Source organism: Tachypleus tridentatus, chromosome 2 (assembly GCF_004210375.1).
Source record: "Tachypleus tridentatus isolate NWPU-2018 chromosome 2, ASM421037v1, whole genome shotgun sequence".
Taxonomy (NCBI): Eukaryota; Metazoa; Arthropoda; class Merostomata; order Xiphosura; family Limulidae; genus Tachypleus; species Tachypleus tridentatus.
Window position 1 is genome coordinate 29,313,417 of NC_134826.1, and position 211,954 is coordinate 29,525,370.

At 32.6% G+C, this 211,954-nt stretch overlaps 1 protein-coding gene across 4 annotated transcripts; it reads left to right on the forward strand.

The window, feature by feature from the left end:
- The first annotated feature begins 723 nt into the window (after positions 1–723).
- On the forward strand, positions 724–144,913 carry LOC143240134 (tyrosine-protein kinase JAK2-like). 4 transcript variants are annotated; one of them, XM_076482077.1, is made up of 20 exons: positions 724–925; positions 3,333–3,505; positions 7,098–7,306; positions 15,401–15,706; positions 22,692–22,991; positions 32,585–32,749; positions 45,709–45,804; positions 54,398–54,555; positions 63,454–63,755; positions 64,403–64,650; positions 65,597–65,854; positions 98,062–98,183; positions 102,809–102,953; positions 110,272–110,428; positions 127,564–127,867; positions 132,363–132,470; positions 138,349–138,539; positions 140,665–140,786; positions 141,503–141,669; positions 142,305–144,913. In XM_076482077.1, exons 4-20 carry the CDS (start codon positions 15,440–15,442, stop codon positions 142,594–142,596), a joined length of 3,402 nt encoding a protein of 1,133 aa, XP_076338192.1. In that variant the 5' UTR covers positions 724–925; positions 3,333–3,505; positions 7,098–7,306; positions 15,401–15,439; the 3' UTR covers positions 142,597–144,913. The 4 variants fall into 4 exon arrangements, with proteins under 4 accessions (XP_076338192.1, XP_076338184.1, XP_076338212.1 ...); XM_076482069.1 differs by lacking the exon at positions 7,098–7,306; XM_076482097.1 differs by lacking the exon at positions 7,098–7,306 and having other exon boundaries at positions 65,642–65,854.
- Positions 144,914–211,954: the final 67,041 nt, after the last annotated feature.

The following is a 211,954-nucleotide window of genomic DNA, read 5'->3' on the forward strand; positions in this document are numbered from 1 at the left end:
GCTGAATGTAAAGCTGTGTGAGAAACAAACAGATTGAATGCATTTGATGAAAATTGAAAACAAGTTTTATTAAAGGCACGAAAACAAATATGCATGCGTGCTTTGTACTTTAATAATTATTAAATTGGATAATAAATATATTTTCAACTTTTTATCTCTCAAGATGAATCTCTGCCAACAAAACTTAATAAGAAAAACTAGCAGAACTGAAAGAAAATGTCGGTTCCAATCTTGCAAAAAACATTTTATACTCTCTCTTTACGATTGTACCACTACATGTCAGATAGTTTTCTTACAACATTCGTCAGCTGTGATATATATACATCTTCCACCTGGCCATCATTGTTCATCCTTTTAATAAGGATGCTTGGTGTATGAATGCAATGTGTTATATATTAATGCAACACCCTCTCGGTTGATTTGATATCATCTACTTTAGTGAATAGTCAAGAAAGTAAATATTCCTGAACTATTTCGACGGATTTCTAGACAACGTTTTCAAGCCAAAACCGCTTAGTACCAGAATAAAAGGAAAATTATAAAAACAAAACTCCTATCCGCTAACGATTTTGAGAAAACATATATGAATTATATACATACATTTCATACCTCCTCAGTCTTGTGTTTTATATTCACCCCGAACTAAACTTGTGATAAATGTAAAATATTTGTTTAGTAATCTTCAATTAAGTTCAAATAAAGTTATCACGAGACTTTATCCAACATTATTGATGTCAGAAATGAAATTAAGATCTAATTAATATATATATATATATTATTTATATATATTTCGTGAGGTTGCGGTAATGTGGGCAATGACAACCTTTTCGAATTTCTGCTGCATTCGTGAATCAGATTCTTTTGCTTTTTGTAAAATAAAAAATCGACTTAGTTCCAAGCCATAGACAACAATAAAATTGAAGTCGTAAGTTACTTTTAAGCTTTATCCACCATTGGTATTTCGTACAGATTTACATATAAATAATACCTTTTTTTTTTTTTGTACATACGTAAGATGCGGCTACTTTTTATAAATATATTAGGCCTAACAATACTGATATCAATGTAGAATATAGTCGCGATATTATTATCAAGACAAAAAAAAGTATCCTGAATAGTAAAATTGAACTAATACAAATAACACTAATTTTGTTAAAGTCAGTAAGTATTGATGCTACCACTAGTCCTGCACGGGAATTAAGGACAAAGGTGTATCGTTTAAACTAAAAATAAACATTACTAGTACTATTAGAATTACTTATTATTAATACTATTAGATTTTTTATTGCAAACTAGAAATACTGTTATTAAAGTTACGGGCAGAGCTTGCACAACTTGTAACGTTGGTTGTAGATGATGCCTGTTTGGTATGTCACATAGGCCCTGCATTCTAAATTAGTTTAAGTAGTGTCTTTTTATCTATATTACTATTATTTAACATTAGTAAATATGTACCATCCACTTCACTCTTTAGTATGGTACAACTTAAGTTAAAGATTGATTGTGATAATCTAGCTTGGTTTTGTGTCTATTTCAGGTTTCATTTGTGTTGCTGCTATTGGCTATCAAAATTTTGAATTCAAACTAGGCATGAATATTGAAACATAAGACTGCAATTCCAAATGAGCATTTGATGCATATATATATATATATATATATATTTTTTTTACATGGTGAGAAAATATGTATTTATGGGTCTTCACAATGTAACATAACAATAATTAAAGTTCATACTGTTATTTTCTTTTTACCTTTTCAAATCTGAATTTGTACTAGAATTGAAATGTTTAACATTGAACACAATATATATGATTTGAAGAATGATAATGGGCTCCTTAGCTCACTTTGGCAGCCCTGTAAGCTTTATCAAACACTTATTTGCTTCTGTGTAGCCTCAACTTCTCAAGTATTCATTAGACAGTTGATTCCAAAGACTAACCACCCTGTTTGAAAAATCAAATTACTTAATTTCTTGATAAATTTTACCTTACTATATCATAAATCTATGTTCCTATGTCTTACCACTATTCCATTTAATAATAAAATAATCTATCAGTTTTACATCTACTCTATGTAATTTGAACACTTCAATCAGATCCCCTACAACACTTTCTTTTTCAATCAAAAGTAATTTTAAGGACCTTAAGGAAATGTGGAAGCTCTTTTTTTTTATGCCATTCCTAACAACTGAATGTCTTTCTTAAAGTGTGAAAAACCAAACACTGTACTACAAATAAGGCTTAACTAGAGATCTGCCATAACTATAAACTGATTTGTTTTATGTTCATTATTTCTGCAGATGTAACACAAATTCGTGTTTGTTTCCTACCGACAGTAAAACACTGCCTTGAAGGCTTGAGAGACTGACTGACCAAAACTGCATGGTTCTTTTCTTTCATAGCTGCTGAGTGATTTCCATTAAGATAGTGGTTATAGTTTAAATTAAGGTAGCCCATATGGATAATCTTGTATTTAGATTTATTAAATGCCACTTACTTGCCCAGTGATTCAAAACATTAACATTGATTAGCAAGTGTGACTAATTTATTGACTATTCTGTTAGCAGTATCATTAATGTATTCCTAGGTTGCACTTGCATAGAATTCTGAGTTGTGAACAAAGGAAATTTTAATCATGTGTAATATATCAGCATTTCTAATGCACAATGTGACAAGACCTTTTGGTTCAAATTACAAGTTGTTTTTATGTAATTGAAATGTAAATCAATTCTATATCTCCACTTTAAAACAATAAAAACAACATCTGAATTTGCATTTCCAAAAGCAAAACAAGTTGGGTAACACTGACTAAATTAGACAATAGAGATTATTTGAATCTTTTATTAGGCTATATCTGTAAGTTGAAAATTTAGTATTGTCATTGCAGTGAAACTAATATTATTTGTTTAGACTGTATTTTATTTTTATTTATTCACAATTGGGTTTAGAATTTATTGGGTAAAGCTGTAATAATAAAATTTTGTATTACCCAATAAATTGTTATTTTTAAGTTTGATTTTCATTAAGGTCGTTTTAAGAATACATTGTTAATACTGCATACTCCAGCATACTTTATTGTAGTGGAAATTTCTTATATTTATGTAAGGAATACTGAAGTTTGGTTATAATGTTACATAACTAAGTTATTGAAAGTCAATGTGTACCATATTATGATAACAAAAATAAAATGTTACAGGGGATGATACTTTTTATTTTTCTTATTCATTCCTTAATAGTTTCAAATCTCTAAAGATAGTTATATTTATCAAAAATTTATTTTGCAAAATAAGTTGACAATATTCTGATTTTTATCTTGTTTTATCTTAAATTTAGGTACATGAAGAATACACAGAGTGCCATGACAGCTTAAGATCATTCTAAATTTCATTATTTATTGTGCCATTCTTATTACAGCTGAAGAAATGTGAGTTTTAAGTGTAAAGAAAATTCATAATACAGAGGAAAATGCAACTGGTTAGACATTGATGCACCATATCAAAAAAAAGGTAAAGTTGTTATTTCATGTATTTTGGTTCAGTGACTTTCTTTGGCTATGGTATGAACTGAAAATAGTATATAAGTTTATTGATTTTCATATATAAAAAAACATGGGAAAAAATGTCTTCACATATCTTTATAAAATTTAGGTATTAAACTGACCCACAGAGCATGCAGATCACTAGCAAACTTGTATTTGACACCTGCACAGAAGCATATAAATACCATTTTGATCAAAGCTAAAACAGTTGGTTGATGTTGAATGGTTTTGACATATTTATGTCATGGTGAAAGGGAAACAATTGCAGACAACAGATTCTCATGATGAAGCTTCATAAAGCAAATTACTATTTTGTTCATCTGATGGTAGTTAATATATGAAAGAAATATAGGCCATGATTGCAGAAACTTTTGTAGAACAAATATTACAAGAAAGTGAATGATAGTCTACTTCTTTGTTTGGATGTGCTTCAATGTCACGGAGCTGAAATAGATGTTCTCGGGAATTGTCCTTCTCTTACAGATCCTTTCTTCTGCAGGAAGCTGCTCAGTTGGAATGATTTTTTATGCTTTCCAAGTCTTTTCTCATGCCTAAATGGTATCTAGTGCAACTGGGAATTTTTTCTTTCATCTTGGTTGGGTTCAGCCTTCACCTCTTTGCTTGCAAGCTATGGAATGTCTGGTCACTTTTCATTTTCCTCCTGCATGTGAGGTTCTATCACTTTTTTGAGACTCTGACTTCTTTGAAACCACTTATTCCTTTAATGCATTCACAAACTTGGCTTCTTACAGTCCCCAATTGCAAACTATATTTAAGTCATCTGAGAAAAGTAGGCACTCCTAATTGGAAATACTGTCTCCTATTTGCTGAACATCTTTTGAACCATTCTTCCTTTCCTATTTATACAGATGGTTTGAAATCAGGTGACTCAGTGGGCTCTGCCATTGTTTGTTGTGGTTCGGTGGGTGCATGCAGAATCCTCTCTACAGCTTCTGTGTTCACTGCTGAACTGTATGCTATTTCTCTTGCCCTGGATCACATAGAAGCTAAGCAGTACTCGAACTGCACGATTTATACTGACTTGCTTAGTTCTCTGCTGGCTCTGGAATTGCTTCATGTTGGTTCACATCCTGTTCTTGCCAAAATTCAAAACCGACTGGCCCATTTCTCTTTAACATCTACTTCTATCCAGTTTTTCTGGATACGGGGCCATGTTGGTATTTGCAGGAATGAGCTCACCAACACTGCAGCTAAGTCTATCTGCTCTGGCACTATCACCGCTGTGCTTGTCCCATACATGGACTATGGTCCTGTATTTAAGGCTTGGCACCGTGCCAGTTGGTAGTTGACTTGGAGTGAGCAATGCAAAAACAAGCTTTTTCAAATAAAACCTTATATTGGACTGTGGCCATCTTGTTCCTGGAAGGATCAGAAAGAGGAAGTTGTTTTAACTATACTATGCATTGGTCACAGTTTTTTAACTCATCATTTTGTTTTATCTGGAACTGATGCACCAGTCTGTAGTTTGTGTAACACTCAGATCACAATAAGCCACATTTTATTTTCTTGTCATCATTATGATTCACAACAACAGCACCATTTTAAGCATGTTCTGTCCCAAGGTTTGTCCATAATGTTAGACAGTGTTATTGGTGATGGTGACACTGTCCACCTTGGTAGAGCTTTTAGTTTTTTAAAGGCCATTAATCTTTTTAATGCCATTTAAGTTTTTTAATATATACTTTACACCTTTTTAATGTGGCTCCCTTTTGAAAATCACAGTTCATTTAGTAAAATTTGAAATTAGAAACTGACCGTAACATTAAGTAACTCAAAACCAGGACTGGAAAGGCCAACTCCAGGTGACTGACGGTGGTTTTTGTACTTACATGTTAGTCTTCCTGGTGAGTTATGATTATTACAATCATGCTACAGAAAGTCCTTTACAACTTGAATCACTGTAGTTTTTCTCTTGATGTTGTAGACTAGATGTAAACATTGGTTTTATCTTATTTATTTATTTATTTTTTAACTTTGTTTTGTTTTACCTTAATATCTTTTATGAATTTTACTGAATTTACTTTTACCTTTTTACTGGATGTTTGGTGCAGATAGCCTAGCTGCTTTGTGCCATAAAACACTAAAACAACCAACCAACCAACTTTCTTTTTGTCTAACGGGATTCTGCCAGGTTTGTGGCATTACTTCCCCAGGTATTCTTATTTCCCAATACTTGCATTAGGTCAGAATTAACTGAAAGCCATCAACTCATTTGCACTGGCTCTACTAGTGCTCACTGTCCAGATGAGGTGTTCAGCAAGACCAGGACAGGTATCCTTGTGGTAATCAAAATAATTTAATTGCCAAGTACACACTGTACTATTACATGGACTATCATGAAAAAGCCAGTGCCAAACAGACTGCATGTGCTTTTTAGGATTGCACTTGATAGCTTTTAAATATGGGGTTTATTTACCCCACCCATTGTACTTTCTTCAGTAAAGACCTTTCTTGTCTTGCAGGCATCTGTTGGGGGATCGAAGAACTTCTCTGGGTCTCTACAATGTGAATTCTTTCTTCTTACCCTTCAAGGAGCATTGGAAATCATTTCCACTTAATAGTTCTTAGCAACTGGGGTGGTGAACCTTGGAGAGATTCTTGATGTTTGGGATGAACACACATGGTGAGAAGTAGAGTAGTGTATTGTAAGTCTCCCCCAAGCAGCTAGTGTACTTTTGGTCTGCAGCCCAAGTCTGTTTAGTTAAGTCAAGATGAGCTCACCCCATATGATCTTATTGTGCCTTAACTGCACTACTCCTGTTGACTCACTAAATGCTTGTGGGAAAAGTCTTGGATGGTCATGTTCTCATTCTGTGCATTCCTGTGACACTTGGGGCTCATTTATCTCTCTCCCTTACGTCTCAGACAAAGAGTACAGTCTAGTTGAGATGAGATGTGGTCTTCACATGTGTGTGCCCTTATGAAGGCCCTGCCATCTGCTGTCAAACTTCATAGACTTTCTCTTTGGGCACTTTCTGAAGTGAGCTTATTTAAGTTTAATTTTTGACTTGTCCCTCACAATTTGAGTATGGGATTCTAACAATTTTGTGTGAAGAATGAGATATCATCACAGAAGTTAACATTTTTTTATTACACATTTATGCCTGACCTCCCCACTTTAGGTGTACTGTTTTTGTCTCATCTAATAATGAAGCAATTTTGATTTCAGGTGTTTAACCCTTTCCAGACGTGTAATGGATCAAAGACCATTTCATCACATTTGTTGACTCACATTCAAAATTTTATTGAACTATTTTGTGAATTTATATCATTAAATTTGTCATCAAACTATAAATGATAATTCAGATTTTCACATTGCACATTATTTAAGTTCTTAATTTAAAAGTAAATATTAAAAAAATGTACCTAAACATCAATTTTTTTGAGTCATATGGTATGTTGAATGCAGCACTGGTTCAAATTAGATGTTTGTGATATCAAAATACAGTCTACAGTTTTGTACAAATTAGGAACTCAGATTACTGATACTGACAAGCTAGGATATAAAATATGAACCTTCTGTTGTTTTTTATTGCTAGAATTATTTGCTGAGATATTGCTGACGTACTGAATCAAATTCATTTGGCCCTGCTCAACTCTCTCTGCTTTTAGAAACAGTCGTTTTCATGCACTTTGCATATATTATCTGGAGAACCAATCAAAAGATCAGAATGTCTCCTGGTGGCTTTGTCAGCCCCCTTGAAATGTTATGGCATCATATCTTTCTTTCAAGATAAATTTCATGCAGGTGAGTTGAATCTTTAATCTGTTAGAAATTTCATATTTTTTAGACTCAAATACAGCTTAGATACTACACTGATAAATTTCAATGGAAGTCTATGGTATTGATTCAGCAATTTATGATTTTTTTGGTTGCTGAAATGTATTTATTAAAAGTAATAAAAATTATTTAAGTCCTTCTGTTCACAATTTTTCAAGGCTTAGTAAGCTAAGACAATCAGCAACTGAATACAAAGGTCAACTAGAAAAGATATTTGTTTGCATTTTTTTTTTTTACTGTTATATGTTTAAAGAAAGGTTTAAGAACTTGTTTGCATATATAATGTATAATAATTGCAATGCAACTGTGTTAAATAAAATACTAGTCTGATAAAACATTGCCAAGACAGATCATTTGGTAAAGACTAAAGGTCAGTTTTATATTATTCTATGTGGTAATATGAGTGCATGTTCACTGCATCATTGTAACTTCTGTTTTTGTTTGCCAGGCACAGCTGAGATTAAATATAATAGAACTAAATGAAGTATTTATACATTTATAATGTTATGAGATTTAAACTATTTGGTATGAACATTTATGTTTTTACATTATAACTTATAATTGTTCTACAACAAAAAAGGCACAGTTTATATTTATTTCTTAATTTTTTTAATGGTGGTTACAAGATCTGTCAAATCAATCAAACCCATACAGAGATTTATTAGCAAAAATAATAAATAATATATAAAGGTTTTTTTCTTAAGAAACATGTTATAACTATTTGGACATTAAAAGGATTTTGCGTGTGGAATATGAAAATGTTTTGATGCATAAAAGTATTTTTAATCTTAAAATGAAAATTATTTTGGAAGTTTGATAGGCAGCATGTGAAAACAAAAAAGACAAGGGAAATATTGCTTAACAAATCTTAAGTCTTAAAAATGTCTGATATTTTATATATGAAAAGATTGTAATGTTGAATAATAATCTAATTTCATGAATCTACTTGTACTAATTAAAAAGTTATAAAACTATAACAAGCACAAGATAGTTAAGAGGTTGGTCCAAGGGATCAACCTATGCTGAAAAAGTTAAGGGGAATTACTCTGCATGGAGGTCATTTTGCTCTCTTGTTGTTGGAGAGATATTGTCAGTTATTGTCACCATTCACTAGTGCAGTTCATGTTGTATATATGAATTTTAGGTGGGAGTCAGCTCGTGTAGTGGGATACAAATTTTGTAAGCAGGTGTATGAGAGATAAAGCTGTTTATTTTGTGAAGAGAAGTACCTTTTGGAAATACATTCTCAGACTAGGAAAGTGTTAATTTCAATCTGAAAATGAAAATTATCTTTGTACTCAGATGAGCCAGACTTTGATTCTATAAATTCATAAAGATTTTAGTAAAAGTAGTTAATTAAAAAAGTCTGAATTTTTTTTGTTTTCAAAAGATGTGTAATATTACTGTAAGCCTGCTAAATTTTGCAAAGATACACTTAGTTCATTAAAAATTATGGAATATGTACTTTCATGGTGTTTACAAGATTTGTCAAAGTGACAAATTCTGTAAAGAGAGGCTTAAATCTCTTTTAACAGGTATGTCAAATTCTACAGAGTTTCAAAGCTTTTCATGTAGAGTTTAGATTGAGAAGCTTTGTAAAGTATTTTGACTCCTTTGTAACAGGTAGGTAAGTGTGTGTATGTGATGACATTTTACAGAGTTGCATTCAAAATTTAATTGAACAATTTTAGTATCATGGTATATTAAACCTGGTATGACAAGGTAGTTATTAAATCAAATTTTAATATTTATATATGTTTTAAGGACTTTAGCTCAAGAGGAATGTTTTAAAAAATCCTCAATCTACCCCAGTATGAAAACTGTGAAATTTGTTCTCTAGATATTTCCTCTTTGATTTATGTACCATCCCTCTGAAAGTACAGAACTGAATGTAAGTTAATCATTAGAGTATAAATATTACAAAGGTAAAGCATAATATTTATAGTCTTCAATCTTATTTGTTTGCAGTGTCGTAAACTATAAAATCACACATGCTTGGTATGTCCACCTGTCGCATCAGTTTTTCAAATTTTCACAAATTGCTGGAAGTTTGCTCTGACATTTTATACTATATTATTAATAACCATTAGAAAACTAAAGTTTTAATCTATTAAATCATATATTACATTGTATACTGTATGGAGTATTGTCCATTTCACTTCCAGTTTGAAATTTCTCTTGCAGTGTTCACCTTTTTAAACTTTTTAATGATTTTTATTACTTAGTTAGAAAGACAGATAAATTGTGATAGTTGTAGGACTTTATTTACATTGTGCATGCTATTATTCTGTTTTCTTAGGTACATTATTTAATTAGATAAAAGTTAGTTAATATACTGGTATCATTAGTATAAAAAATGTAGGTGTAACTTTTATTATTTACATTCAACAGAAAAGACAAGAGGACATAGCTAAGTACCATATTCCTTGATTTCTCAATTTAACTTACCATGCGACCTCTTTGTACTTGTTTTAAAGTTCATAGATTTAATATTCATAACATTCAATATGGTGTGTATATCTTTGCCAATATTTTGCAGTCTTTCAGTTAACATTAGAAGTCTTTCTCATGTTAAAAAATAAATCATTTTTTTTGTGAAGTATTTTGAATAAACTGGAATAACAGTTTGTTCATGAATATATTATGTATTTGTTTTGAATAGTCTGTGTGCAAAGTAATTTTCGTATTAAGATTAAAAAATGTTTCTTTATCTCAAAAATATTAAATTTCACGTGTAATTCCTAAAACCTCCTAAATACATTTTGAATGGTATATTTTATCTGTTATTTTCTGTACATTACATTACCTACAAATCACTGTGAGCTTCTAGTGAAACATTTTTATATTATTTATTTTACCTAATATAATCTTAATTAACCTAAAAAGATCCATATTTTTACATTTTAGTTACTTTTATAATAATAAATAAAGAATATAAATGAAAAAAATGCACTAACCCAATCTTCTCTTCTCTTGCTGTCAGTTGTTGATAACACTTAACTGTACTTTTTATATTAATGATAATAATGCACTAAATAATTTTGTGTAATTAAATAATGCACCAAAGAATATAGATGAAAAACATGCAAAAAGCACACTACTTCCCCTAAGTTTCTAAATTTTTCTGGCTTTCTAACTGTGGGGCAAGAACTGTCACAAGTTCATTCAAGCTAACCCTTAACTTTCCCATGGGAATGAATCTTGTACTCTGAGTGAAATTGATGCTTCTGTGTTCAGAATACGATGTTATACAATATGTCATTTGATGGATGAAAACCTTGAATTTTTTTTAATTCTAGGTAATACATATATGTGACTAAACAAGAAAGAGAACAATTAATAAATCCTGGAAAAGAGGATGTGATTATTATGTATTGCAGGATGGTTCTGTTTTTCTGTTTGATATCTGTGTAATCAAACAAAAGTGACGGCTATAAAAATTATGGCTCGTTTAAGCAATGACAATTTTGTAGTGAGTAATTTATATTTAATATTATATTTTTTGGAGGGGTTGTGAATATAATAGAGAAGATACTTAGAAAAAATATATCTAAATACTACTGAAATATAGAATTTAGCTAAGATTTTATGCTATACTGATTGGTTTAACATTAACATAAAAAGTAGTATAATAAAAGTTTGAATATAAGGCATTAAAACCTTATACCATGAGTAGTAAATGATACTTGTGCCAATAAAGTTAAAATATCTGATTTTTTTGTGTACAACATACTTTTCATCATTACTAAAATATAAAAATAAATTCAGAATTATAGTAATTAATAGTTCTCCAGTGTGAGCTTGGCCTACTGGACTGTCTGTGTACATTGGGTAAATAGATACGACTTCTTAAGCTACAGTGGTTGTATATATGCAAGGTTTTTTTATTATTATATCTATCAAATAAAAACCAAAGAAAACTGTCAAGAAACTGGATAAACTTAGTATAGTAGGTGACAGCAAAATTTTCCAGTGACAGAAATGATTATTTGCTGAATTAATTTACTGCCTGGCTACATATTTATTTCTAATTTCAGTGCTAATATGTATAAGTAAAAAATATTATTACCATTATCAGTGAAATTAAAACACATTCTCATTATATGATTTACACAAGATCAGTTGGAGATTACTGCACATTTTAAAAATAAACAGAATGGTAATCTCTTGGTCCTCTTAACATCATATATTTACAAAGTATGAAATGTTCATTTAGCATTCAAATAGTTACCAGTCTTTCTCTTAAAATCACTTAAATTTAATGTTTTTGCACCATCTGAGGGCACTACTTTCAAAAGCCCCACCAACCCTATTATAAAGGTAAAACTTTGTTAGATGAAGGTTATACCTACCTTACCGAAACTTCTAGTTGTGTCACATACTCCTATTGTTCTTGCCATTAAGTATGAAAAAATAAGTTATTCAACACTATCAATTCTCTTAACAATCTTAAACACCTCAATTAGATCACCTTTAACTCTTCTATGTATAAGAGAAAAGAATTCTGATACAATATTTTGCCACTGCTTACAGAAAGCTTTCTTGTCTTTCACTGTTATCTATCAGTGCAAGTTTTTGCTTGCCACTGGCTTTGTTACTCCAATTTATTACTGCATACTAACATGCAAGTGATCATGTAGCAACTTTCCATCAGTGGGAGTGTAACATAATGCCTATCGTAACTGATGCCTTCTCTAATTGTGCTTGTGTTATTCACTTCTCATTTGGTTCTGATTAGATGTGTTTTTTTTTGCATGTGGTTTAAATAAATTACAGTGGAATTAGTGACCACATCCAATGGGTTGAAACCATGATTCTTGACCTGTGAAGTGATAGCTCTGGTCCATCAGGTGTTAATCAATTTCATGCAACAAGCAAAACATGCTCATGATTATTTTCACAAGGTTTTGAGTGATCTTTTAGTTTACTGCCAATCTGTGATGATTCATGGCATTTGAAGTTATTTCTGCTGTGGACCTGATGTCCAGTTTGATGTATTTCCAGGTATTGGATAATGAACTCTGTCAATGGGATCACTCTGCTTTTCAAAGTAAAGTATTGTGGTCATCTATTGCACTGTATCTAGTTCTCCAAATTCTCTGATGCACTTTTTCTCTCCTTTTTCTTGTAGAGCTTGGGAGTCCTTGCCACTTACCAGTTGCTAACCACTCTGTTTATGAGTATGGCAGTGGCATTCTTGAGGGTGTCAGTGATGTGATTCCCTTACTATTTGAATGTGATATACAGTTCCAAGTGCTGTTAAGTACTGGATGTTACACTCTGCCATAAATATAGAAGTTTACTCCTCATGCTGAGATATCCTTTTTCCTACAGTCCTCCAGATGTTGGTCAATGGCATGTGGATGTTAGTTGGAGATGGTCTAGTCATGTAAGTGCTGTCCCTCTCCTCGAACTGCAGACTGGACAATGAATATCCAATGCTACAAGGTTTTGGACTGGAGATGCAACCCCAAACGTGAGGCCAGTCTTCCTACCTTCCACTGGATGTTAATTCCCAGTGCATCTGATGTTGGTTTGTGTTGATGGTATGAATATTCAGAAATAAGTTTTTGGTACAGGAGCTCCTCTTTCCTGCCAGTACCTGTTTTTGAAAGGTAGAGGACCCTCTTCCAACCATGGACCTGATGTACAATTCCAGGTGCTGGTTGAGGTCAAACTCCTACTTACAGTCTGTTGCAACTTATCTGCTCTATATTGGAGTCCAATTATTTCTTTATTGTTTGTGGACTCTTCCAAGTTCCAATCTTTAACACTTTTGGTAACATTACTATAGGGCAAAGAAAATACCTGACTCGGAAGTGGTGTAGTCTTTTTCTAGTGTATTGTTTTTAAATTCTTATCACATTTCATGCTCTTCCTGTGGGCACTTACTAAAGGGGCATCATCTTCTCATCAGTTTTTCACTAGTTCAATGTGGGATTCTAATGTTTCTAAGAGGGGGTGAGATACTGTATCTTGAGTTAATATTTTCTGTTTGGATGGCATAAGATATAAGAGACTGATCAACCATTACACTAAGATTCTTTTCTTTCATAACACTGTTAAGATTATTCCTATGCACATTGCACTTATAATTCAAATTGTTATAACCCATATGCATTATCTTGCATTTATTATAGTTAAAACTCTTCTGCCATTTATTGACCAAATTCAATAAATGATTTAAATCCTTTTGTGAAGCGGCAAAATCATCCTCATATCCAGCAACACACTAGACCTTAATATCATTAGCAGATTTATGTAATTTATTGACCTCTTCCATCTACACCATTGATGTAAATCAAAATGAGCAAAGGTATTAAACTGAGCATTCAGATGACCCATATGTGTTTAATCCAATTTGACTGAATTCAGTTTCTAATAACCCTCTGTTTTCATTTATCCACTTACTCTTCTATCTAGCTTGCTACATTATTCCCATCACCTAGAGAAATATGCTTTCTTTACAAGCTCTTATGTGGCACCTTTTCAAATGCTTTGTGAAAATCCAGATATACCAAATCTACATCTTACTCTCATCTGTATAAGCAATAATGTTTTTAAAGAACATCAAAAGATTTGTAAGGCATGATTTTCCCTTAGTTACCTATCCAGTAAAATTATAAACTTTGTTAAATGACTTTGTAAACCATCATTTTTCAGACTTTCCAAAACTTTTCACATACTTTAAGAACTTGCAAAAAACAGTATTAAATGGCTCATATATCCAATCCTTAACCTCTTCCTAAACCTTTAGGTAAATATTATCTGGCCCAAGAACTTTATCATTCTGTACTTCCCAAATCTCTCTTAACATGGTCAGAATAAATGTGATAATTGTTTTTTTTAATTTTTTCTCCATTGAGGTAACTGTTTCGGATGAGGAATATTGTTTAAATCTTTATTGGTAGAAATTGGAGAAAAAGCAAAATTTCATAACCCACCCATTTCATAATCATCAGATATGAGTCTTTCTTTATCATTCCTTAAAGGTGTTACCCCAATTGTAACATTTCTTTACTTTTAGTGTATTTAAAGAAATCCTAGTTGTTATTTGTTACATTTTCAGCCAACTTTTTCTCATGCATCCCTTTTCATGTCCTAATTTCCTGTTTCACGAACTTCTTGATCTACTAAAGTTTTTAAGTCTCCCATCATACCACTCAATGTAAATTTCTTAAATTTATGTTTTTTTTCTTTAATCTTATCTCTTACACTCTTTGTGAGTAAGGTTTTTTACTTACAGCTACCTTTTTCTTTCTTCAAGGAATATGTTTATATTGAATATTTAAGAATTTTTCATGTTTGATCAGTGTCTCCATTTAACGTAGCAACTTACTTCACAAGAGATAATTCTTATTATGTCCCTTCAGATTTTGCTTTCCATCAATGCTCTTTGTATCTTCATAAAATTTGGTTGATGACAGTTAAATTTTGACCACTGTGTAAGTATGGCCACTTTTGCGACAGTTTGTTGTCTGTAGCACTTTACATGCCTGTACAGCCTGCATTAATTTTTTCCTAATGGCTGGCATATTTCTTTTTAATAGCTACTGTTAATATTTTTATATCTTTGGCTGATCAGAGAAATAATTTTTGAGAGCAATGCTTCTGCAAGAAAAAGTATGCAGGATTTATCATATATGAAGTAGATTTGTATCTCATACGTGTTGTTCATATATATATATATATATATATAACTTGGTTATATGTATTTGACTTGGTCATTTAAGTTTAATGCTCTGTAGATTAAACTGCAGTAAATATTTCATTGGGGAAGTTATTTTGTTCTTAGGTGTTAAAATTATATCTATACTATTCCATTTATACTATGCTAAAGCATTATTGTAATAAGAAAAATTGCCAAAGAACTTTTTGTCAAATTGGACAATACCCAAAGTTAATCAGCAGTTTCTGCATTTTTATTTGAGGAAAATAAAATTGTTATTTCAAACACTGTACATATGCACATCTTTGGTTAATTAAAAAAACAATAAATTTATCGGTAATTTTCTGTATTATTTAGTTTAATAGTTCTTTTTATTTTATGCATTTTTACAGATTGAAATACTTTCTGATGGTTATTGCTGATTGATAGACATGGAAAGTGGAGTTGAAATTTATGTGTATACACATACAAATCCCTTATTACTCCCTGGAGACAAAATCTATATTGCTGAGGATTTGTGTATATATGCTGCTAAGGCTTGTCACATTGGGCCAGTAGGAAGGCATCTTTTCAGCTTGTGGTGTCCACAGGAAGCAGTGTGGTTAAGCTTATCAAAAAGAATTGACACTTCAAAGGGGAAGAAATGGAAATTTCATTTCAGAATACGATTCAAGCCACCATCCATCAAGCAGTTAAAGGTAGTGATTTTAATTGGAGTTTATTAAATGTACGGTATGAAACTAAATTTTTTTTTCTATTTTCTGTTAGCTACTGTGTTTAAAGTATTTCATCAGTATTATAACTCAACATTAGATTGGATTTATTGTTACCAAAAGCATATTGAAAATGCTGTATTTATATGCAGTACAAGAAATATATTGCAACCATGTAAAATATACACAACTGTGAAACAATAGGGTTTTAGGCCACACACAACAAAATTGATTAAAGTCATGCTTAAATGTATTATTTCTTTATTTCTCTTAATTGATCTATTATGTATTTCAGATCAGAAGTTTTCTCTCTATCTGTAGATATTGTGATTTTTGCTGGAAGGTTTCTCAGTTATGTGAAGGGATAGTTATGTTTTGGTCGACATGTCAGAACTTCGTGATTTCAGCGTACCATCAACAGGTGGGAGCATTTTCTGACTCTCAAATAACACTTCTGCTTCTCACATTTTATGGTTCTGAGATGGAGTTTGTCTTCTGATGGACAGAGAGCAAGTTTAGTCTTTCAACTCTAAAATCCACCATTGTATTTTTGTTTCACTTCACTTTGTTGGAATACTCTCAAGATACTAACTTCATTGATGATGAGTTGAATTCCTTGTCAGCATACCCATTTGTTAAATTTTTGACTGTACATTCTTCTCTCCTGTCGTTGGAGTCTTGAATTCTTTAGTTCCTACAGGGGGTTATAATTCTGTCTCTGCCCTGTACTTGTACCTCTTCTTTGGGCTTTGACAATGGATAAACTCCATCAAGACAGGATATGATTACAACTCTAGGCATTCTCTTCGTATGTTAACAGGGTTCTAAATGTCATTTGCTCCAATACATTCTTAGGTCTTGTTGATAGCACCAAATTGATTGCTACACCCTAGTTTTTGCTTCTGCAGTACCTTCAAGAGTATCCATCTCTTCTGCTTCTTTTTCAGCTATTTTTGTGAGGCAGCCTTTACCTGCCTTGGTGTACTTGGCTATCCAGAAACTCAAGTTTCAGACATGGAGATTATGCACAATCTTTCACAATGTATCAGGGTTTATTTTCTAAGGTTGCTATTTATCTCTCTCAGTTTTTGTTTACTCTGAGATGACAGTTTGTTAGTGGAAATGAAATGCACACCAACAATGGTGTACAGAGAGGAGGTTGAACACATTTTAGGTAGAAGTGCCAACCATGACCCATTTTTTGACCTGGCTCTTTGGCAGAAGTTTTGTATCTTCCACACACACCCATTGATTATTGTGACTACATAATTTTTAAGTCCTCAGTACTCTTTGGATTCCTCAAGGAGCTTTGTGTCCTAGTTCCCAAATGACCATTCCAGTTACCTGACAGGTATATTAAGATTACAATGCAGGCTCTTTCTCGACACTTGTTTGTGTCCTGACATTATATGCCATGCATCTTCTTTACCTAAAGGTTTATTTTTTGTGGCTGCTGATCTACAGACATCACTAGTCAGATTGAATTGCACAGTTTGTCCACAAACTACTTTCTCATTTTCTTTATGTCCTTAGACCAGTTCTTCTTACCAATGACACTATTTCATCATTTCACCTGATCTCTATTTCTCATTTGTATGTGTAATCAGTATTTGATTGTGGTCATATTCAGTGAGGTTCTTAAAGGTTTTGTGTTACCTGCTGTAATGCCTTTAGAGATGCTAGACAATAACTTTCCTTCTGGCCTCTTTTTGAAGACAAAGATTCTTCTGTGAGTTATGTGTAATAAGATTTGTCACATTTCTATGTCCTTAGTGGCTCTGGTCAAATTGCCTACTGGAGGTCATTTTGTGGACCTCCTTCAGTACTTTTATTTCACAGTATTTGCATTGTCTGGCAGTATCTTCATCTTAATGGTTTTATTTACCCCCTGTAGCTCTATTAACCATTTCATCTTGATTATACAGAGGGGTGAGTCTTTTCATTGCTTCCTTTCTGGGTACAGAATTGCACTTTGTGGCAAGTGTTGCCCAGGCAGGTATGCCTATACCAAACCAATTCTGTACTAGCAACCAATAATTCAATATACTTTGTACAGATTGCAATAAATTCTGTAGAAATGAGGTGTTCCATAAGACTACCTAGGAGCTGACCAGTTGGTAATACTGTACTATGTTGGATACCACTCATGGATTACTATGAGTAAAATGTAAGGGGTTCCTGCCTGTCCCTGCAGATCAATGAATTGAATAAATCTGGGCTGGTTTGCTTTTAAAAATTTAAGAAACTTTGTTCACCTATTGCATTCTTTCCAGAGCATTGTTTTTCAGGATTTCTCAGTGCACACTGGAGTAGTGGACAAAGGCTTTTTCTTCATATTGTAATAGTGAGTTCCTCCACTCTTGGAGAAGAGGGCAAAGTTAAAGACCCTCTTATTTGTGTCTCTGGATGTTTTTCCCAGATGTTGATAGGAGTGGCACCAGCCTACATGGGAACTTTCTTGTAATATTGGTTCAGATTTAATACACTGTTATTTGACTGGGTTGTACATTGCCCTTCTATTTCTGTATACTGTTCATGGAAGATGTTTATTATCTCCTCACAATTTCAAATGCTGAATGGTCAAATCTTGGGTCTTTGGTTGAGCATAGTTGTTCTGTGTCCTCCCTATAAGTCTGGGGTCAAGAGGAGTATACCTTGCACACACTGTTAGGGAATGAGGATGAATGTTCATAATTCCAGGCCAGGTGAGTTCTGTTTTGTTTTATTGAGTAAGGCATTCATGTCATGCTATTATGAATCTGTGGTGTTGCGTTTTGGGTTTTCTCATGTGGAGGAGAAGGTTTGTTTACTTTCCTGTTGCTTATTTTTCCTTGAGAGTTCAGTTACTCAGAATGCATAACTCTATGGCTACAGTTTGGGAACCACTCATAAGTATATATAAACATAATGTTGTGGTCCAGTTGTCCAAATTAGCAGTGTTGAATATAGGGACCAAAACCGCTTAATTTCAGACCCAAGTTCAGGATGACAATCATACATGTTCTGGATGTAATGCTGTTTCTCCACTAGGGTGCCAATCTTTTGTTGACACATTTATGACCTATGCAGATGCTGTCTATATGGATAATGCTCTCATTATCCCCACTACATTCTTAATGTGGAATTCTAGCTATAAGTGGGAATGAGGTTATGCATTTGTTTCCAATAATAATTACCTCATCTTACACTCCTGCCCTTCCTCCCAATAAGAGTTTGCATTAGATAGAGACTGGAAATGAATCAGTCTCAAAAATCTCAAAAAAGAGTGATAACATTGTCTGCATGAGGTGCTTATAGACATGATCAGGATAGAATATGCATTTATTTAGGTGGAGAATGTCATTAGACAGATACCACCAAGGGCTGTTAAGCAGGGTATAAAAGACTGGAACAAGTGAGAACAAATAAGACAGATACTTAGATGAACACAGGGAAGGAACCCTGGCAGTTTAGTAATAGCTGTAAGTATGAGAGAAGGTAAATATTATTGGAAATACATTTTCAGTGTAGGAAAACGTTAACCTTGTGAATCTTGTATTGACCATAATGCTTAGTAACACCTTACACAAAGAAAATCACTGTGTTTGAAGCTTGATATATAATTTTGAAAGAGGTAATTGACTTTATGTAACTAAAGGCACAGATGTGAGACAATGAATGAACAATATAATGAAATAAATGAACCTAATAAGCTTTTATGATTCATATAATTATATACATAAACATGACAATATTTTCTGAATTAAGGATTGGAGACCATATAACAATAGCATTCTTAGCTGTTGCAAAAAGATTTATTTATTTCTACATTTTTTGTACCTGACAGCTAGAGAATAAAATATTTTAGCATATTTATTACTTAACATATATGCAAAACATTGAAAGATCATTCTGATGAATACTTGATAGGTGTAAATGATTCAAGTAGTTAAATATTAATGGATTTACTTACCCTTTTGTGACAGGTTTGGCATAATATACCTGACTTCATCTACATGTTTGGACACTAAGCATTTTATGCTTCAATAAAACTGAATTGTGTTGGCAATCCAAATATTTTATGTTAAGGCCTTCAAAGCAAATACAGATAATAATTATTCACTAATGGATATAAACTAAACTGAGTTCTTTTGTCTTCAGCTTTATAACTTTTGATGCAGCATGTGTATTTTTACAAAATTTGAGAGACTTTTAATAAATATTACAAGTATTTTGTACAAAATAATTGGAATTTTAAGGAAATATTTTTACTTAAGATTTGCTTGTAAAAATATTGAGTCTGTTTTGTTACTAATCTGAATGCAAAGTTATTTCCTGTTATGATTAAAAACAATTATTCTTTGTCCCCAAACTGTCAGATATTATTTGTATAATTTGTAAAACCTCCTAAATACATTTCAAATGTTTGTATTCAGTAAGATTTCATATTTTGTTAATTTCTATACTCTATCTATGTGGGGTCTAATTTGTCACTTGATTAACCTTATAACCATCATAAAAAAATTAGGAAATATAGATTATGCTTTCACTATGATAGCATGACTACATACTATGACACAAAAATACAAATATTTAGTCTAAGTAGCTTAAGTTTCACAACTCTCTCTCTCTCTGTGTATATATTTTTTTTTTTCATTGTCCCTTCAGTCATGCCTAGCTAACATTACATAACTTGAATTAATGTGGTGCATGTACAATCATGTTACATATTCAGTAATATAAAACTGACCTCTAGTGTTCCCTGTCTTGGCTGTGTTTTAGTGGATTAGTATTTTGTAATACACAGTCACATTTCAGTTAATATACATTATATATGTATGTAGATTATGAGAACTTAGAAATAAATTATTAAACATGCATTTCTTAAAATATCAAACAATAAATTAAGAAGTAAAGCAAACAGTTGTCTATTTTGCTATGAACTTTGCATCCCCTGCTGGTATAGCAGTAAGTCTATGGATTTACAACACTAAAATCAGGGGTTCGATTTCCATCAGTGGATGCAGCAGATATCCTGTTGTGGCTTTGCTATAAGAAAACACACATGCTATGAACTTTTAACTTGGTTGTTGCTTGACATAGATTGCTAAGTCTTTTAAAATTTCACATGAGGAGGATATCAAGCAAAAGTTTGTTTTTTTAGGTTTTATATATAAACAGTTGAATAACCAAAAAATCATAAATGACTATACTGAGACCATAGAATTCTACTGTGATTTGTTAAGCTTAGTAACTAAGATGTATTTAGGGTGAATAAATATAAAATTTTAAGCAGACTAAAGACACATCCTATCTTCTTGAAATCTTCATTGAAAGAATGTAGTAATATTTTCAGAGATTCATATGGCTGAGTAAACCAGTCTAGTGGCATTCAAAGCTGTTGACTGGTTATTCACATGTCATATATAGAAGTAATTGTATATAAGAGACTGTTTCCAAAAATGGTTTTAATTACATAACCCAATCAGACATGCATTCTCTGTCTTAGGAATGTTTATTAGCAATAGTTTCAATGTTTGGAGTTTCTGTATTACTTTGGGTTTTTCATTTATTGTCTAAACTTTAAGAATTTTTAATTAAAAGTCCCAAAACTTAGCTACAGCAGCAGTGTATTCAAGCTGAAATGAAATGTTTTCCTTCTGTGGCATGTTATGCTCATTCTTCTCTGCAGTCTATACTTTTACACGCTCATTTATCATATCTTCAAATTCTTTTAAGTAGTGTGGAGGGCACTTGATTTATATATCAACATCAAAATACTGCATCTTAATATTTGACAAGTGTCTTTCTGTCTGTTTTTAATGTATTTGATGGCACTTGTTGCTCTTTCTGGACATAAGTTTGAAATATGGAAAGAGAAACAATGTTTGGCTAGTTCTAATAACATAGTGTGGAATAATTTGTATGAAGACTATTGTAAGAGGTGTTTTAAGGTCCAAGTAGTAGTGATAGCATATGAATGTTTGCCATCTTTCATGTCTTCAGATATCTTAGCCTTCCATTCCATTCATGAAAATCAGTTGGATTTGGATCAATCTACTCTAAGATCTTTAGATTTTACTTTATCTTTATATTCTACTGTTTAATATAACCAGTGTTCACCAATTGTGTAACTTTACACATGAAAAACATCCAGCTTACCCACTGATTTTGTATCTTTATTTTGTCATGTAAATTCAAGCTGAATATTCATGACATTGAATAAGCTAACAGACTAATAGTAAAGGACAAATTCACCAAATCATGTACTAATTACTCAATAACTGACTGAAAAACTTATTCACATAAACAGATTAAGAAATATATTATATCCTAATTTGTTTTTTATGTTTCAAAAATTGGAGACTCCATAGTTCTAGACATTATGACTATGCCCATCACATATATCAAATTGTTTTCCAACTAAACAATGACAAAAGTTTCTGAGAAGGTTTGAATTAGAAACAAAACATAGGTGTGAGTTAGTAACATTTTGAACTGAATTATGTGAATGTGATAAGACATTTCAGAAGATGCACTCTTAAATTTTTTTTTCCCAGAATGGTAGTAGTGGCCTATGAAAAGCACTGAAGTACTAGATTAAATTTTGTAGTCAAATCAACTTCTGTAACTTTGAAGTTGAATAGATAATACAATGTCGATATTATTTCATGCAAGGATTGCCTTTGTAAATTTAATTCTATTTTAGAAGCAAAAATTATGTAGTATTTGTAAAAGGATAATCAAGTTTTGTTCAGAGTAAAATATGTTATACACTTAGGATTTGAGTGAATGTGTGTTAAAGTGAAAGATGTGTAGTTGAAAATGTGTGATAAATTTCCTAGGAACTGTTGTACATAATTTTGTCAATGCAAAATAAAATTTTAATAATTATTTACACATTTTTCAACAAAAATGTTGTTCTGTCATTTGTTTATGCTGTGTACATATATTTTTGCTACTATGAACTTTTAACATTCTTTTTTACCAGACATTGACAGATGAAAATACATTCAACTATTACTTTCATCAGATGAGGAGTGACTTCCTTTCTGGAAAAATACCCGAAGTGCTCAAAAAAAATTTTTTTGAGAAAGCCCTTGGTTTGGCTGTTACAGATATGGTAAGGGATCTGCTTGTGCAGAAGATGCAACCTCAGGATAAGAAAATAAATTATTGTGAGTTTTTGCCACAAGACCTTAGGAAAAACAAATTCTGGATAAGCAGACCAGTACATAAAGCTTTGTTGCAGTGTTGGCAGAACAGCAAACAAAATGTTGATTTTGTAAAGGTAAGTTTGATGAAAATGTTATGAGAGTCATTCTTCACATTTTGGTTTTGTTACTGTAAAAAATAATCATTTTTGTTGAAGTTACTAGTCCTTAGAATGTACAGTGTGTGAGTAATTATTTAACAAATGCTTATTAAGCATAATCAATAAAATAGAATAGATAGCTATCACTGTCAAAATGTTTTTGAGCATGCCACAATATTTGTAGCAAAACACCCCCACATACATATACATGGTCTTTGGAAAGTCACTGTGCAGTTTGAAAGCAGCAAAAACAGCATTCATTCAGTCTATTTTAAACCAGCAACTGATAGTGGTGTTTAGAAACAAAATAAGAAGGATCCAAGCCTGTATTGATGCTAACAGGGGTCACTTTCAACATTGTTTATAATTGTCATTCATATCTACCTCCTGTATTCTTATTGAAACATGTCTGTTGATAAATAAATAAGTGCACAGTGACTTTCCAAACACCCTGTACTTAATATTTAGATGGTAATATCTACTTCTACACCAATAGTATGGTAATGCATCTGCAAAAAGGACCAAGGCCTAAATACAACAGACATGTAAGACCTATTTATATAAAATCATATTACTACATTCATTAATTTGGTTTCATGGATCTTATTGAATGCCATTTTTCATATCTAGGTTTTTGAAGTTTCCTGAGGTTATAGTTTTCTCCATAAGAGTTGTGTTTTCTTTGATTGACAGCATAGCAGCTGGAGTTATTTTGAAAGTGAGCAATATTATTATAATTGTAAATTACCTGACTGATTTTATTCAACCCACTTTATTTTGGATCCAAGATTTGTAGCATCCTGCTTTTGTAACTGCTGCTGGGTCTGCCTTGCTTTTGGTCATCTTTGACTAGTTCTTTCTATAACCTACTTATGCTTCTGGTTTTTCTATCTCTGATGAAGATTAGGTAACATTCATTTTTGTCCTTTGCTGCTTCAGTAATTCAGACATCTGTTCTGTTATTCTTGTTTCTGTTGGTTCGTGAGTTGAATTTCTTGCATGCATCTCAACTAGTTAGATATTTTTCCTCTCATTCATTCCTATTTGTTTTGTTGCATTATTGCAGATTCTTTCTGTTTCTACTTTGTGTTGACTCTCAGTTGCCACATTCTTCCTGAGCTTAAGTCTGTCTTTTTGTAGCTTGTACTTCTATCCTTTAAATCAGTTCTCCCATCTTGGGGATTTTTTATTTTCTACTTTTGTTCTTAACATGCTAATATTTATTTATCTTTTGCTTACTGACCTTTCTTGGGCTGATATATTATTAGATAGCTAGAGTATGGGACTGTTCCTTTGTAGATGAAGAATTCAGTCTCTCAGCCTCGTTACCTCATTGGGTCTTCTTAAGCCCAACCCAGCTATGACAGTGCTAGCTTAACCACTAAGCTCTTTTGTGCTAAGAAATATAATCAAGTGACTATACTTGACTTAGGCTCCATTACTTTTCAAAAGTTTTTGCTACAGCTTCTAGCATTTGCTGTTTGTTGTTTTGGACCTCGTTTAATTGTCATATGATACTGATAACCTTTCCTTTTTCCATTTGCGACCTTAGCCTCATATGCAAAGTATTACCATTACTTAAAGGTTTATTTTTCCTTGCTATTGGGCTACAAACACTGCTAGTTGGAGTGTTTTGCACTGGTTGTACACAGGACGTTTTATTGTTCTTTCTATTTCCTAAGATCGATTCTTCTTCCCCAAGGCATTGTTAGTGACAGAAGGGGATAAATCCTTTTCATTGAGTCATCACTATTTTTTACTTTTATGACCAATCACATTTTATATGTTTATTATATCCACTGAGTGTCTTAAAGGTTTTGTTATCCACACTGCTTTTAGAGATGCTAAACAACAAATTTTTATTCATTGGATCATTCAGTTTCCCAGGATCTTACCCTTATTACATTGGCAAGGTGGAAATGAAATTTTTACATATTGCTCATTTTGAACTCTTCTTGAAGGCAGATAATTTTTATCAGGCCACATCTAATCAGATTAGTCTCATTTCTATGTCTTTACTAGCTCATTTGAATTGCCTTCTGGAGGACATTGTGTGGTCTGGTATGTGGACTCCACCAATACTTTTATCTCACATTATTTACATGAGCTGACAGTATTATCATCTGAGGGTATGGGTGTTTAATCACCCTTGTAGCTATATTAACCACCTCCTAGAGGGATGATTATTTTCACTGTTATGCTTATCTCTTTACTGTTCAGGATTTCTTACATTGTTTACACAAAATCCCACTCTGTGGTAAGTGTTATTTGGGCAAGTGTGCTTTTATCAAACCAATTCTGCACTAATAACCACTATGTTAATATACTTTATACAAGTTGCAACAGGCTTTGTAGAAATGAGGTGTTCCACAAGATCATCTAAGAGTTGATTAGGTGGTATTACTGTACTATGCTGGACCACCACTGATTGACTATTATGAATAAAGCATAAGAGAATTGTGCTTGTCCCTGCAGATTATTGGATTGAATAGACTGAGGTCAGTTTGGTTTTAAAAAGTTAATGGAACTTGGTTAACCTAGTGCACTGTTTCCAGAACAAAGTTCTTTAGGATTTTTCAATGCACTTTAACCCTGAGATTTTACTAATGGATATAGGAATTCCTTACCCCACTCGGATTCTAGTCACTGGGGTGGTGGACAGAGACATTTTCTCCTAAGTGTTAGTGTGCATTTCCTCCACTCTTGGACAAGAAGGCAAAGTTGGAAGCACTCCTACCCAGTCACTGGATGTTTTTCACAGATGGTGGGAGAAGAGACATCAGCCTATGTGGGAGCCTACTTATGTTCACAGTTCAGATCTGACACTACACTCTCCAGTTGGGTTGATCAGTGTAGGTTCAGTATGATGTTCTTGGAAGAGGGTCCACTTACTACTTATAATTCCAAATGCAGAATGACCCCACCTTGGATCCTTGGTTGAGCAAGTGGAATATTCCTTGCTCACATGGTTTGGGAGTGAGGATAAATGTTCATAATTCCAGACTAGATGAGTTTTGTTTCCTTTGGTTGAGTGAGGCAAACTCAATCCTTTAATTATGAGTCTGGGGTGTAGTCTTTCAGACTTCTTCAGTTGGAGATGAAGATTTGCCCACTTTGGTGTTGCTTACTTTCTTGTAATGATTCTGGTGGCTTTGAATGCAGCACTTTATGGCTACAGGTTGAGATCAACTCATGAGTATATATATAAAATGTTGTAGTTCAATTGTCCTAGCCATCAACAAGACACCTTTATTTCAACCCTGAAATGGTGAAGAGAATACATGTTCTGGATGTAGTGCAGTTCCCCTTTTAAGATGCCAATTTTCTGTTGACACACCCATGATTTGTGCAGATGCTTTAACCTATTGACTGCTAAGTATTTCAGCTGCTACAATACAACTCTAATGCTTCTTCATTTTGTAACTTTTTTCGTGACGCCATTTTGGATCAATCGTCTGCAGCACTGAACAGATTAAGTAGGGATAATGCTCTCACTAACCCATCCGTCTTCTCAATGGGGGACTCTTAGCTGTAGTGTGAGAGGAGGTAAGTATGTTGTGGAAGATAATGTTAACATATAATAATACCTCATCTCATATTCTCCCACTCTTTCCTCCCTCTAAGAACTAGTGTCAGAAACTGTAGATTGAGTAAGTCTTGAAAAAATGATAAAATTATCTGAATTTAGGTGCTTATATCCAGTACCAAGATAAATGGTACATTGACATAGGTGGAGAGTGTCACTAGAGAGATATTGCCAAGGGCAGTTAACCCCTTAGCTGTGGAGTGTTTTGTTGAAAATGACAGTGCAGTGCAGAAATTTATAATTTTTTGTTTTTATTAAAGCTCATTATATGGTGTGCTTGGCAATTTATTTTGCCTATTTGTGTTTTCTCCTAGGAGTTCTGAAGTTGTTGATTTTGGGGAGAATTTGGATTCTGTTTTCTGACAACTTTCCTTACTAAGTTAGCTTCTCATGAGTTTGATTTGAATATTACTCCTTTTCTTTTATTAATTATTTGGATTTGTGGTATTGTGGGGCTTTTCTTTGTCCATTTTGAATATTATTCTCCCTTGTTGGTGGAAGGGGGATCTATTTAGTTTCTCCTCCTTCCTGTTTTTATGGTTCAAGCTGGGAAATTTACTGTTTTATTATGTGATGAGATCGATAGACCTTGTACCTTCTCTTGTATGTTTGCTCACCTTGGTTTTTTGCCTCTTGATGGAAGTATATTTTATTTGGTTGCTGACATGTTGATGTCATAAGTTGGAGTTATTGGCACATTTGTAGAACTTTCTCTCTCCTCTTTGGTCTTGCTATAACCTAATAGGTCCTATCTTCCTGTGTCTCTGGTAACTGTGGAAAGAGATACATCCATCACTGCAATTTTTTGACATCTTTTTTCACCTCTGAAGTTTGTTGTAATCTGATAACTTGTTTTGTCCTGTTAGGCCTGGAAGTGTTATGTGACCCATTTTAGTTCCTTTTATGGTGATTGTTTTGACTGTGTATTCATTGGAATCCTTCAGTTTCCCTTGATTTTTCATTTCCTTAGAAGTGGATTCCTAAATATCCATTTTTGCTTATTTTGGTCTTTACACGTGAGATATCTTCCAAGTTACATCTCGTCAGATTTAGCACATTTGTCTTTTGCTTCCCATTTCATTTATCCAGTGGGAACATTTTACAGCCCAGCATTCATACTTCAACTGCTTTTCTCTCGCATCCTTTAGATGCTTGGGCAGCTATCTTCTGGTAGTTCTCCTACTCTATAGCCATTTTTAACAACTGCTGTCTCTATTTTTCAGACTCCCTTATGTATTGCTTTCACTGGATCCCATTTTGTGGTAAGTATTGCCCAGACAGGTGTGCTTCTCTCAATTCAATTTCACACTAGTAACCAATTTAATTACTTTTATTGCTGGTTGCAATAGGCTCTGTGGAAATGAGGTTACATAATACCATCTGGTAAGTGTCTAGATGGTGTTATCTTGGACCACTACTCATTGAATTAAATAAATTATGGTCAGTTTGGTTTTAAAAATATAGGGAACTTGATCTGCCTATTGCATTGTTTTTGAAGAAATGTTCCTAAACTTGGGTCTTCTTAATGCACATTATCCCCAATATTTTATTAATGGAGCTAAAGAGTCCTTTACAACACCCAGTTAATAGTCACTGTGTTGGTTGACAGAGGCTATTTCTCCAGGATGTTAGTGTGTTCTTCCACTATTGAAGAAGAATGCAAAGTTGGGGACCCAGCTACTAGGGTCTCTGGATGTTTTTCCCAGGTATCAGTAGAAGTGTTACCAGCCATTATGGGAGCTCACTTGTAATTTTTCTTCAGATTTGACCCTAAACTATCATGTTGAGTTACACATGACCATTCTTTTTGATCAGTGTTGGTTCATATATTGCTAATGGAAGGAGATCCATTATCTTTTCATAATTCCAAACATAAAGTGAAAAGTGATTCCACCCTGGGCCTTTGGTTGAGTACAAGTTTTACTTCTCTTCATAATTCCAGCAGCAAGTGGAATACTTCTTGCTCACTTTATTTGGGAGGGAGAATACATTTTTGTAATTCCAGACCATATTAGTTCTGTTCCTTTGGTTGAATATGGCATCCATAATTGTGTCATTATTAGCCTGGGGTGTCATTTTTTTTTTACTTCTTCAGGTAGAAGAGGAATTTTGTCTGCTTCTATGTTGTTTACTTTTTTGTGATTCTGGTGGTGCAAAATCCATCAGCTTATGGCTACAGGTAGGGATCAAAACAAAAATATATTTGTGACATTGCAGTTCAGTAGCTCTAATCATCAATGTGAGATATATAGGGACCCAGATACCTTGATTTTAGCCCTGAGTTGTGAAACCTCAACTATCTGTGTGTTTGCACTGATGATAATTATCTCTCCTTGGCACTGAACTTATTAGATGTATTTTGAATTTTTCAATTTACAGAAGTTTGCAGTAGAATGAAAGACTTTGTTTCCCTTTTCCTACTGAATATGGATTTTCAAGTTGATGTATCTTTAACTTGTAGGGTAATAGGTTCCACTATGCACTTATGAGGTTTGGTGTCCATCCATTCATTGTAAAGGGAACTGTGAAGAGGATGATGACTTTGACCATTTGTTTCCACCTTTTGGTTATGCCTCAGGAAGCTCTTTTCTTATTGAAGAAAATTTTATGGTTTCTTTGTATTATGGAGACTTCATTTCTCACCTGTGTTCTCTGTTATTTTTGTGTCATATGGCATTCTTTCTTTCCTCCTCAATAAACCTAACCTGAAGGAGTATTATGTCCCCCCTCCTCTTCTCTTGATATTAGATCCACTTTTTTCCTGAAATATTATGTCTTGTTCTCCTCTCCTTTGTGTTTCTTATATTATGGTATAACATCATTCTTTCTTCCCCTTTGTGGAGACACAGACCATGGAGTCTCTTTTTCAATGTGTAGGCAGACCTTTTGAGGTTGGTTTTCTCTCCATTACTCAATTCTTTCAACTTTGCCTAAACTTTTTCTGTGCTTTCTTTTCTTGGAACACTACACAGAGTACTAGATGATTTTACTAGTGATTCCTGTTATCTTCTACTTTCTCTTATGGCCTGTACAACTCTTTGTCCCTTTCCCTGCTTGCTTCGATCATTTGCTGTTGAGAATTGTAGGGTAGGGATATCTTTTCCATGTCAGTCTTCTTTTTTATAAGACCTCTGCTCTACCTTTTTCTTTACTCTTCCATTTTTGAGGGTATTCCAGATTTAATTGAATCGAGTGGAAGCTGCCAATCATCAATCCTCATTAACATCTTTGGTTTTCTGACTATTCCAACAAATAGAGTGGTTAGGGCCTTTGTCTAGACTGGGTTTGTGATTCCACCATTACATGGATGACCAGCTTCTGCTATTTCACTTGCAGGAAGAGCCCTAACCTCAAACTTTAATTTTTGAGTTGATCTGTCTATTTGAGTTGGCTTGCCAATATCTCCAAGTCATTTCTTACCTCCACCCAACATTCAACTCCCTTTTCAGCTGGGTCAAATCATCTCCTATTGACTGCAGGCACTAGTGGTGTGTGTCATCAAGATACAAGCCTCTCCTATTCATTCTGGATGAGAAGTCTTATTGCTTTTGGGGACCATGACATCACTGGAGTTGCTTATTCCTGTAGTTCATGCTCATATACACCACCTCCTCTGGTCCTTGCATGACTAGTGGAACCAATCAAGGGAATATTTTGATTCACTGATTCTTATGTTCCTTCTTCTTCAAGAGGATCTTCATAATGGCTGAATCACAGCAGTACCACTATTGGAATTCCAGCAACTCTATCTGAGCCCAACTTACCCCTTTCCACTGACATCATTACATCAGGTACTTGGACTCAGGAGGAATTCTCTTTCAATATGCTCAACCTTTTGGCAATATGTTAAGGATATTCCTATTTCCTACTCATCATAGTGGATAATTTAGTTATGGTTCACTTTAATAACTCAACAGTTGTTTGCCATACTACCCACAAGGAAAGAGTATCAGATCCAGGACCTTTTCTTTTCTCAAACCCACAACCTTCTTTATTTAGCCAATGATTAACAATTTTACCTCATTGCCTGTCATGTTCTGGATGCTGTGAATCTTGTTATGGACTGGCTTTCTCAGCTTGACTGGTTCCAGAATGGTCTCTTCACTTAGAGGTTTTCTGCTGGATGTGTTCTTTCACATGGTGTCCTCTCATCGATGCTTTTACCACACCTCTGAATTTTAGGCTGTTCTCCATTCTTCAGGCCTGACTGTTGATGTATTCAACCAGGACTTGTTGCATCTTTTCTTGTATACTTATATACCTCAACTTCTGTACCCCATATCCTGGTCTTAATTATTTACACTCCGTGCTGAGTCTTCTTGGTAGCATCTTTGTGGATGGACCAAACCTGGTTCTTGCTTTTTCCTAGTTTACCTACCCAATTTCTTCTTTGCCTACCACCTACATCCTCTATTGCTTCAGCCTCACTTCTCTGCTCTGTTAAGGAGTCTTACCCCTTTGTCTTCACATTGAGATTAGTCTGGTCCATTGTCTGTAGAGTCAGACTCTTCTGGAGGCTCACGTTTCTCTTTTCATCATGTTGTCTTCAATTCACATTGTCCATCTACCAGCAAAAGTGGCATATTTTTAAGCATTAGTTCATATGTCTCCACTTTCTTTCTGACAGTTCTGTGGTTGACTGTCTCTCCTCCTCCTTTACTTTGCTGTTTGACAATGGATTGGCTGTCACCACTATTGCCTGTTATTCCACTGCCTTGCATACCACATTTTGCCCTTTTGTAAGGTGTTTTCCTCACAGGTTCTCTGCATTTGGTTGTGGTCCTTTTTTTTCATGTTAAATTGAGTTAGGAGAGCACTTCCTAATAACTAGTGCTCTTGTCCTGCAGCAGATAACTTTCATGTTGAATCAGTGCACATACAAATGTTATACAATCTGTTGCATGTATTCTGTGTGTTCTTGCCATGGCTGGTCCGAGAGTCTATAGAGTTTAGAAAAATATATACTCATAATTCTTGTGCACTTTTACAACCAGTGCCAGTCTGAGAAGTCTGATGGCTCTTTGACATCTTTTATGTGAGTTTTTTGGTGGCCATGTTTTTATTCTGCCCATACTTATGACACCATGAAGCTTGTTTGTTTTGTCTTCCCTTCTATTCATGGCAAAAAATGTACCCTGTAAGTGATAAGATAGTCTCCTAAAAGTGTGCTCCTGCCATATGGAGTCATACTCCTTGGGTTTCTTTTGTGTGATTTCTGAAAGGAGCTCATTTGCATTGGTTTTTCTACCATATTAACATGGAATTCTAGTTTTATGTCTGTAGAGATGTGAATTGTCTTGGAAATTAACATTTTCCTTATCATTTTCAAAAGATACCTCTTCCCACAATTCCTATCCTTCCTCTCCACTTCCAGTGCAAATTAGTTTTCTTGCATTATTATAGATTGATCATAAGTGCAGAAGCATAGAGTGAGTTTGTGAGCTATGAAGTTGTCACCCTCCTATTCATGGAAGGTTTTTTGCATAATAATGTCATTATGCAGCAGCACAAATCATGGTAGGAGTTAACCTAAAGGCTAATGGCCTGCAAGTTTGTGAGACAGACTTATGAGGAAGATAGCCTTCTGTGTTCAGAGGTGAGTATCTATTAGAAATTAATTTTCAGATAGGAAAAAATGTTCTGTTGAGTGTGACCTTAAGTTTTGTTCTCATTGAATGGTTACCTTGTTTACATATGGATACTTTTATTATGTATTAAACATTCACCATATTACATTAGTGTAAGTGGATAGTCTGCATACTTGTCCTTTTTCTCTGTAGAAAACTGATATATCTTGAAAAATTGCCAAAGAAGAAAATATGATGTTCAGTGTTTTATGCATTTGAATCATGTTTAGTTTGGAGTACTTGGTATCATTATTTACTGATTATTAATGCAAATATATATTGATATTATTGATCAGATGTTTTAAAGGACTGTGTACATTGTGTATTTAGATTGAATGGTCTTGTACATTTTTTAGGAAGAATATATGCAACAACTTTATGAACTTGTTCCTAACTATGGATATGAAGTATTTAAAGCACAAGTAGATGAGGAAGGAAAAATATGGATGGTAAACTTGCAGGTTGATCCTTATTGCAGTGAACAACCAGGTCTGAGTATGTACATTGATGGTAGTAAAAATGTAAGTTTGTATTTTATTTCCTTTATTTTAATAATTAATGGACAATTATTTAACTTATCCTAATCTTTTAAATCTGTTAGTTATTAAGTAATGTGCATGTTTTCAAAACATTATGAATGAATGGATATGATAAAATAACAAAAGGAAATTACTTACAATGTCACTGAAAACAGTTTTATATTTCTAGGTAGTCACCAGTACCAGCAACTATCATTAAGTTGTTTTTTATTGTTTTGAAAGTCACATGAGAATAATTCACCAATTATTATCTACTGTATCTACACAACTATAAGCTATTTTTTTAAAATTTAAATGTTTGTACTATGCTGCTCAAACTGTTCTAAAACTGTGGAGAAAATTCCACATGGGAAGCCACAAACTTACCACATTGGCATTAATTCTCTGTTTTCTGAAAGAACAGTACTATCTAAATAACATAGTCTACAAAAGTATTTTATTCTGCAGCACAATTTACTGTAATTCTGTTATAATAAGAAAGTATTCTTTATTTTGAAAAGTTTGCTGCCAAGTTATGTTTTTGTGAGTTTTTGTTGTGTTCTTAAAGCTTTTCTGTGAGATGTCAGTAAGCTGTTGAGAGTTATGTTTTTCATTTTATCTTGTTATGTGAACATTTCCATCTATATTTTATGGCTTTTTAAGCTTACAGAAAATATTGTATTTCTAAATTTTCAAAGCTCCTGTACCATATCCTATGTTTCCACTGTTACTTCATGTCTTTCAGGTGAAGCTTGGATCAGCAGATTCTGAGGTCCTTGTTTGTCGGGCTGAGCATGAACAATTTTAACTTTGTTTTTAGGACTCTTCCCAAACACTTTTTTTTTTTGGCTTATACTTGCACTTTTATGTTTTACTTTGACATTTTCTGTGAAGACAGTGACTTTGAGCAATATAATTAATCATTATTTTTTCAGTAAAGCAGGTTATTGCATTGAGTGATATATTTTATTTCCAAGACAAATTATCTTCTTTTACACTATAGCTGTTACTTGACTGTTAGGATTTTTTCTTTTGCCCATCTAAACATTGGTCTTATTTTTACTCACAAACTTTCAGTAACTTAATTGCCTTTGACAATATCTGCCTTTCATCTACATGAATGTACCCTCTATCTGAGCAATATGCATATAAAAACACCTTCTACCAATAATATTACAACTTTTAATCAACAGTGTGTTCAATAATGGGTTTTTCTATACCATGACTGTTGAAAATAGTTTGAATGTTCTTCATGAGACCTTATCTCTTTATGTAAAAGAAGGAATTTTTGTTTTGCATGCTGACATAACAGCATGAATTCCTGGATTAATGTTTCTCAAATGAGGGCTAATCAGTCTGCAGTTGACTGGGGAAGCCACCATTATTTGAGACTGTCCAAGACTTTTTTGTGGTGAAGTTGAGACCTATATTCATTCAAGGGTGTTTGTGCAGGTGGCTCTGAGGCTATATTTGAAGGTGATCCTGGACATTTTGAAGAGAATTTAGATTTGCTTTTTCCTGAACCTACCTTTGTTCTGTCAGGTTTTCATGAAGCCATATTGGGATCAGCTGCTTCTGTTTTTTTTCATCAGTTGGTCCATGGAGAGTGAGATATTTGGAACTTTCTCTGCCTGCTTTTGAGTCTGCTCCTTCCTTGATGGGTGTAAGGTTTGAGGGCTAATAATTAATTTTCACTACATCTACTACTATTAAGGCTCATGTAGGAAGGTTTACTGGTCAGTTATATGAAGCGACAGCTATGTTTTGTCTATTGCATTTGTTGGAACAACATGATTTAGCTTATCACTGTCAGGTGGTCATGTATTTCAACTGCCAGATAATAGTCCTGCTCTTAAAACTTTGGAGTTCTTGAATGGAGTCTGTAGTCAACCTGAATTGGTTACATTTTCTAGGACTTGTCTCACCCTATATATGGTGCTAAGATTTAGCAATTACTACATCAATTTCATAACAATTGGAATCATTGTTAACATCAAGATTTCTGGAGTAGAGATGCTTTGTTGGAGGGTATTTGTTTGCTGGCTGCTGTCTCTGTAAATTCTGTGAGGCATCTATTTTCTGATCCTTGATTTTATGGGCATTGTTGAGTCTTTGGAAGCCAGGGTTGATGTCACTTGTCTGCATTAATCTCTGTTATTAGTGGCATTTTGATTTTCCTCAGCTCCCTCAGGGGTTAATATTTATGACCATATTCAAGTGTTCTAACCCCCAACTGCCCATTGGTACCAAGAATATAATTTGTGCATATCCACAAGGTTCATCTACTTAGTCTTGGATGTATTAAGGGCAAAAATCATCAGATTTCATTTTGACAATTCCATGGTGGTATCTTCCATTTTCTGTAAAGGAGGCACTTGGTCCAGTTCTCCCTGTTTTCAAACCACAGATATTTTTTTGGATCTATTTCTATCACATTGTCCTACTAGCTTGCCATATTCTGGGGGTGATGAATTTGATGGCAGACCATTTGTCTCAACCAAGATGGATTCTCCCAACAGAATGAGGTTTTCCTTTGGGTTTGATCTCAGTTAGGAACATTGATGGTTGCCAACTACTTCTCAGATCCTGTTGGTAGAACCATGTTGGTGGCTAAGTTCTGGTTTCCGCTTCTGTGGTGGAGCACTCATCTCTTGCAGTTCCTGTTTGGTAGTCTCTGTTGATGCAGCCAAGATCTGATATAGTACCTCCCACTGTTGTGAAGCTTCTGCTTCATGTATGCAAGTTGTTCTTTGCATGATGTCAGAGTTGAATTTGTAAGGTTGCCATGCATCTGTCTTAGTCCTTGCATAGTTCCACAATGAACATTTATTATTGGAAATGGCACACATATTTTGAATTGTATATGGAGAGGATGTTGAATCCAATTCATCTGGAAGTGCCAACCACAACTCATTTTTTGGTCTAGCTCTTTGACAAAGGTTTTACATCTTCCACAATTACCTTATATAAAGTAGCTTTATTGACAACCTACAAATAATTGAGTTTCCAATGCTTTCCTGACTTTTCATATCATTTCAGCTTGTTGTCCCAGAAAACAATTCCAGTTATCTTACTGGTATAGTAAGATGGTATTTCATGCTCTTTCTTTACATCCATTTAAGAACTTTGCCTCATGTACAATGTATCACATTTTCCTTAAGGTCTAATTTCTGTTGCTGCTAGCTTTCATTATTTCTTACCTGTGTGATCAATGATCATATGTGATGTCCAGTGAGGTGTCATGAAGCATCATGTAGCCTGCACTAATGCATTTAGAGATGCTAGGATATGACTTTTTATTCATTGGGATCCCTCAGTTTTCCAGGAATTAACTGTGGTTACTCTGTCAAGGTGAGTATAGAATTGATCCAGATCACTTACTCACTGCTGTCTTTGGAAGTAATGAGTCTCCTGCATGTTGCATCTCTTCAAATTTGTTGAATTTCTTTGTCCTTTTGGGCATGGGTTAATTTCTCATTAGAGGTCACTGTGTGGGCTGGTATGTGAACTGTTTTCAATACTTTTATCTCACATTATTTGCATGATGTAGCAGTATCTTCCTATGAGGGTTTTCAGGTTCTCCTAGTAGCTTTCTTTACCACATCTACATGATTGTAAGGAGGGTTAAGTATCTTTAATGTTTATATTAAAAATAATAATATTAATACAAATAAGGCTAGGTTATATTACTATACTATGATGGACTATCATGAGTGACACATAATGGAACCTTGCTCATCCAGGCTGATCATTGGAGTGAATAACTAGGAGAGGTTGGGTTTTAAAAATTTAAGAAACTTGGTTCATCTATAGCACTGGTTCCAGAACAATGTTCGTTGGGATTCCCAAGTGCAGAGCAACCCTTTTGTTTCCTGCTAGAAGAGCTAGGGAGACTTTACCAAGATCAGTTTCCACTCACTGTGATGGTGGACAGAGGCTGTTCTTCTGGAGTATTTAAGTGACTTTCCTCCACCCTTTGAGAAGAGTGTGAATGTAGGGGCCTTCCTATCTTGGTCCCTTGATGTTTTTCCCAATGTAGGTAGGTGAAACACTAGACTATGTGGGAGCCTACTTGAGTGTGGCACTTTTTTTTGACCAGTATTGATTGGTTCAGTATGTCATTCATGAAAGTGGTTAAATTGTCTCCTTGTGATTCCAGATGCAGGGTTTTCCTATCTTTGGTCCTTGGTTGAGCACAATTTGTTCTGTATTCTTTCCATAATGCTAAGGCTAGTAAGGCTTCTAAAACTACATAACCTTAGGACCATTCAAAACAAATTTAAAATTACTTCATCAACAAGTTTTATTTTTATAAACAACTTTCGATAGAGTGATCAGGTTAACAAGGGTGCTAATTATGTTGCACTCTCATTGATAGAAAGTTACTGCATGTGGTCTACAGTAAGAAGTGGGGGTTATGAGGCTAGTGGTGAGCAGAAAGCAACACTCAGTTTTTATTTATTCTACTGTTTATAATAAAATCTCTAGAACCCTCTAACTGAATATAAGATTCTTTTGTAAAGTAAATGTTTATATTTTTTCTTCCATTTTCTCTATTATATTATTAATTCTAGACATTATCATTATACAGTGCAATGAAGTTATTAAATTCATGAAATGAAAATATGTATATTCCTTTTAAATGTTCATTGGGTATTTTATGATCTTCTTTTTTTATATATACATAGTTTCATGTATTTATCTCGGCCAATCTTGAAATGAGTAATAGGTGCATTATTTGAGGGGGTGGCAGTTACAATAAAGATTGTATTGCATTTCTGGTGTGGAGGGTTGCTGCATGATTATTTCCATGTAGATATACAGAAAGAAGTGTGGGGTTACAAGGTTAGTGGCAAGCAAAAAAGTTGTGTCAATAGAGAGGTATATTAATCAAAAGTTTTTTTTTGTTAAAGCAGTTAAGTATCTATATGGAAATGAATTTTCAGTTTCGGAAGATATTATTGTACTTTCAGTACTTTTTTTTTTCTTATCTTGTGATTTTGTTTGTTAATTTAAGTATGACTCATCATTTATGATTTAGCTTCGTTTACTCTATTGACATGATTAACATGTACCAGCTGTCTGTTCTTGCCATAATGCTTTTGAACCATAAAATTTAGTGGACTGGCTTGTTTATATCCTCAGAGTGGTCCTTTTCAGATTTAGGTACATTTTTAGTGTTCCTTGACAGAGATGTACAGTAATACTCTATCTCCTTATTTAATATTACTCACTTGTACTTTTTTGTGTGCCTGTTTTTCTTTGCTTCTAGTTCATTTTATTAAAAGTTTGTTTGCTATCAGTAATGTTATTTGAAATTTCTAATATTTCAGCTTTGTAGTCTTCATGTATTGCATAATTAATTTTTATAGGTTCTCTTATTTCTTGCATTGTTAATATTACATTTCTGACATACAATAGGAAGGACTCTGTTATTTGTTTGTTTGCTGCATATAACAACAATGTACTTGTTTTTCTTGTATTTCTCATATTACTCTGATATACTTAACAAAGTTCTGTTAATCTTATGGATATGGGTCAGAAGGCATATTGTCATGTTATTAGAGTCGTATTTTGCTTAACATTTTATAACATTTGCTATTTTATAAATCAATGTTTATTCTCCACTGGCTTGTATCTTGGTTTTGCACATTGTTCATATGGGTGTTTTTCTCTTTCCATTTGCATGTCAGTCAGGCCTGCCTTTCTCATTTTCAACTTTGTAATCAAACTGAAAACTCATTAAACAGCTCAGGAAGTTCTGTCACTTTTGAGAATGTACTCTTCCATGGTAGCCTTATCCCCTTATGTTAGGTTTATATACAAGCTCTTTCATGGGCTTTCAAGGACCAGTGGAATTTTGCAGGAATCCTTTCTCGACTCATATTACCCTTCCTCCTGCTCTTGTTGTTGAGTGGAGTTGATAGTTGGATATGACTTATATATTGGTGGGTGTCCTGCTACTTTCTCCTCATCCAGTTTTCCACATATTATGAATGCATCTCTTTGCGGATGGGGACATGGGTTAATCAACTGAAATATTTGGGGTTTTTGGTCTGCAACTGAGAGGTTTTATTTTATCAACATACTGGAGCTTCTTGCTGTATGTTGTGTTTTAGTTTATTTTCTTCATCTGACCAGAAGTTATTTGGTGATGACACAGGCCAACTTTTCTTGATATGTTGCTTATTTCAGTCAGTAGAGCAGCATCCATTTTTTATCCCTTTATTAGTCATACATTTGATTTTTTTTTTGGGGGGGGGCCACGTGCTTGATATTCCTATCATTGCATATTATGTTTTAGATGTTACCACTCTTATCATGGTTCAGGTTTCTGTCCAGACAACATTTATCTGATGAAATGGTCTTTTGATCCTTTAGTTTTTTAGTGACTCATACTGCAGTGGCATAGTCCTCACCTTAAAATTTTTGCTATATCCCTCAACCACAAATTCCATTGGGTTTTGACCTTCCAGTTTCTCATCTTCTTGCTCTGGCTATCAGTGTTTTCAGCCAGAATTGGACCTAAATATTTGACCATTCTTTATTTCTCCTTCCTCTCCAGGTTATTTTTTCAATCTTGATGTACTGTGTTCAGTCCTTCTGATGGTTCTTTCATGGCTGTCTCAGCTGTAGATTCTGTGCCTTATTCAGCTGCAGCTTCTCCCTCTGTTACCTTTTCTTTTGTCCTTTTTTCATCACCTTTCATGCCTTCCTGTTCTTTGTCTTTGCGATTGGTTTTCCTATAGTCTTTGGTGAGGTGATCCAGTTTCTCCTGATGGTTAGCCTTTTTTCTGGCTTGTTTGATTTGCATTTACTACATGGGAAGTTTCTGAGTACAAATGAACTTTCCACTGTTGGTTTCTCGGTTCATAGTTTTCTCTTGATGTTTCTAATCTTCATTTTGTAAATTTCGTCTGTTGAATTTTGGATCAGAGGTTTTCTGTCTACTCTGTCTCTGATTTTTGAGCAGTCTTTTCCTGCATTTTTTTTTCTTACTCTACAGATATTTTCCTCTTGTACATTTTACTTTTGTATGTATTATTTCTGTATCTGTCATTTACCATGGCAGGCTGTCCTGTCAAATGAGGATGTGGATGTGGTTCTACATTGCCTCACTTTGCCTACATCTCAGTCACTCTCTCAGTGCTCCTTGTTGTACCCTCCCTTATTACTTTTCATTCCTTCTCCTCTTTGTCTGTGGATGTTGGTGGGCTGTTTATTTGCCATTGATGTTTCACATACTCTTTATCCTTCTATGTATCTTTTTCCTTCAAGTCATTTTTCCTTTCAAACGTTCAGTGGCTTGTGAGGATAACTACTCCACATAGGTATTTTCCTTTTTTCCATTTCACACTGTTATTCTTATTCTGATCCAGAAAGACTACTACTTCCTGTACATGCTCTTTGCTGTTACATATTGCTTGCAAAACTTCCTTATACGTTGTCCATTCCTGCCTAATTCTTCCTCGGCAACCATCCTTTTTCACGTTCTTCCTCCTTCCTTCTTCACCAGTTTGGTTTGACTCTTCAATCAACTGGCTTCTTGCTCTTTGTCATCTTTCTCTCATACTTTGCTCCAAGTGTCTTTGCACCAAATTTGACACTCATTGGTATTTCATTTTCCTTGTCATTTGGAGGTACTTCTTCAAGTGGGCATGCAGAATCACCATGGTACATTGGTCTCTCACTATTTGCATCAGATCACTTTTTTGCCCTCTTCAGGATATTGTCTTCTTTCTTTATATATTCTTGATCATCAGAATTTGGTGAAACTTTGACTGGGTAAGTTTTTATATTTTTATCCTTAGGTTGTTTTGTTAGGTTTGTTTTTGCAATAAAATTGCTTCATAAGTTTGCTTATTCAAGATCATACCCACCCATGGACTGCATGGATGTAGCAGAAGGTGATAGCTGCCTACCCTTGCCATACTTATACTGAATAAATCTGTATGGTCTGCTTTTAAGAATAGGGTTTCATGGTCACCCATTTCACTGTTTTAGGTGTTATTGTTCTTCCAGACTGTCCATTGTGCTTTACCCCTTTTTCTTCTAGAGGAGTGTGACAGTTCTTATCACTTTCCAGCTCCAAGCTGCTTGAGTGGTGAACCATGGAGGCATAATCCTGAATGGGTTAATAAAATACAAACAAGATATAGGAATGCTCATAAAAACTATTCAGCTGAGAGGAGGGGTATTGTTTTGCTGGTGTAGATGACATGATATCCTCCAATATGAAACATAAAACAAATGTGAGTGAGACATCAAAATTGCAATTCACCCTTTCGATTGGGATCCCTTTTCCTAACCCCACGTGGTTGTCAGTTCCCAGTGGCCAGGTTTTGGATGTAGAGTTGAACCAACATCAACATAAATTCTCATACATGTATTACGTATGTTTATATTCCTCCCTTGAGTATAGCACTCTTATGGATCATGGTGGATATAGTTAAAGATTTTTATGGTTATTCCTTTTCCACTGTCCCTCAATGTTTTTTATTCTGTGGATGTTAATGAACTTGAGGTGGTTCAGGTCAGTTTCACTTTTGAAGAGATTGTTTACATTATCTAGCTATTTTTTTTAATACCATCTTATATACCATTGTATTATATTCACATGTGCCATGCTTATGAATTGGGGATACTAGATTCTGTCCAGGATCATGAACTTGAAGTGAAGATCGGATGATCCTCTTCCCAATCCCTGCAAGATGATTTGGTTTTGGATTGTAGTTGACTTGTCACTAGTATGATCTTTTTTTTTTTTTACCCTCACATGGATGTTGGTGTCTGGTATTCAGAGTTTGGATTGCAGTTAACTTGCTGGAGGTATGATTCTGATCCTATTCCTGTGTGAATGTCAGTTCTCAGGGTAATGGGTTTTGGATGTAGTTGACTTGCCTTGTGCAGTCTGTTATGCCGTAGCTATTCTACACTTTGGGATCCTTTCATTTCATTTTACTCACTTTTATAGTTTCTTGGATTAAGGTTCAATAATATTTCATAGTTCAGATCACTTTTCAGCCATAGTTCTCTCCCAGGTGGATGTGACTCTATTTTCTGACCATGTATGTGACATACTTCTACAATGGGCAAAAGAGTATACCTAGTTAAAAAGTGGTGTGGTTCTCCACATCAATTCTTTGAATCTGTCTTATCTTAGGGAGTGACCTTTGCACAATTTTGAAGAATGCCTCTTTCTGTTTCTTGTACCAGTCTCTCCATCCATTCAGTTTGAGATTCTAGCTATTTATTTGAACGTATAATTTTCCTACACTGAAAATTTATTTCTGATAGGTACTTACCTTCTCTCTTTCTCTCTGCTGAAACTGGTGCATCCATTTTTTGCCAAAACTCAAAGTGACAGTTTGGTAGATTAGGGGAGTCAAGTGTGTCATGAGATTGTGTTGCTTTTTTATTGGTGGAGGGTTAATGTGCATGATGATTTATGTGAGAGGTACATTATAATGCATTCCAATGGAGAAAAGATAGGGTGGGAGGCTAGTGGCATGCAAAAAAATGATTTGGATATGGAGAGCAACAATGAACAAGAATAGCTCTTTCTGTGAGTAAGGTATACATTTTAGTATAGGAATGTTGTAACTTTCTCAAATTGAGACTGGTTTTCATTTTCAACACTCGGTACACTATTTACAAAAGTGCTTAATATCTTTTCTTATGTTTGGCCAGGATAATCTTTTTCTAATTCTGCTATATGTTTATTTAAGTGCTAAATGTATCGCAAATGGTGTATTATGGTAAGTGTTCGTAACTTTCTTTTCAAGCTGGATGGTACTACTGTTTGTGTATGCTGATTATGCTTCCTCTACTCTGCTTTTCTGTAATACATCTCGAGTCTAATTTATATTTTTGTATCATCTTTTTGTAATACTTTCTTTTGTAGTACATTTCTGTGTATTTCATTTGCTCATTAATGACATGGTCCTAGTCTCATAGTGTCTCATAACCTTCTTTACAATTTTTCTTTATTTTTTAATTTTATTAATTGTTTGTTTGAAATTATTTTTTCATTTGTAATATAATTCTTTTTAAACTTCATTGCTATGGGCATCCTTTTCTGTACATGTCATGAGGTTTTACTGAGTAAAATTCATAGTTTAATTTATTATGGTATATGAATAAACTTAACCTAAAACATAGCTAATAATTCAAATTTTGGTATTATATGAATTTTAAGTTCATAATTTTATAAGGCAGTATTTAAAAAAAACAAATATAAATTCTTCTAGTATGAGAATTCTGACATTTGTCTTTCAACTATCCCATCATTTCTTTATCACCCCTGTTAGAAATGCAAAATTTAACATAAATGACTCATTATAGTATCGTCATTGCTCAAGCAAAACATAATTTTCATAGCCTTCAATCTTGATTGGTTAGAGACCTATCAAATAGAATATAAGAACCTTCTTGCCATGCCCACTTGTCACATTTTCTTTTTGAGAAATTGCCAGTAGTTCTCTTTGATGTTTAATACTGTATTATTCATAGTCAAGAGAAAGCAAAGGTTTTGGAATATTAAATGGTGTATTACATTACATTGAATTCTATACAGAGACTAGTCTGCAGTGGAACCCCTCTAAAGCAGCCACCTTTGGGACTGAGACAAACTGGCCTGATTAGAGGGTTTCCACTGTGCATAATTAGGGATTATGTAAACAAAAAAAGGACTGTGATTGAATGATCACTTTCAAGGGGTGACCAAATCTGAAGGGTGGCTGCTTAGAGGGTTTCCACTGTACTTTGCTTACAGTTCAAACTTTATTTCTACAAGAAATATACTGATGAGCCTAGCTGAATTTCTAACAGTTCTTGTCACATAGGTAGAAAATCAGAATAATTGTGATCGGAAAGGGACATGTTATTTTTCCTTCTTATTATTCTGTATTCTATAGAGCATTATTTTATTAAATGAAAAATTATTGATTGTAGTAGTACTATTAACATAAAAACAAAAATGTAGGGTTAAGTGTGACTCATAGTCAACAACAACAAAAAAGATCTAGGTAATTACTTTATATCTTGTTTTTAATATGTACTCTTTATTATTATAAAAATTCTGAAAATTAGAAACAATAGGTTAGGTGTGGTTAGATTAAGTAATATAATCACAATGATTTTTCACATGGTTGTTTACATAATTAGATAAGTGTCACATGAAATGTGCATTCACCAAGTAATTTACAACTTTTGTAGTTTGTGATAGTTCAAAGAGCAATAAAACAATAAAATTTGAGTACAAACAGAAGCATACTTTAACACGTTTAGAAGTATTTAGGATAAATAGTTTTGTGTTAGAATTTGAAGTTATTCTAGAAAGGAAAAAGAGGATAATTTATAGTTTTTAAAACTTTTGTTTGGATGGTTATGATTTGACCAACCTGGTATAGAGTTAGAGTGGAGGAAGTAACAGACAAAATAAGGAGCTTTACTGAAAAATACATATGATATTAATTTGGAAGGTTTGAGATATTGAAAATCAAATTTAATTTTAAGATGAAAATCACTTTGCACTCTGAGTAGCCTACAATTTGATTGCATATACTTGTAGAAGAATTTTTAGTGAAAATGCTACATTAATTTTTTTTTTGTCTACAAATAACTTAATGATTACTGAAAGTCTATGGATGTTTATGAAGATACACAACACATGTTAGAAGTTATAGCATGAAAACTATATGAATAAATTTGGGATCATGAGCTTAGTTGATATGACTCAATCCATAATGAGAGTTAATTAAAATTTGTTAAAATAGAGTTAAAATTAGATTGTTCTTCAAAACCTGCACTTTTTTTTTAATACACATTTGATAATGCAGCTATTATTTTGGAGTCAATTTTTAGGTTCAATTGCTTGAGCCCATAGGAAGAGTTAATGCATCAGTGCTGGAATGCTTTTTACCTGAATTTTTTTCTGAAACTTCATGTTCATAATCCTGTAATATTAGTGACCACCTAGCTAATTTTGACAGTTGGTCTTTCAGCATCACTTGAAACATTAGGGGTGCATGATATATAATACTGGTGAATTTTTTGTCAGTCAGGTAAAAGCCACAGATCTTGATACCATGTACTACTACTAAATATTCTAAATAATTCATTTCAACTGTAATTGCCTATTTGATAAGCTATAGGGTGTCCCTTCCTGTCCTATATAACTGATAGGAATACTTATGTGACTTTAAACTTCTGTTTTTATAGGAACTTGTATGACTGGATATACATTAGGATTACAACTGTCCTCTGTTACATCTTGCTCAAACATGCCTTTTGTATATGATTTTAACTTTATACTAAGTTTTTCTAGCACTCTATAGAGTCTTTATGTTTATAGAGTTATTAAACACTATCATATGTTCAACTTTGTTTGTGCAGCCATTCAAATTGCTTGTTCCTACAGATGTTTCTATATTCCTCTAATTCAAAGAACACAAAAAGTCACCTTCACACGCTTTTGAACACTGTAGGTTAAATAAACACAACATAACTATAGAAAACACCCAAATACTAAATAAAGAAACAAACATAAACAAATGAAAAATTAAAGAAGCCTTACTTATACAACAACTCAAGTGCAAAGTAAATCAATACAAAGGAACACCTTTATACTTCTATTAGTAAATATAATCAAATATCTAAGCATGCATTCTACATTCCTACACTCAATTACACAACTGCCTTCAAACATGGTCAGCTATGAGAAAGTAACCCTTTCTTTCTTTGTGAACCTGATGATGACCGAAGAAGGTTGAAACATTGTTTGCTCCTCTACTAGTGCTTTCTCTATCCATACCAGCCATTTTTAAATATATTTTTTAGTAATCTGATTGTTTATAATTATGGATACTGGTAATATGCTTATTATTTTCTAGTTTGTTGGTGATTTACTAACTTTTTGTCTTGAGTATGATGTTTAATGTATTGTTTGTTTGTTTTTGTAGACTAGGAGACATATTTGCACAATTGAAGACTTGTGTTTTATAAGCATGAGAAATGATGGCACTGTTGAAATTAATAGAAGAAATGGTATACCTCAGGTATGTATAAAAATAGCTGACCTCTGTTTTTTTTTGCTTCCCAGTATTTAAATTTTTGGAGCTACAATATCCTCATGAATCAGTGTGTATATCCTGTACATATTACAACAGAGTTTGTTTATACACATTGTTTTTAAGAAATGTCACAAACAATCTAATTAGGAAAGTAATGAAATATCAGTTGTTTTCACTGTTATTACTTTACAACTGACAACTATGATGTATAGTGGTATAATAAAAACTTTTTTAACTCATTTATTCATGATTCTAAAGTACATATGCCATATCCATATTTACTGTCACTCTCTTTTGTTTCATTTGTATTTGGAAATTCCCAAGATAAAAAAGGACTAATAAACTTTTTGTTAAACAATTATGAAAGTCAGTGTTTAAATATCAAACAGTACAAATTATTTTAAGAAAATCTCTTATGCAAAATGCTTGTTTATATTTTTGCCTAGATGGACTGCATTTTACATAATCTGATGTATATCAAGGGAAGTCCCTTGAATTTTTTTCTTGGACCTCACTTAGCTATCTTGTTATGAATCCAAAGTGCTTTTCCTGGATGTATTTGCCAGGAGGACTACATTTAGCCTATTTGTGTATGGTCCTCTTGCTTTAGCCACATATTTGTTTCATTTCCACCCTGTATGTTTTATTTTCTTCACTGGGTGAAGAACATACTTGTTCCACAAGTAGCATTACAACCTACAGGTGTGCATAGTTTTTTAATAGTGGCATAACTGCTTTTTTTATCATAGTGATTGGTCTTCACTTGATTCTATTTTTTGGGAGGCTCCACTGTCCTCTCCATGTTTCCATAGTGGGATTCTAAGTATGTGGGAGCAGATGTAGTACTGTTTCAGAAACTAATATTTTCTAACATGTATTTCCAGTAGGCATTTACCTCTGTTCTTACATTTTCCACCCTTCCTTATCACTGATTTGCTGTTGTTTGAGATTTCTGTATGCTAGTGTTTGAAAGTGAGGATAGTGCTGCAATGGTAAATGGAGCCACTTGCTCTTGTATAGAGATTAAAATAGGACTGGTGAAGAGTGGGTCATATGGTCAGCATATATTGCTGCAGTCACACAAAAATATTGGGATGTAAAAGAATGGTGCACTGTACTAAAGATTTAACAAATCCTAGAGTGCAGTTGAAGATCAAGATAGCTTTAGGTACAGAGGTAAATACCTGTTTGAAATACATTCTCAGTGTTAAAAAATGTCAACTTAAAAATATATGTATCATGTACCTAAGATACTTCATATTATATGCATCCAAAAAACTACATATATGTAATGATTCACCATTGATAAAATTTACTGGTTTTGTCAATAAGTAATTGTATCTATATACTTTGCAATACTTTTATAAAAATTTAATAGTAAATTTGTTTGCTTTCTTTTCTATCTGAAAATATCTCTACAAATAATAAAAGTAAAACAGAAATTGTCTCTGAATTGTGTCACTGCTACATAACTAATTTTTTTTATTTCTCTTGTGCATATAATGTAAAAGATATTTAATGGCATTCATCATTTCTTGGTTTACATATAATATATTCTTCTGTTGTTGCTTTTGTTTGTAACACTATATGTAGCATGGGGTCTGTTTGTCGAAGTATTCCTTTAAATGAAACGTATACCACTACTAATTAACTCAGCTGTGGAGATGTACAACACAGGCCAAAACATAAGCTATTAAGTGTGCATTTTATCCACTTGACCATACCTGTATAAATATTTTAATTACACTTTGTTGTATTCACTTCTGTTGAATGCACACAAACCTTCTTTCAATTACAGAAAATTTTCTGTAAGAAACCCCCTCATTTTCTCCCCCACAACAAAATTAATAAAAACCTTGTTAGGTATATGTGACTGTTAATGTAAAGTTTAATAGAAGAGTACTACTTAGTTTAAATTGTGTGATCATTAAAGTAAGTTATTTTTAGAAGCAGTAGTTATGGTAAGTTTCCTTACTTAACTGCTTGCAAGTCATTTGTTGTGTAGTTCTGTTGTTATGAATTAATGTCACATTGTTTAAATCTTGTTAATTTTTCTTGTTTTTTAAGTGAGTATTGTAACATATGATGTGTTGTAGTTTGTATAAATTTCTAACCTTAGTCAGATAATGTATATAGGTGACCAACTTATTGCAAGTACATTAGTGAAAATGAAAGTAAGACAAAGATAGAGACACAGTTAACCTTTTTTTATGACCTATTTATAATAGTTTTAAATTTGTCTTGCATGATTCTACGACTATGTAGTTTTAGAAAAATAAGACAATTTTGTTTTTTTCCATTTGTAATAAAAACCTTCACTATTTAATGCATTTATTTGCACTAAATCTCGGAATATTTCACTTGAAATGCAGTTTTCAATTTCAGTATAAAAATACTATTTATTATTTTATAGCTTTCAAATTTCATTTGCATAATTGCTAAAACCGTCAAAATGAATATCAATTGTTTTTAAGGTAAATATTTATATAGTATTTTTTGTTTTCTCTGCTGTATTTAATTATCAGTTACTATCAACATGCAGTACAATAAAATGTTTAAAATTAATAAATAAGATACATACCCTTTAATTCTGTATGGAAATCCACTAGAATAGATGTATTTTTGTTATTTGCATAATTTCACATCTTTTTCTTCCCAATTCCTTGTTTTCATCTTTGATGCAGGTATGCCAACCTCTTCCTGTCCACATGATTCCGTGGTTATTATAATTATTTTAGGGCAAAGACCATCCACAAACTCTTTTACTAATGCGTGCACACACATGAATAATGCCACCTTATTTAGACATTTCCACAGGTCAAACTAAATTAAGTTAAATTTTAACAATCATAAAATTTTCAAATGTGCATTTATAAATAAATAATATATGACTAATTAAAATATAAACATTAAACCTAAATGCAGTTCAACTGTTTAGTAAACTAATGTATATAAGGCAAAAAATACTTACAAAGTACTTGCTGTGCACAAAGAAAATGATGGACTAAAAGCTTGTTTTTTTTTCATGCTACAAATCTATACACTTTTAAATGTTTCTTCAGGTATTAACTGAATTTTGCAAAAATCTCCTTTTTTAATTGGTTGTAAGCATGTCATTCAACTTCAAACTGCTACCTATCACAGCTTTGACTTTGCAAGTGGGCACAGCTGACCTTAAGCTTAGAAATATTAGAATGTAAAAAAAAACCTCTGAGAAATTCTTGTGAATTTTCTAGATGCTAATGAAAGGCAGGTGGAATTTGACTTTGAATGTCGACAGTCTTTAATCTGTTCTCATAGTATCATGTATAATAACTTGTAAAGTTTAAATTTGTAACAGCAAGAGGATTACCTGACAGCAAAACCTGCAGTTTTAAAATGTTTTTTTAAATAAAGGAATAAATCTTAGCTAATATAAAACTTTAAATTGTGTTGTACTTAGTAATAGTAATTTCATTAAAATATGTTAATATCAAAGTTGTTTAATTAAATTTTGAACGTAACTCAGTAATATGTACAGAAGGGGTTCGAAAATGGTATCATAATAATAGCATTGAATAGATCTAGACTGTGTTTGCAAATTTAATTGTATAGAGTGTGATAGACTTTATCAAAGTGTAATTGTCACAGATTGTAATGTAATACGAGAATAGAAAATAATTCATCTTTTCAGATTGGTTGTAAAGTAACTAAACCAGATTTTAGACAAAAATAAACAATTATATAAAGCTCTGAATGTAACTGTGATAACCAATGAGGTAACATAAGTGAATTTATCACTGATTGTGTTGTGATAACAGAATAGATAAAAATAATTTATCTTGTAAACTGGGTTCTAAAGTAATAGAACTAGCCTGTGTGAATTTTTGACAAAAGAGGTAATTATTTAAAGCACTGGATATAACAGCAGTCATTAACTGTGTAACAAACATTTTTATATACAGTCATGTGAAAACGTTAGGACACCCTATGAAAGCCTGCATATTTTTGTAACATTTTTGGATATATAGATATTTAATCTCAATTTTAACAATACTGAGAGATTATAGGAATATAACTAAACAACTAAAACTGAAGAAAAGACTTTTCAAGATCTTCTGTAAATGTAATTCTACACAAATGTATATTCTAACTGAGGCAAAAGTTAGGACACCCTACCCCCTAATAGCTAGTGTTATCCCCTTTGGCTGAAATAACTGCAGCGAGATGCTTCTTGTACCCATCTACCTGTCTCTGACATTGGTCTGAAGAAAGTGTGCCCCATTTCTCAATGCAGAATTCCTTCAGCTGTGAGATGTTTGAAGGGTTTCTTGCATGAATAGCCCGTTTCAAGTCACCTCACAGCATCTCAATGGGATTAAGATCTGGGCTTCGACTTGGTCATTCCAGGACTCTCCATTTCTTAGTTTTCAGTCAGTCCTTGGTGGATTTACTGGTATGTTGTGGGTCATTGTCATGTTGCAGAGTCCAGTTCCACTTCAGCTTTAATTTTCTTACAGATGGTCTCACATGATCCTCAAGCACCCTCTGATACACAGTAGAATTCATGGTAGATTCTATGCTTGTGAGCTGTCTGGGTCCTGCTGCAGCAAAGAAGCCCCAAACCATGACACTTCCATCTCCATGCTTCACAGTTGGTATGAGGTTCTTTTCCTGGAATGCTGTATTTGGTTTACGCAAACATGTTCTCTGTTCTGGTGTCCAAATAATTTAGTTTTGGACTCATCTGTCCAAAGAACATTATTTCAGAAGTCCTGGTCTTTGTCTACATTCTCTTTGGCAAACTTCAGTCTGGCCTTGATGTTTCTCTTAGAGAGCAGAGGTTTCCTCCTTGCACACTTCCCATGCAAGTTAAACTTGTACAGTCTCGTTCTGATTGTAGAGGCATACACTTTTACATCAACAGTAGCCAGAGCTTGCTGTAGATCCCGTGATTACATATTAGGGTGTTTGGAGACCTCTTTTAGCATCCTGCAGTCTGCTCTCATGGTGAACTTGGTTGGACGACCAGACTTGGGCATTTTGGCAGTTGTTTTGAAAGCCCTCCACTTGTTGACTATTTTCTGGACAGTGGAATGGCTGATTTCAAAATCTTTTGGGATCTTTTTAAATCCCTTACCAGACTCATAAGGTGCTACAATTTTCTTTTTGAAGGCCTCACACAGCTCTTTTGCTCTCACCATGGTGCTCACTCTCACTTCAACAGTCAGGAGCACACCAAACCAAATGTCTGAGGTTTAAATAGGGCAAGCCTCATTCAAAATGCTGAGTAACTATCTTCTAATCATGTGCAACTAACTGGTGTGTAAACCTGTGTGTGAGTTGAGCCATTTTAAGTAGGAATAAATGTGGGGGTGTCCTAACTTTTTCCTCAGTTAGAATATGCATTTTTGTAGAATTACATTTACAGAAGATCTTGAAAAGTATTTTCTTCAGTTTTAATTGTTTAGTTATGTTCCTGTAATCTCTCAGTATTGTTAAAATTGAGATTAAATATCTATATGTCCAAAAATACACAGGCTTTCATAGGGTGTCCTAACTTTTTCACATGATTGTATATTTGCCTTGTTTTGAATATATTATTTTAAAAACAAGTGGATTGTTTGCACCTACTGTAAAGGATCTTGTTCATGCGTAAAAACTTGACAAAATTCTGCTCATAATATAACATTAATGAAAAAAAATCACCCTTCTAAAGCATTCTTTTGGTCTCACTATCTAATTTTTGAAAACATATCACACACCCATCACAAAAAAAAACCCTGAAAACTCAGTTGACACTAATAGACTAACCAAGAATGTAACGTTACACTCCAGTTTACTATTACCCCAGAAATTGTATCAAATACAATTCACATTTAGATAAAACTTATCATTAAACAAAGAATTCCTGTCAGCTTTCAATTATTCAAAAAATTGGCTTTAATTTAAATAGAAAATTAAGTGAAGCAAAATATCATTATTTATAATATATATATACATAGCTGCATGTTTGTGATGTCCAAATACAAAGTCTGTAGTTTCTTATAAATTTAGAAAACAAAATCCACACAGTGTAAGGCTGCTCTGGTCAGATGTAGTGCTCACTTATGAGATGGGGTATTCCACAAGACTGTTCAGGGTGTTCTTTTGGTGCTTATTTTCCTAAATGAGGTGTAATGCCAACCATTTCTTTCATGGACTAGCATAAGTAAAGCAGGCAAGGTATTGTTGCCCACTCTTCATGCCTTGTTTAAAATCTGGTGCTAGTGTGTTTTTAAGAATAGGGTTTTATGGTCACCCATTGCACTGCTTTATGGCAGTGAGCTTCTTTGGACTTCTACTGTACTTTTACCTCTTTATTCTTTTTTTCTGATGGAACTTGGGAGTCTTGCCACTCACCATTTCCTACCTGCTGGGGTGGTGGACCATGGTGGTTGCTTCCCAAGTGTGTCCAATTCTCCTCTGTAGGGAGTAGGACAGTGGTGTTCTGTCCATATAGTACAGTTCATCCCTCTGGCTGGCTTTTCCCTATCTCAAAGGGAGCTTATATAGGTAACAAGGTTCATCCAGTTGAGGCATTCATAAACTTATAGTATAACTAAAAAAAACATTCACTGCAAATGCTTAGTTTTATCAGTTTCTGACATAATTTTTTAATTTCTTAAGTTAGGTGGGGAATGTAGATAGTTTAATTACATAAATTAAGATGAAATAGAATGTAAATAATTAAAAGATTTAGAACCACAGATAGGATCTAGGAGTTTCAGGTACTGAAACCCTAGGATTTATGAAAAAGCTTTGTGATAGCAATCCATAGTTAAGAAGCAAGTAATCTGTGAGCATGACAAAAATCTAGACCTCACTGTTAGAGATAATTATCCCTCAGGCTGGAATGGTCTTTCAGTAGTAGTGGAAAACCATGATGAAGAGAAAGACACAAAGAATGATGTACAGTTTAGCTCTCCATGTACATGCTTGGTAATTTTGATCAAATTTGTAACTGCCATGAAACTATGTACTATTACTTTGAATGCAACAAATGTATCAAAAAACATTTACCAAGTTTGTTGTAAACATTATAAGTATTGCACACAAAATATAAGATTTTTTAAGTATGATTTGTATTTGAATGTATGAAACTTTTACATATTTTATTTGTAAAGTTTTTTGTTTTTAGCCTCCTAGATTAATGTCAGAAGTGTTTATTTCAGTAAAACTATAATTGCTATTTTTTCTATTCTGACTCAAACTCTAGCAAAATTAACATTGTAAGGTAAAGTTAAAAGTTTAAAAATGTGAAATAATTCTGTATTAAATATTTTGGTTCTGAGATGTCTGCATATTGTAACAAACAATTACCTTATTTATACTTACAGCCAAAGCAAGTAATTTTACAATCTTGGCATCATTTAGATTCATTGTTTTACAGCTGCTCTTAGAATATGACAAAAGCTATTCATAACAGCAGGAAAGTTTTATGTAAACAAAGAATTGTACTTAACAAGGAGTGAAATAACATTTGCACTTTGCTGAACATTGCCTTGCAGTTTGAATATGCTATCATGATTAATTTTATGTTTAATTACTTTTATGACAATAAATTTAGTATTTCTCAGTGGGTTTTTGTACTTTTTCAAGTTGTTGTGCTCTCAAAGTCTTGACAAATCTTAAGTCAAAAATTGTTGGTAGTACATAAAGTAACTTATTTGTTTAAAATGTGTAACTTGAAACTCAAAATATTAATGTTAAAAAAAACTATGCCCTAAAGCTGCAATGATTAATTAGTCTTTCTAATTAAGATGTAAATGGTTAAAATAACTATGTTAGCTGGTAAAGGTGATTTCAGCAATGCCAAATAATTGAAATGAGATTGAAAAATTTAAAACTGTTGACAGAATGAACCAACCTGACAGATAATTCAGCAAATCAAAATCTACAGTTTCTGTTGCTTGTGAATAATCATCAACAATTATCAGATAGTATATTGTCATTTCTTTTAAAAGAGGTATGATAGGAAGGCATGGTATATGTGTGCTTGACTTTCATATGTATGTTTCAGTTAAGCAAGAAGATTGGAAGTTCTCAGTTTACATTATGGATTAATAGTATTGATGCTGTAGATAGGTAATTTATGCTGAGCTAAGAAGTTCATACAGAGTTAAAAAGAAAGTAAAATTAGTAATTCAGAGTGAAGAAGTGCAATATAATAAAGAGAAGTGAGGACTGAAAATGTATTGAAATATTGTTTTGTCAAATTATGTAATTAAAAGTAGTAAAATTTTAACATATGAATTATATGCTATATTTTGACGCTAAATTTATTTTGATACATTTATGATAAAAGTTGTTTAATTAAGTGAAAAGGTTGTGATGTGTACATTTTGACCCATTGCAAACAGGAAGTTAAATGGAAACTGAAACAATGAATGATAAACATAATGAGACTTTTTATAATATGTGGAAATATGTAATACATTTTGTTTGAGATTTGATCTATATTTTACTTTTGAATGTGCTTTTTTATAGGAAAATTAAAATTTATACTTTTTGATTTTAATATTTTCTCGTGTACTCATTTTCATATTTTCATCCTCAGCACTTTAGATTTAATGGGGTAGATGTTATGCATTCTTTTATTTCCTTGCTGGATGGTTACTACCGACTTATTGAGAAGTGGACATTCAACCTGTGCAAGGAACTAGCTACTCCATCTCTTCTTAGTCTCAAGTCCATGAAAGCTCATGGACCTGTTGGGTATGATTTTGCTGTAGTTTAGTTTTAAAAAATCACTACTTCATAGACCCTGTTAACTTAATTCTTTTCTATGTTGATTTAGAAGTGTCTGTGATTTAAAGAGATGTTCAGTTACAGGATGATTTAAATTAGCTTGAGGTAGAATGAATGCTACATCCAGTACTGGATTTATCCATAGGCCCAGATTTAGGGACCCTACCTTCCAAGTAAAAAAGTTATAGTTTGTAAAACTAGTAGAATAGAAGCAAAAGTGGGTTAGTTATTATTTCCAAATATTACCTGGGCCTAGAGCCCCTTCTTTAAACCTTAATCAGATTCTGCCTATAAATTTGGAATCAACTGTAAGGGGTGGATTTCCTAAATTTCTCATAATATGATGCAATCTGTTTTTGTTTTCAATATGATGTTCATTATAAGGCTGTAACAGACCCCACAACTGAGGTTTTTTAAATAGAAAATTCAACATGCTAGTAATGAAATAAAGAAGATACATTCTGAAAGTCTGTTGATAATACTTTTGTAGTGTTCTGTTTGAATATATTGTGAGCCATGTATTTGGGAATTATTGTGGCATTTGCAGTATTCTATATATATTATAATACTAGGAAAATTTTTTCATTTTCCTAGAATATCTATTGAACAGTTTAATATTACTGCTATACATAAATTCTTCATTTCTACAATCCATTGGTTGCAAGTTCCAAATCCTCATCCCACCAACCATGCTTGTTTTTTCAGCTGTGGCGGCATTATAATGTGACAGTCAGTTTCATTTTTTGTTGGTAAAATAGTTGCCCAAGTGTGGCAGTGAGTGTTGATGATTTGCTGCCTTCCCTCTTGTCTTTCACTGCTAAAATAGGGATGGCTAGCAAAGGTAACTCTCGTGTAGCTTTGTATGATATTCCAATGTAACCAAATTCCTTTTTGTCTGTATAATCACTTGCTTCTTCTTACAGTTACACTTATTTTCCATTTAACTGCCTTCTAAAGTTCAAAGTTTTGTTTGCCACTAGCCTTGAAACTCCCACTTAACTCCATGTGAACACCACATGGCTCAACTATAATTAAACATGCAAGTTAGCATGCAATAGTCCTTCACCAATAGGAATGCAACACACTCCCTTATCACAGCTACCTTCCTCTATGCAGTTGAACCTAATCTTTATTTCTTAATTTGATATAACAGTGTTAAGACTGTTACTTGTTATCATTTAACTCAGATGAGTCTCCAGTTAATTATGCTTTGGACATTACATAGTATGATTTCAAATAGCCTGAAATTTTAAAGTAAAGTTAATTGAATGTCAATAGGTATCATATTTGTGAAATTTTAAAGTAAAGTTAATTGAATGTCAATAGGTATCATATTTGTGATATTTTAAAGTAAAGTTAATTGAATGTCAATAGGTATCATATTTGTGATATTTTAAAGTAAAGTTAATTGAATGTCAATAGGTATCATATTTGTGATATTTTAAAGTAAAGTTAATTGAATGTCAATAGGTATCATATTTGTGATATTTTAAAGTAAAGTTAATTGAATGTCAATAGGTATGATATTTGCCAACATACTTGATCCACACAGTTTTCTTTCTTAACACAAATATGTTTTAATATAGAAACAAAAAGCAGTACAGTTTATAGTGATGTTTGTTACTAATTGTTATTACAAATGATAGTTTATATACAAGAGTTTTGCAACTTACAAATGATACTGAGTCTTGTATATGGTATGGAATTGAATCTTTTATCGACATTCACATAGAGAAATGTAATTCTTTGTTGATACACCTGCACACTTCTTTTGATGTCTAGCTAGTTTGAAGCACACACAAATTTTTCATTGACAACAATGTCTAATGTTTTTGTGGAAATACTAACATCTGAAGTTAGTTCATGAAAGTTAAATTATTTTTAATGTTTGAAGTCTATAAATGTTCCTACTTAACTATCTGTAGTTTTCTGATCAATAATTGTTTATCACAGTTATAGCCTCCAAGGTTTAAGTATACTGGGTGTAGCAGATCATTATTCTTAAACTGTCTCTCCACGTGTTGATTTATAAACTTTAAGGTGATGTTCTCAAAAGTTCACTCAGCAACAATACTGGCAATCATAAGTATCACATACACACCTAGTATATTGTTGATTGTTATGCTTGAGAATTCTGGACAAATGTAAAGAATGTTTGAGACTATTGCAACACATATTTAACATTATAAGTTGCATGCATTTCTAAATATGCATTAAACTAAAATAGATGTGAATAGTAAAATAAATAAATAATTAGTAAGTCCATTATAAGATCTAGTGGTTTATTTTAAACCTTGGTTTTTCTTTTTCAGTGCAGTTTGAAAGTATTGATTTAACTGATTTTAATATTTCAAAGTATTGCTTATAATCCACTATCAAGTTGGATTTCTTTGTTTGATTGTGAAATATATTTCTCACTCAGTTATTGGTAAGTCAGTATTTATGAATTCACAATTTAGTGTCAAAACTATATTGGCTATCAGTACTACTGGTATTTAACAGCCACTGACAACAGCTGCAGTTGTTTCATAACTGGCAGAGGAAGAGTTGGCTGTGGTTTATTGGAAGTTGGTTTTTGTCATGAAGGCCAAGTAATACCCTGATCTTCAAACTATTCTATCCCTACCAGAGCAATTAGAATGATGCAGACTTGGACATCTTTTCTCCTCCCCATCTCCACATTTCTTTGCTTTGCAGGAATGTTTGAAGCTTGTTGAAGCACCTAGATCTGTTGCAGATGTGTTATGTTTGTTTCTTTATCACTTGTGGTATTCAATCCATTCCCTACCTTATTAATTGCAGCATCTAGTTCTGAGTTTTTGAGTATGCTCTTTTGCCTGGTATTGGGGTCTATGCTGAACATTTTGTAGATTAATTACAGATGGGGGTTAGTATGCTGCACTTCCACGTACTGTAAAGACTCGTGCACTTTTATATCATTTATTAATTAAACCCTTGATTTTTCTGAGTTTTGTCAGATATATTTTTACTCACACTTCCCACCTTATCCTCTGTCCCAGTTCTTTCCTCCTCCTCACAATCCTGTTTTCCATTAGCATTTGTCAGAAGTAGTTTAAGACCTTCTTATTAAGAATGGCATCAAACATCTAATGTTTTATTTCAGATGTTCTGTTTGATTTGGGTTATGCTTTTTTCCTTCTGTTATGTATTTCACCTATACTACCCAACTTTCCCTCTTATCACCACCTGAATGTTAGTGCCTGAGTGACTGGTTTGGTTTGGAGCAAGACCAGCCAACACAAGTCTCCACATATGAGTTGGCTGGGAGCTATCTACTGTCATCAACTGAATGTTACATCCCTAGTATTAGTGTTAATTGGTTTTAGACTGGAATTGAGCCTTGTTTTTACATTTTCAACTTTATGACATTATCTGGATGTACATTTCTGGTGTTTCTTGCTGCAGATCTGAAGCTAAAAGAAATTAATTTAAAGAAAGGAATCACTTGAGAATCTATAACTGTACTAATTTACAAGTATGTGGATAAGCAATTTCAAACTAAATAAAGTAATATATCCATGAATTGTCAAGTTTAGAAATAAAGCTTTTAAGCCTAAGTATTGAAATTTGTTCTATATGTCTTAACTTTAAACAAAGTGGGTCAATTTGACTGACTTCATAACTGTGAAAAAAAACAACTTAATTATCCTATTCTTCTTTCTAGAATGAATTAAAATTGTAAAACTTGAAATTGGATTTTTTTTATTATAAATAGCTTTAAATGTGTAACAGTATGCATCTATTTATTGCTCTTTAATTTATATCTAATCAGTGTTTATGCCATATAAGTTTTAATTCATGTTGCAAATGTACAGTTCATGTAATGCTGATGAATTACATAACACCTGAATAACTTCAACCATAGATGAATAAGGGACAAAGGATGGTACCTATATTTTTCATTATCATTTTGTCATCCTGTGTATCTGTTATTTCAATCCATAACTTGGATAGAACTTTTGTTTACTATAGTTAACTTAATTATTTCAATATTACTTTTCTTTCAATGTTAAACTTTTCTACTTAATATATCAAATGAACATGTAGAAAGGCATGCTATAGATTCAATTAGACTTTAATATTTAAACTATTTGAACATTTGTGTAAAATCAAGAAAATCAATAATTTGTTATTAGATCATTTTGTTCTCATATTAATGCTTTCTGTACACCAATATATGTTACAAAAATTAAGTAATGGAACTACATTTGTTTGTCCACAATAGCTTTAAACTCATAACAGAATACATCTATTTCTACCTAAAACTTTTATTGCCCATTGAACCATTTCTAACTAATATTCACACCATGTAAGTTGTAAGTCACTAAACAAATGTTTCTGATTTTTATGTTTTAGTTACTTTTATTCTAATAAAGAATATACATTGAAACAAAGTCTGGGTATTTTATTTGCTGTTAGCTGTCAATGGAGCTTAACCCTAATTAAACTTACTTTACTATACTAATGGTATTAGAGTATCTTAGAATGGCTGGTATGGGTATTAGCACATTTATTGATAAGCAGAGAACAATATTTCAACTTTCCCAGGTCGTCTTCAGGTTAACAAAAAAAAAAAAAAGGTATTAGTACACTGAGTGATTATTTATTTAATAATAACTCATCACTGTTTTTCTAACTATGCAACAAAAGTAATTGAAAATTACATATAAATTATATAGTATTATATGTCAGACAGAACTATTGGCAATAGTGGTCTGATTTTCTATTTTATTACTTTGTAACTAAATAAGATTGTAGGTTACGAAAAACAAAATGATTTGCCTGAGAAATGATAATATTATAAAGAATAAGTTGTTACATTTTGTACTTCTTGGAAGAGTGGTAACTAAATTAGAGAAGAGGGGATGTCTAGAGAGAGAATGCTACAGTTCTCATGTTAGGGAAATATTGCTGATTTGTTTTAATATTGCCTTATAAAAATTAGGAACGTAAAACTTGTATCATATTAACATATGGATTTTTTACTAAATTTTTCTGCTATATTTATTTGTATACCTTACTAAAAATTAGTTTAATTAAAATTTAAATGTAATGCACTGAAACCTTGTGACACACAGAGAAAAAAGATGCTTTTAGTAACAGCGTCAAGGGAGTGTTAAAGATAAAACATTAATACCTTGTTTATCTCATGTTTGTTTCTGTTTTTACACAAGTTTTTGGGGATATGAAATTTTATTATGAAACTTTCTTGAACTGGTGCATGTTTTAGAATATACATGTTTAAACAAATAAATTAATAATTTAGGAAGAATACAAACTCTTACCAGTCCACAAGGGTTTGCAAAGCAGTTTGAAGTATTTTATATTAAACTTTTGCCTGGTCATATATGAGGCATTTATTTAAATATTTACCTGTATGGGCCTTACAAGATAAAAATAGCTTTTCCAAGATAATAAAATAATGGCTTATGATAAATAAATATTAGTTTAGTATCTATGGAAAAAAATTTTTTTATCTCTTCTGTCAAGTAATATTTTCAAGGAGTTTCATTTTATTATCAAATATATTTTATATAGGGTATATAAAGTAAGGTCATTCTCTGAAGGAAAGGCACAAGAAATTGAATCTAAATCCAAAAAAGTTTCAAAAAAATTGCTACATAAAGTTCAGTCATTTAGTGTTGTTTTTTTTTTAGCTTTTATGAAAGCATTTTTGAAAAGACTTGTCTAATTTCATACTTTTATAAATATTTGTTAGGGAAAAAAACAATTCCAAAAATCCCAAAATTATGATTTCTTCCTTTATGTAACGACAAATATACCATTGTATGATGGACAAAAGCATATTTATTTTTCACATGAACATCACCTTATACTATGATTTAGGGTCTGAATCAGACAGATGGCATTGGTCCACAGACATATCTTGAGTACAGATATTTTGTATAACAGCTGATTTTCATGTTTGAAAGGGGATCTTTATATAGTAACCTTAAGGTGAAAGTGTATTTGGGATTATTCACTGAAATATGATAAAGAAATGTTGCAGAACTTGCAAAACCATGGAGAAAATAGCTTTCTAGACCTGAGGAATCATATCCTGTATTATATAACGTATGCAGTCACCACCATGTTTAGTGCATGATTGTGGATGATAGTGTAGGTTTTGCTGTCTCATAACCAGCAAAATAGCATGAATTCAGTCACAAACTAGGCAATTTAGATTTCACATATTGCAAGGAGTTCATATCTGTAATCAGAATTTAAAACAAAGAATGATGGAAGGTTTTTTTTCAGGAATAAACCAGAAATACCTTATTAACTTGCAGACTAGATGCTAAGATTTGCAGATTATAGAAAAATTGTAGCAACACAGATTACATGGCTTAAAGTTTTATTTAACCTGGAGTACCATAAATGGAAAATAATTCTTTGTGTATTCAAAACTTTTGCTGGATTATGAATACCAAATTGTAGATACAGACAAAACACACATCAATTATTTAAATGGTATAGTTTTGAACTTTTAAGAAGTGTGAAATAGAAAAAGGAGAGTATGGAACAACAAACAACTTATAATTTCATAAGGATGTCAGTGAGTTTGGTTGTTAGAAAATTGAGGATCAGTTAAACATATCGGCTACTCAGGAATTGAAAGATGAGATTATTTTACTTTATAAGAAAATAAAAGTCCTTTTTTTATCTGGAGATTTATTTTTGTGGAATTGGTCATTTCAAAAAGTGATATAATGTCCGTAATATGATGTACATTGATAAAATAAAACACTGAGGAAATTTAACATCATAAAAAATTAAGCATGTATTATGTTCATACCAGTTTAATCTATTTATGTGTACACATGTTGTACTTAGACAAAGTGATTATGTAAGTGAAGTAGTGAGGTGACTGATTTCTTCAGTGTTTTTTGACTAATTTTTCACAGCATTAGATAGTAATAATTTATGTTGGTATTTGCAGGTAGGAATAGATAATGAATGTTGTTTTCATAGTTCATCTTTTGAATACATTTAGTAAACAAAAGCTTAAGTAATTGATTTAATGCATTAGGAAAAACACAGTTCACAAACCCTACTCGCCTTTCTGCAACGACAAATAACTGATACCTCTTGCTGTGGCTAAAAAATAGTTGTAGCTCTCATATTGTGTACGAGCTCATTTTAAATGTATCTGAAGCTGAACAAGGTTGTATAAGGTATAGCAAGGGTACTGAGATTATTTCTCATTATCTCTAATTTTGAACTGCTCACAAGAGCATACACAACCATTATGCAACACTGACTCTTGAGCTACTCCTTATCAATGATAAGGATTTCCATCACATTATATCCTCATGGACCAGCATGGTCTGGTGCTAGAATGGTATATCACTTGTTGTGGATTTGATACTTGATGCCTCCAAATTTCTCTTCCCTTTGAGATGTAGAAATGTTTTAACATCATGGTAAAGCCCACTATTCATTGCTCGGTATTTTAAAATTAGGGATGGTGATAGATAGCCAAAGTAACTTTGCCATAACTAAAAAACAGTAAGAAAATATAACACCCCCACAGTTTAAATGTAAAACATGATGGAAAACAATGTGAGTCATACTGATGCCAATAAATGTATTATTCATCCTTTATACTTTAGGGGCTTTAATAATGTTCTTATCGATTTCAACATTCATTAGTAAAAGAGTAGTACAAGAGTTGGAAGTGGGCTATGCTCTTTGGTTGCATTCCCTATGGTTCACAGATCAACTTGAGAACCAAGGTAGATAGATAGCCATAGTAGCTTTGTTATAGCTGTTGAAAAATACATAAATGTCCCTATAGCTAAAAGATGAGCATTGCAAGAGGCAATAGGAATCAACCTGTGACCCTCAAATCATGATTCAAACACCCTAATCACCAGGCTGTGTTGATTCATGGCTGATCAACCTTAATTTAAAGTATAATAAAGAAAAATCTTAGTCAAAATATTTTGATTACTTGGAAATAGTGGTAGTCAAAATATTAAGTTTAATTGATTATTTTTGTATGTAGTGACATTAATTGACCAAGTTGAACAAAATCGAAGTAATAAAAAAATAATGATTAGAATTCACAATGCTATATTTCAGTCACTTAGATAATTAGAATAATCAGAAATACTAATTTTAATTATTGTGATACCAAAAGATTTAATCATTATTTGAATCATTCGATAATTGAACATGAATCTAGATGGTGTAATCAGTGTTCATAGGTACTTGTTTAATATAGTTTATTACCCAGCTGTATTATTTGTTTATGTGTAGCTTTATATATATATATATATATATATATATATATGTATGTGTGTGTGTGTGTGTGTGTGTGCATGTGTGTAATGTTTTAGGAAAGTGTAGATCAGCAAAAGTATTTTTATATATTTGTTATGGTGACTATCATAATATTCTTCCGTTATGTTTTTAATATTAACTATTTGTGATGGAAGTGTTTGATGCTGTTAACTTCCTCTTCCCAATTTGCTGGTAAAGTGTTTGATACAGTATGTCACATATCTTCCATGAGAAAGAAGGTATTATTGAGTATCTGTTGTGTATGAATATTTGTGTTTCTTTTGTTGCTGGAAGTATATCTCATGTTTATTGATTCTGGCATATTTTTGTGTATAATGTATATGTCCATAGTCCAAGTTAAATATAAAACTAAATGCTTTACCTTTGTATTCTTGTATAAAAAATGTTCACGTACATAAGATTACTTTGTGTATTTGTAAGTGTTGTACGAATTATAAAATAGAGTTATTTTGACTTTAAAGATAATAAATATATCTGATTTTGTCCCTCTCCATTGGAAAAATAAATTGATGTATGAAAATTTTTTTTTTTTAATAGCTCACTATTTGCATACCGGAAACTGAAAGAGAAACGAAACTATGAAGTGGGTAGTTTTATCCTTCGTCAGAGTACATCGTGTTATGGGGAATTCAGATTAGATGTTTGCTGTTCTCAAAATTTGAATGAAACTGAAAGAAGACCTGAAACTTTTCAAATAAAAATTTATAATGAAAACTACTATATACACAATTTGAATGATGTGAAGGATGTTTTTCCTACAATTCCTCAGCTGATTGCTCATTACAGTCAGAGTAATAGTAACTTACAACTGAAATATTGTATTCCTCCTTCTGAATATGGTGAGTTTTGCTTTTTAATTTTTGTGAAATGTTTCACAGTTGCAGATATTTGTGTTTATTAATGTTGGTCACTTTTCTTTCTTTTTTTTTTTTGTACCTGAAATGTCGTAAAGGACTTTTCAGTAAAACTATTTTTTGGTAAAATAATTATATTTTTTTAATCTAGTATTTTTTGTTTATCTTAGAAGAGTTTAAAAGTTCTAAGTGATGAAAAGATTTATCAATATCCTCTGTCATATGTTAATATTAAAAGATTACTTGTAATAAAGATGGCCTATTGTCTAACCTTTATAACCATCAATTTTTATCTTCACTTAATACAGCATATTAAAAATGAATATTGATAAAATTCTTCATCACTGTAATTTGTTTACCAAAAATTAAAAAGAGTAGCATAACCCTAATGTACTTTATGAAATATGAATCAGCATATAGTTTAGTGAACTGATAAATAATTTTAAAATAGTACAGTTATAATTGAATAACAGAATACAAAGAAAATGTCTTATGATAGTTGTCATGAAAAATATTTATAGGAAATCTAGTGGAAAGTCATCAAAATTGTAGAAACAGCAATTAGCATGTAGTGTTAAAGTATATTGGGAAAGACTTGTAAATAACTATACACATGTTTTGTATTTCTACAGATAAGACACATCTGCTTTTATGTCGCCCTGAATTTAGTGAAAATCCAAATATGACCATTAGAGGAGAATGTAATTGTTCAGCACAATGTATACCTCATGATGCTTTGATACTGCCCCAGCACAAAGAATATGAACATCCTGGTCAGTACACAGTTGTGTATCATGCACGGCTGAGAAGAAGCGAAGGAGAATGCAGAGAAGTTGCAGTTAAAACACTGAGAAAACATTGTATGAGAGACAACATGCAGGTACATGTACATCTGAATTTCTAGAAACATGTATAACAATCTTCAAAATATGGTGTTATATATCCTCAATATACTGCTTTCTCCTTTTTTTTTTTTTTTGACAACTCAATTTTATGTTGATATAAAAATGCTTTCAATAACTGTATTTTACATTCAACTTCAAGCAAATGATGGTTTGCATGTAATTATAAGACCATTATTAGTATTTCAAATATATATAATTGGGTTATTCAGTGCAACAATATTGATATGATAGCTCTACTTAAAGATTCTGTACATAGAGTAATTGCACTAAGCTATGCAGTGAAAAAGAAATGAAATGAATTTCGATTGTAGTTAATATACAGCATTGTTGATCTTGTACAATATGTGTATAAATAGTGATTGTGTGGTCAGTGTTTTCCATTCAAACTGTTTAAAGAAAGTTTAATAGATAATGTAATATGAAATTGTTCCATTTGATAAACACTTATAGAAGTTTGCAAGGTACCAGATTTCTTGTTTTAACCTTATTTCTCATGCATACAGTATTTTAGATAAGTTTTACTTGTATCCAAAATCCTTTTACAGCTGTGAGCAGATGATACTTGAAAGATGTTTATAGACTTACTGTATGCCTTGCACATTAGTGTAAACCCTTTTTCTATTTGCTCACTGTGAACTTTATTTAACTTACAGTTTTGTGAAAAAAACTAAGCAGAATAAAACATGATTGCCTCCTGGACTTTTTAATATAGTGTTTAACATTTCCTGAAGCAATATAAATATTGAAATCCCATCAGGCTCTCTAACTGTGACTTGTTTTGTGTTTGTTGTAGAAAAAGTTCTTACCAAGCTATTGCTTCAGTTTTTTTTTTTGTTATTTCTGTGCTCTAATCTTATTTCTTTGATATAAAATAAATATCACAATTTTTTTCTGACCTTTAATTCTTTGACATATTCTTAGTGGTTGTACATATTAGAAGACTCAAGAAGCATACTTACATTTCAGGAGTTTCTGATTCAATGTGACAAAATACTGTTCTGGCAAAGTGAAGCCATTGTTTCTACTGTTGGGGTTTCTCTTGCACATCCTTTGTCTTTGGTAATGGAGTACCTTCCTCTTGGTCCACTTGACAAGTATCTTCAGTCATCCAAATCAACTTTAAAACAAGTAGACTTAGTAGAATCTACTATTCATGTGGCCAAAGCACTGTGGTATTTGGTGAGATAAATATATTGTTAAATAGGTTTTCATGTTGTGCTTTAATTAGTTATTAAAGTGACACTAACATTTCTATTTCACATGTGGAATGTATAATTCAAGATATAATAAAAATATTTAACAGTAGAAATAGTATTAATGTCTTCTTGATACTTAACAAATTTTTAATTAAAATAAGAAAAAAAAAGTGTATATTTTACCCAAAAAAAATTAACATGTTATGATTTTGTTCTGTTCATTACATGATAAACTTGTTATTTGTGAAAGGTACTACAGCAACTAACTTGCATACTTCATTGTTTTTTAATAAACTAGTTCTGTAGTTTTTCATACAGTGAAATGCATTTCTCAGATTTTTTCATTTAAACATTCACTTTTTATATTGTACAATTTCATAGATTTCATTTTTCAGAGGTAGGATAGAAACTTCATGAGTTAACCTCAAGAAGTTAAAAGCTGTTTTACTTGTATATTACATTGTATTTTTATTTTCTCATTTACTAAGAGTTATAGGTAAATGACAAATACTTAAAAATAGCCCTTATTTGTGAGTTTTAAGTACCCCATCATACATAAATGTTAGAGGTAGTTTGAACAAATGATCATCATCCAAGCATCATGTTTTGCTCTGTTATCTTTAGTTAACTTTGTGTTAAAAGCCCAAAAATTCTTTAGCAACAATACTGATCTGAGACTTGTAGTAACTGCAGCAGTAATATTTCTCTAGACATGTGCATCAATATATGACTGTACGGTCATTATTCAATGAAAAAATCTTTGTAGACCACTTTTAACATAAAACTTAATGTGTAACCTTTTACATCTGCAAAGTGTCCTCTTAAGCTTTTTAAGGATGAGTTGTTTAGGAGTTTGTACATATAGTTGTCTTTATTATTTAGTATGCTGTTCATTTATAACTTTCAGGCAATGAAGAACAAAAAACAGACTCATTTGTAGTACTTAAAATTAATCTTTACTAAAATAGTTGGTACTAGTTGTTAACATATGCTTTATCATAAGAAGTATATATGTTTGATTTTGTATTGAAGAAATATTACAGATAAATTACCTTATATTGTCACACCATTATTTTTGTACCTTAAAATGCCATTTAGCAATTATGACTACCTGAAAACAATCAACTTTACAGCTACTAAGAGTAGCATGTAATGTGAAAATATGAGTGTAATTGGCTTTTCATCATAAGAACAATACCATCAGAAACATAAATAATTATATTGTAAATGAATTGTATTAGCCTTTAATGAACATTTCAGTGATATTAATCTTGCACTCTTCTTAAGATTGTTCATCCTTGTTTCTGCCAGTAGCCATTGACTAATGAGGAACTTCATTGCTGTACTCCTGAACATAAAAAAAGGCATTCTTTTGTGCAGCCCTCTGATTTTTTAAATGGGTACAGATATTTGCATATGGTGAATGGCTTCTGCATGAACACAGCAGTTTTCCAAGTGTCTCAGATGCTCTCTGACCCTCAAACAACTTGGGTTTTCCCTCACTTCCTTTCTGATGCCAGCTGTTGTTTTCTAGTTATAATTTTTTCCCTTCCTTAACAGTAATGTTTAAAGATTTTAGTGAATCATGTACAAAGAATGGTTTTTATATAGCAATTTTGAATTTCTAATATCATATCTGGCCAGTAAGCTGTGTATGTAGACCACAGTTTTTCATTGTTGTTTGTGCTTTGCTGAAGTTATTTCTGCTTGTGTTTTCTACAGCTAGACTAATATTTTTATTGGCTTGAACTTCAGAAACCTCATCTGGCAGATTGGATTCTTCTTTGTATGACTTTGCAGTAGTACTATCAGTGTTTTCAGAAACATCATAACCACTCATTGTAGTTTGTTTTTTTCCTTCCTCTTATCTTTTTCTCAATTTTTTATTGGTTTTGTGTGTGTCTGATTTGCTAATTTTCAGTATATGTAAATGTAGTAAAATTTTGATGTTATGAAATAAAAATTAAAAAAAAGATAAAACAATGTACCAGTTGGATTTAAAAAAACAAACAGAACATTAATTCTTTCTCATCTGTGGTAGAATATTTCATCACCCTTTTTTTATATACAAGTACTAATAACTTATAAATGTTACTAAATATGGTACACAAAAATATCATATACAAAAAAATATTTATTTCATCTTTTAAAATATGTATTAAGTGTTTTCAATAAACTTGTAATTTATTGCACAGTTATTTGAGAGTTGTGTGATACTCACTAAAGGGTACATGATAGTCATGGTTTATGTTGAATAGTAGGCTATTCTTAGGCTAAATTAGGCTACCTTGTTAACAGGAAAGGTGCAGTAAAATATCCTAAGTATTACAACTAATATAAATATTTAGTATTCATCTCCTCTTACATATGTAATGTGTATTATAATAAAATATTTTTACTAATAATAAAGCTAAAATTCTGTGCTCTAGCTTCTCTGTTGGCTGGAACTCTGAATCTACTGTTTTGAATGCTTCTGAATTCAGAAGCTACAAAAAAAATTCCCAAAAGTGGAGAAATACAGTTGTTTAATGCTCTCATATTTTCTACTTTTGATGTAATACTGCTCAACGATGGGAATAACTGCCATTTTCTCCTCAAAATGCCAACAACAGCATGTGGAGCACACTTGTTTTGAGAAACAAGTTCCATTGGGTTATCCTTGAAAAGCTCCTTTAGTTTATAATATGCCTGGACTGATTCTGTTAAGGTCACTCTGTTCACTACAGTGCTAGATTGCGATTGCCTTCTTTGAGTGTGAATGATAATGTCTTCACTGTAATGTTTTTCCAGTTGTTGTTGACCATTATGATTCAACATTATTTGGAAGAAATGGCTGGAATTATCAAACAGTAACTTAAGTTTGAAAGCACTTACCTCTCTTTGGGTCATCATTACTCTCCTGCAAAAGATGTTCATATGACTTCTGGTAGACATCTTCCTCTTGTTATTCCTTCTTAAGTAATGGTATATTATACTTAATAGTGTATGAAGCTGGACATGTCCCAAGGTATGTAGTTTCTGCTTCAATAACTTCTTCACCATCTAGATGTATAAACATTTTGATGTTCTTGCAGCCTGTTTTAGTGATTTTTGGCAAGCATATGTCTGGACTTTGTGAACATCATCTTTTATACAGGAATATCCAGTTGAACATTTTGACAACTCTGTGAGTTTTTTGTCCTAGCTTTGGTCAGAAACTAAACTAGATAGATGAAGATATTTTGTCCTGTGGAAATTAGTGAGTTTCTTTTGGTTTGTTTAAGGTTGGTAGCAACAACAATGGTATAATACATTCTCAGAAAGTTAACTTTGAATGTAAAGTGCAGTTAAACCAGTCTGTATCAAATGTTTGTGTATCTTCAGGAAGAAACTTGAGTGATCTTGAAGAAGGACTATCAGTCATTGTTTATATTAAACCCATCTCTAAACCTGTAATACACAATACTACTTAACCACACTGTGCTAAACTCACAATGAATTGTGGGTTAACAAACAACACCAACTGTCTGCTACAGTATATTATAATGCTCTTAAACTTGAAGCAGACCATTACAACCTATAAGAAAGTATTATCTACATAAAATATACAGTAATCTATATTTCTAAGTTAACAGAAAATTTTGTGGAAGTAAAAAAGTATTTTAGGTGAAAGACATGAATAAAGAAAGTTAGATTGACAAGTAGCTGTTAAAGTTGAAAAACTAGAAACCATTGAAGATCAGATATACCCAATTATATTTCTCAACATGTAAATAAAATTACTTCATAGATAGTATTTTAGAGGGGTCTCTTTAGATATCAAATTAAGAGTAATTCTGTTAAACTCACCAGTCAGATGTTTAACTGGTAAAAAGCAGAAAGTATACTGATAATGGTATTAAAATTCAGTTAATATAAATGTGAATAAATAATGTAAGTATAGATAGGGTTGAATTTATTGATAGGACTTATTGCCTTATTGCTTGTATAATTAAGGTTTGTTATGACAACTTTAAAGCAGTCCTGTAAGAACATATCACAAACATAAGGAGTAGGGGCATTGTTTTGGATATTTTATTATCTATCTGTGTTCAAAATACTTCAGGTAGATTTTTTTTTTCAATTGTGCAAACTGAAATAATATGCAGTTTGGAAAATCAGTTAAGAAGCAATTTTGTTCCAAAATTATAATAAAGGAAATTCAACTTCAGATTTTTAAGCAATTATTAGATTTGTTTTGAAGCTCCTGTTTTAGTACTTTGTTAGATATAACTTTGCTGTATGCTGTTAATAGAGACAAGATTCTCTAAAAGTGGTGTGCATATGATGTAATGTGATTTACTGATAAGTCATTGTGACACTTTCATGTGTGGTACATGTATATTTTTATTAGCCTTAAGTGAATGGTAAATGAGGGTAACAGAGCAAATATTTGTCAGTATCTCTAAAGAACATTTTGATATATGTTGCAAATTTTGTATGGTGGGGTAATTAAATATGAAAATGTTTCAGTAATGTTATTTGCCTGTTATGTAAGTTTTATATAAAGACAGTTTAATTTACAATATGAGAATAAGTGATCAATTTTGTAGGAAAAATTTATTTACCTTATTTTTTTCTATAGAAACATAATTATTTAAAAATATATTTCTGAGCATTCATGTATATGTTGTAACTAAGGGGAATAACAAAACAAGGTGACATTCTGTAGCTTATTTGATTTGTGTATATGAATTTCTTACATTGTAATTTTAAAATTGTTTAAATAAATAATTAGACATTTGTTTAGTATCTTACTAATATAAGGGAATGATTATCAGTTAAATATTAATTGAAATGTTAGAGGGCCTTAACCTTGTGTATAGGTAGAGTAAAAGAGTGCATTACAATCTTTTACAATCTTCAGAGAGTCACTGTGCAGTTTTGAAAGCAGCAATAACAGCATTCATTCAGTCTATTTCAAGCCAGTAACTAATAGCGGTGTTTAGAAACAAAGTAAGAAGGATCCAAGCCTGTATTGATGCCAACGGGGGTCACTTTTAACATTGCTTATAATTGTCATTCATATTTACCTCCCGTATTCTATATTGAAATATGTAAGTTCACAGTGACTTTCTGAACACCCTGTAGTTGCATTGAAATTGTAAGTAAAATACTGATAAATGTATTTCAGTGAACATGTATCCTCAGTGGCACAGCAGTATGTCTGTGGACTCGCATTGTTAGAAACCCAGTTTTGATACCCATGTTGGACAGATCACACCATGGTGTAGCTTTATGCTTAATTCCAATTCAAACACCTAGTAAACATGGCCTCAAAAATAGATTATAAATCAAATTTTAATGTTATACAAGTTCTATTAATTTCTTAATTTTAAAAGGAAATATTTAAATTTACACTTGATTTCTTTGTATTAGGAGAATTTCTTCCACATAATTGCTCATTTTAGGTTTACCCTTTATGATCTTATAAGTTTCCATAAATTGTACTCTTTCAGAAAGCCCAAAGTTAAATATGAATTCATAGCCTCTAAACTTCTGGTTTTACTAAGATATATGCTGTAAAGTGAAACCCACATGCTATTATTTCTCCTAGCAAATCCTGTCTTTCAAAAGTGGCATTACTTCTTTCTGACATTTGCTAGTTGAGTATTTATAACCAACAGAAAGAGAAGGTTCCAACTGATTGAATGCAAAGAAACTAGAATCATACACATGGCAGGTTTTTGAAAAATTTGTTCCGAGTTTCATTGCCTGTCATTGTTGAAGCTTAGCTTAACCAGAATGATTTTAATCCATTTATAGTTTAGTTAGAAAGTCATTTAAGTTATAGCTTTTTAGGATGTTCTGTTTTTTTTTTAGTTTGTGGCCTTGTTTGTATAATAAATATATGAATTTAAAAAAATCTGATGAACAACCATTCATTACAAACAGTAGGCTTAGTCAGAACTTCTTTCTCATGAGCATAAAAGCTTGAAAAAGACAAAATTCTGGATATAAGTTTTAAATTTATTGTTTTTTATGTATCATTTTAATTATTGATATAAAAGTAACTGAAGTGTAAAAATTTAGAACTCTATTAGCTTAGATAAGAAAACATAAATGAAAAAAATTTAAATAAAACAATTTACCATGATCCTCAGTATTCAAGCATGACGTGATTGCAATTCAATAGTTGTGTGCTTATAATTTTATCTTTTGTTTACATATTACTTTCTGATTGCAATAAATGGCTTTCACTGTATTTTGAGAGCATTTAAGTGTAACTGGAAAGTTATAAAACTAATAATTTTGGTTAAAAGAATAAATAATGAGTAATTGTCTGTTAGAATGTGTTGTCACTTTGGGAAGAGAGGAGGAGGTACTTCCAAGATGATATCTCACCTCTTCACACAGACTAGCTTCATTTCTCATGCATCTGTTTATGACATTTTCATGTCAGCAACTTTGAACTAACTCCCACCAAAATAATCATGTTTAATGTGAACTGCATGATGACATTATTATGCCACAATAGCTCTCCATCAACAGAAGAGCAACACAATCTCCTAACACAGTAACTTCTTTAATTAAGCACTTTAGTTTGAAATAACCTCATTCTTTTCCTTGGCATTGCCAACAAATTTTTTCAAAATTAGTAATCAATAACATTGAATTTGCTGCAGTTTATCAAAGTTCAATTTTGTTTAAGTTTTGCTGGTTTCTTTTATAACTATGGAAAAACAGAATAATCTTTTTTTTTTCCATGCTTAACCATTATGACTTCTCAGAATATGGAAATTTATACTTTGAACCATAATAGTGACACTATTCTTAACATGTAATCTGTGTCTGTTGTGTGGATATTAGAAATAATTATCTGTGAAACACGACAGCCATTATTCAACAGATAGTGGTTTCCTTCATACATGCTTTCCTCCTTTCATCCATTTAGTCAATGTTCCTTCTCCCTAATGTGGGTGTGATAAGTGTGATAGACTATATTTCTCAACAAATGTTTTTCTAGTCAGAATAAAATCTTCACTCTTTTAATCTCTTCTTCAGTATGATTTTGCAGGTATGTTTTATATTCTCTTTTCTTTTGTCTTTTTTATTTATCCTATATTTTACAACATAACATTTATACTCAAGACTGCTTTGTCTTCCTTCATGTATGTGACATTAGGGTCTGTGTAGATTCATTTTTCAAACACCTTCACATCTGTATTAATATGACTCACCTTCCTTATCTACTTCTTTCTTCTGATTTGACTTATAGCCATTTTTCATTTCTGTTCCTCAACTTGTGGTCTTTGGAATTGTTTTTTTCTGTTTTGGGGTGGACTCCTTTTCTTATTTCACTTTCTAATACTAAATTTTTGTGCCTTTGTATCCTTTCTCCTGTGTTACTTTTCATCACTTCACCTTATGTCTGAGGTGTTTTATCCTCAGGAGAGGTTATCTGGAAAGGTTTGTTCTGTTATTTTCAACACATAGACCAGTACTACTTTTTTCTGCTCTGTTTGTTTCCTTGGTTCCTGTGCTGTTGGGATGGGATGCTCTCCTAAGTAATGTACATCTCCCTCATGCTTATCTTTGTGATCTTTGTTTCTACACCCTATGGTCTTTGTACTCAAGAACTGGGTGGAGGTAGTTTGACCTCATTCTTCTTTGTTTCCTATGGTTTTTCTTCTTTCTCAACTATACCATACTTCTCCTATTTCTAGACCTGCTGAATCCACGTCTTCCTTTCTCATTTTAGTTTTCTGGCCTTCTGTTACTTCCCAACCTTCTACTACTCATTGTCAGGGTCATAAACCTTTGTTTGGTAAATAGTGTGTCAGATCTATCTCTATGGGAGCCCTTCTGGCTTTATTCATTGAACTTTGGTCTCTAAGTTCATTATTTGACAAATGGGTAATTCAGATATTTACCCATAACCTATCTCTCCTCTTTCTTTCTCCCCCTACCCTTTCTCCTTTTTTTGTTACTTGTCTTTCTCCCTCTGTTTCCCCTTTATATTCTGTATCTCATGAATGTGGTGTAAAGTCTTCTATCTGAGGTCTTCATGATGGCAATTACCACTACATCTTGTCAATGCTCTTGTCTTCAAGTTCTTTTTTTTTACTTTTAGCTTTGCATCTGTTTCTTCTATTGTTACACAAATCTTGGAGGTATTCAACCACTTTATTCTCAGTTTGATGTTGAGGATCTATTTTCATGGAGCATTGACTTTTCCTTGACCCTTTTAGGATGACTCTTCTCATACCTGCAATATTCTGTTGGAGGCTGCTCAGCTGGATTGATATGTCGAGCCACTCACGTTTTTCTCATGCCTGCCTTAAATTTCGTACTTCTAAGTGTTTGTAATTTCATATTTCATTTGGGCTTAACCTTTATTATTTTGCTTATAAAAATTGACATACATTGTCCTCAATGTTTGTGTTTCTTCTTTACACTGCACACAAGTCATTCTTTCTTTCTTTTTTTTTATTTAAAGAACTCTCTTTTCACTTATACCACTTATTCATTTCAGCCACATGCACTCATTCCTTCTGCAGAACTGGTGAGTTGTTTTTTCAGGATCTTTATATATATATCTTCCTTATTTTTGGGTCTACCTTCTCCTTTTATTCAGGATTTGTCTTTGTGGGTTGGCTGTACAAACTCCAAAGTGGGATTCCTATTGTTGCTCATGGCAGGTCTTTTATCTCTTCACTGATACCTCTCTATCAGACTGGGAAAGGATGTGTCTCTAATGACTACCTCCCTTTAAGTGTGTAGGCTCTGAGAATGCATTCATACCACTTCTAAATGTTTGCTATTTTCTTAATCCATTGGATTTTCTTTTTTTCCCTTTCTTTGTGAATTTGTTGGTGATGATTCACTTCAATTATTTCATGATTGTTTGTTATATCCACTGTAATGAGCTACTTGTGGACATATAAGAGTCATGGAAGTGAAATGCAAGAAAGTGAGGAAGTTGAAAAATTTGATGTGACAAAGTGTAAAAAACCAACCAGAGAAGTTTGAGAAAGAAATTACAGTGAAAAAGAGTGAAGGAAGCATGGATGGCACATACATCCAAATGAAGAAGCCACAAATAAGAAAGTAACTAAAATATGTTTTTAGGGAAAAACATGCTCTTTGTATGAGTTTCATTCAAGCTATTGACTTCATTATTTCTTCTTTCTCAAAAAACATATTTTATTTTCCCTCTTATTTGTGGCTACTTTCATTTAGATGTATGTACCAACCATGCTTCCTTCACTCTCTTTCATTGTTCTTTCTTCTTCTTCTATCCACACCAGACCTTTCTTTCTCAAACTTCTCTGATTGGTTTTTCACACCTTGTCACATCAAATTTTTCAACTTCCTCACTTTCTTGCATTTCACTTTCATTATTTCTTGAACAAGATCCATCAGGCTAATATGTGGATGAATCTGGATGTGGCTGTCTTCTGTTATCTTTGCCATCTTAATATTTTGTCTCCTTTTACTTGTAGTTCTCCCATTTTTGAGAAAAATAAGAATTTTTGTTTCCTAGTGGCATTTTTTTTATCTTACCCTGTGGCTAGTGATGCCTTTAAGGATATGCTTATTTCTTAAAATCTGCAGTGGACTAGAGGTGATAAAAAGCACTTGGTATGTCTCTTCTCATTGTACTAGTGCTCATTGCTGATGTGTTGTGTAAGACCACTAGTGGTATCCTTGAAGTATTCTCACTACTCAGTTGCCTGATCCAGACCTCACTATTCCATGGAGGATTATCATGGAAAAAATAACCATCAGGAAAACATATGCCTCCTTTTTTTTTATTTCAGCTTGTTGTCTTTTAAAAATAGGGTTATGCAGTTATTCTTTGCATTGTATCCATTAAAATACCTTTCTGGCAAGTATATGATGGGGACCTGAATACTTCTCTGGGTCTTCCCAGTAAGATTTCATATTGTCAAGTAGAGCACAAGACTCCCTTGCCACGTACAAGTTCCTAACTAGTGAGGAGATGGACCTTGAAAAGTGCCTCATCATTCTACACAATAAAGATGGGATGTAGGGTGGTGGTGGTCGAACAGTTAGTGTGTTATTCTGTAGTGAAATATATCCATTTGAAGTGAGGTGGGTACACATTTTATAGTCTAACTACACCCTAGCCACACAGCACATCTTGGTTTACCAACTGTTTGTGTGCAGGTGTTTTGTTAATCATGATATAATTTTACTCATCCTGTGCACATAAAGCTATTTTGTCTTTTCATCTGTTTTCTATCAGCAAAGAGCATATTCTTGCTCAGACAAGATTGTTGTGTCCTCTAGAAGCCCCCTTCCATGAAGTGTGATAATCTGTGGACCATTTTTTTTGGACACTTTCTGAAGGGAGCTGATCTAATTTTATTTTGACATCACCACCTCCACTACTTCAGTGTGAGAATCTAGCTATTCTGTATGTGAAAATGAGTTATTGTTTTAGAAGTCAACATCTTTCTAAACTGAAAATGTATTTCTAATAGGTACCTCCACACACCTTTTCATGTCCCCATTACCATTTACAGTACATTTTTTCTTGGTTTATCTAAGAATGAAGTTATTTTGGGAACAAATGCTTAAGAGAAATTAAGCCACCCTTCTTTTAATGAAGGGCTATCATCAGATGATAATGTCATCATGCACTATCACATTTCATGTTAAATGCAATTTTTAGCTAGGCAGATGCACAACAAATGAAACCATTTGGTATAAAGAGGTGAATGTCTATCAAAAATTAATTTTACAATGTGGAAAATTTTATCTATAGATTTAGTTCAGAAATTTTTGTGGTGGTTACAAGATCAGTGTAATTAAACAAAGCTGTACCACTTCAGTGTTGGAGAAACTAACAGATACAAATATTAAGTTTTTCTGAAAAAAAACTGACATTAATTTAGGAGGTTCTGGAAGTTAAGTAAAGGAAAGTTAAACTATAACTTGGAGAAAAGTATTTTTATTTTTTACATGGAAGTAATTTTGAACTCAGATTAATCGATTATGGTATATAAATTCACAGAGACCACTTTAGTAAATGTTGTTTATGAAATAATATTGTAATTTTTATAGTTTATGTAGCAGTTAGATGTCACTATACACATAATATAATGAATTATAGTTTTTTAAAATTTCATTCATTGTTACTCTTCTTGAATGTTGCTAACAACAGAAACAAATGATAATTTTATTTTTTAAAGAACTTTTATGTTTCACACATAATGAAATATTCATTTGTAAACAGAACTACATATAAATTTGTAAGAGCCCTTTCAGAATCTACTTGTCCTGACTAGTTCATTCCATGACTAGTCTTGTTTTGGGTTTGAATGAAAAGGAAAGAAATAACAAAGCCTTATACATGTATGATTGTAATCAACAAGTCTGTACATAAATATGCATAAACTTAAAAAAAATAAATGAAATTGCATATGATTAGAAGTTATTGTAAAAACAAAAAAATTAAACCATCCTGTAACTATATCTTTCATGACTGTGACAAACCAAATTTTTATAGATGTAAAGTGAACCAAGTTGTTATGACAAGAAAATAACAGTAGGTTGTTTGACTAAATCATGTGTAAATGTGTGACAGAATTAAACATTAGCTTTTGAAAAATTGGGACACTAATGTATTAACATATAATTAAAGAAGGTGACCAAAATATGGAATTGTTTGGTGATATTAAAAATGCTGACTAACTGACACTATACTAAATGAAATAAATAGAGTGGACAAAACATGACAAATGCAATGAACAATCTTTACAGAAATGTTTAACACAAAATCATTATATGTGTATCTGTTGACTGGGCTAAAGACTTGGTTGGACTGCAAGATATAAGACTTTGTTTCTTTATCATACCTAGTTTCAGCTTGATTTGTTCCTTGTTTTGCCTTACACATTGATTTAGCTTTCTAGAAACATTGCATTTATACTATTTTACTGATTCTATCACATGATAAGCTGTTCTTAAAATACATGCTTGTAACATTTACTTCTAGTTTTTACCTGAACAATTATTGAAGGATATTACAAAAGGTTGCATCAAGCAATGTTTCCATGGTAACATAGTTTTTCTAACTTTGAGAATAATAAAGAAACAAGGTGAGCTTAATAGTTTTCTTGACTATGTGTTATGCAAAACATACACTTACGTAGAACAAAGAATAAACTTAGAATCAATATTACAACACTACAAGAAGATGTAAACTCATAGTATATTCCCATACCACACCAACACAGGGCCATAACCATCAAACAGTTGTGAATATTAAGTTCAGGGCCCTTGACTGATATAGTAATGAGATGATTCAGCCTTTCTAGATTCAAGCTAACTCTCCAGTCAGATTTAATTTCTATTAGAGAAAATCCTCTTACAGATAATACTGGAGGCAAGAATGCAGAGTTTATCTTTGCTCCTTTGAAAATATTCTTGAACCTCTCATTGAAATTAGGATTAATTAATTGTCTTTGATAAAATATTTGAATGTTAAGACCTTAACTTTTGTTTTTCATGTGAATTTTGAGTACTGGTCATTCATGGTGCTGGAGACGTAATACAACTCTTCTAGAACCATGTAGAAGTAAATACACAAACAATCATTTGTTTATAATAATTTGCATATTCTGCCTTCATCTTAGACAGATTTACATGATATACATATTGATGTAACTAATAAAAGCTTCAATAAAATTATCGTGGTTTTCTTTTGGAACATCAGATCTCAAATTAGGTGGAACAAATATTATCCACTTGAAGCAATACACTGCATTAAAACCATCAATAAATCTCTGCAGATTCTCTCCAGATCATTGTTGTAGAGCTTCCCTCAAGGGTTTTTAAAACATGTATGATTGTGTAGGACTCATTCTGGAATTGAAGGAACAGAGAATATGACTGAGAAAGTAGTTAAAGTCGTGAAAGTATAGTCTTTCAAATGTTTCAGAATGAATTTAGTTCTTAACTGCACTTTTGTTGCATTTTCTTTTGCTGTTACAGTGTTTTTGAAATGAATGATTAACAGTGACTGTTTTTGTACCAAGATTGCAATGAACTGGCTTAGGTTGATCATCTACCTGTTTCCCTTCAATTGAATGGGGTGTAGCCTTTTCTTCACTGTGGAATTATCTGCCATTTTTTATCTTAAAAGATTTCCTTGTCCTTTATGGTATCTTGAGCCTCATGTTCAAGCCCATTGCTAACATAATGCACAGTAAAAAGATGAGGTCTGCTCCTCTTTTTTAAAGTTGTTACACTGTGTTTTTTATCCAAGTATACAGTTGCTTCATCAGATGCAGTTGCAATAATCTTCTCTTTCCAATTCTAGCCATCTTCTATTCCAGTCATGGCTGTTTCTGTGGCTTCATGTTCACTGCATCCTGTTCTAGCTTTGTCTTCACAAAGATGTTTCTGTGGACACCCTTAACCATGTTTCTTCAATACACAATCACATTTTTGCAAATTGAGGTGTCTGTGGTTCTATTATACATTGTGGAAAAAAACTTGGGCATTTTTCAGAATTTAGTATGATTTGCTAAATGCTGTTATAGATCAACATGATTAATTTGAAATGTGTTGGATATAAAAACTGTGTAGTATAGGTTGTATTAATTAATTTATTTTATAAGTTAACATTTAATGATTGTTTAGTTTTTTACATAACAAGAGAGTTAAAAACAGATTATTATTGAAATTTATAAGCTATTGATGTTGAGGCTGTGGTGGTTTCTAGAACACATAGTGAGAGATGTAAATGGCTATGACCAAACAAGAGACCAGAGAGAGGGAAGAGAGCCAAATTAAAAGCTGGGTGAAAGAGGGTTTCAATTAGAAAACAGTTAGAAAATGTAAAGTTAAACATTGTAGGTGTGAATAAACTAATTGACACAATAAAGTGAGATTAACAGTTTCCTGACATTTTATGATGTCAAAGGGAGTTAAAGCAATTAAACCTACCTTTTTGGATTGTGACAAAAAGCAGGCAATTTTCTTGGATTTAGGTCTAGATGCAAAAAGTAGGCTTTGTTGGAAGTAGGCCTAAATATTAAAAAGGAAATGAGTATCAGAAGTTCAGGATACACCTGCAGTAACTCACAAGGCATTGTAAGGAAATTATGCAGTGTTATTGTTGTGATAAAAAGAAGAGAGAAAAATATGAGTGAGTTATATACATTAATAGAGTTTAAGATAAAAATAGAGAAAAATAGTTTGACTTGTCAGTTGAATTGTTCTAAGTGAAAGAGAACTGTATAGTATTTAAGATATAAGTATGATATATTTGGTGTAAAGAGCTTTTATACATACGTTTAATTTATTTTTGATGAGTGTATTACTTTAGGAACAAGTGAAGCGCATGTTGTTCATTTATCATTGAATTTATTGGCACCACATTGCAGGCACCTACTGCAAAAGAATCCTTCATCCAAGACAACTTATGTATATTTATGTGTGTGTGTGTATATATATTTATATTAATTCTTTATAACTTAAAAAAAAGTGAAACAAAAAATATAAAAACTGCACTTATTGAATGGATCCCAGGGTACAAACTTTTATGTGGGTTTATAAAATGCACCCTAGGTTTTGGAGGTGACTGAAGAAGTAGGACTGACATTATGGTGGGAATGCACTGTCTATCAATCTTAACTTCCATTTGCCAGTCTCACATAAGAAATGAAAGTAGCAATAGATATAGAAATAGAAATTAGGAGAGCGAGATGCGAGTGCTCAAGCCTAAAACATCCCACATCTTCATCACCCTTCACTGCCTGTAGACAGTTATGGGAAGGTGACTGCTCTTCAAAGTAAAATTAATTGAAATAAAAATAAGAATAAAAAAAATATATTTACATTTATGCATACTTTCTGAAAGAAGGTTCCTGACAATTGGTGATTCACAGTCAGGATTATACAGTTTTAAATGCCTGTAGAAGACCATGTGAACTACAGCAGAAATAAATAGGCCTATATGTCCTCAACTGCAGTAGTAATGCAAATAGTTTAGATTGCATTCACACTATATGACCATGTCAACAGATTTTGATACATGAGTGGAAAGAAGAGACTGTCTTAGGTTAAAAGACCCTGAACTATGAGAATTTGTTAACAATAAGAATTAGAGAAGAGAGGAAGAATGACTAAATGGAGAAATGGAGAGAGAGAAGAGACGAGAAATAGAGAGAATAAGAGCATAAATCAGATTGCAAAGCTCACCTATCTGATTGAAGGAGGACTGAAGAATGACACTGTATTCAGGGCTAGCTGACCCAACTTGCTGAAATTTAATGAACAGAAAGATGCTTTCCTAGAGAGATATGAAATATTCTTCGATACTCGGAACTGGGACAAAGTCAACTAGGCAGTCTCTCTCATTCTACTTCTCACAGGAAAAGGCCTACAGGTGTATGCAAGCATGACATCATATGACTGTTACAAATTAAAAATGTCTTTTCTAAAATGATATGAACTTATTGAAGATTTTTCCACAAGTTCAAAGAAGTCAAAACTGACATTGGAGAAACTATGTTTCATTTTGTGGCACATCTATGGTAATACTCCACCAAATGAACTGACCTAGAAGTTTGTAAAAGTAGTTTTGAGGGACCAGCATTCCTGTTAGTACAAGAGTAGTTCATGATCATGCATTCAATAGACGTGACACTGTTCCTAAAGGAGAGAGCACCAAAAGATGTGGAAGAGATTATCAAGATGGCAGAACAGGATGTGGAAGCTCATAAAGTGAGTATAACTGGCAAGTCCAAAACTATCCACTTAAAGTTGAAACCAGTGATGGTTGACCAGAAGCAAGAGTCTACCAATGGTGATAGGAGGTTAACAGGTAGAAAGAAGAGATGCTGTGTTTGTTATAACATGGGACACATTGCAAGGGAGTGCAAATCCATTTTCAGCAACCAACAGCAGAAATCTCAACATAAGGCAGCTGGAGCTGTTTACAAAGATAGTGCTGGTAAGTGACAGGTATTATGAATGCTGTTGCTGGAAGAAACAGAATTAAAACAACTCATCAGATTCACTGCAGGAAGGAAGTGCCATTTCTATTGTTGATCTGTGCATGACTAATGGTTGGCTCAAGTTAGCAAATAGATTCAACAGTGCCAGTTGTGATTGGAGCATGTTACATATATTGAGAGGTACCAACAAATCATAAAATGCCCATATATGAAAGCCATGTTGGAGACAAGATATTGAAGGTACTACAATATACTGGGTGCAGTAGCAGTAGTGAGAACCAATATTATATCTGATAATCAGACAGCAGGCAAGGTATGCCTGTATGTGCTAAATGATGGAACAGTGAAAAAGTTTGCCATGACAAAAGTAAAATATGTAGGAGATCTTGAAGCTATGTGTACCAAAGAACCAGTAAACAACTTGGTGATAGGAAAGATACCAGATGGGAAAAAGTGTGAAGAAAGTGCAAAAGAAAAACCCTTCACTACAGAAATTTTTGGACAGTACCCGGGAGAAAGTCAAGCACAAGGCAGAGAGAAAAGAGACTTACAAAACAGAGGACTGGAAAAGAGTATTGAATCTAAATTATCAGAATACTTTTACTAGGGAAGCCAAACCAAAAGGTAGACAAAACATTTTATAACAAGAAAGCAAAGGATTGATATTTCAAGGTTGGAGAAAAGGTTTTATTTCTGCTACCTGCAGCCAACAACAAACTCCTGTGGCAGTGGAAAGGACTTTCACAGTACAGGAGGTGGTCCACAGAATGTACTGTAAAGTGAAAGTTGATAGAACAATCATGGTCTACCATGCCAACCTGTTGAAAACTACTTCAGGAGAGAAGACATCACAAATGCAGCTACTGATGTACAGATAGACATGGCAGGTGTGACTGCCATAAAAGCAGAATCTGAAGACAATGATTTTGTCTTAGAAGATGACCTATTAGGCTTTAGAGCACTGAGTGAAGAGGAAACATACAAAGACATTAACGTAAATGCAGAACTGACTGGTAAGAAGAAGAAAAGGGAACAAAAACTACTGAGTAAGTATACAGATAGATTAAGAAAGACCATTTCCAGTGACACAAGATAACAAGAAGAGAGCCTATCGAGAAGAAGCCATACTTGAAACCCTACACCAGGAGAGACAGACAAAAGAACTGTAAATGTTGGGGTAAACTATATGAGGAAACTTAGTATGTGAGGTGAAAACAATTTTTGTACACTGTGAAAAAATATTGTGAATATTTTTCTTGGAGAGGGGCATATGTTAGATATAGAAGACTACTTAGTATAGGTAATATTAATTAGTTTGTGAGTTAATATTTCATGATTATTTTTTTTATAATAAGAGAGTTAAAAGTAAATGATTATTGGAGGTTGTGTTTTGTAAGTTATTGATGTCAAGACTATGGAGACTTCAAGAATGCCTCAGTGAGAGATGTAAATAGCAGCAACCAGACGAGACACCAGAGAGCAGTAATAGAGGCAAAAGTAAAGATGAGCGAAGGGAAGTTTCAGTCAGGAAAAGTTATAAAAGGCAAAGTTAACTGTTGTAGGAGTGAATAGCTAATGGTTAACATGTTGTAAAGTGAGATTAATGGTTTTTGGCATTTTGAGAGAATAATTTGTTTGTATGGACTTTGGCAAAAAGCAGACAATTATTTTAAAGTAGGCCTACATGCAAAAAGCAAACATTTGTTGGAAGTAGGCTTAAGTACAAAAAAGTAGATGAGCATTAGAAGTTTAGAATACAACTGTGGAAATTTACAAGGCATCATAAGTGAAATATACACCAATACTATTTTGATAAAAAGAAGAAAAAGAGAGAAAACAAAAGGAGGAAGTGAATTATAACACTGATGGTGGTTAAGATAAAAATAGAGAAAAATATTTTGGCTTGTCAGTTGAATTATAAAGGAATTGAATAGTATAAATGAACTTTTGACAAGAAGAAGAGAACTGTATAGTATTTAAGAAACAATTGTGATATATGTGGAATAAAAAGGTTTTTTCTTACATTTAACTTGTTTGGAATACACATTATTTTGAAAAGAAATGGATTGTGTGCTGTTTGTTTTTAAATTTATCACCAACAAGTTACAAAACACTTACTGCAGAAGAATCCTTATTCCAACACAATATATATATGCTTTTACTACTACTTAAAATAATAAGTTCTGACAAACTGAAATGAAGGAGCAATAAGCCAATAGAAATTTACTGAGTGAAGTAGAAAAAGTAAATTAATATTCATATATTTAGGTAATTTGAAAGGATTTAGATTTGAAACTTAATGAATTTGAAAGAAATAGAAGAGAAGTAAAGTTACTGGAAATTCATTGGGTAACTATTTGTAAATTAATGTTCATATTCTGAGATGGATAAATTATTGGATTTAAAATTGATTACTATCTACTTGTGTGATCTCTCCCTATAGCTAGTAATTGGTTCATTGCCTTTTTTTGAATGGAAGTCTAAGAGTGCATGATTTAACTCCTTTTTTGCAACAAAATATTCAGTGTTAATAACTCCAAACACCTTTACCCACTGAATTTCATTCAGTTTTCTAACACTAATATCTGAAGCATCAACAACCTGTGGGAATCTGGGTAGAGCTGCAGTTTAACTCAGCACAATCTGTGAACACCAATTAATGTCACATGAAATAATCAGTTAATGAAAATGTAGGGTTTCTGATTATTGTTCTTGATTATTCCATCTATCCAAGTAAGCAGAGCATTGCTATCATGATTTTCAATTAATTAAAGTTTGTTCAGCTTAATTTTCTTTTTTAACATTATGTTGTGTTTGTAATATATAATTTGCATAACTTTATTATTTAGTGTTAAATATACTATAAATAAACTTTTTGTATATTGTGTACATGTTATGTTTGTAGCACCGTGCCTCTTTCCTGAATTTGTGTTCTGGTGGAAGCTGTGACAGGCACTGGCACACATCAAATCTGCAACTCTGATCACGAGGCAAGTGCTTGTGAAGCAGTATTCTTTATGCACTTTGTAATTCCAGCCTTTTAACCATGTGTGAAACTGTAAATGTAAACATACTAATTTATTTTCAATAAACAAAAAAAAATCAATGAATTAGTTAAGATTAAAATTTACAAATAACAATCATTTTATTAAGGAAACAAAACAAAAACACTATATAAAATTTGTTTCTGTATTGTACTTTAATTGTAGAGAATACTATTAAGAAATTTATAAAAATGCACTCTGCAATTATAAAGTTTTGGGGATAAAGTGTTTTTGTGATAACTCAAAAGACCCCTTCAAAATTTCCAACCCTATAGGCCTTAAAAGGTTTTATGCATTCTGAAAATGTCCATAGGAATGTTCCCACAGGAAAGATAATGATTAGCTTGGATGAAATTCTAACAGCTCTTGTCCCATAGCTTGAAAATCAGAAGAGTAGGGGAAGTTGTCTACTTATTGCATCTTATTAGTTTATGTTCTTCAGTGCATTATTTAATTAAATACAAATTATTCAGTGTATTACTACCATTAGTATAAAAAAAGTAGGGTTAACTTTCATCAACAGTCAACAGCACAAAAAAAGGTTCACATATGTACTTTGTTTCTTGTTTGTTCTGTGTATTCTTTATTTATTGCTATAAAAGTAAATAAAATGTAAAAATTAGAAAATTTTTAGATTGGATTAAGTAAAGTAAAGAATAACATGAATATTTTTTATGATGTGTTTGCTGGTATTCTGTGCATTACAAAATTCAACAGGGTAACATGTACTACACGTTCACTGTGTGATTTATGCATCTTATGGCAGGAATATTAGTTAGACACAGTTCAGATGGTAATTTAAGTATAAACAGCCATTTAGTATAAATCTAGTGTCATGTTACAGTTTGAAGTCATTCTAGAAAGAAAAAAAAGAATAATTTAGATTTCTTTTAATTTTTGGTGGTTTTGAGAAAATAACAGAAGATATAAAGTTTTGCTGAAAAAAACATTTGAAATTAATTTAGAAGGTTTAAAAGATTACACAAAATTTGTGGTTTTTCAATGAACTAAAATATTTTTTAATTTAACACACAAATCACTTTGCACTTATATCAGTAAACACTTAGACTTCATGGAGCAAACTTTAGTGTAAATACTTCATTAAAGGTTCTGATTGTCTGTCCACTAGTGATTTAATGATTATTGAAGCTTACAAAAGTTTATGAAGGTACACATGACATATTAGAAATTATACTATGGAATTTATGAAGGGTAGTTTGGGGTCAAGAATCAGCTGATTTGACTGAATCTGTAGCAAGAAAGTTATTTATTTTAGCAAATTTTACAAGGAATCCCTCTACAAAATGTAACTTTGGTGGGAACTAAGTTGGAATTACAACAGGTGAGTGATAGTTTCTTAAAGTGTGGATTTCCAAGAACACTGTCCAGTGCTTTATCCTAATTTGAAACATGCAAAGATCTACATACTACTACTAAGCATTGTATCACTGAACTTCTTATATTCAATAATGTGTTTCTCTCTTGCTGGCATTGGTAAGTAATAAGTTTCCTAGTTCAGTAAAATAGAATAACATGAATTAATAGGCCTGTCTAACTCATGCTTTAGAAAATAGTAGAACTAAAAGTTTTGCTAAAAACATCATGGCAACTGCATTTGTTGTTTTCTTTCACATTCTTCTGAATTCCACCATTTTGGACTAAAAATCACAGGAATGTTAAAAGATCATTTTATATCTACCATTTGTCTTCCACACCCTAGTGGAAAAGAGACTTATTCAAATACTAAACTTATCATTTGGGCTAGATAATATGAGATAAAATATTATTTGAAACACTATTTACTTGTGTAGTGTAATACTTTAAAAGTTAAAGTTTAAAGAATTCAATCTGGTAAAGCATTATAAACAAATAGACCTAAAATTTGTTTATAAAAATCACATAAACTGGAGTTTTGTTTGCACAGTACTTTTGATTTGCATATGTTGGATTAAACATCTGAAGTACCTAAAAGTAATATTTCAAACCTAGCTGTTATCTCTCAGAAGTCATTGATCGCAGGGCCTTTCATTCAAAACCACAATTCATCAGTTAGGCTACACAGTGGTAGAAAAAGATACTGTGAAATGCTCTTTGTGTGTGCAGTATAATTAAAAATTATGGTTTCAACACCAAAAGCTGACAAGTATAAAAAACCAAGAGGCCTAACGTTTATGATAAAAATCATATAAGCTGCATTTTCTTTTTCATATTCCTCTCAATTTGCCCTCTTTAGATTCAGAATCTGAGAAATAGAAAAATAGCATTTCAGTTTTCCAAAAGTCACCTTTAAAGAAGGTTTTAGCTCAAGGCATAGAACTCATCAGTTGTTATGGGGCTGGACAATGAGACAAAAAGAATTCTCTGAAATTTTATGTATGTATATACAGTATTATATTTTAAAAGGTTAGAATTTTAAATCCTGAAAGCTGAAAAAGTATTAGTAAATAATAAAGAAACAAAGGTTTGATAGAAATCATGTAACCATATTTGTTGTTGGTTTTCGCATGGCCTTTTTGTATATTTTGGATTCAAAATACAGAAGCATCTAAAAATAATTTTTAGATATGTTTTTGTCTTTCTCAAGTTATTGTCCAAAGGGTCTTTCATTCAATATCAAAACTCATTATTTGAGCTAGATAATGATAAACAAAATATTATCTGAAGTGATATTGTACATATAGTATAATACTTTAAGTTGTACAAGTTTAAATGCCAAAGAAACAACAAAAAACAATAACTGGTGACATATAGAAATGGATAGATCTAATATTTATGAAAGATTCTGTTAATGCTTTTTTTCTACTTATATGTCGATTTTTCCATTTGAAGTTCATTATAAGAGGTATGTATTGTACTGCTCACATAAATAACCATTAAAATAATCCTTTCTTTTTCATCAAAGCTAAGATAAGAAAAGGCTTCTGAGCAATGACCAATGGGAGAGAAAAGTTAATTCTGGAATGCTATTTTTAGTTTCTTACAGTTTTAAAAGTCTTCATTTGCTAAGTGTTACATTTGCATGTACATTAATTTAGGGTTAAAAATATGTTATTCAGTCCAAAATTATTGTTATGAAAGATTATATTTCCTCACTGGCTCTTTATATGATTTTTCCAGCACTTTTATATTTTACTAAATGAAATTTATTTGTCCATTCTAACTTTTATCGCAACAGTTTTAACTCAAAGGCATTTTAGAATCAATATTTTGGCATTCTTAACACTTATTGTAATTCATGAAGAAATGTGAGAAAATTATCATATTTATATTTCTGCATAACTCCAAAATGAAATACAATGCACTTCTTCACATTTTAAAAAATAATTGCCCTTTCAAGAAACAATCAATTTTGAGAATACAGTACTGTGAAAAGTCTAGGACAAGACATTTTGTCACTTTCCATTTAATGGGGCTAATTCTTCCATGCTATTGCAGAATGTAAATTTCAGTACCATAGTGATGTTTCGCTGATCCTCTTAACTGTTAAATGTACCAGGCGAGAATACTCATTATTCTTTAGAATTCCCATGTACTTGTACCAAAGGTGTCATTACTGTTTTGCTTAAGGAACTTACTGATCTCCTTTGTGGTTTGAAATAACTGTCATGGTACCCTATGCAGTGTCTTAACTATATAGAAAAATGCTAGCAAGGAGCTAGCATATGGTACCAGTATATGCTAGAAGAAATCAGCTAATGACTATGACCTACTTACAATGTAAGTAGGTATGTATTTCTCATGAAAGTTTTTTTTTAAAATGAAATTATTTGATGATATAGTTTTAAATTTATCTTGAACAATTCTATAATTATGTAATTCTAGAATTATAAGATAGTTTTGTTTTTTTTTTCTACTGTTTATAATAAAATGGTCATTATTTAATGTAATTATTGCACATGGACTCTGAAAAATTCCTATGGAATGTGATTTTTCATTTTAGTATAAAAATACTGTTTATTATCTTATAGTTTAACTTTTCAGTTACATAATCTCTAGAACCTCCTAAATAAATATCAAATATTTTTCAAAGTAAATGTTTATATATATATTTTTTTCCATTTTCTTTATTATATCATTAACTCTAGATATTATCAACAACATACAAAGGATATATGTACATACCTTTTAAATTTTTGAAGAATACCTTTTAATCTTGTTTTTCTGATATTCATATTTTCATGTCTTTATTTTTTCACTTGTCATTTATTTTTAATTTTCCTTTCCGATTCTTTGTTTTTTATTCTTGATGCAAGTGTTCCATGTTGGTGCTAACTTGACCCCGCAGTGCTATAGGGATTAATATTATAAGGCAAAGGTCATCCACATATTCTTTTGCTAATGCTAGATCATGTGATTGATGCCATCTTGCTTAGACATTTCCACAAGTCAAACTACATCAAATTAAATGTACACAATCATAACATTTTCAAATATGCATTTATAACTACAAATAGTACATGACTGATTAAAAGATAAACATAAATGCAATCTAACTGTTTGGCAAACTAATACATATAAGGGAAGAAACACTTGTCAAGAATTATGTACACCTCAAGAGAACCTGATGATGACCAAAGAAGGTCAAAACATTGTTCACTCCTCTACATAGTGCTTTCTATACCCATACCAGCCATTTTTACATATATGATTACCTCAAGAAAACAGTGGACTAAGATTCTTTTCTATCTCATGCTACAAATCCATACACTGGTTGAGGTTTCTTCAGGCACTAAGTGAACAGCATGAAACCTGTTCTTTCTATCAGTTATAAGCATGCCATTCAACTTCAAACTGTCACTTGGCAACACAGTTTTGATTTTGCAAGTTGGCATGGATGACCTTAAATTTAGAAATATTAGAATGTTAAACCCCCATCAAGAAATTCTTGACAATTTTCCAATGAAAGGCAGGTGGAACTTTAATTTGACTTTCTGTTCTGAGTCTCTCTTTTATATTCTTACTGTATCATGTATTCTTACTGAACTGCTGTAGCATTTACTAAAAGCATTCAGTGAATATCTCTGAAGACTTAGAAACACACAATAGAGCTGGAACTTTTTAAAAATTTCATTGGAATGTTTTTATACTATGTCTTTGAAAGGTACAGAAGTTTATTTTTGTATTACAATATCAGATGAGCTTAGTCACATTTAGTGAGTTCGTTTGGTGATGGTAAAATATTAAAAAAAAAAAAAAATTGACTAATTATCTGCTTAATTATTTATAATTACCTTAGTGATGATTTGGATAACAAGTATTACTAACATAATCAGTGATATTATGTTTTTTATTTATTGATTATCATTATATTCGATTAACATGTGAAGAGGTATCACTGCATATTTTGAAAAGTTGGAAAAAGTGGTGACTGGGTGGTCATGTTGACATAAGCAGCGTGTCAAGTTATTACTGTTTGGAATATCTTTAAGAAAATTAGTCAAATGTGAAAATAGTAATTGCCATTGAAATTTTGAAAATGTTTGTTGAAATAAGTGAAAGGTAGTTCAAAAATGTCTGTTAAAAAACTAAAACTAGGTGAAAATAGATTTGTCTTGCAAAAATAGTTAATAAATTAGCCCAACAACTGATCAATAAGAAAATACCACTATTTTCCAAGCTGAGCTTGAGTTCAGTGATGACGAGAAACCCACTTGTTGAGAAATTTATATGCAAAAAACGGCTCGTTTGGGCTGAGAAAACACTTTACATAGAAGAGCGAACAACGTTTCGACCTTCTATGTAAAATATTTTCTCAACCCAAACGAGCCGTTTTTGCATATAAATGAGCTTGAGTTGTTGAGGTAGGTTAAAATGATTTATTATCCCTTGTAAAAGAACAGTAGACAATCTTCTTTTTTGTTCAGACAGAGAATGTCATTTTTTTTTCATGAAACTTAAGCACATTCTTAATTTTTGTGATTTAGTGAATTTGACTGAATACAGTTCCTTCAGTCACAAAACTAAAGCATCAGCTGTTGCTAATACTATTTGCATACTTTGTACACAGGATAGGAAACATGACTCTCTCTTCCTTGTCAAAATAAAACCACTTGTACCCCTCTTTCCACTTTGGTCAAAATACTCTTTTACACTTGTCTTTTTCATATTCTTGTTCTGTAACATTTGTCTTTTCCTGTTTTGTTTTTTTTACCTTCCATCTTCTTTTCAGCAATGAAAATTTGTACATAAACGGTGATGTGAGTTAATGTTTCACTTTTCTGTTTGACCAACACAATTTATTGTTAACCTCATTCATTAGTTACATTTAACTAATAAATTGTTTGTATACAAGACTAACTTTCATATTTTTGTTTTAATTTTAAACAGAGATTTTTTCCAAATTACATGTCAGTGGAATTATTATTAGATAGAAGTTAACATAATTTACACATACTTGACTGTACAATTTTATATGGACACAATATCAAGGTGATCAAGCATATGGTAAAGAAAATGCACAGATGCAATTAGGCAGTCAAGTGTATGGATACTTTGTGTGTCTAGTGTAGAAAGGGACAATAAATTTTACAGCACATGCCACTTGACTTCTTATGAGGTGGAGGACAATAAAGCTAGTCATTACTTTGAACACATCACTATTTATGTATGAATGAACAAATTGTAGATCAATTACATCTTTAACCTTGTTATGTGTTTGCCATTGCACATTGTGAAAGCTACATTACAGTTGTAGCTAGCTGATTTATAAATAATTTGTTGTACAGTATAAATTAATAATATTATTCTACATGATATAAGGTACAATATAAAAAATGTATTTATATTTTGTATTTTGGTTTGTTTACTCCAAATAAAATACTTGTTGGTTTATTTATTTATTTTTAATAGTTTTTAATAGTAATAGTAATTTATAATGATTTGGCAAAGGTTGCAAGTATGATTTCCACTGCCAAAAATATGCTTTACATTTCAGCTGTGGGAGCATTATATTTGTTTTTGAGTTGTAATACGTTTACTAGGGTTAGATGCCACCATCTTTAATTTTGATATACCAGCCAGAGGGCTACCAACTGGTCATCAGCATCCACTACATATTTTGGGCTACTGTTTAATAATGAATAGGATTGACCATCACTTTATAATATCCTCAAACTGGCATGACCTGATAAAGAGGATGGTTGTCTAGTGATCTAAGGGCCATGGGTTCAATACCCAGTGTAACAAAAATGCTCATGCTTTCAATTGTAACTGTCAATCTCACTATATGTATGTAAAAGAGTAGTCCAAGAGTTTTCTGTTCATGATGTTGGCGAGTTCTAAAAGTTAAAGACAGTGGCAGATAACTTTAGGTGCTTTGCCATAACTGAAAAAGAAATAGAATGCCCCACCCCCATGGCTGACAGGGTGAAAATGTTTGGTGGCAACTGAAATTGAACTAACAACACTAGAATCCCAAGGAAGCTGACAGACCATGCCAGCCCAAAACTGAACAAACTTGTATTAATAAAAAAGTAATGAGAATTTATAATTGCAGTATTTTAATTATTTGGATAGATGGAATATTCAAAAACAATTCTAGATAATTGATATTTTCATGACATTAATTGATTTAATTGTAATTTTGATTACTCTAATTTTTCATGACACTAACCAATACTGATAGATTAGTTATTTTGATGAGTTGAAGTAATATCCAAGTTTTTCATTTAAACAGCCACACCCATTGCTATAAGATATAAAAATACTCTTAATGTTTGCCAAACAGAAAATACTTAAGATATTTGCACATTAGTTTGTCAAAATATTCCTGTTTTGATTAAAATCTTGACCTAAATATCTAGTTTAAGTGGTGAATATATTTGACAAATGCAACACGTGTGTATCAAATCAGAAGAGATCTTGATAGCTGACTTAAGCAGCACAGATTTACATTTTACTGAAGTCTTTGTTTTTAGTGAAGACTGAGATACTCTACATGGCCAAAAGTATGTCACACTCCTTTTAATTAGTGGGCTCATCTACTTCAGCCACACCTATTGCTAACAAATGCATAAAATCAAGTGTACAGCTATGCAATCTCCATAGACAAACACTGGCAGTAGAATGGGTCATACTGAAGAATGCCACCTTTCCAATAAGTCAGTTTGTCAAATTTTTGCCCTGCTTGAGCTACCTCGGTCAACTGTAAGTGCTGTTATTGTGAAGTGGAAACATCTCGGAACAACAGCAGTTCAGCCATGAAGCAGTAGGCCTCACAAGCTCACAGAATGGGACTGCTGAGTGCTGAAGCATGTAAAAATCGTCTGACCACAGTTGCAACGCTCAACACTGAGTTCTAAACTGCCCACAAAATCTGTTCGTTGGGAGCGTCATGAAATGGGTTTCCATGGCTAAGCAGTTACATACAAACCTAAGATCACCATGCACAATGCCAAGCACCAGCTGAAGTGGTATGAAGCACACTGCCACTGGACTCGGGAGCAGTAGAAATGCATTCTCTGGAGTATCGAATCATGCTTCACTATCTGGCAGTGTGATGGACAAATATGGGTTTGGTGGATGCCAAGAGAATGCTACCTGCTTGAATGCATAGTGTCAACTGTAAAGTTTTGTGAAGGAGGAATAATGGTCTGGGATTGTTTTTCATGGTTTGGGCTAGACTCTTTAGTTTCAGTGAAGGGAAATTTTAATGCTATAACATACAATGACATTCTAGAGAATTGTGTGCTTCTAACTATGTGGCAACAGTTTGGGGAAGGCCATTTTTTGTTTTAGTATGACAGTGCCCCCATGCACAAAGTGAGGCCCATAAAGACATGGTTTCCTGAGGTTGGTGTGGAAGAACTTGACTGGCCTGCACAGAGCCCTGACCTCAGCCCCATTGAACACTTTTGGGATGAATTGGAATGCCAGTTGTAAGCCAAACCTCGCCTGACCTCACTAATGCTCCTGTGGCTGAATAGGAGTGAATTCCCACAGCCATGTTCCAAAACCTAGTGAAAAACCTTCCCATAAAAGTGGGCCAACTCCATATTAATGTCCATGGAATAACATGTTTTGGAATGAGATGTACAACAAGCACATATGGGTATGATGGTTGGGTGCCCACATACTTTTGGCCATGTAGTGTATTTCAATTAATATTAACTATTATTGAGTTTACAGGATCAAAAAGATACAAGAATAAAAATTTATTTTATCATATTATTTGAATTACAATTTCTCAAACTTTTTTTTCTTTCAATGCCTACGAGTAACACCATAAGATTACTTAACTTTCATTTCTTCAAATGGTTTTTCAGGCATGGATGTCAGCTTTGTTAAAAAAATTGTTTTAAAAATAATCGTTTCACATCAAGTCAAAGTGTACATGTCACTTTATCTGAGATACAGATAAACTTGGTATCATAATGTAGTTAATAAATCAAATTTTAATATAAGTTTCAAGTCTTTAATTTTATAAGAATTTAAAAATTTGCAGTCTCAGTATGAAAATTGTGACATTTGCTCTTTGTCTTTTCTAATTTTTAATTATCACCCTTCCAAAAAAGTTTGGAATTTAACAGAAATTACTTATTATGATATAGATATTATTCAGAGAAAGCTTACTATCTGTTGTCTTCAACCTTATTTGTTTAGGGAGTCATAAACAAAATAATTAGACTCGTTTTCCATACCACCCTGTCATATCCTCTTTTTTACAAATTGGTAGTAGCTCTCCTTGGTGTTTTATAGAGTATCATTATCATTTATAACCAATAGAAAGCTGAAGGTTTAACTTTCTGTTGGTGTTTTTTGTACAAAGAATTGACTGTCTTGTTTCTCAGTGTCATATTTATTCTTACAGGAATCACACTGATGAGCTAAATTTTAAAGGCTGTTATCTTATAGTTGGGAAGTCAGAAAAAATTGATATTTACAAAACATATATTGCATGTGTTTCAGGTGCATTATTTAATAAATAAAAAATTAGTATAATAGTACCATTATTTTGAAAAACATAAGCTTAACTTATGTCTTGTTGAAGGTTGATAGCAAAATAAAATGTCCAGGTAAGTAATATATTTCTTGTTTTTTATGTGTATTCTCTATTTATTATAATAAAAGTAATTAAAATGTAAAAATTAGGAACTTAGTAGGTTAGATTAGGTAAGATAATGAAAACAAACATAACTTTTGTGTGGTATGCTTGTGAGCAGTTTATGCATTATATAATTTGATAGGGTAATGTGAGCAGTAAGTTTAGTGATTTACAGCTTGCTTGGCAGGTTTATTAGTTAGACACTGTTGAAGGTCAATAAAGCAATAAACTTAAGTATAAATAGATGTATAATGTTAAAAGCTTTAAACTGTTTAAGATAAACAATTGTGGTTTCCTTTTACAAAATGCAATAATCCCAGAAATAAATAAGGGTAATTTAGATTTGTTTCCCAATTTTTATTGTGGCTTAATGAATCAACCCTCTATATAGTTACAGTGTAGACAACATTGTTGATGATGAGGAACCCACCTGAAATGTATATCAGAATGATTGGTATGGGTATTAACACTTTTATTGATAAGGAGAGAACAATGTTTCAACCTTCCTAGATTATCTTCAGGTTCTCAACCTATGTAGGTCGTTGTTCTCTCCTTATCAGTAAAAGCGTTAATACCCATACTAGCCATTCTGAGATACAGTGTAGACAATACTCCATGGTTACAGGATGGTTACAAGGCTTTATAAAACACAAACCTATTGTGAAAGTATTAATCCATGTAAGATACTTCATAATAGATTTCTCTAGAATAAATTAACTTATAAGTTTTAGTTTTTTTTATTTAGATTACTGATCATATTTGTTGTTTGAAAGTTGGACTGTAACTATGGCGTAAGTACAAAGTGTAACCTTACCATAGATTGTGCTGTTTGTCCTCACTGTTCTTTATGGTTACTAACTTCACAAGAATCTCTGTAGATAAAGTATTAAAATAATAAAAAAAGAAAAGCATTGTATCTCCTCCAGTTTCTTTCAGTTTTGGGGTTAATGAGCACTGCTGAATTGTTCACACAACATTGCATATTTTATACAGTTTGCAGTATATTTAAGAAAATAACAGATGCATACCTCCCAGAGACAGGTTAATGTGTTTTGTTGTTACTATTTTATTTATACAATAACAGTTTAAACCTTTTAATTGAGAAGATAATGATTTTGGATTTGGTGTATTAATTCAAATTATTATACAAGGTTCTAGTTACTTGAGCTCCCAGATCCCAGATGCACAAAAATTTGTCAGGATGCATGAGATTTGACAGTCTGGATATCAAATATGCACCACAAAATGCCCCTTTTACAAGGCAGACATAAGTATTTTGCTTTGAACTTTGTACCATAAATAACTAAACAGCAAAAGGTTTGCACACAGCTGTTTACAAACACTTTCTAACAGGTTTCATAAATGATAATAAATTGCATAAACATAAAACCAGAAGAAAGTACCAGTAGATTAACCCATTGATCTCATTTAGGTCAAAGTGTGCATGTGTTAACCTTTCACTGAGTTGCATTCAGAATTTAGTTAAACTAGTTTATGATCTGTAAAAGTGAATAAACTCAGCATTTGAACATAGATAATAAATCAGAGCTTTGTTTTATATTCTTAATTTTATAAGAAAATATTTGTAGAAATTCTTAATCTCTCCTAGTATGAGAACTGTGATGTTTGTTGTCTGTCTTTTCTCTTTAATTCTTGACACTCTTCTGTGAAATACAAAATATAATCTGAATTACTCATTATAATATTGTCATCATTTAGACAAAGCATAGTTTACATAGCCCTCATTCAATCTTATATAGTTACAGTGCATTAAAAGGAGTATCAAACCCATCTGTTACATGTTTTTCAAAGCTTGCCAAAACTTCTCTGTGATGTTTAATATTATATGACATAAAAATCAAAGTTTACCTCTGCAGAATGATGCATTATATTACATTGTTTTCCACATAGATCGCTTTTTTCCAGTTCAAACTTTATTCCCATGAGAAACATGCCTATGAATTTAGCTGAATTTTTAACAGTTTTTGTTGCAAAGTTTGAAAGCCAGAAAAGGTTGTTATAGTTTTTCAACATTGTTCTTTTTTTTTTTTTGCTTGTTATTTTTCCCTGTTATTTGGTGCATTATTTAATGCAGTAATACCATTGATATACAAATTTTATTGTATTCCCTGCTGCTACAGCAGTGAGTCTATGGATTTACAATGCTAAAATCAGGGGTTCACTTTCTCTTGGTGGACTCAACAGATAGCCTAATATAGCTCTGCTATAAGAAAAACAAGTTTCATTGACAGTTGGCAGCAAAAAAAGAAGACTTGGATAGGTATGTTATTTCTTGTTTTTCAAGTGTGTATTCTTTATTTATTATTATAAAATAAAACTAACTAAAATTGAAAATGTTTTGGGTGAGATAAAGTTGAACAAATAATTTTTTATGAGATGCAGTCACAAGTAGTCTGTGCATTACGTGAATTCAATGCTGTAATGTGAGCTGTATGTTAATTATATGGTGTTTAAAGTAGTTAGACACTGTTAAAGGGCAATAAAATTTAAGCTTAAATACATGTATACTGTTATAAGCTTTAAGCTACTTAGGAAGTCAAGTAATGACTTTGGATTAATGATACCTTAAAAACAGAAGATATTTTCATATTTTTGGAAAATCTATTCATTTTATCCTTTTGAATATTGTCCTAGTTTAACACTTGTTGCAGGTAAGCAATATGTATTGTACATTATAGATAAGTTTTTTTGTTTAGAACAAAAGTGCAGCTAACTTCTTCAATACTGATATTTCATTGATCTGAAGTGCTATTTTTCTTTTTTTTTCAAGTTTTGTATTAAATTATCTTTATGGAACTCTTGAAAAAAAAGCACAAAAACTGAGAGTCCACAACCCTTCAGCATAGGACCCTATTAAAATTCCTGATTATAATGTTTTTGTACATTTGTTTGGTACATTTAAGTTTTTATTAATATAATAACCTGAAAATAGTTTTATTATTTAGTGTAATCTTAAATGACTTGAAAAATTGTATCTTTTGTTGTAAGTTTTATATTTTTCACAACCATAACAAGAATAACATTGATAATGCTGCTCTATGTACCTTGTTGGAAGATAATGGTTTATTGTTAATATTTTGAATCATTTTATTTTCTAAGTTATAAGGAATATTTTTGATGTTTTTAGGAGGAACATGGATGTATACATGGAAAGATTAGGTGCAGAAATGTACTGGTAGTATCACACACAGAAAATTCCTTCAGAGTCAAACTTGCTGATCCTGGAGTATATTCTTATTCATTATCTGAGTATGTATTGAGTTCTTAAATTTACAAAACTGGATATTTCTGACTGATTTTCAAAGTTTTTAGAAACACAGAAATACAGATTTTGATGTATTTGTATGAATTATTATTTGCAAATCAGATATTAACCACTTATAAAAACTATTTAAAAAAAATTGTTGTGACTAATTTGTCCAACTTTTTTAGATTGAGACCCTGTCTTTGTTTAATAGATTACTTGCCCAAATCTCACAATATAAACCCAGCATAGACATAAAAGGGAAAAAGTGAAGGAGCTTACTCAACAGTAAAATTATGATAATTAAAATAATGTATTAAAATAAGAGGAAATCTTCAGTAGCTGAAGCACTTCAATTTCTTTTAGACAGAATTAGAGTAAATTAATCTGTGAGACTTTTTTTTATTTTCATTTTTATTAGTTATATTTTTATATGCCAACAATACAAAGTGTGGGAAAACCAATTTGTTTCAAATACTTAACAGGAATCTCTATCAGCATACTTCAGATTGAAAGTATTTTAGGTGGGATTTGGGTAAAATTAATCAATGAAACCTTGGGCATGGCCAAATGCATCAATCAAAAGGGTTTGATCTCCTGAGTCCGAAACTGCAATTAGATCTGAAATTGGTCAAGAAATGGTAGAGCTATAGCTAAAAGTTTTTGCTTGAAAAATACTTCTGAGCCATTCTATGAGCTGCTGTGCCATGGCTAACAAAATGTAACTATTTACTTATCAATTATAAAGGGATTTGCCCTTGCTTTATGTTTTAAAGAATGATGCATTATTACTTTCACAAAATGGTTATCATTGTTTCTTTCTTTTTTTTTTTACTTATATATATATATATATATACAAGTTTAAATACCATCATATTTATTTATTTTAATGAAAAAAGTTATAGGTTTTATCTTTGTGTTTATGTTGCTACTTTGAAAGTACCTTAAGATCCAATACATAAGTGACAGGTTCAGGTTTTGAAACTGATACAGATTAAGGTATTATTAACTATCGTGCATAAAAACAGATTACAGTGTTCTGTTGTTATTAAATATAGGTACTGTTTTATGCTATATAATTTTAATACATATAACCCAACCATTTGTATCACAAAAAGTGCCTTTATGTTTGTTCTTTTTTACTCTTTGAGTTAATGTATTCTAAGTAGTTTCTCTTTTTATAAAATGTATATAAGTGAATTATTTAGATACCAGGAATTTTGTTACCAAGATGTATAACATGTCTGGAACTTTAGGTGATTTGCAGCTTTTCTTAGTTTCAGATTATGTGACTTATTATGGCCTGGTAAAAGTTTGAGAATGTCAAGTTAATCCTGCTATTCCCGTGGTTCTAGACTATTTGGACACCCTTTAGATAATTGTATTTTTAAAAATAGTATATGTGTATGTTCTGTTATATGTTTAAATTTATTAACATATTTGTTTGATCAATGTAAACTTATGATGTTTTGTATTGTGCAATTATTTATTAACTTTGGAAATTTCTTTTATTCTAAATCATATTCACCTCCTTTCACACTTACAGATATTACTTGATTGTCAGGGTTTCTTACTTGCTCTAGTCTTTTGTACCTCACTTAATTGCCCTCTGCAATATTTTTCTTGTGACACTATCCATCTACATTAATGCACCATTTTTCTTGATATCAACTGAATATAAGCACCAGTAACAGATTTCTCAGTGATACAAATTATTCAGAGATACTTTGAGCATTTTATTTGTTAATTAGTTGATTTAGCTGGTTTTATTTTTTTTTAATGTTTAATAAACTGATCTACAGTATAAGTTTGCACAGTGTTATTTCCAGCGCTGAGATAAATTTGGTCTTTCCTATCCCACCTCTGACAGCTAAAGTTGCACAACATTTTTGGGGCATAGGGGTCACTCTTGGTTGAAACTGTCAGTGAGATAAAAAGATATATTTGGTTCTCTGGTATTTCACTGGTATTTGACATTCTGACTGAGAACTTAGATTCACTTTTTCTGTGCCTTCCTTAAGTCTGTTGGCTTTTCAGTCCTCCTTTGACACTGTGGTATGTTTACAGACTTGCAGTACTTGAATCTGGGGTTTGATTCCCTATGGGACAGTGGTAAGTCAGCAAACTTGCAATGCTGGAATCCAGGTTTCGATTCCCTGTAATAGACACAGAAGATAGCCCAGCAAAATAAACTTACCTTACTCTCCATCCACAGACATTGTAGTTCATGCAGAGAGATTACTTCTTAGTTATGTGAAGGGACAGTTGTGCTTTATCTAACACTAAAAGGCAATGGCTCATAGTCTGGTTTCTTTAGGGGTTGCTCTGGTAGTTCTGTGGTGTTGTCTTGTGTTTTTCATTAAGAGGACCTGGGTCCAAATCTCCTTGTTTTCAAATCTTGGACCTTCTTTCTTGTGACCCCACCTTTCAAATTACCCAATTAGCTTGCCATATTCCAAAGGTGATGAATTCAATTGCAGATCAGTTGTCTAATTCATATTCTTCCAACATAGTAGATGTTGCATATCAAGGATTTGTTAGATTGGCTTTAATTTTGCAACTCTGATTGTGGGTAGGCCATTCAACACCCAGATACTGGCAATTTGGTCTCTAGTACCTCACCTTCAGACTTTGGAAGTTGATGCATTCCATCAGAACAGAACAGGATTATACCTCTAGGCTTTCCCTCCAATTCATATGTTACCCAGGGTACTAACTATGATTTGTTCTAACTCATTGTCAGGTCCTGTTGATAGCACCAGATTGGCAGCTACATCTTGGTTTGTGCTTCTGCAATATTTTCTCTCACTTTCTATGGAGGCAGCTAGGATCTGACATGGTACACCTAGCTAACCAGAAGCTCAAATTTCAAGCATAGAAGTTATGCAGTCTTTCTCATAGCACTGAGGTTTAATTTATAGGATTGGCATATCTCTGTCTCAGTTGTTACTTAGTCTTATGATGGACGTTTCACATGTTGGCAACGAACCCACTTTGATCAGCATTGCCAATCTGAATTAGCATTTGACCTAGCTCTTTGGTGGGGTCTTAAAGGTTTTGTTATCCTTGCTAATGCCTTTAGAAATGCTAGATAATGACTTTTCACTCTGGCCTCTTTTTGAAGGCAAGGAATCTTCTGTGAGTCGTGCCTAATCAGATTTGTCACATTTCTGTGCCCTTAGTAGCCTGGTTGAATTGTCCTCTGGAGGACATTATTGTATAGACTAGTATGTGGGACCTCCCTCAGTACTTTTATCTTGTATTCTGTTACTATCCTAACCACTTCCACTAGATTATACAGAGGGATGAGTATTTTCACAACTACCTTTCAGGATCCTTTACCTCATTTTCACAAGGATCCACTTTGTGGTGAGTGTTGCCCAGAAAGTTGTGCTTTTATCAAACTAATTCCACACCTGCAACCATTAATTCAATATACTTTATATAGGCTGCAGCAGGATCTGTAGAAATGAAGTGTTCCATAAGACCGCCTAGAAGCTGACTGGATGGTATTATTGTATTATGCTTGAGAGTTCTGTAGATATTGAGGGTAGCTTAGTTTTTCCATAAAAAATATTGTATTATTATTTATAATATCAATTAAATGTGTGGATGATGGGAGTTTTACTCTGAAGAATGTTAACAGGTTGGTTTAATTCTACATTAAAGTTATTTTTAAATATTAATGGTTACTGCCTTCCCACAACTGGCTGCAGACAGCAAAAGGCAATCAGAGTTGAGATTTGTGGGGTTTTCAACTCCTGTCCCTTAGCTGCTTCTCTTTAGTTATGACCACAGGACTTAAGGAAAATGGCAAAGAATGATAATGGAGGCCACTATTTTGAGTTTCAATTTTATGTTGTTTCTGGAGTATACTTGTATATATACATAGAGAGAGACAGATTGTGGTCTAACTGCTCTAATCAGCAGTGTTTGAAATAAGGACTATGACTCTATAATTCCAACTCTGAATTGTAGAACGTTGGCTGTTTGGTTGAGACCTATCTAATAGTGATGACAAATCATGTAATATTTCACCAACAGTGCATAAAGTAAGTTCTGGATGGTGAGCACACATGTTCTGGATATAGTACAGTTTCTCAGCTAGGTGCCAATCTACTATTGAAACACCCATGATCTATATGGATGTTTTCTATATGGATGATGCCCTCACTGGCCCTTTCACCTTATCATTGCAGAATTGTAGCTATAGATGTGAGTGGAGGTAAGTATGTTTCAGAAATTAACATCTTCATAAATCAAAAATGTATCTTGAACAATACTTGCCTTGTCTCCCACTCTTCCTACCCACTAAGAGAAGGTGTAAGATACCAGGATTGAGTCAATCACAAACAAGTTATAACATTATATGAATAAGGTGCTTATATACAGTAACAACATGGGTGGAGAATGTCACAACACAAATATTGCTGAGGGCAATTTATGAACATCAAATTTCTTAATTTATTAAAAATGTAAGACTAGCAATCTGGGATAGAAGCCATTCTTAAAATTAACAGCTAGGTTCAGTGACAAGGCAAATAAAAATTCACACATATTATTGTGCTCTTTTGTCACAAATCTCTTAGCAGCAGAATAAATATCATACATTTTTCAAACTATTTTCCAGTATACACTGGATTCCACCGGAGTGTTATGCAAAATTTACTCTTGTCAGTAAATCTTCTGCAGCTGATGTGTGGGCATTTGGGACAACTGTATGGGAAATTTTTTCATATGGACAAAAACCTCTTGATGGTACAAACCCTTCTGAGGTAGGCCTATGAAAAGTAATTATATACATGTATATTTTAAAACATTATTTATATTTGTTACATTTATGTCACTTCTAAATCACACATTTTGTGTGATTTTTCATAAGTTAAAGTTATTTCAGATGCTTGATACCTTATGGTCAGCTAATTTTATTATTTATTTGTTCAGATCTGATCTCAGGATCATTTAAATATGTCTTTATGTAGTATTTAAGTGATATTTTGTTCTTATTCTATGAAGAACATGAGTAGAAAATATACTATCAGGTCGTCCCTTAAGTAATGTCCGATTTTAGTTTCAGAAAAAAGAGAAAGAATTTCAAACACTTTTTAATGTTATTTAATCAATAGTATATGTTCCATTATTATTAATTACTTCCTGCCAATGATTCACAAGCTTTTGAATGCAACTTCTATACAATTCTTGTGGTTTGGAGGAAAAGAATGTAGAGATGGTAGTTTTGACATCTTCAAGTGTTCCAAGCTCTTTTTCCATCAAGATATTTCTGCAAACTTTGGAATAGATGATAATCAGATGGAGCAAAGTCTGGAGAATAAGGAGGATGTGGAAGTTTTTCCTGGTCTTGTTCTTCAGTCTTTGCAGATGTGATTCATACTGTATGGGGTCGTGCATTGTCCTGGCTTAACACAACACCTTTACAATTGATCAAAGCAGGCCTCTTTTCTTTCAGTGCAACATTCAAGTGCTCTAACTGTTGACATTAGAAGTCTGATGTAATTGTTACATTGAGTAGCAGCAACTCAAAGTGGATCACACCAACAATATCCTACCAAACACTTAACAAGTCTTTCCTAGGGTGGAGGTCCATTTTGGGATGTGCTTTAGCCAGTTTAACTGCACTGAGCCATTGTCTGCAGCACTTAACATTTTTGTAATATATTCATTTTTCATTTCCAGTCACTAACCTGTCCAAAAATGGTGAGTTATGTTCACAAGAGTGCAGAGAAGTGCATATATCCACTCTTGCTCTTATGTTGGCTTCTGTCAAATCATGGGGGACCCATTTTCCAAGTTTTGACATCTTTCCAAGCTGTTGAAGATGACTGTGAACTATTGAATGGGTTGAATTAAGCTTCTGCCAGTTATTCAACTGTTACAGCTCAATCTTCATCAAGTGCAGCTAACAGGAAGTCATCATGAAACTCAACAGGATGACATGAACGTGTCACATCACTTGAGCTGTAGTCACCTGATCTGAACTTCTGAAACAACCTTTGACATTTTCTTTCATTGAGAGACTCTACACCATAAACACCTTGAATGTTTCATGTAGTTTCTGCTGCACTATTGCCTTTTTTAAACTCTTAAGGCAATATATGCCTAATGTGCTTTTCAGACACATCCATCTTCATGTTTATTTGATTAATGATCTGAGAAAGTGGAGTTGGGTTAGTTTCTTTTATTTGTTGAACATTTTTATGCATGTCCTACTACATATTTTAGTCATTAAAGCCTTATACAATGAGAGAAATTAAGATGCACTTTGTGTATTAAAGTTTCAGACATTACTTATGGGATGACCTCTATAGGTCCATTTGCAGAATCTGATCATACACTGTATAAAAGTTATATTGAAATATATAATGCAGTGAAATTTTTAAATTAAAAATTAATTTAATCAATCATAATTTCATTCCATTTTTTAAATTATATATAACATGGAAGCTTAAATTTTACTATTGTGGATGTTGTGTAGAGTGCTTGTGAATAACTAGGATCCATGGATCGTGGTTAAGAATCAAAGATCTACAAGTAACTTTGTTCAGTAGACAAACATAAATATACATTAGGGAAATTGGATAAACAGTTTCTTGAAGACTAGACTAAAGTTGTAACAGTTTGTCAACAGACTGTAGTATCTTGCAAAGTAAGCATTGGATGAATGTAATTACAACACCTGTTATTGCATTAACTGGCCTTAGCATCAAATTACTAACTAAGCATAACATGGAAAAGTAAGGAAACTCAAAGAAGCCTCTTACATAAGAAGTTTCAAAGTGATCAAGACATGACTATCAATCAAGTATTATCTCCATTTCTTTTCCAAGAGTACAAAAATTAACAAAAATATCTTCCTTCAAACAAAAAATCAACTATTTCTTGAGTTGTCCTTCACAGTTGGTTTCTAATGACATTTTGTCTTGGTTTGTTTCACTTGCCATTTTACACTTTTTTGGATTCCTTGCTCCTTATCTCTAAGTCTTTCACTCTTATGGCCAGACATTTCTCTTATTCAGATAGTCACATGACAGATACAGCAGATTCAAATTCATGGTGGAATGGAACATATCAGCACTACATTTTGACTTTATATGGCATTTTATAGATGGAGCAATGCCACCAAAAATTCATTATTTTGGGGAATAGTATGTAACAGTCTTTCAAGACACAAAGAGTGCATGTGCTCACATCATAAAGATGTGGTTAGTTCTTGGATTTAGAGTTTATAAGATGAGGATATCTAATGTACTGAATGACATTGGGGAAAACAAAGGAATGTGTATTAACTTATGACATCAGGCCTATCCAGAAAGAGACTTGCAACAAATCATATCAAAACCATAGTAAGCAGAGTGTGAATCCTTAAACTCAGTGGCCAGTTGCAAAAGCCATCCATATGCTAGAGGCAACAGTATGCAACATATTATAAACTATCTCATTCTGAAAAAGATACACAAACTGCTTCCATGATATATATGTTCAACTATTGCATAACTCAAGTAGTTGGAGAATGAAATGGGTATTTAATTATTTGACACAGAGACATACTGGTCAAGGGCTAGGCACAGCTATTATGTTTTTTTTTTCACAAACTGTTGAAATGGTGCTGGGAAACTCTTTCCTTCATACATTAGATGGATTATGGAAACAAGCAGGACGTGGTCATACAGTGGATGAAACAACCTTACAAGAACACTTTTTTTTGTTTCACTGGAAACCAAGATGCAGGCTTGCTATCAAGACACACAATTATGTTCAACATGACCAGATCTGGTAAAATGGATCTTAGTGATATGACAGACCTCCAAAATCATTTTAATATAATATAATCAACCTCTGTATTACATTGTATAACTCAATGATGTTTGATCTGATGAAAATCTGTGTCAGAAGTTCAAAACATTATTTCTAACTTATCAGGCAGATGCAGTCCATAAACATTTCCAGTCAAGTATTACAGTTAGTTTAAACATTGTTAAAAAAATCTGTATGAGTGCTTCTTAGAGAATAGACTTCAAAACAAGTACAAACTCAGTAGCAGATGTTTTGCAGTAAATGCAGTGATCTCCTTGATTTAATTTGAACTATAAGCTTAAACACTGAACCACAATCAAGTTTAATTTTATTACAAATATTGAAGAAAAACTTCAAGCAAGTAATTTGAAGTTTGTGAATAATATTTTTTGAACATTGTATTTTTCTAATACTTTTTACTTCTTTGTTATAGTACTGAGTATCTGTATTGGTTTCTTCTACTTCAGTGAAATATGTGTATCTAAGTATATTTTACTGAAAAAAAAAAAAAGAAATACTTAGAATATATTAATGATTGATTCTACATATATGGATGGTTCAAAGTAGACATGCCATGACTTTTTTTTTACAGTTACATTCAAAATGTAATTAACCAAATGTATTATCATATGTCTATAAATGTGACAACAAAACATAGTGTATAGCTCAACTTTAAATATAATTTTTAATTTCAAAAAGAAATATTTAAATAAATTCTTATTCTTCACTTCTTTGTGTCATGTGATGCTTTTGTACTCCATGTTACAAAATTTAGATTTTAATTTTCAACACGATCTTCCGAGTTTTCTATAAATTATACTGCAGATACTGAATATGATAAATGTGTATTAATAGCTTCCAAGCTTTTTGCTCTTCTGAGATATAAATGATAAAATGAAACCAAGGTCACTAGTGTTTCAGACACTATTTGTAATTCTTAGTTTCATTGTTTGACTTTGTGGTGTTTGGCTCGACCAGTTAACAGAATATTTTTAACCCACTTTTTTGTTCAGTCAGAAAGCAATTATATTTTAGTTGTTTTAGGATATTCTATTTTTTGAATTCTAAATTGCATGTTTGAAATAAAAAATAATTATATTTTGGAACATAACATCATTTCAAAAAAAAATACTTATGCTATTTCAGCTTTTGAGGCCAAAAGATGACTTCATGTGTAATTATTAAATTTATTATTTTTGTGTATAACATTTTATTTACCTTTATTAAAATAACTAAAATGTAGAAATTAGTCATTTGTTAGGTAAGATAAAAATCTAAATGAAAAACTAAGTAAATATAAAAATTACTTGTGATACTTTTATCATAGCATCTGGACATCTTAAGTATTGATTGTAATTTAACAGCAATGTGCTTTTAACTCAGTTTTTGTTTATACAAAGCTTTTCAAGCTGTGGTAAAAGGTTTTCTGCATATTCAAAGAGAATCTGGAGTGCAAGTTTAAAGCAATAAAAATAAATGAAACTAGATTTGCAGTATCTTTTAGCTTTGTAAAAAATGGTGTATAATTGTCTGTTACAATATGCAATCATTTTACAAACAAAGAAAAGGGTGATTTAGAATTATTTCATATTTTCAACTTTTAGTTTTACTGTAAATTTCTAATTTTTCTATAGCTGATGTTGGAGTAGAGAAAATAATGCATAGTTTTACTGATTAAAGCTTGATATTTATTTAAGAGTTTCTAGAGGTCATGAAAATGAAAACCTAAAGATGGGAAATGTATTTTTATTGCTAACATGAAAATTACCTTTCATACAGACCAGTTAAAGTTTAAGTCAGAATAACACCATAAATTTAGTGACAGTTTTCTAGTAAAAATACCTTGTTTGTCAGATTAAGTCACCTTTTCTGTTAATGTGCTGCCTTTCCAAGTTCTTGTTTGGCAAGCTTGTATTTGTCACTGTTGTTGATCTCAATCACCCTACATATTCTTCGGGACACTGAGAAATTTCTTGTGATAGAATACGATACATTGTGTCCACAAATAGAAGTAACACATCCAACCCAGATATGAGGAGATTTATCAAACACTCTGTAGATCCCTATTTCATTACTTTAAATGCTTTCATCACATTATAGCAAATTCATCCCTGTTAGTTTTTTCAGAACTAACAAACTTTGCAAGTTCTGCATTGTAGTGTGAATTATCTATTCTGCCAAATCATCAGAAACAGCAACTGAAGTTAGTTCCCTGACCCATATAAGTTTCTTCTGATGCTCTAAATCATTCTCTCCAGTTCTCATCACATCCATAATGGTATGTGCTAGCATTTCAACCACTGAATAAGCTTTTGATCACTTCAAGTAGTTAATATTGACAAATTTGTCTCTTTCTGTCTCTGGGAGTAGACCAGCAATAATCAAGGCTATCCTTTACATAAGAGAATTAACAGTTTTAGAGTTTATCTTGTCTTAGTCAATTTTTCTTCAGCACAGTACACATTATACAGCACTCACACCAATGCTGAAAGTCTTAAATCACTTATGGACAGGAGAATGATCATCATAACTTATCTTAAGTACAAATTACATTTTGTTTTTACTAATCTTTGTGTTATGCAAAGTTCAGAGTAATCCTTGCAGCAGAGTTCTTGGGACCACTGACTGCAGTACTTTTGGAATACCACACTTCTTAGATTGATAACAGTGGAACAGTACACCTTCTTGCACTTGTATCTTTTCAGAAAAGGTGCCATAGGTTACATGCATCCATGCTGTTTTCTTTTACTAGTGCTGGTCAAATTTATATTATTGGACAGCAACAAGTGTTCAAACTGGCTCAAGGTTCTTTAGTTGCTCATCCAAAATGTACTCCTCCTAGTGTAGTGGATGTAATTAGGTTGCATCATCTTCTGGTAGAATTACAACTACAGTTGTCAATCCATGCTTCTTCCTCTGATGATATGTCTGAATTGGTCACTTTAAAAGTATATCACCATCACCATGGGCACTGCTTCCATGAGAATGAGGATGTGCCCCTCTTATTTAGAACTAGTCTTTTTTTTTTTTACTATCTCATTGAACAGCATGTATATGATCTGCTTGGCTTTGTTTCCAAAGCCCTGTATTCTGTGCCTTAGCATTCCTCTTATAATCTTAATGGATGCAGCTGAAAATTCAGTGGGCAGCTGCTGTTTGTGGTCCATCATTACAGTGATGAGCTACCCTAGGTACCTCATTGTACAGTCTCCTGCACAACCCCAAATATTGCAGGAAACCTTTCAATCCTACAAGGTATCTCATCTGTTTCAAATTGTGAAATCATGAAGCAACAGCATGCTTATGTAATGTATTATAGTTAAAATGTGATTGTATTTTGCAGAATACTGTTTCACTAAAATAAACTGAAGACGGTTTACTTTGTTAAGGCCAATTTTATATTCTTTGATACTGTAACATGACTGCACATATGCCATATTATAGTAACTTTTGTTATGTTAGTTAGACATGGCTTAAAGATCAGTGAAGTAAAAAAAATAATAAATATATGTAGATGTATAATGTAATGAGATTTAAGCTATTAAGTCAAATTGACCAAACTTGTACAGAAGTACAATAGGCAAAATAACAAAATATGAAGTTCTTTAAAAAAAAAAAGATAGTTATTTGTAGGTTATTAGGGGTTATAAAGAGTTTGCATGTGAAATTTGAAACTTTTTGATACAAAAGTATTTTTAATCTAAATATCAAAATTACTTTGCATGTTGAATTTTCAAAATTTGAAAAAAGCAAAAAGACAAACAAATTGTAACATAGAAAATCTTAAAACTTAATTTTAAAAAAAATCTGGTATTTTGAGTGCTGAAGCCTTATTGATAATATGTAAAATTTTGTAAAGATATGCATGTTATATTAAAAGTTATGGTACGAAAACTATGACAAGTACGAAATGATTAAGAGGTTGGTCCCTAGAACTGAGCCAGTAATGAGAAAGCTAAGTCTGATAATCTTGAATCAGTGGTAATCTTTTTCCTAGTACATGTTTTATCATTTTTATTGCGTTTTTGTCACTATTTCAAATATGCGTGCAACTGGGGCTGGGTCATTATGCTACTGATAATATTATAACACACAAAGCATGTTAAATGAAAAAAGGTGTACTCACCAGTTGTTATTGCAAATCATATTAGTTTTAGGAGTGTTTATGAGTCTGTTAATGTCCAGGTAGGTATCTACAAAACAGATATTATTAGAAATATCATGTGTATCTTTAAATCTTCAAATTTTCTATTTTAAAAACAATATATTTGTAATGACCAGGCAAAAGATTTATACCAAAAGGGTGTTCATTTGCCATCTCCTCTTGGTTGCCATGCTGATATATATAAACTGATGCTAGAATGTTGGTCGAGGGATCCAGATATACGCAAGCAACCACAAGCAATAGTACGAGACATCTATCAAACGTTGTATGAAGGTAAAAGTTTTTCTTATAATTTCTTCAGCGTGATAGGTGTATATCAGGCTGTTGCATATGAAATGTCAGGTTTTCATGTGCAAATCTGAAACTTGATTTTTAGTGGCTGAAAGAGAAGCATTATCATAAAGTTATCAGAATAATATAGTATGTTGTCTGATTCATTTCAAGCTCACTTTATTTTTCTCATTTTAGAAACTAAATCATCTTTATATTGATTTTTGTCACCATGGATAAAATCAATGTTCATGTAATTTTCTTGTACGAGTTCAAGCTTGGTCGCAGCGTGGCAACAGCAGCTTGTAATATCAGTCATGCATTTGGAGGTGGCACAGCTAATGAATGTGCATTGGTTCAGGATATTTCACTCTGATGGCACAAACCTTGAAAATGAGCCTTGGGGCTGCCCTCAGCAAGCCATTAATGAGGAGGAATTTAAGGTCTTAGTTAAATTAGATAGTCAACAAATCATTCAACAAATCATAAGGGAACTTACTGACAAATATAGTGTTTATTATTCAACATTTTCCTGACATTTTGAAGTAATTGATAAGATGAAAAAGCTCGATAAATGGTATCTCATGAACTGACTGAAAACCATCCAACAAGGTGAGTTGAAATTTGTTCTTCACTCCTTACTCTAAAAAAAATGACCTGTTTTTTCCTAGAATTATCACCCGTGATGAGAAATTATTCTTTATGACAATTGATGATGATTCGGACAGTGGCTTGACTATGAAGAAACATCAAAATATATGTCAAAACCAGCTCATCACCCTAAGAAGCTTATGGTCAGTGTTTGGTAGTCATCAGCAGATTTTGTCTATTATTATCATTCTTAAACCAAGGAGAAACAATCACAGCAGAGAAATATTGTTATGAATTTGAAATTATGCATCAAAGATTGTCATGAAAACATTCAGCAGTCGTGAACCTATACTGCTTCAAGACAATGATACGTTACCACGTCTCATGTATTACTGTCCAAAAACTAAAAAAAATTTCAGTATGATACTTTACCTCATTCACCATATTTACCTGATCTTCCCTTACAGATTATTACTTTTTTAAGCATATACACTTTGTTTTTTAAAGAAAAAGTTTGCAAACCAAAGGCCAATTGAAAATGCCTTTGAAGACTTCATTGCATCAAAGGATGTCTAATTCTATAATGATGGCTTTTATAAACTTACAACTTGTTTGCAGAAGGGTATTGGGTCTAAAGGAGCTTATTTTGTTAAAATTTTATATGCAATAGCCTGATATATGTATGTAATTCTTTTACTTTTAAAATGTAATTATCTGTATGTCTTATTAATTTATATATACTAGTGATACATATTTTTGGTTTGTATTCATACATTTGTTATTTATAAAATTTGAGATATTTATTTTGTTCACAAAAAATTATAAAAATGGTGGAAGTTTTTATAGATATACTTACAAAAATTCTAGAACTGATACATATCTGTTTAGATAGGAAATTGGACATATGTGGTGAGATTTGAAAGTGTCTCAAATCTGAGAAAAGTATAAGATATGCTGACCGCAAATAATTTAAGATTTTTCTTATTTTTGTGTGATATGCAGAGAAAAGAATCATTGAACCATATATGGATATTTATGTTGATTAAATTAATTTAGTCAGTTAACTGGCACATAATGTGTGCCTGTGTCAAGAAGTAGGTGTGTGTTTTTAGAATTTCTTTCTTATTAGAAGGTATTTTTTCAGGGTGATGAAATTTATTCATCTTCATATAAAAAGCTATATGAAAATGTCTAAGTACCCTTAAATGAGTACTGTGTTGTAATTCTTGACATTGAATATAAAGTTTAAAAATTCTAACTATAATAATGACAAGGAGATTACCAGCATATACTGGATGACTTAAGTTGCACGCAGATTAACTTTACAACTTTATAGAAACACAACTGAATTAAGTCGTGATGTTGAGCTGAATTTACACAACGGTATTTAGGTACATTTTCATTGTAAAAAGGGATAATAAACTTAAAAGCACATGCCATTTTATATGTTAATACTATTAGCAAAATAAAATTACAAACTTTCCATAGCCAATACATTTTGTCTGAGGTTATAATTATGGAAGATGAATCATGAGAGGCAGGTTATTAGAAACAGTTCATTGTTGTTGTTTTTTTCAACCATTGGTTAGGGAACATACCAAGAACAATGTCATTTTAGGTTTGTTGTTAACATCTAGTGAAGAAATGGTTTATAAAGTTGACGTTGGTGAACAGCTGGTACAAGTGGTCATTGCTTAATTAGATTTGCTATTTTTATGCTTATTGAGATAAGGAATAAGGATTTTTGTTTCAAATTTCAAAAAAGCTAAATTTGAAGTGATGGAACAAGAATTGGGAAACTCAGTTTGTTGGGGATACAGTTAATGTGTGGAAAATTTTGGAAAAATAAATTCTTAAATATTCAAGAATACCGGTATGCTAATATTTGTTGATTATGGATTAGCTGAGGTAATGAAATTTACTTTTTCTTCATATTAAAGTGGAATGTCTCAGGGCTATGTCATGGGACCTTTGTGTTTTTTTATTTACATCAATGACATGGATAAAGGAATGGTTAATAGATTATTTAAATTTACTGCTAACATTAAAGTCTTAGGTTTTTGCTCTCTGTGAGAAATTGGATTATTTTGTGAATTGGGCATATAAATAGTAGTAGTTTTTTTAATTTTAATAAATGCAAGATAATACATGTAGGTTATCACAGTAAGAAGTAAGAAAATAATTTTGATGGGAAGAACTGTTATGAAAAAAAAAGATCTTGGTGTTTTGACTTATTAATTTCATAAGTCATCCAACCACTGTGTTGTTGCTAGTGGTAGAACAAATAAGATTTTAGGTTGTTATCTACAGAAATATTAAATACAAATATAAAGAGATTTTAATTTCATTGGATAAGTTACTGGTAGGCTACTGTTTTCAGTTCTTGGTTCCTTACTTTAGAAATTATATTAGATTGTTGGAAAGGGATCAGAGGATGGCTACTAGGATATGATGATAGGTTAAGATCTCTAAACTCCTTTACTCTTGAAAACAGAAGAGTTAAATGGGATGTAATTGAGGTGTTTCAAATTTTTAGGTGAAAATGATGAACTAGGAGATGCAAATATAAATTTTGGCAAGGTAGGAGTCATCTTCATCAAAGAAAGCTTAATTTTACTAACTTTATGTTAGGCCTATGGAATGGGTTGCCTTCAGCTTTGGTGGATGTAGTTAATTTAAGGGAGTTTAAGGAGAACTTTGGAAAAATATCTGAATGATATAGGCTAGTATTTTGTTTTTTTAGGAGGAGAGGGTGTTAGTTTAATTTAGTGGATAAAACATCCCAGATGGACCAAAAGTTCCTTTGTTGTCCTTCAACTTTATATATTGTGCTATCTGTACAACATTACATCCATCTTAAAAGATTGTTTTTAAAAAAATGTTGAACCTTTCCTTAAAAGTGGATTATGAATTATATGCAGTTGAAAAGAAAGCTTTTGACTGTTTGTAGGAATTATGAAAGTGTAAAGTAAGTTTAAATTACTCATTACAATATAGATAGTATTTAGGCAAAATCTAATTTTTATATCCTTTAGTCTTATTTATTCATTGACATGAATTATAAAAACATAACTTGCCACAGCTATCTGTCACATGTGTTATACTATCCATTACCAACAGAAAGATGAAGTTCTAATCTATCAAATGTTACATAATGACACATTGTTTGAAGTACAGATTATATTACCTATTTTGACTTCAGTTTTGAAAGTTTTTCTTGCAGTGCTTAGATTGAGAAGTTTTGGGAATTATTTTAAAGCTCTTATACTATGCCTAGAAAGCCAGTTAAATGGAGATAGTTAAAGGACACTGTTTGCTTTTTCATGTTGTTACTCTGTTCTTATATGCATTGTATATGTGAATTAAAATTACTTAGTGAACTAGTGCCATTGGTATAAGAATGTACGCTTAAATTTCACCAACAACAAATAGTAAAATATAAAAAAGGGGTAGATCAAAGGTAAGAACTGTTTTTCTTCTTCTTCATTTATATTTTTCATTTATTATTATAAAAAATAAGTCAAATGTAAGAATTAGAAACGTATAAGGCTAGAATAAGTAAAATATTAAAATATAATAATAATTATAAAACTTCATGAATTACATCACTCAAAACAATAATGTAAGCTACATGCCCAGGTTTATGTGGCAGGATTATTAGTTATGTATGGTTCAAAGAACAATAAAATAAAGTATAATTGGATGTAAATAGTTATGAGATTTAAAATATTTGGTATAACAGTTATATTTTCTTGTTACAATTAACAGGCATTCTAGATAGAAAAAGGTTTGTATGGTAGTTATAAGGTTCATCAAATCAACCTCAACTGTAAACTTAGGGTAGAGAATAACAGGTAAAATATACCAAAAACAAAATTTGACATTTCTTCAGGGGGTTTTAAATTTTGTGAAAAGGAAACTTAAAAACTTTCGGAAGAAGAAATATTTTTGTGATAATAACATAAAAATCATCTTGCGATTAGAGCAGTCAGTGCTCTGACTTCATGCATTCGCTGACAAATCTTTAGAAAAAATAATTCATTGCAAAATTTGATTTTTTTGTTTACAATAGGCTTGTAGTGTTTACTGAAAGCTTGTGACATTTTGTAAATATACACAAAACATTGAGAGTTATGTTATAAAAAGTCTGATGATTACATTGTGGTTCCAAGGTCAATGACATTTACCACCTTTGGAAAGAGTTAATAAAATAAGTTACACTTACAAATTCTAAATATGTATCAATTTATTGATTTTATATTTTGTTCAAAATTAGTTAATACATTTACATGTGGTTAAAAGGCTGATGCAACTACATGGATGAAGAATATTGCTTTGAAAGTGTTTTCAGAAAATTGTGTAGCTTAGTAAAAGTTAGTATTTGTCATAACATTCTCCACAATACAAGTTCAAAATTGTAATAGGTGTGGGTTACAATATAGAAAAAGTAGATTTGTAGTTTTTTTAGTACTAAGGAACTTAGATATGTGATTTATAAACTATGATATAACACAATGTAAAAAAAACACATTAATTTTCATCTTATTCAGCATTAAATAATATAGTTATGTAATTATAAACTAAAAGCATTACACATTGTTCAACATTAATTTCAGGATTCAGTTTTGATGGACATTAGGCCCATTCATGAACATTTTGGTAATTTGATATGCAGAACATGTAAGCCATAACAGAAAGTAAATACTTTGTCAACAAGTACTAAATAATAGTCAAATTATTATATTATTTGCTTCACTTGGAGCTTATTGTTGGCTTATTCTTTAAATAAATGTAAAAATGTACAGTACTAATGAAATAAAGAAATTCTGCTACAGTTAACTGACTTTTTGTTTTTTGTTTGTCTGCTAGTTTGTGTATTTTTTTTAGTGATACAAATATTGTTATGTTATGTGCACGAAAACTTCTGTCAGAAAGAGAAAGAAACTGTTATAATCATAGAGGTAATTAAATTCTAGCATTTTATGTATAAATCCACAGTGCTTTCACCACGTTTTATTGTACTATACAGGATGAAAGCAAATAAATCAAAATAAGGTTATTCTAACACATTGTGTTGCATCGAAAGTTTGCCTGATGGCTAGAAACAATAACAAAACAAATATACAGTGCAATGAATATGCAGTCACTGTTTGCCCAATGATAATGTGCATTTCAATTTTTCATAAAATCTAGTAGTCTGTCTAAAACTGTAAAAGACAGTAGAAAAATTTACCATTTTGGCATATGAGGGGCTTCTTGCTTGTTAACTCTCTCTCTACTAAGTTGATCAATTCAACTGATCTTGTAAACATTTTGTACTTATCATAGTTTTCATACAGTAACTGTTTAATACAGAGTGTGTATCTTTACAGAATTCTGCATGCTTTAAGTAAACATTACAAGTCATTTGTTCATAGAAATAAGATATTTTATTAAAGATTTGACTGTAAATATATATTTAGTATTTTGTTTTTATTAGTCCAAGTGCAAAAATCTCAAAAGTTCATCATGATGAGAAAACTACTTGAAGTAAAAATGTATTCTCAAGATGACTGGTGTGGGTATTGAGACTTTAAGTAAAATAAAGTACAGAACCTAAAGATGACCTTAGAAGGTCAAAATGTTGTTTTGTATTTTATTTTAAAGTTTCAATACCCATACCAGCTGTCTTGAGATTACAACCTCAAAGTTTATGTGCATAATCTGTGAAACTTTGTAAATAAATTTCAAACGTTTTTTTTTTCTTCTCATTAATTTTTTTATTTTATGTGTTATTTTTCTATCTTAAATGCATAGAATATTAATCAGTTTGACTGACCTTATAACCACCAAACAAAATCAGAATAAATCCAAATTATCCTTTTTTCTTTCTGGAATGACACAACATTTGTTTATTCAAATAGCTTTAAATGTACAACAGTATACATATATTTATACTTAAATTTTGTCATTTTGTTGATCAATGAACTGTGTTTTAACTAGTTATTTTACCATTATAAGTTGTAAATCACTTCACAGACATGTAACTCATACTGTTTTACATTACACATGAGCTACTCAAGAGTCTACTTTTTGAAAAATGTTTCTCACATTATTATTATTTATTTCATCTCATCTAACATTAATTAAATTAAAACTTTGAAAAAAGAAAGGAATAATAATGTGCAAAAGCAAAAATTCCCCATACCTCTGACAATGTTTCTAGCTGTGTACAAGACCTATTAAAAATTATTCTAAGTTCATCGATATATTTCCTGTGGAAATTAAGTTTCAAATGAAAGTAAAATTGACAATTCTCTGTACAGAAAACAATGCAGTATATTATATAATCTGGTAAATGAAAACCTTGGCTTTCTGTTAGCTGTAATTAAATTTTACTGAATGTCAGAGAAGACAATTGTCAATTTCACAAAAAAGAATGTGACACTTTGGTGTGGCAAGAGATGTCTGATTTTCTGTTTTCATGCCTCTGTAACTAAATAAGATTGAAGGCTATACAAATTATGCTTTGCCTGAATGTTGATGATGTTATAATTGAGTAACTCACATTAAGATTTTAACTTCTTGAAGGGATGGTGAATAAATTAAGAAGAGATGATGCCTAGAAAGAAAAATCACAATTCACCTACTTGGGAAAATTTAGGATTTTTTAAAAAATATTTGATTATAAATGCAAAAACATGAAACTTGTATACTCTTAAAATATGGATTATTACCTAAATTTTTATGTTACATTCATAAGAAATTAATTCATTGAAATCTTGTCAAAGATGCACATGGAGAAAGGGTTAGGTAAAATTAAAATTTGCATAAGTAATGAAACCTCATTAGATCTTTGAATGATAGCACACCTTGTTAATGACAATATGTGTTGACATCATGATTCCTACTTCTGTGAGTTAGAGAAACTGAATAAAATCAGAAACAATTAAATCCTGGCAGTTATATAGAACTTAACAGATAGATAAGAGGAGTAAACATTATGTCCTCAGCACTAGTTTTTGGGAATGGGTGAGTTTTACATTCATAAGGACATCAATTAATGAAAAACTACTGTTTTGCCCTTCCAATGTACCAGATCAGGCACAAAGTCTGATTGCAATGGAAGTCTCCATACAGGGACTCTGTCACCACATTAATTCTGTCAGGAGAAAATCTGTTTTTTTTTTTTTTACATGTCTTGATTGCATATTGAATAATAAATCCTCACTCACAATCTGTAGTATGTACTGGTGCTATGAGGGCAAGAGCTACATGCTTCAACATTTTTGGGATTTTTTTGTAGTGCTTGTTGATCTACTTTGATCCTTGGGTAGTCCTCACAACAAACTGTCGTCTTCACATCCTTTCAATATTCTGTTGTTTTTTAGAATAAGTTGTGATCTGGGCAGTCTTATCACTGGTTTCTCTTGATTCGAGGGCATTGTACTTGGCTATGAGAGTGTTTATTTTGTCATTACATCTCTCTGATATGTCTTCTGCAGGCAAGAGAGATAATGGTTTGAAACCAAGAGCACTGAAAGCTTGTGTTATGTTTGAGTCCTTTGGAAAACTCAAGTGGAGATTCTGTTTAAGCTTGTCAATGAAGAATATTTTCATCTTCTTTACATTGCATGTGTCTTTAAGAACATGCTTTCTCTTGTGCAGTAACTTCCCTAACTCAGAATCCAACTGTATATGCTCTTTTTGTCATGTACCATCTCCTTTTTTGATAAGTGCTGCTTTCTGGTTTGATAACAGTGTAGGAGCTGTTCCATTTGATTTTTTTAAGTCTGAAGAAAAGTTGGTAGAGACTTGGAATAATTTTGGATCTATGGGCCTAGTGTAAATACATCCAGATCCTTCCAAATGATTGTAACAGATCTCTGAAGAAAGTCATTAGCCATAGTTTCTGGTCCATTTGTAGAATACTCACTAACTTTCAATTTGTCAATCCCTGGGCATTTCACTTCAAAAAACCAGTTCATCAAACTTCATATTTGTACATGGGAAATTTTCTTTTACCAACCAGAGAACTACCTTAAGAACAATGATGGCAGCCTCTTCATTTCCAGAGAGAATTCTACTAATGGCTTTCTCAAGACCATCTAGCTTATGTACTTATCTTAACATTATTGGTGTCCTTTGTAAAAGAATTGTCTTTTACATGTCTCTTGCACAGGTCATTCTCATGTTGTTAGACTCTTCATGATGCCATAGCGATGAATATTTAGCAAGCAATTTCTGCTGTAAATGGCAAGTATTCTGCCCATCTTCACTGTGTTCACCAATATTGCTGCTGCTTCACAGATTTAAGAATTTTTTATTTTTTATTTTTAATGAAAAAGTGGCACATCAAAAGGTCACTTATTTTATCCTTATCTCCCTATAAGAGGAACAATGGCATGGTCTTCTGTATATCTGTCTATAAATGCATCTAAATAATAAGTATGATGGTGCCATCTGTTGTGCTGAAATACAAGATTTAATGCCAGGAGTGGTGACAAGACTTATGAAGTTTGCACCATCTATTTAATGGGATCACAAAAAATTCATAAAAATTTCACACTTTGGGTATTCAAGATTCAAGCAGTTAGAAAAATAACTATGGTATGTGCAACAACCATTTATTTATGACAGAACACAGTTTTAAATAAAACTAACCTCAAGAACATGACTTTCATTTGGATCATTCCTGAGAGTTTGATTTTATCTCTGTTGATGTAATTTTTAAATGTAAAACTAAGAACTCAAAAGTTTGTAAAAAACAAACAAACATATTTTTACACTAAGGGTTGCACTTTCACAATGTATAAAACATTACAAATTACATCAGTAAAGTTTATGAAAATTTTAAATATTTTATATTGAATCATTTTGATACAATAAGCTGCTTATAACAAAGGAGCACAATTTGAACACTTATATACAGTGAGGTATGAGCACTGTGATACTAAGTACTACTAGTGCAAACAACACCTCTAGGCAAGTTTTTTTATAATAAGCAATATAACAGGAACTTGTACAACATTTTTGTGAATGCAAGCTGTCACTGCTGATGTCAAATAAGTTGTTTTGACTTTATGGTTACATTATGAGGTCAGTCCATTCAACTACTTACAAAAAAATTAAGTTGTATTTTCGTACCTAAGCTACATCCCAAATAAAATAACTCAACAGTATCAAATAATCATATGACAACAAAGCCTTTCATCCCACACTTAGCTGTAGAAACAAAAATTCTAACAAGTTGTATTGAAACTGAGCTTGGAACGTTTGACAGATTTGTTCTGCTTGATACTTAAAAGATGTTTCATCTTTAAGATAAAAGTTATGAATAAATATACAGCCCTCTGTCTCTTGGTTTATGATAATTGTTTTTCAACAAAATAGAAATTTGAGTTACTAACACATCTCTACAGCCCCTCACACACTGGTTTAGGTTTAGACATGTTGATAATGTATTTCATAGATTAGAAGACAATAACCATCATCACAGTTATTTCCAGAACAGGTAAACAACATTGATTCTTATGTCAAATTCCCTTAGGAAGAAATGAATGAAAATCAGGTATTAAATTACATGACTGTAAAAACAGCAAGAATCTTCAGTAGTTGTAATGTGAAAATCCTCCACAAATTTGGTGATGGTAACAATTATATAAAGTAGAACTCAGCCAATTTAAGTCAAAAAATTGAAATATTATGGTACATTTACAAGATGACCTTTAACATATGCAGTAGAAGTGATCTACGACATGAACTGTAATTGATATCTGACACATTTATCAACAAATATCACTTCCCTAAACATATTGTCACTAGACCCTTGTCCAAATACAAAAACAAACTAAATTAAAGAAAAAAAGAAAAGGAAAACACCATGTACTTTATAAAGGGAATCAAATGCATAAACTTAGATATACCGTAGTTTGTGTAACTAAAAATGTCAAACATATGGAAACGTAAAAAAAACCCATTCTAAATAGCAAAGTTATTTTTATCAAAAAAACTAAGCATTAAAATCTGAAGTTATTTAAGAAAACTGTATTATGACAACTACAAGTACCAATATGACTGATGCAACAGCACTAACATAAACAAAATGGAACACAAACATTAGGATCAAGAACACAACAACCCTCATCACACATTTATGAATGCAGCAAAACAAATAAATATCCAATTAGCATTAGCAATTTTAAAATATTATGTAATGAAAATAGTATGAATAGAAGAAAAGTAAAATAAGCATGAATTATTTGTAAACTAAATCGTAGTTTAAATCAAAATACAAGTGTTACATTGTATGCCTTCTAAATTGGAACAAAATGCTTACAATATTTCATATAGTAGGGAGCAGTTACTTGATAATGGCCACATGAGTTCTCAAAGCATTGTAATAAAATTAAAATAGACAATCCACTTGAAAGCTTTTTCTCAGGACTTTTATTCAAACATGAGAATGTTTAGAGAAGTGGTTGTCAAGCACTGTTTATTTGTGTTGTATGTCATTGTGACATAATGTAAATGTTGGTCTATATCCAGGTGATAGTGGATTAACTTACATGAAGCAACAGTTAGGCATTATCTGATATTTTGTCAGAATTTTGTGATTTAGTCTACCATTGCCGGGTGGAGTCATTTTCTGACACACATAATACATCTGCTTTTTGAATTTTGGGGATCTGAGACAGTTTGTAGATCCTGAATAGTTCGATGTTCCCTGATGGAACAACTCTACATTGCAACATTTTGTCTCCTTTCACTTCACTTCATTGGAAGGTTCAGGATCACCATCGTCACTGATGATAACCTGGACCCATTGTTAGCATGCATGTTGATTCAATTTTCAGCTTATTCATTCCTCTCTTTTGTCATTGAAGTCTTGAACACCATCAACTCTTACAGGGAGTCATAGTTATACTCCTGTTAGTGAGTTCCAACCCCCAACTTTAGCCCCTTGGTACATTGGTATCCAGAGTTGATTGTGTATATATCCAAGGTTTTAACTACTCAGTCAGATTGCCAGCAGGGTTGGTGATTCTTGTATACCCTCTGGGGCTGCAGAACTCAGTTTCAATAATTTCTGGACATGTGATAACTTTAACCACAGTTCCAGGAGTACTGCATATCCTTGAGTCATAATTAGTCATTCAGTTCACACCTTCACCACTATTATCTACTTAATGTGTAGTGTTTCTGTCTCCCATTGATCATCAAGATTTAGAATTAGTTCTGTGGTTACCTGTGCTTCTCTGGTCTGTGGGTAATGAGAGAAGTGTGCTAGTTATTCAGTTTTTATTCTTGTCAGTTGATGGGTCTATGCAGGAAGGAGATTTGTGTCCAGTCATTAATTTTTCTTATCTGTATCAATGTCTAGATTATCTGAGGTTAACATTCCTTAATCTGTGTTGATTTATTTTATTTGGGTTGTAGATGTCCATGTTGTTACAGTTGGCTCCTGTCTGTACTTTACCACAGTAGTGTTATATCACCACTCTCAGAATTTCTGGTGCACAAAAATTCAGGCACTGCAGTTCTGTTGTTTTTTTTCTTTGAACATGCATCATCTTCACATGGCTCCTGCCAATATTGTAAGATTTTTTTATCTCATCCCCTTTGTTTCATTGTACTGTGCACATGCCATTCCTTGAACAACAAGTTACTGCTGGAACTATTGCATTAGCTATCAGATCATCACATGCTGATTCTTCTTTCAGAAACAACCAAGGTAGGCTTCTTTTTTAGGACAGACACATCTGTTCTTACTCCATTTCATTGTGTCATTTGTCTGGGTATTTTTTATTTATCATCTGTCTCTCAGTTGGACTGAACTGACTCCTAGCCAACTCAAAGCTGTAGATCAAGATGTCACACACTCACTCACCTCTCCTGCTCCCACTGCACAGATGGTTCTGTCTCTTCTGGGAATCGTGGGCATCATATGAATCACTCCTTTTATTGGTCTTTATGCAACCAAGGGTTATAAACATTGATTTTCTGGTTCCCCCCTTTTATTAGTCTGGATCATTCTTCAATTTCAAGGGGTTATTAAGTTGAAACACTACTGCAATATGGGTTCTTCTACTGCTGCCTATCCAGAGTTCCATCTCTTCATGAACGCCTTGCTTCAGGGATTGGGTACATGCACCAACCATCTCGAATTCTATGGTCTATGCATGGATGAAGAGAATCCCCTACACATTTTTTTTTTCTTTTCCACAGGTAGTGTCTCATATTCTGGACTTATTAGGGGTAAATTATCAGGCTTCACTCTGACAATTCTGTGATGATGTCTTGTGTTTCAAGGCACATGGTATAGATTCCCTTGTTTTTTATTTTTGGACTTCTTTTTCTTGGAACCAGTCCTGTCTTATCACTCTTCTAGCTTACCATGTTTCATGGCTGATGCCTGTAGTAGCAGATCATTTGTTTCAATCCACACAGATTTTCCTGACAGAATAGGTGTTGCACTGCAAGTTTTTGTTGGAATGGCTCTCATTTTGCAACTCCAATTGATGAAGTGACCTCTCATCAGATCACCCAACTTCTGGCAGTTTGTTTCCAGCAACTCATCTTCAGGCTTTGGCAGTAGATGCTTTCCATCAGGACAGAATGAGATTTTAACTGTAAGCCTTCACTCCACTTCTCATGTTACCCAGGGTACAAAATATGATTTACTTCAACCAATTGCAGATCCTGTTCATAGCACCAGATTGGCTGGATCACTCAAGTTTTTGCTTCTTCTGGTGTGTCCAACTTTTCCACTTCTTTTATTAGGTTCTCTCTGTGGAGGCAGCCATGATCTGAGGTCGTACACTTGGCTATTCAGAAGCTCAAGCTTCACTCCTAGTGGTTTTGCTGTCTTTCACATAGAATCAGGGTTTAATTTCTGAGGTTACAATGCATCTGTCTCAGTTTCTGCTTAGTCTGAAAGGCACATTTATAAACAGCAAGTACATGCTATTGGCAATGGTGTATTGAGAGATGGTTGAACCTCATTCAGTCAGTAGTGTCAACCATAACTCATTTTTGATTTAGCTCTTTAGCAGAGGGTTTTGCATTTTCTTCCTTAGTTGTCTTGTTTAATGTGGCTTTATTAACAACCATTTGATTATCATGAATACATATTATTTGAGTCCCCAGCACTATCCAGATTCCTCACATTGTTTTGGATAATTTGCCCTAAATGACCATTACATTTACCTACCAAGTATATTGAAGTCACATAATGTAGTATTTCTCAGTGCCAGTTTGTAACCTGATTGTTATATGCCAGTATCTCCTATGCCTGCAGGTTTTATTTTGTGTCTACTGATCTATGGACATCACAGGTTGGAGTGATTTGCACCTTTTGCCATAAACCATTTTTGTCATTTGCATTGTCTTCAGATCAGTTCTTGTTACATGACATATTGACAGATTGGAAAGGAGTTCAGTCTTTTTCACCTGTTCATCTGATTTCTATTTCTTTCTTCTGTGTCCAATCAAATTTTGATTTTGATTATGTTCAGTGAGGGTATTGACAGTTTTGTTACCTGCACTTAATAACTTTAGAGATCCCAGACTGTTTTTTATTCTGGGCTCTTTTTGAAGGTGAAATTTCTTCTGCAAGTTGCATGCAATCAGATTTCACTTTTATGCATCCTCAATAACTTGGTTGAATTGCTCACTGGATATCATTGACTATCATAAGTAAAGATCAAGGAGATCTTGCCCATTCTTCACAATCTTTGAATTGAATAAATGGAGTTTGGCTTTTAATAATTTAGAGAACTTGGTTCACCTTCTGCACTGTTTCCAGAGCATTTTACCTCAGAATTCTCCAATGTAATTGCTCTCTAGATTCTACTAGTGGAGCTAGGGAGTTCTTATTATGCCCAGTTTCCAGTCACTGTGTTGGAGAACAGAGGATTTTCCTCCAATGTGCTGGAGTGAATTTCTACAATCTTAGAAAAGAGTTCAAGGTTGGGGTTTCTCATACCTGGATCCCTGGAAATTTTCCCAGATGTCAGTAAGAGAGACACCAGCCTATGTGGGAGCCTGCTCATAATACTGGTACAGATTTGATGCTTTGCTATCCAGTTGGGGTGTGTGTGGCCCTTCTTTTTGATCAATATAGATTCAAGACATTGTTCATGGAAGGGTGTCTACTGTATCCTCATAATTCCACATGTGGAGTGATCCCATCCTTGGTCCTTTGAGCACAGTTGTTCCATATTCTCCCCATAATTCTGTGGGCAAATGGAATGTAGCTTGCCCATTTGGTTGGGGAGTGAGGATAAAAGCTCATACAATGTATTTTGTGTTAACTATGAAATTGGCAATTCTGCATTCAGAAAACAGTGATATATAATGCTTTATTTATTAGATGAAATCCTTGGTTTCTTATTTATTAAAAAATTATAGACTTAAATGTAGGAGAGAACAATCAACAAATCCTGAAAAAGAGTATGACAGGTGGGTGTGGCAAGAGGGGTCTTGTTTTATATTTGATAGCTCTGTAACTAAACAGAATTAAAGCTCTTCCTCCTCAGCAAGAGCCAGTGTTAAGAGACTGGGATTGAGTCACTCTAGAAAAGTGGTAACATTATCTGAGTGGAGTGCTTCTATAGAGTATTAGGATAGAGGGTGCATTAATACAGATAGAGAATATTACCAAGGGTAATTATGTGGGGTATAAAATACTGGAGCAAACAAGTAAAAAAATCAGACTGATGCTTAGATGAGCAAAGAGAAAAATCTGGTGGATGAGTAGTACCCATAAGTTTCAGGAAAGATAACTACTACTGGAATACATTTTCAGTGTAGGAAAATATTAACTTTCTGATTATTACCGTTTTAAAATATATTATTCCAATTATCTAAATGATTGAAATATTGCCTAATTTCTCTTTATTTTTTTCAATTAATTCAAGGTTGTTTTTTTTACCATAATTGATTACTGTCAAGACTTACAAAAATCATCAACTATTCAAATCTTGTGAGAATAATTAATTAGTTGAATATAATTAAATAATGATTAATCATTAGTCACATTCTATAAATCACCTAACTCTAATAGAAACATGCATTTTCATTTTTCTTGTAATCAAACTTTAACAATGATATTAGTTTCACACAAATACCAATTATTCTGAACAGTGAACCACCTCCGTATTTGCTCAGTAATAAGTCTGGGGGCTTGTGATGCAAACAATCAGGTTTCAATACTGATGAATTGGTAGAGCACAACTAGCCTAGTACATAGATTAGTGGAAACAAATCTTAAATCCAAAAAAGTGGTCATACAACTTCATATTATACTCTTATTATGTGTGACTATGTAAGGCCATGTATTTCTTTGCACAGTAGAATGTTCTTGTTGATCTATTTCTGTAATAGGGTTTGGCCTAGATTTATAGTATAGTTTCAGGCATGAAACAATTAAAAATTGAGTATTATTTAGAATAATAATTGAATTTCCAAGCAGTGGACCACATTTAAATATTTTTTTGTTATATATGAGTAGGTATGCCATGGAATTTTGATAAGGTCACGCGTGAGAAAAATGAACAAATGAAACATTGTTTATATAAAATGGTTTTGTGGATGGGACTGAAGTAAATACTGTCTTCTTGTACTTTTGGTATATTTCATTAAACTACAATGACTTTGTAAGTCAAATGACACTAAGAGTTGCATGTTAGTTAAGCCAAATTTTTATAAGGTATGTGAATATGGAGGGGTTTGTATCATATAACATTTTTGTTAAAGTATGTCTTTGAATGGCAAAAGTTGGGACACATTAGTCTGTACAACACATTGATGCAGTAGCAATGAATTTAAATGTGTACATACTATTTTTACATGATTTTGTAGAATGTAAATATCATGCTTCAGTAGTAATGAGCTTAAATGAGCATGTGCTAATTTCACATGATTTTGTAGACTATACAAACCATGAAACAATATCAGTGGACTTGGATAAACACATACTACTTTCACATGAACTTGTGGACTATATAATACTGGGCAGGAACTTGAGTGAGCACATGCTTCTTTCACATGGTGCTGTTTATTGATCTTGTAGTGTAAATTTGATTCATAAAGTGAATTTCATTTTACAATTTTAGTCATAAATTTTTTTTACTAAAGTGTGAACAATGTACAAGTTAAAGAATTCCTTGACCTTCATAGATAATGATAGACCAACGTAAATATGAATTTATGGGAAACAATAAAATAAAACATCAACAAAGAATTCTTCACAAAACCAAAATTCCAGATATGTTATTTATTACAGCAAAACATTTAAAACATGTTCAAAATCTATATTTCTTTTGATAAGGGATATTACAGTTAATAATATTTGTTCATATAGTATGCATTTTGTGCACAGTGTTAAAAGAAAAGTAATTTAAAAACCATATTTGTTCTTTTTTATAATTCATCTGTTTATGACAACCATGTGATTGCTTCTAATTTTGGGTTTTATAAACATTTAGTGGTAGATTTTTTTTTCCAGCTATAATTATAGAGATTTATATAAAGTAATCCTGGTCTATTTTTTTATTTGTGATCAGTGTATAATTCCAGAAGAAACCATTCTTATGCCACTGTTGACCCTCAACCTACATTGTCACAACCACCTGAGGAAATTTTTCCACCATCTCCTGACCTGCCACCATCATTAGTTCATCAAGGAAAAGGGAATTCAAAGAAAAATTGGAAAGGAGCTTTTGGAATAGCCACCAATAACAGTTACAATCAACTTTCCTTGTATAGTGGCTCTAGTGAGAAATCAACAGCTACTTGTCTTTCTCATGTAGAAAACTCCAGTGGTGGGCCAACTAATACAGTGGACAGTTTGATTCAAATAGAGAATAGGTTATTACATTTATATTTTCCTTAAAACAAAATCTTCCTGAAAATTTATTTTTTCAGGAAAAAAATTCCAAACAAAATAACATATTTATTTGAATATTTTACATGTAGGTAATAATACTAATGTATATATTTCTAGCAAAGTAATTAGATAGTTATATCAAAAATGTGTCCTAACATTTTTTATTGTTTGCAGCAATATTTATAGGAAACTATGTAAGTTAGGTGAAGGTTTTTAGAAAGTTGAAAATAATTACAAAAGAAATATGACACAAATTGAGCTTTCATCACCTTAATATTTATTGTTGTTTTTCAATAATAAGGTTTAAGAACAACTCCAAATATTATCTGTAGGTCAACTAAACACTGTAGTGTGTAAAATTTGCAAGTCAACATATGAAGACACTCATTAACAAACTGTAGGGTTTAAATTGTTGCATGAGCCTTATGTCAAGTACTGCATTTATGAATATTTATTTCATAATTTTATCCTTTTTTTTGCTACACATATTTATTAGCTGGGCTTAAGTCAGTTCTATAATAGTAAAATAGGATACTAACTATTCACAAAATTTCTTGTAGTATTTGATTGCTTTCCTAGAATTTCAATTTAAAGTAGTTTTTCATAATATTTACATATGTCATGATATAGTTTTTGATGTGATTCGTTTGTTTGATTTGTACCAATTATTGTGATGACTTATATTCATGGTATAACACAGTGGAGAGATGTAGTATTGATTTGGTGTGGCTGAAAAATTCAAAATATTCACAGTGCCTGTAAAGTACTTTTTATCACTACAAAGTCAGATTTAAAGTTTATGTGAAGATTGCTGATTTTATTACAGTGGATGAGTTGGGTCTAATATGCTGCATGGTAAGTAAGAAGCATGTTACATTTCCAGTATAGTATCTTACCACTCTAAACAAAATCTTTCTTGACTTACACTGCCATCTATTTTGGCAGATTTTCTCTTGTTACTAATCTTGATATTTGCACTTATCTTTGCATACTAACATTCAAATAATTATGCAGCAACCCTCCAACAATAGTAGTATAACATTATCCCAATCATAACTAGGGCCCTCTTTATTTAATCTTGCAGTGTGAATCACTGCTTGATTGACAGTCTTATTGAATAGATGTGTTTTCACTTGTGGGTTAGTTCACTTATTCATAAGGTTTTACTTTCTTCATTTTGCTACTTCAGGTACATTATTCTATACTGTTTTTATTATCTTTTGTGTAGTGTTATGAATTTTTTTTATTTATCTTTTTCAATTTCATGAGTTGTTATGACTACAACTATTGTTACTGCAGCAGCAGAATTACCAGTCATGTCAGAACCATGATCTTTGGCACATGGAGTGATGTGTGGGAGTTGACCAGTTTCATGCAACATTCAAAACCAACTAATGAATGATCTGTCAAGACTTTAGTGTGATTAGATTTGGACAGCCTTTTTTTCCCACCTGAATATGTTTCTTAGTCATGTAGTGTTTCAAGGGACTTGCCCTGACTTCCTTCCCCTTTGATGGATTTTATTATTCAGGTGTGCTATGTTCTGTCCTTTTCTCCCACTTCCTGTGTTTCACTTCTGTCCTTCTTAGGGTTGAGATTTTAGGTCATCATTTTGAGGAGTATTTGCATTTGGTTGTTAGTTTGTTTTGACTTGCTCATAAGGTGGACAATCATGCTTTTGTTTAACAGTTGTTCCATTTTCTCTTATTTGTACTTGTACTATTTATTGTTACTTCTCTCTTAGTGGGAATTGGACTCTGATAATTCAATTACTTTTTCCTCTCATTGTCTTACTCTAACCATCCTTCTTAGTTAGTACTGATGGGGACCAGACTCCTTCAATCTGCCCATGTTTGGAGGTCCTTGTCAACCAGTGTATGGGTTCTGAAAGTTGTTTTCAGTAAGTCCGATCTTTCACTTACATCCATCCCCCCTGTTGTCTCAAAATCTCCTTTCATTCCCTCCTTCTCAGGATCCCATTTTTTTGCCTGTTTGATTTTTTCCAGGGGCCTTTGTTTCTATCATTAAATTGAAAGCTGAACGTTAAACTTATTGACCTCTGAAAAATAGTAGCAGACAAAAGTGAATGCATATTCAGTTTTCAAGAATATTCAAATTCATACAGATGCTAAAATAATGACTATGGACAATTTTGATAAACTCTTTAAGCAGTTTGAGTAATTTCTTGCGATTAGGTTGTTTCTGTCTTAAAGATTTTGAACCAAGTAGAAAATACAAATGTGGACACATCTCTTTTTTTGCACAAGGACATCTGTCAGGCATATGCAAGGTGATTAAGATACTCCTGTTTTGTTTCACAGAGACAAGAAAGTGTAGAGTAGTGTTTGAGCAAGGAAAGTAGTTTATTATCACACTGGTATAAAACTTGTCAAGTACTCTGACCCCCACCCTAGAGTATACCCTGATTTCACTTTTTATAACTAACTGAGATAAATAGATTTTGTGACATCAAAGAGACAGAAAAGTGCAGTCAAGACAATCAAATGTTAGCAAATTTCTTTCATGCAGTCAAAATGAAATCATTCATGAAATGAATCTGTGTCATATTCATAGAATTATTATTTGTAAAAGTAAGTTAGATGAACAACTTCTAATGTATAGAAAATCCAGTGCATTTTGGTAATGCTGCACTCCAAAGATGACGTTTGTATCATGTTGCTTAGCAACAGTATAACCTAATATTTTTGTTAGCCAGCCTGTGTACTTAATTTTGAACCTCCATTGGTTAGAGATTTGTTTTTTGTTAAAATTTTTGGTGATATAAAATGAAATATTGTAATTAAGAGATGATTTAAGGTTAAAATTGAATCAATATTTTTACTTCCATGATAAATTTTACACACTTGGCTTTAGGCTGTGTGATTCCACACTATATTTTTACTTTATGCTTATTATACCAACACTTACTGTACTTATAATGTTTTGTCACCCCCTTGCAACTCTGACACTAAACTCATAATGGGCTGACAGTAATTAATGTATTCTATCTGAATAAATGTGCTTTTATGACTTTTCCTGTTTTGAGAAATCAAGCATGTTGTGACATGACACACACTGGCTTTTATACAGGTTAAATGGAATTAATGGAAAGAATCTCAGTGTGAATGTTTCAATGCTACTGTTGCTGTTGTGTGACATAGATATCATACATATTTAGATTCTCAAATAGGTAAAAATGTAAATGGAACACTTTTCTAAAAAAAAATTAATATAGAATGAGTTTATGAGAAAACATAAAGGAAAATGAAGTTCACCATTGAAAATCTCACAAAATCTGCAGATGTCTTTGTGGAGAAAATCACCAAAACTTCGGATTTGGATTTACAAGTCAAACAGTTTAAAGTGAACGTCTGACAAAAACAGTTGGAGCTGTAGTGTCAGAATGAAAATGGGGAGGAACATTTGCAGTTGTTAAAGAGCATTTATGTGTCAACTACTGAAATATCTACTCATAAATATATGCAATACTATGCATCCCTTGCATTTTCTTGTTGATTTATTTTTTGAAGGTCATTGTTGCTTCTGGGACATGTACTTTACATATTTACACTATTTTGATCGCTGTTTGTGCAAAACAGTCATTTTCCTGTATATTAGTTCATTGCAAAAGGAAATAAAAGTACACAAATGAAACAAATTGCAGTGACTCAGTTTACTGTTTCTTCTAATAAAACATACTTGGTCACATGTTTTTATAACTCGTGAAGTTCACATCTACTTCATTACATGAATGATCAATGTTCTGTAAGTCAGTAGAGGATTAGCCGACTTGAGAGAAAATCCTAATCCTAGAAGCAGCATGAAAAGTAGTTTTTGTGAATGCCTAAAGGTGAGTCAAAATTTCAGAAACATGGACAAGCTAGTAAAAGTGACTTTCTGAAACAGCTTTTATTATACTGTACATATTTGGACATATTTCACTTAGTAATATCTGTCATCACTATTTATGATAAAATAATCATGAAAAAAACTGAAATTAAATATTTTATTCTTCAGAAAACATTAAGTTATTGTATTTACCAAAAGTATGTAAGCCTTATTTAAGCTGATATTGTTTGTTTGGAAAAAACATTTCAAGAACACGCACATATCTATAATTATGAAATTTCTTCCCAGTTATTCAGAGAATGATTACATTTAAATTTTATACAGTTAATCTACAGCATAACATTGTTTAAAACACTTTATAACTTGTGTATATTTGTATGAAGGAAACATCTTTAAATGAATGCCCAAATACCAAGCAATGATTAGTAATGAACATTTGTAGTTAACTTCAAATATTAAATAAAGTGAAATGCAAAATTCCTAAAATTAGTTGTGTACAAATGTATTTTGATTTTTAATAATTGTTTCTGTGATTACCAAAAATATATATTCATTTAAAACACATACAGAGTAAATACAATATAACACATTTTAGTTGTTTTTAAATGTGTCTGTGTTTTTTCAAAGCCATGGAATGCCTACAGATGAATGCCCAACACCTAGTATTGACACATCACCTAATAGTTTGTGGAGAATTGAAGAGGACAATTTGAAAATGGATCAGACACTTGGGAAGGTATGAGAATACTTATTTTGCTGTAAACAAAATTATGCATATGATAATTGGTGACATAAATCAGTCTATAGATATGAAGAAGAAATGTAAAGTGTGTATATAGAGACTAGTTTTTATAAAATTACTGAATGTTTATTTTTCTTCGTGATATATGTTTTATGGAACAAACTCTTCACTCTTTGCCTTTTACTCATCCATAGTATAGTTCAACTGACTATTATACTACTAGCACACACATTTCCTGATTCATATGCTACTTGATAGTATGACATTTGTGTGAGGTAAATACCTGTTGCTTATGTATTGGAAAAGGTATGCAAATGTTTACTATTGTAGTCCCTTTCAGACACTTTTGAATGAAACCTTCAGTAAATAAAGCTTTCAGAAACTATTGTCAGTCAAATTGTGACTCAACTTGATGCTAACTACTGATCATTTAATTTTTTTACACTTCATTTTGCTGCATGGTCAGTATGCTCAAATGTTGTGTGAGTGAGCTAAACAAAAGGTATTTTATTTTATTCAAGTATTCTAATCATGTAATTTTATTATTTATTGGAACATCAATTTGTGTTTTTCATAAATTTTAAGTCTTCGAACAACACATGATGGCATGCGTTATTAGTGGGTGTAGTGTTGGTGAACATCTTGAATGTCACCAAAGCACATTTAACTAAATGAGATAAGGTTTTTTTTCCTCCCCCATAAAGGATAAACACAACTTTTCCCCTTTAATATGCTTTAGGCATGGATGTAATATTAACAAATAAGTTTAAAATAATGGTAAGTTTATGATGATCAATCTTTCCGTGATGTTCTTCTTTTCATGGGATTTGGAATAATAATTGGTCATAAAAATTAAATTAATAGATGCTAAATTATAAATTAAACTATATAGGTTAATGTAGCATGGCATAACTTGTTTGATGCAGCTGTTAATAACTAAGTTTATTTTCATACTTATTAAAAAATATTTCAATAATTTGTTGTACCATTTCAGCAACTAATTGTGTATAAATATATAGAGTTGAAAAGAACAAGTTGTAGAAATGCAAATAGTAACCTATTTAGATAATCAGTTTTCCTCAGTTATTCTGGTAATGTGTTTTTCAGGAACAACAAGTATAACTGTGTTCATAAAGTTAACCCTTTCATGACAGGTCATGAGTCATAGGCTATATCATCATGTTTGTTGACTTGCACTTAAAATTGTATTGAACTACTGTTTTATGAATTTATATCAATAAATTTGGAATCAAATTGTAGATTATAATTCAAACTTTAATACTATAAATGAATTAATTTTTTACTTTAAAAGTAAATATTAAAAGAACCCACTAATTATAGATTTTAGTGAGCCACGTAGTAAGTTCAATGCAGTACTACTAAAAATTAGATGTTTGTGATGTAAAAATACTAACTCTTTAGTTTTTTACTAATTAGGAATTCAATTTACCAATACTGACAAGCTAGAATATAAAACAAGGCATTCATATCTTTTTATTTTGCTGAGATATGGCTTTTATACTGAAACAAACACAGTGGCTCCATTCACCACTTTCTATTTTTAGAAATTGTCCCTTATGTGCTTTTACTACAATGTATGATGTGACTAACCAAATGACAGCTCATAATGTTCCCCAGAGTTGTTTTCTCAGCTATTTAAATCTGTTAAAAGGCCAACACATTCTTTTAATCCAAGATTTCAAGGAGGTAACTTGTATCTTTAGTTTGCTCAAAATTTCTTACTTTTTTTAGACCTAAATGCAGCTTAGTTACTAAGCTTAATAAATTATAGTGGAATTCTATGGTACCAGTGTAGTTATATATGATTTTATATATGGTTATTCAACTGTATACATAAAACCCCAAAAAAATTGTGTTTGGTATTCTTCACATGTGAAATTTTAAAAGGGTTAGAAAGTATGTCAAACAGCAACCAAGTTCAAAGATTGTAGCTAGAAGAAATAATTGTTTGCTTTACTTCTTCATTTATTATTCTATATTTTAAGAAAAATAAGTTTCATAACTTGTTTATAAATAGTAATAATCTGTATACATGTATAATAATTTAAATGCTACTGTATAATACAAAATAATAGTCCACTAAAATACAGCCAGGACCAGTTCAGTTTTATATTATTGGATATGACAACATGAATGTATGTACATCTCGTCAATGCAAATTATGTAATTTTAGCGCCAGGCATGACTAGAAGGTCAATATAGGAAAAAATAATAAATATATAATGTTATGAATACTTTAGCTACTTAGACTAAACATTTGTATTATCCTGTTATAGTATATAATCATTCTAGCATAACAAACATAATTTATATTTATTTCATTTTTTTATGATGGTTATGAGGTTGGTCAGTTTTCAGCCCTCACATAGGGTGTAGATAACACAAAATATAAATAGTTACTGGAAATAAACATTTCAAATGTATTTAGGAAGTTTTAGGGATTACACAAATAATATTTGAGATGATGAATAGTTTTTTAACCATAACATGAAATCACTTTGCACTTTAACTAGTAACCAAGCACACATGATTTTTTCACAAACAAATCTTTAGTGAAAATATTTCACAAAAAAATATAATTTTTTATACACAAAAAAAATTTAATCTTGACTAAAAGTCTGCCATATTTTGTAAAAGTACATTTCCTGTATTAAAAGTTACAGGGTAAATACTTAACTTGCATAAATGTGTATATGAACTCCTGTTTATTATACTGGTTGTGAAAAGGTTAAGATATATTTTGTAGTGTAATGAATAATAGTTATGCTAAAGGATTATAATTATTGTTATTGTGCATGGTAATTAATTTAGGTGGATTTCAATGTTCATTTCATTCAGCACATGTACTTTTTCTTTTTTAATCTATATATTCCTAACACGTAATCCCATTAAAACATAGCCAAAGATCTGATGACTTACTGACTTTCATTTCCTTTCTTTTTTCTTTTATTTACATTCAAGTGAAATAGTTTTTACAGCTATTATTAGAGTATGATTTTATTTGACATTTTATTCAGTTTGTGATTTTATAGCTGTTCTCTTTTGTGGGAGAAGACAATATATGATTAAGTTGTTTATATTCTAATATTTACCCATCCTAGTTTTTCTCGTGTTATTAGTTATTTTGAGAGTGGTTAGATTTTCATTTTTGAGTTTTTTTATTTAAAAAGTAAACAAAATTACAGTGTTGTTTATTAACTATTTATTTTAATATTTTCAGATAGTGTGATTGGCCAAATAATTGACTAAACAACTTTTCAATGTGTGTTCTTTTTTAACCAAGTACTACTAGTGCTGTTGTTGCACAGTTAAAGAAAGAAGAATAAAAAAACATATATAAGTTTGGACATTGATGTAGATTTTAGATATGAGTTGATATTTTTCAATGTGGAAATTTGTTTCAATCCAATAGAGTAGTTGAAGAATTATCATTTTAATGTATCTATAAATTTACCAGTAAGAAAAAAGGCACACATCTCGTCAAACTTTGAGTAGTGAACATCATTATTTTACTAGTTTTATACATGAAAATATTATAAAAACATAAAGTCATATGATATGAAAAATTAAAAACTGCAGTTTCCTTTCTAAGCATAATGATAGGCTACAAAACTGTAAGTAGAATGATTTTGTAATTGTTAATAGAGATGAAAATGGTTGGGTTTTATATTAAGTGCTAGTGATTGTTTTATTCTTAAATTTACAAAAGAAGCATAACAAATTATTTATCACACTTGGTTACTTGTTTTTCATATATCTTGTTCTATTTTTTAACACTTCTCTTCCAGACTGTGATAATTTAGCTGAAATTATATATAATATGGTTATAAAAAAGTATTACAAGTAAATGCATTCTTACAGTTGGTTTTTTTATTATAGCACTAAATTTTCACAAAACCATTCAGGTGTTATGTATACAAATCTAATTTAATTTCATTTAGAGGTTTTGTTTATAATCAGCTCAAAAATGTGTCTTTACCTTTTATTTAATAATAATATGTAATATTCAAATTGCATTTAATTCTTAATTTCAAATTAAGAATAAGTGTATTGATAATTCATTCCTTTTCACTTTTTCCTTCTTTGAAAATGATAATATGTAACTTTCTGATGGAAACCAGTGTTACTGGAATACTACCTAAACTACTATTCCAGTTCATCAGACTGGTTAGTTCATATTATGAAAAAGTGAGTATGCAGAGATGCCAACTATTTCAAGTGATTGAGCATAATGATTGTAGACAGAGCTCTTTCACAGTTTTAGTCCCTTTAGATTTACCAGAAACAAGACAATCTGGTGAACGAGACCTCTTTTTTCCAACTTGTGAACAATCACATTGGTGTTTCTATGCCGCTTAGAAAATGAGAAATACCCATCTACGTGAGTGCTGATTGGCTGACAAAACTATGGATTCCCCACATACCCAGTATGGAGAAGCACTGCACCCAAACTATTGGTAGACGTCAGAGATACAAATATTTTTATTATTTCAAGCACAAACATGATTATCACAAGTAGCCAGTTGGACTATGTCTTTTATTTATTATCAAAATTTATTTGTATCTCACTAGAAATCTTCTTTTCACCCCTTTCAAGCACTGGGGGAACAATTTATCACTTTCAGTGATGTTGAGAAAACCCACTTGTAGAGAAATATATATGTAAAATCGGCTCGTTTGGGTTGAGAAAATATTTTACGTGGAAGAGTGAACAACGTTTCGACCTTCGATCATCGTCAAGTCCAAAATTGTAATAATTACACTCAAATCATAATGGTTGGCATTTCTGAGTATGGATGATAAGTGTATGCCATATAAAAATTCTGCATTTTTCAAAATATTAGTGATCAGTGTAACAGTAGTATGAGGAGTATTGTCTTAATTGTAGGAAGTAGTTGAGAGGACTTTGTGGTACATTGAATTTTGTGGGATATATTTATTTAATATTGCCTGCATACAGAAATTTGTAGCACATTTTAGTAAATCATGTAAAAGGCATGTGCTAGATCGTGGTGATTTCTTATGATGGCTAAGTAGCAGAAGTATCTGTTGAAATGTGTAAGATATTAAATTTAGCATTATTTACAATTCAGTATAATGAGCTATACTATTTAAATAATTTTAAAGTATATAAGTAAACATAAACATGAATATATTAGTAATAGTAAACAGTGTTTTAATGCAGTAAAATTTGGAAGATATATTTTGAATAAATGGTGAAGTAATGTAACACTTTTGCATTGTCTTGCATTTCATTATTTACTTCTTAGAATATAGGAAATTATATGCAGGTCAGCTGCATTTTGCTTATTGCTCAGATAAAATACTAAGGAAAATGTTAAAAGATCTCTAAAACTTAACTGTAGGACTAGTGCTTAGGATTTCTGAGTTCACACTAATATTTTGGAAAATTGTCTTACATTGATTTGTTTATAACTTTTTTCAAACAAAATAGGGCCTTGCATGGCCAGGTGGTTAAGGCACTCAACTCGTAATTTGCGGATTGAAGGTTTGAATCCCTGTCACACCAAACATGCTTGCCCCTTCAGTTGTGGGGGCATTATAATGTGACAATCAATCCCACTATTTGTTGGTAAAAGATTAGCCCAAGAGTTGTTGGTGGGTGGTGATAACTAGCTGCCTTCCCTCTAGCCTTATACTGCTAAATTAGGGATGGCTAGCACAGATAGTCCTCTTGTAACTTTACACAAAATTCAAAACAAACCAAACAAAATAGATAATAAAAAAATTTGCTTGTATAAATGCAGAAGATGTCTTTTAAAAAATGGTGCTTGGAGCATAAAAGATATAAGATAGATTTGTACATTAAATATCCTTTTATACCTACAGGGGGTTTTATGGAGAAGTATGTAAGGCTCTCTTAACTCAGTGTGAGGGACTTAGGAAGGAGTTAGTTGCTGTCAAACGAATTAAAAGGAGTAACTTGACTGACTGTGCTTTAAAAGATTTTTGCAGAGAAACAGAAATAATGAAGAATCTTCAGCATAAAAATATTGTAGAAATCAAAGGAGTAGTTGAAGGTGAGAGGTTAAATTTAAAATATCATTAATAATAAACAGTAAAACCGTACACAGTATTGTTAAAACTGATCTTTTATAAGTTTTTAGTTGATTAAAAGGAACATTTCATTCTAACATCTATATATTCATATTTATTATTTAACTTACTTCAATAGCTCAACCCCTTAAATGGTATTCTTGACGTGAACTCATTATTAGTGTTTCTGTGTAACATGGCAGTGACAGCTATGTTTGTTGCGTTTGATTACTTTAAAACACAATTCATGGGACAAATTATTCTTCTAGACTCTATTATTATAATAATACAATCTGTGATAATTTATTTTTGAAAATTGCCTCTGTACACTTTTTGTGACTAAACTTACAAGCATGCAGTTTAGGTATAACTGTCAACATAACTAACTAATTACATTTTACATGAATAGAAGCCTAGAATGATCTACACAGTGCAAGATATGATGCAATAATATTCAACCAAAATATATGGGGATTTTTTGAGAATTATTTGTCGGGATTAATCTCTATATGAGTAGTACTTCTTTTGCTGTCCATGTTTGGGTTCCTCTTGAATTGTCTGGACCTGTTCATGATGAGAAAGATTTTGACAGTCTTTTTCCTACATGTAACTTTCCTTCCCACATCTCTTCTGTGGGATCTGCCAGACATAACTCAGCCTTTTTTGAAATGATTTCATATGTATGTTCCATTTTATCAGTTTCTCTTATTTTATCCTGTTCCCTTTTTCTCACTCCATCTTTCAATTAGCTTTTTGTTCCTTCTCACCCTAGCATTACAGTTCATACTGCACATTTCATTTCTTAGTTAAAGAACCTCATTCTTCACAAGCTTTTGGTCTTTATACTTTGGCTTATCAACCCTTTCTTGACTCCCAGTAGTTGGAATCTCTTTTGCCAGTGTAATAAATCTGACCCTGAAAAATCCTATACATTTCTCTCACACCCAGTTTTCTTGTTTTCTTCTTATCCTTACAATTGTCCTACTGTAGTTCTCCACCACACCCCTCCATTCTGAGGCACTCTGCTGATTCCTTGAGGGATACCTTTCCCTTATTACCTCCACATTGGTGAGATTACCCTTTTTGGCCTATGTCTTCACACATAGTTGTTTTTGCTGGCAGGATCTTCTTGGATGGGACACTGTCTTATCACAGGTTTGTCTACCTTACAGTTATATTCATGACGTAAGAATGGCCTCTTTTCTCCATCAGTCTGTTTTGTGGAGATTGTCCTGAGTCTTTAGAGCTACATGTGTAATCTGTGAGACAACATTCAACTCTTTCATCTTTGGTTTCTTGTCTGTCTCATTTTGATTGTATACTCTCTCCCATTGTTGTTTCAATATATCAATATTTTGTTGATCTGAAATTTCATTACATGTATTATGAATTTACTTAAATACATTAATTAGACATTTACTAGTGACATTTTGGAATGTTACAGTATACTCTCATTCTGCTGTGTAATGTTTTATTAAAGCATTTTCTGCATTTAACTTGAAATGACTATATCTAAGTAATAACAAAGAAATTACATTCAACAACAACTTTGCATCTTGTAATAAGTAACCATATATTGAATAAAAATACAGAGTAAGTGCTAATCAAAGCATGTCTGAAGAGTTTACAAAAAAGAAAATAAAAACCAAATAAATTATTTTAAAATGTAATGTTATCTAGGTGTTTGTACATAGCAAAAGTAGGTTTGAAATGTCCCAGTGTTGAAGTGCCATCTCCTCATTATGTAATGGATTTTCTACATTAGTATGCTAAAAGTGATGTATCCCTTTTATTTCATCTTCTTGTAACAAAACTGTAATAGATACCTGTATTATGTTAGTTTTAGGACACAGAAGTACCTTTCAACTTTCCTTTGCTCTTACCATTTATCATTGATGCAGTAACTGTTGTATGTGTATTTAACAGTCAAGAAATTATAAAAATTCAAAGCTGAATAAAGAAAGCTTAGAATTTTCTCAGTATTTGCTTGATCCACGTTTTTGTTTTAATGACACAACAATGATATTGTATTAGAAGTACATACATCTAAGTTTAGTTTGTGTAGAAAAATTAACTAAGAAGAACATTATAACATTAATATTTTCATAGAGCCAGAAATGATGCTTGTGATGGAGTTTGTTGAGCAAGGTTCTCTCTTGGCATATCTAAACATGTACAAAGACCACTTGACGCATCAGCAGCTACTAAAATTTGCATCAGACGTGGCCGAGGTAGTGCATGAATTTGTAGCTGTTAGTTTATTTCTTTTTCCTGTCAATTAATGTGTATTTCACCTGATTGAATATTAATTAAATGTTGTCACTAATATATTTTTAATAAAATGAAGAAAATAGATTATGGTAGTTAAAGAAATTTCAATCCCTTAAATTGATGTATTTTAATTACAGTTTTTGTTGGAAAACAATTTAAAGCTTTCATAGTAGTCCATGCTGTTAAAAAAATCATACAGTTAATAGATTTTCAAGAATGCATACTCAGTTTCAAAATGAATATTAGATGTACATTTATTAGAGTATGTATTATACTTTACATGTTGTCACAGATAAGCACTGTTTAGTTATATGCTTTGTTTTCAACCAGGATGTCTCTTGAGTTATGGAATCAACAAATGATGAACTTTATATTCCTTTTTTACATTTAGAAATTTTTATAACATTTAAATTAACAAATGTCTTGTATTAAAAATATTAAACCGTTATTTACATTTCTTCAACTGTCTCTTGTAATTGTATTTTTTGAGATATAGATAGAATGAAAAATATTTTAAATGTAGTTTAGATTTGATGCCAATTTGACTAGTAAGCATGTGTGCTAGTGTACCAGGTCTCATAATGTTTGTATTCAGGTAGTAAAGAAAGATAGAATTGTTCATAACTTCAGTAGAAGTGATGTAAGTACATGTATTTTTATTAATCTGTATAACTAGGGAATGGAATACCTTGAACAGAAGAAAATCGTTCATAGAGATCTGGCTGCAAGAAATATTTTAGTTGCCTCAAAAGATCTGGTTAAGATAAGTGATTTTGGTTTGGCACAGTTTACAGAAGGATATTATTATTGGATGAAGACAGAAAGGAATCTGCCAATACGTTGGTATGGCTGCTACAACAATATTTTAAATTGTGCATTTTAAACTATAATCTGGAAAATGTTTATAATGATGCTTCTTCCTATGTATTTTTGTACTTATAAAAAGTTGTAACATACTATTAAAGAATTATAAATAGTATATTAATTTTTATTTATGGCTGTGCAATGTCTTAATTATGCAGTATTTAATAAAACTTGTAAAAGTCATTTTTAGCAGTTACTTACACAATGTGGATGTGATTCAAGGCCAGAAGCTAACAGTCTTTGTACTGTTTTGAAGTGTTATCATTATTATTTGAATTAAAAAGAATAAAACCTAGTTTGAAAGGTTAAGCTAAAGTAACTAATATTTTAAATATTTTTAGATATAATGCTCAAATGATTCATTAATAGCAATGGTAGAGACTCAACTAATGAAACAATGCATCAGTTTTATAAGTAGGCATCTAAGAATGGTGAGATTGAATAGTCTATTGATTGTCAGATTGAATTTTGGTTTCAATTTGAGTAATTAGCTTGTTCTAAATGGAAGTTTCTTTTAACCAAATTGTTTTAAAGAACACTTGATTGTTGAATGTTAATTGCTTGTCTTAGCATATGTTAGTATTGTTACTACAGTTTATTTTGTACTACTGTAGGTATTCTCCAGAGAGTATCAATCTTGGAAAATTTTCCCACAAGTCTGATGTGTGGAGTTTTGGTGTCACTCTTTGGGAAATGTTTTCTTTTGGTGAAAATCCACAGATTGATGGTGTGAAAGATAATGAGCTAGCTGAAGCTTTGAACCAAGGGAAGAGACTCTGTTGTCCAAAAAACTGTCCAGTGTATGTGTATCGACTGATGTTGTCTTGTTGGCAGGGAGAATCACAAGAACGGCCAGATTTTTCAAGTATTCGCAATCAAATAGAAGATCTTAAGGAACAAATGTGAGAACTTGACATTATAGTTCATCTGTCAAATACATGGTCACAGAATATACAGCTTGTCACTAGCAGTATTTAAGGATGTATAAATTGTTTGTGATTTTTTTGTTCAATGCTTGATTTTCAAGGTTGTTACATAATATGTGCTTAGTACACTTTATGTCTGTTTTTGTTGGAAATATTAACTGTTAAACTGAATGAATTGAGGGGTTTGTTTCATGTGCTGTTATTTTTCAAATTTGCTCATACATAATGCAGTGTGTTGTGACATACATAGTTTATTTTTAAGGTTACTGCTATTACTAATGTATGTGCACTCTACATGACAATTTGTAAAATGTTATTACAGACTGATGTAACAGTATTCAAATTTTAAATGTAAAGCAACAACACTAAACAATTTAATAAATAGTAATTACAGAAACTTGGTGAGAATCTACAAACTGAAAGTAATAAATGAAGCATAATTTTTAAGTTTTTCTACATTCGATGATTATGTTGCAAATAAAACTGTAAACAGAAGTAACAGATTCGTTCAACTGGAATCGAAGTTTATTGATGAACAACAGAATGATGACAGAAACAACAAACATCTGACGTGTGTGTACAGTAACAAATATTTAATTCTTGAATGTTTCAGAATATACATATTCTATCTCAGCAAGCTATGTTGAACAGCATTCATTATTAGACACAAAATTTTATAAATTTAAACATTTTGTAAGGGTAATTAAAATAGAAAATAAAGGGATGAAGTAATTAAAAGACAACCAAATAAACAATGAATAAGTAAATGATACAATATTATAGAAGCATTCAGAACAGATCTAACTGTTGTGAAGTTGTGTTATTATTTAAAGTTGGGAGTTAATTTGTAATGGATAAATGTTTTAAATTCAATGTTTAATTTTGGGTGAACCTGTTATGAATACTTTGAAATATGTAATCAGGACAGAATAGGTAGTGTTTTCACTTTGTGTGTGGATCGTGGAGTCTGGTGGATTTGATATGTTTTTATACAAGTTCTGCTTTATACTCCCATGAGTTTGCAGCCTCATAAGTGTAATTGGCATAATAATTTGTGTAAATGGCATTAAAGGCACTGCAAGTATTTATATATGATCCTGGAACACATAGGGTTAGATAATAGGTCTTTAGATTGTAATATATTTTGTATTTTGAAAGGTGATTTAAATATTGTTTATAGTTAAACATGGGGATAAACCATTTTAATTATTCTGAAAATTTATGCCTTCAGTATAAAACTTGCTAACGTGAGAAAGGAACTTGCATGTTTTGGCTTGAATAAAATACAATTGATTTTTTTTTATTAAAATGTTCTGTAAGTAAAATTAATATCAGGGTGTTTCATTTAAATAACCTAACAACTATTTTATATGAATAGAGCTTCAAAAGAGTAAAAAGTATCATCAACATACCTTCTGTTTAAAGGTGATTTGTATTCAGTGGGATAGGTGTCTAGTCAAGAACATTCATAGTGGCAAAAATATATTAGTAATGGTCAACCCTAAAAGTGATCCCATCACCATGCCATCTAGTTGTTCATTCAGCTGTATTCTGTATTTGTTCTGTATTCTGGTTACTTTTTATAAATTTTTTAAATACATACATTTTTCTACCTAATTGTTTACACTGTTCAGTATAGGTTGCTGAAAATTGAATATGTATGTTCCAACATATTTAAGAATTAAATGTTTATTACTGTACATGCATGGGTCAGTTGTTTGTTTTTTCTGTCATTATTCTGTTGTTCATGACTATGAAATAAATGTTGGAAGTGTAAATGATTATTAAATTCTATAACAAGATAACTTTGAAATTGTATAAAAAAATTCAGAAGCTCTTTAGTAACTTTGAAATGGTTTGTATCAGTGTCAGAGCTTCAAAAAATCAGTCTCTTGGATGAAATGCTTTACAGAAGTTTTGGTACAACAATTACTTTAATGTGAACCTTTGCTTTAGCTATGTCTTAATCCTCTGTGCATTTTTGGTTACCTTATAAACTAATGTTTCAAAAAATATTCAATATTACTGTTATTGGTGTAATTACTATTTTGAATTTTTATTTTTTTGTCAGTCAGATTATATATTTCATCCTGTACCACTTTTAAAAAAAGTTTTTAATTTTCTTGTCGACATAATGTTGAGTACATTCTTGATCAAGAGGACAAACAACTTGAGTTGTTAAACAGTCTGTCCCTAAAACAGAGATCTAACCTGGTTGTATAATTCTTTTTCAGTACCAACTTTAAATTATGTTATGTATCAAAAAGTATAAAATTTAATAAAGATTGCAATAATTAGTTTGTGTCACTGAACTTAAACTTGTAATTATATTAATTATCTAATGTAGTTTTTCCTAAACATGCTCTTTGATCATTCTCATGCATAGGTTTTATGTATTAAGTAAGAACTTTTAACATTTGAAAATACACAATAATTTGTTGCATAAAGTTAAAGGTAAAATGTACAAACTGTACATCTTTTTAGTAGAAAACATTTCTACCATCTCCAGAAGATCAGGAGAAACACAGAGAATTTCATTTTTGTACAAGCAAATATATGTGTATAACTTGCATTTGCACTATGCCCTCTACTGATCAGATTTTTAAAAATAATGAAAATTTAAGCAGAATTCTACATCTTGAACAGTTGATAAATGGAAATGAGATCAAACAAGATGACTGCATTAACTCCGAGCTATTTAAGAGAACATTGTGGAGTTTAAGAAATGATAATGCTCCTGGGTCATATAATATTTCCCCAAGGGTTTTGAAGGAGGTTAAAGATTGGATATGTGAGCCACTTACTACTAATTTTTTGTCAGTCCTTGAACAATAGGCAGGTACTAGAGAATTGAAAATTGGCTAATGTGACTTCTTTTCAAGGCATGTGATAAAAATTGTCCCAGTAATTACAGATCCATTAGTCTTACATCAATGTGGGAAAAGTTTTGAAACATTTGTTAAAAGATACATTAGAAAGTCATTTAACAAGGGTTAGAATTTTATTGGATAGTCAACATGGTTTCACTAAGGAAAAATCTTATCGTACAAATCTTTTGACATTCTTTGAAAAAGTTACTGCTTATGTATATGAAAGTGAGGGTGTAAATTTGATTTATCGGGATTTTCACAAAGCATTTGACAATGTGTCATATAAAAGGCTTTTTAAAAAGTATCTCAAAAAAGGTGTGGGGTTTAAGTTAGAAGAATGGGTGGATGGAAGAAGGAAGAGGGTTGCTACAAATGGAGTCCAGTAAAACTTAATTAATGTCACAAATGAGATATTTCAGGGCTCATTCTCTGGACCTTTGCTCTTTTTGATTTACATCAATGATATAAGTGAAGGAATAGTCAATAAATTACTTAGATTTGCAGATAATATTAATGTATTGTGTGTTTCTGGCTGTTAAGAGGATGCTGCTACTTTACAAAGGGATTTAGGTAATTTACTAAGCTGGGGAAATAAATGGCAGATGGGTTTGAATTACAATGCATGCAAGATAATGCATGTGGGTTAAATTATGAGAATAATTTGTATGGGAATAACCTTAAGAGTGTCATGAAGAAAAGGATCTTGGTGTAATGGTTGATCAGTCTCTAAAGCCATCCAAGCAGCATGCTGTTGATAGTGGTGGGGTATATAGGATGTTAGGTTGTATTTACAGAAATATTGAATACAAGTCTAAAAGAGTTTATAAGTTTCTTGTTTGGGTCCCTGTTTAAGCCACATTTGGAATGGATTGCCTTCAGATGTTGTATAGACAGTCAGGTTAAATGAGTTTAAGAAAAACCTTGATAAGTATATGAATGATAAGGATTAGATTTAAGTTTGTTTGTTTGTTTTTTGCTTTTTTTATGTTTAATATATGGAACAGTCAAGATGGACCAGTAGGTCCCATGTTGTCCCAAAACATTGTTAAGTTAAATTCATTTCTGTGGCACCCAGGCCTAAATCTCTATTCAAAATCATTTTATATTTAATAATTTCTAAAGATTCTCTGATGTGTAATCATATTTAGCCTAACTTCTTCAAGTGCTTAAAGCTTACCTCATCCAATGTTATGAGAAGAGTTTGTCATATGTTCTGCCAAGGCTGAATCAAAAGTTTCTCATTTTTCAATGGCATTTTTGTGTTCAGTAATTCAAATCTTCAAATTTCTACTTGTCTGTATTATGTAATTAATGCCAGAACCATAAGATATTTAAATGTCCACATTTATCCTTTAATTCAATTTTGTTTAATACCATTAATGATATTCATTAGTTTTAATTGAGAGTAAAGGCTAATACACAAGTAGTGTTTTTCATGGACACTTATTTTTTTGATAGTGATGCAACAAATATATTCATTCTTTATTAACCTTACTTATTGTCTTTAGTCTGGTATATTCTGAAATATTTATATTTATTAGTCTTTTATAAATCCTATCTGTGGTACATATGATTCATAACTAATTTAAAATCAATAACCAGGGTGTTATCATAAAAGCAGGTTATATTCTGTATGAGTCAAAATTTGAATTAGAGACCATAAAATATACTGATAGTTTAAATACTGTCATTGCTTTTTAATCTGGAAGAAAGCAAAAAACATTCTTAACCATTATAGCTTTGTGCTTGAGTTGAGCATACTTCTGAATTATTAATTGTTGTTTTGTAAAAGAAAAAAAAGATTTCTTATAATTTGTACTTATAAATTACAAAAAATAAAGCATTTGTTTATGTGTAGAACAAGAGGCATCATTGTAGCTAATTTTTATCCCTAAATATCTAATTTAGGTTATAGTTAAACATTTAACCACCTTCCTGCTTTACACTTTTTGTTTTGCTATGAATGCAAATAAATACCATTACAAAATATAGTATTTATGTGAAATAGAAATGGTTATAGTGTGTAGTGATTCATTGTTTCAGAAATAGTTTTACAGTGCAAAGGATTTAAATTTCAAAATTAAATGACTACCTACAACATCGTATAAATATCAATACTTGAAATACTAAACAAACATGAATAAAAACATCATACACTAGAGTTTAATAACTTTAATTGTATATTATAAATCAATTAATATAGAAATTACTTCCACAATCATAAAACTCCAAAAGAAAAACCACAATAAATTCTATACTTAATATGTTAGAGATTTTATACTTTTTTCAAGGTGAAGGAGTTGATATCAAAAGTTTATTAACTACTTGTAGGATTTAATAGGCTCTTTGTGATAACGTTTTAATTGCAAGAGAGTGACTGAGTTAAAATGCCTCTCTCTCTCATTGTTTTTTTTTTCAAGTACCAACAAAGCTCTTACAAACTTTTGACTAATGAATTTGCTTGTTTTTTAATTTCATGCAAAGCTGTATAAGGGCTATCTGTGCAAGCCGGCCCTAGTTTAACAGTGTAAGACCAGAGGGAAGGCAGTTGGTCATCACCACCTGCTGCCAACTCTTGGGCTACTTTTTTACCAATGAATAGTGGGATTGACCATCACGTTATAATATCCCCACAACTGAAAGGGCAAGCATGTATGGTGCAACGGGGATTCAAACCCTGTGTCCCTCAGATGGGTATGTTTTAAAAAAGGTAATTGAGTGTAATTTCTGATATAGTTGTGATTGTCAAACACTTGGACTGGTTTATTCTAAAAGGTTATTGGGTAATAATAATGTATACAGGTTCAAAAAGTTGAATGAGAAGCATGACTTGTAGGAAAGTGAGAGCTTGTGAGTTTTGAGATAATTCTTTTGGCAAAGTAAAATTGGGAAATATATAATATATTTTACTTGTTCTTTTTTTTTTAAATTTTATCGTCAGTAGGTTCTGTTTTTTATTTATAGATATTTATATCTTAATGTTGAAAAAAAAAGTATATTTTTGTTTCATGATTTAGATAAAAATAGCTAAATTTTTTGAAATATAAAAATATATATTTTTCGCTAAAGGTTTTTGGGCAGTGATGCATAATTGTATTTAATAGATTAGGAGCACAAGTTAATAAAGTTAAGAAGACTGTCCGGTTATAATTCAGCCCCAGATTCTTGTAAGATTTGCTATTGATGTAGCTGAGCTTGTCATAGAATGTAATATTTATATTTTATGCATTGTTTGGTGATTAGAATATTATATTGGTCGTTGAAATGAAAGACATTATGACAAGGGAACAAGATTTACACAACTTAGATTTTAAATGCACCGATCACCATTCGTTTTTGAGATGATTCTGTAAAGCTTGGATGTCTGTCAATACTTAACTGGTTTTATCAGGAGAAATTCTGATGTAAAGTGAATAAAGAAAATACCACCGTCAGGATGTTGTATGTATATAGGATGATGATTCTTCTACAGTTGGCGTTTCTTACTTGTTGGCGTTAAATTCGACAATAAACGGATAGCACACACTCCACTTGTTATAAAATATTCAAAACAAGTTACAAATGTGTACAAAAATTGATTATACTATGGATATCACAGCTGTATTTTAAACTCTAAATAGTTTGTAGTACTAACTGCAGCAAACCAACAATATATAGTCTTTCTACGTTGCATTGTTAATTTTTTTTATACGTTTGAGAGGAGAGTTTCTATAAATTTCAGCTAAAGCTACAATACTGGCAATCACTAGTATTTACATACACACATAGTACGTTGTTGATTCCTACACTCGAGAATCTTCTACAATTTTAGTGAATAGGCAGGAATTTCGCAATACACATTTAACAATATAAGTTGTATGCTTTTCTATGTATATATATTTTAAATGGAACAAATATCAATATTGAAATAAATATATAATAGTAAATCCATTATACCTCCCTCTTTAGAAAATTAAAAATTGGCGTTAGACAAATTTTAATTGAGATATTATATATACATATACATTGTGAATAATATTAAATATAATGCATTGTTAAACAGTGGCGGCGCCAGGGAGGGGGGCTTGAGCCTCCCCAAATATTGTTACCTACATATATTCATAAAATATGGAAAACAATTCGTTTTCGTCGTTGTTGCTTAACATTTAACACCAAGGAGACATATCTGTAGAATTCAACGTCTTCATTAAAACGAAAGTATGTGTCATGCGTCCCATAGCAACGTACTGAAAAACTCATGCGCTATATTGCCGCTCCCTGTGTGCCAGAAGACGCACCTTCTATACCATCACAGACAGGATGCTCAACGAGCTGAATAGAAGATTCTCCTCTGATGCCTGCAGTGTTTTGATGGGTGCAACTGCATTGAGCCCCAAACACTCCACATTTCTGGACAAGCAAGCACTCTTAGGAATGGCAGCAAACTATGGTGTGGTAGAGGATGACCTCGCAGTTGAGATCCACCAGATGAACCGGCTAATTGCCAGGAAGAAAAACAAGGGGCAGGAAGTATCCACACCATTGGAGCTTGCAACTATGCTGGAGTCATACAAGGATGCCTTCATGAAGAAAAACAAGGGGCAGGAAGTATCCACACCGTTGGAGCTTGCAACTATGCTGGAGTCATACAAGGATGCCTTCATGGATCTCCACAAACTTGTATGCATCGCTGTGACCCTGCCTGTCACTTCAGCTGTCTGTGAGAGAAGTTTCTCAAGACATACTTGCACAACAGCAGTGGTAACAACTGCACCAACAACCTTGCTGTCATATCAGTAAACTCCAGGAGGGCAAAACAACTCGATATTGATACTGTTATAGACACATTTGCTGCCAATCACCAGAACAGGCACATCGTTTTGAAGTAATATTGACTATAAACACAATATGATGAAAGATAGTTAGTCTGATAGTGACCTTACTTTTCCTCAGAGTGTATCAACTTCACATGTGATCATTCGTTTCTGCTATGTAAACTATGTCTTTATGTTATATATCTTTTGATTTGTAGCTTTACTCTTAATGGTATATTAAATGGTATATTAAGCTAATCTTGATTTTCTTTATTACTAAAGAATTTAGGTGGAATTTAGGTGAGCTTCCTTTTTTACATATACGCATGCATATTTTCAAAAACAAATTATTTCTAATTTGTAATAATGAATTATTAATCAGAGTATGAGTTTCCAATGAAAACTGCATTGAAAATGCAGTTCAAAATAACACACCTTTCTGAAATGTACCTTGGCATTTACATTATTATAATTTACCATCTATACTTCATATTGATGGCATTTTGGGAAGCCCCTCCACAGTTTACCTCAGCCCCCCCCCCAACGAAAATATGCTGGCGTCGCCACTGTTGTTAAAGAACTATACAACTTCAATAACCATGACAATATATAACACAATTAATACAAATAGCCTTATGATCATAAAATTACATAACACATGACAGTGTAATAGCAAAAATGTTATCTTTTTGGCAAAGGCCTAACGCATTCAACAATCACACAATTTTCGAAAGTTTGGATAGGTTTTAAAGGAGCAGCAGGAATTTGCTGGTTTTGATTTCCAATCAATTGACATGTATGACAAGTTTTACAAAACTGAGAAAGATCTTGAGTAACTTTCGGCCAAAAGAAATGTCTCATAATATTTTCAAATGTCTTATTGACACCTAAATGACCTCCCGTGGAGATTTCATGAGCAACTTTCAATATTTCGAAACGATATGCTTTGAAAACAACAATTTGATAAAACATATCCCAGTCCTCTGAAACTGGCACTTTTGTTAGCAATCATTTGGAACTTTCTCCAGTTCATCTTTTGTGAGTGCATATTTAGATAATGAAAACATCTACATATACTTTCCTGCTTGGTGATCAGTTTACTTCTACCAGACAGAACTTCTCCAGTTGAACCAGATCCCTTAAGTCCATCATTTTCACTACCCCAAGAATCGTCTGTAAGACAGTTATTCACAAGGTTCCTGTTGGACCAAAACATTTCTGACAGAAATCCAAAATATCATCCACTGGATACATGTCTCTCATTTGGTTTGGGATGAAATTCTTAGCCTGAGCTAGAGCCCCAGCACACGAAGGAAAACATTGAGATTCTTCTAAACAATATCATCCTTAAATGAGACCGTGATTGGCTTGCTAACCATTTTGGGTTTGACAACAACTTTTCTCCCAGTCAAATTATTTCCAAACACTGATGATACGTTATTAATTGGCAGTGTTAATTCCTACACTCGAGAATCTTCTTCAGTTTTAGTGAATAGGCAGGAATTTCGCAATACACATTTAACAATATAAGTTATATGCTTTTCTAGGTATATATATTTTAAATGGAACAAATATCAGAAACTAAATCTGATGCTGATTAGATGTTGAAAAGGAGCATTAACAAAGCCACCCTCAATGCCTTGAATGGTAACAGACTCACCAGTGGCAGAACTGGAATCTAAAGGCAATATACCTTCTGAAAACAATAACTGAGTCACCCCAGTATCACATAAAATATGTAAGGGTATGGGATTAGCAGTGCCATTATATTAGAGGCCAAATCAAAAACACCAGGTGATTTGGTGAAATCACGTCTATCTGAGGACATGAACGAATTGAATGTTGCCTCATTTTCTTTTTCAAACACAAAATGACCAGTCTTTTTACAGAAAGGGCAGACAGGCCCTAATGATTTTGATAAAGATTTCAAACTAAAGGAGCTGAATATTTTAAAAGAATACCTAACTTTAATGGATTGAGCAGATACAAGATTTTGTCGAAATTATAGGGGTTTCTTTCTGTGAAAAATGATTTTATGTGTTCAAGTATAATCATCTGAAAGAGTAATTACTTCCTGTAGTGTTTCTACTTTTTATTTATCCAATTAAGTTTTCAAGTTGTCACTTGCACAAGGTCTTAGTTTATCGAAACTGTTGCTAATATGCATAGAATAATAATCCGTGATGACAAGAAAACCCATGCATAGAATTACACCATCGATTAAAATAGACCTGTTTTTCGTGGGTAAATTCTGTGTAAGTTTGTTTATCTTGCTTCTGATGACCTCAAAACTTTTGGTGATACGCCTCCAGTACTAACTCATACACTGCTGGCCAAAATCTTGAGGCTAATGAACACCACGAAACAGCTCGGTTAAACTTTGCTGAGAAGCACCAAACATGAGACGTAGAAAATTGGAAGAAGGTTTTGTTCTCTAATGAAAAAAAATTTAACCTGGATGGTCCAGATGGCTTCCAACATTACTGGCACGATAAGGATATCCCACCGGAGACATTTTCTACACGACACAGCAGAAGAGGTTCCATCATGATATGGGGTGCTTTCGTCTTTTATGGAAAAATGGAGCTTCAGGTTATACATGGGGCATCAAACAACAGCTGGCTACATTGGCATGTTTGAGAGAGCATCCTTATTGACCGAAGGCCCTTGCTTGTGTGGAAGTGACTGGATCTTTCAGCAGGACAACGCTGCAATCCACAATGCCCGTAGGATAAAGGACTTTTTCATGACGAATAACGTGATTCTTTTGAACCATCCAGCGTGTTCGCTTGAACTGAACCCCACTGAAAATGTTTGGGGTGGATGGCAAAGGAAGTCTATAGAAATGGAAGTCAATTCCAAATAGTGCAAGATCTTCGTGAAGCCATCTTCACCACTTGGAATAACATTCCACCCAGCCTTCTGCAAACGCTTATATCAACCATGTCAAAGTGAATGTTTAAAGTTATTAGCAATGACGGCCGTGCAACTTACTATTGAGACCTCTTGTTAGGCATTTCCTACCCTGTTTAGGACTTTTTTTTGGTATGCTCTTAAACTTTGGACGAGCTAGTATTTAGGCTAATTTCATAGTGTTCACATTTTCCCTATTAAATGCTGAAAAGTTTTTTAATTTTATTTTCTCTTTTTTTTATTTTCATCTTTTGAAGCCCTACTCAAATAAGTGGTTGAGTCTAACAACGCAAAATGCATATTTTTTCTTTATGTTAATTGGCCTTAAGATTTTGGCCAGCAGTGAATTCTTTAAAAATATCTGCCTTAACCTTATTGTAATTCGTACAATCTTCTGTACAGGAAGGGGCATAAACTTCTTGTGTTTTACCAGTTGAAACATTTTGTAATAATAATGACCATTTTAGGTGTGCTCTTCCATGGTTTGGACAACTTTCTCAAAATATTGGAAATATTTATCAACTTCATTTCCATTAAATGGTTAAAGTTTGAATTTTACCTTGATCGATCGGTGTTGAGTCTAATTTTCATTTTTTTCAGCATAATTTTTTCTCGGCTTTGATATGGGCTTGGTTAAGCTCGATTTTGTTTTAATTGTAGCTGGATTTGTAACTTATCTTTATCACTCAACTCTGATTGGCTAGTACAGACACTAAAGTACTTCCCTGATGCTCCCTCAGACAATAAATCATCATCTGCTGGTTCTTTCATAATATGTTTTAGTTCGTTTTTCCTCATTGATTTCTCATCTACTAATTCTAAAATTTTGTCAGTTGCGAGCAATTTATGTTATATCTTTCTAATTGTTCGAGGGAGGATGAATCAAGAAAACCTTTGATAATCAGACACAATCAAATATTGTTGACACTGATAAATACAAATTGAATTAAGAAATTAATTCGAATTTAGAGAGAATTTTGCTTCTGATTCAAATCTCGGACACAAGTTCCCAGTTTAGCATGTTTCATATTACGATTTCAAATAACCTCAAACAGTGTTTAATTGTAATTTAGAAGTTAGTTAAATGCCGAGATGTATTAAATTTATTATATCTGCTAGATTTTTTTCTTACACAAATATATTATATATATATTGACAATAATACAATTTATAATAACGGTTATTACGAATAATGATTGACAAAAATGTTACGAACTTACAATAATACTGAGTCTTCTATTTGGTCTGGAATTGGATATTTTATCGACGGTTCACGATAAGCGAATTAATTCTGAATTGATATAGGTACAATTCACTTAATGGAGAGCTAGGTAGCTCTTCACACGTGAGTTTTTCATAGCTGAAATTATACAACGTCTTCATTGAAATGCGAACATCTAAAGTTAATCCGCTTAAATTAAACGGTTTATGAAGTTCGAAATCTATAAATGTTCCTAGTAATGTATCTGTAGTTTCCGATTAATAAGTGTCTATCACAGCTATAGCTTCCGGAGATTTTAGTATTCTGACTGTAGCAAACCAACAATATATAATATATGCTGTCTTTCCGCATTGTATTAGTTACCTTTTATAAGGTTGATTGGAGAGTTTCTAAAAATTTCAGCTAAGGTCCAACAATACTGACGATCACTAGTATTTACATACACTCATAGTACATTGTTGATTCTCACAATCGAACATTTTTTACAACTTTATGGAATGGGTGGTAATTTTGCTATAGAATTTAACAATATAAGTTAAACGCATTTCTAAACATATATTTTAACTGAGACAAACTTCGATATTAAAATAAATATATAATAGTAAATCCATTACATATTTAAATGACAAATATGAGTGTTCTAGATAGAAACGTCATATAATGGATATAACAGCTTATTTGATTTGTAAACGTACTGGATTTTTACAATGTGAAAGGAATTGTATTTATTATCTTTTACTATAAGAAACTTGTAAAATAATTTCTGTGATCGTTTTGTTCAAATGATCAAAATACTTTTTGGTTTTGGCGCTTTCCCTGTCTTTTTGTGACTGATAGCTTTGTTTTGTTTACACTGTCATATGAGTAAATATTTAAATATTCCCTATTGTTTTAATTTTCATGTAATAAACATATTATAGAAGGTGTAAAATGTTGTATGAAGTAAAGGTATAAATTTTAATTTTTGCATGATATCACCCTTTTTAGGGAAATTTAAACATATAGTCATGTAAGTAATGAGTAAGATATAGCCCTGCTAGAACATTGAATATAATAATTTAATACCAAAAATATTTAATAACTTGATTGAGTAAGTTTTAATTGTCGTATTATTCTTGTAGGACTAATTAATGATAAGGAAACGTAATATCCCTTTTCGGACTCTAATTTGTAAATCATTTTATTGTATAAATTCGAATTAGCAAGAAGTTTATAGTATAATAAATCTTTTATTAACGATGTAAATTATTGTATAAAGTAAAAATTTTAAATATTGTATGATTTTGCCCTTTTTAGGGTGCTTTAAACCTACTGACATTATGTGCGTGGTAAAACTTTTATAATTCTGACCATATTACATTAAATAGTGTTTCTGCCATTTTATTATACCCCTAAAAATCTTTAATCACTTCAGTAAGATATAGCCCATCTAGGACAGGAAACTTAATTAACTTATAAGTTAGCATTAAGCATTCTTTTTTATAGCAAATTAATTATAAATGAATTAGGGTCAATCGTCCTTTCAAGGACGGATGAATTATAAATGAATTAAGGCTAATCGTCCTTTTAGGATGTTTTGATCATAAATGATTTAATTAATTAATTATAAATTATTTAGTTTACTAACGTTAAGGGGCCTGGCATGGCCTAGCGCGTTAAGGCGTGCGTTTCGTAATCTGAGGGTCGCGGGTTCGCGCCCGAGTCGCGCCAAACATGCTCGCCCTCCCAGCCGTGGGGGCGTTATAATGTGACGGTCAATCCCACTATTCGTTGGTAAAAGAGTAGCCCAAGAGTTGGCGGTGGGTGGTGATGACTAGCTGCCTTCCCTCTAGTCTTACACTGCTAAATTAGGGACGGCTAGCACAGATAGCCCTCGAGTAGCTTTGTGCGAAACTCCAAAACAAACAAACAAACTAACGTTAAGCTTCATCTTTGGGACGATTAATTATAAATAAATTATAAACTAATTATAAATGAATTAGTGTTAAGCTTTCTTTTTCTGACGATTTAATTGATTAATAATGTTGATGTTAAAACACGCATTGTATGGGTCATTGCCGCCTAAAAAACAAATTCTCTACTTTGTGACGTAATAATCCGTCAATGCCGCCTGTATCGAACTGTAACTTTAGCTCTCCATAAGGTATTTGCGCCCTCTTGTGACACTTTGCTAAACCAGGACATAATGGACATCACCTCTATGGTATGACGTATGGACGGTTACAATTCTCTTTTTTGCTACAGCTTTCATACAACCCCCAAGAAAAGTGCCTCACTTCCCCGTGACTAGGGTGGGATCTTAATTGTTCCATCAAACAATTATCTATATACTAATTAAAGGCTAAAAATACTATAGCTGCATGTCGCATTAATGTAGCAAGGGGCATTTTAAAGTGTATTGAAATGGAAGGTGGATTATTTGGACCAAAAAAAAAGACAATTTAAATAAACATCCGTCAATAAGGAAACAAGTTATATCAATTAATTATCAATGGTTAATTATTATTTTATAAACCTTCTCCGCTGTGAAGGTAGTAAGGAAAATTTATAATGTATTGAATTTAATAATTTATAATCACCCTCATAGAATTACTTAATTAGATTTAATGCCAAATATATATTTTAAAAGATTTCAAAAAATTGATACTACAGAAGTAACTTAAGCTTTTAATTGACTTTTAATCTGAAAATCAAATGTCGGCGCTTCGATATTTAAACCATATCGCCCTTACTCTGATTTACTGACACCGATGAGATACTCTGCATAGAGTATAAACTGGAGTATTAATTTGTCAATAAAAGAAAGTCTGCAGGATACGACAGTGTCTGTCCAGTTCTGATCCGAGATGGAGCCAATGTTATTTTTTTTTTTTTGAATTTTGCGCAAAGCTACTCGAGGGCTATCTGCGCTAGCCGTCCCTAATTTAGCAGTGTAAGACTAGAGGGAAGGCAGCTATTCATCACCACCCACCGCCAACTCTTGGGCTACTCTTTTACCAACGAATAGTGGGATTGACCGTCACATTATAACGCCCCCACGGATGAAAGGGCGAGCATGTTTGGTGCGACGGGGATGCGAACCCGCAACCGCCAGATTACGAGTCGCACGCCTTAACCCACTTGGCCATGCCGGGCCTTCATTATTAGCTAATGTTCTTGAAGACTGCGTTTTTGGATGTGTTTTTTCTTCAGTTTTTAAAATTAGCTAAAGTTATGAGTGTGTATGAAAATTATCAACTTATCTGACTTCTTTTTTCCCAAATTAAATGAAACATTAATTAACAACTACCTTAAAGTTTACAAATAATTACAATATTCTGTTTTCAAACTAATACACTTTCGAAACGCAAATAGCTACTAAAACTGTTTTAACTAATTCTATGGAATGACTGACAAAATATTGATGCTGTATTGACTGCTCTGTAAGCTTTTATTGATATAAAGAACCTTTCTTTACAACGAGCCGTGAAATACTTTCCCACAAAACTGTTTATTCAGTGCATTGTTAGACGAGTAACTCTGCATCCTTCACATGGAACAGGAAAGAGCAGCGTTTCCCAAACTTTTCCAACTTGGGATCGGTTTATTTTTATAATTTTTCATGATACCCGACCTCCTCAAATATCTAATTAGGTAACCCACTAAGACATGGTTAGATCTTATTATCAAGCTGGAAACAATAGTTCTACCAATAGATCATTGATTATAAAATATAAAGGTGTTTTATAGCACTACTGTGTTAAAAGAAGTAAAAGAAAGACACTTAAATATTGTTATTTAATGTTTACATTAATTGTATATTTATTAATGCTCTTTTAAAGGTGAATTTTCAACAAATTTAATAATTGCCTTAGAAAATGTACTTTGGTTGTGTATAATTCCTGTGTGGTTGCCATATTTTTAAACACTTTAGTTTTTGAGTAAAAAATGAAACAAAATATGCGAGTCCTCGAACTCAAGTTCTTCTCAGTCGTTCGAACTATGACGTAATAGTTGCCAAACACGCTTCGTTGCGCGCCGACCATTTTGTTCCTTTCAGTGCTGGTGTTTTATGTAAATCTATCGGTGCTTTTTTCGGATTACATACTTTGTGAGACTATTTTTTGTCTTGATATTGCTACTTTATGTTTCTTTTATGACAACATGGTTACTGGTCAACAATTTCATAGTATGATGCTTCCAAGACATCGATATTCAGGCAATTTCCATCAAAGCCTCGAGTCTGGGTAATGCACTCTTCATCTTTTAATCGGTTTGACACCTTGTTGTATGAGCGACAACAAACGAACTCTCTTCCTGTTTGGCATCTGCTCGCATAAACCACACCTACACCTTGCACAAACATACGGAATATGTCATATAAATTATACATTTATGGTAAATATTAAATTAACTATTCAAACTGCTACATCTAATTTGATTTTATAGACAGAATTATGACGTATAATTCAAATTCATTTTGTTACAAGTCATAAATACCTGGTACAATGATTGTGGAAGGACCGAGTATTAGTTACCATAGTCGGCAAAGTATAAACAAATAAAACCCAGTCTGTGATACCAATAATTTATAAACACCACAGGTTTCGTGATGCTTAAAATTGCACGTGATATAATACAGACCATATTTGTTGTCATGACTTAAGCTTACCGTTCTTCCACTGGAGGTATGATTGACTCGCAACCCGCCTGGGCGCTATCAGTATCATTCACAGTTCCACTATTCTCGCTCATGGAACTGTCCTCATTACTAGAACTTGTCATATCTGTGTCAAAAGTAACTGTTCTAGGTTCGATCAGAGTAGGTCCGAATTGATATGACGCTGCTCGACACTGTTCAGAACACAAAATGAAAACAGACTCCGCCTCTGTTTCTCCGTGTGCACTGAACATGTTTACTTACATTCAACGTGCTGGCGTTGGCGGTTTGTTTGGCAACTATTACGTCACAGTACGTTTCCTAGCGGCAAACGTACAAACTAAAACGTTCGGATTGCCGCTCGGAAAGGGCTCTTTCTGCACCAAGTTCTATGTTTCATTTATTAGCACATATTTTTTATAAAAATGTGAACCTGCAAAATTAATCAGTATGAGTAGTTCTTTTGACTGCAAAGTTTTCTTTTTTCTGTAAAATTTACCTTTAAGAAATAACTTACCTAATGAGAAAGATGATGCTGTTTTTCATTACACAGCAACTTCAAATCAGGAGGAAAAGAAGTCAGTTTGATCCTCAAACTTGGCTCGACATCTAATCTGTTTCTGTACTTATTTTTTCTAAGAAAACCAACGTTTAGAAGCCTAATTCACATTTATAAGTAGTGACAAAGGGCATTAGAAATTTCACTGTTTTTTCTGATAAATCTGGACACTTAGCACGACAGCTCAGCTGAAACGTAATTAACGAGACTTGACTAAAACGATCTTTCAGTGCAGTGTCACAAGACAGTTCAATAATAGAATCAATTTCTGATTCATTGAGTTGAAATCCTTCTCATTTTCTGCGTCAATGGTAAAAAGGTTCCTGATCCATAATTTAATGCTGTCAATTGGGGGAAGATATGTCTAATGGAATGATTTTAGTCCCAAAAGATGCTCTTTGATTGATGAGAAAATCTCATTTGGAATCTTACCTTTTTAATCTTGGTTTTGTAATTCTGTTAAAGTTGAAAGAGCTTATAATTTCTTTCAACTCGATGCACCCACAAGTCAAATTTTTGTAGTTGCTTCTATCTTTCATTGGACTTTAAAACCTTTTTCATTCATATTTATTTATTTATCTATATTTGTCGTAAGAAAATAATCATTCCTATTTGTGAACTAATGATCTATTAGTGTTGAACAACTTTTGTAACTCCTGTAGGGAAAAATTACTTTTTCTAAACCTACTTTAAAGTGATGTTTGAAGGTATGATACTCTTAAACCACATTTAAATATATCAGTCCTAAAATCATCACTATAAATTATTTAATTAGATCCAAAATGAAGGAATTGTTCAGCGAATTTGTTAAGATATGAATAATTTCCAAAATATATATTTAAATCTATATTAGAGTTACGATAGGTAATACCTAAAATAAAAGTTGAAGATTTCTGGGTTTAGCACTTAGTTACAGACAATTTGGAAACATTTTGATAGATATTTTTTTATTTAGAAGATACACTTTGTTTTAAACTATAAAATGTGTATGGCGTAATAAAAGTACAATTATCTATATAGTACGAAACATAAGCGGCGCCCCTTGTCTTAGATACTCAAATTTCTAATACACTTATTTTAAACATTAAAATCCGAAATGGGTGGTTATTATAAGCATGTGGGCACGTGTGTGTTTTCTTACAGGAAAGCCAAATCGGGCTATCTGCTGAGTCCATTGAGGGAATCGAAACACTGATTTTAGCGTTGTAAATCCGTAGGCTTACCGCTGTATCAACGGGGGACATTAATTATATGTATTACATTTCTTATGTATAAATGCAGCAGGTTAAAAGTTGAGAAACTTTTATTCTAATTTGAGCACACACACACACACAAATGAACAATCAGTTATTTTGGTATTAAAATTGTTTATGAATAAAACACTTCTACTTTTAGACGTGATTAATTAACATATATAATTAGACAGTATAGTTATAATAATTTAAAACAATCATTAGGCAACGCGGTATGTTATTAAATATATTGGACACTTCGTGACTGAATTTATCAATAATATCAAATACGAAGAAAACAAACATGACAGTTCAGAAGTGATATTTGAGTACGAGTACCAACTGTCAACTCGTGAGGTATCGCGCTCACAGATCTCGTGGAGGGCAAGAAACATAAAATCTGACACCGGATTTGAGTCCAGCGAACTTAAGCACTTATTCATAGACCAATCACAATCTTTGTAACCATCCAGTGTGATTTAGACTCTTGGCAGGAAGGCTGCTATATATATATATATATATGAGAACACAGCCCGCGTTCGCCTGCTGAGTTTGATCCTACTAGCTCCAGAACTGTTAAAAATTAGCTCAACATAGCTATATACATAGCTAAGAGATAATTAAAAGAGGAGAGTAGAATAAAACCCTGGAATTTAGCGTTGTAAGTCCATGAATTTACTATTGCACCTAAAGATAATTAAAAACGTTTTGTGTCATTAATATTAACATGTGAGTAAGCTGGAGTTACATCAAAAACCATTTTTTACACAAACTGATCGTATCAAGAAAGAAATAATTAAATATGGAAACAATTCTACATTTAAATTTCTGAGCTTTTAACAATAAAAGTTTACCATTTATAAGCTACCATTATTTGAAACATATGACTGAAGAAAGCTTTATAACACATTTATTTGTTTATAGTTAAGTATAAAGCTGCACAATATGTTATATGTGTTCTGCCTACCACAGGTATGGAAACCCGGTTTCTACCTTTGTAAGTCCGCAGAAATACCACTGTGCCATTGGAGTACTTTAAAATATGTATTACATCGTGCATAAGTAATACTGTTACTAAAAAAAAATCATTCAATATTTATATTTAAATTATTTTAATAAATACTCCTCGATATTTCATCAGTAAGCCTCGGGGTTATATAATCTTACAATTTGAGTTTCAATCACTGTAACGGACACAGAAAAGATAGTTCATTGTACAGCTTATTAAAGTACATTTGATACATAGTTACTTCTGAGTCACTATTAATTTTTCTGTGCTTTTAACTAATTTCATCTCTTTGCCTTTAGTAAAAGTTACAAGAAATATCCTTTGAAGCAATAAAGAGTTCATTTGTATAAATGTTTGTTTGTTTGGAATTTCGCACAAAGCTACTCGAGGGCTATCTGTGCTAGCCGTCCCTAATTTAGCAGTGTAAGACTAGAGGGAAGGCAGCTAGTCATCACCACCCACCGCCAACTCTTGGGCTACTCTTTTACCAACGAATAGTGGGATTGACCGTCACATTATAACGCCCCCACGGCTGGGAGGGCGAGCATGTTTGGCGCGACGCGGATGTGAACCCGCCACCCTCAGATTACGAGTCGCACGCCTTAACACGCTTGGCCATGCCGGGCCTCATTTGTATAAAATGTTCTATCTACACATATAATAAAATGATCTATTGCTTTAACTATGAGCTGACATTTTGCATTGATCTTATAAATATATATATGTGTATTATATTTTCATATAAGGTTTTTTTTTTATTTAGAAAACATGACAAAGAGACGACAGAAGGCCATTCATTCTATCCAGGTACATATTTATATTTTGGCCGTATAATAAACCTGTATTTATGTATCGATTTGTCTTTGTATGTCTGTTGCAGCTTTCTTTTAACTAATATGGTTGGTTAAATAGATGAAAAATCAGTGAAGAACAAGGACTTCAACTCGTGAGTAGCCCCTTTTTGAAGATGTCTTGCAGATTTGGCATATTATCTGTACGCTTTCTTCTCTTTTTGACATTTCAGTTCACATGTAATGAGAGTGAAACATATGTAAGGATATCTCAAATATTATAATTATAAACATATACGTTTTTCAGTCACAGTGTTTACTGTTTATAACAGATACATTTATGATGCTAAATGACCTCATTTGCACTCCACAGAATGATTAAAGGATAGTTGAGCAAGGCAATCTACTTCATAATGTTTTAAAATGGTTTCACTGACCCTTTCCGTTTACTTTTTATAACGGGGGATATATAAGTGAAGAAAAAATTTCTACAGAACTGTGAAATCAAAAATGTGTGATGGAATTTCCTATTTTTATAAATATTTTTCTATGAATAATGATGTACGAGCTTATTTAGTTAAGTCTCAGGATTCGATATCAATGGTGGATTAATTTTTATTAAACATTTCTGTTGTGTGTTATGAAGTATAGAGTTAACTGTAAAGTCCTAGTCCTCCGTGTTGTGCCTATCACTTTTACTGTTATTGAATATAAATATTGTTTTTGCTCTGTATGTTACGTATATCCAGTTTCTTTCTTTATCAGTTTCACTCTGTCAAGTTGTATAAGGACCACGATTCTTTAAAGCACGTGTCTGTGACTTGTTGGCGATAAGTTTGAACAATAAAGTGAAGTGAAGTGAAGTGAAGTATACCTGTGTATCAACACAGAACTAGTTTGCTCATCATGAGTCGTCAATAAAATATACAAGATCTAGATTAGATATACTCAATATTGTTTGTAAATTTGCAAAACTTTTGTATATAAACCATTATTCGTAATAATCGCTATTATAAATTTTATTGTTTTTGTATATGAAAATATATTTGCGTGAGAAAGAAAATTGTGTATTTCAGTCTCGTTGGCAAATATCATAAATTTGATACACATCAACATTCAATTAACTTTTAAATTAAAATTTCCGGGTTTTTGAAATCGTAATATGTAACATAATAAATCGGAAGCTCGACCGGAATAAATTATAATATGTAACTGTAGGGATACGTCTTTGTCTAAGCATACATTTGCTCCTTGTTGTACATTACATGTCGATAATTTAGTTTAAAAAAATATAAACGCTCACTATATTCTCAAACAAATCTTCAGCTGTAACTTAACATTTTGCATCTCGAACTAATGCAATAAAATAATCAATAGCTACAGTAAATCATCATGAACTGCATCAACTAACGACTAGCTATGTATATTATCATAACAATGCGTAAAGTTAGCTAACATATCAAGTAATCTTAAAGCATAAAAAAGTCAAAAACAATAAAGTAAAAAATTAGGGATCGTAAAAAAAGGAAGGCTGGAGATACTTTAGTTATTTTTCTCTCAAACTACAAATCGCTATTTTGACTCTATCAAATGTAATTATATGTAACAATATGGAATTAAAATAGACACGTGCAGTTTGAATAACTAATGTCTACAGTATCTCCAGCCTTGTTTTTCTTCTTTTTATGATCTCTATTTGCAGGTTTTAAATTGCAATTTGTTTATTTGTCATGTAATATACCGCCATGCCCAGTTTTGCTCCTATTTTGGCACTTAAATGGCTTCAACTTTTTAAAATAAAAATGTAAGTTATATATATATATATATTGTCTGCAATTAGTATGTACATGCCATTCACAGCAAAATAAATTTAAATTCACTGATTCATGATAAGTTTCACCTTATTAAGACAACACTATTCTCATCTTTCACAATATTCTTAAGTACAACAGATAAATCAAATTTATAGAAACTTTTACTGATTAAAAAATCATCATAGATGTTATATTAATGATATGAATATCGTATTTACGGATATACACAAAATCGTGATATAGGACAGGGCACACTGGTAGATTATAATATTATCAGGAACCACATATGGAAGACACTTTTCTGGTAAAACAGTAGTATTACAGTAAGAGGAAGATTCTAGCGAATACCATTTTTATAAACTAAAACATGATGGTTAGACAAAGAGCCTTCAGATTAGAAGTTAATAATTAAACACAAAGCAAGTTTTAACTTAGGGAAAACATTCTGTTGCAAAATATGTCATTCAAGTGATCAGACGTAAGAAGTAACAGTCATAATGATGTTTATTAATAAACAAAGCATAAATAAGGAATGAACTTCAACAGATATCTTGAAATTTGAAGCACTTTAGTAAAAAAGCAGTACTGAAAAGTACCATATAGTGGTTTTAAATTCAAACATAAAAAATTACAATCAGAATAAGATAATCTTGAAAAATATATTAAAACCCTACGACGCTGATTTGTTTGTTTTTGAACATAAAATTAGACAATGGTGCTCTTCTCACCGTGGTTTCCAAAACCTGATTTTTAGCATTAAAAAGTCCTCAGACTTACCGCTGCGCCACAGTAGGAACAGCATTAAAGAACAGACCTATAATAAAACAAAAAGTAGTTTAAACAAAAGCAAAATTTAACTGAGCAGGAAGACGGGATTATTAAATATCAACATTTCGAAGAATACAGCCAGAGGGCTCCATTTGTATTGTGTAAAAAAATATTTTCTAACGATAATACAAAACGAATCAATGTTGAATATATAGTGCTGTCTAATATCACCGTCTTATTAAGTGAGGGTTGTGAAGGTAAATAAATTTCAAAACTTGAATAGAATGGTTTCTCGAAGAAACTAACAGCTTGAAAAATTGCAAAAAAAAAAATGTTGGTCTGAAACGGGCTTCGCTAACTAGAATGTTATGCATACCTAGCACTTTCGGGCTTGGTCTATTCAGTCAGCATCATCCCGGCTAGAAAACATGTAGAACTACTTCTCGGCCAATCATAAACTAGTTTCTGCTGCGCTCTTGTTCCAAATCTTAGAAGGTAGTAGGGTAAGGTAAGCAACTAAAGGCAGCATCTTTAGCAATCGAGGTGATGTACCTATGTGTCATTCTTCAGTATCTGCTGGCAGCGCATGGTCTTTTTTGTCTAACAAAAGGATTTTGTCGTAGGCAAATGCTATGTCTTTTTTCTATTAAAGTTTTTAGTAAAATAAAGTCTGACGAGAAGATCTCTTTAATAATCTTAGACAGTCACAAGCAGTGGGCAAAAACCAGGTAAGTGTAGAGAGAGATTCTTGAAATAACTGTACGCTAAGCACAAAGAATTTAATACGCTCGAAATGGTTAGCTTACAGTTGTTACAAGACTTTCAGTAGTGTTCATTTTAATACAATATTTAAGATAAGAATTAGGTTGAATGATTTGTATCTGTTGATAGTCATCTATGTATTTCTGTTTTGTTTAAGTTGTGCTCTACGACATGCATTACAACTGTAGAATTAAACATTTAAGAACCGAAGTGCCCCACGTATCTTATAAATTTTTATAATTCTAAACATAACGCTTCGATGCCTATGATGTGTAGATAGCCAGTTATGTAGTCTTGCGTTTAACTACAAACACAAAGTATAATATAAAATTACATGTTACAACTTTAATCAAAATATTTTAATACATTGAACACACGTTATGTTTAATATATATATTAATATATAAGTTTGAACTCATTTATCTTTCTAAAGTAGAGAAAATGATTAAACATCAATCATCATTCGCGTAGTTGTTTTCTTAAAATGATGAAACCTTTTTTTAGAATTAGCGTTTTTAAAGATATTTATATGTATATACTTTTTATTATTATGACAGTATTAGAAAAGTCAGTAATTTCAAATTCATATAAATTACCGAAAACCAAGACGTTTATACAAGTAAGGAATTCCATTTGTTTTCGATACGAAACATTCAAATATTGCGTATATTTTCAAATTATTTTCTCTTTTGACATGGATAAACAGTGAAGGTATTATGCTAATATAAGGCAAGACTGTATTTTTCTGATTATTTTTGTCTATGTATATGTGTGTGTGTGTTTATGGCGAAACTGATGTGGCATGTAATAAGTGTTGATTCGAATATTTACGAGTCGAAATTATTTGTGAAGAGGTTTCCTTGAAAGAAGGCCCGGCATGGCCAGGTGGTTAAGACGCTGGACTCGTAATGCGAGGGTCTAGGGTTCGAATCCTCGTCACACCAAACATGCTCACCCTTTCAGCCGTGGGAGCGTTATAATGTCACAGTCAATCCCACTATTCATTGGTAAAAGAGCAGCCCAAAAGTTGGCGTCGGGTGGTGATGACTAGTTGCTTTCCCTCTACTCTTACACTGCCAAATTAGGAATGGCTAGCGCAGATAGTCCTCGTGTAGCTTTGCGCGAAATTCAAACCAAACCAATACTTGAAAGAAAAAATGCTACAAACGTTATTTAATAATCGTTTTTCCTAAGTCACAAAGACTATTAAATAAGTTTACCGTTGTTCCTATGTCTTAAAGTCTGTCTGTAACCTTGTGTGTTCTTTTCTTTTTAACTCGTGCTCAAAATTTATAATAGTTGTGCCATTTAATGATGAAAATTGTCAAAACTTAATTTTTTTCATGGACTAAAACTGATCACTGGTAATCCCAAAACGAGAAGTGATTTAATATGGAATAAACGTTTTAACACCATAGAGTTTAAAATTTCTGATCACAGTGATGATAGCTCAACAGTCCTAATCAGTAGGAAAAGTTATTGAGGAAATATAAATACATTTCATTTGTAAGAACTTCATACATTAGCCCAAAACAGCATTTGCTTCAAATATTATCTCAGTTTTAGGTTGAATTTCATTATGTTAGTAAATTAGCTGAACAGAGTGGTTGATATTTTGGGCTCGTAAAATAACATCTGATTGAAACATTTTCGCCACTTAGTAGCTCAACAGTAACTTCTGACGGTCTATAACGCTAGACCCGGCATGACCAGGTGGTTAAGGCACTGGACTCGTAATCCACGGATCGCGGGTTCAAATCCCCGTCACACCAAAAGTGCTCTCCCTTTCAGCCATGGGGGCGTTATAATGTGGTAAAAAGTAGCCCAAGAGTTGGCGGTGGGTGGTGATGACTAGCTGCTTTCCCTCTAGTCTTACACTACTATTTTAGGGACGGCTAGCACAGATAGCCCTCGAGTAGCTTTGTGCGAAATTAAAAAAAAAAAACAACAAACATCCTAGGCCATCTTCATGTTAAGAAAGAGAGAGTTTAAATGTGACCGTTAACAGAGACGTCTTAGAGACGAGAGTATAACGGGTACGGGATTGCAGGGGGCGTTGTTGGTAAAAGAGTAGCCGAAGAGTTGGCGGTGGGTGGTGATGACTAGTTGCCTTCCCTCTAGTCTTACACTGCTAAATTATGGACGGCTAGCGCAGATAGCCATCGTGTAGCTTTGCGCAAAATTCAGAACAAACAAAACCAGTGTCAATTTCCGAAAGTTGCTTTGAACATTTTCAAGTAGGCTTATCAAAATGCAATACGTTACTATGTTTATAAACAGTGAAATACGTTGTTTAACACTCCTACGAAAAGTGGGGCCTAATAGGCCCCAGAGCAACTTGAAAGGTTATTAATATTAGGCTAATAATTTTGTATTTAAATCAAATGATATGATTTGATTTCATTTCATTAAATGGCAATTTCATTTAAATACAAAATTATTAGCCTAATATTAATAACCTTTCAAGTTGCTCTGGGGCCTATTAGGCCCCACTTTTCGTAGGAGTGTTAAAGTAGTAACACGAAGTAACAAGCAGTGTATCCTACGATGAATTCTTTCACTACAGAACAATAGAACAAGGCAAAATTAATTAAAATGTAATAGAAAGATAAGAGTTAAGGCAGAAAAAGTTCTATGTAATAAGAGGTTAAAGTAGCAAAACAGTCCAAAAAGCTTTTTTAAAACGTTTTTATTGTAACAAAACGCAAAGTAGAAATTAAGAAATAAGATAAAAGTGCAATGCAATGTTATACCAAAGAAGATTTGTTTGTTTGTAGTCAAGCACAAAATTACACAACTGACTCTTTATGTTCTGCTCATCACGAGTATCGAAACCCGATTCCTAGGAAAGAAAACAACTGAAAATAAGAGTCCGAGACAGATTGTTGTTAAGTTTTGTCGTAAGCAAATTAAATTTGATCTGCTTAAACTTAAGAAAACTAAATTTCGCTCTCTTAATACTAATGATATTAAGGTCTGTAATGAATCTTATCCAGTTTATGTTAACGAACATCTCTCCCCATATTATCGTGATATTTTCATGCAAGCAAAACGAAAACAGAAAGATCTTGGCTATAAATTTCTTTGGGTATCGAATGGTAATATTCTTATTAGGAAATCAGAAACTACTCAGCCCATTGTTTTACGTTGCTTGATTGATCTTAATAATTTATAAATACTGCAATGGCTGATGATTTTGATGATATTGTTGGTGTTACACCAACTTTGTCTCTCTCTTTCTGATTTACCAAATGTTTTTCTGTTGGTCATTTAAATTTAATACATGTTAATATTCGAAGTCTTACTCAAAATTTTGACCAATTTCTTGTTTTTTTACAATCAAGCATTGTTAAATTTCATATAATAGCTTTTTCTGAAACTTGGTTTGTTGAGGATGGATTTGTTTCCTTTTCGATTCCAGGTTACTCCTTTTATTCTTCATCTTCTGGTCTAAATAAGGCTAGTGGAGTGGCAGTTTTGTTAAATTTGAGATACTGACTATGATAAAAGAAGTGCAGTACATTAAGTCTGATGCTTTAATTTTATTTTGTATGATTCAAAATAAGAAATTTAATCTCTTTGTTGTTTATCGATCTCCTAGATTGCCTGTATTGAAATTTATTGATGAGCTTTCATTAGAATTGAATTTATACAAATATGATATTAATATACTTGTTGGTGATTTTAATATAGATGTTTTGGCATTTGATGATGTTTGTTATAAAATGCATATTTTAAGTTTTTGTCTGAGAACAATCTTCGTATTATTATTTCTTCTCCTACACGGATAACCAATGTTACTAATTCTTGTATTGATCATTTTTTAATTAGTGGAAATACTATTAAAATTGTTATTCTTATATTGTTGAGAGTTTTTTGACCGATCATTTTCCAATTGTTTTATGTATAGACATTTTATCGGATCTAGAACATGTCTCAAATGTTCAAAAGATTAAGTTTAATGAATTGAGTTCTTGTTTGAATTTTTCAGATTGGTCCTGTGTTATGAATTGTTCTGATGTTAATGTTGCTTATGATAATTTTGCTGAAGTGTTAACTGATTGTATTCAAAGTTGTACTACTACTGTTTCTGTGTCACGAAAGTTTAGAAAAATTAAGCCATGGATTACCAGTGAATTGGTTTTGTTAATGATTAAAAGAGATAAGTTAAAAAAGAAAGTACATCAATTTCCTGATGATATTTATCTAAAGATTAGATTTAAGTGTTTAAGGAATTATGTTGTTAGCTTGACCCGTAAGACTAAATGGACTTATTATCATAACCTGTTTAAGAATGCTAAAACTATTAAACAGAATTGGAATATTGTTAACTCTATTATTGATGTTAAAAAAAAAAATAAGAAATTTTGTAATTTTGGTACTACTGATTTATCTGATTTGAATTATTTTTTTGTTAATGTTGCTAAATCTACTTGCTCCAATCCTAAATTTTGTTCTCAGGGCATGCCTCCTGCTCCTTCTTCTTCTTGTTACCTATATCCTGTTACTGTATCTGAAACTATGAATAATATTTTCTCCTTATCAAATTCAGCTTCTAATGGTGTAGATGGTGTTTCGGTTAAGATTTTGAAAGCTAATGCTAATCTTTTGCACCAATTTTGACTTTTTTAATTAATTTATCTTTTACTCAAGGGAAGTTTCCTAATGCTTTAAAGTTATCATTGGTCATTCCTATTTATAAATCTGGTAATATTTCTGATTTTACGAATTATAGACCTATTTCCTTATTAATACATTTCTCTAAACTATTTGAAAAATCTATGAAGATTAGAATTTTATCATTTCTTGATAGACATTCAGTTTTGTCTCCTTCTCAATTTGGCTTTCGGCCTGGGCTTGGAACGGAGGTTGCTGTTGCTAAACTTGTGGGAAGTATTACAGAAGCTTTAGATTCTGATCTTCATCAATTGCTGTTTTTCTTGACTTAGCCAAAGCTTTTGATTCTGTTAATCATAAAATATTGTTAAATAAATTATCTTATTATGGTTTTAGAGGCATTGTTTTGATTGGTTTTTTTCTTACTTTCACAATAGAAAGCAATCAGTTTGTATCCATAATAATTATAGTGATTGGCTTACAATTAATGTTGGAGTACCACAAGGTTCTGTTCTGGGTCCTTTATTATTTCTCATTTATATAAATGATATTCTTTACCAACAGTTTTTTGAGATATCCAAGCCTATGCCGATGATATTGCTGTTGTTTATAGTAAGCCAAATCTAATTAATGAAGCCATTATTTCTAGTGATCTTAATAAAATTAAAATTGGCTTTTCTGTAATGACTTATCCTTAAATATATCTAAATCTTTTCTTCTTCAGTTTAACCTTTATGGTGTCATTCCAGCTTTTCCTTCTATTTTTTATCATTCTAGTGATTGTTATACTTACCCTAATTGTAAGTGTCCCAAATTGACTCAAGTTTCCTCTGTTAAATATTTAGGAATTATTTTAGATCGAAAATTAAATTGGCAATTTCATATTAATTCTTTAGTTAATAAATTAAAATATAGTTCTGTGCTAATTTTGAACTTAGTCATTGTGCTCCTTATCATATTTTGTTAAGTGTATATTATGCTCTCTTTCAATCTTTCTTACAATATTGTATTTCAATTTGGGGTGGCACATATAAGACTTTTAATTCCTATTCACAAGTTGCAAAAAAAGTTTTTTCTCTTATTTTACTCATAGGCTTGATACTGATTTCAGTAAATTTAACTCCCCTCTTTCATATGATAAACTTTATTTATATTTTTAGCTTTATCTACATTGCATGTTTCTTTTAATAGGCCTTTTAAAGTCACTTCATATTTTACACGACTTCAATCTTTTTTTCCAATTAATGTACCCACACCACGTAAAACAGTTACACTTCATCAATATCTTTATTTGGCACCTCGTATTCATAATTTTATTCCTTATAGTATAAGATCTTCTATTAATCGTGTTAATCAAAAGAAATACTTAAAACAATGGATCTTAAATACTGATGATAATATTCTGGGAACTTTATATTGATTTTGTAAGTTTTGATTTTACATTATTATGTGTTTAACCATCACAGGACGAGTTAACTCTTTGTTGATGGTTTTATATTGATATTTGATTTTTTGTGTCTAATTTATTGCTTAATAAATTTATTATTATTATTATTATTATTATCTTGAATACAAGATACAAAAGAAAAAAATCTTGTACCATATTTAGACTAATAAGCATCCAGCACTGGGTAGAAACAAAAAATGGATTGTAACAGGTATTAAATGAAAAAAGATATTTTTTTTAGGTTTCCTCAGTTGTTGTTTTTTCTGTTCGTCATTATTCATGGATCTATATAAAGCGCCAACTCTTTAATAAACGATGTAACCCAAGGCTTACACCTTCTGACTTGTACTTGCATTTATGAATAATATGGTCATTTTGCAGAATGATGATAAAGACTGACTGTAACTTAAAAACAAAACGTAAACCAGATATTCTTTGATAGATAGTTTAGGCAGAGTATTCATGATGAAACTTTGTAGAAGGGACGGCAACTGCCTGTTGTGGAGACACAAGAGTTGAGGACGACGTTTCGAAAGTCTTCCGCCTTTCGTCTTCATGTCCTCTACACTTGTGTCTCCACAGGCAATTGCCGTCCCTTCTACAAAGTTTCATCATAAACCAGTTAGTTTGAATGAAGACGATTAAATTATATGCTCAATCGAACCCATAGAGAAATAGGCTTAATTTATTTTAGTAGTATATATATATTTTTTGAAGTTAAGCACGGATATTTAAAACCGATTTTTAACGTTGTAAGTCTCATACATACCCCAGTGCCACTGGGTGGCTTAGTAGATAGGTGCATCTTTTTTTAATATATTTTAATATTGTAATTTATTTATTGGCTAGATAGAGCTACTAGTCGTTGATGATGTTAAGTAACATTGAGTGGAAGACCAAGAAATATCAAGCACACGCGTTAGTTATAAATATATGACGTTGCGTGAAGCGTCTCATGAGGTGAGGTAAAGTTATGTGCATGTTAAGTGGAATGATTGTATTTCTATACTATTGTTGTTGTTAAAGAGACAAATGTAGGCCTAACAAATTACGACAGTTAAATTGCGATTTAAGCTCATAGAAATGTTTAAACGACAAAATAAACTAATTTCATGTCACTGAGTGAGCTGGACGTGGAATTATTTTCATCTGACAATGTAGAAGAACCAGCAAAGAAAGAAGACTTTGCAAGATTTGATGACAAAAGTGGGATTTATTTTGACCCAAATAGAAAGAGTTTGGAATATACTTGAAATGGAATCTCAACTGTTGAAAATGGCGACCACTGTCAAGTGATTAGATTCAAGGATTACGTGAGATGACGAAATTGACAATAGAGAGTGTTTGCGTGTTGTGTTTTGCTACAATAAAGCCACATTGGATTATCTGCTGTGTCCATCGAGGGAAGTTGAACCCCTGACTGTAGTATTGCAAATCCAAATACTTGGGAACATTAAAATAAGGCCAGAAGGAAAGAGATAAAAATAACTCTGTCTAACAATTTAAAATAACTGGAAGAATTAATTAGAAGAGAGAAAGACATATATTACAAGAAAATGCAGGCGAAGACCTGTATGAAATAAAATCTCTCAAAGACAAATAACAGAAAGAAGTAGCTGTAATAATTTTGGGAAACTTAGCCATTTTAGCCGAGACTGCAAGGAAATATCTGTCAAGTCAAGGCGACAGGGCCCAACCAGATCAAAATAAAAAAAATATTGAACTAATTATTTGAAGACTGGAGCATAGTGGTACCAAATACATCGGTATGTCATGAGAAACTACTGCTTAAAAGAATTCTCCTGGATGTGAAAAATAAGGATTTTGTTCATAACTTTATTGAAGAAAGACAATGCTGTAATTGCTCATAAAACTGGAATTCACTGATGTAGTATAGTATGGCTGAACAATTTTTGTAACGATAAAGGACTTTTTCCAAAGTTAAATAGGTGTTTAGCAGAGTGGTGATCCAAGCCAAAGTCATTCGCCATTGTCGTCTTTGGAACCATATAGGTGAGAGTATGGCCAATTGGATAACTCCAAAGAAGAACTTTCCAAAGCAACCTCAACTTATGGGGAAAGTCTAGAGTTACTATTGAGATTTCTTTCATTGAATAATCAAAAGTTAAAGTCAACTGATGGAATAGGAAGAGAAAACTACCGAACATAACTGGTGAAAGGACAGTTTAGCTAAGTGTCTTTTATCAAGATTGTTCAGGAAATTTCGCAATGAGGCAGTGTGGTAAGCTACATTTTGATATTATAATTTGTATTTTAGCTAGAGGGCGCATGCGGTTAAGATAGTCCTAGAATGTTTGGAATGTTTTAAGTTCCTCTCGTACATATGAAGCCAGATTATACATGAGGCATTTGTGAAGTGTGTTATGTGAGCTGAAAGCTTTTTTCAAGATACAGAGTTAAGTCACAGTGTATTTTCGTGAAGTATTTGAGCGTGTTATGCTTATTAAGTTACTTTTATTTTTGTCATCCTAGTACTGCTAGTTTTGAACGTCATTTTTAACATTAGCCTACAACAAATTATGAAAGTATTATATCTTGTAGAAGCTATAAAGGAAGAAATGAAGTAATTTGGTCCCTTCATGTGGACCAACCGGTGAATTATTTTCACTTCATAATATAAAAGAAACTGCCAACAAAAGAATAATGTTGTTACAACATACGGCCAGCAGGGCCAGGTGGGTTAAGGCGTGCAACTCGTAATCCGAGGGTCGCGGGTTTGCATCCCCGTCGCGCCAAACATGCTCGCCCTTGCAGCCGTGGGGGCGTTATAATGTGACGGTCAATCCCATTATTCGTTGGTAAAAGAGTAGCCCAAGATTCGGCGGTGGGTGGTGATGACCAATTACCTTTCCTCTAGTCTTACACTGCTAAATTAGGGACGGCTAGCGCAGATAGCCCTCGAGTAGCTTTGAGCGAAATTCAAAACAAACAAACAAACTAGAACATATAGAAAGACGTAATACAGCTGGAGCATTCACTGCTACAATTTGGCGGTCTCGCGGGTTTTTTTTTTTTTGAGCCTTAGTATTGTATCTAGTTGTTTTTTAATACGATAGATTACTATAGTAAGAATTAAGAATCTGATAATTTAGTTAGTGGATGCAATTTCAACATTTTACTTCTCAATATTGTATGCTATATTTTACAGTTATCTAGATAACATGTAGGTTGTAAGTATTACTGTTAGTTCCTTATGAATATATTGTCAGTTTTTAGGCTATCCAATATATATGTACTTTCTTCGTGATAATCTGAGTAGTTTTCTTGAATGATAAAATAGTACACACATATATATATATATGGAAACCGGAAAATACATAGTTTACCTGATTCATAGACTATAAGATCGTTCCCAAGATATATTAAAAATCCAGTGTTTATTTTGTAGGTGGGTTTTATAAACAAACTATGGCTTTGTAGAATGTGGTAATATTTTAGTTACTTTATTTGTAGAATAGTGCTAGCTAGTTAATTGATGTTAAAAACTGTCTTGAACTTTTAGCTAACGATAAACGCGTTAAATTGGACGAACATTACACAGTCAGTCCTTCGGTGGGACAGCGGTAAGTTTTGGGACTTACAGCGCTAAAATCATTTCCCAGCAGTGGATACATCGGATACCTCAATGTGGTTTTGAAATACAAACATATTATGCGGTACAATAAAATTAAAGCTATTAGATATGTTGCCTGAAACTTTATCATTGTGTTGGCAATAACTCACCACTGGTATTTATTGTAACAACTACTTATGTGGCAAATTTATTTTCGTACGTTTTCGATTATATGATATACGATTTATATAACATATTTATTTGGTGGATTTGTAATGAATTAGAAAAAATTTTTCCATCGAATAAACTGTTGCCTTCTCAAAAGTGTATGGTCAGCGTTGATCATGCAAGATTCCCGATTTACATTAAGAGAAGAAACCAAGTATTTTCGTAGAATGTGAAAGATGTTTGATTAGTACTCGAATAATACCTTCAACAAATTACATAACCGAAGTTACAGTTTTTAAAGAACAAAAGAAACTGAACATTAGTATACATACATCATACATTGTAAACAATTTCATTTTCAGAAATCACGTATATGCTTTTAAAATACTAGTTTATATGTATATGGCCCTCTCTAGTTACTCATCGTTTAGTCTTAAGACATAAATCCAAAAGCCGAGTTTTGATACCTGTGGTGAGCATTGTACAAACAGCCCATTGTGAGGCATTGCGTTTAACAGCAAACAAACCAATTCACCTTTCATATCATCGTTCAATAATGATATTACACTGGCATTCTTTCATCTTACAATAGCAAATTATCAGTGATGACGAGAAACCCACTTGTTGAGAAATTTATATGCAAAAACGGCTCGTTTGGGCTGAGAAAACACTTTACATAGAAGAGCGAACAACGTTTCGACCTTCTTCGGTCATCGTCAGGTTCACAAAGAAAGAGGTAACTGACCGGAAGCTGACCACATGTTTGAAAGCGGTTGTGTAACTGTGTGTCGAAATGTAGAGGGCGGTATTAGATGTTTGAATATATAATATTATTTATTATATTAATATAGGTATAAAGGCGTTCCTTTATATTGGTTTATTTTGGGTTTAAGTTGTTGTATAAGTAAGGCTTCTTTAATTTTACGTTTGTTTATGTTTGTTTCTTTATTTAGTATCTGAGTGTTTTCTATGGTTATGTTGTGTTTATTTGACTTGCAGTGTTCGAAAACGTGTGAAGGTGACTTTTATGTTCTTTGAATCTGGTTTCCATTTTCTACTTGTTTCTCTCAATATAGAAGTCGTGGCAGTTATCACATTGTATTTTATAAATAATGTTGGTGTGGTGTTTGTCAGTGTAGTTTTACATAGTATAGACCTCAGTTTTGTGCCGGGTTTTTGAATAAATTTGGTATTAATTGGAATGTCATATTTTGTTACTAATTTTTGCCAAATGTTGGTTATTTGTTTGCTGATGTCGGGAATATATGGTATACAGCAGTATATGGTTTCGTGGTTTTGATTCTTGAGCTGTATTTACTTTAGTTGGTTGATTTTGCTTTCTGTCTAGGTGTGTGCGTATAATGTTTTCTACGGTTTGTGGAGGAAACTTATTGATGTTGGTGAAGTATTGTTTTATTTTGTCTAATTCATCGTTAATTTTATCTGGTGAGCATAGTTTTATGGCTGTGTTTATTTGGTTTCTTAGTATGTTGAGTTTTGTTTTATTTCATGTGCTGAGTCCCAAGGAATGTATAGTCCAGTATGGGTGATTTTTCGGTGGATTTCTGTTTGGAATTGTGTATCAGTTCTTGTAATTTTGAGGTTAAGAAATGATATTTGATTGTTTTCTTCCTGTTCACATGTGAAGTTGATGTTGGGATGTATAGAGTTAATGTGATTGAAAAAATTAAGTATGTGTTCTGTAGATTTGAATCCCGCAACCGTGTCATCTACATATCTATACCAGTATAGTGGTGGATGTAATGCTGTGTTAATTGCTTGTGTTTCAACTTGTGTCATAAAAATATTGGCTAGAACTGGTGATACTGGGTTGCCCATGCTTAGGCCGTTTGTTTGTATATAGTTTTGGTTGTTGAACATGAAGTTTGTCTTTATCGTGGTGAATTCTATGAGGGCTGCTAACTGGAAACCAGATTCAAAGAACATAAAAAGTCACCTTCACACGTTTTCGAACACTGCAAGTCAAATAAACACAACATAACCATAGAAAACACTCAGATACTAAATAAAGAAACAAACATAAACAAACGTAAAATTAAAGAAGCCTTACTTATACAACAACTTAAACCCAAAATAAACCAATATAAAGGAACGCCTTTATACCTATATTAATATAATAAATAATATTATATATTCAAACATCTAATACCGCCCTCTACATTTCGACACACAGTTACACAACCGCTTTCAAACATGTGGTCAGCTTCCGGTCAGTTACCTCTTTCTTTGTGAACCTGACGATGACCGAAGAAGGTCGAAACGTTGTTCGCTCTTCTATGTAAAGTGTTTTCTCAGCCCAAACGAGCCGTTTTTGCATATAAATAGCAAATTATGTGTAGAAGTTTAAAGAAATAACGTCATGTGTGAAATTCCCAGACCTTTGTTTCTATTTTCGTTCGATCTAATTTAATTGAATAACGTAAAAAAAACCAACTAAAACCTTACGTTATTCACATTGACTTGTTATTTCTCCGAATTTTCTTAAATATAATAAAAAAATTCCAGAGTCATAATATTTTCCAGAAATGCTTGTTTGTTTTGTTAGTTTTTTTGAATTTCGCACAAAGCTACTCGAGGGCTATCTGTGCTAGCCGTCCCTAATTTTGCAGTGTAAGACTAGAGGGAAGGCAGCTAGTCATCACCACCCACCGCCAACTCTTGGGCTACTATTTTACCAACGAATAGTGGGATTGACCGTAACATTATAACGCCCCCACGGCTGCAAGGGCGAGCATGTTTGGCGCGATGGGGATGCGAACCCCTACCCTCAGATAACGAGTAGAGTGCCTTAACCACCTGGCCATGCTGGGTCTCTCTCCCAAGAAGGAAAAATAACAAGTAAACAGCTGCTCTGTATACACATTAGTTAAATTGTTTGGGGATATATAATGTTTGTTTTATTTTGGTTGCACATTCTACATATGTACATATTTTGCTACTTTATATCAATAAAGACGCCATTTTATTGTGACTGAAACTAGGAATAGCATATGGATAAAATATATCGCTGGATCTGTAGCAACACTGTACTTAAAAAATGTCTGAGATATAACTAATCACACATGTAGATAGGCGTGAAGAAAATATTTGTCGATATAGCCTTCACTATATGTAATCTGAGGGTCGCGGGTTTGAATCCCCGTCACACCAAACATGCTCGACCCATTTAGCCGTGGGAGCGTTGTACTGAGACGGTCAATCCACTATTTGTTGGTAAAAGAATATCCCAAGAGTTGGCGGTGGGTGATGATGACTAGTTACCTTTTCTCTAGTCTTACACTACTAAATTAGGGATGGCTAGCGCAGATAGCTCTCGTGTAGCTTTGCATGAAATTCAAAAAGCAAATGAAACACTATATAAAACAGGCGTTTTAATAATACTAGCTTTCATTTCTTAACTGCTGAATAAAAACTAGTTTAGGCTATAGCAGTAATGAATTATTATTATTATATATCCTATTAATACGTTTAATTTTACACGTGGTGCAACAGAATCAAAGTAAATATTTTGTTTCCAATTCTGTCCGTGAGGGACAGACACAGGTCACATTTTAGTTTAGTTCCCAACTCCCATTTCTTGGCCTCTCCTTCTCTAGATCTCTCTTCTGCTTTACCTAGACCGGAGCCTCCGGCTAAAGCGAATAGTGGAATGTTGTTTAGGCCACATACTTCAGTTGTACCGGTCTTCGAGCGTCATGAAAAGGCACGATAAAATCTTGCAGTTATCGTGCTTGTCTCTGCGTGTAGCCAAACATCACGTGAAAAGAGATTAATCTCCAACCTTTACCCACTACTAACTAACAAATTGGCGCCATGACGATGATTTTTTTTATGACTTGCGATTGTTAAATATGTTAATTCAGTGTATATGTTCTACACAGTATAAATCAGTAATAATAAGTAACGTGTAAGTCTCTTCTGTTTTAAATACAATACAAACACATCGGTTCTGATATACAGTGAAGTATTTCCATTGTTCTAATGTATGTGTGTATTATCCCCTATTTTTTAAACAGACCAGAATTATTAAATAAATTATAAAATTATTATAAGTTATAAAATAAATTAATTATTCTGTTCTTTGAGAAAACAAAACTGGACCCAGCATAGCCAGGTAGCTAGGGCGCTCGATTCGTAATATGATGGTCGCGGGTTGGAATCCGCCGTTATACCAAACATGCTTGCTCTTCCAGCCATGAGGACGTTATAATATTATGGTTAATCCTACTGTTCGTTGATAAAGAGTTGCCGGCGGATGGTGATAACTAGTTGCCTTCCTTCTAGCCTTACACTGTTAAGTTAGGGTGTTTGTTTTTGTTTTTTGAATTTCGTGCAAAGCTACACGAGAGCTATCTGCGCTAGCCGTCCCTAATTTAGCAGTGAGACAAGAAGGAAGGCAGCTATTTTCACCACCCACCGCCAACTCTTGGGCTACTCTTTCACCAACGAATAGTGGGATTGACCGTCACATTATAAAGCCCCCACGGCTGAAAGGGGTGCAACGGGGATTCGAACCTCGGATTATGAGTCGAACGCCTTAACCCACCTGGGCAGGCCGGGCCTGTTAAGTTAGGGACGGCTAGCGCATAGAGCCCTCGTGCACTAAATTTAAAACAAATCAAACAAGTACACACAAACAAATTGAACGTGCATCACATAAATTTGCGACATCGATGACATACAGTGTAAAGGGGTTTAGTATTGAAATTGTATTAATCTTACACTTGTAATGTGTGCTCTTACACATACGTATGCAATCAGTGACATTGCATATATATTTCTCGTTAAGGTAACAGAATCCACTTACTCGTATATGCTCTCAGACTAAGTTATTTCAACACTCTTAACAGTTTCTTTGTATCTGATTTCATGTTGTAACAACTGGCGCTGGAAACCAATTTATTGTTGCATTATCAAAGTGAAATAAAAGCTGGAAGAAACAGTACCAGTTTTCAAGATGAAAAACATTCTCGAGCTATCTGATGAGCACTACGCAACGCCCAAGGAGTTTTGTTATCCTACGCTTTGTTTTTAATACTACTTTGAATCTTAAACACGCCATACTCCTTCTCTAGAATACTTTTGAACGAAGGATGTTTAGTCACAAAAATATATGATTCTGAGAACTTCATGGATACTACAAATGTCACCATGTCGTAGTTATTTGGACTAATGATTGAGATAATCGATCTGAGTACAGTTTTGATTGAACTGCCAATTTTTGGTTTATTAAGCAGGTTTGGTGATGGGATTGGAACTCGCGACCTGCAATTGCGACTGGTAAAAATTATTAAATATATTTGAAATGTAGTATTAAATAACTGGCATAACAAATGATAGTAATGTTGTTGGTATTTCGAGCCTATATCCTTTATTAAAAAAAAAAAAGTTAATCTAAAAAACTCAGAACAGTTGTACAATATTCTATATCCGCATATTAACAACTATACAGGAAGTGTATTTAATAACACTGTTGAAAAATATGTATATTTAATTCTCTAATAATTAATCATGATGAAAGCAAAACAATTTAATTAAAATACAAATTTTTCATTAATGGGAAAAAGTGTCTATATTGTAAACAAGAGGTTGTTTGTCACGTTTTCCCATTTGTGAATCGTTTGGAGCAGATTTCAGAACCACAACACAAAGATGCGAAATATCATGATTTTTACTATTAAGGTGATCGGAAACGGATTCGTCAGTGTTGTCATGGTATGACGACGATGTTACTAGGACAATTCACTGTCCTTTCGCTTGTAAATCAGAGATGGTTATATACCGTGATTTATGTTGAAAATAACCGACCCCGATTTACATGCGAAAGGTCGATTAGTATAATATTGACCTCTAGGCCTAAAGCTCAAGAGTACGGCTTGTGTGCACAGGTTAGACAACGATAACACCCTCATTAGTGTTGGGTTCGTCATCAGCAGATAAGTTGGAATTAACAAGAATATTACAGAGGCGTGGGTTACGAGTGTAGATTTTGTTTAGATCTGAAACATCAACAACATTACCACCATTTGTTGTGCCAGATCTTTAATTCTTCCATCTTTTTAAATAACCTAAACGATTTTTATCTGTCTAAAATTATATTTCTGCGTTATAACATAATGACTGGGTAACAGAAAATGTCGCTCAGTCAAAAAACAATCGCCTAGTAAATGGCGGGTCAGTCATCAATCAAAATAACTGAAGGGTGTTGAGATCAAGTGTCTGTGAGGTCCAGCGACGTTCAGTGAATTATTTTGTTGATTTTAGTCCTGTGCATAAAAACAGAAAGATTTTTGAACATTAATAAGAAGTATGGGAGTGAAGAAAGGATGGCGAACCACAGACCAGTGGAAAAGTTGTGAAGAAACGGAAATATGAGAAATATGACGATAATTATCTGGGTTTTGGTTTTGTTTCGGTAGATGTCAGTCATGAAGAGTGTTTACAGTATGTATTATGTCTAGAAGGTTTGGCTCCAGAGTGCATGCTTCCAAGTAAACTAAAACTCCACATAGAAACCTTCCTAATGAAATCATCCTAACATGGCCAGTAAATCTGGTGATTATTTTATCAGAAAGTTAAAAGAATTGAAAGGACAAAAAGGTACATTTTTGAAACAAGCATCAGTACCAAGCAATACTTTGCTAGCATCCTAAAAGGTGGCATATAGAGTCGCAAAATGTAAAAAGCCTCACATCATCGAGGAAGAACTGATTTTACTGGCTTCAGTGGATATTGTGAACATTAAAGTTGGTGAATTTGAAGGAAGACTACTTTCTAAGGTGTCTTTATCCAATAATACTATCAGTCGTAGAGTCCAACACATGGCCGAAGACCTCAATGATCAGCTAATCTAAAAAAATTATAGGGAAGGAATTCGGGTTACAGCTAGATGAGGCGACGGATAGTAACAAGGATGCTCATTTGATTTGTTACACTAGCTAGATGAGGTGACGGATAGTAACAAGGATGCTCATTTGATTTGTTTCACATGGTTCTTGAATGGTGACAAAATTGTGGAATACCTTCTCTTTTGTAAAAGTACCACTGCAGGAACAAAAGCTAAGACTTGTTTGAGATCCTTGACTTTTATGTGTGAAAACAACTTAGACTGGACTAAATGTGTTGACGTCTGTACTGATGGTGGTCTCTGTATGTCCGGCTGTTATGAAGGATTGCAGGCATTCATACGAAACCAAGTCCTGGAAAATGTGTTGAAAGTCGAGAACTTTATAAAAAACTTGGCCACGGAAGGCGCGGTTTTTAAAAACTGTGTGAGGATATGGGATCTGAACACACATCTTTGTTGTACTACTGTAGCTCGCGATGACTTCTCCGTGGGAATGTACTGTCCCGTGTGTTCAAATTACGACAGGAACCTTGTTCTTACCTTGAAGAATTACATGAATGTGCTAAAAACTTCTTGGATACTGATTTTTTGTCAAAATTAGCATACCTGTGTGATCTCTTCGAAAAACTGAATGTGTTGAATCTCCCTCTGTAGGGAAACAACACGCACATTCTAAACTAACAGAGAAGGTTTCAGCCTTCAAAAAAAGGTTACTACCATGGAGAATAAAAATGACTGAAGATGGTGGCAAAGACTATTTTTTCCTGTTGCAGCACTTTGTTACATCCAGTGAAGTTGATTTGACCCACGAACTGAAGTCTGTTTTTGAGGAGCGCCTAACACAGCTCAGTGACTGGTTTGAAAATTACTTTCCATAAGATATAGAAAAGTTTACATGGGTCTAAGACCCATTCAAGGCTAAGGCCCCGTCTGAATTTACCTCTGCAGAAGAAGAAAATCTTATTGAGCTGTGTTGTGACAAGACTTTTAAAAACAAAATTTGGTAGGAACTAACTGAGTTTTGGATGTCAGTGAAAGATACATATCCGCTGCTAAGAGTTAAAGCTCAGCGAATCCTAATTCCAGTTGTGACGTCATATCCTGCTAGCTGGGTTTTAGGCAGTTGCTGTGATAAAAACCAAGTACCGCGCGAAAATCAATGTTGAACAGAAAATGAGGGTGACACTGTCCAATCTGATTCTAAGGCTTGAAAAGCTGTGCAGTGCCCAACAGGTGCGCGCATCCCATTAGTAATTGTGGTTATTTAAAATGAAATAAGAATATTGTTTTTACTTTCAATTTACCTGTATTATTCTTTCAAATGGCTACTATGTTGTTAGGACATGAATACTAATTAAGTATTAAGTTGTTTGGACCTAACTACTTAATAAACAGAACTGTTAGATTTTTGTTTTTGCCTTGGAGCGACGTGAAAAAAATTGCTGAAACACTAAAGGCGCCGTAAAAAGAAAGTTTGGGACACGCTGCTCTAACCACCAGGCTATGCCAGGCCATCTCGCAAAACTAAGTTAAGATAAATAATAGGCTTTCAGAAATAAATTATTCAGTTATAGTGTCATTGAAGATTGATTGGACTTGCGAATGTGAGAAGATAATGTTTTTAATATTTTTTTTTACTATTATATTTACATAATCAATAATATGGAAAGTGAGATTTTTTTTAACTTTACGCAACTTAAACTTTTTACACGGTTTGTTTAACAATTGGGTGTCCTTGAAATTAACACTAAATATGCATGGCTGAGTTAGTTAAAGTAAAATGATTCTGCATATGTGAATGAGTAACTTACCTGACAACCGTAGTCAATATGTATCAGAATTACATTTTGACAATGTTTGTCGTTACATAGATAGAGTTATGTCACTTGCTTTTTTCGAAGGGTATGTAACAACCCTTTCAGATGCAAGATATTTATACACTCTGATCATGAAAATGCGTTCAGGTCATGGATTTAGAATTTCCAAAATGCGAATATTTTTTATTCTTAATGGCATTAGAAAACAAAAGAATATAGGCAAACTTTACACCAGTTTGTAAGTCGTATCCCAGCCATGGTAATCAACGTGTGGCATCTTGTAACGGAAAAGAAGCCAAAAAACACAAAGATCAGTGACAAAAGCTGGCTTTAAGTCCAAGACATAAGTGCATAACATGTTCAAGAAAGTTCTCTATATGGAAAAAAACTAACAAGATATAAGCTCACCAAAGTAAGGGTTCCAGCTGTACTTCCCGTCGCGTACATCAAGCGAAAACGAAAATTTCGTGGCAGGTATATAGTTTTTAAAGGAAGATGAACTTCCCGACTAGGGTGTTCAGGGATATGTATATCCATCTTCGCCCCGCTCGCGTTAGGATTTTAATGCTGTCAGAGATTGTGTTTAGTTTCTCCTGATGATGCAGTACGTCGGATGTTTGAGAAGTTGACATATTGAAAATAGTTTCAGAGAAAAGCAACGAAAAGGCCGGACGAGTGAAGGCAACAGAGCGGGTGTAGTGCAGGCTGACTCGTAGCTGGAGTAGTCCAGGCTGACTCGAAGAAGAACGAAAGGAAGCGGCAAAACAACAACACACCAAACGCGTCCTGTTCGTGGCCACCAAGTGGCTGGGATCTATAAATCCAAATGCCTCAGAATTTGGTGTGGGGGGAAACGGGAGTACCCCCAGAAAACCCACTTTCACAAGACAGCCGCCGAATAATCTACCTGTCTTGTGCCCAGTGTTGACATTAAAGGAAAGCATCGAATTTTGGTTAGACAATAAATTAAAATAGTATTTAGTTTAACTAGTTGAGGTCTTGAAGGCTAATCTTCCTGTCTTGTGACCAGAGCTGAAATAAAGAAGAAAAAACTAGTTATTATTCGTCATTCAATTGAAATATTATGATCAGATTTACTCTTTTGAGTTCTTGGAAACTAGATATGCGTTATATGGAGATGTTATTTTGTGTGGGGCACATGTCATGGTATGTAATTTAGCAGTTAGGGAATTTCGTGTCTCTGCGTCTTTATAGTATTTATGGGCTAGTGTTGTGAGGCGGTCAGTGATAAGGGGTATGTTGCAAATATCATGTATGTATTTGATAGGAGTGCATTTGGGTTGTCTAAGTGCCATTCTTAATACTCTGTTCTGTTGGAGTTGAAGTGATCTGGCTATGGTATTTTTCATGTTGTATGTGATTTGAGCTCCGTACTCAATTAGAGGACGAATGTAGGCTTTATAAATTTTAATAATGGTATCAGGTGTACAGCCTTTGTCGCTTCCAGTTAAAAGTTTTAAATGGTATATTCTATTGCTAACAGACGTGTTGATCGTATTGAAGTGTTATGTCCAGGAGAGTCGCGTGTCAAGTGTTGTGTCCAGGAGAGTCGCGTGTCAAATGTCATTCCAAGAAATTTGACGTATGAACTTAATTTGATTTTATCGCTTCCTGATTGTAGATTTATTTTTTTCAAGTTTTTATGATGTATATTCAGGTTGTGCCTTAATGCTATGGCAGTGGTTTTGTGAGCGTTTAGTAGGACTCTGAAATCGCTACACCAGTTGACTATGGCATTAAGAGTTTCTTGTATTCTGTTACTAGCGGTTTTGGGATACGCGATACACTCCAAATGGCAATGTCGTCAGCGTGTTGTGAGAAGTATGTGTAGGTCAGGTCAGGAAAAGGTATGTTGTTCACGAAGATAATGTATAATAGTGGAGATAGAACGGAGCCTTGTGGAACACCAGTAGTGATATTAAATGTCTTAGATATAGTATTGTTTATCTTAATCACTGCAGTGCGATTAGTTAAGAAGTTCGAGATCAATCTGGTTATTTCTTGATTAATGTTTAAAGAATGAAATCGATATCTAATGGCGTTGTGCCATACCGAGTCAAAAGCTTTTTTGACATCAAGGAAAACAGCGATCGTTGTTTGATTATTATTAAAGGACTTGTATATTGATTCTGTGATTCTCGTTAAGTGATCCGTGGTCTGTCTATCTTTACGTGAGGAGTTTTGGATTTCGGGAATTAGGTTATTGTTCTCGCAAAACAAAAGCAGTCTTCTTGAAATTATTCTTTCCAGAAGTTTGCCAATGCAGCTCAATGAACTTATGGGCCTGAAGTTGTCCGGGTTAGAGTTTTCTGTATTAGGTTTTGGAATTACAGCTATTTTCGCCTTTTTCCAGACGTCTGGGAAATATCCAGTTATTAGAGATAAGTTCATTATGTTAAGAAGATGATGTAGAAGGTTAGTGGATGCTGTTTCTCATACCATCGTCCCCAGGAGAAGAGTTATTAAATTTTGAAGTATTAGTTTATAGTTCTCCTGTTGTTATTACTCTGCTGTACATGTCATTGTCCGTGGGAATATTCGTGTTTCTTTTCTGTGATATTGGCCGGAAACAAAGGAGTGTATAAGTTCGGTTTACTTGACACATGGTTGTCTGTTCTAGTCACGTGACACAGTAACTATGAATTTCTATGTTATTGAGCTGTTGAAATGTTCTTTGGGAAAATGTCGTCCTCTTGCATTAGATGGATTATGGACAGACTGAAGAAAGGAGTAGTGTGTTTTGGATGCAACTACATACAACGAAACTGCCTAAAATGAAAACTACGCAGCAAAGCTTTTGTCAAAATGCATAGTCGTTAGATAAAGCTTAACTTGGTATGACGACATGAATTGTTATGATATGGTGAAGATCCATAATTACTTTAATATAGCATATTCAACCCTCTGTTTTCAATTGTGGAATGAAGACTATCATTAACAAATTCATTATTCACTTTACCATCACTATAATCATGTATTTTTTTTGTAAATCCACGCATTTTTCTAGATTCTGTGCATATAATTTAGAAATAATGAAATAAATTATTATATAAATCAACGTTCTACTTCTCCTCTATCCATATATTATTCATTTATAATAGGTGACAATCCTTTTTGTCATTCAATTACAGTAAGTGACAATTCTTTATGTTATTCAGTTGCAGTAAGTGACAATCCTTTATGTTATTCAGTTACAGTAAGTGATAATACATTGTGTTATTCAGTTACAGTAAATGACAATCCTTTATGTTATTCAGTTACGGTAAGTGACAATCCTTTATTTCATTCAGTTACAGTAAGTGACAATCCTTTATGTTATTCAGTTACAGTAAGTGACAATCCTTTATCTTATTCAGTTACAGTAAGTGGCAATCCTTTTATAAAATGCTAAAAGAATTAGGGAACGGATGGGACAAATACGAATCGTGTTTGTTTGTTATTGAATTTCGCGCAAAGCTACGCGAGGGCTATCTGCGCTAGTTGTCCCTAATTTAGCAGTGTAAGATTAGAGGGAAGGCAGCTAGGCATCGTCAGCCACCGCCAACTCTTGGGCTACTCTTTTACTAACTAATAGTGGAATTGACCGTTATATTATAACGTCCCCACGGCTGAAAGGGCGAGCATGTTTGTTATGACGGGGATTCGAACCCGCGACCCTCATATTACGAGTAGTATGAATCATATTTAGCAACATAAGTTTTAGAGTGATCTGTTGAAATGACTAACAGAAAGTGTTTTAAATGATGCAGAGTTAGTAAAGAGAGGTTTAATTATAAGTTACCATATGTGTGTGTCATAGCAATCTCTTATATAAATGTTTAAAAGGAATTTATGAGTTTAATTGTTGAAAAATATAAAGTTTTCGTTATAAATGACATTTATGGTATATTGGTACTAAAAATTAAGTATATGGGGCATTGATTTGTACTTATTGATTTGCTTTGCTTGCGAGATGGTTTTGAAATTTCGAATATTATGACGGTCAACCGTGTACTCTACAATGAGCATTCAGCTTGCTATGTATATGAAGGTCTGTAAAGCATTCTACTGGCCAACGTGCGTAGAAAATGGCTATTTATATACTGAAATACAAAACTAGAGATGTGTTGTTGTGTCCCAGTATTGTTTACAAGTTTCGCAAAACATAGGCAAAGTTTCTTCCGTGAAATTTGCCTGGCACAACAAGCCTATTACTCCTAATATAATAACTCTAAGTTAAATTTATATCAGGTTATTGTTATACCATTATATAACTTGATGATTTACAAGTTTTACACAGTTTTAATATTGTCGTTCCTTCGTTAGGTAGTCCATTAATAAATTTGATTATTCGTCAAACTAATATCATTACTTAATTATTACAAATAAAAATGTGATTAAACTCATATTTATATACACAAAACTAATCTTTAATAAAGTCGTTTACGCACACACATACTTCCCCAAGGTTATTAATTTTTATTTATCTGGAATCTTTAACTGCAAATCCTGATTCAGTATTCCTTGTGACTTTTGCAGACTCCTGCAACTTTCTCATTTTAGATTTGTGTTTTTGTCACCCACTAGCTTGTCTCATGTTTTTTTCCAAAAGTGTTCATTGTGTTAACGTATGAAGTGTACAGGCTGCTGTCAGCTTTAAAGAATAGGTCCTTGTTCATACTATGTAGTAATTTCATGATTATTCTCAGATTTTTACATAAAACATAAAGCTGTGACGTAATTAGTTAGGAGAAAGTATGGTGCTGCAACTTGTATCTACGCCTACGCAGCACATAGACATGTATGGACAGATCTGCGCATTTATCTAGATCTGTACATAGGAAATTACTGCATAAGCAACATTCTAAAAGTAGACTAGTAGTTTACCGAATGTAACGCATTTATGTATTTAACCGTTTAAAACATTTCCCTCAAAAGGTTCTGAACATGTTTTATATTTATCTGTGGCAAGACCTGCCAAAAGAGGAGTTAAATATTGGCTAGTGTAAATATTGACTAAATCTATTTAATGCTTATTTGACTATTCAAAACAGATAAAGGATTCTGATTTTAATTTATGAACATGGGATTAAATGTTATTAAGTTGTAAAGCAGAACATTTGAAGGGGCTGTATCTCAGGACGAATGGTATGGGTGTTAACACTTTTACTAATAAAGCATCTTAGGTCATCTTCAGGTTAACCTGAAAACAAACAGCAATTCACGTTTTATAGTGCTCAAACAATTTTAAAACAGTAGCAAAAACTTCATATATTAAGCTACTGACCCATCACATGACGTCAAACTTTTCTTTAGCCAAACAACAATAAAATAATATTATTTATAAACATAGTGTATATCACTGACAATCCATATATTGTGATTTCTCCACAAATCTAACAATGGTAGAATAAACTTAAACTTCCATAACCAAAATATTTACTGTCAACTCTATAAAACACCTCGTTATAAAAGTTTTGTTACGTTATTTTCCTTTTGTGAGGAAATCCAACACCTAAAGTAGAGTCAAATTGACTCTATAGAGGTACTTCTGCGAACTATAATCCCTGTTTCCCAAAGTTGTAAGGAAAACCGTTCGCGTTCCTGTTGTGCTTTTATTCGTATGACCCCATTTTTAAAACGGCGAGAAATCATAAAATGTTAGATCGAAGATATTTACGCTGAACCAACTCTGGCCTAAAACATGAACTGAATGCCAATGAAAAAGAAGAAATTTGCGAACTTGCTCGCAAACATGAACATGATTACAGTAGATCTAAGTACCACTTGTCTGTTAACATGTATTTAATAAGGCCGCCTAATACTAGACTGCAAAACACACATCGGTTTTGGACTAAGATGAAAACAATTAACAGTGTATCATGTGGAAAATGTTCTTAAATTAGTTTTAAAACCAGTGATATGTTAATTGTATGTGCTAAACTGTTCGCCAAGTGTAGAAAATTGTAATACCGAACCCTAGTGACGGTAGACACAACACAAGAATGTTAACGTCGATACCTACACGGAAATTGCCCTGAAAGGGATATGAGGATCACGGGTTCGAACCCTCGTCCAACCGGACATGTTCGCTCTTTCAGCCGTGTGGGCGTTATAATGTCGGTCAATTGCACTATTCGTTGTTAAAGAGTAGCCTAAGAGTTTACGCTGGGCGGTGATGGCCAGCTGCTTTCTCTCTAGTCTTACACTGCTAAATTAGGGACGACTAATGGAGTTAGCCGTTATGTAGCTTTCAAAAAAACAAACAAACCCTGAAAAGGGTCCGAGTAAGTGCGGTTTACTCTGACCCTCATGTCTTAATAATATCCATATTCACCGGCAACGTTAAACCATAGCACATGAGGTCACATGAACCTGACCCTCTCAGGTGTGTAAAGACCTAAATCCCGATATGGAAGTTGAAATGAGCACAATATGAACGGACTTTGTGTCGTAAACTGTCCATATAAATGGACTGATTCCTGAAAGCTGTTTATTTTGAAAAATACCTGGTTTGTTTGTTCAGTAAGCTTGGAATCTTAGGAAGCTATATAAGTTTTGAAGTATTTTATGTGTGTGGAAATATTTTGTATTCTAAATTGAATAATAAAAATTCTGAGGCCACGTTATTATAAATAATTGTAATTTTCTATTATAATTTGCATTCATTCTAGAGAAAAAAGTAATTCATATTCGTTTTATATTTGTTGAAGATGTTTGAATTGTTCGAATTAGGATTACCTTCTCATTTAACGAAAAAAACTGTAAAATATTTCATTGTTTCAAAGTCTATTGAATTGTCTTAGTTGAGATATTCATTCAGACTAGGATTCAAACCAAAATGATGCATAACATATATCACTGTCATTATTGGGATAACTTCATGGAATATTTTGTGAAATGAGATCTACATCTAATATAATGACAGGACACTTCCATTTTCCTTATGCACACGTCAAACCGCTCTAATACATAACAATTATGTTACTTCGAATTTTATCATATCTAAAATCACCAAGCACAGCCCTAGAAAAATTAAAGAATTTATTATGATAATAAATGGACATTTTAAAACAATTTTTTTTGAAAACTTATATTTTCAACTTTGATTATTGATCGAACGAGAAAAATTTTTTGAAACACTTTTGCATGCTTTTCACTTTATTAAATCAAAAATATAATATTGTTCTCCACCCTTCAAAAAAATTCGACATCCGTGCCTGAATGTTATGAAAATTTGATATTCTCCTAATTTGTCTTCTGTGAAAAAAAAACATATCAAATTAGTCGTCGTTAATAATTATTGCCTTTTCCTGAAATACTATTGTTTGTTTGTTTTTAGATTTCCCGCAAAGCTATATGAGAGCTATCTGCGCTAACCGTCCCTAACTTAGTGTAAGACCAGAGGGAAAGCAGCTAGTCATTACCACCCACCGCCCACTTTTGTTTTTCTTTTTTACAAACAAATAGTGGGATTGACCATAATACTATAATGGCCTCACGACTGAAAGGGCGAACATAATAATCAGTGAAGTCGAGAAACCCACTTGTTGATAAATTTATATGCAAAAACGGCTCGTTTGGGTTGAGAAAATATTTTACATAGAAGAGCGAACAACGTTTCGACCTTCTTCGGTCATCGTCAGGTTCACAAAGAAAGAGGTAACTGACCGGAAGCTGACCACATGTTTGAAAAGGGTTGTGTAACTGAGTGTCGGAATGTAGAGGGCGGTGTTAGATGTTTGAATATATAATTTTTTTATTTTATTATATTAATATAGGAATTATCATAAAGCCTTAATGGCCAGTTTCGATGTTATATCCCTCTTTACAGAAGTTCCAACCACTGAAGCCTGCAAGATAGCCTTAGAACTCTATATCCGAGACCCTAACCCAACTATAGAAATTCCCAGTAACCAGTTAGCAACCCTCATAGAATTCACCACGATAAAGACAAACTTCATGTTCAACAACCAAAACTATATACAAACAAATGGCCTAAGCATGGGCAACCCAGTATCACCAGTTCTAGCCAATATTTTTATGACACAAGTTGAAACACAAGCAATTAACACAGCATTACATCCACCACTATACTGGTACAGATATGTAGATAACACGGTTGCGGGATTCAAATCTACAGAACACATACTTAATTTTTTCAATCACATTAACTCTATACATCCCAACATTAACTTCACATGTGAACAGGAAGAAAGCAATCAAATATCATTTCTGAACCTCAAAATTACAAGAACCGACACACAATTCAAAACAGAAATCCACCGAAAAATCACCTATACTGGACTATACATTCCTTGGGACTCAGCACATGAAACAAAACAAAAACTCAACATACTAAGAAACCAAATAAACACAGCCATAAAACTATGCTCCCCAGATAAAATTAACGATGAATTAGACAAAATAAAACAATACTTCATCAACATCAATAAGTTTCCTCCACAAACCGTAGAAAACATTATACGCACACACCTAGACAGAAAGCAAAATCAACCAACTAAAGTAAATATATCTCACGAATCAAAAAATCACGAAACCATATACTGCTGTATACCATATATTCCTGACATCAGCAAACAAATAACCAACATTTGGCAAAAACTAGTAACAAAATATGACATTCCAGTTAATACCAAATTTATTCAAAAACCAGGCACAAAACTGAGGTCTATACTATGTAAAAACTACACTGACAAACACCACACCAACATTAGTTACAAAATACAATGTGATAACTGCCACGACTTCTATATTGAGAAACAAGTAGAAAATGGAAACCAGATTCAAAGAACATAAAAAGTCACCTTCACACGTTTTCGAACACTGCAAGTCAAATAAACACAACATAACCATAGAAAACACTCAAATACTAAATAAAGAAACAAACATAAACAAACGCAAAATTAAAGAAGCCTTACTTATACAACAACCTAAACCCAAAATAAACCAATATAAAGGAACGCCTTTATACCTATATTAATATAATAAAATAAATAAAAGTTATATATTCAAACATCTAACACCGCCCTCTACATTCCGACACTCAGTTACACAACCCATTCCAAACATGTGGTCAGCTTCCGGTCAGTTACCTCTTTCTTTGTGAACCTGACGATGACCGAAGAAGGTCAAAACGTGTTTGCTCTTCTATGTAAAATATTTTCTCAACCCAAACGAGCCGTTTTTACATATATATAAATATGTTTGTTTGTTATTAAGTACAGAGCTAGATAATGGTATATTTTGTGATGTTGAGTTTTAGCTTCATAATATATTTTTGACTTCAAGATTTTAAGCTTTGGCAATTTAAGAGAGGGAGCTCACAAATCAAGGATCCCAAATTTGATTCCAACCGACATCAAAATTGCTCACTATTTGTTTGATATGATAAAAACTACAAAGGCTATCTGCGTTGCTGCTACTCATTTTGAGTTACTGACTGAAGGAAACGCAAACAGCTAGCAACACTCACTGCCAATTTTTTCTGGTTTTACTTGTACATACTATGATTTAAGAATACTGTATTAATCAGTTAATGAAGCAAGTCCAGTCTGATTAAAGTATTCAGCTTTTCACTTTAGGTCCATGCTTTATACAGCCTACAACATATCTGTATTCCTTCAGCACATATGAACAATATCTCAACAACAGGACTTCATTGTGAATAAACCAAAATAAACCAATATAAAGGAACGCCTTTATACCTATATTAATATAATAAAATAAATAAAATTATATATTCAAACATCTAACACCGCCCTCTACATTCCGACACTCAGTTACACAACCCATTCCAAACATGTGGTCAGCTTCCGGTCAGTTACTTCTTTCTTTGTGAACCTGACGATGACCGAAGAAGGTCCAAAACGTTGTTCGCTCTTATATGTAAAATATTTTCTCAACCCAAACGAGCCGTTTTTGCATATAAAGGGCGAACATGTTTGGTATGACGGGGATTCAAACCCGCGATTATGAGTCGAGCGCCTTAACCACCTGGCCACGCCGATCTTGAAATATTATTAATCTAATGATAACTAAGTAGATCTAAAGCTCGAATGGCCACCTTATACACTAGTTCTATTATGAACTTGTGTGAGTAAGTTGATCAACCGGAAGTTTTCAGCTTTAACTTTCGTAAGCTCTTTATCTGACCGTGTTCGTAATAAAATGTTAACAAAATGTATAATATTTAGTTTAACAAGAATACGTTAAAAATTATTCATACAGAGTAAAATGTAACAAACTTTTAATAAAGTTCTGCTGCCCTTCGCTGGTACAGCAGAATGTCTGCGGATTTACAGCGCTAAAATCAGGGATTCGATTCCTCTCAGTGGGCTTAGTAGATAGCCCGATGTGGCTTTGCTATAAGAAAAACACACAAAGTTCTGCTATTATTTAAACATATTTTCTAGAATTATAGATAAATGAATTTTTTATAGCTACTTTTACAATCCTAGTAGTATTTTTAAGCTTTATTTGTTAATACATTAAAACTGGTATGATTTATGACAAAACAACTCTATATAATGAAGTTGGGGGTGTTTGTTTTCCATGTTTTCTTTGTTTTCAGGCTTGCAGTTAAAAATCAAGTATAATATTTATTGATTTAAAATATTCAGCTGGATATCCACCATACTTTTACATAGTACTCTCTGAACGACACATTTTAGAAAATAATAATAGTGTGAAACTTTACTGTTTTTGTTGGACTACAAAAGTTTTCAGTGATTAGAAACTAATAATGATTACATTTGAATTTTATAAAACACCGTTTACGTTAAGAGTGAGAATATTCTGTGTAGATATTTACTGATTAAATAGTTGATGGAACGTTCAGGATGATTTGTTTGTTTTTGGAATTTCTCTCAAAGTTACTTGAGGACTACTTGTGCTGCCTTCCTTAATTTTGAAGTGGTAGACTAGAGAGAAGGTCAGATATGTAGTCAGTAATACTAACCCCCAACCCTTTAACTACACTTTTTTTTTTCCAAGGAAGGAAAGATAATTGCTGTCACATCTTCAAGGCTGAAAGGGCCACACAGTTTATCCAGGTACCCTATTAATAATAACAGACATGTTATGGATAAGATTTGAGCGTTTAGATTATTCACGTAGTAGATATTTCACCACTAGCTAACAACATTGTTTTCATTTATTAAGTTTTATATTATAACATTAGGTAAAGAACTAGGGTGCAATTTTAATGCATTAAACCTTGGAATAAGAAGGTTTATAAACACGTACATAAGTTAGAAAGTACGATAAATAAATACATTCCACTTTTATCAGGTTTTTGTTTTTCGCGTTCAGGTAAAATAAATAAAGTAAAACACTGTACAATAATTTATTGCAGTTTCTAAACATACCTCAACTATGGATTTGTCAATTCCTATAGTTAATGGCCTGAAATACGTGAAAAATATTATAACGCCCCCACGGCTGAAAGGGCGAGCATGTTTGGTGTGACGGGGATTCGAACCTGCAACCCTCAGATTGCGAGTCAAACGCCGTGTGTGTTGCAAAAAAAACAACCAAAAACGTGGAATATATGTGTGTTTATTTATTCATTTGTAACACAAATTAATTTACTTTTTTCAGTAGTTATACAGTTCTGTATCCCATACGTTTAACTTTATATTTGTTTATCTCATTTCAAAACTGATTTTGAAGATACTGATTCTGTTTCACAGCATGTTTCTTATTCAAATCTACGATATAAACACACAAACCTACAGAATTTATCCGACTGCATTTTTACAAATTATTATATGTGGGTTTATGTTTATATAAATATTGTTTATATTCTGGTATCATTCTGTATATTAAAATATTTTAATCGCAATGTTTTATGAATATAAATTATTGATGGAACCCAACTTTAAGCCTCCAGGAAATAATTCGAAAATTGTTCCCAAGACAACTGCTGAACGTTATTTATCCCAAACTATTGTAGCACGATGCGTTGTCTAGAATGTGGAAATACAAAAGTGGACTAATGATTCCTTCAAATACAGCGCCTCAGTGGCACAGCGTTATATCCGCAGACTTTACCTCTAGAAACTGGGTTTTGATACCCGTGGTGGGCAGATCACAGATAGCCTTTTGTACTTAATAACAAACAACATCAACAGGCCCCCCAGTGGCTCAGCGATATGTCTGTAGACTTACAACGCTAAAAACCGGGTTTTGATACCCGTGGTGGGCAGAGCACAGATAGCCCATTGTGTAGCTTTGTGCTTAATTCGAAAAACATCAACAGTCAACTACAGCGGATTGAGTTCATATAAAAAAAACGTTTTTGAATTTACAATTAACAAGTCACGTGATAATGACAAGTAATATCAAGTCACAGAGAAATAAAATGTATCATAACAGAAGTTTGATATTATGTAATTCCAACGAAAACTGTTCACTTTTGGGAAGAGCATATTGCAACATTTTTTGATTATAAATATTTATACACTGTATACACTGATGTAATAAAGATGATTTCAGATCGAGGATTTCGAACTTACAAGATGGGGATATCCCTAATACTTTTAATGTCAATGAAAAAAAATTGGTTCAACTTGAGAGCAAGGACCACCCAGAAAAAGACATTCAATAAGATGTATCCCAGCTATAGTAAGAAAAGTGTGGCCTGTTGTAACAGATAATAACTCACGAACAGACAGATCAGTGGCAAAAGCCATCCATGTGTTCCAGACATTAGTTTGCAACATGATTAAGATTACCTCTGTGTTGAAAAAGTTACATAAGTTGCTTTCACAACATGTTTATTTATCCTCTCACACCTCAAGCAGCTAAAGAATGTAAGGAATAGTCGTGCTACTCCATAAGAATACTTACAGATCAAGTCGACAGATGTAACATCATTTAGATATTTGCGCTGTCGGACTTGGAGTGGATGCTAGGAAACTGTCATCCTCCTACACAAAATAGATTTTGGAAAACAGCAGGGAGGAGTGGTGTGTTTTAAACATGATAGCCTAACGATGGAACCTTCAAGATTATTTTAATATAACATACTCAACGTTTGTGTCACTGGTGAAAGTATACATGACTATACAGGTTTAGCCATTGTAGTATATTTACTAGTTTTGACGGCTGAAATGAAAAAAAAATCATATAAAAATATTCTCTAAAATTCCGTCAATTGAGGTTATCAGATATACTTCATGTATTGATGACAAATGTTCAATAATATGAGCACTACTCAAAGTACATTGCGTTTATTTTTTCGAGACTGTAAGGCGTTGATGTTTTCTTTGGTTTTCTAGCTGTATGAGTGTGATTGACGTCATAAAGCTAGGTTACCAAAGTTAAAAACAACTGCTATATTCATCGGATGAATCACTGTCTCAGGACTATTTAATTAGATTCTGGAAACTGGAGGAGAGAGAGCTGAGGTAGAGCAAGACAGCAGAATAATTTCATATCGTTATTACAATAATTTAATCGTGTAACACCCATCCGCTCTCCAAACAAGTTTTTAAGCTTTCTAGGTACCAAATAGTTATATGTCCACGACTTTGTTGGTTAGAGAGTACCACATAAAATAGTAGTAATTTAAGTAAATAATACGTAGTTGAATGTTGTATATAGTGCAAAGACATTTTTGTCTCTTTAGATCCGCAGATTTTGGTAGCCTATCTAGCACTGCAAACGACGAAATAGTAATAAACAATATCTCTGTCTGAATAACATTATGAATGTTAAATACGTTTCACTATGCAGGGTTATTTGCGCTATTTACTGGCCATACTTCGCTATTCTTTTTTAATTCATATTAGCAAAGCAGCCAGAGATTTCTCAAACATGACGTCGGAGCAACAGAGTGTTGTGTAGGATTTCTTTATTAAATGAGGAGATACCATAATTTAAAAACTTCGAAAAGAATATTTCATTTAAAGAAGAAGACAGTAATGCGTTGCTAAAATATCAAAACAAACATCCTATCCAACTAAGAGCGGATGATGTTTCGCTTCTAGAAAGGTGGCGCAGCATTATCGACATTGGATGTTGCTTTCTGTCAGCTTTTGAATTTTCTGAAATAGTCCTTAAGTAGCAAAAACGTTGTGTTTATGTCCTGTGTTGGGAGATTTACAGACGAAACAGAAGATGGATAAGATTATTTTAATTTTTGTAAGAGAGAAAGGTCAGAGAAAATTACAAATTAAATTGCACGGATCATTTCAGTGGGTCTGTGACCATGGTCTGCTATCGATGACCTTCGGTTCAATACAGTTTGGCCTTTTGTGAATTATAATATTAATCTATGTGGTTTAAAATGAAATGCATCGTTTGTGTTTTTCAATTTGATTTCCCAGGTAACTGTCACAATACTCCCTCCCCTGCAAGTGGCACAGCGGTATGTTTGTGGACTTACGAAGCTAGTAAAACTGGTTTCGATACCTGTGGTGAGGAGAGCACAGATCATCCGTTGTGTAGCTTTATGCTCAACTTCAAACAAACTCACAATGCTCAGTGGCTCAGCGGTAGTTATGGAAACCTACAGTGCTAAAAATTGGTTTCAGTGCTATTAGTGCAAAAAACAAAAGAATACTTATTTGATCTTTTGTTTTAATAAACGATATCTGTACAAGTACTGTAGCTAACATTAATGCCATATTTTAAATATTATTCCCTTGATGGAACAGCGCTCTTTTACTGTTTTCTGTACATTTATGTAAAAGCCCTTAGATGCTCAGTAGTAAGTCTCAGCATTTATAAAGCTAAAGGTTGGGTTTCAGTTCTGGGCACAGTACAAACATTCCACCGTATAGCTTTGTTCTTAAGAAAAACCAAATGGAATTTCTTCAAAAACGGAAACTCAAAATTTGACTACTTAGAAATAAGGAAAGGCTAATACTGAGAAATTGAATTCACAAATAAACAACAACATTCAAGTAATATTTTCATTTTTTTGAACATGAAAATTCTAACTTATTAAATAACGCAAAACATTATATTCATAAAAATATTTAAAGCACTTAGGGTTAAGAAAAAAAATTACAGTATAAATGTTTCAATAATTAAGCCTGAATGTGTTACAAAAATTAATATACTTGTTTTATAGGGTTTGAAAATTATGTTATTAACTATTTACTAACTAGGTTTAGCACGTCTTACTTAATGTTATTAATTATTTACTAACTAGGTTTAACAAGTCTTGCTTAATGTTATTAATTATTTACTAACTAGGTTTAACAAGTCTTGCTTAATGTTCACTTAAACAGTTTTAAATATCATTTAGTTTCTAGCACTTAGCTTCCTAGTGAACGGAATGCAGTCGACTTTATATTGGGGCCCGGCGTGGCCGGGTAGGTTAAAAATGTTCGATTTGTAATCTGAGAGTCGCGGGTTCGAATCACCATCGCACCAAACATGCCCGCCCTTTCAGCCGTGGGGCCGTTATAATGTGACAGTCAATCACACTATTCGTTGATAAAAGAGTATCCCAAGAGTTGACGGTGGATGGTGATGACTAGCTGCCTTCCCTCTAGTCTTACACTGCTAAATTAGGGACGGCTAGCGCAGATAGCCCTCGTGTAGCTTTGCGCGAAATTCAAAAAACAAACAAAAAACTTTATATTGGATTAATGTTGCTTTTTAGTTTTATATGACATAAATCTTCTGCTCGGTAAGGCCAGGTGGTTAGGGCGCTCGACTCGCAATGTGAGGATCGCGGATTCGAATTCCATTTACACCAAACAGGCTTGCTCTTTCAGCTGTGGGGATGTTATAATCGGACGGTCAATCCAACTATTTGTTGGTAAAAGAATATCGCAAGTTGGCGGTGGGTAGTGATGACTAGCTGCCTGAGAAAAATTTTACATGCCATATATTTCATCATTATTCCTTCAAATATAGGTTGAAATGCTTTGTTTGTTTGTTTATTATTAAGCACAAAGGTACACATATGCTAGTTGTGATCTGCCCATCACTGGTATCAAAACACGATTTTTAATTTTTTAGTGTTATAAGAACATAAAGACTTTGTTACGTCATCGGAAAGCCTATAACTTCGTCATAAAGTATTAATGATTATAATCAATGATGCGAAAAAAAGTTGTTGTCTTTTAAACTGTCTACCAATAGTTACCTGAGAATCGCATCTGAGAATTATTTGTGAATTTTACAAATAATTCTATCAAGAAATTTTCATCTCAAAAATAACTAGCATATATTATAAAATATTATTTGGCTCAATAAATAAATTATATGAAGCAACACAAGACTTAATATACTGGTTCTGCTGGTAGTTCTCTGAAAATGTCATGATTAACTGACATTTTATATTCACTTGGAAATCAAGAGACCTTTAAACAACGTTTAATGATAAATAAGTTTAGAAAACAAGACATATTTATAATTATTTTTATTTAAACTTCCACTTTTTGAGGAAAATATTCCATATAACATCAATTAATCCATGTTACAGCAATATTATTATGGACAAAGTAAATATTAACTTCTAAAGCATAACACGGGAACAAAGACAACTAGAATGAAACAAATCACTGGCTTTTCACGTGTTTATGCTCAAACTGCATAAAATCATGTTACAAAAACATTTTTATAATTCTTATATTATTAAAAGCAGGTAGAAGACATATGATATAACTACATACAATGCTTTTGCTTCCTTTGTTTCAAGCATGTCCTGAAGAAAACAATAAACTTTAAACTTGTAACTTAATCAAGAAGTATGTGAATTTTTCCTTTTCTCTGAAAATGATTATACACCACATGGTGACACAACTCTAATTAAAGAACTAAACATAAATATGATGATACAAAATCATTCAGCTATAATTTATAATACAATATAAAACATAACGAAATAAAAGAAAACCCTTCAAACATGTTAACAGTAAAATGAATCGTTAGATGCGAAAAATTAAGAAAAAATAAAACCCTTTATTTGTTATGTAAAATAATCACAAACTATAAAAATATACTATATAATACAGAAGCAAACGAAACAAAAACCACTTTAAGTTTACGTTAATTTAAATATCAATATTATAATAATGGTCTATCTGGTCTATTCTCGCCAAAGGTATCAAAAACCTATTTTTAACATTATAAGGGGCCCGGCATGGCCAGGTGGTTATCCGACGGTCGCGGGTTCGAATCCCTGTCGCACCAAACATGCTCGCCCTTTCAGCCATGGGGGCGTTATAATGTTACGGTCAATCTCACTATTCGTTGGTAGAAGAGTAATCCAAGAGTTGGCGGTGGGTGGTGATGACTAGCTGCCTTCCCTCAAGTCTTACACTTCTAAATTAGGGGCGGCTAAAGCAGATAGCCCTCGTGTAGCTTCGCAAACAAACAAACACATCTGTGTTTAATATTTATTGTTTTTATTTGTATACACACAAAAGAAAGACAGTATCATGAAACGTCCTTTATAAGGATTAAATTATACAGAAGTGAAAAATTAAAATACTTAACTAATACATGTATGTACAAAATATCTTTAACGAAGAAAATCAGTCAAATATATTAAAATAAACACTTTCACAATAAACTTAACAGAAATTTTCTGTAACATTGAAAAACACGAGCATACACACATTATTACGTATTATTATTCGAATGAGTTTCCGATTTATTATATTACGTACGTTACGCACTATTACTTCAAATAACCGGAATTTTAATTTAAGCTTAGTAGTTAATTAAATATTAATATGTATTAAATTTAAGTTATTTGCCAACAAAATTGATAAACATAATTTCCTTTTTAACACAAATATATTTTAATATGCAAACACAAAAACACAATACAATTTCAAATAACGGTTATTACTAATAGTTATTACACATTATGGTTTATACACAACAGTTTTACAAACTTATAAACAGTACTGATTCTTATATCCGGCCTAGAGCTGTATAGTTTATTGAAGATGTAGGTCCATGACGAGCAAATTAATTTGTTGTTTATTGAAGATGAATGGTTGTTAAAGTTCAAATTCTGTAGTTTTCTGATTACTAAATGTTAATGACATTTGTAACTTCCTAGGCCTATAACATACTGACTGCAGCTGTTCAAATATATTCTGTTATTTTGTGTTTGGTTATTACTTTTATACAAATCACGCGAGTCTCTAGAACCTTCACCAGTATTTTCACGTGCGATACTGTCTATTACTGATATTATATTCATGTACACACATAGTACATTGTTGATCCTTACTCAATAATCTCCCACAATTTTCGAGAACAGACGGGACTTGCTCAATACATAGTTAAGAATACATGCTACAGGAAAAAAGAAAAACTATACAGAAAGAAGCGTAGGTACTATAATAAACGAATAACGATAAATCCGTCACAACATGCACGTACACACACACATATAAATGAAACTACCCTTAACAAAGATAAAAACATATAGTGTGGTAAAAAAATCTACCCACATCTAGAATGCTCATATAACTATAGTTAATGAACCTAGAAACCAGCAAAACGTCTTTATTAATATTTCATACAATGAATTAACTGTGCATGTACTGCTGCATCATTTCAGATGTTCAAGCTGGCCTTCACCAGCATTCGAACAATCGTGACATTTACGATGAAGTACCTGACATGTTATTACATAATTGTGGACTCTAATTGGATGGAAAGGATTTGTGGTACATTGCTTTAATTCGTCAATGGATTTTAGTGTGTTTTTAGGCATCCTCCAGTATCATCAGATGTCAAAATAAAACTTTTTAAACAATATTCAGAAGTTGTATAATTTAAAGGATGGATACATTTTTGGGGGCCACGCTGTATATAAATATCAGAACTTAAACAGATATTACCTACCCAATAAAAGTGTCAAAGACAAATTACGATAAATTTTAACAGGGACAGCGTATCCCCTCTGAAAAGGAGCAGTCTAATATATTATGTCAAAATAGTATTGTAAGATATTTTAGATAAATATATAAAATGAATATTAAATATGACTAAGCTGTGAACAGAAATAAACCCTTTTTTAAACTATGATTACAATTCATACGTAGCCCGAGAATGAAAATATAATTCAGCAATTAATAACACAAAAACAAGATACAAAAATTAAACCAAAATGAACAAGTAAAAACAAAATTAAATTGTTTTTAAACTTTTGAGTGTTGGATAGAATAATTATTGTCAAGTCATTAGAAAAACACACCGATAATGGTGAAGACTATATAGACCAGTCCAACCAGATTCAAGCGACTTCCATACTACTAGCACGTACAACAACCATATCTAATCACTATGATGAAACATCCTTTTTTTACTGCTTTTAAGCGGTCTTTCCTAGTGAACTCGAAAGCATTTACTATTATAGTTCTTAACCACACCATTTATTTCTGTTAACAATATGGGATGTTTTCCTGTGAGGGAGAACCATACATCACATCAACAGAGACTCGTATTTCTTGCACACATATGAGCATGTTTAGTAAACAGCTTGCATATTGCTACTCATTTGTACTTTATACCATTATGTATGGTAGGTGTTCATTCCAATTAATTCCGGTACAATTAGCCAAAGTTAAAACATGTACTTCATAGTGTATATTACAACTTCTATTGAATAATCAGACTGGGGGATTATTAAGTGAAATGTACATTTTCACCACTCATAACATTTTATACAATGCATAAAAAATTTGGCTGTTAAACTGGCTTCTAATCTGTGTGGATCTCATTCGATACTCTAAACTGTGCAATTCTGTCTTCTGCCATATAATCAAGAAGTGACTGTGCTGATGTAATAACTAATGTATAAGCCTCAGCCCATATTGTGAAGTAGTTGATAGTGATTGGTATGAATCAATCACTTCTCTCAATCTCTGGGAGTGGACCATCAATACCCAGGGTCACAAAAACGTCCTTATTTTCGTCTTTTAATTTTAGGGTTATTAATATTTCTTTATAAAAATATTTAAACAAGGAATGGAAAAATAAGATGAAGTAAGCATAAGAGAATCCTTAGACCTCTTTAAAAACATAAGAATTTGAATAGAGATTTAGGCTCAGGAGCCATGGAAATAAATGTTTGGGAATCATTGTTGTAATTGGCCCCACTGTAAAAACATAATAATAATAATACAGATACATAGGTTTATGTGATACTTAATGTGCACTTTCTGGTTTATTATTTTGAAGATAGTGGAGTTATTTCCGTTGAAACATGTAAAGTTTTAAACTTTTTTACTTAAATTTTTAAATTCTACAAATAATTAATAAAAAACGCTGATGCCTTATTTGATTAATTTTATTTAAAATATTTTGAACAAGAGCGTGTGTGTTTTCTTATAGCAAAGCCACACTAGGCTAGTTGCTGAGTGCACCGAGGGGTATCGAACGCTGATTTTAGGGTTGTAAATCCGTAGGCTTACCGCTGTAGCAGCGGAGGACTCTTGCAGAAAAACAATCAGTTTTTATGTATTGAGCAACAAACACTTTCACTCAAATATAACCAGAAAAACTACCAATGAAATATTAGCACAAGTGTGGGCGATGCATTGGTTTCTTCCAGTCTTTATGCTCTGACGTGGAGAGTTTCATTTCATAGAATTCTAGTGATCTGAGACTCATTCCTTGGTGGTTTATAACAGTGAAATACAATACACCTTTCTACAGTGTAAATGACTATAGAAGTTTCACAGTTACATACATCTATGCTACCACTGCTTTATAAGAGATAGTCGGGACTCACCTAGATGTATGGCTAAGTTGGGGCCTTTTAGTTGCTCTTTTTAGAGTTTATGAAGTGTTACTTGTGATATTAATACATTAGTGTAATCTCTTGCATAATTGCCTGACTTTGCTGTGACAGAAATGGTTATGGTCTCGTCTTCCACATGGTACCAGTATAAAGACTGTCTGCTTCATTGTTGTATAGTAGGAAATTGTTGTTTGTCATAAATAGGCTAGCATTAGAGCATCTACTAAAAGAAGTTTCAGAAATTGGAATTGGAGAACAGGGAATGATGCTGTCATCTTGAAAAAGACGGTGACAAGTATCTGATAATATGATTTATAACAAATGAAACTTTAGTATCTTGTTTGTTCACAAGTTAAAATGAGCTTTTCAATCTGGATAACTTAGTTTGGTACATAGGAATTCCATCTTACAATACACTATGTCTGAGAAACTCCACTTCTATGCACATAAGCAAACATTTTCCTGATTTTCATATCAAGCTGAAATATCATTTTCGGGTTTTAAGCTACAGATTCCAATGTGTGCCCAAATAATAAAACAAAGTCAATTTAAACCAGTAATGTTTCCCATTGTAGTATCTAAAAAGTTGTGTGCGCTTACTCAAGCTAAATGGCATAATGAGGAATTCATACAAACCATTTCACGTGCTAAAAGAAGTCTGGAGTCTTTTGACAGAATATAGTGCCTGCTACTAGTTATCCTGGACTTGCTGAGCCATCCAACAGTACCAATAACCCTTTTAACTTGAATGCTCGGCAAAGAACGTGTTTTACAATAGTTGGTATCTGTTAAGCCAATATAGTTAATAACTTTTGTAGCTTTTAGAACACTTTCACATAACTGTTAATTTGAGCTTTTGGGATCTTTAAAAACTGGTTTTGGAGCATTGTTAAATAAGAACAATGTTTAAAGAGAGCACTAACCTTTGGTTATTTTAGTAAGTTATACTATAACTATTGTAAGAGTAAATTAATTAAAGTTTTAGAAGTTCTTTTTAATGTATTATAACTTGCGTTGTGGTTTGGATTTAGCTTTATGTTAAAACGAAGCTGAAGTGTACCTTCAGTTCTAATCAATTATTTTTGGGGTTTCACTTTGATTTAAAGTTTACAGTTTAATTTAACTAGCATAAAGAAAAACGCCCAACTAAGAAGAACCACTTTAAATGAAGTCTTCATCTCACTAAAATAATTTTGGCATGCACCACTGTACGCTTTCCTTGTTTAGCTCTATTTTTGTTATATTATGTTTTTTGTAGATAAACATTTGTATACTTGTCGAATTGTTACTATAGATTCTCTTCTCAACGATACCAGTTATAGTTCAGATGGAGCATTATATTCTGACAGTTGGCGTTATCCAAATATCCAGTTTGTGAGCTTAACTGGATGTTCATTGAGCAAAATACTTTTCCAAAAATAACACACTCATAGTGCTTCTGGAAATATTCAGAGTCCACTGAAACGGTAATGGATTCATGGACTCCACTCTTTTTTCTTTACAGTATAGCTAATATAGTAATTTACCATCACATGTGATAATTAGCCTAGCTAAATCATACTTTCTGTGTTTTATGGAGTAAATATTTGCGACTCGTAATGTTTATTATTATTATTATTTATTATTAGCCCTTTAGAAGAAAACGAGCTGATGAAATCCCACTCGTCTTGGTATTGGTTTGTTTATTTCTCTGTTGTTAATCGCAAAGCTACATAATGAGCTTTATGCTATGCCCATCACGGATATTGAAACCTCAGACATGATGCTAAGCCACTAGGGGGTGGGTGGGTGATGTTACAAATGGAGCCCTTTTATAATTTCCTGGGATAAATATAAATAGTTCATAATGCATCAGAATATATAGATACTTCTATGCTTTGAGGGAAGAACAGACTCATGGACCCCTATATATTTGCATTGAATTGCAGTCCATGTGTCACTTATTGTTAAATATTATGAAAACCAGATCTTAAAAACGGGTTCTGTATTTTTCGAGGAAAATATTCTTGTCTCATAGTACTTAGAGCACTCTAGCGGAAAATTAACTGATGGAAGATCACTTTTTTCATTGTAAGTATAACCCATATGTCATTTATTATTATACATGTATGCGAGTATTAACCTGTCTCAACAATAGGTTATATGCTTTTCTGGAGTATATATTTGTAGCTCATGGTACTTTTGATATATTCAGAACACTCTGGTTAAAAATAAATGAGACTCATGGACCCCACTTTTGAAATGTTGCACTTATATCACTTACTATTGAGCGTAAAAATTATCATAGATTAAAAAGGATTTTTGTGGTTTTCTGATGTGAATATACATTATTAATAATGCTCAAGGCCTCTGGTGGAACAGAATTGGTTGGTGAGCCTTCACTTTTATTGCAAGTTTTGAAAATTTTCGAATTTCCTTCCTATAAGGGCCCAGCATAGCCAGGTGGTTAAGGCACTTGACTCGTTATCCGAGGATCGCGGGTTCAAATTCCAGTCGCACCAAACATTCTCGCCCTTTCAGCCGTGAGGGCGTTATAATATTACTGTCACTCCCACTATTCGTTGGTAAAAGAGTTTTTTTTTTTAATTTCGCGCAAAGCTACTCAAGGACTATCTGCGCTAGCCGTCCCTAATTTAGCAGTGTAAGACTAGAGGGTAAAAGAGTAGCCCAAGAGTTGGCGGTGAGTGGTAGTGACTAGCTGCCTTCCCTCTAGTCTTACACTGCTAAATTAGAGACAGCAAGCGCAGATAGCCCTCGAGTAGCTTTGTGCAAAATTCAAAACAAACCAAACCTTCCTATAAGAAGGCGAAAAAAGAAATGGAAACAATACCTTTCTTCAGCCACATCGATGTTTTGTGTTAAATTGTAAGATCTATACACGTAATACTATTCGTTCAGCGATAACTGATAAGTATATCAGCTTTATATGCCATATCTAGTTTATGCGGTCGCCCATTACAAAGACAATTTCTTTCAGTAGTTCACGTAATACTAAAATAAATTCAATAACTCATATCCCTATCTGGAATATAAACTGATCACCTGACTTAGCTGTGTTTACTTGACGAAACAAAATGTCTTAAACATATGAAACTCGAAATTAAACATCACTACATTAATTAATTTTTTATATTGTTTGTAAGCAGTACAGAACAGTTAATTACTTTATGTATTCTTAGTTTGGACAAAATAAAAATTCCATTATTTCTAAAACGTGTAATGAAAGTTACAAGATTATGTTTTATTTTGACACAAAGAGATTGCAATGTTTACCATAGCTACTCTCTTGTTTTATACGTCATTTCTTATTTCCTTTTTTACATGTAAAATAACGTTTTCAAACGTCGTCATCTCGTTTATCATAAAACATACATAGTGTTCTGTAATTCTGTTTACTAACTGAGATTGAGCATTGACTCTTTAACACGAGAATCTAAACTTATTTAGGTCTCTTCTTGTACTATCAGGTGGTAATACTGAAGTTTCCCTTCAATTCGTATTATTCTTTCGCCTTGTATAAATTCAAAATCAGGTGGTAGGACTGGATATAATGTAAGATGTTATCATATATGTATAATGTACCAAGAACTACTTTTGTATCATTTCAATGACTGTCTTTTTTTGTTTCTCAGTTTGAATAAATTGCTTTGAATTGCAGTAAAAGGAAACAATGTTTTATATAGCAGTAAGTGAAAACTAAATAGAACAAATGGTCAGGCAGTTAAGGCACTCGATTTGTAGTTCGAAGGGCGCGGGTCCGAATCCTCGTCACACCAAACATGCTTGTCCTTTTTAGCCGTCGGGGCGTTATAATGTGACGGTCAATCGTTAATGTGACGGTAAAAAAGTAGCCCAAGAGTTGGCGGTGGGTGATGATGGCTAGTTGCCTTCCCTCTAGTCTTACATTGCTAAATCAGGGATGGCTAGCGAAGGTAGCCCTCGTGTAGCTTTGCGCGAAATTCAAAAGAGACCAAACCAAATTGTCTAAAGTCTTGATATCACAAAAACTAATTTCGCCACATTAATATGTAGTCTTCAGTCTTACGTTGTCTCTGGTAGGAAAACTCCAAGATTATGAATTCCCTTTAAGAACAAACGAAGTTAAGTAGCTATTTAGCTTAAAATGGCCTGAGAGTTTTGATATTGAAATTAGACAGGCTCTTGAGTTAAGCAGCTCTCAATGATTATTCTTATATGTAGTTATCTGAGTTGCGTGAAATATTTGTTGAATTTCTAAAGACTGACGACGGTAATATTTTATGTGAATGTTAGGATATTATATATACTTGGTCTGAGGATTATTTTACACTTGATGGCTATATTCAAAACAAGTCAAACATATTTACAAAAAATTCTTTCCACTATAGGAAATCTAAATAATTCTCTTTTATTGTCAAAAGTCTACACATGTTTATTCAATTACATTAGAATCAAAATGACAAGACAAACTATTTTTCTTTACTCTTGTAAATTTGTCTCTCGAATTTTAAATAATTGTGTATATCCAATAATAAGATAAATATTTAGAATATTCTTTTACACTATATGCAAAGACAGTTCTTACTTCATGTGCTAAGTGTTCTCACATTGTCTACACCAACAGTTACAGTTCTTTGTCAGTTTTCCTCACATAGGGCTTTGACAGGATCCCTTCCTTGTCTTCATCTTGATTTTGTGTTGCCTGAGATATCTCTTTCTTAATCTACTCTACTGGCACAGTAGATCTTCTACCTCTTTCTTCATCTTGCCAGTCAGTTTTTCATTTATGTTGATATTATTGTACATCTCATCTACATACAATGACCTTAGGCCTAATAGGTTTTTATTTTCTATGACGAAGTCACTGTTTTCAGATTTAGCTTCAATGAAAACATACCTACCATGCCCATTTATACGTCAATAACTGCACTTGTAAGGTTTTTTTTCTTTCTTGAAGAATCTCTTCACATTCATTTCTCCTTCAGTGCATTCTGTTGATTACTTCTTGTATTGTAAAGTGTCCTTTCCACCGTAGGGTGAACTTGTTGTTGCCTGAAGGTAGCAGAACTGAGGCCTTCTGTTCAGCCTAGAAATGTAGATTCCTGACATTCTTGTTGCAGAAATGTTTATGACTGTCTTTGATGAGTTTGGTTTCTTCAGTGGAACTTTTTGTTAGGTTCAGTTGAAAACTTCTTTCTGGTTCTTTGTTTTGTAAGTCTCTTTCCTCTTTGTCTTGTGCATGACTTTATCTCGGGCACTGTCCTGAAACTGCTGCAGAAAAAATCTTTCACCTAAGGTCAACCTATGCTTCTGGTCAACCATCACTCTTTAACTAGATATTCTTGCACTTTCCAGCTACCCCCTCTGTCAGCTTGATCATCTTGTCCATGTCTTTAGGTGCTCTCTCCTTTAAGAATATTGACATTTAATAGAGCATGTACTCATGAACTGTTTGTTTATCAATATGTCTGCCAGGCCCTCAAACCTATTCTCACACTTGGCCATGCCATTACATCTTGTGAAGAATTGCTATAGACATGCCACAAACTGGAATACAATTTCTTCAGTGTCAGGATTGATCTCTGAACATACGATGAAAAACTTTTTTGGTGAGTTCATGTAGTTTCAGCAATGCCATTTTTGATTTATCATAATCCATAGTGTCTTCTGACATCATGCCTAAATGCACTTGTAAGCCTTTTCCTGTTAGAAGTGGGACGAGACAGACTACCAAGTTGACTTTGTACTAGTTCTGGTTTTGAACAAATCTTTTTTAAAAAAAGCATCTGTCATTTTTCTATTAATCAGATTTGGGCAGCTTGGGTTGGCTGGCCTTGACCCTATTATCGGTCTTAGGCCCTGCATCTTTCTGTTCGGTGAGTTTGAGAATCTCAGTTTGTGCTTTTATTTTTCTTTCTCTATTTCTAGTCTCTCCTTTTTATCATTCTCTTCATCCTTTATTTAATATCTATTCTTCGATTTCTTCTGTTGCTACTCTTTTCTCTTTTCAGTTCTTATTGTTGTTTAACAAACTCTTGTAGTTCACTGTCTTTTAATCCAAGACACTCACCTCTTTCTATCCATTTACTTGGCATGGTTATATATTATAATTGTAATCTAAACTATTTGCGCTACTACTACAGTTGTGCATATATAGTCCTACTTATTCTCGCTGTCGTTCAAATTTTCTTTCACCGTCGTTTACCATTATATAATTCTGTCTGGCTCACCAAATATTTATGTGCTGACTAGTAATTCTTCTGTAGTACATGTCTGTGACTTGTTGGCGGTAAATTAATAATAATATATTCAAAACAAGTCAAACACGTGTACAAAAATTATTTATTCTATAAGAACTCTGAGTAACATTGAAAAATCTAAATAATTCATTTTTTTTGTCAAAAGTCCACACAGGCTTATCCAATTACTTTAGAATCTGTATGACAGAAAGAACTATTTTTATCTACTCTTGTCAGTAAACAATTCATTCACATTACTAAGTGGGTTACGCCTTTTTATGTTCAGGCACTCTCGAGTCAGCGCTTTGTTTACTTTTGTTTACATAATTTTTGTTTTTTACAGAAAAGTTTGTTTGTTTGGTTTTGAATTTTGCACAAAGCTACTCGAGGGCTATCTGTGCTAGCCGTCCCTAATTTAGCAGTGTAAGACTAGAGGGAAGGCAGCTAGTCATCACCACCCACCGCCAACTATTGGGCTACTCTTTTACCAACGAATAGTGGGATT

Excerpts from the sequence above, each read along its gene's own strand:
- LOC143240134 (XM_076482077.1), top strand. The coding sequence starts at position 15,440 with ATGGAAAGTGGAGTTGAAATTTATGTGTATACACATACAAATCCCTTA. Across the intron at positions 98,184-102,808 it reads TATTCTTATTCATTATCTGA|TATACACTGGATTCCACCGG; the intron begins GTATGTATTGAG and ends ACTATTTTCCAG. Across the intron at positions 110,429-127,563 it reads CTATCAAACGTTGTATGAAG|TGTATAATTCCAGAAGAAAC; the intron begins GTAAAAGTTTTT and ends ATTTGTGATCAG.